At 41.6% G+C, this 288358-nt stretch overlaps 1 long non-coding RNA gene across 1 annotated transcript; it reads left to right on the forward strand.

Annotated features, from left to right (window-relative positions):
* Positions 1 to 105784: 105784 nt before the first annotated feature.
* Positions 105785 to 228753, forward strand: LOC138756387 (uncharacterized). Its single transcript, XR_011353039.1, has 3 exons — positions 105785 to 105901; positions 185891 to 185983; positions 228460 to 228753. It is a non-coding gene; the product is annotated as an uncharacterized lncRNA (long non-coding RNA).
* The last annotated feature ends 59605 nt before the right edge of the window (positions 228754 to 288358 follow it).

Here is a 288358-nt window from a genome sequence, read left to right on the forward strand (position 1 = left end):
CGGAAGTTGCCCTGATGATGACAAATGAAAGAAGTGGATCCAGCTGATGCTTCTGACAAGTCGTGTTAAGGCTTTGGAGGAGGAGTTAGATAAACTTTGGAGCATTCGGAAGGCAGAAGGTGTGATAGATAGGAGTTACAGGGACACGATTACACCAAGCAGACAGGAAGATGGTAGATGGGTTACAGTTAGGAGAAGGAACAGGCAGGCAGAGCAGGGGATCCCCTGAAAAACAAGTATACCCTTTTGGATACTGTTGAGGGTACAAGCCATGGGCATCAGGTTTCCAGCACAGAGTCTGGTGCTGTGGCTAAGAAGTGGTGGGGGGGGGGTGGGGGGAGGAAGAGGCGAGCTGTAGTTATAGCGGATTTCATAGTTAGGATGGCAAATGAGAGGTTCTGTCGAGGGGATCATGAATCCCAGATAGTATGTTGCCTCCCTGGTGCCAGGGTCTGGGATATCTCAGATTGAGTTCATGACATTCTTAGGTAGGAGGGTGATCAGCCAGATGTCGTGGTCCATGTATGGACAAATGACATGGGTAGAAAGGGCAAGGAGCTCTTGCCATTCAGGGCTCAGGGAGTTAGGCACGAGGTTGAAGAAGAGGACTTCCAGGGTGGTGATCTTGGGATTGCTTCCTGTGCCATGTGCTGGAGAAGTTAAAAATAGGATAAGGCAGCTTAACATGGGGCTGGAGACATGGTGTAGGAGGGAGGACTTCAGGTTTCTAGATCACTGGACTTTGTTTTAGGGAAGATGGGATTTGTACCAATAGGAAGAATTGGATCTGAACTGGAAGGGGATTAATATCCTTGCAGGTAGGTTGTTAGTCTTGTCCCAATGGGTTTAAACTAGGTTTGCAGTGGGAGGGGAACCAGAATATTAGAGCATGTGACAAGGTCCCACATGGGATGCGAGTTCAGACATGAAGTATCCATGGAAAAGTTGTAAACTGGATTAAAAATTGGCTATGTGGGAGAAAACAGAGAGTGGTAGTGGATGGTTGCTTCTCAGACTGGAGGCCTGTGACCAGGGATGTGCCTCAGAGATCTGTGTTGGGACCATTGTTGTTTGTCATCTATATCAATGATCTGGATGATAATGTGGTAAATTGGATGAGCATGTTTGCTGATGACACTAAGATTGTTGGCATTGTGAACAGCGAGGAAGGTTTTTAAAGCTTGCAGAGGGATCTGGACCAACTGGAAAAATGGGCCAGAAAATGGCAGATGGAATTGAATGCAGACAAGTGTGAGGTGTTGCATTTTGGAAGGACAAACTAAGATAGGACATTCACAGTAAATGGTAGGGCACTGAGGAGTGCAGAGGAACAAAGGGATCTGGGAATTCAGATACAAAATTCCCTGAAAGTGGCATCACAGGTAGATAGGTTTGTAAGAAAGCTTTTGCCATCTTGGACTTCATAAATCAAATTCTTGAGTGCAGGAGTTGGGATGTTATGGTGAGATTGTATAAGACATCGGTGAGGTCAAATTTGGAGTATTGTGTGCAGTTCTGGTTGCCAAACTCCAGGAAGGATATCAATTAGATTGAAAGAGTGCAGAGAAGATTTACTTGGATGTTGTTGGGTCTTCAGGAGTTGATTTACAGGGAAAGATTAAACATGGCAGGACTTTATTCCTTGGAACGTAGAAGAATGAGGGGAGATTTGATAGAGGTTTACAAAATTATGAGGGGTATATACAGAGTAAATGCGAGTGGTGCGACAGAGTATTTAGACGTGGTTTGGGAGGAATTGTTAGAGTAGCTTGCACACATACATTTTAAAACACAGAATATTTGCAAGACTTTTGCAGAATGCTTTTTGCAGGAGGCAACAAAATATCGACAGCAGCTTGTCTGGGAGAGCATGTGATCTTTGCTCTCAGAGATGGAGGGTGTGAAGCAGAGAAGAGAGACACAGAAATCAGTTCCTGAAGGACAAGCTGGCAAACTTTGGAAGGCTGCCTGGTCAAAGGAGGAGATTGGTGGTCTGAAAAGTGACCTGAAAGAAAGAGGATCATCTGGAGAACCCTGAAGGGGGCAAGTTTCATCAGCAAGACTGATTGAGAAGGAATCAGTTGCAGATGTCCTGGAAAAGGAATCTCTCTGAAAACCAGCAAGAACCCTCCTGAGTGGTAACCATTTGTCTGTTAAGCACCAAAGACTGGTGAACTTTGTTAATGTTAACTTCTGTGCACAGCACAAGAATTGCCTGCAACTAGTGAGATTGGACTGTGAACCAAAGGACTTTTCTAATCTTAAATATACATTACACACACCCGTGCTTAGTATTAGAGGGGGGATTAAGTAGTTAGGTAGGTTAAGTAATGTTAGAGTTTAATTCTGTTTCTTGTTCAATTATAATTAAAAACTCCTTTTGTTTAAGTGACCCTGTGTTGTGGTGCATCTCTTATTGCTGCTGGTTTTGGGGGTCCTCTGGAGTCCACTTCCTTCAGGAGAGATAAATGTAAGAGGACATGGCTTTAGGGTGAATGGGGAAAGGTTTAGTGGAACATGAGGGGGAACTTTCTCACTCAGTGGAGGGGATGTGGAACGAGCTGCCATCTGACGTGAATGTGGGCTCACTCTTAAATTTTAAAAATAAATTAAATACATGGATGGGAGAGGTCTGGAGGGTTATGACTGGGTGCAGGTCAGTGGGATGAGCAGTGATGTTTGTGGCACATACTAGAAGGGCTGAATGGCCTTTCTTTTGACCTGTAGTGTTCTAAGATTTAGGGGAGCATTAGGGGAAAGTTCTTCACTCAGAGGTTGGAGGGACTGTGGAATGAGCTGCCATCTGATGTGGTGAATGTGAGCTCGAAATTAATTTGAAAGAATAAATTGGATAACTACATGGATGGGGAAAGTATGGAGGGTTATGGAATGGGGGAAGGTCAGTGGGACTAGTAGAATGATGGTCGGCACAGACTAGAAGAGCCGAATGGCCAGTTTTCTGTGCTGCAGCATCCTATCGTTCTATGGATTGGGTGTTGTGTAATGCGCCAGGGGTGATTAGAGAGCTGAGAGTAAAGGAACCATTAGGGGGCAGTGATCACAATATAATTGAGTTGAATTTGAGATTGAACATGGAGTCACATGTTTCACTATTTCATTGGAATTAAAGAAAGGAACCGGTCAAAGTAGATGGAAAGGGGACTCTAGTAGGGAAGACGACAGAGCAGTAATGGATGGAGTTTCAGCAAGAAATGGGGAAGGGGCAAGATAAATACTGACCAAAAAAGAGGAAATATTCAAAGGGGAAAATGCACTTGTGGCTGACGAGGGAAGTTAAAGCCAGCGTGAAAGCAAGAGAGAGGGAATACTGGGAAGCAACATTTAGTGGGAAGATCGAGGATTGGGAAGTTTTTGAAAGCTTACAGAAGGTAACTAAAAAATTCCTAAGGACGGAAAAGATTAAGTTTGAAAGGAGGCCAGCAAATAATTCAAAAAGGATACAAAAAAAGCTTCTTCAAGTATATGAAGAATAAGAGAGGTGAAAGTAGATATTGGACCACGAGAAATAATACAGGTATGTAATCTTTTATCCAAAATTCTGAAAACCGAACATTTTCTCCATGGATGTGTCTGCACACCAGGGCTCGCGTTTGGTGCTAAACATGAGCCGATGTGACCCGTGTTCAACTCACGCTTGAATATCCATGTCAGTAATTAGTGGAACCCGAGGGAATCCTTACTTTATAGGTGCCAGTGGAAAAAAGTGTCCAGTGTCTTCGATTTACCGTATACGAACGCCTGATTCATCGTAGACAGCCCGACGCACAGACTCCACCCCCAGCCACCGCAAACACCCCACATCCAGCCGCTCTGCAACCCCCCCCCCCCCCACCATCCTGTTCAACACCACCGCAAACAACCCCCCCCCCTCCCCCCGTCCAGTGTCCGAAGCGGGAGCTTGGCTGGGCAGTAGGTTAGGGCGAGGATCTGTAGTTGGGAGTTTGGATCGGCGGGCAGCCAGTTGTTCAGATAGGTAGGCAGCCGGGTCATCGGGAGCACAGATGGGCAGGCGACCGGGTCGAGGATATGCAGCCGGTAGCTCGGATGGGCGGGGGTACGGAGCGTTGGGAGCTCTGGTGGGCGGATGGCTGGGACAAGAGTCCTCGAAAGGGGTGCCTGGAGCTCCAGGAGGTAGACGGCCAGAGTGTCGGGGTGAGGGTCCACTGTCGGGGTGTCGGGAGCTCACTTGGCCACTGCAAAAACACCCCATCCAGCGCCACTGCAACCCCTCCCCTGTTCAGGGACCCTAATAGTTGGAGTATGTCTTTGTTTTGCACTAATCTGAAAACAGTGTAATTATTTAACGTGATGCTGTTACTATACTATTATCCAAAAAATTCTGAATTCCAAAAATGTATGGTCCCAGGGGTTTCGGACAAAAGATTCTGTCCCTGTAATGGGAGGCAAGGAGATGGCAGAGGAACTTCACTGTGGAAGGCACCAGCAGTGTACTAAATGTCGAAGTGAGTGCAGTTACTCTTTCAAGGGAGAAGATGCTCAGAAAGCTGAATGGGCTAAGTGTGGATAAGTCTCCCGGACCAGATGGATTGTACGTCATATTCTGAAAGAAGTCATGGTTGAGATTGTGGAGGCATTGCTAAAGATCTTTCAGGAATAATTGGATTCTGGCATGCTCCTGGAGCAATGGAAAATCACAAATTACACCTCACTATTTAAGAAGGGAGGGAAGCAGCAGAAAGGAAACTGTAGGCCAGTTAACCTAACGTCAGTAGTTGGGAAGATGTTGGAGTAAATGATAAGGTTACTTGGAGGAGTACTTGGAGGCACATGACAGGATGGGTAAAAGCTGGCATAGTTTCCCTAAGGGAAACTTTTGCTTGACAAACCTTCTTGGAAGAAATGACAAGCAGGCTGGATGAAGGAGGATGCAGTGGATGTGGCGCATTTGGATGCTACACATGGGGTTACTTAATTCAGTACAATATCCACTGGACTTTTACTGTATACATCTCAATATTTTAATATCTTAATGGGTTGAACTTACTTTTATTTATGAAAATAGGCTACGTGGTCCTGGAGAAACGGTATCTTGTCTTTACAGTGCGAGCATGGTATGAACGATAAATAAAGGTGACTTGCCTTAACAAAAGCCCATGGTATAACATGAAACATACTAGCATGGATGGAGCATTGGCTGATTGGCAGGAAGCAGAGGAGTTGGAATATAAGGATCATATTCTGATTGGCTGCCAGTTGCTTGTGGTGTTCCACAGGGGTTGGTGTTGGGCTGCTTCTGATTTGGATTATGGAATGAAAGGCTTGGTGGCCAAATTTGTAGGCGTTAAGGTAGATGGAGGAGGAATTGTCGAGGAAACAGGGAGGCTGCAGAAGGAGAATGGGCAGATGAAACATCATGCTAGAAAGTATATGGCCATGCATTTTGATAGTAAAAGTAAATGGGTAGACTTTTTAAAATGGGCTAGAAAATTAGAAGTACCTAGATCAGTGGCTCTCAACCTTTTTCTTTTTACTCACATACCACTTGAAGTAATCCCTATAATATCAGTGCTCTGTGATTAGTCAGGGATTACTTCAGGTGGGATGTGAGTGGGAGGGGAAGGTTTGAGAATCACTGCTGTAGGCCCGATTGTTACTGAAATAATTTGCTTGAGAAAAATTGCCATTGGCCCATTTCCTTTGGAGTTCTGAAACCTTGCACATCACAAATCAATGAGATATGATTGAAACAGTGGTTTTCAAACTTTTTATTTCCGCCTACATACCACCTTAAGTAATCCCTTACGAACCACAGAGCTCCGATGGCATGGAGAATACTTCAAGTGGTATGTGAGTGGAAGGAAAAAGCTTGAGAACCACTGGCCCGGATGCAAAGGGACTTGGGAGTCTTCATGCAGGATAGTCTGAATGTAAACTTTCATTTTGTGACAGTGGTGAAGAAGGCTGGCATTCATTTCAAGGGTGGCATATGAGAGCAGGGGTGTGATGTTTAGGCTTTATCAGACACTGGTGTGACCTTACCTGGAGTATAGTGAGTAGTTTTGGGGTCCTCATTTAAGAAATTATGTCCTGATGTTGGAGAGGGTTCAAAGGAGATTCATTCGGATAATTCTTGGAGTGAAACGCTTATCACCAGGTGAGATTCTCCGCCAAGTGCACACCAAGAAACTTGGTACTCTTGACTACCTCAATGGTGGAGCCATCAATGGTCAGCGGAGCGTGACCCCCTTGGGCCCTCATGAAGTCAACAACCATCTCTTTTTTTAATGTTTAGATGAAAGTTGTTGGCTCTGTGCCTGTCCATTAGTGACTGCACCTTATCTCTGTATGCTGACTCATCGTTCTTGCTGATAAGGCCCACTATGGTCTTCTTTGTCAGAGAACTTGATGTGGTTCGAGCTGTATTTTGCTGCGGTTGACAGCTCTTGGGCTGTATTTGTTGGAATTTAGGAGAATGGGGGCAGGGGGATCTCATTAAAACATTTTGAATGTTGAAAGATGTGGACAGAGTAGATGTGGAAAGTTTGTTCCTCAACATGGTTATCCAACTGCACGAAAACCAACAAGGTCGGGTCAGATACAGCAACGAGCTCTCTGAACCCTTCTCCATTAACAATGGCGTGAAGCAAGGCTGCGTTCTCGCACCAACCCTCTTTTCAATCTTCTTCAGCATGATGCTGAAACAAGCCATGAAAGACCTCAACAAAGAAGACGCTGTTTACATCCGGTACCGCACGGATGGCAGTCTCTTCAATCTGAGGCGCCTGCAAGCTCACACCAAGACACAAGAGCAACTTGTCCATGAACTACTCTTTGCAGAGGATGCCGCTTTAGTTGCCTATTCAGAGCCAGCTCTTCAGCGTTTGACGTCTTGTTTTGCGGAAACTGCCAAAATGTTTGGCCTGGAAGTCAGCCTGAAGAAAACTGAGGTCCTCCATCAGCCAGCTCCCCACCATGACTACCAGCCCCCCCCACATCTCCATCGGGCATACAAAACTCAAAACGGTCAACCAGTTTACCTATCTCGGCTGCACCATTTCATCGGATGCAAGGATCGACAACGAGATAGACAACAGACTCGCCAAGGCAAATAGCGCCTTTGGAAGACTACACAAAAGAGGCTGGAAAAACAACCAACTGAAAAACCTCACAAAGATAAGCATATACAGAGCCGTTGTCATACCCACACTCCTGTTCGGCTCTGAATCATGGGTCCTCTACCGGCATCACCTACGGCTCCTAGAACGCTTCCACCAGCGTTGTCTCCGCTCCATCCTTAACATTCATTGGAGCGACTTCATCCCTAACATTGAAGTACTCGAGATGGCAGAGGCCGACAGCATCGAATCCACGCTGCTGAAGATCCCACTGCGCTGGGTGGGTCACGTCTCCAGAATGGAGGACCATTGCCTTCCCAAGATCGTGTTATATGGCGAGCTCTCCACTGGCCACCGTGACAGAGGTGCACCAAAGAAGAGGTACAGGGACTGCCTAAAGAAATCTCTTGGTGCCTGCTACATATCAGTGGGCTGATATCGCCTCAAACCGTGCATCTTGGCGCCTCACAGTTCGGCGGGCAGCAACCTCCTTTGAAGAAGACCGCAGAGCCCACCTCACTGACAAAAGACAAAGGAGGAAAAACCCAACATCCAACCCCAACCCCAACCCCAACCAACCAATTTTCCCCTGCAACCGTGTCTGCCTGTTCCGCATCGGACTTGTCAGCCACAAACGAGCCTGCAGCTGACGTGGACATTACCCCTCCATAAATCTTCGTCCGCGAAGCCAAGCCAAAGAAGAAAGAAAATGGTGGGAGAGTCTCGGATAAGAGGGCACAACTTTAGGATTGACGGGTATCTGCTTGGAACAGAGATGCATCACGTCAAGTCACCTTTATTTGTCATTCATTCCATAACTATTAATGCAATACACCATAAGGTTTAGATTGCGTTTCTCCATGACCATGGAGCAAATTTACATAAAGAAGAGTTAAATATTAAAACACAATACAATAAAAATCCATGATATATTAGTGCACACATGTTCCAGGAATTGAAGAGCTTGGGGGGGGGGTGGGGTGGGGATGGAACCTGTTGCACAATCTGGACGTGTGGGCCTGAATGGTACGGTACCTCCTACTAGATGGCAGAAGGGAGAAAAGTTTACAAGAGTGGTGTGAAAGATCCTTCACCATGTTATTTGCCCTCCGCATGCATTGCATTGTAGATGTCCATCATGGTAGGAAGAGAGACCCCAATGATCTTCTCCGATGACTCCACTATCCTCTGCAGGGTCTTGTGGTCCAAGGTGGTACAGTTTCCAAACCAGGCGGTGATGCAGTTGCCCAGGATGCTCTCAATATCAATACATCCTCTGTAGAATGTAGTGAGGATGGGGGATGGAAGATGAACTTTCCTCAGCCTTTGTAGGAAGTTGAGGTACTGCTGGGAAGCTGGTATTGAGGGACCTGGTGAGATTCTCCGCCAAATGCACACCAAGAAATTTGGTACTCTTGACTTCCTCAATGGTGGAGTCATCGATTGTCAGTGGAGTGTGGTCTCCCTGGGCCCTGCTGAAGTCGACAACCATTTCTTTTGTTTTTTTGTTAAACGTTCAGATGAAGGCTGTTGGCTCTGCGCCAGTCCATTAGCGACTGCACCTTATCTCTGTGTGCTGAATCATAATTCTTGTTGATAAGGCCCACCATGTTCTTGTCATCAGCGAACTTGATGATGTGGTTCAAGCTGTGTTTTGCTGTACAGTCATGAGTCAGCAGAGTGAACAGCAGTGGACTGAGCAAATAGCCCTGGATGGGCTGGGGTGAGGTGGCCATGCTCACTGTGATTGTCTTGTAGGTGCTGGTTCCGATCCAGACTGCCTGAGGTCTCCCCAACAGGAAGTCAAAAATCCAATTGCAGAGGGAGGTGTTTAGACCCAGCAGGCCCAACTTCCTCATCAGGTGTTGAGGTTTGATCGTGTTGAATGCCGAAGTGAAGTCCGTAAACAGCATTCAAACATACGAGTCCTTATTTTCCAGGAAGGTGAGGGTTAGATGGAGAGTGGTGGCGATGGCATCATCTATAGAGCAGTTGGATCTATATGACGGGGGCAGCAGGAGCTTGATGTGCCCCATGACGAGACTCTCGAAGCACTTCATGACGGTAAACAGGAGTGCGACAGGGCGGTAGTCATTGAGGCTACTAGACGACTTCTTCACTGTCGACTTCTTCGGCACAGGGACAATGGTGGTGGCTTTGAAGCCCGCTGGAACCATGGTGCTGCTCAGGGAGATGTTAATGTTGGTGAGAACATCTGCTAGCTTAGCTGCACATCCCTTGAGCACTCTGTCGGGAATGTTATCTATTATTTGGACCAGCAGCTTTCTGTGGGTTGACTTGCCTAACACTCTCCTCACATCAGCCGCTGTAAGACACAGCACCTGATGATTTGGAAGAGAGGTGGTCTTCCTCCCCATCACATCACTTTTCACATCAAAGCACACGTAGAAGTGCATTCGGGAGGATGGCTTCACCAACACAGGCAGATGCTATAGTCTATGATGAGTGATAACTTGAATGTCCTTCTGCATGCATCACGTGTCCTTGCTGCCCTGAAAGTGACTATGAATTTGCTGGTCATGCGCATGCTTTGCCTCCCTGATGGCCTCAGACAACTTGGCTCTAGCAATAGCTTGGGCTATCTTGTCGCTCGGTCTGAAGACAGAGTCTCGGCTCCTTAGCAGCACGCACACCTATACAGTCATCCATGGCTCTGATTAGAGCGAGTAAAAATAGTCTTGGGCACAGTGATGTCGTCAGTACTCTTACTAATGTAGCTGATCACTGATGCAGTCACCACCAGTTACTGCTTCCTTGAACATTTGCCAGTCAGTACGCTCAAAGCAGTCTTGAAGTGCATGAATGGCTCTTGGTGGCCAGGTTTTAACCTGCTTCAGAACTGTTCTGGAGCATCTGATGAGCAGACTGTATGCTCCTTTAGAACAAAGAACAATACTGCACAGTATGGGTCCTTTAGCCCTCAATGTTGTGCCAATCCATATCTTTAAAAAAATGCACTAAACTCTCCCTACCCCATAACCTTCTATTTTCTTTCAACCCAATGTTTCAGCCTCCACCATCACCCCTGGGAAGGCATTCCAGACACCCACACTCTCCATGTAAGAAAGGTTTACCCCTGATGTCTCCCCTAAACTTCCCTCCCTTAACTTTGTACATATGTCCTCTGGTGTTTGCTGATCCTGCCCTGGGAAACAGGTGTTGGCTGATCGCCCTATCTATGCCTCTCAGAATCTTGTAGTCCTCTATCAAGTCTCCCTCTCACCCTTCTACACTCCAAAGAGAAAAGTTCTTGCCCTGCTAACCTTGCCTCATAAGACTTGTTTCCCAATCCAGGCAACATTCTGGTAAATTTCCTCTGCACTCTCTCCATATCTTCCTTCCTATAATGAAGTGACCAAAACTGAACACAATGAGTTCAACTTCTCATGAATTACTGCTGCTGTCATCCCTTTTTCATGATGGCCCCAGGATAGGTCTTCAGAGATGTTGACACCCAGGAATCTACTTACCCTCCACTGCTGACCCCTCGATGAGGACTGGTTTGTGTTTACTTCGCTTCCCCTTGCTGAAGTCCACAATCAATTCCTTCGTTTTACTGAGGATGAGTGCAAGACTGTTGTTGTGACATCACTCAACTAGCTGATTGATTTCATTCCTGCACGCTTTGTCATTATTGTCTGTGATTCTGCTAATAGCATTGATGTCCTCGGCATCAGGAAATGAGCCTGGCCAGGTAATCAGAGTTTCAGTAGGAGAGCATTTATGGAATACCAATCACAATCCCTTAAATTTTAGCATAGTTATGAATAAGGATTAGCTTGGACCTTGTGGGAAAATACTGAATTTGGTGAGGGCAAATATGACATCAGACATGAACTAGAGGGAGTTAACTGGGAGAGCACCGGAGTGGGCTGTGTCATGTGCCTGGCTGGGAAGATCTGAAGATCTGTGTGTTCTGCCGTGGAAGTGTCGGGGAGCCCACAGCGGTCGTGTCGAGCGCCTGGCCTGGATGTTCTGGAGGCTGTGCCGTCTTGGAGAGCGAGACCCTGCGGTGGATTGTGGGGTTGGCGAAGCAGTTGTTGGGTCTCTCTATTGCTATTGTGCCAAAGCTTGTGGGCCTTTGTAGACTGTGTGGCAGTTCTTCACTTCAAGTTACTCGACTTTTAAAATCTAAGTCTACAAAAATATAACTTGTCTTTGCTGTGACTCCTTTTTCATCTTTTACTGTATTGTTTGCACTGTTTTTTTAATTCACGATGGAGCTCTGTGTAGGTGTGTTTCAGGCTCGTGTAGTTTTTCTTTGTTTTGTCTGGTGAAGGAATGGTATAGTCTTGTGTTGTCTACGTTGTTTTTGTGTAATCTCGTGATGTGTAGGTAGAATTATAGTTTGGATGAATGTTATCTCAATTTTTACTGTGTGTGGTTTTACAGACTGGTCTTAAATGACAATAAAGGTTTTGTATCGTATCATAGTAGCTTTTCCAGTAAGGACAAAGGATGGGGATGGAAAGGCAAGAAAACCTTGGAGAGAGGTCAAAAAGGAAAAGGAAGCATATGAAAGGTTAATGAAGTTAAAATTAGACTGCCCTAGAGGAATATAAAGATTGCAGTAAAGAGCTTAAGCAGGGCATTAGGAAGGCCTTGAAATATATTTGACAAACAGGATTAAAGAGCATCCCAAGGCATTTTTTCATACATTAACAAGACAATAACTAGGGAGAGGAGTGACATTGCTGTCTGCACTATGGAAACATCATTTTTGTTTTCCTTGCAATACGCCAAAGAGCTGGAGGAACTCAGCAAGTCACACATCATCCAGAGGATGATGATGTAGAATCACAGCGAGACACCTGAATGTGGAGTGGGAGAGGAGAGCAAGGAGGGAAGACGAGAGTAGAGGAGGGAGGAAGGGGGAGGAACACAGGCTAACAGCTAAGAGGTAATAGGGGATACAGGTGGGAGGGTAGAAGGGAAAGAAGCTGTAGGGTAGGTAGGGTAGCTGCTTGATGGTTGAAGGGAAGGGGGTGGAGAACTGGAGATGGAGGAATAGGGAAAGAAAGAGACTGGGGGAGGAGGTTAACAGAAATTGAAGATGTCGATATTGAGTGTGCCAAGACAGAATATAAGGTGCTGTTCCTCCAATTTGCAGGTAGCCTCAATGTGGCAGCACATGAGGCTACGGACAAATATGTCAATGTGCAAATGGGGTGTGGATTTGAACTAGTTGGCTACTAGGAAGTCTGTGCTGATGGGATATGAAGGGACATGCAGAAGCCCTCAAATTAACACATTTTCATGGAGTTAACCGAATAGATAAAATTTACATTTTCATTTCTTAATTTATTTCTAACCTCCCAATGGTTCACAACAACTGAGCAGGTTGCCTTATAAAATAAATCTTTAAGGTGGATTTAAACAGAAGTTACTTACCCTCCACTGTTGACCCCTCAATGAGGACTGCTTTGTGTTTACCTCACTTCCCCTTGATTTGTGCTGTAGGCATTAAAAAAAAATCAATAATCTCCTGAGACGAGGGAAAAAGATCATTGTATAATCTGAAAATATACATATTCAAGGATAAACAAAGATTTATAAATCAATAGTTGGTGAGTCAGAGGTAGGGAAATTAGTGGAGAAATCAGAAGAGACAGGATTTCTGGAAGGAGTTTGAGGGACAGTCAGCATGGTTTTGTGTGGGAGAAATCTCGCCTCACAAATTTGATTGTTTTTTGAGGAGGAGATTGATGAAAACATACGGAGTTTAATCTGATATTTGACAAGACAGGGTATCCAGAAGGTTACGTCACATGGAATCCAAGGCAAGCTCGCTTAAATGGACCAGAAATTGGCTGGGTGAGAGGAGGGAGAAGGTAGTAGGGGAAGGATATGTTTTTTTTTATTCGAAGAGTTATATCACAGGTGTTAGTGCTGGGGCCTTTGCTGTTTGTCATGTACGTTAGCCCTACATTCCCATCCATGTTGTTAATGATCAGTAAATTTGTGAATGACATGAAAATTAGTGGTGTTATGGACAGAGAGGAGGTTGTTTTAAGCTCCTTTCACACTGCCAACCCTCCAAAGAAGTGGGTAAACTTACCGGGCATGCTGCACTTTTCCACAACATCATGATTTATCTGGTTCATCAGCAACTTGGCATTTCAAAAGGATGGGCGGGGGGGGGGGGGGGGGTCCAGCCATCCAGCGGTGACAATGCGCGAGCAGGTTGTGCTTTCACACTGCCAGAAGGCGATTAGTGAGTTAACTCGGCCGGGCTCTGACACTCGCCCCCACCAAGGGTCAGAGCCCGGTGAAATTTAATTCACCCTGCTAGGTTGGAATGTTTCACACTGTATGATTACTGGGAACGGACCCACTAAATTACCCGGATCAACCCGCATGTAATCAGTGGTGTAAAAGAGGCTTCGGCAGGTTATAAAACAGGCGGAAAGTTGGGTCGAGCATTCACAGGTGGAATTTAATCCTGACAGGTGTAAAGTAATGAATTTTGGAAAGTCAAGTAGAGGCAGTACATACAGTATACAGTAAATTGTAGGGTGATAATGAACAGAGATCCATGTGTCCTTGACCATAGTTCCCTGAATGCTGGAACACTGGGGGATAGAGTGGTGAAGAAGATGTATAGAATGCTTGTTTTTATCATTTGGGCCATAGACTATAAGAGTTGGGGTATAATGTTGAAACTTTACAAAACACTGGTAAGACCACACTTGGAGTATAATTGGGCTAGAAAGCGTGCAGAGAAAATTCACCAGGGTGGTGCCTGCACAGGAGGATTTTAATGATTGGGGAGAGATTGTATAAACTGGGTTTGATTCCTCTGAATTGAAGGAGGCTGAGGGGTGACCTGATCGATGCCCTCCATTATGCTTTGAACAAAGACAACTTTTTCCTTTATTTGTCCCAGTGCACCACAGTTTTAAATTTGCAATCAAACAATTCACATGTAATTAATTCCACATTCTAGATTTTATTCAAGGATATTTGTCTACATTTTGGTTTGACCATGTAGAAATTAGAGCACTTTTTATATATCATCCCCTCATTTCAGGGCATCATAATGTTTGGGACATTTGGCTTCACTGGTATTTGTGATTGCTCAAGTATGTTTAATTGCTTCATTGGTTCAGCAGGTATAAGAAAACTAGACTTTTTTTGTAATTCTTTATTTATCGCACTATGAACCATATCAACCAATATATTTACAGATGCATCGCTTTAAATATTCACAGTGACATTTTCTCTTTTTTTTCCTCCATCCCTCCCTTCCCACCCCCTCCAAAAACAGTAAATATTGAACATATAAAATACAATAAAACAATATCTTTATACAAAAGGAATACAAACAAAAAAGACGTATCATCTACTTATACACATTAAATCTGATCGTGTTTATCTTCTTATCATTTTTGGTGGTGGTGGTCTGAAGCCTGCTCTTTCTGATATGTTCCATATATGGTTCCCAGGTTTTTTCAAACATTGTAACTTTGTCTTTTAAATTATATGTCATTTTTTTTTCCAATGGGATACACTTAAACTTGGTTATATATTTCGTTAATGTTTATAGTCATATATTCCAATGTGCCCATCTTCTAACTTTATTTGCACTTCTTTTCCGCCTCTTTACCACCTCCATCCCCTTTTTTCCATTAATGTTTTTAAAGTTTTTCCTTTTTATTCTCAAAATATGACAACACACTTAAGACATGAAATACCCCAACAATCCCCACAAGCAATAACCCTTTAACCCCAAATGAACCTCCCCTCCTTGGATTGCCCCTTGTCCCTTGACGGCCACCACAACTCCCCTTTCCATTCGGTTTGCGAGCTTACTCGCAAGCGTCAACCGATTTCGCAGTGACCATTATTCTCCCACCCCCAGCACCCCTCCCCAGAGAACAATATTTTCCTATTCATATAACAAAGCTCTCTTTTTTCTCTTCTTCCCCTTCTCTTATCCATCTTTAAATCTTTATATATACATTATCTTTACTTTAAATTTTTACATATTTTTGTATATTTTCTTGCCGATCTTCCTTCTTGTCACTCCTCCTCCTCTCTTCTCCTGTCCTGCAAATGTTCATCAAATTCTTGTGCTTTCTTTGGGTCCGAGAACAGTCTATTCCATTTCCCAGGAATAAATACTTTGAGTACTGCTGGATGTCATAATATAAAGTTATACCCTTTCTTCCATAAGATTGTTTTCGCCGTGTTGAATTCCTTCCTCTTCTTTAAAAGTTCGAAGCTTATGTTCGGGTAAAAATATATTTTTTGTCCCTTATATTCCAACGGCTTATTGTCTTCTTTAACCTGCTCCAGTATGTTTTCTCTTGTTGTATATCTTAGAAGTTTTATCAATATGGATCTCGGTTTTTGATGTGGTGGCGGTTTTGGTGCTAGTGCTCTATGCGCCCTTTCGATTTCTATTTCTTTATGTAAATCTGTCATTCCCAGCACCTTCGGGATCCATCCTTTTATAAATTCCTTCATATCTGACCTTTCTTTGCCTTCTTTCAGGCCCACTATTTTTATGTTGTTTCATCTACTGTAATTTTCCAATACGTCAATTTTTTGTGACAATAAATCTTGTGTCTCTTTAATTTTTTTTCGCTCTCTTCCAATTTCCCTCTTAAATCATTTATCTCCATTTCTACAGCAGCTTCTCGTTCCTCCACATTTTCTACTCTTTTCCCTATTTCAGTCATTACCAACTCTAAGCTTTGCATTCTGCCTTCAGCTCTTTTCATTTTTCTTTTGATTGAACTAAATTCTCACGATAGCCATTCTTTTAATGACCTCATTTGTTCTTCAAAAAAGGCTTTATCTAAATTTTGTCCTTCTATTTTACCTTCTTTCCTTTGAAATTCTTGGTCTTCCTCCTCTTCTTCTGTGTCTGTATCTATGCCTGTGTCATCTTCGTCTCTTCTCTGTATCTGTTTATCTTCATCTTTCTCTGGTGAGCTGCTTCTGAATCCTTGCTGGGCCTCCAGATGCTGTGTCCTTGCTGATGGGCTTCCAGCTGCTATGTCTCCTGCTGATGGGCCTCCAGCTGCTGTGTCTCCTGCTGTCGGGCCTCCAGCTGCTGTGTCTCCTGCTGTCGGGCCTCCTGCTGCAGGTCGACCTGTTGTTGGGCCTCCTGCCGCAGGTCATCCCCCTGCTGGTCACCCCGTTACCGCTCACCCTCTTCTAGCCCTTCATTCTCTTTCTTACCACTCTTCTTCTTTCTTGTTTACTTCCCCCAGCCGAACGTCCCAATACTGGGCGTCTCTCAGCTGGCTGCTCCTCAGCTGAGTCATTCCCCCCCCACCGGCGTTAACCTTTTCTTTTACTTGCGCACCTCTTCTTGGCTCTGAGAGCCATTTTTAAAGTCCGCTGATCAGGAGAACACCGCTCCTCTGGGGACTCACCAACATCGGAGATCGGCCGCTCCTCTCCACGGTGGCTCTCTGCTTCGATGTGTAGGTAAGGCCTTCTTCTTTCTTCTCCAGTGATTTTCCTTCTTCCCTTTTCACTGTTATTCTTGCTTTTTCTCTTTTAGGTGCCACCTTCTGTCTCTTCTGTGTAACTTTATCTTTCTCTTCCTGTATTTTATGTTTATTGAGCTCTGTTTTTTCAAACCTTTTTTTTGGTTCCACTCGACCAGCCACAACTCCATCAGGTGACTTCCCCCCAAGAGAACTAGACTTGCTTCTATGCTTTTGATATACCTTTGAAGCTTGAGGTTGCCATTTTTCAACATGAGGTCCAGATTGTGCCAATGAAAGTAAAAGAAGCCGTTATGAGGCTGAAAAACAAGAATAAAACAGTAAGAAACATCATCCAATCCTTAGGATGACCAAAATCAACTGTTTGGAACATCATTAAGAAGAAAGAGCATACTGGTAATCACAAAGGCACTGGGAGGCCAAGGAAGATCTTCACTGCTGATAACAGAAGAGTTCTCATCACAATAAAAAAGAATTCCCAAACCTATGTCTGACGGATTAGAAACACTCTTCAGGAGGCAGGTGTGGATCTGCCTATGACTACAGGAAAAGAAATGCAGAGGCTACAGTGCAAGATATAAACCATTAGTTTGCCACAGAAAGGGGGGTCAGTTTATCGTTTCCCAAGAAGTATTTAAAAGAGCCTGGAGAATTCTGGAAAAGGTCTTGTGGACAGATGAGATCAACATTAACCTGTATCAGAGTGATTGGAAGAGGAAAGTGTGGAGGTGTGAAGGAACTGCCCAAGATCCAAAGTATACCACCTTTGCCACGTTTGCATCTTGGAGTGTAGTCTCTGTATTTCTGTTCGTGAAGTCTTCTGTGGAGAGTAGTAATGGACACATCCACACCTGCCTCCTGAAGAGTGTTTCTGATCTGTCGGACAGGCGTTTGGGATTTTTCTTCATTGTGATGAGAACTCTTCGGTCATCAGCAGTGGAGATCTTCCTTGGAATACCAGTCCCTTTGTGATTACTGAGCTCACCAGTACACTCCTTCTTCTTAATGATGTTCCAAACAGTTGATTTTGGACATCCTAAGGTTTGGGCGACCTAGCTTACTGCTTTATTCTTGTTTTTCAGCCTCGTAATGACTTCTTTGACTTTCATTGGTACAACTCTGGTCCTCATGTTGAAAAATGGCAATTCCAGTTTCAAAGGTGATCAAAAGCTTAGAAGCAAGCCCAGCTCTCTCATACCTGCACCAATGAAGCAATTACACATACCTGAATAACCACAAACTCCGGTAAAGCCAAATATCCCAAACATTATGGTGCCTTGAAATGGGGGGTGGGGGGGGGGGGAAACTATGTCCAAAAAGTGCAATTTCTACATGGTCAAACCAAAATGAAGGCAAATAACCTTGAAAAAAAATCTAGAATGTGGACTTTAATCCCATGTGAATTGTTTGATGAAAAATTTAAAACTGTCAAGCACAGGGGCAAATAAAGAAAAAAAAGTCCTTTTGTTCCAAACATCATGGAGGGCACTGTATTAAAGGCACCGATAGTCAAAAAATTGTCTGCAAAGGTAGTGGTTTCCGACAAGAAGGCATAAGTTTAAGATGAGAGTAAGGAGCTTTGAATGGGACGCAAGGGGGAAGTTTTATGCAAAGAGAGTGGTGTTGGTGTCTGGAATGTGCTGTTCAGAGAAAGTGGTGGAGGCACTGAGACAGATGCTGAAGTGGGTATGGGATTAAACATACAGAAATGAACCTAATCTGCTGCATTTGGTAGATGGTGAGGGCCCCTCTACATTGGTGAGACCAAATACAGATTAAATGATCAGCGCTGAAATTCTGCTCGAAACTTGAACTCCCATTTGCCAGCCATGTGAATCTTTCACAGAATCAGTGAACCGGTGCGGACTTGAAAGGCCAACATGGCCTGTTTCCGCTCCGTAAATGGTTATATGTGTTGGTCCTTGGCCTCATCGTTTGTTAAAGTGGGGCCAAATGTAAGCTTTTTTTCCCAGCTCCTCCCCATCACTTTTTCCCCCTCCCATGACACACTTGCTATCACTCCTCTTTACTTTGGAATCAATAACTGGTCGCATGCTGAAATGTTGACTGAGTATTTCTACCCATGGATGCTGCCTGACGTGCTGAGTTGCTTTAGTTTCTCATTGTTTCCTTATTTAAAAAAAATACAATGTGAGCAAATAGGTTTATAGATGGGCAAAAGGGTTAGCATGGACTAGGAGGGCCAAAGAACCTGTTTTTTCTTGCTCTGTGACCATGATTTCTTAGAGGATATGGTTCTCAGATACAATTGAAATGAATTGTCTTATCTGCACCTTTCAAATTTATTGCCGTGTTTCAAGAAATGAAGTTAACAATTTTTATCCTTTTCATTTTGCAAACCTCTTCTGACAAAGTCCTTTGTGACTTGAGAGAGAAAGTGACAATAAACAACAAATGGAACAGATGTGATAGAACCCTTTGTGATGAAATTACTGAAGGGCTGTGAACTCTATTTCCATAAAACCTGTATTTTGAACAGACTGAGCTTGAATTTCTCTTGACAAAAAAAAAGCTGTCAGTTTCACATTGTGCACAATGCCTTGGTTTTAATGCTGGAAATGTTAACTGGACAGTGTACTTCTGTCTATTTGGGAGAAAATCCAGAGTACTTTTCATGGATTCTATTTCTTCATTGTGCATGCAGGAGAGCCACTCCTTCAGACCAAGCAATTAGATGATTTGCAATCCTGAAAGAACAGATTGAGTTGGAGAGACAGTAGTAGAGCCATATGTTGCCTGTGGATTATTAATAACAGTCATTGAGGAAATTAATCAGAAAGAGAAATCCAGCTAGTCTGCTGTAATATTGCGGAATCTGAAAATTATCACTTTAGCTTTGGCAAAATAAATTCACAATAATTAGTTGTGTTATGTTGTTGATGTCGTAAAATAGTATGATGTACATTCTCACTGCATTCACAATCTCACGTTCAGGGCATAAATCTCCTTGACATAAGGAAAAATTTTGTAAATTTTAATTTCAGACCCTCTTCCACACACCCATCTGGTGTTGCCACATTCTTGTAAATGTAGGGAAAATGTGTTAATACAAACAATTTTGGTTTTTTTTTCCTCTCTGACACAGTATGTAGCTCATTTAATTCACAAGGAGAAACAATGCAGACAAAAGGGTCAATACAGACAAACAAATCTGATTACTGAATGACGACATTGATAAGTGATTTGTGAGTTAGGTTGTTATTACCATTCATAATTCATGACTAAATCTATTGTGGATTTTACATAAAAGAGATGATACAAAGTCCAAAAGTAAACCTCCCCCCCAGCCCCAGTTCAGAGATTTGATGAATATTAGAAGGGGCAGGAAGAAGGGCACAAGGAGACTAGTGATTGGTGCAGCTGCTTATGATGTAATCTGATAATCATGTGATGTTTAGAGGTGAGCTGTGACTGGTGGAATGGAAGCACATGCCTTAATGTTGAAATATCAAGAGCAGATTGTCTGCTAGACACCTTTCAGCTGGCAGTTGTAAGGACTAACAAGCTCACGACATCCTTGGTGTCTGATAATTCGGATCACATACAGTTTGGCAGAATAACCAGCCAGATAAGTGAGTGTGTAATTGGATGTATTGAATAAGATTGTTGTCATTTCTTTATTTTGTATGAGGTTTCATTTAACATCTTGGTCATGGATAATACTTGCTCTGCTTGATTGAGTGATTATGTTTGGATGACATTTAAAAAAAAACTGCTCTATTTAATGTGCTATTTAATTTGATTAATTTTGATTTTTTTTTGTTTTTTTAAAAGAAGTGTCCCTCTTTGTCCTTTGGCTATTGTGAATTGAACGGGTCAAGATAATTTTTAAAAAAACTGCTGTGACCCTTTTGTTTATTGTTTTCGGGTGTGAACGGTCCAGCTCGTGCAAGTGCAGACAATGGTGACAAGTGCATGACAGGGAAAGTGAAGCTTCACGTTCAGTAGTTAATACGTGGCTCCTTTTTTTTTGCTGACGATAAAATCTGTATTACTTTCTCCTTATCAATCAGGAATTGCTAAATGCAGTGGGCACTGCCTTAACTCCCTGATGTTTGGAAGATTGGGCTGTGCGGGAAATTGCCCCACCCTTGCCTTTGTATTCCCACTTTCTCAGAAACATCAAATTACTTTCGCCTATTTTTCTTCTCTCGTGTGTCTTTTTATTAATGGTCTCTCTATGTTTTAAAGCAGAATTGATACGAGCAGTCTTTAAGCATTCTCAGAAATAAAACAAGTTATTTTGGAGCAGCAATCGCGAACTAGCATTGCTTTATTATGACCATTTTGACTAAAAGGTCATGATACGGAGTTTGACCAGCTCTGAATCTCTGCAGATTCATAAGATTCATGACTTAACACTATGGACTAAAATGACCTTCAGATTTTAATTCCATGTTTGTTTAATAAGTTACATTTTGTGTGTAATCCTCCAGACATCTTTGTTTGGGGGAAAAAGGATGCCATCCTATTAAGTGATTAAATTAGGAAAAAAATGGCTTTTCCTCTTTGGCAAGTTGGAGTGGCTTTGATGTGAGACAGCCAGTCCATATTGTTAATGGTATCGTTGGCATATTACATTAGTTGGCATGGGCAGTGGGCTCATTATGGTGCATTATGGGTAATAATGCAGGTGGCTCACTGTTTGTATGGCTTGGTAATTGTAGTTTTAAAACTACACATACGGATCGCAAATTAAATACACGAGTTAACTCCTTTTATCAACCATCACTGCATTGGTTCATAGGAAATGCTAGCTGATTGAGAAGCATAGAGATAGGATAGTTTAACTTTTTATTTGACATTGCGATAATGATTACGTTGTATTATAAGGTGAGAAATGTTGAATTGTAATATTTCGCAAGAGACCGAGGGGGAAAATAATAATCTATTCATTTAAATTTAAAAAAAAAATCTAGGTTGAAACTATCCCTTGCTTAGCTTTAGGACTAAAATTAAAGGTCTGACAATCTAAATTTTATTTTGACCCATTGTCTTCATTTTGTGAGTGTGTGAAGTTTGGCTTATTGGCTCCATCATTGGAGCCATACTTTTTAAAAAAAAAAACTTTATAATCCTAATGATTTGTCCAACCAGAAAATATTTCCATGTCTCGTTCTGGAACATTCCTTTTATGAATGATGGCTTGATGACAGTTGTGAAGCTCTGCCAAAAAGAAACATGAGTTGTAGGGCAAAAGGACAAATCAAATGCCAACAAGTGTCATAGGACTGAGTGAGGTGAATACTAACACAGTGTTAATTCCATAAAAGGCCTCTACTGTCTATAGTTGTATTCAGAATGCAGATGAATGCAGCACAAGATTAAAGTGTGGTACAAAGTGGGGATTTCTACAGCGGTAGCTGGCTGTTATTGTGTTGGTGTTTTCTCTGGTTATTAGAATAGTAAACAAGCCGATCAGCTGAAGAGCAAGAGGAATGAAGTTCCTTCTAGTCATGTGATGATGTAGGCATCTAGATAACATTAAGAATCCAGCAGTGATTTCAGTCCAGCCATTGGCAGTGGTGATTGATATTTTTGGTTGACAGGATAGTTGTTCAAGCCATTAGTTTCCTCAGTGTTTGCAATATTACAAAATGGAGTTTTAAAATAAAAGCTAAAAGAGGAAGAAATGTATCACATTAGAAGCAGTTAGTATGGATAATCCTCCCTTATCAGACATTTTTAAAAGATGCTAGCTGTGAGATTTTCCTGTTCATGTCCAGATATAGTTCCCTTATTGGAGGAAAGTACCACTACATCCAGTTTGATGTATACACTGTGCTGTAACACCCCTCCTTCTGAGTAAGTGGAATTTTATGATTACAAATATTGCGTAACACATTCCAGATGAGAACAATTGAAAGATTTAAGCCTATTTAATTTCAAACAGTATTTTAATGAAGTACTGTTCGAACTTGAAGGCATTGGTTTAAGAAATAAATCCTCCTCTCATTGACTGATTTTTCACATTTGATTATTCAGGCCAAATAGTGACCAAGTCAAAATTCTTGATGGAAATGGAAAATGAGGGTTGCTGGAATTGTGAATGACTTTACTTCCAAGGATGCACGACTTGTGGCTCTGCTTCACTTTACATTTGGTTCAAAACCTTTTTCTCAACTATAAACTAGAACATAACTGCTCCCCACTGTTATTTGGCAGTTTCACCTCCCTGATAAACTGGGATTATTTTCTACTTGCTTCTAAACTTTCTTTTGCTCCCTCCATTCTTAATCTGACCAACAAAGTTGTTCTCGAAACTAAAGGTGTCAAAGAAAGGAAAAGAACCGATTTCCAGAGTTGGTTAATGAGGATGGGGATTGGTTGAAAACACTGGAGCTCTTGACATGAAAAAGAATTAAGTACGATATTCAGTAGTTAATTGAGACACAGATGAAAATGGAGAAGGTAACCTAGAATATTTTCAGATCCACATGTGAAGGGCAAGTTTAGGACAGAAATATTATCTTACAGAGGATGGTCGATATCTGGAAGCGGTTACTAGAAAAGGCGGCAGAGGGCAAAATGGTAGAACTATTTAAATAGCAGCTGGATATTTAGTGTAAGAAATTGGGCCTGTTGATGTAATGAAAGGCAAATTCAAATGGAATGAAGGACATATTTATTCTAAATCTATCTTGGGAATTGGTCATGATAGTGTATTCATTAAAAAAAATTGGGAAATACTTTCTTGGACCAATTTTTTTTTAATGTACTCCAGAACACATTGAGGAAAAAAAAATAGATGTTTTGATGTTAAAATTCCAACTGGAAAAGACTCTTTTTAGAACAACAGAACTTCACAAGGATCATTTCTTCTCACATTTATGACAACACAGTCATTTATTTCCATCTTGTCACACATGTTGAGATTGATTGCTAAATCACTGTCAAGGAGGTCAGGCAGCATCCATGGACAGTCGACCTTTTTAGATCGGACTGATTTTTGGGACATAGATGGGAAGGGGATGTACAATGAAATCCCAGTCATTCGAAATTGAAGCAGCCGGCAGCCTCAAGCAACCAGCAAAAGAAATTGTGGGAAATAAATGGGTAAAAAAAAAATGAAAGTTTAAAATTGGCTCCCCCCCACCCCCCACCTCCAGTGGTTAATTTGCCAATCATGCAACATGCAATCGGAAGCAACCGGAAAATTGACTAATCCGGCATCTATCAATCCCCATAGGTGCCGGATACCTGGGGTTTTACTTTGTTGTGTTTTAAAATGGGGTGGAGGAAGGGCTGGGGAGGGGCCAGTAATTAATAGCATCCCAAAGGTGGCGGATTTAAGCAATCCTGATCAAGCTCATCCATCATTTTACGGGAGTACACTTCAGAGAGAAATTAGGACAGAAAGAGGATGTGAGATGGATTTGGTAGTCAGGATAAAGGAAATCCCAAGAAATTCTAGAGGTACATTATGACAGAGAGAGGGAAACCAAGGACTCGTGCAACACAATCTGCTGGAGGCAGAACTCAGCAGGTCGAGTGGCATCAGTGGGAGAGAATGTGAGGTGTCGTTCCTCTAGTTTAGTTTGGACCTCACATTGGCAGTGGAAAGGCCAAGGATGGACAGGTCGGTGTTGAAATGGCTTGCAACCAAGTGCTCAAGGTGGCTATTGCATGAAGAGCATAGATGCTCTGCAAAACTGTCCCTAAGTTTGCACTTGGTCTTATCAATGTAGAGAAGCCACATATGGAGTGTGCAATACAATAGGTGAAGTCGGAAGAGGGGCATGTGTATCTTCGGCTCACCTGGAAGGACTGTTTTGGTCCCTGGATGGTGGTGAGCGAGGAAGTGCAAGAGCAAGTGTTGCATGCCCTGCATTTGCAGGGGAAAGTACCAGGCATTCACATGTTACAGCTGTACATTCACAGGTGGGGAGGGATGAGCGTGCAAGGTAGTCACTGAGGGTGAGATCCCTCAGAGAGGGGTGGGAGGGAATAGATGTGTCCGTGGTGGGGTTCGGTTTCAGCTCATGGAAATGACTAAGGATGATGTTCCGAAAGGTGAAAGATGAGGAGAAAAGGAACCTTATCCCTGTTCTGCTTGGACACAGGGGAGCTGGGAGTGAAACTCCGAAAAATAGTATGGTAAGAAGGGTCTATTGACCACAGTGGAAGGGAAGCTGTGTTCCCAGAAAAAAAGAGAGCATTTCAGATGTCCTGTAATTGAAGGCCTCGTCTTGAGAGCAGATGTGGTCGAGGTGAAGAAAGTGGGAGAAAGGATTGCCATCCTTGCAGGAGACAGGGTGGGAGGAGGGGTAGTTGAGACATTTCTAGAAGTCATTTGATATATGGAAAATGTCATTTATATAGCTTGTCTTGAGATGCAGACCGAGAGATCTAGAAAGGGCGAGGCTTGTCAGAAATGGTCCAAATTAATTTTGGAGGGGTGGAGGTGAGTGGCAAAGTTGATGAAATTGCCAAGTTTTGTATGGACCAGGAAGCAGCCCCAATACCATCATCAGTGTTACGGAGGAGGAGTTGGGTGTGGTACTGAGGTAGGTTTCATGTAGCCAACAACATAACAGGCATAGCTGGGACTTGCGAGAGTGCCCGTGGCTGCACTTTTGATTTGAAGGAAGTAAGAGGTGTCTAAAGAGAAACAGGTGAATGGTTCCCTGAAAGTTTGAACTCTGGTGGACAGGGAGGTGATGAAGGCATCTGGAATGATTGACTTAATTGGGCAGGATACTTCATTCGGACTTCATGTTACAGCTGTACAAGGCATTGATGAGACCACATGAAGTACTGTGTTTGCCCAGCTAGAGGGATGATATCAATGAATTAGAAGGGGTTCAGAGGAGGTATAGCAGAATGGTGGTGGGACTGGAGGGCTTGAGTTGCAGAATGAAGTTGGACAGACTGGGTCTTTATTCCTTGGAATGTAGGATACAAAGGGATGATTGTATAAAGTTGATGCCCCCAGACTTGAAGATTCGGGAATGAGCAAGTGTATGTTTAAGGTGAAGGGGGAAAGAATTGAGTGACCTCAATCTGAGGGCAGTCTGTATGTGGAACGAGGTGCCAGAATTTAAATTTGGACATACAGCACAGTAACAGGCCATTTTGGCCCACGAGTCCATGCTGCCCAATTTACACCCACCCTGGTGGGAGGAAACCGGAGCCCCCAGGCAAATCCCACGCAGACACGGGGAGAATGTACAAACACCTTACAGACAGCATGGGATTCGAACCCCAATCCCAATTGCTGGTGCTGTAACAGCGTTGCACTATCCACTATGACAACCATGCCGCTCTAAGACTGGAAGAAGCTATAGAAGCTGATACAGTAAACCCCCTGTTTACTGGAATTCAAGCAACCAGAAAATACACTTATCCAGCATCTACCAATCCCCATCGGTGCCTGATACCAGTGGTTTTACTGTACAATTAAGATGTTTAACACATATTTGGACAGGTATATGCATAGGCATTCATATATATTCTTAATGACCATGAACAGTGATGAAGTGTTTTGAAAGGCTAGTGTTAAAGCATATCTCCTCCTGTCTGAGTGGCGACACAAATCCACTCCAATTTGCCTATCGTAGTAACAGGTCAATTTGCTGATGGTACCCAGGTAGTGGGTTGCATAAGAAATGGCAGTGAGTCAGATTACAGGAGGGGCATTGAAAACTTGGCTGAACGGTGCACCAACAACAACCTTGCACATCATATCACCAAAATCAAGGAGCTGATTGTTGACTTCAGGGAGGGAAAGCCAGAGAGGTACAATCCAGTGATCACTGGGGGGGATCAGAGGTGGAAAGGGTGAAAAATAAATTTCTGTGAGTTACTGTCTCGCAGGATCTTTCCTGAACCCAGCACATAAATGGCATTGTGAAGTCAGCGCCTCTATTTCCTCAGGAGTTTGCAGAGGTTTGGTATGACATCAGAAACCTTGGCAAATTTCAACGGAGGTGCAGTGGAAAGTGCGCTGACTGGCTGCATCACGGTCTGGTGTAGGGGCACCAATACCTCTGAGCGTAAAGCCCTCCAAAAGGTAGTGGTCACAGCCCAGGATATCACAGGCAAAACCCTCCCCACCGTTGAGAATATTTGCAGGGACGCTGTTGTCCGAGAGCAGCAGCAATTATCAAGGATCCACACCACCCAGCACATGCTTTGTTCTCACTGCTGCCATCAGGAAAGAGGTGTAGGTGCCACAAGACTTGCACCACCAGGTTCAGGAGCAATTGCTACCCCGCAACCATCAGATTCCTCAACGACAAACTCAATCAGGGACTCATTTAAAGACTCTTACTTTCGCACTCTTACTGATTTTTTAAATTCTCTCTGTTTTGTACAGTCAATTTGTTTACATTTCTTTACCTGTTTACATGTGTATGTTGTGCAGTTTTGTTTTGCATTACTAATGAGTGGTAATTCTGCCTCACCCACAGTAAAAAGGAATCTCGGATGTATGTGATGTCATGTAAGTACTCTGACAATCAGTCTAAAATCTTGGGTGGAAGGGAATGGTCCAATGTAGGGAAATGGGACTAGCCCAGAAACTTACTTGGTTGGCAAAGATGAGCTGGGAAGAAAGTTCTTTTCTGTTCTGTGTGATTCCATGATTCTAGGAAGATATAAAAAAAACCCAACACCCAACCCCAACCCACCAATTTTCCCCTGCAACCGCTGCAATCGTGTCTGCCTGTCCCGCATCGGACTTGTCAGCCACAAACGAGCCTGCAGCTGACGTGGACTTTTTACCCCCTCCATAAATCTTCGTCCGCGAAGCCAAGCCAAAGAAGAAAGGTAATAGAGGTGGAGGCAGATAGTGAAAGAGACCATGGGGAAAGGAGGGGGACGTTGAGGGAAAAGTAAGAACAGGAGCAGGTAAAGGACAGGTGAGATGGAAAGCAAAACCATTTGGATTGGGGGTGGGGGGGTGGTGGGGAGGGTTTACCTGAATTTAAATTTCACTGTGCTTGCTGTTGGGTTTTAAGTCCACCAGGAGGAATATATGATGTCGCTAAATTTTATGTCTAGCCTGGCGCTGGGTGTGGATGAAGCTGAGAAATGATGGGACTGTGTGGGAATGGGGAAAGGAATTGAAGTAGCTGTCATCCAGAGTTCTAGCTGGCCCTTGTGGAGAGAGCACAGATTCTTAGCCAAGCAGTTGTCCCCCCAACCTGTGTTTTGTCTCACCAATGTGGAGGAGGCCACAGCAAGTGCACAGATGAGGGGCAGGTGAACGCTGCCTCACCTGCTCCCTGTCCACAGAGGCTGGCTAGAATTCTGTTTGTCAGTCATTTTAATTCCTTTCACTATCTCCATTTTGTGTGTCCTCTGGCTCATCAATATAATTGTGTCTTCTTCCTGGGTAGCCTTGTTGGGTGCTACCAGTTGCCCCAATAATTACAGAGACAAAGACTGAGGGGAACGATAGGCTTTATTATACAAGAGACTACTGGCTAGATCCAGGATAGATAAAATGAGGAGAGGAAGAGGGGACTCGACCTTTATGGCCTGGGTCACATAGGAGAGACCAGGGAGGAGTCAAGAACAGGAAGTCACCAGGAGGGCGGACCAGTCAGTACACAGAACCATATCACCACATTCACCCCCTCTTTTTAAAATGGAACCCACCAGGAACAAACAGAGAACTGGGGGTCGTGAACAACAATAACATTAACAATCGCAATAACAATAACAAAAGGCAGATGGAAAAGCCGACGCTCCCTTCAACTAGAGGTTTAGTCACATGGGCGACCTCCTCCATCTGCCGGACCGCCGAGGGGCCGGTGTGTCCATGCGACACTCCACCGGAGAGTGGGCTGTCGGGGGAGAGTCCGCTGCAGGAACTGTCAGGTGGGGTACTGGCGGGGGACTCCCGGGGTGATAGGGACTCCCGGAGCCTCGCGGGGAGTAGATTCCTGGACGTCCGGTGATGAGGCAGGTGGCTTGGACTCCAGAGTCTTGCTCTGGTGCAGTACAATCGGATCTGTGGCATGGTCATTGGCTGGCAAGGCAGTTGTTGGGTCTCCGGCCCTTGCCAGGTCTCGTATTGGCACAGTGTCCTCATGGCAATCCAGGTACCTCATAAATGCGTATTGGGGGTTAGCATGTATGAGGTGCACCGCTTCAACCAATGGGTCCATCCTGATGTGCTTCCGAAGTAGAACCGGCCCTGGGGTTGCCAACCAGGAAGGGATAGATGAACTATTCACTGATCTCCTTGGGAAAGCAAAGAGGCGTTTATGCGGGGTGGTGTTAGTAGTGGTGCATAGCAATTACTGGATGGCGTGGAGAGCTCGGGCAGAACGTCCTGCTCGCAGGACACTGGCATATTTTTGGACCTGAGGGTCAGGAGCACTGTCTTCCAGATGGTGCTGTTCTCCCTTTCCACCTGGCCATTACCCCTGGGGTTATAGCTGGTGGTCCTGCTGGTGGCTATGCCTTTCTGGCCAAGAAGTACTGTCACAGCTCCTCACTCATGAACAAGGTCACCCGGTCAATATGAATATAGACGGGGTATCTGAACAGGGTGAAGATGCTGTACCTCTCGAGGTCATATCCAGGCAGGGAATAGCAAAGGGGAACCTGGAGAATTCATCCACCACCATCAGGAAGTAGGCGTTCCTATTGGAGGTTGGGAGGGGGCCCTTGAAATCCACACTGTATCGTTCAAAGGGGCGTGTGGCCTTAATGAGGTGTGCCTTTTCTGGCCGGTAGAACTGTGGCTTACACTCCGCACAGATCTGGCATCGTCTGGTCATGGACCGGATATCCTCAATGGAACGTGGGAGGTTCTTAGTCTTAAAGAAGTGGTACAGCCTCATGACTCCGGGATGGCACAGATTATCATGCAGGGTCTGGAGATGGTCGAGATGAACGCTGGCACACGTCCCTCAGGATAGGGTGCCCAGGGGGGGTCATTGTGTTTACCTGGCCAATAAAAGATATCATAATTGTAGATGGATAACTTAATCCTCCACCTCAGAATCTTGTCATTCTTGATCTTACCCTACTGTTTAGTATTGAACATGAAGGCCCTGCCCTCTGGTCACTCAGCAAGGTAAACCTCTTACTGGCCAGGTAGTGCCGCCAGTGGCGCACTGCCTCAACGATTGCTTGTGCCTCCTTCTCAACAGAGGAGTGCCGGAGTTCGGGACTGTGAAGGGTGCAGGAGAAAAATGCTACCGGCCTGCCTGCCTGCCTGGTTCAGTGTGGCGGCCACTGCGAAGTTGGAGGCATCGATCTCCACCTGGAAGGGGATGGATCCATCCACGGCATGCATCGTGGCCTTTGCGATGTCTCCTCGGATCTGTTGAAACGCAGCCTGGGCTTCCGCTGATAATGGGAAAGTAGTGGATTTAATTAGGGGCTGGGCCTTATCGGGGTAGTTGAGCATCCATTGTGCATAATAGAAAAACAGCCCCAGGCACCTCTTTAGTACCTTCAGGGTGTTTGGGACAGGGAGCTTCATGAGTGGTCGCATGCGGTCAGGGTCCGGGGCAATGACGCCATGACGCATCCAAGAAGGGCCAGGTGATCCGCACATCCTTATTGTACGTCAAGTTGAGGGATTTGGCTGTACACAAGAACTTGACAAGATTAGCATAGTGGTTCTGCTGGTCGTGGCCGCAGATGGTGACATTGTCAAGATATGGGAATGTGGCCATCAGCTTGTGCTCCTCCATCATCCGGTCCATTACCCTCTGAAAAGCAGAGACACCATTAGTCACACCAAAAGGCACCCACGGGAAATGGAATAGTTTGCCATCAGCCTCAAATCCCGTGTAGATTTGATCACTCAGACGGAAGGAGGAGTTGATGGTAAGCCGACTTGAGGTCAATCGTCAAAAAATCTCTGTATTGCACGACCTTATTGACCAAGTCAGCTATCCGGGTTAGCGGGTATGCATCCGACTAGGTGAAGCGGTTGATGGTTTGATTGTAGTCGATTACCATCCGGGGCTTGCCCGCCCCTCTGACCATGAGTACCTGTGCCCTCCAGGGACTGGTGCAAGGTGCGATGATCCCCTCCGCCAGAAGTTGTTGAACCTCAGCCTGGATGAACTGCATATCCTCCATTCTATAGCACCTACTCTTGGTGGTGATCGGTTTGCAGTCTGGGGTGAGGTTCGCTAATAATGATGGAGGGGCCATCCATAAGGTGCTGAGACCACAGGACGGTGCTGGAGACCAGGTACATGACTGGGCGTGGGAGTCCGAGAGCTTGGGGCTATGGACGGTCAGCGGCGGTTGGAGGGTCTGCGAAAGCCGTCGTCACACTCCTGAACTGACTCTGAAAGTCAAGGCCCAGGAGGATCGGCGTACAGAGCTGGGGCATAATCAACAATACAAAGTCATTGTAACATTTCCCCCACCCCCCCCCACCCCAATCTCCACCGTCAGAGACGCTACACAATACCACCCCCGGATACAAGTCTGTTGGTCCCTCTCTGCCATCGATACTGACTTGGTCATCGGCCTGACAGGAAGGGAAAGTCTGTTGACCACATTGGGGTGAATAAAACTTTCCGTACTGCTGCTATCAAAAAGGCAGCATCTTATGCCCATTCACCTTGATCTGCATAATGAAAAGAAAGAAAGAAAATAATCTGCAATGGAAAATGAGCTTAATGTAGAGTAGATAAATATTGTGATTGTTTCTAGATGTCATGCTGTCAGTGGGAAATTTGATGACAGAATATGTGTTTGTTCTGGAACCTCCAGAAAACTCTACAATCTGGTGCAACATCCTGAATTTTCTCCAAATGAGGTTTATTTAATCTCAATTATTTAAAAACAAGATGCTTACTTCCAGAACCACAAAAGCTGTGTTAACTAAAGGACCAATGCACCCGCTGCATTATTTTATTTCTCCTTGTTGAAATCTGTGAGCTCAAATAAAACTTAAGCTATGATTGGTTATCATCACCTATTCAAGTCAAATTCGAGTTTATTATCATCTGACTGTACATCTACCAACAGGAGAAACAGTGATTCTCCTGACCACAATACATGGACACAATACACAGCACATAATTATCACAGTAACAGATAAAAATATATAAGTACAGTAAAACTCCTGGTATCCGGCACCTATGAGGATTGGTAGATGCAGATAAGTAAATTTTCCGCCTGCTTGAGATTGCGTGTTGTGCGATTGGCAAACTAATTTTATTTTCTGCAATTTTATTTGCCGGTTGCTTGAGGCTGCTGGATGCTTGACTGCCCGATAACTGGGGTTTCACTGTATCTCAAAATAATTGACTTGTTTCATTTATAAGAGATCTAAGGTTCATCAATCTCATGGCCTGTGGGACAATAAACGATAGACAATAGGTGCTGGAGTAGGCCAATTGGCCCTTCAAGCCAACACTGCCATTTATCGGATCATAGTTGATCTTTCTCTTTCAATAATCAATCCCAGCCTTATCCCCATAACCCTTAACCCCTCTGCCACAAGAGCCTTATCCAACTCTCTCTTAAATCTATCCAACGAATCTGCCCCCACTACCCTCTGTAGTGGGTCCATTCCATAGACCCACAACTTTCTGGTAAAAAAAATTCTCCTCATTTCTGTCTTAAATGGCCTTCCCTGTATTCTTAAACTATGCCCTCTAGTCCTAGTCACACCCATCATTGGGAACATGTGCTCTGATTTCACCCTGTCAAGCCCTTTGATAATCCTAAATACCTCAATCATGTCTCCCCTCATCCTATTTCCCAGCCTGGCAGTTCTGATTTTGCTGCTCCTTCCTGTACCTGTTTGCCGATGGTAGTCAGTCAAAGATGGTAGGGGACCTCGATAATTCTTTGAGCCCTACTTAAACAATGCTCCTGGGGAATGTTGTCGAGAGGAAAGGGAGACCCAGTGATCTTTGCTGATTTACTGATCACTGTTGCTCCCAGATTCTGAGCCTTGGGGATCATTTGCACCTCTGCTGCAACTCCCTGATGCAAGAGTGGGATTATTTAATTCCATTGTTAAGAAGAGTTCACTTCTATTTCTTCAGTTCACTGCATTAGAGACAGGAATTTCCCTGCAGTGCCACATCCCCCAAAATACAGAGGTTCGTACCCCACATTCATGTCCTATTTCTCCTATTAGAGCTCTTCCTTGGAAACCCCTGTACAAGAGGTTACTGTGCTGTTGCCCTGCACAAAGATTTCCTCCCGTAGGGACTTTTTAAAATCAGTCCAGGTCTTCCTGACAGACATGATGTCACATACAATCCTGAGATACTTCTTCTGCAGATGAGGTGGAATTATCATTTACTGTTGGTGCAAAAGAAACTGTACTCAAGATACACATGTAAACAAATAATGTAAACAAAGTTTGCCACACAGAGATAAAAAAAAATGCAAAACTAAGTCTCCTTAAATGATTCCCTGATTGAGTTTGTTGTTGAGTCTGATGGTGGAGGGGTAACAGCTGTTCCTGAACCTGGTTTGGCTCAGGGAGGTTTCATGGAACAGACTCGTTGGGCCAAATGGCCTGCTTCTGTTCCTTTTTCTTATGATCTGGTGAATTATCAGGTGCCTTTAATTTTAAACACCATAATAAATATCCTTTCAAACTTCCCAACAGATCACTGATCACTTAATTTATTTTGCGCCTCACTTTGAGTTCGCCAATCATGCAACATGCAGTCTTAAGCAACTGAAAAATTCACTTATCCGACATCTACCAATCCCCATTGAATCCCAATTCCAGGGGTTTTACAATATATTTTTTTTTCTCACTGCACAGTTTACCCCTTTGAATGATCTCTGATCAGCTGTTATTTCAACAACTCACCAGAAGCTGTGGGTCATGGAAATTGAAGTCATTTAGTGGGGAAACTAATGTTCTCATTACATGTTGAGGTCATAATTTTTAATGTTCAGCTCAAACCTATTTGCTGCCGTTGAAAGATATACTGATTACATTTATTAGGAACAACTAAGCGTTCATGATGTTTTATATTGCATTTGTTATGAACTGCACGTAACGAGCAACAGTAGACAATGAACCAGACAGTGTTTAATTTTAAAACACTAATTTTATTTCTTATTCTTAAACTATAGTCTTAACTTTTATGGCTATCCTTAAATCTAAATCTATCCCCAACTCTGTGTGTGCGTGTGCGTGAGAGAGATATACCCATACTATTACAGTCCAGGCCAAAATCTAGAAAGTTACTTCGAAGTTCAGTCTTTCAAATTCAGTGTTGAAGAGTAGGCCTTTGAAACTTGATGCCCAGAATTAATGATGAACTGATGGGGAAGACTAGAGTTGTGGCTGCTACAGATTTCATGAATTCTCCTTGTGTTCCTTTGAAGAAATGCCCAAGAAGTGGTCATAACACTCCTGGTCCTTTTGAAGGCAAGACTTGAACTGGGCAGCCTCCATGAAGCTTCCAAGATCCTGGCACTGGTCTCTCCAAGTAACTTCACTGCAAGTCACACTTAAAATGATACATTCTGCTTCCCAAAAGACCCTCCTGGCACAGGTCAATCCACTGAAAAAGCCCAGTCATTCACAGAGTATGCTTTGCTCTGAATTCCACAGAATAGCTGGCCACAAGAGCTGCTTCAAAGAGCTGTTTTCTCTTCAGCAGCCAGAATGGTTCTCCCTTGCAAAATCCTCATGTCTTTGCAAATATATCAAATTCTGGAGCAGACTGTGACAAACCTTTCCTCAGTTCTTCCAATGTATCGAATTGTCACTGGACTGTGACTTGTATTGGTGCTTGTGTGAAATGTTAAATGCTAACTATGACCATTGTCCCTCCTTACAGTGATAATCCCATTTTACTCAAAATTTTAGCCCTGAATGCTCATTTGCCTCTCAGAAAAGCTGCCGACTTGTTTGTTGACTTTAACAACTCTCTTAAAATCTATTTTGTCTATCTCCATTGTCTATTTTCCTGCACTCATTTATTTTCTGAACTCTATTTTGCTGTTCCTGCATTATTCTAAATACGACTGTTACAGTGAAATTCTACTTGCTTTTCTTCGCACACAGACCCTTTTTGTGCTGACATTTATTTTCTTGATCTAAGGCGTATTTCATTAATAATGTCTTAAGACTTTTCCCCATCATTGAGAGCTCACTCCTTTATATTATCACCTCTGTGATAATTTGTATCCAGTGACTTTGCTTGATTTTGATATTTATAGAATTGTAATCCACAGGAGGGAATTATCAAAGTCACTCAGATGCTAAAAGCTTTAAACTTAATTATCTTGCTCAGTCTTTTTTCCATAGGCTCTTATCGTTTAAGTATTTATTTGCTTTCCTTTTAAAATTGAATTGTGAATTTTAGCTCTGTTGTTACTGGAAGGGAATTTAATACATCGATAACACTTCACACTCTTTTTAAAAAAAAAAAAATCCTTTCATTTCTTTCAGTGACCTAATTTCAGTTACTAACTCACTCACCAATTAAAATGGTTTTTTGCCCTGAAGTTTAAAACCAGACAAGGCTCACTTTCATATTGAGCCCACCTATTGGTCTCCAATTTAAACTTTAATATTGTGAGATGTTTGAGTCTGCTTTCATACCTCGATTCCAATAACTAAAATCTGTTACCATGGATAGAGACTTTTGTGGAATTGCATGTGCTTTTTCTATAAAGCATGAATCACCTTTCTAATATTAGATTTTAAAATGGCATATAATTTGAATGGTAGCCATGTTATTTTTAAAAAAAACACACTATTTCCTTTGTTAGATTTTTTGAAATTTTTATTTAATATTTGCACCAATACAAACATGAACTGAATAAAAATAATATAACAACAGAATACAACATGATACAATTTTTTTTTTCTATTTTCTCCCCCTCCCTCCAACCCCCAAGAAAAGAAGGAAAGGAAAAAAAAACCTAAATCTATACATTTTAATTATTTTAGTTCCTAATTATTAACTGAGAGAAGCAGGTAACGTGGAGGATGTGGATGGACTTTTATTCACAAAATCCATATACAGTTCCCAAATCTTATAAAAAAAACTCCGGATCTGATTCCTCAGACTAAAAGTATTTTTTTTCCAATGGGACTCAGTTTTGCATTTCAATGTTTCATCTCTCTTTTGTTGCAGAATTCTCAATTTTTCACGTTGTTGCTACACATTTCTTCGCTGCCGCTATTGCTAGACTCAAAATTTTATTTGATATTTGTCCAACTTCAATTTCGTATCTGTCTCATATACATTCCCATGCACAAATATTTTCAGATCTTTTTATATTTTTATCTTTATAATTTGGCCTATTTCCTTTGTTAAATGAATTAAAATGTACATTAATATAATTCAAAAGAAGCCCATTGCTAATTAATTCTTTCAAACAACTGGACAGCTCGAGCAGAGAGAGGAGCCACCCCATTTCAACTTGGTTGACAAGCTGTCTGTTTTGCTTAAGCACGAGCAGATGGTGACGAAATAAAACACAGCTTGTTACTGTTCAGAACTCCTGCCACTCCCATTGGGCAGATGCTCCATTTGCTCAAACGTCATCTACCGATCTGTACAAACACCTTCAGCATTTGTACCATAATATTTGTGGTAATTATTATTGCCGTTTCCACATCCACCATCGCCTTGATGAATGTTGTGTTAATTTGGACTCTTGTTTTAAGGATGGCTCCTTTTTTTAAAGTGTGCTGGAGATATTTAATTGTATGCAGAAAAAAGCATTGGGAACAGATAAATTGATACTTTAACTCTGCAAAAAAAACTATTTCCAAAACACAAGTGCACAAATATGATCTTTGCTTCTGTTACGAATTAACCACCCTTTTAATTTTTGTTTGGGACTAAAGGACTTTGTTAGCATTAATACAGGAACAGGAATGGAAAATTCACCAGAACATGGTAAATTGAAAGTAATAGCTTTTATTAAACTAACATTTCTTACTTAACCCCACTATGCGCAAATGTAAAGTGTGTGTGTGTGTGTGTGTGTGTGTGTGTGTGTGTGTGTGTATAAAATTCATTAAAGTCCCACTCCGAAATGTGAGTTTTTAAACCTTTAGCATCATTTTAGTCTTGCTTGAAGGTCTTAAATTCTCAGTTCAGAAATAATTATAAAGCACTTTTAAACATTAGGCCTCTTTAGTCAAAATTCTTTTGATGAGATGTCTTTAGGGATATTCTTAAATAAAAGTGACCATATTTTTAGCCACCAATGAACCTCCTGTGAAAAGAAGAATACAATTTCTGTCTTCCCAGGATCAAATCTCTTTGCAGATGAAGAATTTTACCTCTTTTCAAAGACCCAATAAACAGGTTATTTTCTCCCATGATCAATTTGGAAACCCAGACAAGGATTAAACGAAGTGGCCATGCAAAAAATTGACCCAGTAGAATTCTGTCCTCTTTTCCAAAGAGACAGCAAAGTGGTCTTCCTCATTTCAATAGCCACTTATTCTGTGTTCCCCTTTTCCCAGAAGTAACACATAATGGGACCTACTCTGGTTACTGTAATTCAACCCTACCTTTCACAAGGTTCCAATCCCTTTGTGTCACCGGGTTTCGACTTATGTACTCTCCAAAATGAACAGATCCAAAAAATGTCTGAATTCAATAATATATTTTTTCCAAATCATGTGACATTTACATAATCAACAAGGTGAATCTGAATTCTTGGAAACCACATGACCATCACTTTTATTTCAACCAAAATTCTGTTCTTTTTTCAAAACCACTCCATAACAACCTCTAACCTCCTCTCTGTTCAAGAGGCTTAAGTGGTTTTGTTAGAAAACAGATGGCTTCTTCAGCAGTTCTTAGCAAACACTCCATTGTTCTTGACTAATTAAGAACCACTTCAAATCCATTAGCTCTTTCTTTCCAAGATGCCATTTCTGAAAATGAACACTCTGAGTTCAATGATATATCAGTGCTGACTCTGTACCAACCTACAACTAACTTACTAAGAATGCATATCTAGATAAAATATAGTTTTAACATTAAATTAAGGATTCATATTAACAATCACAATTCATTGTAAATAATTATTTCCATTGGTGTAAATGAAATTATCTGTCAACCCAAAATAATGATTTCCACAGGATACAAAGCTTTGTAATTCAGTATTCTATTGTCCAGCAAGGCCCTTTATTCATAGTAGTTCTTTATATGAATCACTCTCATTCACTTCTCCCATACATACGCAACGTTCTCTTGATAAGAATGTGAAAACAGAACCTTGTGGTGTTTTGCTACTCAAAGTTGATCTCTTCAGCCACAGGTTATTAATTCTGAGCCCCATTAAACGTGGTTAGTTTGGCAACAATTTCTGGACCAGGAAGCTCAAAAAGGAATTAACACTCATAAAACCTGGAAGAGTAAATCCTTCGCTGTACCCAATTCTGGATGGTTTGATTTGCAGTCAGTTTGCAATTCCTAACCATCCAATTTTTTAAAATTTTGCTTTGCTGATTTCTTCGCAGTGAAGGCCACACAAATGATGTATATAATTTTTTTCAGTTTTAACTGAGCACAAATTAACTCTCTGTGAGCAATGACCAATTGAGATGAGTTGAGGCTTGGAATTTGCACATATGTCATTCAAATCACATTTACAGTCTTGTTAATAAAATATTGCTGAGCTTGTGGGGTGAAGGAGTCCCCCCCTCCTCCTCTCCCCCCATCAGATCCTTCATGCATATTACCCTGCACGCTGCACTTGATGCAGTGCACATGCGACAATCCCCAAACTCCTTCCAGAATTTGTTTGATAAGAAGGCTTGGGGAAAAGTCTTTGTCCACTTCATCTCAAGCAGCCATGTATCACAGAATTCCTTGTTCAACTGGGGCTGAAAAGATCATCAATGTGGTAGAAGATGGACATTATTCTGCCTGAAACTTGCTGGTCCACTCATTCAAGGAGCTATCAGCAGCAGAATATTGCGTGCTAGCTCTGTCCGGGATGTAGGGCCAAGTGCTGAGGAACATGCTACACCCTGGCACAACTACTGTAAAGGCTGTGTGGTGAGTGGCTGCAATTTGGGGTCCTTTCCCCACTTGACATGGAGACTTGATGCCATGTTGGTACAATAGAAATATTTGTAAGTGAATGCAATAATACTGTTGGTACACTAAATAAATGAAGGATGAATAGTATTTAAATTTGGACATAGAGCATGGCAACAAGCCCTTCCGGCTCACGAGCCTGTGCCACCCAATTACACCTAATTAACCTGCAACCCCCATACAGTTTGAAGGGTGGGAGGGAACTGCAGACACAGGGGGAAGGTACAAACTCCTTACAAGACAACGCGGGATTTTAGCCAGGACACGGTGCTGTCGTGTTGTGCTATCCATGCCGCCCAAATTGTATAATACCTAATTTCACATGTTATTTTGTAAAAATGACAAATGTAATTTGATCCCCATTTAAATTAAGGTTCATAATTCTATAAAGGAAAGATGCACGGTCTGCAATCTTTGGTGTTATTACCGTGCAAATTCTTATCAACACTGCCAAAGATGTAGTGCATTACATTCCACTGGACTCGAGACAATTTGGCACAATTTGATTTGAGCTGCAGAGAAAAAGCTTTTAGTATCAATGCAAAGTTGTGAACTAAATGTTTGAGCTCAACTGCAGACACTGGCCAACATTCCTTTGTGGGGTCCATCTGCCAATATTTACGAATTCCAGTGCTTTTTTTTAAAACAAACATTACAGAAGTCCCCTCTGACCAAACTTTTGAATGGCCTTGTTGGCCAAGACCAGGCTGAGGGAATGATAGGCTTTAATAAACAGAATAACCTTGCTGGCCCAGATCCAGGTATAGGAATGAAGAGAAAGGAGAGGTGGGTCGACCTTTATGGCCCAAGACCACAGGGGAAGAGTCATAGGGTATGAGTCATCAGTGGATGGGCCAGCTCCATATATACAGTAGCCAACAATAACTATATAAAATGGAGGAAACATATCACCACAGGTACATATTTTAGCGGCCCGCGGCCCATTTCACAGGCCAACACAGCAAACAGTCGTCAAACACGACGATCGGGCAGACATCATGCGGGATGAGACGCCCGCTCCCAAAGGCTGCAGGAATTGCAGTCGAATTGGCCAATCACAGGAGGTCTAATCCGGGCTCGTGCACCCGGGACAACCAATCAGCAGCTGGCCTTGCTCAAGCCACGCTCCAGTGGAGAGACAGCCGGTTGCTTATAAATGGCAGAGCTGCAGCCCAATAAAGTCAGTGTCGATTACATTCCCTTGTTGTGCGAATCTTCTTCCTACTTTGAGCTATAACCGTAGCGACCCCGCTACAATATTCCTTTTTTTATTATGCATAATTTTAATAATGGTCATATAAAATATCAGCAGGAGTCAGCCGTCGATCCTTCTCCGCCATACAATATGATCATGGCTGATCTGATGATAGGTCATTTCATAAGATAAGATTAAAAAAAAGAGGATATGCAATACCTCAATCTGCAGGGCACAGTGGATATCCATGGGTCTCAACATGGAAAGTTGATCTGAAATGCAACAGTTCAGTTCATTGAGCTTTTCAGTCCCAATTCATTGTCGCATGTTGTAACATCCCTGAGATTCTTTTCCCTGCGGGCTAGGCAAAAGTTCTAATCGGTAGTTTTAAAAAAGAACTGTACTGAAGACCAGAAATGCAAACAAGAGGTACATACAAACTATGCATTCAGAAAATAAAAATTCAGTCATAAATAAGATGCAAAGTCAGAGTCTTTAAATGAGTTTCTGAATTTGTTGTTGACAAGTTTGATGGTGGAAGTGTAACTATTTCTGAACCTGGTGGTGCGAGTCTTGTAGCACTTATACCTCTTTCCTTATGGTAGTAGGGAGAACAGAGCATGTGCTGGGTGCTGCGGATCCTTGATGATTGCTGCTGCTCTCCGATAGCAGATTTTCCTGTAGATTTTCTCGATGGTGGGAGAGTTTTTGCCTGGTGATGTATTACAAAAGTAGAGTCACGGGTTACTTTGTGACGCCTTAGTGGTCAAGGGCACCATTAACCTGAGAATTGTGGAAAGTGTTGTTTTAGCATTTGAAAAGATTCAAAATTGAAGGGATGTAACCTTGGTTCTCCATGGAATGACTGACATCAGAATCCAAGATGTCTGCATAGATGCATTGTAACTGGTTTAAATGCGTTTCTTGGCACGCACAAATGCTGGGTTGTGAAAGAGTTGTGCGGATAGCTTCTTGGAATTGTGCAGTCAGATGTCATAATACTTCCTGCAAATGAAGATAGCTCCAACATTATGAGAAGATTGGATCCTGGAAACACTCAATCACATTAATATTGCCTTTGTTAATATGATGTTTTGATTTAATTCAATTTGGAAGGAATGATTTTGTTCTATTATTTGATTTGAGTTAATTACCAGACTGTAAGGCATTGAGGTGGAAATTCTGTCAGGCTTCTAAAGTGCATTGTCAGTGTTGCCTCGTGGAGATTTGCTTTTGCTTTCTGTTTTGCATGTGCCCATCCAGGAGTATTTTTTGAGTGGTCTGAAGTTTTTAATGTGACACGTGGGTCTTGAGTGCAAGAATTTCCTTCTACTGATGGAAATTATCATCCACGATGCAGGATGTAAGGGAAGATTTGTAGGTGGTTTGGCACCCATGGGAGGAAAGGAATGTTGTTTGGAGTAGTTACTTTGGTCAGGAGTTAGAGGCGAGGGGAAGTGGTAGAGACAGGGAAAATAGAATATTTGGGGCTGGTTGAGAGTTTGGGTGGGGGATGTGAGTGGGGGTCTGTGATCCGCTCTGGTCTTGAAGGGCCAGCATTAGTTACCTCAGTACATATAAGATTCTTGATGGGGACAGGATCGAATTTGGAGCTTGGGAAAACTATGGTGATCAGGAATGAAATCTGACTCTGGTTGATCAGTGCTTGCAGGCCATGTGATCCGGGCAATGGTGAGACAGTTTGAGAGAAAGCAGGTAACAAGAAAGATGTGGTGGCACAGCTTACATAGCAGCCAGTGAAGTGCTTTTACAGTGCAGGTGACCTGGGTTCAAATCTGTCGCTATCTGTAAGGAATTTGTACGTTCACCCTGTGACCAGATTGGTGAGCAGAATGATGGTTGGCACAGACAAGAAAGGCTGAATGGCTGTTTTCTGCACTGTAGCATTCCGTGGTTTCTAACATAATTTAAAAAAATTTAGACATGCAGCATGGTAACAGACCATTTCAGCCCACATGCCCATGCCACTCAAATACCGCAATTAACCCTACACTCCCAGTACTTTTCAAACAGTGGAAGGAAACCAGAGCCCCCGGGGGAAAATCCATGTAGACACAGAGTTTTTAAGTTCTCCCTTTACAGACAGCGTGGGATTCAAGCCCTGGTCCCGATCGCTGACGTTTAAAGGTGTTGCGCTGACCGTTGCGTCAGCCGTGCCCCCTCCTAGAATTCTGGTTTCCTCATGTTCCAACGTCGTAGGGTTTGTAGATGAATTGGACACATGGGTGTAATTGGGCGGCTTGGATTTGTGGGCTGCTGCATCTCCTAATCTCACATTTAAATTGGAGAACTCAACTACCTGAGGCCGTATTTTTAAAAAAAAAGTAGAGTCAGGAGTGTTTAGACCTGATTTTTTTTTTAGACCATACAACTGCACCTTGGGTCCACAAATGAGTTTTGTGCAAGTGATGTCTGTGGTGGAACACTGTTGTACAGGTTGGCCTGCCCTTGATACTGCAACTCCTCCCCCTCAGGATCCTTCATAAAGATGGTACTGCCCAATAACCTCCCTCAGTATTGCCTTGGAATCGGGCTAACGATTAAGAAGAGAAGACTGTGAGTTTAGAGTGATTAAAGCCTATTAATCTCAACTTCTGGCCTGTCAGGTCTAGTTGATAGTGCTACAGTGTCCAAATACGAAATGCTCACAATTTGATGGCATTTCACAGGTGGAGAATGTTGAACTGAAACATTCTTTGCTTGGTGCACAGAAATACCGCACGATGTAATATAATTTCTTGACCATGTTCTTCTAACCAATGGAAAATAAGCAGTGTCCAAAAGAAATTGAGTTTTAGATGTCATTAAAAAAATTTTTTAAATTGAATCTGATTCCAGGTCAGTAGCAGAACATCGAGCACTGTCACACTGGGCACCAGTGCACCTCAGGACTGTGTGCTCGGCCCGCTCCTGTTCACGACTGCTGGAGAAACTCAGCAGGTCAAACAGTGCACTTTATAGAGCAGAGATCAAGATGCATAACCAACATTTCAGGCTTGAGCCCTTCATCAAGGTATGAGCAAAATGTCGGCAGGCGTCTGCACATAATGGGGGTGCGGTAGGAGGAGGAGCACAGTCCCACAGCCAGGAAGTAATAGGTGGATAAAGGAAGCAGGGCACACCAGCAAGTAGGGGGGGAGGGTGATGGCTCTGTGAAGGGGGAAGGAAGGGGTGGAGAGCTGGAGGAAAGAAGACAGGAATGAGGAAGAGCAGGAGAAAGGGGAGTGGGTGAGCAAAAGTTGGATAAGTTGATGTTAATGCTATCTGGTTGGAAAGTGCCCAGATGCTGCCTTGGGGCCCCGAATTGTGGTGAGGGAAGTGATATGGGCTCAAGTGGTCATAAGGGAAGGTGCCAAGGGGTGATTGGTGGGAAGGGATAAGTGGACGAGGGAGTCGCAAAGGAGTGGTCCCTATGCAAAGTGGAGAGGGGAAAATATGTCTGATGGTGGGATCATGTTGTATGTGATAGAAATTGTGGAGTATAATGTGTTGGTTGTGGAGCCTGGTGAGGTGGTAGGTGAGGGCAAGGGGAATCCTGTTTTTGTTGCGTATTGGGGCAGAGGGTCCTAGGGCAGGTGAGCAGGAAATTGAGGAGATGTGGGTAAGGGCTGCATTGATGGTGGTAGGTGGGGGGGGGGGGGGAGTCCACGTTATTGGAGGAAGGAGGACATCTTGCATGATCTGGACTGGAAGGTCTCATCTTGGGAGCAGATACGACGGAGACGGAGGAATTGAGAGAAAGGAATAGAATCCTTACAGGGGACTGGGTGTGAAGAACTGCAGTTGAGGTAGTTGTGGGAGTGGTAGGTTTGTAAAAAAATGTCTGCAGAAAGCTTGTCTCCCAAGATGGAGATAGAGAGATCAAGAAAGCATTTGGAGATGACTATTTTGTTCTGCATGAATCTCCCTGGCAACTCCCTGCTGTTTTCTGGTAGCTCTGGAGAGTTTCTGTGAATCCCCATGTACAAAGTGCATGCAACTTTCAGGCCATTTAATAAAGCTTGTCAAAACAGCACTTGGAGTGCAACCCTTCCCCGTCATTTCAGCTGGTGTGCACCGATCTAATACTGATGGTTCCATACAGGCTTAAATGCCCTGTTAAAGGAGCTGGTGGTATTTTAATTTAAAATGCTGCAACTGTGGGGTCTGTGCCCAAGATGGTGGCACCTGTGCTGGCAGTGGCCTCGAGGGGCTACAGACTCCAGGGGAGTAGGAGACGGGTGCATGTCACCAGAAACAGGGAGAACTCCCATTGAAAAGGAGATGCACAAGAAGTGACCCCACAGGACGGTGCCCACAGTAGCAGACCAGTGAGGGGCTCAGTGGTCAAAGGACCCACACAGGTATCGGAACTGGGATTTGAGAGGGCAATTAGGGCTCCCAAAGGGCCCTGGGTGCTGAAGGCCTGCTCATCGGGCAGAGGTTTGGATCTGGAGCTTGGGTTGCCAACAAATAGAACTGGAGACTGTGTAGCTGCTGAGTCTGTGGAAGGACTGGAGGGGCTTCCACGGGCAGGGTTGGTGCCAGAACAAGGGGCTTTATGGTAACTGGGGGTGGGGGAGGGCAGTCAAACACTCAAACTCACTCAGTGGGAGAGGTGGGAGGGGGGTGCTGGTGGTAGTGCCGAACAGGAATGTCCCTACGACGTAGCAGACAGACGCGCTGTTTATATTATGTGGAGAGTCTTTAGCGCGTGTCAAGCATCACTAGTGGGTAGTGATGCTTGACGCACGCTAGTGACGGGGGCGGGTCTTATTGCAGTCATGGGGCGCGAGTGGGTCTGGGGGTCTCGGGGAGAGTTGCAATACTTCATTTTGGGGGGTGGGGCCACAATACCTTGTTTTGGGGGGGCAATGCCTTTGAATGCCCCCCCTTGACGCCGACCCTGTCCACAGGTACTCAATGACTCATTCTCTTCCTGTAAGGGATGCCACTCCTTACACCAGACTAAGGGAAAACAAAAGAATTTTGAATCCGTTCAATCTTCCAGTGAAGCAGCAGTTGAAGTTACTTGGATTGTGGCGTGCTCTTTGCAGAGGAGCCTGCAGAAATCACACTTGCTTGGCCAAATGGTAAAAAAGTGTGAGGCATGAAAGAGCCCAGCAAAGAGGGCCGTCCTGCAGCTCTGTTGCAGTGTGGCGTTCCACAGGAAAACCCAGCTGCTCCGATCTGTCAATTCTGCAGATGAAGATTTGGTTCTTCTACGCACCTGATACAAATGACATGAGCATGGTTCTCCATGCCATTTAAAAAAAAAAATAAAAGTAGCGTCATTTATCGCACATTGAAGATTTAAATTTGTTGCTGAAGTACATTCATGCAGCTACCAACAGGGGTGGGGCAGTGCTTAGAAAACTGGTTAGAAATAGAAAGCTGTGGTGATCACTAAACAATGGTGTCTTGATAATGAGCTGAATGGCCTCTTTATATTTCTACACCAAAAAGGAAGAGGAAAATATCTTCACTTTTTTAAAAGAAAGAAAGGACAATGAAGTAAGTGTGAAATAATTGTGCTGTGTTAAACATGTTGAATAGAGCTTTTCTTTAAGGGCACTCTGAGTACGTATTGTTCGTGGCCAAATTGCCATTGGATTAGTGCAGCTACTGTAGCATGTGCACAAGAGCTCTCATGTGATGTGCATCATAGTCCACTACATTGCACTTCAATTAGTATTGGTTGATATTGTTTGCTTAAACCTTTGGTTTTCAAATCGAATTGTTTGATGCATTTTTCTGCGGTGTTAATTAGTATTTAAGGTCTATTGAGAGAGAAAACTGGACGAACAATTTGAATCTGTGAAAGTAAATGCTCTACTGCCAACTAATAGATATTGTCAGCAAACACAGAATCAGCGTTTACACCATTGAACCTAGAACACGACAGCAGTGAAACAAGCTCTTTGGCCTTTCTAGTCTGTGCCAAACTACCGCTATTTATTCTGGCCGGTCCCATCAACCTGCACTGGTTAAATATATTTCCTCACAGACTCATTCCACACAACCTTTTCTCCAACTGCTCCATCATAAGACCCCACACTCCAGTTACCCTACCCCACCCCCCACGCCTGACTTGTTTAAACTCTCCCCAATGGCTCAGCAAACCCTGCCTGTTAGGATGTTGGTCCTCTCCAGTTTAGTGCAGCCCGTCCCTTTTTTACAGGTCATACCTTCTCCAGAGGAGATTCTAATAATCCACCAACCTGAACCCTTGCCCACTGAACCCATTTTTCAGGCTTCACTGCCACAAAACACAGGGAGCAATCCTGAGATTACCAGCCTTGAGGTCCTTCTCTTTAATTTTCTTCCTCTATTCATCTTTCAGGATCTCATCCCTATTCCTATCATTGGTAGCCACGTGTTCCATGACATCTGGCTGCTCACCCTCCCTCTCAAGAATGCTGTGGACACGATCAGAGATATCTCTGTCCCTGGCACCTGGGAGGCAACTTACCATCCTGCAAGATGAGATTACTACTGCCCCGGCTGCCATTCCCACTACTCAGACTGCACAATAACTAAAGAACTTGCCTCAACATGATTGAGGTATTTAGGATTATCAAAAGGTGAAATCAGAGCACATGTTCCCAATAATGGTGAGACCAAGACTAGAGGGCATAGTTTAAGAATACAGGGAAGGCCATTTAAGACAGAAATGGGGAGAAATTTTTTTACCCAGAGGGTTGTGGGTCTGTGGAATGCATTGCCACAGAGGGTAGAAGGGGCAGATTCGCTGGATAGACTTAATAGAGAGGTGGATAAGGCTCTTATGGGCAGGGGTGTTGAGGGTTATGGGGATAAGGCTGAGATTGGTTATTGAAAGAGAAAGATCAGCCATGATCCGATAAATGGCGGTGCTGGCTCGAAGGGCCAATTGACCTACTCCAGCACTTATTGTCTATTGTCTAACTCAACTGCTCTGGCCTGTGCATTCTGATGGAACCTTTTTTTCCTATCAGGCTGCTGTCACCTGAACCACTTCCTCAGCTTCTGCTTGTCAAACTTTCTTGAGCCAAAGTCTCTCAGACCCATTCACATTCTTGCTTCTCGAGCCAAAGCGACTAATCCCCATTCACACACTGGTCACTCCTACATTGGCTGTTCCATAATGGTTGCCCCACTTGAACAAAGAACATAGTACATTACAGCATAGTGCAGGCCCTTCAGCACATGATGTCATACTGCCCTTTGTAATCCTGCTCCATAACGATCTAATCCTTCCCTTCCTCATAACCATAACACTATTTTCCTCACATTCATGAGCCAATCTGTCTTGAGCATGTCCCGATTGTTCCAGCCTCCACCACTACCCCTGGCGATGCATTCCAGGCACCCCGCACTCTTGTGTTTATATTTAAAAATTTTTACCTCTGGCATCTCCCCCACTCCCCTTAACCAGATGTTCTTGGGATTTGCTCTCATCTCCCCTTCCTTTTTTTTGAAGGGGAGATTGTTAATTTGCCAATCTCTCACAAGCACCTCCCTTTACTAATTATTTTAAATGCTCCTGTGCTCTCTGTCGCTATAAATAAATTTTACAGACCACTGGGGGGCACGGTTAGCGTAGCAGTTAGCGTGATATTGTTACAGTGCCAGCGACTGGGGACAGAATCCGGCAGGGTCGGTAAGGAGTTTGTACGTTGTCCCCGTGTCTGCGTGGGTTTCCTCCGGGTGCTCCAGTTTCCTCCCACCCTTCAAAATGTAAGGGGGTTGTTGGCCAATTGGGTCTAATTGGGCAGCATGGGTTTCTGGGCCAGAAGGGCCTATTACCGTGCTGTATGTCAAAACAAAAAATGAAATTTTTCCAGGTGGTCCAGACCTTGCTGCAACCTTTGAGTGTCATAGAATATGGAGCAGTACAGTACAGGTCCTTCATCCTATGATGTGCCAATCAATTCAGCAACAATCTAATCCTTTCTGACTTCACATCTGTAACCCTTTATTTTTCTTACATCTATGTGCTTACTTAATCATCTTTTGAACATCCAGCCTCTATCAGCACCCTGGCAATGCATTCCAGACACTCACTACTCTCTTTTTGAAAAAAATAATGAACCTCTGGCATATATCCTAAACTTCCCTCCACTCACCTTTAAATAGGTGTCCTCTGGTGTTTGTTATTGTCGCCCTGGGAAAAAGGAGGTGGCTTCCTTTACAGGGCTGTTGGCATCATGACTGGGCAGTAGGACCTCGTGGTGGACCGCTGTGCTTGAGTGTCTCTCTCTTAGGGATAGTTTCTAGCATTTTTCTGACAGCAGATGTTAAACTAGGTGGCCTTAAGTTGTCTGCATTTTATCTGCATTCATTTTTAAACAGTGGTATGACCATTGCTGTCTTCCAATCAGTCAGGATCTACCCAAAGTCAGAGAAGTTTGGCGATTTATCTCAAATGCACTGCTATCACCTCTATCATTTTTTTCAATATCATGGGATACATTCCATCAGGACCTGGGGACGTCTCCCTTTAGACCCTCTGGTTTGCTCAACATTACATCTTTACTGACAGCAATTGACCTCATTTCCCATCATGTCCTGAACATCACTCTTCGGCAATTGAGACATTTCTTCTGCTGCGAAGACTGACATAAGATAATCGTTTGAGGTCCCGGGCATTTCCACATTACACTTCTCGTCATGAAGGAGACCTGCATTTACTTTAGCCACCCTTCCCTGCTTTAGACAATTCTAAATAACTTTTACTGCCTGTTATTATATTGTCCTATTTTACTTTCTTAATCTATCTTTCCTCTCTTTATTGCTTAGTGGTTCTCATTTCCTTTTGAAGTTCTCATAATCTTCCAGTTTGCCATTTTGTGCACATGAGCTTTCAATTTGATGCCTTCCTTTATTTTCTCAGTTATCCAAGGCTGGCCCTCCCTCCCCTTACTTGTCTTGGTTTTTAACTGGAGTGTTGAGTACTGCAGACAACCCCTTTCACAGTCTTCACTCGTTCCTCAATGTAATCCCAGTTGACAACTCTTTCCTCATCCTGATGTGTTCTCCTTTGGTATGCCCAATACAGTGGTTTTAGAATGCATGCTACATTTGTATGCAAAAATCACTCATACTGTGCTTGCTCTTTCCAAGACAATTCCCAACTAAAGGGTGAACTTTAAAAAGCAATGGAACCACCTAGCAAGCAATATAGAAAGAAAGGAAAAAAACTGACTAATTTTACCTGCTCCAATGCACAGGACCCTTGACCCATATATCCTTGTCTGTCTGGTGATCTGCTGTCAACAATGCATTCTAGGAACTCCTCAAGAATGCCTGGATTGACTTTATTTGGCCCAGTCTGTGCAAATTATTGTCTCCCATGACAACTGTCATTCCATTCTTACACACAGCTCGTCCTCAGTTTATTGCCTATTCCAACTCCTTGCCCCTTATTATTGCTAATCTCCACAGATGGGTTTCAACATTCTACTCCTGAAATCTTGTTTGTATCTCACTGTCATCCAGATCTCATCCTTAATTAAGAGCATCTCTCACTTTCCTTAATTTCCAACTTATTCTTTTTTCTTGAATACTTTATTTTCTTAAATACAGGTACTTAATTTTTGTGGTCAAACAAGTATCAGGAATGAACCACTGCAAATACTTAAAATGAAATGAAAAAAATTCAATGATGCAAGTTGTCCAAATTTCTGAAACGGCCCCATCCCTCCTCCCCACCAAACAAAACCTCAAGATAGAAAATAGAATGGAAGGAAAGAGAAAATGAATAAAAGAAATAGAAACAGGAAAAAAGAAAGAGGAGCTGTCGGGATCCAGGATCCATATCAAAAGATCTAATTCTTTTTCTTGCCTGGATCTCAAATAAGGAAAAGAACAAGGGCATAAAACTCAGGAACAGAATAATATCTTAAAATATTTCACCCTGTGTTGTGCAAATATGGCTGCCATACTTGCAAGAACCTATTACATTTCTTCCTTAAGTTGTTTTCTCCAGGGGAACACCACTATGCATTTCAGCACTGCATCAGCTATATCCAGAGGGGAATCAGACCTTCAAGAAACCGCAATACATTTCCTGGCCACTGCCAAGACAATTTTAAGAAACACTAATTGGTACTTAGACAGCCTCATTTTAGGTCTTATGTCCACAATATTTCATAGGGAAAAAATCTACTTATTTTTCTGAATTACGTGATACCCTTGGTTATTTAATTCCCAATCATCTCCATCCTGCAACCATGTTTCTGCCACAAGTTCATTGACCTTGTTTTGAATATGACAGACATTCAGATAAAGTGGGTACGCTCATGTGGTGATATGTATATACTGTTTTGTTTATAAGAGGCTCGCCCACACACTGATGACTCAATCCCCTGTAACACCTCCCCTTGTGACCTGGCCACAAAGGTCGGCCTCCCTACCCCTTTCTATTCATTCAAGCACTTGGAGTTGGGCCAGCTGAACTCTAAAGTGTATTAAAGCCTATCGTTCCTCACTTAGCCTTTAGTCATTGATAGTGTGTATCAGCTCATTATCCTTTTTAAAATCCAATCATCTTTTTCTCTTTCCATTTGATTGTTCTCTCCTCCACTTTCACTTTTCTCTTTTCAAAATTTGCAATTTATTAACTCGTAAATTCTGGACCAGCCCACCTTGCCAAGAGAGTTCCGAAAGATTCTCTTCCCCCAGCCAACACTGTCTCTATTCTGCGATCTCCTGTTTATTTTGCTTATTCCTCAAAGAAGGGGCCGAGGCCCAAAATGTAGGCAATAAATCTTTATCTCCTCTGGATGCTGCAAGATCAGCTGAGTCCCTCCAGCATTTCAGTGTGTTTTTACTACAATCACAGCATCTGCAGACTTCCATGTTTACTCAAGAATATTCTAAAGACCATGTAGAAGGATACTTTACCCTCTCAATCCTCTTGGTCACCTCTTTTAAAAAAAAAATACAAATTCCTGAGGCATGTTTGTAAGGCACACGGTCATGCTGACGATCCCTGATCAGTCCTTGCCTTTCTAAATGCAAATAAATCCAGATCCTCAGAATCGCTTCTAATAGCTCTTCCACCTCTGAAGTGAGGCTCCCTGTCCTTCAGTTCTGTGCCTTATCCTTGCTCCCGTCGAAAAGAACCATAACATTAGGTATCCTCCAGTCTTCCGGTTGCTTACCTGTGTCAAATAAAGATACAAAAATATCAGTCGAGGCTCTAGCACTCATCTCTCTTGCTCTGCTTAATATCACAGGATTTTTCTGGGACTTGGAAATTTTATTGCTCTTTATGCTTGGTATTTGTTTCTTAAAATAATTTATGAATAACTTTTCAGTGATTGCCATTTTGGAAGACTTTGAAACCACCCATTTTCAAGATTGTCAACAGAGTTGGTGGTGGCTGAGTGTCTCCATTGAACGGATGTTACTTTTGACCTAACGGTGTCTTGGATTCCACCAGCATTCCCAGCAGGTAGATGAGCTAAGGAGATCAGGATTAATGAGCTAGATTAGTTTATGCTATTGCTTGTGGGCCGAGAAAAGTTCAGTGTTTCCATTCGACTTACCAACTTCCATGCTCCCAAAATTCTTCTGCCACAGTTTCTCCATTTACCAATGCCTGGCTTCTTCCCTGTTGTTATCCCTCCTATCTTCCTTGCAAACTGTTTCATAATTGCTTAGCTACTTTAGGAAGAAGACAGGCCAGAAAATGTTAATATGCCAAATACAGAAACAGCCAGGAATATGCACTAACCCCTCCATTTCTCTAGAAGCCTGAAGAAATTTGGCATGTCACTGGTATCCATCAACAACTTTTACATGAGGACTATTGAAAGTACTCTGGCAGACTGCATCACCATGTGATATGGGAACTGCTCTGCCCAAGACTGCAAGAAACTGCAGAGCTGTGAATGCAGCTCAGATCATCATCCAATCCCTCTGCACTCCATCGACTGCAAATACACTCCCCGCTGCCTCTGAGAAGCAGCCAATATATTAAAGGACTATCCACACCACCACAATATTGTCGTTCTCCTCCTTCCTTTGGGAAGAAGATTCAGTGTGAGAATATCCATCACCTGATCAGAAGGCAATTTTTTTTTCCTGCTGTGATCAGACTCCTGAAGGAACCTCACAAGAAAAATAATATTAACTTGGCTTTGTTCCAACTGATCTCTCTGTAACTCCACACTTGGTGCTGTGTTTTTATTGCCATGCTATGGATGGGTTGAATTACTGGATTGCTTGAGCAATGAACATTCTCACTGGACATGTGTGATACACTGCAGCTGCAGTAAGCAGACACAAACTCGAAGACTGCACAACAGGCTTTATTTGGCTAAAAGTCTCTGCTACAGTAGTGGCTGTGATGGTGGCTCCCGAATGACTGGCTCAGGAGGAGCCAGCACAGGACTATATCCCTGTTGGGTGATTGACAGCTGGCCGGGTGGAGTTAGCCCCCTAGGGGTCTATTCAGGTCGGCTGATTGACAATTGGCCAGGTGTCGTCTGTCCTCCGGTAGTCTTCCTGCAGGTACAGAGATCTCCCCCTGAAGTAGCCTAGTGGTGTATCACCACGACATGTGACAAATATTCTTGAACTGAATGCCCTTCATCCTTTTAAGTTTAGTGGTACACAGATATTTTGGAGCTGTTGTTTTCTGCCATTTGTACTTTACTGAAAATTGAGATACAAATCAGCTCTGACTATTGTGTGCAAGCTTGTTTCTGGAACAAAGCAGTTAAGAAAACTCCAGCACAAAATCACAAGGTATTTGCCTCTAAGGGCTAGTATTTTTGTCTGTTGATTAGAAATGGGCAAAGATTCCAGATCCCAATTGGTAATCTCATTTGTCATTAATTGATGATGACTTGGAATCTGTAACGTTTTTTGCCTGTCAGTCAATTTCCTTTGTGAACAATCAAAATTTCACTTCCTTTGCATTCGAGCTGAAATTTCCAGCAAAATATTAAATTCAATGCTCTACCTGGAACCCAACTTGCCCACTCCAATCAAAATGTCACACCTGCCAGTGTGTGGCCCATATCCCTTTAAATGTTTCCTATACATGTATCTGTTCAAATGTTGAAAGGTACCCGCTCAATGACCTCCTCTAGCATACAGCAACCATATTTTTAGGAAAAAGGCCGGGCCTATTAAAACTTCCCTTTCCTCTGCACCCCCCCCCCCCCCAATCTCCGTCACACCTTAAATCTACTGTTTTTTTAAAAAAAATTTATTTTTCACACCATAAACCACATTGACCATGATGCATACATTTTCCTTTTCAAATAAATAGTCATTTTCTCCCCCCCCTCCTCCCATCCCACCCTCCCTACTCCCCCCCCATCCATTTAAAGTACAAAATCTAAGATACATTAAACCAGTCAAACAATGTTGTCATTCAATAAAAATAAACAAGAAATTCCACTGAGTCAATTTTTTTCATTTCCTTCTCCTTTCGTTAATTTAGGTAGTGAATGTCCCTGGGGTAGGTTTTCTCTATTGTGTTTCATGTATGGCTCCCATATTTGTTCAAATATTTCACTACTGGTTACTGATTTCCTAACTCTGGGCAAAACGCTTTGCATTTACCTGATCTATTTTCCTCATGATTTTGTACACGTCCATGTGATCACCCTTCAACTTCCTGAGCTCTAAGGAATAAAGGCCTAGCCTGCGAAAACTCCCACTGAGGCTCCACCTGTCTCTCTACCTCTCCCACCTTTTGCCCTATTCCATCATCTTCTATCTCAATAAAGGGTCCTGACCTGGAATGTTGTCTGACCGTGAGTAGCTGTGGATTTTTTCTGACGCCCGAGTTCCTCCAGCCACTGATTATTTGTTGCGTATCCAGGTGACCTGCCAAATCCAGATTGATTCAACCTTTAAGTGTAAATGTAGCCTTGGTCTATGTTTTGTAAAGCTCATGAATCAAGTTTAATGGGAATAGGCCATTTAGCCTTTTGAGCTTGCACCACCATCCAGTATGATCATGGCTGATCATGTGACTTCAGTACCCTAATCCTTCTTTATCTCCGCACCCTTACGAACTGCATGCAACAAGCAGCGGTAGGCAATGAACCATTGTTTAATTTTAAAACACTAATTTCATTTCTTAATCTTAAAATATAGTCTTAACTTTTAAACTACCCTTGACACTAAATCCATCCCCAGCTCTGTGTGTGTGTGTGTGTGTGTGTGTGTGTGTGTGTGTGTGTGTGTGTTACATACACACGCACACACAGATTGTGACCTCCACTGTAAGTCACAATCAAAATGAAGCACTTTGCTTTGCAAAAAGACCCTCCTGTCACAGGTCAATTCAAAAGTTCCAATCATTCACAGAACATGCTTTGCTCTGAATTCCACAGAATGGCTGTTTTCTCTCCAGCAGCCAGCATGTTTCTCCCCAGCACAATCACAATGTCTTTGCAAATGTATTGAATTCTGTAACAGATTATGACCAGCCTTTCCTCAGTTCTTTTATAACAACTTATCACTGGGCTGTGACTTGTGCTTGTGTGAAGTGTTAAATGTTAATTGTGACCATTCAATCCCTATACTGTCCCTTAGAGTGATAATCCCATTTTACTATGACAGAAGCTCGTAGTAATACTGCATCCAATGCATCCAACTCCTTTTTGAATAAACGTAATAAACTGGCTTCAGGAAGTCTCTGTGGGAGAAGTTTATTTTCATCTCTGCCAAAAGACTCACACCACCAGGTCCAGGAACAGCTGCTCCCCCTCCACCATCAGATTCCTCAACAATAAACTCAATCAGGAACTAATTTAAGGACGCTTATCTGCACTTCATTGATTTGTTTTAATTCTCTCTGTATTGCACAGTCAATTTGTTTACATTTCTTTATTTGTATACATATATAGGCTGCATACAGGTTTTGTTTTTGGATGACCAAAATTCAGTTTCATTCGAAGAAAAAAGAATCTCAGGGTTGCATGTGATGTCATGTATGTTATCTGACAGTGAATCTGAAATCGAAATCTATATCTAAATGTCACGCTCAAGCATGAGCTCCCTTTTGTTAATCTACGGTGACTTGGACAATTCTTGTCACTCATCTCCAAATCATTACATCTTTGAATATTGACTCTAGCATTTTTCCCTCTCCTGAAGTCAGGCTGACTTGTCTATAATTCCCTGATTTCTCCCTTCCCCTTTCTCAAAATCTGCTGTTACATTAGCTATCTACTAATCCAAAGGAACTGATACACAGCGTGGCGATTATTTTTCAACATTCTTTAATGTATCTCCGGGGTCATCTCTTTAAGTACTTTTGGATGCAAACCATCAGGCTCTGTAAATTTATCAGCTTTTAATGCCATTAATTGACCAAATACAATTTAACGATTGATACAATTTCTGAGAGTTCCTCCTTTATGCTAGTCCCTTGGACCCTGAGTGTTCCTGGAATTTTATGTATATCTTCCTTAGTGAAGACAGAAATAAATAATTTATTCAAATAGTTTGGCATTTCCATCCCCCCAACTTCCTCCCCTTATCATGAATTCCCCGATTCCGATTGCAAGGAACCTGCGTTTGGTTTAACGAGGCTTTTAGGCTTTTTCTTTGCATACCCACAAAACTTTGGCGGTTAGTTTTTATGTTCTCTGCAAGTTCCTCCTCTCTTCCCCACTCGACCCCCCCTTTTATTTTAAAAGGACTCAGCACAGTTACAGGCCCACCCGGCCCATGAGCCTATGCCATCCAAATGCATCCATGTGATCACTTAAGCTATTAACCTTGTACATCTTTGGAACATGGGAGGAAACTTGCGTGTTCATGAGGACGTACAAACTCCTTGCAGACAGTAGCGGATTAGAAGCTGGGTCCCAAGTGCTGTAAGAGCATTGCTCCAACCGTGCCAGTTTAATTAGAGCCTTTTCATTCCTCTGATGTCAAAATTTCTTCCGGTCCTTGGGATTTCTGCTTTCCCAGCCAATTTATATGTCTATTCTTCGCTTTCCCTGAGCCACCTTCCTTGTCTTAATTTTCTGGCAATCAGGCATGTACAGTTTTTGAAGTTCCTCTACGTGATCTTAAAATTCCTGCCATTGTCTATCTACTGTCAAGCCATTAATTGTTCTCTGCCAGTGTCTCCAAGCCAATTCCTCTACGTGATCTTAAAATTCCTGCCATTGTCTATCCACTGTCAAGCCATTAATTGTTCTCTGCCAGTGTCTCCAAGCCAATTCCTCTACGTGATCTTAAAATTCCTGCCATTGTCTATCTACTGTCAAGCCATTAATTGTTCTCTGCCAGTGTCTCAAAGCCAATTCCTCTACGTGATCTTAAAATTCCTGCCATTGTCTATCCACTGTCAAGCCATTAATTGTTCTCTGCTAGTGTCTCCAAGCCAATTCCTCTACGTGATCTTAAAATTCCTGCCATTGTCTATCCACTGTCAAGCCATTAATTGTTCTCAGCCAGTGTCTCCAAGCCAATTCCTCTACGTGATCTTAAAATTCCTGCCATTGTCTATCTACTGTCAAGCCATTAATTGTTCTCTGCCAGTGTCTCCAAACCAATTCCTCTACGTGATCTTAAAATTCCTGCCATTGTCTATCCATTGTCAAGCCATTAATTGTTCTCTGCCAGTGTCTCAAAGCCAATTCCCTACGTGATCTTAAAATTCCTGCCATTGTCTATCCACTGTCAAGCCATTAATTGTTCTATGCCAGTGTTTCCAAGCCAATTCCTCTATGTGATCTTAAAATTCCTGCCATTGTCTATCCACTGTCAAGCCATTAATTGTTCTCTGCCAGTGTCTCCAAGCCAATTCCTCTACGTGATCTTAAAATTCCTGCCATTGTCTATCCACTGTCAAGCCATTAATTGTTCTCTGCCAGTGTCTCCAAGCCAATTTCTCTACGTGATCTTAAAATTCCTGCCATTGCCTATCTACTGTCAAGCCATTAATTGTTCTCTGCCAGTGTCTCCAAGCCAATTCCTCTACGTGATCTTAAAATTCCTGCCATTGTCTATCTACTGTCAAGCCATTATTTGTTCTCTGCCAGTGTCTCCAAGCCAATTCCTCTACGTGATCTTAAAATTCCTGCCATTGTCTATCCACTGTCAAGCCATTAATTGTTCTCTGCCAGTGTTTCCAAGCCAATTCCTCTACGTGATCTTAAAATTCCTGCCATTGTCTATCCACTGTCAAACCATTAATTGTTCTCTGCCAGTGTCTCCAAGCCAATTCCTCTACGTGATCTTAAAATTCCTGCCATTGTCTATCCACTGTCAAGCCATTAATTGTTCTCTGCCAGTGTCTCAAAGCCAATTCCTCTACGTGATCTTAAAATTCCTGCCATTGTCTATCTACTGTCAAGCCATTATTTGTTCTCTGCCAGTGTCTCCAAGCCAATTCCTCTACGTGATCTTAAAATTCCTGCCATTGTCTATCCATTGTCAAGCCATTAATTGTTCTCTGCCAGTGTCTCAAAGCCAATTCCCTACGTGATCTTAAAATTCCTGCCATTGTCTATCCACTGTCAAGCCATTAATTGTTCTATGCCAGTGTTTCCAAGCCAATTCCTCTATGTGATCTTAAAATTCCTGCCATTGTCTATCCACTGTCAAGCCATTATTTGTTCTCTGCCAGTGTCTCCAAGCCAATTCCTCTACGTGATCTTAAAATTCCTGCCATTGTCTATCCACTGTCAAGCCATTAATTGTTCTCTGCCAGTGTCTCCAAGCCAATTTCTCTACGTGATCTTAAAATTCCTGCCATTGCCTATCTACTGTCAAGCCATTAATTGTTCTCTGCCAGTGTCTCCAAGCCAATTCCTCTACGTGATCTTAAAATTCCTGCCATTGTCTATCTACTGTCAAGCCATTATTTGTTCTCTGCCAGTGTCTCCAAGCCAATTCCTCTACGTGATCTTAAAATTCCTGCCATTGTCTATCCACTGTCAAGCCATTAATTGTTCTCTGCCAGTGTTTCCAAGCCAATTCCTCTACGTGATCTTAAAATTCCTGCCATTGTCTATCCACTGTCAAACCATTAATTGTTCTCTGCCAGTGTCTCCAAGCCAATTCCTCTACGTGATCTTAAAATTCCTGCCATTGTCTATCCACTGTCAAGCCATTAATTGTTCTCTGCCAGTGTCTCAAAGCCATTTCCTCTACGTGATCTTAAAATTCCCGCCATTGTCTATCCACTGTCAAGCCATTAATTGTTCTCTGCTAGTGTCTCCAAGCCATTTCCTCTACGTGATCTTAAAATTCCTGCCATTGTCTATCCACTGTCAAGCCATTAATTGTTCTCAGCCAGTGTCTCCAAGCCAATTCCTCTACGTGATCTTAAAATTCCTGCCATTGTCTATCTACTGTCAAGCCATTAATTGTTCTCTGCCAGTGTTTCCAAGCCAATTCCTCTACGTGATCTTAAAATTCCTGCCATTGTCTATCCACTGTCAAGCCATTAATTGTTCTCTGCCAGTGTCTCCAAGCCAATTCCTCTACGTGATCTTAAAATTCCTGCCATTGTCTATCCACTGTCAAGCCATTAATTGTTCTCTGCCAGTGTCTCCAAGCCATTTCCTCTACGTGATCTTAAAATTCCTGCCATTGTCTATCTACTGTCAAGCCATTAATTGTTCTCTGCCAGTGTTTCCAAGCCAATTCCTCTACGTGATCTTAAAATTCCTGCCATTGTCTATCTACTGTCAAGCCATTAATTGTTCTCTGCCAGTGTCTCCAAGCCAATTCCTCTACGTGATCTTAAAATTCCTGCCATTGTCTATCCACTGTCAAGCCATTAATTGTTCTCTGCCAGTGTCTCAAAGCCAATTCCTCTACGTGATCTTAAAATTCCTGCCATTGTCTATCCACTGTCAAGCCATTAATTGTTCTCTGCTAGTGTCTCCAAGCCAATTCCTCTACGTGATCTTAAAATTCCTGCCATTGTCTATCCACTGTCAAGCCATTAATTGTTCTCAGCCAGTGTCTCCAAGCCAATTCCTCTACGTGATCTTAAAATTCCTGCCATTGTCTATCTACTGTCAAGCCATTAATTGTTCTCTGCCAGTGTCTCCAAGCCAATTCCTCTACGTGATCTTAAAATTCCTGCCATTGTCTATCCATTGTCAAGCCATTAATTGTTCTCTGCCGGTGTCTCAAAGCCAATTCCCTACGTGATCTTAAAATTCCTGCCATTGTCTATCCACTGTCAAGCCATTAATTGTTCTCTGCCAGTGTTTCCAAGCCAATTCCTCTATGTGATCTTAAAATTCCTGCCATTGTCTATCCACTGTCAAGCCATTAATTGTTCTCTGCCAGTGTCTCCAAGCCAATTCCTCTACGTGATCTTAAAATTCCTGCCATTGTCTATCCACTGTCAAGCCATTAATTGTTCTCTGCCAGTGTTTCCAAGCCAATTCCTCTACGTGATCTTAAAATTCCTGCCATTGTCTATCCACTGTCAAACCATTAATTGTTCTCTGCCAGTGTCTCCAAGCCAATTCCTCTACGTGATCTTAAAATTCCTGCCATTGTCTATCCACTGTCAAGCCATTAATTGTTCTCTGCCAGTGTCTCAAAGCCATTTCCTCTACGTGATCTTAAAATTCCCGCCATTGTCTATCCACTGTCAAGCCATTAATTGTTCTCTGCTAGTGTCTCCAAGCCATTTCCTCTACGTGATCTTAAAATTCCTGCCATTGTCTATCCACTGTCAAGCCATTAATTGTTCTCAGCCAGTGTCTCCAAGCCAATTCCTCTACGTGATCTTAAAATTCCTGCCATTGTCTATCTACTGTCAAGCCATTAATTGTTCTCTGCCAGTGTTTCCAAGCCAATTCCTCTACGTGATCTTAAAATTCCTGCCATTGTCTATCCACTGTCAAGCCATTAATTGTTCTCTGCCAGTGTCTCCAAGCCAATTCCTCTACGTGATCTTAAAATTCCTGCCATTGTCTATCCACTGTCAAGCCATTAATTGTTCTCTGCCAGTGTCTCCAAGCCATTTCCTCTACGTGATCTTAAAATTCCTGCCATTGTCTATCTACTGTCAAGCCATTAATTGTTCTCTGCCAGTGTTTCCAAGCCAATTCCTCTACGTGATCTTAAAATTCCTGCCATTGTCTATCTACTGTCAAGCCATTAATTGTTCTCTGCCAGTGTCTCCAAGCCAATTCCTCTACGTGATCTTAAAATTCCTGCCATTGTCTATCCACTGTCAAGCCATTAATTGTTCTCTGCCAGTGTCTCAAAGCCAATTCCTCTACGTGATCTTAAAATTCCTGCCATTGTCTATCCACTGTCAAGCCATTAATTGTTCTCTGCTAGTGTCTCCAAGCCAATTCCTCTACGTGATCTTAAAATTCCTGCCATTGTCTATCCACTGTCAAGCCATTAATTGTTCTCAGCCAGTGTCTCCAAGCCAATTCCTCTACGTGATCTTAAAATTCCTGCCATTGTCTATCTACTGTCAAGCCATTAATTGTTCTCTGCCAGTGTCTCCAAGCCAATTCCTCTACGTGATCTTAAAATTCCTGCCATTGTCTATCCATTGTCAAGCCATTAATTGTTCTCTGCCGGTGTCTCAAAGCCAATTCCCTACGTGATCTTAAAATTCATGCCATTGTCTATCCACTGTCAAGCCATTAATTGTTCTCTGCCAGTGTTTCCAAGCCAATTCCTCTATGTGATCTTAAAATTCCTGCCATTGTCTATCCACTGTCAAGCCATTAATTGTTCTCTGCCAGTGTCTCCAAGCCAATTCCTCTACGTGATCTTAAAATTCCTGCCATTGTCTATCCACTGTCAAGCCATTAATTGTTCTCTGCCAGTGTCTCCAAGCCAATTTCTCTACGTGATCTTAAAATTCCTGCCATTGCCTATCTACTGTCAAGCCATTAATTGTTCTCTGCCAGTGTCTCCAAGCCAATACCTCTACGTGATCTTAAAATTCCTGCCATTGTCTATCTACTGTCAAGCCATTATTTGTTCTCTGCCAGTGTCTCCAAGCCAATTCCTCTACGTGATCTTAAAATTCCTGCCATTGTCTATCCACTGTCAAGCCATTAATTGTTCTCTGCCAGTGTTTCCAAGCCAATTCCTCTACGTGATCTTAAAATTCCTGCCATTGTCTATCCACTGTCAAACCATTAATTGTTCTCTGCCAGTGTCTCCAAGCCAATTCCTCTACGTGATCTTAAAATTCCTGCCATTGTCTATCCACTGTCAAGCCATTAATTGTTCTCTGCCAGTGTCTCAAAGCCATTTCCTCTACGTGATCTTAAAATTCCCGCCATTGTCTATCCACTGTCAAGCCATTAATTGTTCTCTGCTAGTGTCTCCAAGCCAATTCCTCTACGTGATCTTAAAATTCCTGCCATTGTCTATCCACTGTCAAGCCATTAATTGTTCTCAGCCAGTGTCTCCAAGCCAATTCCTCTACGTGATCTTAAAATTCCTGCCATTGTCTATCTACTGTCAAGCCATTAATTGTTCTCTGCTAGTGTTTCCAAGCCAATTCCTCTACGTGATCTTAAAATTCCTGCCATTGTCTATCCACTGTCAAGCCATTAATTGTTCTCTGCCAGTGTCTCCAAGCCAATTCCTCTACGTGATCTTAAAATTCCTGCCATTGTCTATCCACTGTCAAGCCATTAATTGTTCTCTGCCAGTGTCTCAAAGCCATTTCCTCTACGTGATCTTAAAATTCCTGCCATTGTCTATCCACTGTCAAGCCATTAATTGTTCTCTGCTAGTGTCTCCAAGCCAATTCCTCTACGTGATCTTAAAATTCCTGCCATTGTCTATCCACTGTCAAGCCATTAATTGTTCTCAGCCAGTGTCTCCAAGCCAATTCCTCTACGTGATCTTAAAATTCCTGCCATTGTCTATCTACTGTCAAGCCATTAATTGTTCTCTGCCAGTGTCTCCAAGCCAATTCCTCTACGTGATCTTAAAATTCCTGCCATTGTCTATCCACTGTCAAGCCATTAATTGTTCTCTGCCAGTGTCTCAAAGCCAATTCCCTACGTGATCTTAAAATTCCTGCCATTGTCTATCCACTGTCAAGCCATTAATTGTTCTATGCCAGTGTTTCCAAGCCAATTCCTCTATGTGATCTTAAAATTCCTGCCATTGTCTATCCACTGTCAAGCCATTATTTGTTCTCTGCCAGTGTCTCCAAGCCAATTCCTCTATGTGATCTTAAAATTCCTGCCATTGTCTATCCACTGTCAAGCCATTAATTGTTCTCTGCCAGTGTCTCCAAGCCAATTTCTCTACGTGATCTTAAAATTCCTGCCATTGCCTATCTACTGTCAAGCCATTAATTGTTCTCTGCCAGTGTCTCCAAGCCAATTCCTCTACGTGATCTTAAAATTCCTGCCATTGTCTATCTACTGTCAAGCCATTATTTGTTCTCTGCCAGTGTCTCCAAGCCAATTCCTCTACGTGATCTTAAAATTCCTGCCATTGTCTATCCACTGTCAAGCCATTAATTGTTCTCTGCCAGTGTTTCCAAGCCAATTCCTCTACGTGATCTTAAAATTCCTGCCATTGTCTATCCACTGTCAAACCATTAATTGTTCTCTGCCAGTGTCTCCAAGCCAATTCCTCTACGTGATCTTAAAATTCCTGCCATTGTCTATCCACTGTCAAGCCATTAATTGTTCTCTGCCAGTGTCTCAAAGCCATTTCCTCTACGTGATCTTAAAATTCCCGCCATTGTCTATCCACTGTCAAGCCATTAATTGTTCTCTGCTAGTGTCTCCAAGCCATTTCCTCTACGTGATCTTAAAATTCCTGCCATTGTCTATCCACTGTCAAGCCATTAATTGTTCTCAGCCAGTGTCTCCAAGCCAATTCCTCTACGTGATCTTAAAATTCCTGCCATTGTCTATCTACTGTCAAGCCATTAATTGTTCTCTGCCAGTGTTTCCAAGCCAATTCCTCTACGTGATCTTAAAATTCCTGCCATTGTCTATCCACTGTCAAGCCATTAATTGTTCTCTGCCAGTGTCTCCAAGCCAATTCCTCTACGTGATCTTAAAATTCCTGCCATTGTCTATCCACTGTCAAGCCATTAATTGTTCTCTGCCAGTGTCTCCAAGCCATTTCCTCTACGTGATCTTAAAATTCCTGCCATTGTCTATCTACTGTCAAGCCATTAATTGTTCTCTGCCAGTGTTTCCAAGCCAATTCCTCTACGTGATCTTAAAATTCCTGCCATTGTCTATCTACTGTCAAGCCATTAATTGTTCTCTGCCAGTGTCTCCAAGCCAATTCCTCTACGTGATCTTAAAATTCCTGCCATTGTCTATCCACTGTCAAGCCATTAATTGTTCTCTGCCAGTGTCTCAAAGCCAATTCCTCTACGTGATCTTAAAATTCCTGCCATTGTCTATCCACTGTCAAGCCATTAATTGTTCTCTGCTAGTGTCTCCAAGCCAATTCCTCTACGTGATCTTAAAATTCCTGCCATTGTCTATCCACTGTCAAGCCATTAATTGTTCTCAGCCAGTGTCTCCAAGCCAATTCCTCTACGTGATCTTAAAATTCCTGCCATTGTCTATCTACTGTCAAGCCATTAATTGTTCTCTGCCAGTGTCTCCAAGCCAATTCCTCTACGTGATCTTAAAATTCCTGCCATTGTCTATCCATTGTCAAGCCATTAATTGTTCTCTGCCGGTGTCTCAAAGCCAATTCCCTACGTGATCTTAAAATTCCTGCCATTGTCTATCCACTGTCAAGCCATTAATTGTTCTCTGCCAGTGTTTCCAAGCCAATTCCTCTATGTGATCTTAAAATTCCTGCCATTGTCTCTCCACTGTCAAGCCATTAATTGTTCTCTGCCAGTGTCTCCAAGCCAATTCCTCTACGTGATCTTAAAATTCCTGCCATTGTCTATCCACTGTCAAGCCATTAATTGTTCTCTGCCAGTGTCTCCAAGCCAATTTCTCTACGTGATCTTAAAATTCCTGCCATTGCCTATCTACTGTCAAGCCATTAATTGTTCTCTGCCAGTGTCTCCAAGCCAATACCTCTACGTGATCTTAAAATTCCTGCCATTGTCTATCTACTGTCAAGCCATTATTTGTTCTCTGCCAGTGTCTCCAAGCCAATTCCTCTACGTGATCTTAAAATTCCTGCCATTGTCTATCCACTGTCAAGCCATTAATTGTTCTCTGCCAGTGTTTCCAAGCCAATTCCTCTACGTGATCTTAAAATTCCTGCCATTGTCTATCCACTGTCAAACCATTAATTGTTCTCTGCCAGTGTCTCCAAGCCAATTCCTCTACGTGATCTTAAAATTCCTGCCATTGTCTATCCACTGTCAAGCCATTAATTGTTCTCTGCCAGTGTCTCAAAGCCATTTCCTCTACGTGATCTTAAAATTCCCGCCATTGTCTATCCACTGTCAAGCCATTAATTGTTCTCTGCTAGTGTCTCCAAGCCAATTCCTCTACGTGATCTTAAAATTCCTGCCATTGTCTATCCACTGTCAAGCCATTAATTGTTCTCAGCCAGTGTCTCCAAGCCAATTCCTCTACGTGATCTTAAAATTCCTGCCATTGTCTATCTACTGTCAAGCCATTAATTGTTCTCTGCTAGTGTTTCCAAGCCAATTCCTCTACGTGATCTTAAAATTCCTGCCATTGTCTATCCACTGTCAAGCCATTAATTGTTCTCTGCCAGTGTCTCCAAGCCAATTCCTCTACGTGATCTTAAAATTCCTGCCATTGTCTATCCACTGTCAAGCCATTAATTGTTCTCTGCCAGTGTCTCAAAGCCATTTCCTCTACGTGATCTTAAAATTCCTGCCATTGTCTATCCACTGTCAAGCCATTAATTGTTCTCTGCTAGTGTCTCCAAGCCAATTCCTCTACGTGATCTTAAAATTCCTGCCATTGTCTATCCACTGTCAAGCCATTAATTGTTCTCAGCCAGTGTCTCCAAGCCAATTCCTCTACGTGATCTTAAAATTCCTGCCATTGTCTATCTACTGTCAAGCCATTAATTGTTCTCTGCCAGTGTCTCCAAGCCAATTCCTCTACGTGATCTTAAAATTCCTGCCATTGTCTATCCACTGTCAAGCCATTAATTGTTCTCTGCCAGTGTCTCCAAGCCAATTCCCTACGTGATCTTAAAATTCCTGCCATTGTCTATCCACTGTCAAGCCATTAATTGTTCTCTGCCAGTGTTTCCAAGCCAATTCCTCTACGTGATCTTAAAATTCCTGCCATTGTCTATCTATTGTCAAGCCATTAATTGTTCTCTGCCAGTGTCTCCAAGCCAATTCCTCTACGTGATCTTAAAATTCCTGCCATTGTCTATCTATTGTCAAGCCATTAATTGTTCTCTGCCAGTGTCTCCAAGCCAATTCCTCTACGTGATCTTAAAATTCCTGCCATTGTCTATCTACTGTCAAGCCATTAATTGTTCTCTGCCAGTGTCTACAAACCAATTCCTCTACGTGAACTTAAAATTCCTGCCATTGTCTATCCACTGTCAAGCCATTAATTGTTCTCTGCCAGTGTCTCCAAGCCAATTCTTCTACGTGATCTTAAAATTCCTGCCATTGTCTATCTACTGTCAAGCCATTAATTGTTCTCTGCCAGTATCTCCAAGCCAATTCCTCTACGTGATCTTAAAATTCCTGCCATTGTCTATCTACTGTCAAGCCATTATTTGTTCTCTGCCAGTGTCTCCAAGCCAATTCCTCTACGTGATCTTAAAATTCCTGCCATTGTCTATCCACTGTCAAGCCATTAATTGTTCTCTGCCAGTGTTTCCAAGCCAATTCCTCTACGTGATCTTAAAATTCCTGCCATTGTCTATCTACTGTCAAGCCATTAATTGTTCTCTGCCAGTGTCTCCAAGCCAATTCCTCTACGTGATCTTAAAATTCCTGCCATTGTCTATCCACTGTCAAGCCATTAATTGTTCTCTGCCAGTGTCTCCTAGCCACTTCACGCCTTGTGTCAGCACAGTTACTCTTTTAATAAGTTCTGAACCCAGAGTTACTCTCTCTCCTAATGAAAAATTTCACCATATTGTGGTCCCTGTTCCCCAAGGGGCCTCACACAATTGAATTAGTAATTTGTGTTGCCCGGCTGTCACTGCATAATATCCAGTCTACTCTCCAGTTGGTTTCCAGACATAATGGTCAAGGAAACTGTTCCTTGCACCTTGAAATCTTCCTCCACTGTCTTGCTACCAATTTAGTTCTCCACATCCAAAGTTGCCCATGATAGCTTTAATGTACATTTTATAGATCCCTTATATCTTCCTTGATGCCATCCCCAAACTCATTAGTACTATTTGGTTGCCTGCACACCATCCCACTGACATGTTCTACCCTCTGGTGTTCAACAACTCAACCCATTTAGATTCCACGTTATCTAAGCTTGGCTTATCTTCCTTACAATGACCTTTACCCCTCCAGTGAGCAGAACTATCCCATGTCCTTTACCTTTCAGTCGACCCTTCCTCATTGTTGAGTACCCTTGGAGAGTACTCTTCCAACTCTGGCCATTTTGGAGTCGTGACTCAGGAATCCCAGTCAGGTCATGACTGTTAACAGCTGATTCTTCTATTAGTTCATCCATGTTATTGTGAAATTTTCTCGCATTGAGAGACAATTCTGGCCTTTTTAACACTTATTTTATTTGTGGAGTTGGACTGAAAGGTGGCCTTTCCCATCCCTTGCTTTGGAATTTTCTTTCTTTTGCTGCATTGCTTCCATTTTGCATCCCTCTGTCTCCCTATATTCCCATTCATATCTGTTTAAACCCTCTGGAACAGTACAGGCAAGCCCATCTTTTCTTCCACAGGAAAAGACGGTCTGGTTTGTTCTGGTCTTGCCAACCCCCCCCCCCCCCCCCCCACCGAGTCATCCAGGATTCTGAATCATTTCCTTTTACACCACACCTCATGCATCCTAACGACCATTCTTTTACACTTTGGCACGTGGCACTGGTAGTTATCCTGAGATTACTATCTTTGAGGTCCCACTTTTTTCAATTTGCCTCCTAAGTCCTGAATTCTGCTTGTCATACCTGATCTGATTTTTTTTATAACCTATTGCAAGAGCCAAAATGTGCAGTTTGTTTGCTTACCCTGTTTGGTTGGCGTCCCGGGGTCAGTTGGCTCGGTGTGACCATTTTTGTTCCCATGTGCATGCGTGGCACGTTCGTGTATTGGAGTGCCGGCTGGAGCATGTGAAGTAATGCAGAGCATGAATTGGGATCTAAAACATTGTACAACATTGAGGCAGCGTGGAAGACCGGTGAGTGAGGCTCTTGTACTTTTCATTGACCGTTTTCACGGAGAGTAGGCACAGATGTTATTTCACGCTTATCTGGAGTGTTAACTGAATGTTATTTATAGACATTTCAAGGAGCGTTAAAGATGATTACAAGGTTTTTAAAAATAAAGGATTTAAATGCGTCTGGACTTGTAATGGAAATAATTGAAAAGCGTCATGAACAAGAGTCTCACCTTGCCTCCAAGTGACTATATATTGATCGAAGTCGTGACAATGGGCTGTTCGCCCTGCAACTCGGCTAAGACATTTGTGACCTCTGCCTTTGGGAAGCAACATAACGTCCTGGAGTCCCAATTTCAGCCACAGAATTCCTGACCTTTTGAGTCTGCTCCCACTATCACTCGCCCTCCCCTACTGAGCCTCTGCTCACGTCATAGTGCCACTGACCTGGCCTCTGATATGCCATCCACCAAGAACGTTACCCAGGTCAGTATACCTACTGTATTGATGAGGGGAATGGCCACAGAAACCCTGCACTGTCGACTTCCTTTACCTCTTCTATTGGTTACCAGCAGTCAAGCATATTACTGTTTAATATTTGCAGCTTTTTCCGCCATCCCAATTACAGTGTGTTTAACGTAATGTAGAATGCTGATAATTTCACCCAATTTGATGTTCTGGGGCTGCTTGATTTCTCAGTGAGCTGCTGTCAGCACATCTGATTCCACAAAGGGCTCTGGCACCTTACCCATCCTGTCTTGGAATTGGAGCAAATGCTTTGTCTGCATACATAGCTAGGTAGGCGAGGACCAGGGCAAATGCCATCTGGGTGATGGGATGGCGCCTTTAAATAAATATTGGTCTTGTGCCATTCATATGCTGCCACCATATTTACTCTGGCCTCACTCATGGCAAATTTTGCAAATGGGACACTGGAATGCCAACTGGCTGGTTACAAGCAGCCTGGTTTGGCAATTCAAATGCTTAGGAGTGCAGAAGATAGCAAACATAGCTAGGCCCATCACAAGCTCTGATCTGTCATCATAGCAAATGTCCATGTGAGGCATTGCCTCAAGAAGGCAGTCTACATCATAAAGGACCCCCATCACCCCCTCTTCTCACTGCTGTTCCCTTTGTGCCGAAGACCAGCACCTCTGGGTTCAAGAACAGTTTATTTTTGGCAGTTATCAGTCTCTTGAACCTTGTTCTTTCAGCTGTCTTATCATGATGTAACTTTATTGTACTATTTCAACCCTGAACAAATCTAGTTATACATCAGCTTGCAAACTTGCACAGGAATTTTCCATCACTGAAAAGCATTATTGCAATGACCTTTGTTTTTGCTGTGGAATTATATATGTGGACTTTAAAAGTGCATGCAATATTTATCATTTAATTGCAATATTTTCCACACAATCAAGGCCATTCCTCAAATCAAGTTTTTTATTGAATATTTATTACCGAATGCTTTATCTTGTTCTGACCTTCAGTTTCTGGAAGCTGCATGAGATCCTTTTCCCATTCCATTATCTCCAGAGTGAATTCAGTATTGTATCATGGCCTAGATGTATGCCATTGAAATCTTGACAATGGGCTGTGGCCTAATACGTTCATGACCCGTGCTTGCCGTTGTGAAGTTCTGGAAGGTTGGAACATCCGGTACAAAATGGTTAATTTGCAACTGTTTATTCAGATACAGATCAAAGCATGTCAGACGGGCTCCAGGTCCAGTGGGGAGAAAGTAAAAACACCAAAATGCTGGATGAACTCAGTGGGTCTTTTCCACTTCCAGAGGAGACAAAAGTATCTTGCTGACATTTTGGACCTGAGCCCTTCTTCAAGGAATGAGCCCTTCTTTGAAGAGGGGATCAGGCCTGGGACATCAGTAATATATCTTTTCCTCCCGTGGGTGCTTAGAAGACTGGCTGAGTTCCTCCAGCATTTCGGTGTGTTTTTTTTTACTTCATTCACAGTGTCCATAGACTCCCAGTGGGGAGAAAGGGCTGGTGAGCTGGTTCATGACCAGCGTCTGAGTGAGATGGGAGGAATGGTAGGAAAAGGCTGGAGAACGGAGACTGATGGGTGAATTTCTGGTAGCCTGAGATCTAAGGAGCTGAAAGGGATATCCAGAGATTGAATCCATTAAGCGAAATAAAGTTAGATCAGGTACCAGGTTCAGCAATTCTCATGTTGATTTAAGAATAAATTACTGATGTCATAGAAGAAGATGATGATGATGAAGAGTTTATTGTGATACACATTTTACAATGTACATGTGCATTAAAATTCTTTCTTACTGCAGCAGAACAGGCACGTTTAAAAAAAAAAAGATAATAAGAGACAATAAATGTATAAAATAACTATTCACATCTCAAAGCAAGTCAGACAAGCTCCAGGTCCAGTGGGGCAAAGGTAAAAATACACCGAAATGCTCGTACAAAATAAAAGTGACTTGAAATATTACAAATCATGCTTTTGTACTTTCGGAGCAGACTCTGATTAGCATACCAAGGTGAGGTTCAAGAGTCTGACAGCTGTTGGAAAGAAACTGTTCTTGAACCTAGAGGAGTGGGTTTTCAGGCTTCAATACCTCCTGCACAACAGCAGCAGTGAGAAGAGGTTGTGATCAGGGTGGTGGAGGTCCTTCAAGATGTTGGCTGCATTCTTGAGGTCAGGCCCTGTGATAGACCTGACTATATTTACTACCTTCTGCAGCCAAACCAGGCTGTGATGTAACCAGCCAGAATATTTACCACAGTAAATACTGTCTTGCTTGATGGAGTATCTGACCACATGCCACTATGCATTCATTATGGTTACCTTGATGTGTTGGCTCCAGGAAAGGTCTTCAGAGATTATGGGCTCCCAGGAACCTGCAGGTTCGGTCTTTCTCCATCTCCTTTCTGTCAATGCGGGCAGGTATGTTGTCTATTGACCTCTTATACCTAAAATCAACCTTCAGCTCCTTGGACTTGGTGATGTTGAGAGCAGGATTGGCATCACCTAATCAGATTATTGATCTCTATCCTGTATTCTGATTCATCATTGTCGACTGAGTTGGAACTGAACTTGCCTGCGTAGTCATGGGTGTAAGAAGGAGTTGAATGGGGGACAAAGCATGCAGTTTTGGCCATGTCTCTGTGTTGATCAGGGAGAAGGAGGTGATGTTGATCCAAAGTGATTGAGGTCTGCTGAAGTGAAAGTTGACATCCAGTTGCAGAAGGACTGACAGAGTCCCAGGTCCTTTTGCTTGGAGTAGGTGTACCTATGGTCTAAATCATGGGTGACCAACCCTTTTAATTTTTAATTTAGACATACACCATGGTAACAGGCCATTTCGGCACACCAGTCTGTTCCGGGGGTGTAGGTTAATTGGGCAGCACGGACTCATGGGCCAAAATGGCCTGTTATGGCATTGTATGTCGAAATTGAAAATTAGAAGATTGGTCCCCCCTGGAAAATAATCTAACACAGAGTGGAAAGCCAGTGAGATGGCATCTGCCATTGAGATGATGGGTGAAGTAAAATGGGTCCAGGACCTTCCTGTGACGTGTGTTTGATTCACACCAAAACCAACCTCTTCATCACAGAGGTCCTCAGTGTCACTGGTCGCTAGTCGTTGAGGCAGGTTGCCTTGTTCTTGGCACTGGACTGATGGATACCGCTTTGAAGCAGGTGGCTACCTTTCACTGTTGTGGTGAGAGGTTAAAAAATGTCTGCAAAATCTTCAGCTAGTTGGTTCACACAGGTGCTAAAGTCCCGGCCCAGTGCACAGACCGGGCAGAACTCTCCAAGGATTTTCCCTCCTAAAGATTCTATTCCCATCAACCATTGAGACTGGGAGTACAGAGTCACTGGGGACTGTGGAGACTGGTGAGGGTTCATGATTTGTTTCCTCTTTTGAAGTGAGCTAGGAAGGCATTAAGCTCTTTCTAAAGAGCTCCATTGCAACTGCTGATACTACCTTAGGAGATGTGATGGCATACAAGCCCTGTCCCAGCTGTTGAATGTCTGTTTGTATTGTGTTGAAGGATTCATGGGGTGCAGCAGAAAGCAAGCTCCAAGACTAGTCACAATCACCAATGATCTTTATTAGATAACCAGTTGACCAATAAAACAGTTCGACAGCTCTCCCGTTCATGCACTCGCGCTGACTCGCACCCAACTGTGGGACCCATTGGGGAAGGAAGGGGCTTGGGGAAGGAGGCAAGAGGAGAGAATTCCTTGAGTGTTAGACCCCGAGGGAAAAATGTGCCCTTGAATCAGGGATTACACAGCCCCCCACCCCAAGGTATATTTAGGACTGTGGCTCTGCTCTGGTATTTCCGTGCACCAGGATACCCTGAACATCCTTAGGAAGCCTTAGTGCCCTGTTACCTGTGGTCCTCATGGACACCATCCACAGTAGTGACCACGATCTGGGGAGGGAGCAGGAAAATTGCCACATGGAGAAAAAAAGGAGAGAAAGTGCCCGCTCAGACTTGAATATGTCCCACTCTGTAGAGCGGGGCATATTTAAGTGGGGCCAGCCAATGGCAGTGCTCACTCATACTTGTGGGTGGGCACAAACCTGATTGGCTGGTTGGCCGTTGCTGAACAGCAGTGGTGGCTTTCGATAAAAGGAGATCGCTGATTGGCCAGCGGTACTCTGACTAAGACTCCAGCTTGGTTAGACTCCTTGGGATAAAAATGGTAACACTGTCAATGGTTGATGCTGCATGGTTGATGGCAGTCTGGAGGTTTTACCTGAATCTTATTGATGGAATTCATGGCTACTTCAGGAGAGACCAGTGATACTAACATCTGAGAGTGTTGCTTGAGCACAGAAATGACAATGAGTGAAAGTGCCCATTAGAATTTTGAGATGATCTGAACGTTGCAATCACATTCCACTCAGTAAATGAGCATCTTTCCCCAACAGCAGAATCCAAATTTCTGGGCCCTTTGCATTTCTTCTCATCTTCTTGACTTGAATGGAAGCAAAGCTTGTGGTAATTTGCCCATATTTAAAGCCGGTGATTTTTTAAAATGCTTGAATAAAAGGTGAATATTTTATTTCCAGCATTTTCATAAGCATTTTGCTGACAGTCAAGTTTGGATCGTGCCTTGATATATTTGTCCGCTTAATATCAGAGCATTTTAACATTTTGGCAGTGGTGTTTCATCCAGCTCTATTAAAATATGCCAGGTCAATTCTTATCTCAACTACTTCTCAGGCAGTCCCTTGGGTCTGAGGATGACTAATTTCCATGAGATCAGTGTGGGACTCTCAGACTCTTCCATTGAAGGACAAGAGATACATGACAAATTAGAGTTTGGAGCTTCTGCACTCCTTCCATTTCTGCTTGACCTCTATTGAAGTGACCAGAGATGTTCGGTGCTTTCCCAGGTCGTCCTCCTTCACTTTGAGCAGTGATTGGCCAAAGATACACATGAACTGATGAGGATGTTGCATCTCCGCCCCCCCCCCCCCAAAGGAATTCTTGAGAATGACCTTGAGACACTTCCTGTCTTTTTGGAAATCTCTTGCCCAGGAGGATTTAGTAGTGCTGCCTCATGGCGCCAGGGACTTGGCTTTAATCCTGACTTTGCTGTCTACGCAGAGTTGACATGGTGTTCCTGTGACTGCAGGCGTTTTCTTCGGGTGCACTAGTTTCCTCCCACGTCCCAAAGGTGTGCAGGTTGGTCGGTTAATTTGTAAATTGCCCCGAGTGTGGAAGTGAGTGGTCGAATCTGTGGGGAGCTGAATCTGATAGCCTAAGAGCATGGGGCCGTAAATTAATGTAGAATTTATGTTAAATAGGAGGTGGTTGATTAGTATGAGCTCTGAGGACCTGTTTCCCCCTCCCCCCACCATCATTCAATGGAATGCTTGTTTTGGGAGTCAAGTTTTGAAAATGCCAGAACCCAACCATCAGAGCTGGATGATTATAACTCTGATGCCAGGAGCATTGGGCCTGAGTGAAAATGTCAGTTCATTAATCCTGCCGGTGGATTTGGGGACACAGTATATGAGCGTATTCTCTGTTGCTTTGAGGTCCTTGCTATGGTTGGTCATTGTCTCCAAAATGTTCATAATGCCAGGGATCTTTGCTGTGAAGTAGACCAGGTTTGAGGCTCTGAGCTTCTTCTCCGATAACGAATAGCTGCTCTAGAGCACTGAGACCATAATGCATTTGTCGTTGATGTCTGTCTTTGCTCAGAGGTAGCTCCAGATATGTTGAAAGTTCTTGGCCATCAGTGTTTGGAGTACAGATTGATAGAATTGCACCGAAGATTTGATGCCAGTCATGGCAATAATCTATCTTTTTAAATTTATTATCTTTTTTACTTTTGTGGTGCATTGTTAACTTAATTTATATTTAATGTATATTTGTGTCTTGCATACCTGGTATAGCTGCAGCAAGCAAGAATTTTATTGCCTGTACATTGTACATATATATATATATATATATATATATATATATATTATATATATATATATATATATATATATACACATGATCATCTTTCTCTTGCTCTCAATTGATATGTTCCTTGATCTCCTGCTGTCACGCCACTCTCCATCTATTATTTAGCTCTCAGGTTCTTGTTGGAGTTGACCTTCAAGTATTGGCAGGACTTTCATTTTACTGCTCGAGATAGTATGGCATTCTTGATGCAAGTACACCCTGTCTTTGTGATAAATCAGTTCCTGGGTCTTATCAACCATTCTGTTGCTTTCTGCTGAAGAAGGCTCCTTGCATTGGCTATATTATGTGGACTGGTGAAACCCAGGCACCGTAGGAATTCTGAAGTTCCAGTGAGTCCGCACATTGCCAGTGAGGTGCTGTTCTTTGCTGTGTTTTTCATTCTTTCAATATTGATTTCCTTGTGTAACAATTCTGGTTGGAGAGATGGCATTAACATTTATTTTTACAGTTTCTGTTAGGCTTCTCTCTCTCTCTCCCCCCCCTTCTTTCTCACTCTCTCTCTCTCCCCCTTTCTCCCTCTTCTCCCTCTTTCTCCTCTCTCTCTATGCATCCTTTCCTCCAGCTCTCCACCCCTTCCCTCTCCATTCAAAGCGCTATCCCTCCCCCATTACTTCCAAGCTTGTTTTTCCTTCCCACCATTATCCACCTATGATCTGCTTGATGGCTTGTACTTTCCCTCTGTCCCTCCCCCTCCCCCCACCCTTGTCTTTTTATTCAGGTTACTGCCTGCTTTCTATTCATACCTTGGTGAAGTGCTCAGATCCGAATCGGTGGTTATATCCCTTTGTTTCCTACAGATGCTGCATGACCTGCTGACGTTCTCCAGCACTTTTGTGTATTGATTTTAAGATAGCAAGTTATAGGTTCAAAGCTACTTTGCATATTGCATCTGTTCTTTCATTAATTTCGCTGAGGTGAATGGTTGTACGAAGACATGGGTCTGCTCTCCGTATTTTTTCCACTATGGCCCTGAGCAAAGATTAGTCTTTCATTCATCACCCCCCCATCGTTTTCTTCAATAACTTTGTTCCATTGCAGTGGGTCTGCAGTATGCAATGCGAATGGTTTTGATATTGCGTGCTGGCTTGTGTCCGATGCTTTAATTCCCCATTTATTTCATTTGGAGATGAGCATCCTGCATTAGATTTAAGCAAACAATGTTTAACCAGTCAATAATAGATTAAACCTAGAGCCCAATATCATGGTGATGTCCTTCTAATTCAATAATTGGGAAGCAGGAGGATGTAATTTTTGAGAAGAGATTTATTTACTTCTTTCCAGATGTTGCTGTGCTTGTTGTGCAATTCCATGGTCTAAGAACTACTACAATTTGTCCCACCACTCGACACTATGGTATATTTTTTGCTTAGTAAGTTGCTGATGGATTACAGTCCAAAGAGTGGACCAAGGCCTCTGGAGATGAGGTGAACAGTCCCAATGGTGCTCCTTAACCAATCAGAAATAAACACAGGAAGAACGAAAGGTCAGGTTCAAATGAGAGTGAAGATAGGATTAAGGAAAGGAAATATTGTTTTGAGTGGTGCTGGTTGCAGCATTGATTCTTAGGGAACACTAGATACAATAGTTATCTTAATTTATGTAGGTGGACTTAAACATGACTACCACAGGAAGTGGGGGAAGAGACTGCTAGGACTTTAGCGATGATCTTGGTGTCCTCGCTGGTTATGGGATAGGTACTGGTGGATTGGAGAAGGGCATACATAGTCCCCTTGTTTATGAAAGGTAAGAGAGAGAATCCTGTGAATGATAATATGACATCAATGGTGGACAACCTGTCAGAAAAGAGCTTTGGGGTCAAGGTTTATGAGCGCATAGTTTTAAAATGAAAGGCGAATGATTTAAAATTGTCCTGAGGGCATTTTATGCACATAGATTAGATGTGGGGAAAATTGTAAAGGTCAAAAGGCATTTAGGCAAGTAAGTTTAAGCTTATTTGTCACAAAACTCCAGGTACAGTGAGAAGGGTTCTTTTGTGCACAGAGTAACAGTCTATGTTCCACATATGTAGAGCTGTGTAAAGTGCACAGGTGACAGAGCATTGGAATACATTGAAAAGGAGGTTCATTCGGGAGCCTGATGGCTGCAGGGAAGAACATTTATTTCAGCCCACTAATGCATACTTTCATATTCTTAAGCCTTCTCCCTGATAGGTGGAGGGAGTAGAGAGTGTGCACAGGGTGTGAAAGGCCTTTCAGGCCACCGTGAAGAACACACCAAAGCTTCTTCCTTCCTAGAAATCTGAGGAGATTTGGCATGTCCTTCAATAGTCTATCACCAAACCTCTGCGGGAGCACTGTGGATAGTATACAGTGCTAGCCTAAATATGCCTGAGATTGTCTTTGAAGCAAAGCAAGCTCAGCCCTGGTCAGTTCTTGGAGGGGAGACTGCCCAGGGACACCAAGGGCTGTGGGTTTCTGAGGGGCGCTTGACAAAATACCTTACGGTTGACAAAAGTTAAAGAATTTCATGTATGTTACATTTTAAATGTAGCATTACGTTCCAATAATGGAACCATTACCTTCACAGCCTAAATTTTACAATTTGAGTGCCCAGGTTAACAATGGCTATCAGGCTCCTGAACCTCTCCTTACCACAAGGATGATAAGCTACCTTCTCACCACAATAATGCTTGTAATACCAGTATTTTCTTCCACTATGATTACTGTGAACATTTGTAATCTGTCCACCTTTTGTATTTTATTTTTATCTTTTTAATTTAATGAATACTATTGTCATTTACTTCTTTCTGAAGTCCCTGTACAGCTGCAGCAAGTAAGAATTTTGGTGTACTTGTACACTGTATGATGGATATGACAACAATCTCATGATCACTAGAATTTTTGCTGACTTTCCTAGGCAGCAGGAGTTGAAGATGGAGTTCATGAAGGGTAGGGAAGTTTGGGTTATATTCATCGGGAACAACCTTCCTGCATCTAGCCTGTCCATTCCCTTAAGAATTTTATACGTTTTTATCCCCCCTCAATCGATCCAGCCTTTCTTCATATGTAAATCCTCCCATTCCTGGTATCGATCTAGTGAACCTTCTTTGCACTCCCTCTATGGCAAGGATGTCTTTCCTCAGATAAGGAGACCAAAACTGTACACAATACTCCAGGTGTGGTCTCACCAAGGTCCTGTATGGCTGCAGTAGAACCTCTCTGCTCCTGTATTCAAATCGTCTTGCTATGAATGCCAATGTACCATTCACTTTCCTCACTGCCTGCTATATCTCCATGCCCACTTTCAATGACTGGTGCACAGCGTCACCCAGGTCTCGTTGCATCTCTCCTTTTCCTAATCAGACACCATTTAGGTAATGATCTTCTCTCCTGTTCTTGCCTCCAAAGTGGATAACTTCACATTTATCCACATTTTATTGCATTTGCCATACTTTCACTCACTCACATAACTTGTCCAAGTCACCCTGCATCCTCTTTGCATCCTCCACACAGCTAACCCTGCCACCCAGCTTTGTGTCATCTGCAAACGTGGAGATGCTGCTTTCTATTCCCTCATATTGTAAATAACTGTGGGCCCAGCACTGAGCCTTGCGGTACCCCACGAGTCACTGCCTGCCATTCTGAAAAGAACCCGTTTATTCCTACTCTTTGCTTCCTGTCTGTCAACCAATTCTCTATCCACCTCAATACCATACTTCCTATACTGTGTGTTTTAAGGACCATTCATGTGGATAGGGTAAAAAGGTGAAGGTTCCATTATTGTCACATAATACCACATTTAGAATGTAACATACATGAAATACTTTAACTTTTGTTTGCCATAAGGCAGACAGAGAGTCGCCACTTTGTCCAGCGCCCCTCACAGAAACCTACAGCACCTGGCAGTCTCCCCTCTAAACACTGACCAGGTCGGAGCCTGCTTGGCTTCCGAGATCAGACATTCCCAAGCATATTCAGGCTATTAGTCTTTGGATGTGGACTCTCTCCCTCTCTTGAATTTGATGATCATCTCCTTCATATTATTGATGTTGGGTGAGTGTTTGATGTATTTGCATGGAATCACTGAACTTTCAACCTCTTTCCTGTATTCCATCTCATTTTTAATTGATACCGGACCCACGACTGAAGTGGTATTGGCAAATTTGAAGATGGAGCGCAGCCTCTCTTCCCAAGGATCCCCACCACCCATGTCAGGCCCCCTTCACTGTGCTACCATTGGGGAAACGTTGCAGGAGCCTGAAGACGAGCACTCAGCGGTACAAGGACAGCTACTTCCCCTCTGCCATCAGATTCCTGAATGAACAGTGAACTATGGGCACTACCTTCCTTTGTCGTCGTCTTTTCCTTGGATTTTTTTAAAATTTATTTAGTAAGGTGGTTCAACTAAATGTTTGGACTGTGATGCTGCTGGAAAACAACACATTCTGATTCTCATTGGTTATTGATGTGGAGGGAGTGTAGTAAGAGATGGATTACACATCCTGGAGGAGCACTGGTGTTGAGTGTGATAGTGGAGAAGATGTCCTCATTGTCATCAATTGGGGTCTGCTAGATAAGAAGTCAAGGATCAGGATGTAGAGGGGAGCATGGATGTCCTAAAGTTTGGAAATGAATTTGCTGGGGACTCTGGTATTGGAAGCAGAGCTGTGGTCTCTGAACAATAGTCTAACAAAGGTGTGGGGATGTTCTAGGGAGTGGACCGCTTGGGGAAATAGAGTCTGCTGTGGATCTGTGTGACCAGAAGGTGAATGGAAGGGCGCCAAAGCTGGCTGTTAGGCTCAAGTTGAAGTGTGCCATGACCAGCCTCTCAAAGCACTTCATGATGTCTGATAAGAGTATATGGATGGAAAGATTTGGAGGGAAAAGGGGAAAAAGTAGGCAAGTAAGGCATGCTTGATGGGAATAGGCAAGTTGAGCCAAAGGACATTCCTATGTGTTGCATGAAGTATTGTTAAAATTATACTGGTATAAAGAGCATCTGAATGCACTATACAATTTGGATTTTTTCCACAAAACATTAATTCATTTTTTATTTTTACAACTGAAACCACTTCTTTTTCTGAATTGACTTTGTTTTCTGGTACTTTGGATCATTCTTTTATCAGGACGTAGAACCGGCCCAAGTAGAAAAAGGCTTTTAGCCCACAATGTCTGTGCCTACCACAATGCCAAACCAAATGAATCCCATGTTCCTGCACATAGTCCATATTTCTCTATTCCCTGCCTGTTCATGTGTTCATATGTTTAAATGCCTCTTAAATTTCATTATCACATGAGCTTCTACCCTTTTCCATTGATGGCAGATACCTACCAATCTGAAACTTGCCCAGACTTTCTCCTCTCAAAGCTAAGTTTTTTGTATTTGATATTTCCACCATGGGAAAGTCACTCTACCCTATCTTTAACTTGTCTAATTTTATGTACTTCCATTAGATTGCACTGCATTCCAGATGGATTGCCCCTCTGACAATCCAGAGAAAATAATCCAAGTTCATCCAACCTCTCCTTGTCGCTAAAACACTCAAATTCAGGTCACATCCTGGTAAACTCATCCCACGGGACAGTGACCAAGGTAGTGGACCAGTGAAGGGCTCTGAGGCTGAAGAACCTACAGCTGTTAGTGACTCGAGGCGAGGGACCACGCAGGCTGTGGGCCGCTGGCTATGCTATCAGAGGGCTCACACTGGGATGTGGGCTGCTTGAGACTGGCTGAAGGGGTACTAAGTATCGGAGCCGAGATACGGGAAGGACTCCCGAGGAGCCTCTGGATCTGAAGGCTTCCTGATGCTGTTGGAGGTTTGGATCTAGAGCTCGGGTTGCCAATGGTTTGGAATAGAACCTGTGTGGCTGTGGGAGCGCTGGAGGTGAATCCATAGACTTGGGGGTGGGGGCTCTCTGCTTTTCTTCCTCTGACTGTAAGAGGTGCTGGGGAATTTCTGCTAATGGCAAACCTTTGTTTTCCTTGAGGGAGATGAAATGCAAATTTGTGTATCATTACATCCATTCTATGACATAACAATAAAAGAATCTTGAAACTACCCATCTCCTTCCTTATCAGCTGTCTCCCCCTCCCCCTTCCTGGTTCCATCTTCATTCTCTCCTTTTTATTCCACCTCCCCTTTTGTCTGTCTCCTGCCTTTGTCTCCTAACTTCAACCTCCCCCTTCCACCCCCACTCTCGCACCTTGCTCCATCTGTCCATCATCCTTTATCCATTCCTGGTCCAGCTATCACCCTCCAACCACTCCCTCTCTCCTCATTAATACAGCCTGTCTTCCCTCACTTCTCTCAGTCCTGAAGCAGGGTTTTGATCTGAAACATTGACTGTCTTTTTTCTCCATGGATGCAGCAATTTGTCTTGGTTTGCTCTTGATTCCACATCTGCCATCTCTTTTCTCTCCATGAAATGCTTTGAGTAACTTTATGAAGAGCATTCAGTAAACATTTTGTGCCTCGTGATCTATCGTGCCTTTTGCCTGGAAATTGTTAAATAAAATTTGGAAATATTATCAATAATTGATCTTTGCAAGTTCAATTTGATAGCAAAGGAGAAGTAGAAAACTGCAAGTGGCTCTATTGATTGATAATAATTAGTCAAAAATACTTTTTATTCATAATATGTTCTGAGGACAAAGTATTGATGATTTATATTGTGAAGATGAATCCAATCTCTCAAATGATCAATTTGTTCCAATCTCCCTGTGGTCTTGTTTTCCCTGCCTTGCATAACCCTCCAATTCTGTTCTCTTGGAGAATTCTGATTTAAAAAAAAATTCTCCAAGAACATCTGTCTTCTTCATTTGTCTTCCTAATTCTTTTTTTTACCTTGAACTTTTTAAAGGCCATGGGAATCACATCTATAATTTATTCCAATTTTATACTTGTGCAGGTTGAAAAAAATAGCTCCTGCTTGGCATCTTGGAATGCTTCCGACATTAAATATGTGATTTACATGTAGGTTGCCCTTCTCTGATAATTCTTACTATGATAAATTGCCTGAGACATGATATTTATTGCAGCAATTGTGATGTTGATTGAACACTCGGGAATTCATATAAATATTTATTTTTATGCTGGGCACGGTGAGGACATATGTCTGATTAAACATCCCTACAGAGAATTTCAAGACTTGTATATTAAAAGAAAATCCTGGTATGTAAGTCTACATTTAAAAATTTATATAAATTTATATTTTCTGCCAAGGCCCACAGCAAAATTGCATCAATAAGTTCACTGCAAAATATGCTCTTTATCGATGACAGTTCGGCATTTAACACCATTGTGTCCTCAAAACTCATCAGCAAACTCCAAGACCTGGGCCTCAACACCCCACTGTGTAATTGGATCCTGGATTTCCTCACCTCCAGATCACAGTCAGTGAGGATTGGTAAGAACTTCTCCACCACAATCTCCATCAGTACCAGATTGCTTCAGGGCTGTGTTCTTAGCCCCCTGCTCTACTCGCTGTACACTAAGACTGTGTGATTTAATATGTCTACTACAGCATTTACAAATTCGCTGACGATACCACAGTAGTGGGTTTTATAAAGGAAGATGATGAGTCAGCATACTGGAGGGAGATTGAAAACATGGCTGAATGGTGCACCAACAACTACCTCACATTCAATGTCACCAAAACGAAGGAGCTGATTGTTGACTGATTGGGGATCAAAGGTGGAAAGGTTGAGCAAATGTGTTTTTTGGAGTCACTTTCTTGGAGGATCTTTCCTGGACGTAGCACACTAATGGCATTGTGAAGAAAGCACATCAGTGCCTCTACTTCCTCAGGAGTTTGGTATGACATCAGAAACCCTGGCAAATTTCTGCAGATGTGTGATGGAAAATGTGCTGGCTGGCTGCATCGTGGTCTGGTATGGGGACACCAATAACCATGAGTGGAAAGCCCAGCAAAAGGCAGTGGACAGAGACTTGGACATCACAGGCAAAACCCTCCCCATTATTGAGAACATCTACAGAGAACACTGTCATCAAAGAGCAGCAGCAATCATCAAGGATCCACACCACCCAGCACATGCTTTTTCTCACTGCTACCATCAGGAAAGAGGTGTTGGTGCCACAAGACTCACCATCAGGTTTAGGGATAGCTGCTACCCCTCCACCATCAGACTCCTCAATGACAAACTCAATCATGGGCTCATTTAAGAACACTTACTTGTGCACATTATTATTTTTCTCTCAATGTTGCACAGTTTGTTTGCATTATTTGTTTACATGAGCATGTTGAGTCCATTTCTTTTGTGTATGGCCAATAAGTGGTAATTCTGCCTCGTCTACAGGAAACGGAATCTCAGGGTTATATATAATGTCATGTCTGTACTCTAACAATAAATCTGAACTTTGAAACAATGAGAAATACAGGAAATTTTTTCATTAATGTGTTTGTACAGTTGTATGGAGTATTTAATATTATTTTAACACTGCTGAAGATCCAGCTGCGCTGGGTGGGTCATGTCTCCAGAATGGAGGACCATCGCCTTCCCAAGATCGTGTTATATGGCGAGCTCTCCACTGGCCACCGTGACAGAGGTGCACCAAAGAAGAGGTACAAGGACTGCCTAAAGAAATCTCTTGGTGCCTGCCACATTGACCACCGCCAGTGGGCTGATCTCGCCTCAAACCGTGCATCTTGACGCCTCACAGTTTGGCGGGCAGCAACCTCCTTTGAAGAAGACCGCAGAGCCCACCTCACTGACAAAAGGCAAAGGAGGAAAAACCCAACACCCAACCCCAACCCACCAATTTTCCCTTGCAACCGCTGCAACCGTGTCTGCCTGTCCCGCATCGGACTTGTCAGCCACCAACGAGCCTGCAGCTGACGTGGACATTTACCCCCTCTATAAATCTTCGTCCGCGAAGCCAAGCCAAAGAAGGGGATGAGCACAACTTCTTGGAGTCTCTGCCAGCAACAAAATGCTGCAGAACACAGTTCATATTAGATACCAACGCCTTGCAACCTACAATTTGCGGTGGTGGTCTCTTGGACGCCTACAAGTAAATTGCTCTCAATTGATCTATTCTCTAATGATACTGTACATTCCTACCAGTATTTATTGTGCCAGCAAATACCACAGTTGTGACGAACTACACTGTTTTATTTGTCTGCTGAATGCTTTAAATGCTGGATTCATGAAAGCAAAATTAAGGACCATATTCAACTACAAGTGATTTACATTGCTCATAAAATATTACCACATCCATGTTTGCATGTTCAAATTTATTGACCAAAGATACAAAATTATGTTAAATTTAGAAAAAAAGCTTTGTCTTTTAGGATGGATTTTGTCAGAAGATATTTTTGACATTTGCAAAGCTTCAAGGGATCAGAGGAATTTACCCCATTGATAGGAAAAGTTTTCTTTTGATTAGTTTTTAGCCAAGTTGAATATTTTCACTTCCACAAAGTTCACTCAGAATGTGTACCCAACATTGGCCTCCAAATAAATTTAAATTGATGATGCTGTAAAATCCTCATTATCTGGAATTCAAGCAACCTCAACCAACCAGCAAAAAAAATAGGAAAATAAATAGGTAAAAAAATACGAATGTTTAAAATTGGTGCCCCCTAGCGTTTAGTTCACCAATCACGCAACTTGCAATCTCAAGCAACTGGAAATGTACTTATAGGTGCCAGATAGGTCGCACTGCTCATCAGAATATTCTACATATAATTAGTTTATATGAGAATTTTACAAGTTTTTACTGTCACCCTGAAGAAAATTGTAAAATCTATCTGTTTAACATTTACTGTCAATGGACTTGCATCAGTTGAGTGAAGGAAAATCTTTGGAATTTTTTTAAGGCTGTTTTCTGTAGTTTTCTTTCTTTGGCTTGGCTTCGCGGACGAAGATTTATGGAGGGGGTAAAAGTCTACGTCAGCTGCAGGCTCGTTTGTGGCTGACAAGTCCGATGCGGGACAGGCAGACACGGTTGCAGCGGCTGCAGGGGAAAATTGGTTGGTTGTGGTTGGGTGTTGGGTTTTTCCTCCTTTGCCTTTTGTCAGTGAGGTGGGCTCTGTAGTTAATACTGAAAAAAACATATTTTAAATTGAGTTTGAAATTTGACTTTAAGAAACAGACAGAGTGATGGTAGCTAATGACAGAATTTATGATCAGAGAGGGCTGTCTTTGTCCTGAATCACAATGGCTCTTCAACAGAATAACATCCATAATTAATTATTTTAATTGATTCCATTTCCAGCGGGGTGTCATGAAGGCATTTTTCAGTTGACAGCATCATATTGCAGGTCATGATTTGTCCAGATGTGCTGGTATTACACCATTATTTAGAGATTTTGTTATGAATGAAACTATTTTGTTTCACAAAACCAGACATTGGTGATTATATTTTGAGGTGATGAACATTGAGAATTGAAAAGGAACATCAACGCATCTTTTCCCCCACTGAGTTCCTCCAGTAGATCGTTGTGCAAGATTTATCTTATCTCTTATTCCAAATTTATTAATTCCCAATCAGAATTGAAGTTCTGTCATCAGAATTTTGAATATGGCAGATGAGGCTGATGTTACAGACGTTCGGTCGAGAATGATAATGTAATATTTTAAAATAAGAAACCTAAATTGGTACTGCATTATCTGCAGGAGATTTGGGAACTGCTGTTTGACCCATTCAAAGAGGGCATTTCCCCAACCAGTGAGGTAAACCATCGAAGTCAGAAAGGGAACATGAGAATATTTAATGCAATGTAAGATCATGTATAGTCAGTGAAATAGTGAATGGGACACATGAATGTATTGAATGGAGAGATAAATGGTGGTGCGAGAGGTTTAAACATAATCTATTAAAATCTTAAAATGAAAATTATTACTTGAATGAGACTACAATTATTATATAGTAGAGAAATGGTCTATTTGGCCCAAAACATCAGTGTGCTTCTTTTGATCCATCTATAATAACCCCATTCGCCCACATATCCTTTTGCTGACTTAAGTGCTCGTCGTAAAGGTAGTATTTATATCTGATTCCATTGCCTCCTCTGGTTGTAAAACTTACTTTTCAATACCACTTGGAGCTTGACAACAAGAAAGATACGGCATGTTTTTTTTTGTAATATTTTAGTTATCATTTTAAATATAAGAGTACCACGCCGATTATCCAAGATCAGATTCTCCGAAATCGTCACTTATCCGAAATTTTTTTGGAGCCAAATTGCCCAGGGATGTCAGGACCCCGGTGCTGGCAGCAGCGGACCTCGGGCTTCTTGGCAGGAGTGGGTCCTTGGGGCTCCCAGCACGAGTGGGGCCTTCATGGGGAGGTGTTGGTGCTTGGTGATGGCCAGCATTTTTGTTTGGTGAGAATTAAACATTATTTTAATGCTTTCAAAGCCTTCCCTTGTTTGTTGTTTAAACACTGTCACATGTGATTTGCTGATGCAATTGGGCTGTTTTCAAAAAAATGACCGGTTCTCCGAAATAAAACGTTTATCTGAAATGGGCCTGGTCCCAACCATTTTGGATAATTGGAGTTGTACTGTATTTGACAATCAACAATCCCCTCCTCCTCTATATGTCCTATTAAACAGAGAAAGAATGAAGAAAAATAAACATTAAAAAATCATCCCATTGTCAGTGCGTACAGTAAAATCTTTGGAGATATGATAATATCACGGTGTTAAAATCTTTACAGAGGTCTACAGGCTAACCAGTAGTGATTGTAACCCTATATTGGTGCCAGTGAGGTACCTATATGCTCAACATAATGCTGCTAGATTTTAAGGAAAGTGTTATACCCCCCTCCTGAGATTGTATGTGACCTTTCCAAGTGGGATGCAGTTATTCATCTCTGAAGACCACCTATCCATGAGTGGATGGAAATCAAACTTCCATGTTACTGCTATGCATTTCCTGGCCACACATAAGGCAATTTCTGTGAATTTATTGTGAGAATTAGTTAGCGATCTACCAACTATGGTAAAGTTCCCCAGAAGTCAAAGCTGTGGGTCTACTGGGAAGGTGACTCCCATGATCTTGGTTAGGGTGTCACAGAGGTCATACCAGAAAGGCCTCACCCTTGTGCAGAGCCATGTAGAGTGTAAGAAGGAACCAACTTCTACACCACACCTAAAATATGTCTCTGATAATGAGGTGCAGTTGATGGGGAAGATACAGCATGCTATTAAAAATTCCCTTTCTCTTGAATGGATGTGGTCTGACGCTGCATTTGGAAGAGAAGTACAAAAATTAATCTTTTGCATTTTGTGATTGTGAATTCTCTTGGGAATATATAGTTACTGATAGTTCAGGAGGAGCAGGGCATTTCTGATAATGACTTCCAAATTTCTGTAAGGACAGGTGTTGGATTGACTAAACAAAGGGTAACGTGGCAGAAGGTTTGCCTGATTATTAGGCTAGGTGAGGTAACTCAAATTCGAAAATTGCTTTAGTTATTGTGTTAATTGAATATGATTCTCTTTATTTGTACACAAGAAAATTTAGTATTTCAGTTTAAAATATCACATTCTAAACATTTAACTGAAACATGCTGTATTGAGAATTGAGTTTATACAATTACATCGTTGTAAGTTTTAGATGCAGTTTCTTCAAGACATTGAGTGTGTTAATAATTTTGAGCAGAAACTATAAATACAGCTCTACGTTATGTATCTAGAACAGTGGTTCTCAGCTTTTTGTAATGAGAGCAGATTTGGTGACAGTATGCTTCCAAATATCTGTTGATATCAGTTCAAAGTACTTTGGGCATTTCCGTTGTCATGTATCCCAAGTTCAGAGCCATTCATTGAGGCAAATTGTGTCTAATACAAATCAACTGTTTTGATTTCAAATAAGAAGTCATAAAAGACGGCAAATACTGAAATCTGGGAAAAGATTAAACTGGTGGAAAAAGTTCGAAATTCAGATTTATTGTCAGAGCACATGCAGGGCATCACATATATTCCTGAGATTCTTTTTCCTGTGGGCCAGGCAGAATTTCTACTTGTCGATTATGTAGAAAATTGTACTCAAGAAAAGATACGTAAATTTGAGCAACTTTGACTTTGGAGAAATGGACACGATGTAGCACTTTGAATTGAATTAGCCTATGCCCAGCGCACAATCGTAAATCAGGTCCAAAATTGAAGTCCGTTCTCCCTCTGAGAGTTAGATATTTGGATCATTCTCCCATTCAGTTTTAATTCCACTGAAAGAAATTGCTTTCATATTCAATAGTTTATAATATAAAACAGATATCATGCCTTTCTGAGTAAATTGTAACTCGAATTGTTCATTGATAAAATTTTGGTCAGGGAAAGTAGGAAATGTTAAAAGCTTAGCACAAACAAAATGTTGAATTTGATAGTATCTGAAATAATGTTGATTTCAGTGGTTCTCAATCTTTTTCTTTCCACTCACATTCCACTTTAAGTAATCCCTATGCCATTGGTGTTCTGCGATTAGTAAGGAATTGCTTAAGATGGCATGTGGGTGAACCACAGATCAATTACATCACAGAAACAGGCCACCTTGGCCTCCCTTGTCTGTGCCAAAACATTTCTTTCCTAGTCCCATTGACCTGCACCCTGATCTGTCCAAATTCATCTTCAATGTTAAAAGTGAGCCCATATTTACCACTTCAATCCCACTCTCTCACAAGACATTCTCCCTCATGTTCCCCCTAAGCTTTTCTCCTTTCACCCTTAATCCATATACTCTGGTTTGTATCTCACCTACCCTCAGTTAAAAATCCTATCAACATTTACTCAGACTATCCCCCTTGTATTTTTAAATATCTATCAAATCTCCCCTCATTCTTCTTTGCTCTTGTTTATCCTTTCCCTGTAACTCAATTCCTGAAGTCTGGGCAGCATCCAAGTTAATCTTCTCTGTACTCTTTCCATCCTATAGATATCTTTCCCGTAGTTAGGTGACCAAAAGTGCGCACAATACTCCAAATTTGGCCTCACCAATACCTTATACAACATTAACATAGCTTTCCAACTTCTGAACTCATTACTTTAATTTTTGAAGACCAATATGCCAAAAGCTCTCTTTACAAACCTATCCACCTGTGATGCCATTTTCAGGGAATTATATATTTGTATTCCTAGATCTCACTGTTCTACCATATTTTTCAGTGCCTTATCATGCATGTCCTTTTTTGGTTTGACCTTCCAAAATGTAACACCTCACACTTGGAAAGAAAAAGTTTGAAAACCACTGTTTTAATCGTCTCTAATTGACTCGTAATGTGCTCGGTTTCAGGAAAAGAGCCAATGACAATTTTTCTCAAGCAAAATCTTTCAGTGACCATTGGGTCCAGAGCAGTAGTTCTCAACCTTCCCTTCCCACCCATTTACCACCTTAAGCAATCCCTTACTAATCACAGAGCACCGATGGCATAGGGATTACTTAAAGTGGTATGTGAGTGAAAAGAAAAAGGTTGAGAACCACTGGTCTATTTGAAAGGTTAAATATCAAACGTGCTTGAATTTTATTCTAATATTAGTTCACTTTGTGTCAGGTGTAAAATATTCGATGCCTCTTTTGTTACATATGTTTTGGACTTGCCTTTATTTGCAAAAATATTGGACCGACATTTTTAGAACTTTTTCAACCCTATTTAGATCCATGACCGGTCATTGCACCATTTGGTTTTTCTAAAGATATAAATATTATTTTATCTTCAAATCAAAGATAGGTTATAGCATTCTCCATTCTATTAGCAAGAAGAACAATTCTGTTAAAGTGGAAAGGTGAGTTCCCACCTACACATAATCAACATTTTATGTCCTTTTTACATCTGGAGAAAATCAAGCATAATGTTACGAAAATCAAGATTTCTTTTGATAAGACTTGGGGCCCACTTACAGCTCACTTCCATCATTTGACTAATTAGGTGCAATGATGAGTGCCACTAGGCATCCTTGTTTGGATCCCCTGAGGACGCTTGTTCAGATTTTACACAACACACAATATGAATTTTAACCTTGCTTGCTGTGGGTTTGATTTTTTTTTCCTTTATCTTTTCATTTTTTTCTTACTTACCTCTTACAATATTGTATGCTTTACCATTTATTGGATTTGGAATTAAGATGTATTGCTAATATTTTATTATTTGTAAATGTGCAATGGTTTCATTGCAATTGATTTACTGTTTTTTTTTGTTTTATTGATAGAATCAATAAAAATTTTAAAAGAAATGATATGTAGATAAAGGAGAGAAATATAAACAAGGAAAGAAGTGCGAATGAACTGTGGAACACAGAAAATAAATATTTAATAACAACTAATGTACAAAGTAAGAATCCTTAAATGTGCCTCTGACTGAGTTTAGTGAAACACAGAAGTCTGCAGACGCTGTGATTGCAGTAAAAGCGCATCAAAACACTGGAGGAGGAAAAACAAAGGATTCTCTTGACACCGTGGTTAAGTGAAAAAAAAAACATATAAATGCTGGAGAAACTCAGCAGGTCAAACAGTGCCTTAATGTAGCAAAGGAAAAGATACATCACCAATGTTTCAGGCTGAGGCCTTCATCAAGGAATAAGCTATTCCCTGAAGAAGGGCTCAGGCACAAAGCGTCAGCAATATATCTTTGTCTCCTGTGGACGCTGAAAAGACCAGGGTGTGTTTTTGCTCTGAATTTATTATGTGATGAACTAAATCAGCAGCAATACACGATAGACAATGGTGTTTGGTAAAACAATAATTTTTATTATTAATTATGAAGAACATAACACTCCTTACTTAACTCGAAACTTAACTGTAACTTCACCCCACTATGGACAAAATGTAAATGTGTATAAAACCCAAACCATTACAGGTTGAGCTTGATTCTGAAGAGATGATTCTAAATTTCAGTCTCAGAAAGTGTTGAAACTCAAAGTCTTTACTCCTGTTCAAAAGCAAATATGGAGTAAGTGTGAGGCATCAGAATTCTTTAAATTGTTCCTCAAAAGCGATAATGAAGTATGCTGAAACATCAAGTCATCAGACCTCTTTCAAACTCGCAAATCTCTTGAGATTTCAGAGCAAAGTTTCTTCAGACAAACAATTTTCTCTCTCTTCCATTGAGATGTTGGAATCTGTGCTCCACCCGATGAATCTGTCCTCTTTCCAAAGAGACAGCGAAGTGGCAATTTTCTTCCATGATGATTTCACAAACCCCAGACAAGGGTTAAATAAAGTGCCCACATTGGAAAGGACATAGTTGAGCTGCCCTCTCTATTTCAAAGAGACATTCAGAAGTGGTCTTTTGCCTTCAAAGGTCACTTATTCTGTTCTCTCCTTTGACCAGGAGTAACGTACAACAGCACCTTCTCTGGTTACTGTAACTTCAATCCTGTCTTCCACACGATGGTCAACTTTCTTCTACCCAAAATACCTCTGGCTTGAGAAATATCTTTCTCTCTGAAAGTCTCAGCATATGACACATGACATCATTTCTCTTTCAGTTTCATTTCTCCAAAAGCATGAATCATGGCAGATGGCCCTTTTGAAGTCACTTCACACACTATAAATATTTTCTTCTTCTTTTCTTCTTTGGCTTGGCTTCGCGGACGAAGATTTATGGAGGGGTATGTCCACGTCTGCTGCAGGCTCGTTGGTGACTGACAAGTCCGATGCAGGACAGGCAGGCACGGTGGCCACCGAGCAATTACAGCAGTATTAATTATGAGCCTGCGGACTCTGACCTGTCTGTGGACCATTGAACAAAAAGTCCTGCCAGCAGAATGCTGCATGTACATACAAATGTTTTTAAGCCAACACCCATCGTTCTTGAGTTTCATTTAAGAAACCACTTCAGCTTTATGGCTCTGTTTTCCCCAGATGTTTCAACTCTGAAAATTGCCTCTCTTCTGAGTGCACCTGTGTCTCTATGTGACCCAGAATCCAGCCCACAATTCCCTCACTAAATATATGTATAATTTTATAACTTTACTAACAAATATGTATTTTATAATTGAAGATTTTAATTTTAAAGATTAACATTCGCACAAATCCATTACAGCTGGCTTGGAGTCAGAAAGGTCGGCCAGGTTACAGCTTGCCAAGAAGTGTTTAAAGGAGCCTGCAGAATTCTGGAAAATGGTCTTGTGAGACCACGATCAACCTGTATCAGAGCGATGGCAAGAGCAAAGTGCCGCAGCGTTAAGGAACTGCCCTAGATCCAGACCATATCACTTTTGCCGTGGTTGCATCTTGCAGTGCAGCCTCTGTATTTCTGTTAACTGAAATGTAACATATCATACTTGTCTCGGCTAAATTCCATTTGCTATTATTTGATCCATATTTTCTAGTTGATCGCGACCCTTTTGTTACCTGAGATAACATCTTTGCTCTCGTCTATGCCACCAATTGTCGTGTCATCACAAAAAAATTGACCATGCCAACTACAGATGACAAAAAAGTTGATCACTGCAGCAACCTTCTACTACCATACTCTACCTCTTTCCACCCAACCAATTTTGTGTCCAATTCGCTCACTCACTCTGGACTAATATACTATGCCAGGGTCTAAAAGATTTTGCCGAAGTCCATGTAAACAATGTCTGCTGCGGTGCCATCATCAATCCCCATGGTCCTGTCTTTAAAAAAAAAGATCAAATTCCTGAGACACAATTTCCCATGAACAGAACCCACACTGATTATCCCTCTTCAAATGGAGGTTCTGTCTCTCAGAATTCCCTCCAGTAACTTTGCCACCGTAGTTCAACTCACTGGCCTGTATTTCCCTGGCTTATCTTTGAAGCTCTTCTTGAATAAAGACACAACATGGCTTCTCACCCCTGTCTAATGTTCTTTACATTAGTATTTGGCTACACCAAGGCTTGGAGAAGGATGAGGAGGTTCTGTCTCTCAGAATTCCCTCCAGTAACTTTGCCACCGTAGTTCAACTCACTGGCCTGTATTTCCCTGGTTTATCTTTGAAGCTCTTCTTGAATAAAGACACAACGTGGTTTCTCACCCCTGTCTAATGTTCTTTACATTAGTATTTGGCTACATCAAGGCTTGGAGAAGGATGAGGGCTTCGTGGTTGATGTGAGAACGATTGTTCAAATACCCTCGGTATCCAGCATGTACCATTCCCCATTGGTGCTGGATGCCGGCACCTATGGGGAATGTTAGATGGTAGTTAAGTGAATTTGATGATTGTTTGTTGCGTGATTAGCGAACGAGAGGGGGCACCAATTTTAAATGTTCGTATTTATTTTCCGCAATTTCTTTGCTGGTTGCTTGAATTTCGGATAACGGATTTTACTGTAGTTGCTTCAGTTTAAGCAAACACTTGATGGAGGATTTTGGACATATTCTGTGTTCAGAAGAAACTCTTCAGAATCTTTTCACTTCATCCATAATGAACCTATTGCATTTGAAAATGTTATTATCACATTGATTCATTTTGTTTTATTTCGAAAGGCACATTATTTATGTGGAAGCACTGTAATTTTGCAGAGAACATCAGGTTCAAATTCTATAAATATCTTCTATGAAATCTTATCCACTGAAATCACTCAATCTATATTATCAACATTATCACAAACTGTACTAGATGATTTTAATTAGTCTGTGGCAGCAGGTTAAGAGAATTTTTGCATTTCATTGCCTCAAGAGCTGAACGCTCCTCAAATTAATTGGTGTGTGGGTCAGGCCATCCTTGAAAGTACTATTTTAATTTTAGTTGCATTAAATAAATTGAAAGAAATTTGCATTGGAGGTTAAAATGGATGATAGTTTTTTTTTCCCAGAGAGATTAGAGTAAAAATTGTTTTTACTTTAGAAAGGAAGGATTTGAAAGAACAAAATTCTGCTGTTGGGTTAGAAAAACATTCCAAAACTACTTTTGTAATAAACTGCAGAATGAGGAAATTAGATTTAAAAAAAATAAAATAAAAGAGCAAATATGAGGTCGAGAAAAATTCAAGTCAAGTTTATTGTCATCTGATTGTACAAGTACAACCTGACGAAACAGCGTTCTCTGGTCCTCAGTGCTAAACACACAGACACCAGACATAACACACATGCAAACATATGCAGGACAAGTCTTCATACATACAAATGACTATAAATATGAGAGTCTCAGATGGTCAGTGTGAGCGGTTCCTTTGGTCGTTCAGCATTCTCACTGCCCGTGGGAAGAAGCTGTTCCTCAGCCTGGTGGTGCTGGCTCTGATCCTCCTGTTTCTCTTCCCTGACCGGAGCAGCTGAAAGATGCTGTGTCGAGGGTGGAAGGGGTTCTCAATGATTTTTCGGGCCCTCTTCAGATAGCGATCATGGTAGATCACGACAATGGCGGGGAGGTAGACTCTGTGGATCGACCCCCGATCCATTTCACTGCAGCAACTGTACCACACTGTGATGCAGCCGGCCAGGATGCTCTCGATTAAGCTGCTGTACAAGGTTGACATATTGGTGGCCGGTAGCCTTGCCCACTTCAGTCTTCTCAGGAAGTGTAGTTGCTGTTGCACTTTCCTGACAAGTGAGGAGATGTTGAGTGTCCACGATAGGTCACTAGTTAAGTGAACTCCAAGGAACTAGGTGCTCTCCACTCTCTACTACAGAGTTGATGTTTAGTGGAGGGTGGGTGCTCCTGGTCCTCCTGAAGTCCACATTAATTTCCTTCGTTTGGTCCACACTGGGACTCAGGTTATTACTCTCGCACCATTTCATGAGATTTTTCACCTCTTCTCTGTATTGCAACACATCGTTGTTGCTGAGGAGGCCAACGGCTGATGACTCTGTTGGAGCTAGATCTGGCATAGCAGCCATGGGTCAGTAACGTGAACAGGAGCAGGCTGAGCACATAGCCTGAGGTGTGTCAGTGCTCAGCATTCACGATGCTCGATGTTCTGTTACCTATCCAGACAGATTGTGGTCTTTCTGTTGGGAAGTCTAGGATCAAGTTACAGAGAGGGGCGTTGTGTTCCAGTGATGACTGCTTCTCCACCAACCTCTGGGGAATGATCATATTAAACACCAAACTGAAGTCAATGAACAGCAGCCAGGCATTCTGCAGGTGGGCTTGGACGACAAGGCTATAAGCATCATCTGTGGAATGATTTCTTCTTTAGGCAAATTGAAATCTCTGGGAGATCTGCTTTGATACGTTCCATCACCGGACACTCATTTCATAATCATGATGGTCAGTGCCATAAAGCGGTGGTCATTGAGACTTGTTATTACTTGGATACCAAGATGATAGAGGCTGTCTTGAACCCTGTGGGAACAATAGACTGCGGCAGTGAGGTGTTGAAGATGTCCGTGAAGATCTTTGTGAATTGATTTGTGCAGACCCTCTGCCAGTTGGTCTGATGCTGCCCAAGCTTCTACCCCCGCAGGTTCGTGGTCCTGGGAGTCGCTTTAGCGATCTCGGTGCGCGTCTGCTGCCGCGTGATGTACCGACCCGATCTCCGCAATTGTGGGCCGCCACAATATTACAATGGTCCAGTGGTTTGATTGTGGCTTTCCTCATGCAGCTTGCCATCTTAAAATGTGGTAAAATAATCCTATTTTTTACATTCTGTTTGGAGAAATGGGTTGCTGTGAATGGGGGAGAAAAGCACTGTTTCTGAAGGAGTAATTTAATCCTAGTATTTGTGTATTCATGAATTGAAAATGACTCTGCTTATGTTTGCGAGTAATGAAAAACTGATGAATTCATTTATAATGAGTCAATATGAGTTAATTTCTGGATCTGTCGCATCCTATGGAAACAATCTTACATTTTTAAATAGTGGGATTAAATTTATAATTCAAATATTTTGTTTAATTGTGAGGCTGGAGGACACATTTTGATTGTGCAATGCACACAAGTGCCAGAGAAACTCAAGTTAAGTCACGTTTATTTGTCATTCATACCATAAACCTTGCAGTGCACAGTGAAAAACAAGATGGCGTTTCTCCGGACCGTGGACCTGGTTACTTGCATGGATAAATTACCTCAAACTTTTTATAAATAACAACATAAATGACATATAACTTATAAATATCATGTTACATGTGCTATCCCTGTGTACCCCCGCAGTTTAGAAGCCTCATGCCTTGGGAGAGAAAGCTGTTTCACAATCTGATCATGAGTGTCCAAACGCTTCGCTACCTCTTCCCGGATGGCAGGAGGGAGAACAGATTGCGGGAGGGGTGTGTGGAGTCCAACACGATGTTTATGGCTTTCCGCAAACAATGGCCATTATAAGTGTCAATCATGGCAGAGAGAGAGACCCCAATGATCCCCTCAGCAGTCTTTACGATCCGCTGCTGGGACTTGTGTTCTGGGATGGTGCAGTTCCTGAACCAGGCAGTGCTCTCACTGCATCCCCTGTAGAATGTCGTGAGGGTGGAAGCTGAACTTTCCTCAACCTCTGCAGGAAGTAAAGGCATTGTTGGGCCTTCTTGGCAATGGATCTGGTGTTGGGGGACCAGGAAAGATTCTCCACCAGGTGCATGCCAAGAATTTGGTACTCTTGACCAGCTCAATGGTGGAGCCATCGATGGTCAGCCACGTCATGATGTCACCCTTCCATATACACCCCTGTGTGTAAGTAGCCTTGTTAGTCTCATAGAAGGAAAGGATGAGGAAACATCACGTCTCCGAGTCTTAATTCAGTGGTGACAAGGAATGAAACGAACCCTACACATACTCTATGCACCAACCGTGAGAAGGAAAACAACAGAAGAAAGGTAGAAAACGACAATCCCAACAAATTTCCGCCAATAGATCAAGGTGAAAGCACGCTGAGATGGCAGAGGGAAAGTTTGGGGAATTCAACAAAGTAGAAGAAAGTTGGGATAACTACGTAGAATGGTTTAACCACTACTGCATAGCCCACAATATTGTGGAAGGTACAGTAAACAGCAAACGTGCCCTCTTCCTCAGCATAACGAGCAGCAAGACATTCGACTTCTTTAAGACTTTGCTGGCCCCGGAGGGTCCAGGGATGAAGTCATTCAATGAATTATGCACAGATCTAAGAAACCATTGAAGCCCCAAACAACCAGTTATGGCAGAAAGGCAATGATTCTATGAAAGGAGACAAGGACCAGGAGAAACAGTAAGTGAATACCTGGCATCATTGTATAAACTGGCGGAGCACTGTCATTTCGAGCAGTTTCTAAATCGGGCATTATGAGACAGATTAGTGATAGGGCTGGCAAGTCACCAAGCAAAGCAAAAATTATTAGCTATGGATGAAGATGTTACATTACAGATTGTATAGAGAGCTGCCTGCAGCTCTGAAATGGCAGATAAAAACTTGGATGTAGGTCAACCAGACCTACTGGTCGGGATATATTCCCACCAACAATGCTTCCGTTGTGGGAAATTGTTAGGTAAAACATCATGAGATGGGAATGTGCAGGGCTGTAACAAGATGTGAATGCATCCTTGTACTTACAAGATAAGAGAGACATTGATGGATTGAGAGGCAGGAAGCTAGCAGGGAAAGGATAGCAACAGTTTTAGTCATTGGACAAGTAATGATATGATGATGTTCTAAGCACATATCCAAGGGTATAAAAAATCACCATTTTGCTGATAACGGCAGAATGCATTCTCCGACTAACATGGTTAGTCGCAAGTGTTACAATCCGGTAATAAAGAACAAAGAACCCTGATTTCGACTCAGCCTGGTGTTTGTCTCACTCATTCATGAACAAAGCAGACCTAACAGAAATACAACCACTGACCAGAAAACTGTTTCTTCAAAAATTCTAAATGCAACCATTGCAAAACAGAAGGACGTATCAAAGCTAAATGTCTGCTTGTAAAGTGCAGGTGGCCTGCAAATAAGCAGGCAGCTAAAGTCAAAACAATTGCAGAGAGAGAGAGAGGGGGGGAGGGCAACCTAGCAATGATGATAATTACAGCCCAACGGTGACTTTCAAGCTCCTGAAATTTCAGCTCCTGAGATATTACACATCCGAGGAATAAATGGAGGAAAAGCAGCAATCTTTATACAGTTAAAAATAAACGAACACCCCCTAAAGATGGAGTTAGACACAGGCAGAGGTATCCCTAATGCCGTTACATGTAAAGGAGCGCTTGCTACCACTCCTCCTGGTAAAATAACTGAAATAACTCTAAGATCTGTTACAGGAGACAGAATCAAAGTGTTTGGAAAATGTACAGTCCAAGTACAATACAAACAACAGGAACCAAAATCACTCTCTACGTTGTAGATACCAAGGGACTAGCACTTTTCGGAAGAAACTGGCTACGACACATTCCCCTAGACTGGCTGGAAATCGGTTCAATACTAAATGTAAACCACACGGACACTCCACAGCCAGAACTCAACCAAATCAGAAACAATTACACAGTGGTTTTCCCACAAGAATTGGGGAAAATCAAAGGTGTTCAAGCCAAACGGCAATTAAAAGATAATGCAGAACTAAAATTCTTTAAAGCTAGAACAGTCCCATTTGCTATGAAAGGGAAAATTGAGGCAATTACAAAAACACCATCAATCCATCACTCAAAATATCCGAACACGCCATGCCCAAGGCAGAAGAATTGTTCCAAGCACTAAACGGAGGGCAAAAAAAATCAAATCTAGATTTGTCACAACCATATCAGCAGATAGAATAGGACAAAAACAAATCAAGGGAATATGTGACAATCAGTACCCATCTGGGACTATTCACCGATACACACGGGCCTCACGGAATTTCAGCAACACCTGAGATTTTTCAAGCAACAATGAACAAATTATTACATGGAGTCTCAGTTGGGTGTTACCTAGATGATATTATTATCATGGGCCGAAACAAAAGTGAACACTTACCAAACCTTAAAAAGGTTTTTATCAGACTACAACAGGATAATATGATTACAAAAGGACAAATGTGTCTTCATGCGCCCCTCAGTAACATTCCTTGTGTTTACAATCAACAACAACAAATAAATCCAACAGGAACAGAAGCTGTTCGCAAAGCCCCATACCCAACCAACAAATCGGAATTACAGTCCTTCCAAGGACTTGTTAATCACGACCGAAAACATATCCCTAATATGTCTACACTGTGTAGCCCGCTGAACCAATCAAGAAAGATCAAACATGGTATTGGAACACAGAAACTAAGAACAGTCAATCAACTAAAGGAAACACTAGCATCAACAAATAAGGTGCTGATCCACTATGACCCGAGTAAAGAAGTCACACTAGCCATGGATGCTTCAACAGTGGGACGAGGAGCGGTACTATCCCAAATCACAGAAAAAGGTGAGCAACCAGTCGCGTATGCTTCGTGAACATTAACCACAAGCAAACACAATTACACCCAACTAGAAAAAGAAGGATTTTTGGTGTAAAGAAATTCCACCAATATCTTTATGGAAGAAAATTCACCCTGATCACAGACAACAAGCCTCTTAGTTTAATCCTGGGGCCACACAAAGGTCGACCAGTATTATCTGTGGCTAGATTTCAAAGATGGGCCATGCTACTAGTGGCTTATAACTATGATATAAAACATAAACCAGGAACACTCAACAGCCATGCAGATGCCTTATCACACATGCCGCTACTCTAGACAGAACCACGAGAAGAGATTATTAAATGGACAGCAGAGGGAGCAGGCCATCAACCAAGAACAACTTCAACAACTGCCCATTACAGCCCAGATGATCAGAAAGGAAACCCGAAAAGAGGCAACATTGAGCAAGATCCTATACTTCACCCTTAATGGGTGGCCTGAATCTGAAGTTATCCCAAAAATCTAAAACCTTACCACACACGCTGTCATAGAAACATAGAAGATAGAAGCAGGAGTAGGTCATTCGACCCTTCGAGCCTGCCCCACCATTCAACAAGATCATGGCTGATCTTAAAATTCAGTACCCCGTCCCCGCCTTCTCTCCGTAACCTTTAATACCCTTATACTGAAGAAATAGATCTAATTCCCTCTTAAATATATTTAATGAACCTGCCTCTACTGCCCTCTGTGGCAATGAATTCCACAGATTCACCACCCTCTGGGTAAAGAAATTCCTCCTCATCTCGGTCCTAAATGGTTTGCCTATTATCCTCAAACCATGGCCCCGGGTTCTGGATTTTCCCATCCTTGGAAACATCCCATCTGCATCCATTTGGTCCAGTCCTGCCAGAATTTTATAGGTCTCTATGAGATCCCCTCTCAATCTTCTAAACTCCAGCGAGTACAATCCCAATTTGTGCAATCTTTCCTCATAAGTCATTCCTGCCATTCCAGGTATCAGCCTGGTGAATCGCCTCTGCACTCCCTCCATTGCAAGAACATCCTTCCTTAGATAAGGTGACCAAAACTGCACACAATACTCCAGGTGGGGTCTCACCAAGGCCCTGTACAGCTGCAGTAAGGTATCCTTGTTCCTATACTCAAACCCTCTTGATATGAAGGCCAACGTACCATTTGCCTTTTTAACCGCCTGCTGTACCTGCATGCTCGCCTTCAGAGACTGGTGTACAAGTACCCCTAGGTCTCTCTGCACTGCCCCATGTCTTAATCTATTGCCATTCAAATAGTAATCTGCCCTCCGGTTTGTATTACCAAAGTGGATAACCTCACATTTATCCACATTGTAGTGCATTTGCCATGTATCTGCCCAGTCCCCCAATTTATCCAAATCACACTGGAGCTTCCTGACCCCCCTCTTCCGTGCACACAACCCCTCCTAGCTTAGTGTCATCTGCAAATTTGGAGATATTACATCCAATCCCCTCATCCAGATCATTAATGTAAATTGTGAACAGCTGGGGTCCCAGTACAGATCCCTGTGGCACCCCACTGGTCACCGCATGCCACTCAGAAAATGAGCCATTTATCCCAAATCTCTGACTTCTACCTGCCAGTCAGTTCTCAATCCACATTAATACTTTTCCCCCAATCCCATGAGCCTTGATTTTGTAAGCCAGTTGTTTATGCGGGCCTTTTGGAAGTCCAGGTACACCACATCCACTGGCTCTTCCCCATCTATTTTACCTGTCACCATCTCAAAGAATTCCAATAGATTTGTCAAGCATGATTTACCTTTTGTAAATCCATGTTGACTCTGTCCGATCCCTTCTCTGCTAGTCATATGCTCCGCTATTACATCCTTAATAATGGATTCCATCATTTTGCCCACTACTGATGTAAGGCTCACCGGCCTATAATTCCCTGCTTTTTCTCTACACCCCTTTTTAAATAGTGGGGTAACATTAGCTACCCTCCAATCCATGGGTACTGATCCTGAGTCTATCGAGTTCTGGAAAATAATTCTTAAAGCATCTGCTATCTGAATGGTCACTTCCTTAAGTACCCTAGGATGTAGATTATCAGGCCCTTGGGATTTATCTGCCTTCAATCCCATCAATTTCCCCAAGACCATGTCCTTAGAGATACTGATTTCTTTCAGTTCCTCCCTTGCATTAGTCTCTATGTTTCCCAACATCCTTGGGAGGTTATTTGTATCCTCTCTTGTAAAAACAACTAAAGTAAGAATTAATTGGTCTGCCATTTCCTTATTCCCCATTATATATTCCCCTGATTCCGACTGCAAAGGACCTACTCTGGATTTCACCAATCTTTTCCTCTTGACATATTTATAAAAGCTTTTGCAGTCGGTATTTATATTTGCCGCAAGCTTACTTTCGTAATTTATTTTTGCTCTCTTGATTAATCCCTTTGTCCTCCTTTGGTGCATCTTGAACTGCTCCCAGTCTTCGGTTGTGGTATTTTTTTTGGCCAATTGATATGCTCTCTCTTTGGACCTAATGCTATCTCTAATTTCCCTTGTTATCCACGGTTGAGTCACCTTTTTTGGTTTATTTTTATGCCAAACCGGTATAAATGATTTTTGCAATTTCTCCATTAGATCTGTGAATGCTTTCCATTGTCTATCCACAGTTAACTCCTCCATAAACACCAACCAATCAATCTTACTCAACTCCCGTCTCATACCATCATAATTCCCTTTATTTAAATTCAGGACCTTTGTCTCGGTTTTAATTTCATCACACTCCATGTCAAGTAAGAATTCGATCATATTGTGATCGCTCATACCCAAAGGGCCTCGTACAACAAGATTGTTCATTAGCCCCTTATCATTGCATAATACCCAATCTAAAATGGCCTGCTCCTGAGTTGGTTCCTCGACATATTGGTCTAGATAACCGTCCTGTAAACATTCAAGGAATTCCTCCTCCTCAGTATTTTTACTAATTTGGCTCGTCCAATCTATATGTAAATTAAAGTCTCCCATGATGGCAGCTGTTCCCTTATTGCACGCTTTTCTAATTTCTCTTTTAATGCCTTCCCTCACCTCTACACTACTATTTGGAGGCCTATATACCACCCCCACTAACGTTTTCCGCCCCTTGCTATTCCTCAGTTCTACCCATATAGATTCCGCATCTTCCGAGTTGATATCCTTTCTGTCAATCGTGTCGGTCCCTTCTCTCACCATCAATACTACCCCACCCCCTTTTCTTTCTTGCCGATCCCTCCTCAATATCGTATACCCCGGGATGTTAAGTTCCCAGGCTTGCCCACCTTGCAGCCATGTTTCTGTAATCCCAATCAAATCATATTTGTTTATCTCAATTTCCACAGCTAATTCATCTACCTTGTTCCGAATGCTTCTTGCATTAAGATATAAAGCCTTCAGATTTGCTTTTTTCACCCTCCTTGCTCTTTCTGATTTTTTACTTTCGCTGCCTAACCTAACTTTTCCTGTTTTATCTTTTCTGTCCTTTGCCCTATCATACAGGTTCCCAACCCCCTGCCAAATTAGTTTAAACCGCACCCGACGGCTGTACCAAACCTAGCTGCCAATATATTGACCCCTTTTGGGTTTAGGTGTAACCCATCCTTCTTGTGGAGGTCATGCCTTCCCCAAAAGAGATCCCAATGATCCAAGAAGCCAAAACCCTGTCCTTTACACCAGCCCCTCAGCCACACATTTATTTTTCTTAGCCTTCCATTTTTGTCCTTAGTTGCACTTGGCACAAGTAGCAAACCAGAGGTCACCACCCTGGCTGTCCTATTTCTTAGTTTCTGTCCTAGCTCTCTGTAATCCTTTTTCAGTACTTCCTCCTTTTTATCTATGTCATTGGTACCCACATGTACCAAGACATCAGGCTGTTCGCCTTCCCCTTTTAGAATACCCTGGACCCGATTTGAGATATCCTGCACCCTTGCACCAGGGAGGCAGCACACCATGTGGGCATACCTATCTGGCTCACAGAATCTCCTGTCTGTATTTCTGACAATGGAGTCCCCAATGACCACTGCATTCCTCTTTACCTTTTGGTCCACCATGCCAGGCTCAGTGCCAGCGACCTGGTCACTGCTGCCAGCTTCTGTCAGGTCATCTCCCTCAACAGCATCAGTAACAGATGTGTTACTGAGAGGGATATTCTCAGGTGTGCTATCCATTTTCCTGGTATTTTTTTTTCCCTCCCCTGACAATTACCTACTTACCTGACACATCTGGTCTTGGGGTAACTATGTCCCTGAAAGTTGAATCTATCAACTCCTCACTCTCCCTTACCAGCCATAGGTCCTCAAGTTGCAGCTCCAGTTCCCCAACTCGGTCCTTCAGGAACTTCATCTCGGTGCACCTGACGCAGATGAACTATCATTCGAAGAAAATGTTTACTATGGGGTACCCGTACAATTATTCCAGCTAAATGGCAAACTAGCATGTTATTAGAACTATACCACAACTATCTGGGAATGGTACGAATGAAGGCACTGGCCCAGATATATGTCTGGTGACCCTCTGTAGAAAGAGACATTGAAATAACAGTAAGAGAATACAAAGTATGTCAGTCAATGCATCCAAAAATGCTCCAAGCCGAAGCTAACCCATGGAAATGGCCACCCAAACCCTGACATCAAATTCATGTAGACTTCGCTGGACCATTCATGGTTGAGACTTTCCTAATAGTTGTGGACTGACACTCCAAATGGGCAGTAGTTTCACAGCTCAAAAACACCAAAGCAGATCCCACGATTGACTGTCTATAAGCTATCTTTTCCACTTATGGATTGCCTCATGAATTAGTTACAGACAATGGACCACAATTTCCATCAGAACATTTTTTAAAAATTATGCACGACAACAATATCAGGCATATTTTGTCTGCACCCTTTCACCAAAGTACTAATTGGGAGGCAGAACGTTTTGTCCAAACATTAAAAAAAGCAATGAAAACCATGAAACTTCTAAATGCCTGGCCACAACCTGCGGACCAGGCTGTCTACAGTTCATCCAGATCTGAGTCTCTGATTGCAAAAAACAGCATTGCCACAAGCCTCATCTAAAACATTGGAAGTGGGCGAAAGAGTTCTGGTACAAGATTCTTTCTTTGGCTTGGCTTCGTGGACGAAGATTTATGGAGGGGATAAATGTCCACGTCAGCTGCAGGCTCGATTGTGGCTGACAAGTCCGATGCAGGACAGGCAGACACGGTTGCAGGGGAAAATTGGTTGGTTGGGGTTGGGTGTTGGGTTTTTCCTCCTTTGTCTTTTGTCAGTGAGGTGGGCTCTGCAGTCTTCTTCAAAGGAGGTTGCTGCCCGCCAAACTGTGAGGCGCCAAGATGCACGGTTTGAGGCGATATCAGCCCACTGGCGGTGGTCAATGTGGCAGGCACCAAGAGATTTCTTTAGGCAGTCCTTGTACCTCTTCTTTGGTGCACCTCTGTCACGGTGGCCAGTGGAGAGCTCGCCATATAACACGATCTTGGGAAGGCGATGGTTCTTCATTCTGGAGACGTGACCCACCCAGCGCAGCTGGATCTTCAGCAGCGTGGACTCGATGCTGTTGGCCTCTGCCATCTCGAGTACTTTGATGTTAGGGATGAAGTCGCTCCAATGAATGTTGAGGATGGAGCAGAGACAACGCTGGTGGAAGCGTTCTAGGAGCCGTCGGTGATGCCGGTAGAGGACCCATGATTCAGAGCCGAACAGGAGTGTGGGTATGACAACGGCTCTGTATACGCTTATCTTTGTGAGGTTTTTCAGTTGGTTGTTTTTCCAGACTCTTTTGTGTAGTCTTCCAAAGGCGCTATTTGCCTTGGCGAGTCTGTTGTCTATCTCGTTGTCGATCCTTGCATCTGATGAAATGGTGCAGCTGAGATAGGTAAACTGGTTGACAGTTTTGAGTTTTGTGTGCCCGATGGAGATGTGGGGGGGGGCTGGTAGTCATGGTGGGGAGCTGGCTGATGGAAGACCTCCATTTTCTTCAGGCTGACTTCCAGGCCAAACATTTTGGCAGTTTCCGCAAAACAGGACATCAAGCGCTGAAGAGCTGGCTCTGAATGGGCAACTAAAGCGACATCGTCTGCAAAGAGTAGTTCACGGACAAGTTTCTCTTGTGTCTTGGTGTGAGCTTGCAGGCGCCTCAGATTGAAGAGACTGCCATCCGTATATAATATAAAAACCCATGGGGGGTAGGAGTAATCTTACAAAAATTGAGCCCCTGCTCATACTCTTTTCTAGTGGGGGACAGATTGTGGAAGCGACACATTGATCAATTATGAATATTGACTGACCCTAAGGTCCATGAACTGCTTCGTGAACTCACTAAGGTCCATAAACTGCCTCGTGAACTGGAGGATGTGGAACCAGACCTACTGTGGCCTGCCCCGACCATCCCACCCCTCACGCCGAGTGGTGGGGGTGAGGGCAGAGATGGTCACGGAACCAAGGAGTCCAGTAACTGAGACACGCAGCCAGGAGGGCAGCGAAGGTGGGCAGTTGTCACCGACTCGATGGCTGACCTGATTGCGGGTCCTGAGCAAAGACCAGCACAGCAAACCATGCCAAGGAGGTCCAAAAGAGAAAGAAGACTATCTGATCGCTTTAAGGACTATGTGTCCTGATTATTATTAAATAGTTTCCCTTTTATAATTATAATCACTCATGAAGTGTATTCTAATTCTCACTTTCAGGAAGAGTGTTGGGTATACGCCCACGACATGATGTCACCCTTCCATATATATAATCCTGTGTGTCCGTTGCCATGTTAGTCTAATAGAAGTAAAGGATGAGGAAGCATCACATCTCCGAGTCTTAATTGAGTGAGTGCATACACAACACCCTGGGCTCTCCTGAAGTCGACCACCATCTTTGCTTCGTTCAGATTCAGGTGTAGGTTGTCTCTGGACCAGTCCGTTAGTGATTGCACCTCCTCTCTGTAAGCTGACTCATTGTTCTTGCTGATGATCCTCACCATGGTCGTGTCGTCAGCGAACTTGATGATGTGATTAGAACTGTATCTTGCTGCACAGTCGTGGGTCAGCACGGTAAACAGCAGTGGGCTGAGCACGCAGCCCTGGGGGAGTCCCTGTGCTCAGTGTGATGATGTTGTACATGCTGTTTCTGATCAGGATTGACTGAGGTCTTCCAGTCAGGATCCAGTTATAGAGATGGGTGTTTTGGGGCCAACAGGTTCAGCTTCCTAATCAGGTGCTGTGGTACGATTGTGATGAATGCTGAGCTGGGTGAGGGCTCGGTGGAGCACAGTGGCAACTCAGCAGGTCACACAGGGTCTATAAGGAAATAAAGGGTAACCAATATCTCAGGCCTGAGCCCTTTATCAAGGTATGGTGTGGAGCTGGAGGACAGGAGACAGAGGGGGAGGGCAAGTGTGAGATGGGAGAATTTTATCAGAGACTGGAAAAGTCGATGTTGATACCATCTGGTTGCACAAGCAGGCAGTTACCTTTACTTTCCAAAGATACTGCGTGACCTGCTGAAGTTCTCCTGCACTTCATTGCTCTGCAGTCCCTGCGTCTGCAGAATTTCCAGACACATTTTGATTAATTTTCTTCACCAGTTCCCTCATTGAAGTCACACTTGAAATATTTAATTTAGATGCCTGAAAAGAACATGATTAGTTTTCAAAATCCTCCATTGTTTAAATGTTTGAGTCCAATTCCCTGGCTTATAGATTGGCACAGATGCCAATATTTATCATGAAATTAGTCAGACTATAAAATTTTTGATATAAACTGTTCATTTTTATGACAAATATTGGGGCAAATAATTGAAATGCGTTGTGCTGCTTGTATTCTATTTAAAGAAATATGTGCCATCTTCACTTCTTTTGCTGCTCTGCTAGAATTAATTACCACTAGGCAAAAAAACCTTAATAATTAAGATGATTTCTGTAATAAATTGATTTTAATTATTAGATTAATTTAGACGAGAGGCATTGTTCAAAGAGTAGGTGTGATAGTACAGGATACTATCACCAATGTATATTTGTATATATTTGCTAATAGCTGTTGTGATTGGCTGAGAGCTGTAGTCACGCCTACTGGCAGGTCATAAAGGGCTGCTCCGAACCAGACCCAGGTCAGTCTGGACTGGTCGACCGTACTGTAATATGGTCCAGTCTTTTGCTGATTAAAGCCTTGGTTTGAGTTAACAAGTCTGAGTCATTTGACGTGCTGCAGTAGGACCATTGATTGTCCCTTCAAGCCAGCTTGATCATTCACTCAGGTGATGGCCCTGATACCTTTGTCCTGACATCATTTTTTTTTGTGGTCAGAAATTGTTGTATAATCTGTCTGAGATCAATTGCCTTTAAAAATTCTCCATTTGTTTGATTGAGAACCGCAAAAATACGGAGGCTGCTGAGGGAAGAAACTTCAACGTATTCCAATGACTTCAGGCTGGTTATTTTATCTTGAGACAGTTTTCTGAAGATCTAGTTACTCTCTAGGTGGGGAAAAACAGGCTCACAGCATTTATTTTGCCAAACTCAAACATTATCTCATTGAGCTTGCACTTTCACTTTAAAAAAAAAATTCAGAAAATGTAAGTTGCTTCTGTACGGTCTCTTTTCATTAAACTGCTAGGATTCAATTTATTCTTTCTTGGATGAGGAAACTTAAGCCACTGGGCCAGAGTTCTTTCTCACAGAGACATACGCGTGTGCGCGTGCATGTGTACGTCTGTAGTTGGAAAAATGCTTAAAGCCGTCATTAAAGATGAAATAGTGAAACTTTTGGAACGTAAGGGTTCAATCAGGCAGACGCAGCATGGTTTTAGAAAGGGAAGATCTTGTTTGACAAACTTGTTAGGATTCTTTTTTTTAAATTTTTTATTTTTCACACCATAAACCACATTGACCAAGATACATACATTTTCCTTTTCAAATAAATAGTGTCATTTTCTCCCCCCCTCCCATCCCACCCTCCCTACCTCCCCCCCATTCATTTAAAGTACAAAATCTAAGATACATTAAACCAGTCAAACAATGTTGTCATTCAATAAAAATAAACACGAAATTCCACTGAGTCAATTCTTTTCATTTCCTTCTCCTTTCGTTAATTTAGGTGGTAAATGTCCCCAGTAGGTTTTCTCTATTGTGTTTCATGTATGGCTCCCATATTTGTTCAAATATTTCAATATTATTTCTTAAACTATATGTTATTTTTTCGAATGGAATACATTTATTCATTTCTGTATACCATTGTTGTATTTTCAAATTATCTTCCAATTTCCAGGTTGACATAATACATTTTTCTGCTATGGCTAGAGCTATCTTAACAAATCTTTTTTGTGCACCATCCAAATCAAGTCCAAATTCTTTGTTTTTTATGTTACTTAGGAGGAAGATCTCTGGGTTTTTTGGTATATTGTTTTCTGTAATTTTATTTAATATCTGGTTTAGATCTTCCCAAAATTTTTTCACTTTCTCACATGTCCAGATTGCATGAATTGTTGTTCCCATTTCTTTTTTACAACGAAAACATCTGTCAGATATTGTTGGGTCCCATTTATTTAACTTTTGAGGTATAATGTATAGCCTGTGTATCCAGTTATATTGTATCATACATAACCTCGTATTTATTGTATTTCTCATCGTTCCAGAACATAACTTCTCCCATGTTTCCTTTTTTATCTTTATATTTAAATCTTGTTCCCATTTTTGTTTAGTTTTACCATTTGTTTCCTCATTCTCCTTTTCTTGCAGTTTAATATTCATATTTGTTATAATTCTTTTGATTATCATTGTATCTGTAATCACATATTCAAAGTTACTTCCCTCTGGTAACCTCAGACTGCTTCCTAATTTGTCCTTCAAGTAGGATCTCAATTGGTAATATGCCAACACTGTATCTTGAGTTATATTATATTTATCTTTCATTTGTTCAAAGGATAATAATCTATTTCCTGAAAAACAATTTTCTATTCTTTTGATCCCTTTTTTCTCCCATTCTCTAAAGGAAAGGTTATCTATTGTAAAAGGGAGTAACTGATTTTGCGTCATTATTAGTTTTGGTAATTGGTAATTTGTTTTATTCCTTTCTACATGAATCTTCCAAATATTGAGCAGATGATGTAATACTGGAGAACTCCTATGTTGTACCAATTTTTCATCCCATTTATATAATATGTGTTCAGGTATCTTTTCCCCTATTTTATCTAGTTCTAATCTAGTCCAATCTGGCTTTTCCCTTGTTTGATAAAAATCTGATAGGTATCTTAATTGTGCGGCTCTATAATAATTGTTAAAGTTTGGCAATTGTAAGCCTCCTTGTTTATACCATTCTGTTAATTTATCTAGTGCTATCCTCGGTTTCCCCCCTTTCCATAAAAATTTCCTTATTATTTTCTTTAATTCCTTAAAGAATTTCTTTGTCAAGTGTATTGGCAATGCCTGAAATAGGTATAATATCCTTGGGAAAATGTTCATTTTAATACAGTTTATCCTTCCTATTAGTGTTAATGGTAAATCTTTCCAATGCTCTAAATCGCCCTGTAATTTTTTAATTAGTGGATAATAATTGAGTTTATATAGATGGCCGAGACTTTTATTTATTTGTATACCTAGGTATCTTATTGCTTGCATTTGACATCTAAATGGTGATTCCTTCTTAAATTTTGAGAAATCCGCATTATTCATTGGCATTGCTTCACTTTTATTTATGTTAATCTTGTAACCCGACACTTCTCCATATTCCTTCAATTTCTTATTTAATTCTTTTATTGATAATTCTGGTTCTGTTAAGTATACAATAACATCATCCGCAAATAAACTGATTTTATATAACTTGTCTTTTATTTTTATCCCTTTTATATTATTTTCTGTTCTTATCAATTCTGCTAGTGGTTCTATAGCTAACGCGAACAATAAGGGTGATAGTGGGCATCCCTGCCTTGTTGATCTGCTTAAGTTAAATTGCTTTGATATATATCCATTTACTGTCACTTTCGCCAATGTCCCCTTATATAATGCTTTAATCCAATTAATATACTTCTCTGGTAAACTGAATTTTTGCAATACTTTGAATAAATAATTCCATTCTACTCTGTCAAAGGCCTTCTCTGCGTCTAAAGCAACTGCTACTGTTGGCGTTTTACTCCCTTCTACTGCATGAATTAAGTTAATAAATTTACAAATATTGTCTGTTGTGCGTCTTTTTTTAATAAATCCAGTTTGGTCTAGATTTACCATTTTAGGTACATAATCTGCTAATCTGTTTGCTAATAGTTTAGCTATTATCTTATAATCTGTGTTAAGTAATGATATTGGTCTATATGACGCTGGTGTGAGTGGATCTTTCCCTTGCTTTAGTATTACTGTAATTATTGCTGTTTTACATGAATCTGGTAAGCTTTGTGTTTTATCAATCTGGTTGATTACTTCCAGGAGGGGAGGAATTAATAAATCTTTAAATGTTTTATAGAATTCTATTGGGAATCCATCCTCTCCTGGTGTTTTATTATTTGGTAATTTTTTTATTATGTCTTGTATTTCTACTATTTCAAATGGTTCTGTTAATTTATTTTGTTCCTCTATTTGTAATGTTGGTAGTTCAATTTTAGTTAAAAATTCATCTATTTTCCCTTCTTTCCCTTCGTTTTCAGTTTGGTATAATTGTTTATAGAATTCTCTAAAGTTTTCCTTGATCTCCGTTGGATTATATGTGATTTGTTTGTCTTTTTTCCTTGATGCCAATACCATTTTCTTAGCTTGTTCTGTCTTAAGCTGCCATGCTAGAATTTTGTGCGTTTTTTCCCCTAATTCATAATATTTCTGTTTTGTCTTCATTATGTTCTTCTCCACCTTATATGTTTGTAGTGTTTCCTATTTTATTTTTTCATCTGCCAATTCTCTTCTTTTAGTTGTATCTTCCTTCATTGCTAATTCTTTTTCTATATTTACTATTTCCCTTTCCAACTGCTCTGTTTCCTGATTATAGTTCTTCTTCGTCTTGGTTACATAACTTATTATTTGCCCTCTAATGAACGCTTTCATTGCATCCCATAGTATAAACTTATCTTTCACTGATTCTGTATTTATTTCAAAGTACATTTTAATTTGTCTTTCAATGAATTCTCTAAAATTCTGCCTTTTAAGTAGCATGGAGTTTAATCTCCATCTATACATTCTTGGAGGGATGTCCTCTAATTCTATTGTCAATATCAAGGGTGAATGGTCCGATAATATTCTAGCTTTATATTCTGTTTTTCTTACTCTGTCTTGCATACGAGCTGATAACAAAAATAGGTCTATTCTTGAGTATGTTTTATGTCTACCCGAGTAATATGAATATTCCTTTTCATTTGGGTGTTGTTTCCTCCATATATCCAAAAGTTGCATTTCTTTCATCGATTTAATTATAAATTTAGTTACTTTGTTCTTTCTGTTAATTTTTTTCCCAGTTTTGTCCATATTTGAATCCAAATTCAGGTTGAAATCCCCTCCTATTAATATGTTCCCTTGCGTATCTGCTATCTTCAAAAAAATATCTTGCATAAACTTTTGATCTTCTTCGTTAGGTGAATATACATTGAGTAGATTCCAAAACTCCGAATATATCTGACATTTTATCATTACATATCTCCCTGCTGGATCTATTATTTCCTCTTCTATTTTAATTGGCACATTTTTACTAATTAATATAGCTACTCCTCTTGCTTTTGAATTATACGACGATGCTGTTACGTGTCCTACCCAATCTCTCTTTAATTTCTTGTGCTCCAATTCAGTTAAATGTATTTCTTGCACAAATGCTATATTAATTTTTTCTTTTTTCAGTAAATTTAGCAGTTTCTTCCTTTTAATTTGGTTATGTATTCCGTTAATATTTAAAGTCATATAGTTTAGCATAGCCATTTCATACTTTGTTTATCTTCCCTTTCCGTTTCTCCATCATCACCTTTCCTTCTTATCCATTTCTGCTTTCTTGTTTTGAACACTTTATAAGACAACATTTCTAAAACATCAAACATTTTCCTTATTCTCTTATTTAAAACTTCTTTAACCCCATTCTCCCCTCCCCCTCCTGAGTTGCCCTTTATCCCTTGTCGGGCAACCACATCTCCCCTCTCCATTTGGATTTGCGAATTCACCCGCAAACGTCAACTGATTTTGCAGTGACCGTAAGTCCTCCCCACCCAGCCCTCCCCGGAAAAGATTTCAATTTTCATATATAACAAAGATCACTCTTTTAATTCCTTCCTTATTCCCTCTATTCCCTTTCATTCCCTTATTAATTCTTATCTATACTCTATATATTTTCCTCTAAATACAGATACATTCATGTATACACATATATACATACACATCTATATATATACCCATATACACACATACATATAGTTCGTGGTCATTTTTACTCTCATTACGTCTTCATCTCTCTGCTTGTTTTGTAGTTGTTCTGCAAATTTTCGTGCTTCCTCTGGATCCGAGAATAGTCTGTTTTGTTGCCCTGGAATAACTATTTTAAGTACTGCTGGGTACTTTAACATAAATTTATATCCTTTTTTCCATAAGATCGTTTTTGGTGTATTGAACTCCTTCCTCTTCTTCAGGAGTTCAAAACTTATGTCTGGATAGAAAAAAATTTTTTGACCTTTGGATTCCAGTGGCTTTTTGTCTTCTCTTATTTTCTTCATTGCTTTCTTCAATATATTTTCTCTTGTTGTATATCTTAAGAATTTTACTAAAATGGATCTTGGTTTTTGCTGCGGTTGTGGTTTCGGGGCTAATGTTCTATGTGCCCTCTCTATTTCCATTTCTTCCTGTAATTCTGTTCTTCCTAGGACCCTGGGGATCCAATCTTTTATAAATTCTCTCATATTCTTGCCTTCTTCATCTTCCTTAAGGCCCACTATCTTTATATTATTTCTTCTATTATAGTTTTCCATTATATCTATCTTCTGAGCTAACAGCTCATGTGCCTCTTTAACTTTTTTTATTAGATTCTTCTAATTTCTCTTTTAAGTCTACTTCCATTTCTACGATTATTTCTCATTCTTCCACATTTTCCACTCTTTTTCTTATCTCTGATATGACCATTTCTATTTTATTCATTTTTTCTTCTGCACTCTTAATTCTTCTTTTTATCTCATTAAATTCTTGTAATTGTCATTCTTTCACTGATTCCATATATTCTTTAAAAAAAGATATATCCATTGTCTTGCCTTTCTCTACTTCTTCCATTTCTTTCAGTTCTTCTTCTTCTTCTTCCTCTGGGTTGACCATCTGTTGTTTCCTTGTTTTCTTTTTACTCTCTTCTTTCTTGTTGTCGTTATTTTCTCTGTTCTGCACCTGTTGCTGTGTTGCAGGTGCCTCTCTCAGCTGTGGAGGTCGACTCCGCAGCTGTTCCCCCCCTCCCGTCAGTGTGTTTGTTTTCATGCGCATCGTGCATGCGCGAGGAGTCGCACACTTTTACTCGGCTCCTCAAGCCATTTTTGTAGTCCCGAGCTCGGGACTTCCATTGACCAGAGGGAGCGGGCTTCTCTCTCCGCGGCGGGCCTCCTCGGACAGGTAAGGCCTTCACCTTCTTCCGTCGTTCTTTCTTCTCTTCTTCCTGTTGTTTTCGACTTTTCTCTCTTCGCTGCCATTTTCTTCTCACCTTTATTTTTACTTTGTTTTAATTTTTACTCTTGTACCTTTGTGTTTTGTGCATTTTTTTTAACTTTTCCGGAGAGGGCTGGAATTCCCTGACCGGCCACTACTCCATCACGTGACTCCCACCTTGTTAGGATTCTTTGAGGATATAATGGGTGCAGTGGATAGAGGGGAACAGGTTGATGTTGTATATTTGGATTTCCAGAAAGCGTTTGATAAGGTGCCGCACAAGAGACTTATCAGTAAGTTACAGGAAAGTGGAGTCTGGGGAAGTCTATTGGCCTAGATCGAAAATTGGTTGTCTGACAGGAGGCAGAGAGTCAGGATAAATGGGAGTTTATCAGGTTGGCAGAGAGTGGTAAGTGGGGTGAAGCAGGGGTCAATGTTAGGCCCACAACTGTTCATCATTTACATTGATGACTTGGAGGAGGGGACAAAATGTGGTGTAGCCAAGTTTGCGGATGACACCAAATTGAGTGGAAGAGCAAATTGTAATGAGGATGTGGAGAGTCTGCAGAGGGATATAGTTAAGCTGGATGAGTGGGCAAAGGTCTGGCAGATGGAGTACAATGTTAGTAAGTATCCACTTTGGCAAGAAAAATAAAAGAGCTGAATATTATTTAAATGATGAAAAACTACAGCATGCTGTTGTGCAGATGGACTTGGGAGTGCTTGTGCATGACCCGCAAAAAGTTAGGTTGCAGGTTATTAAGAAGGCAAATGGAATTTTGGCCTTCGTCGCTAGAGGAATTGAATTCAGGAGTTGGGAGGTAATGTTGCAACTGTATAAGGTACTGGTGAGACTGCACCTGGAATACTGTGTCCAGTTCTGGTCTCCATATTTGAGGAAGGATATACTGGCTTTGGAGACGGTCCAGAGGAGGTTTACTAGGTTGATCCCTGGGATGAAGGGGTTGATTTATGATGAAAGATTAAATCGTCTAGGATTGTATTCGCTCGAGTTCAGAAGAATGAGAGGAGATCTTGTAGAAACATATAGGATTATGAAGGTTATGGATAGGATAGATGTAGGAAGGTTTTTTGAGCTGGCCGGGGAAACTAAAATGAGAGGACACAGTCTCAAGATTCGGGGGAGTAGATTTAGGACAGAGATGAGGAAAAATAGTTTTTCCCAGAGAGTAGTGAAAATTTGGAATTCTCTATCCAGGGAAATGGTTGAGGCTGCTTCATTAAACATATTTAAAATTTGGTTAGATAAATTTTTACATGAAAGAGGAATTAGGGGATATGGGGAGAAGGCAGGTAGGAGGTCATAAATTAGATCAGCCATGATCGTATTGAATGGCGGAGCAGGCTCAATGGGCCATTTTTGGCCTACTCCTGTTCCTACTTACTATGTTCCTATGTACATATAAGAATGTAAGATATCGGAGCAGGGGTTAGCATCTGGTCCGCCGAGCATGCACCTCCTTAGATCTGCCCATGGACTCAGCTCCACCCTCCTGCCTTTTCCCCATGACCCTGCTAATGAGGCAGCCTTTATTGATTCCTTGGGCAGAGAATTCCACAGATTCACTGTATGCTGGGAAATGCAGTTCCTCCTCATCTCCATCCTAAATCGACTCCCTCGAATCTTGAGGGCATGTCCCATGGTTCTAGTCTCAACTACCGTCAAGTTTATTGTCATTTGATTGCACAAGTACAACTCGATGAAAGAACTTTCACTGGTCATCAGTGCAAAACATACAGACACATAACCAGACGTAACACACATGTAGGCAAACAGTACAAATGCAAGACAAGTATTCATATCTACAAATAAATAAATATTGTTTTGTAAATATTAGTCCTGGAGGGTCAGTGTGAGCAGTTCCTTTGGTCGTTCAGCATTCTCACTGCCTGTGGGAAGAACCTGTTCCTCAGCCTGGAGGTGCTGACTCTGATGCACCTGTATCTCTTTCCTGAAGGGAGTAGCTGGAAGATGCTATGTGCAGGGTGGAATGATTTTACATGCCCTCTTCAGACAAAGATCCCGGTAAATCATTTCAATTGAGGGGGAGGTGGGGCAAGGGAGACTCCAGTAATATTCTCTGCCCCCTCTTGTCATTCTATGGATTGACTTTCGATCCATTTCTCTCCAGCAACCCTACCACGTGGGATGCTCTCGATAGAGCTTCTCTCGAAGTTTGACATAATGGTGACTGGTAGCCTTGCCCGCTTCAGTCTTCTCAGGAAGTGCAGTCGCTGTTGCACCTTCCTGATAAGTGAGGAGATGTGTGTCCTCAATAGATCACCAAGAACTATCAGTGTAAACAACTCTCCTGTCTTCATCATATCTATCCATTTCATAATTTTAGTTTTCTGTAAGGTGTTCTCTCATTCTTCTGAATTCCAGTCAGTCATGTCCAAGGTGACTCAATCTCTTCTCATAGGCTAACCCCCTCTTCTCCAGGTAGTGTTGAAGAAGCACTTCTGCAGAAGGATTTAGAGAGCTTAGAGGAATGGGTGAGGAAATGGTAGATGGACTACAGTGTTCTTTTCTTTGGCTTGGCTTCGCGGACGAAGATTTATGGAGGGGGTAAAAGTCCACGTCAGCTGCAGGCTCGATTGTGGCTGACAAGTCCGATGCGGGACAGGCAGACACGGTTGCAGCGGTTGCAGGGGAAAATTGGTTGGTTGGTGTTGGGTTTTTCCTCCTTTGTCTTTTGTCAGTGAGGTGGGCTCTGCGGTCTTCTTCAAAGGAGGTTTCTGCCCGCCAAACTGTGAGGCGCCAAGATGCATGGTTTGAGGCGATATCAGCCCACTGGCGGTGGTCAATGTGGCAGGCACCAAGAGATTTCTTTAGGCAGTCCTTGTACCTCTTCTTTGGTGCACCTCTGTCACGGTGGCCAGTGGAGAGCTCGCCATATAACACGATCTTGGGAAGGCGATGGTCCTTCATTCTGGAGACGTGACCCACCCAGCGCAGCTGGATCTTCAGCAGCGTGGACTCGATGCTGTCGACCTCTGCCATCTCGAGTACTTCAATGTTAGGGATGAAGTCGCTCCAATGAATGTTAAGGATGGAGCGGAGACAACGCTGGTGGAAGCGTTCTAGGAGCCGTAGGTGATGCCGGTAGAGGACCCATGATTCGGAGCCGAACAGGAGTGTGGATATGACAACGGCTCTGTATACGCTAATCTTTGTGAGGTTTTTCAGTTGGTTGTTTTTCCAGACTCTTTTGTGTAGTCTTCCAAAGGTGCTATTTGCCTTGGAGAGTCTGTTGTCTATCTCGTTGTCGATCCTTGCATCTGATGAAATGGTGCAGCCGAGATAGGTAAACTGGTTGACCGTTTTGAGTTTTGTGTACCCGATGGAGATGTGGGGGGGCTGGTAGTCATGGTGGGTAGCTGGCTGATGGAGGACCTCCGTTTTCTTCAGGCTGACTTCCAGGCCAAACATTTTGGCAGTTTCCGCAAAACAGGACGTCAAGTGCTGAAGAGCTGGCTCTGAATGGTCAACTAAAGCGGCATCGTCTGCAAAGAGTAGTTCACAGACAAGTTTCTCTTGTGTCTTGGTGTGAGCTTGGAGGCGCCTCAGATTGAAGAGACTGCCATCCGTGCGGTACCGGATGTAAACAGCGTCTTCATTGTTGAGGTCTTTCATGGCTTGGTTCAGCATCATGCTGAAGAAGATTGAAAAGAGTGGTGAATTAGGAAAATGCCTTTTCCTGGATAACCACCACTTTCCGTATTAATTAGGTGTCTGGGCAATCAAGATAGAGAACTGATTTTACAGGTTGCAGTTCAAAATGCAAGAAAAAAATCAGGTGGTCAAGAATAATAGGGTATTTTTCAGTGCAGATTTGAGCAAACTTATTAAATGTTGTAAAGTGTTTAATTCTGCCAAAGCTGTTTGGAAGAAAGGTTATAAATTTGCTCTTTGATATTCTACTATTCTTAAAGTATTTTATGGAGATTTTCAATCCCAGTTTATGAGCGATGATGCTGAAATCTTACATTTGCAAATTCTTTGCCTTGTAATAAACAGAAGGTTTTTCTCAACAATTGAAACCAGCTCAAAAGGAGATGAATGATGAGCAGGTGAGGGAAAGTTGGTTGAAATTGGCAATGATGATGACCTCGTTAACAGAGATTTGGAGGAAGCTTATCACACTTGAAATGATTTATTTACTGTTTTTATTGAAGTCACTACGGCATTAGTCACTTTCTGTATAATTGAGGGAGTAGTACTGTGGTAGAGTACTTTTTTTTGTTGTTGCGTTTTTTTCTGGCTGTTATGGGGTTTCTTTTTCTTTCATTCTTTTTCTATTGAAGAGATGTATCATTTTTTTATATATTGACCATGGATTGGAGTCCCACTCCATGGGGCATGGAGGTTTTTAAGATAAATTAAGATGATGACCAATTTAAATGTTGCTACTTTTAATGTTAATGGGCTCAATGATACAATTAAGAGAAAGAGAGTCTTGGCTTACATTAAAAAGTTGAAAATTGATATTGCTTTATTGTAAGAAACACATTTAACTGAGAACGAACATCAGAAACTAAAAAGAGACTGGGTTATAGGTTCTTCATTTAAATCTAAAGCAAGAGGTGTCACTATTTTGATTAATAAGAAATTATCGGTAAAGTTGGAGTCAGCAATTGAATCAGTTGGTAGACTTTAGTTGTAAATTGTAAAATTTATTTGGAATCATGGACTTTGATGAATATTTATGCTTCTAATGTAGAAGATAAGAAATTTATGTTAGATTTGTTTCTTAATTTGAATCAGGAATATGAAAAAGTTGTGATTGGGGGTGACTTTAATTGGTGTTTCTTTCCATTGTTGGATAAATCTCCAAAAACCATAACGAGGACTAAAATGGCAAAACAGTTAATAATGTTAATGAAAGTTATGAATTTAGTCAATATATGGAGGAGATTAAATCCTAATGAGGAAGGTTTTTTGTTTTATACATCTTAACATGATTCTTATTTTAGAATAGATTTATTTTTGATATCAGCGCAATTACAAGGTCGTGTTGTATCAGCTGAGTATAAGAGTAGAATCATTCTCTTGTCAGATCATTCTCTTATTAATAACATGTACAGCTTTATAAAAGATTGATACTACATATCAATGGAGATTTAATTTTTTGTTGTTAAGTATTTTGTCATTTTTTAAGGGGAAAAAATACAACAATTTTTGAAAATAAATATGGATCCAGTTAATAGTAAATTTGTTTTGTGGGATGCTTTGAAGGGATATTTAAGAGGAAAATTTATTAGTTTTACATCTAAAATTAAGAAACAATATTCATCTGAAGTTAATAAATTGGAGAAGGTGATAGAAATTTTATAAAAAGATTTACAGCATAATTCAACGGAGATTTAAAAAAAAATATTGAAACAGGCAACGTAGGTTCATTCTTTTCCAGATTCTTTTTCTCAGGCAATTATTACGGTTATTCTTAAAAAAAGATCATGTTCCTTTGAAAACTGGATCTTATAGACCTATTTCATTGTTAAATGTTGATTTAAAAAATTGTAATGAAGGTTCTAGCAAATAAATTGGCAAAATGTTTACCAGGTTTGATGAACTTGGATTAGGCTGTATTTATTAAAAATCATTATTTGGCAGACAATATTGTGAAATTGATTTCTTTAATATTTCTCGTGTGGAATCCAACCTACCAATGGTTATATCATTGGATGCAGAAAAGGCATTTGACAGAGTAGAATGGAGTTTTTTTTAATTTGGACCAATATTTATTGGTTGGATTAAGGCTTTATTTAAAAATCAGACTGCTAGAGTTGTGACAGTTATCTTTGCCTTTTACCTTGAATAGACCTACTAGACATGGCTGCCCTTTGGGTCAGATGATAAGGCAAGATAATAATATTAAGTGTATTAAAGTGAAGTCTGATGAATTTAAAATTAACTTATTTGCAGATGATGTTTTGATATATTTAACAGAAACTCAGAATTCTTTAAAATGGTTACATGATAGGTTGGAACAGTATGGTGAAATATTGGGTGATAAAATTAATTGGGGAATTAAGTGAGATCATGCCATTGCTTGAAACAGATTATATTTTTTGTAAACATATTGCTAAATTTAAATGGTCAGATCAAATTAACTATTTAGGTATTAAAGTAGATAGTAATTTTAGTCATTTATATGAATTAATTTATTTACCATTGTTTTATAAAATTAAAAACAATTAGAATTGATGGAAAGATTTACATACTACATTAATAGGTAGAGTTAATTATATTAAGATGAATATTTTTCCTTGGATTCATTATCTTTACCAATCTATTCCTTATAAGATTCCTCAAAAAAAATTTTAAGATTTGAATTCTATTGTAATAAAATTTTTATGGAAGATAAAATGGTAAGGGTATCTTAACAAAATTTAACTTGGAAATATGAATTAGGAGGTTTACAGCTTCTGAATTTTCAAAATTATTACAAAGCAGCACAATTTAAGTTTATTAATAGAATGTTTGATTTGGAAAGTCATTGGTATGAGCAAACATTGAATTATGTCAAATTGGTGAGAAAATGATGGATCATTTTATTTATAAATGGAATTGTAAATTATTACATAATTATAGTTCACCTATTTTGAAACATTTAATAGAATTATGGAATAAAATACATGATGTAATATGTACTCAAGCGAAATTTTCAAGTAAGACACCTTTATATCAGAATAAGCTTTTTCCTTTTATGCTTAATAATCAGTTTTTGAAATTATGGGACCAAAAAGGAATTAAATTTGTACAATATTGTTATGAAGCATGTTATTTTATTTCCTTTCAAAGATTGAAAGAAAAACAAGAATATCATCAAATACTCTTTTTTGTTATTATTGTATAATTTTGGACATGCTTTACAGTTGCCAAGACAATTGAAATTTGAAATTTTGCTTACAGATAGTGGGAAGAAGGGATTTATATCTGAAATGTATTCATTATTAAAGAATAAAATTCCTTAGTTAGATTTGCATAAATCTAGGTTAGAATGGGAAAAAGATTTAGGAATAATAATTTATCAAGATAATTGGAGAAATTTATGTAAAGGCAGTATGACTGTTACGAGCCCAAAGGACTCCAAAACCCAGCAGCAATAGATATTCACCATGACAAATGGTTACTTAAACAAAAGTTGTTTTTAATTATCTTTAAACATGAAAACAGAATCAAACTTTAACTTATCACTATTAATTTAACTAACCCAACTTAACCCTCTTCTAATTCTAAGCGCACATGTATGTAATGTGTGTGTGAAATTTAAGAAAAGTTCTTTGGTTCACAGTTCAATCTCACTTCTCATTCTTCCAAATTCACTGGTTTGTATGAAGTTTACCAGGCTTTGGTGCTTGTAAAGTAAATGGTTACCGCTCAGGAAGGTTCTTGTAGGTTTGCAGAGAGAGATGTGTGGTTCCAGGATTTCCACAACTGAGGTACCACCAATAGTCACCTCATTGTCTTGCTGATGAAACTTGCTCCATCAGGGTTCTCCAGATGATAGCCTCTTTCTTTCAGGCTATCACATAGTTCCTTTCTGTTCCACTTATTCTAAGAGAAACATAAGACAGATGGCACTTCCAGCCAATCGCCTCTCTGGAGCTTCTGTTTCAATTCCAACAAACTTCTCCTGGCTTGTTACAGGTTTTTTTGTGTCACAACCAGTCCAAAACTCCCTTCTGTCTCTCTCTGAGACTCAAACTGCCAGACCTTTCTGTGAAGAGGTATTAGGAGACGCCCTGTCTCTTGCGGTGGCTTTTAAAGACAATAATCCACTAATTCACTTCAATTAACAGCCACTTGTGAAATCTCCATAGCATTCTTCATAATTTATGTAGTCACTATGAATATAAAATCTCCACTATTTCAAATAAGATCTGTTTTAAAGTGTGTATATATGTAACCTTCTCTAATTTTCCCAATTTATCTCCTAAAAACATTGCCAAATATTCCATCACATAACTAAAATTGTTTATGTGAGATATTTGTTAGTTTATTATAATTTTATACATCAATTATATTTAACTCCAGAAAAATTAAAGGGATATAATCTAATTTATGTTTCAGATGTCAGAAAGAAGTAGGTACTTTTTTACATTCTACTTGGTCATGTGAAATGGTAAAAAAACCTTTTTGGAAGCGACAAAGAGTTTTTAGAAGTTAATTTTAAGTTAAATTTTCATTAGATCTATCAGTTTTTTTGTTATGTAATATTAAGAAGTTGAGTTTGGAATTAAGATTAACTAGATTTCAAACTGCATTTGTGAGATTATCTTTGGCTGTAGCCAGAAAATATCTTGCGATTACTTGGGAAAATGAGACTGATTTGAGGATATATAGATGGCAGATGGAACTGACATCTTGTATTCAATTGGGAAAAATAACATATAATTTACATGATAATTATTTTTTTCATAAAACTTAGGGGCCCTTATTTGGATTATATGGGTTTAAAATTTTGAATTCTCCAGCCACATAGTGGTGGTAATTAATTAATGGTAATTAATTAATCAATCATGTTATTGTGGTTTACATCTTTTTTCTTTCTTTTCTTTTGGGGATTAGGTTAGTTGGTATTGGGGGAGGGGTTGGATGGGAGGAGGGTGGGTAGTAGGGGGAGTAGTTTGTTATATAAATGACATGTTTTTTTTTGGATTATATGTATTAATTGTTATTTTGAATGTATCATGGTTTTTAATTAATAAATAAAGTATTTATAAAAAAAAAAGGAATTTGTGTCTGGTGGGTTTTGTGATGTTCTAGGTCCTATCGATAGAAGTGAGGTGGAGATGTTTGGTGTCAGCTGGATAAGTCAAACAAGAAAAACTGTAGATGATGGAAAAGTGAAACAACACACAAAATGCTGGAGGAACTCAGCAGGTCAGGCAACACCCAGAGAAGCTAATAGGCAGTCAACATTCTGTGGGAAAAATGTTGACCCCTCATTGCCTTCCATAGTTGTTGCCTGACCTGCTAAGTTCCTCCAGCTTTTTGTGTGTGGTGCAAGCTGATAAGTTTCCAGCACCTGATAGAATCTATCCCAGGATCCCATTGGAGGCAAAGGGTGAGATTGCTGGGGCCTTGACAGAGACCTTTAGTATGCTTTTGAGCCAGAGTTGAGGACACAGACGATTGGAAAATAACTAATATCACTCCTATGCTCAAGGATAAACTAGGAAAGTATGTGCATTAAGCCTGACATCAAAGATAAATACATTATAGGAGAAAATTATTTCGGGTAACGCTTGGGAAAACATGGAGTTTGAAGAAAAGGTCAGCATGACTTTGGGCTTGATTTGATTGAGTTCATGTGGACATGATGAAAGGAAATGGCAAATGTCGGGCAGTGGATGTTGCTTAAATGGATTTTAGTGAAGCATTTGATAGGTCGCATGATTGGCTGATCCAGTATATTAATTCAGGTGGGATTCTCAATGAGTTTGGAAGTTGGATGCAAGGTTGGTTTGGTCATAAAAATCAGGGGAGTGGGGGGTGTTTTTCTGGCAAGGGGCACTGTTGGAACTGTTTATGATGTATAAAAATGATCTGGATGAAAATGTAGGTTGGCTGATGGCTAAGTTTTCAAATGATATGAACGTTGGTGGAGTTGTGGATAGCAAGAAAGGTTGTCAAAGGGCATAGCAGAATACAGGTGAAGGAATGGCAGATGGAGTTTAATCCTGGTAAGTTTTAGGTTTTGAGTAGAGAACATGGTCAACTTGCTTTCATTGGTCAGGGCATTGAGTATAAAAGTCATGTTTTAACATAGCATAACATAATTACAGCACGGAAACAGGCCATTAGGCCCTTCTAGTCCGCACCGAACCAAACACTCCTCTCTAGTCCCACCTACCTGCACAATGACCATAACCCTCCACCTTCTTCTCATCCATATACCTGTCCAGCTTTTTCTTAAATAATAAAATTGACTCTGCCGCCACTATTTCTCCTAGAAGCTCATTCCACACAGCTACCACTCTCTGAGTGAAGAAGTCACCCTCATGTTACCTCTAAACCTCTGCCCATTAACTCTTAACTCATGTCCTCTTGTTTCAATCTCTCCTACTCTTAACAGAAATAGTCTATCCACATCCACTCTGTCTATCCCTTTCATAATCTTAAATACCTCTATCAAATCCCCTCTCAACCTTCTATGCTCCAAAGAATAAAGACCTAATCTGCCCAATCTCTCCTTGTACTCTAGATGCTTAAACCCAGGTAACATTCTGGTAAATCTTCTCTGCACTCTCTCCACTCTGTTTATATCCTTCCTATAATTAGGCGACCAGAACTGCACACAGAACTCTAAATGAGGCCGCACCAACACCTTATACAATCTCAACATCACTTCCCAACTCCTATATTCCATGCAATGATTAATAAAGGCCAGCATACTAAAAGCCTTCTTCACCACCTTATTCACATGAGTTTCTACCTTCAGGGAACAATGTACCATTACTCCTAAATCCTTCTGCTCTTCTGTATTCATCAATGCTCTCCCATTTACCACGTATGTCCTGTTCTGATTCTTCTTACCAAAATGAAGCACCTCACACTTATCAGCATTAAATTCCATCTGCCATTTTTCAGCCCACTTTTCTAAGCAGCCCAAATCCCTCTGCAATCCTTGAAAATCTTCTTCATTATCCACTATTCCACCTATCTTAGTATCGTCTGCATATTTACTAATCCAATTCACCACCCCATCATCTAGATCATTAATGTATATAACGTACAACAATGGGCCCAATACAGATCCCTGAGGCACACCTGTAGAAGATTTTAAATGGCGACATGTGGAATGTTGTGTGTAGTTCTCTTTTACAAGCAGATTCGCCAAATTGGAATTTATGTTTAAAAAAAACTAAAATCTGATGAATCTGATGGCCAGAGTTACCCGTCCACTATGACCACTTCAGTATTTTTCCTTTGTATAATCACGAACTCAACATCAACTACAGTCTCAGCTTCAAGATGAAGCCTTCAGTGAAGGAGAACAGGGGAGGCAACAACTACAATTCGGAGGGTCAAAGATCGTTACAGTTGGAGAGACATGATTGCCCATGCCAAACAGCAAGGCAACTGAACTAATGAATGTGTAGTTTTGGACACCATACTATATGAAAGATGCGAGACTTTGGAGACACAACGTTGCCTGGATTGGAAATTGTTAGCGATACTTGGGCAAACTTGGACTATTTTCTCTAGTGCCTGAAGGTTGAAGGGCAACTGGATAGAAGTAAATAGAATTATAAGAGGTGTAGATTGGGTAGATCTTATATTTACCAGAGCATGGATTTGAAATGAGAGAGGGAAGTTTGAAAGAGATTTGTGAGGCATGCTTCAGAAGGACTTGGATTACTTCTGCCATGGTGAAAACAAAATAGAGCATAATCGAATTGCTAATTTTCACCACTTCACTCTCTACTTAGCTTTTGAAATGAGTTATTTTTTTTGTTGAAAGGACGACTTTGTAAGTAGCTAAAGAATATGAGGTGGGTTCGAGCTGTGACTATCAACTTGTTGAGTACACATACCCAGGGGTGCAGTGCTCCTGGAGCTCAATGGGAACGCATCTTCTACACCTCAGTGGGTACCTCATGGGGTGGCTCTGGCACCTCCTTGTTGCTGTTTTTGGTGAGCTCCGGCAGCTAGAAAATTAGCACTGCACACACCTGTGAGGAAGGTGCAGTAATCAAGGTTGAATTTGACAAGATTTGGGGCCCATTCATAGACTATGAGCATCATTTGATGACTTCGGCAGGGGTGCTCTGGAGGTTTTCTGTCCGAGTGCCGATACTTGATTCTTGACAAATCATTTGCTGCTGCCATGTTTAGTGGAATGGGTTAGATTAATATGTGGGGGGGGGGGGTCTTTTTTTCCTTTTGTTCTTATTCTTGTTTTTTTTTCTATAACTAGAAGAGATTTGTTATTTAGATAATCACAATGTATATCTCAATATTAGAATATGAGGTGCAATTCTTTATGATATTTAACTTTTTTTGAGAATTAATAAGACACTGTATAATTGATATGTGGCTCATATCCTGTATTGCATTATATAAAAGCTATGTCATTAAATAATATCTAAACAATAGATGTAATATTTCTATCAAATTAATAAAAATGTTTTAAAAGGAAAGAATGGTTCAGTAAACATATCAACCTGATTCCTGCCAACGATTGCTGTCCTTTGACCATTGTTGAAAAGTGTAACTGTTTTGAAATTGTGTGCGTCTGTGAGGACTTGCATAATTTGATTCGCTCCTAAGACTTGTTCATGAAATACACACACTTTGAGGTCTTAAGAACTGGTATTTACAGAAAATAGCGGTTAACTAACTGGCAAGGATTATATATTAAAGGATACAATTGTATATTTAATGAATGATAACTGCACTATTCATCCCTCTTTTAAAATGTGTATTGTTGGAGTAATATGGACCAATTTTGTATGTGTCTTTATAAATCACTCAATATGGTGAAGTATTCAAAACTTACTAAGCTGGGGATTGTTATTTCCATGTCAAGCCAGCTTGATAATGTTATTTGATTTTTTTTCCCCCTCTTTGTCTTAGCATGTCTAATTATTTCTGTTTGTGTTTTGCAGGTAAGTACTGAACATTATTATGAGGAACTGACATGGAAAGATGAGCACCATGTTACAGAAGGTACCTGTTCTATTTTTCTGGTGTACTGAAATGTCAGAGTTATTTTCACCCTTAGATTTCGACATAAACCTAGCTTCCATTCCTTGACCTGTCTTTTCTCAATCAGGTTTGTGGATCAATAAATGAGGTTCAACATACATATATTGCCATTTAAAGTTCAAACATAAAATGTATGCTCATCTTGCATCTTTTGCTGCCCACATTCCCTCTCAGTTGAAGCAAGAGGATGTATATTAAATGCTTAAAATGGGTTCAATCAAATATTTGCATTGTTCCCTAAAATACATGAGCTCCCTACTTTTTTTAGCTTTTTAAATCTCAGAATGCAGGAACATTGTGACCTATAACATTAATGAGCACACTGATTTATGATAATTCAGTGCCATGGTACTGGGTGATCACATGTCATCTCATTGCAGCATATGTTTGCCTTCTGGCTTTGGATAGGTACAGTATGGTTGAACTAGAACAAGTCCAAGCCTGTACAACTTGAATCCAGCTCCAAACTATATGGATATAAACCTGCTTTAGCCTCCTGGTTTTCCTAATTGTATTGAATATTGATGAACTGAGAGATCATAGGATTCCATAATGAACCAAGCCTTTTGAGTTGAATCAACTTGGATAACTTACAGATTTTGGTTCATATTGACATTTCAATATCTTTGAATTCAATACCACAGACAAAAACAAATTTTTAAATTAATTTCTGTAATTTAAGTTCTTTTTGGGTTGACGTTCAGTGCTATTACAGCCATGCCCACATTCCCTCTCAGTTGACGCAAGAGGAAATATATTAAATGCTTAAAATGGGTTCAATCAAATATTTTAATAAACAATTCAACTAAATATCATTTGAAAGCATATGAGCCACATGATTGACCGAGGAAATCTGGACATGCTTGTTCAAGGATGGTCACGACCTTGTGACTGTTTTTCTACATTCAATTTCTTGAAAAAGGGATTTGTAGAACTTGGATGGTATTGGATTAATTATTAAATGCATGTTTTGGCAGACCTTGCTTTGATCTTGGTCTTGAGTTCATTAGATCGATTAGAAATTATTGGTCCTGAAAAGCTGCAGCATCTCACAGCATGAACTCACTACTTGGCATTCACCTGCTGAAGTTAATCAAATGTCCCCATTGTAAATTAAGTGAGGTGAAAGAAGAAAGGAATGGGAAAAACACCACTCAACATATACAGGTCTCCTTTGGTCTCTTGTATTAAGGAAAAATCAAGATACATTTGAAAAGAGCAATGGGTCAGTGCTAATTGCTGCTGCTTTCCAATCAATTGACAAGGTTTTGCTAAAATTGAAGGGACCTTTGCTTTGCTTTCCATCTGGAGATTTTATTGTCCATGCTCATCTTTTTAAAATGACATTTCTGATGAGGAAGTTTATTTTCAGCTGATACTTGCACAAGACACCATTTCCTTCCTTTAATATTGTAATTTGATTACAAGAAAAGCTCAGTGTGACCATGTATGGCTTGGATTTGTCTGATTTAAAGTGCAACACTAGCTTTCTGTTATTAATAACTCACACTTTTAAGTTTGTCAGGCAGTGATGTACCAGAAAAAAAACCATTCAGCCTTAGCTCAGCTATATCTTCGATTGGCCTCCAGGCCCATTCTCCAAATAGTGATAGTTGCATTCAATGACCTCCTGATGGTGCGATAATGCTTGAGAATACTATTCGTATCAGTAGGTGTAATATATTTATATTACTGGACAAACAATCCAGAAGCTTGATAATAATTTAAAGAGTGAGCTCAAATTCACAGCAATAGTGGAGTTACTTACTTTATTAACTAAATAATCCAAATTAGTGTTTAAATATCTAATGTATAATGGAAATCATAAAGCTTCTTGATTGGTTTTAAAGATCCTTCTGATCCACTTCTGTCCTCTGAAGATTATCTGAACTCTTGAAATAAATTTGTAAGATCAGGTTAGTATATTTGACTTTATCTTTAAACTGTGAAATGCCACCCTATTCAAGCTTAGTTGACAATGAACTGGAAGTGCTTTGCCATCTGGCAGAAATTAATGTTCAACAATTGTGCCACAGACTGTAACATACACAACAGGAACTTTGCAGGTATTCTGTGAGCTGAATGACAGAAGGAATCTTATTGGGCTGCCAATGTGATGTTGCCTTTCTCGCCAAAAATTAATGCCTACTTCCAGCCTGTTTGCATGGATAAGGTAGATGGAAAGCAGCAGTGGTGAGATTTTAGGTCCTTAGAATGTGGCAATACTGACAATAAATAAAAGGGTAAATTGGCACACGTTGCTGAAGTTAATTCAACATTCAATTCATTCCGGCTGAGTTTCTCCAGCATTTCGGTGTGTTTTTACTACAATCACAGCGTTTTTAACAAAGTTAATTCAACCTTCCTTCACCATCTCCCATGCCACATAGTTTATCTTCCTCCCGTAATTTTTGTATCCCCCATTTCCCCAACCACCATTATGTGACTAAGCAGTCAACCAGGCTGCACTGAGTTCACCAGTGTCATTTCATGGTTGGCAGCCAGGACATGTGCACAGCTTATTCTGTTGGCCTGCTGTTCATGATTCTTTCATTTTTTTTTTGGTAAGCACCCTGCCACCCAGAACTCTTGCCCAGCTATTCAGAGTGTTCTTCAGTTACGATTCAAAGAAAACTTTGAACGAGGAAGAGAGCTTTGAAAACTCCCAAAAAGTCTCACCAATATCCCCTTCAGAACAAACCATTTATGGTCATTAGAGTTTCTCTATGCAGCATGGTAGACACCTATTCACGTGATTGACAGCGAGTAAGGATGTTAGCTGCTTCACCTATTCCACAACGAGGACGGTGACCAAGACTTCAAAGCGTAGGAATCCTAACAGCTCATAGAAAATAAAATCAAAATCTCTTTTCTGAAGTCGTCTTGAGTTAGCGATGGCCTTGAGACCAAATGTAGCCGTAATATCATTCACTGTGGTGCTTTAAAGAATTTTTGCTTTATTGAGAATGTAAAGCTTTTGATGACTATTATGGATTTGCATTTATATGATGTAGCTTCTCCTTTCCCATAGTAAGGTGCAAACTTTCATTTTTAGCTGTTATGCTTTAACATGGAGACCAGGGCATAAAGTTCTTCTTTGATGTCTGAAGTGTTACTTGTGACTTCATTGTTCGAACAATTCATATATCTCAAACCCTCTGTTGGTCTGAAATATATTCCATAGTCGTTGCGCTTGTGTGTAATCTGTAACTGATGGATGAAAGAATTCTGTTTGTGCACCTGCGATCAAGCAGTAGAAATTGGGATTATTTCACTGGGAATTTCATGGAACTATAGCATCATGGATGAAAAATACACAGGGACATGAAATGCTAAAATATTCCTCCATGAAACTTGGTAGGAATGGTCAATCAGCCCCTTAAGCTTGTTCTGCTTTTTGATTTAGATCTTGACAGAAATGTATTTTACCTTCACATTACCTGTTCTTGTATTCCTTTTGTGGATCTTGATTAAATCGATACAATCTCAGTTTGGAAATGTTCAAATGGCCAAACGTTACTAACATTTTTTGAAAGAAGTATGCGCTACTTTTGAACAATCTGAGCAATTTGGATAGAGCTTCTAACAACAATATGCCAATAATTGAGAGTGTCTTTGAAGTTTATGTCTTTGTTTGGCAGGACAGCAGATATTTTTTACTTTCTCCCTTTCCTGAAGACCAATGCCAAGAAATTGTAGCCGGTGGTAAGCAGGCAATACTTGCTATTGTGCTAAAATATGTCACCTCTCGAGTTGGTCTGATATTCATTAATTATGGCTATTGGGGAAGTATGTGGGAAGGAAAGTGGAGGGGCCAGGACAAGCTAGCCTTACAAAGCCGCAAAAAAACCTGGTTAAACTGGCTGTAAAAGCTGCGGGGTGGGGGGTCTGGAATAAAAGAGTATTTTTGAGTTATTTGCTCATTCATAAACATTGCAAATAGTTTGAAATAATATAATAATTTTAGTGCTTTTCGATTTTTTTTTTTTAAACAACTGATGTAAGTCCTGGAAAATTGCCACAACCCTGTTTCATTATTGGAACTGCTGAAAAATGCCACGTAAAACTTGGGAGTATGGTGCAGAGTTTCCAAAGTTGTAGTCAGTTGCATAGCAAAGAGTTGGTAGCTTCCAGGCTGACTGAAGACATTTTCTGACAGAATTTGGACAATTTAGATCAACATGCCACATGCACTGGGCAAAGCAACATGAATTTTGGGAGGCTGATTAATGCAAATCCCAATTCAGCCACATGCATGGTCACTTCCAAAGAGGATGGTTTGCAAATAGAAGTCACAAATCACCGATGAATGAAACATCTCGGCATTTGTGAATGGTGGGTAGGTTGAAAAGTTACCCACCATTCACAATGCAAACAAGACTAGAATCTGGGATGGTTGTGGAGAAGGCAGCCATGAGGTGTCATGATCCTCTGCAGCTCCTCTGTTGAGTGGACTCCCACAGTGCTGTTAGAAAGGACATTTCAGGACCATCAGAAACAGAGTTCCAGGTCAGACCGTGTATTTGGAGGGATAGAATGCGCCCTGCCTCTGTTGGTGTTCCTGTGCACCTTCTGTCTGATTACTTCTTGATGTAGATGTTGTGTTTGGAAGGTGCCTGTGGCTGAATAGGAAATGAATGTTCAGGGCGATTTGAAAGGATGCCAGCTGAGCAATCTGCTTTGTCCTGAATAGCTTCTTATTTCCTGAATTGGATTCTAACTGCCAATCGAAGTATCTTAACAAATGCCTTTCTTGGAGACAATCCCTGCTGAAAAGAGAGTAATTTAGATCTTCAATTGTTTAATGCTTTTTTTCTAATTTCATTGCTACACATTTGAAAATGGATTTTGTGAGTGAAATATCGTAATGGCCATTTCGGGATTATTTCAATTTTTTTCAATTTAGACCAGGCATTTCCTGGCATGAGTTGTGTATTTGTGAAAAGCTCTGCACCTACTAATTACTCCTTCGCCCTGAATCTACCTTTTGATCATCAACTTCTGTGATGGAACCCCCCTACCCCCCACCCAACCCCAACCTTGCTCTCAGTAGGGCTCTGAACTCCTGGTTAGATGCAGCATTCCCTGGCTCCTGAATGTGCCTCTCACCATCAGCCTCTTGAATTGCTCCACGTCCTGATCCTAAATAACTTGGACTTGGTCGTTAGAGGAGGATAGGTTGTAGGAATAACTAATGGAGGAATGGAATTGCTTCATGAGCTGCCATAGATTCGATGTGATGGAATGTCCTCTTGTTGTCTCAAAGAAATATGGTGACCCGAGATTTTCTTAAAAGCCGAGGAGGCCTTTCAACCACTGAGAATGTAGAAATTCAAATCAGTCCCAGTCCCTCACTCTTTCCCCAGTAACTTTCTATCTTACACTTCTTTCACCTCCCTCCCTGATGTTCTTGCCATTGCTATGGGCTCAAAGGACCCATAAACCCAGCAGCAATAGATATTGACCAAGACAAATGGTTACTGCTCAGGTTGGTTCTTGTCGGTTTTCAGAGAGAGATTTGTTGATCCAGGGCATCTGCAACTGATGTACTTTCATCAGTCACCTCAGTGTCTTGCTGATGAAACTTGCCCCGCCAGAGTTCTCCAGATGATAACCTCTTTCTTTCAGGTCACCACAGAGTTCCTTTTTGTTTACCTTATTCCATGTGAAACATTAGACAGCCAGTCCTCTCTTATTGCATGAACCACAAGGGCTTTGACCAGGCCATCTTCCAAATGGTATTTCCATAAGCTTCCAGTCCTGTTCCAGTCTCTCTCTCTCTCTCTCTCTCTCTCTCTGAGAGAAAGCCTGTTTGACTCTCTACTTGCAAAACCACATGACTCTCTCTTAGAACATCTCTGGACAGAAGCAACTCTGACAAGTTCTTTCATCTGTTGCCTTTTTGTAAACAACAATCAATTAGTGAAATCTCTTGAGCATTCTTCAAAGCTCTGAGGCCCGGATATATCTAGTATTAGCAGAGCTCCGGTATTTTAAATAAGATCTGTTTTAAAGTGTTTGTATGTAACCTACCCTAACAAATCTTTCCCAATTTATCTCCCAAAAACATATCTATATACTCTGTCACACTGTATTTATTTCTTTACCTTTGACAATAGGCAAGCTTTGCAATAACTTGAAGGAACCATCATTTAGTTTATAAATTCAGGAACCAGTTTGATTTGAATCCAAAAGTTAGTATTCTTTATGACATCTGGTTCATCTGCCTTGGTTGCCAAAGTATTAATAAAGTTATCGGGTGACACAGTTAGTGTCGCAGTTAGTGCAAAGCTGTTACAGCACCAGCGACCCAAATAAATCCACTCTCTGTAAGACGTTTGTAAATTCTCCCCGTGACCAAGTGGAATTCCTCTGGGTGATCTGGTTTCCTCCCACATGCCAAAGACATGCAAGTTGAGGAGGTTAATTGGTAACATGGGTATATTTGGTTGGCGCAGGCTTGTGAGACACTTAAGTCTATTACCAGTGCTGCAACTCCAAATTAAGATCAAATTAAAGAACACTGAACTATTTTGTTCCTTTTTGTGCTCCATTGTCAAGCACCTATCGTCACTTGTGTCTCAATTCTTTGACTTTATCGTCACAAACATATTTCTCCAGATTAAACCCCAACAAAACTCTCAAGGACACATTCCCGCCGCTGGCACCAAATAATGCTCTTGAAAGGTGTTCAAGATTCAAGATTCTTTTATTGTCACATAATAAAGCAGAATATTTCCTTAAGTCAACCGTAAGGCAGATAAAGATTTGGCATCAGGAGAACTTGCCTGGCGCCCCTTACAGCCAGAGAAAGAGAACTAAGAGAGAGTCGTTTCCCCATCCCCTCCCCAGAGCCACTGAGTATCCATGGATTCACCTCTAACGGTCCCACAGCCTTCAGTCCAAACCATCAGCATCCTGGGCTCCAGATCCAAACCTGACACAAACAGGAAGCCTTCAGTGCTGTTGGCACCCTCTTGCATCTCTATTCTAACACCTGGTTCCTCTTCAGCCAGTCTCCACCAGTGCACAGCCTGGCATCCTTCTAATTCCCAGCTTTCAAAGTGCTCAGCGGGATGCTGACCACTTTCTGGTTTGCAGCCAGGTCAAGAAGACAATCCTATCTGTCAGGGCTATATCCACAACACAGATCTGTTAGTTTTTAGCGAATACCAATGACAACTCCAATGACTGGTTGAAGCTTCACTTAAGTGGTGTGATCTCAGTGACTACATGAGCTCCAAGCCCAAAGGCACTATTAACATCAAGATAAATCAGGAATGGAATTAAATAGGCACCAGGAGCTATTCCAGTGATGAGAGGTTGCAACTATGCGGACATACCCAGACATCAGCTGACATAGGCAAATGCTAGTAGCATGGTGACCATTCAAAACAGGACAATCACAGAGAAACTGCAAACAACGAGAGCATTTCTGAGAACATTAATCAGAGGTGGACTTCAGGTAACATTCTCTAATGCACCCATCATGGGCATAAAACAGCAACTGGTCTTATGGTAAATTATCGGCAAGCAAAGTTCAGAAAAATCGGGGAGAACCCAGCAAATGAAAAGTGCTGGGAAGGATAGGATTCCAGTAAAAGTTTCTTCATCCTCCCCTGTCTCTGCTGAAAGGAGGTTGCAGCTTCACGGGATGTGGGGCTTGGTTATAGTCAAAGTATGTGATGCACCCGCAAGCTTCCACAAATCCCGGTGACGCTGCCCACCCGATCACTGAGGCTGATGTGGAGGGAAACTTCAGGAGGTTAAATCCTTGGCAAGTGTCCAGCTCAGACAGTGTACCTGGATGCATCCCTATAACCTGCATGGACCAACCTGCTGGAGTTTTTGCAGACATTTTCAACCTCTTGATGCTATGGTCTGATGTCCCCATCTCAGATGCTGAAGAAGAACAAGGTGATCTGGAGGCATTAATCTCCTCTGTAATAAAGTGTTAGAGGGATTGGCTATAGAACAAATTAATTACTGCCTCAGAAAAGGCTTGGACCCATTTCAATTCCACTACCATCACAACAAATCTACAGTAGATGCTATCTTGCTGGACCTCCACTCTGCATTAGGTCACAAGAAAGTCCAAGGCAGGCTGATCAATGACCACAGCTTGCTGTTTAACACCACCATTACCTGCAAAACTTATAGTCAAACTTGAGATCTGGAACTCTCTCCTTCTGCAACTGGATTCTTGATTTCTTCATAAGCAAACCCCAATCTGTGCAGATTTGTAAATGTCCATATTGACCATTAACATGGGCAACTTGTACTTTGACCCCTGCTCTATCCCCTCTTGACCACAAGTTTGACTCTAATGCAATCTGTAAAGTTTCTTACACCACCACCATCGTTTGTCGAATAACAGGTAATGTTTGTTCAGAATATAGAATGAAGATTGAGAATCTGGTTTTGTGGTGCCCAAATAACAAGAACAAGGAGCTTATTATGGACTTTAGGAAGGGAGGCTAAAGGACCAGGCACCTGTCCTCATTGACGGAACAGCTATGGAAAGGATTAGTACCGTCCAGTTTCTGGGAGTCCATATATCAAAGGACCTCTCCTGGAACTATCATCTCCAAGGAACTGTGAAGCACATCAAAAAGTCTAAAGAGACTTAGCATGTCGGTGAACACTCTTTAAAATCTTCTGCAGGTGTGCTGCGCAAGGTATATAGACTTAGGTAGACTACGAACTGATTTTGAAACTTGAGGGCCCAGGAACACAGAAGGCGACAGAAAGTGGCCAACCCAGCCAAGTCCATCACAGGCACTGACCTCCCATCCACTGCCTCAAGAAGGCAACCAACATCAAAAAGGACCGCCATCACCCTGTCACAATTTCTTCTTTCTGCTCCCTTTAGGCCGAAAGTTCAGAAGCCAGAAGTCCATCACCTCGAGGTTCAGTAGCAGTTTCTATGAAAACAGACATCAGGTTCTCAAACCTCCCCCGTGAAAACTGTCACAACACTAATCAGGGTCACAAAAAGCGTGTGATTGGATAACTAACTGAGCACACGGCAGTCAGTGTTGTTAATGATACGATTTGAGCATAAAGTTGGAAGGAGAGAATCACAAGTTCTGACACTCCTGGGTCACAACCTGCTTCCTACACGTTCACACTCGCCAGGCAATAGCTTGGCAAGTTCACTCTGAGGAAAGTAAGAACGAGCCTCTGGGGAAAATACAAATTTCGATGCCCATACCTTTGCTCTGAAACCACAGAGGAAACTTAGCATGCTGCTTGTCATTGTGGTCAACTGGGAAGGCAGCTGCTCTGGACAATAGTCAGTTGAACCAAAAACAATGGTTCAAGGGTAAAACAAATAGTGAAGAGAAGCAAAGGCCATGTGCATGGGAGAACCAAGCCTGTAGGAAGCACTAACACCAAATGAGCATAGCTGAGTCCCCCTTCAAGTGCAGCAGATACATCAGGGACTGCCAGACCCTTGCAAACATCTTACAAATGCTCAGCTCTGATGCTCAGCACTATCTTTGGCACCCCAGGACTCCATTCAACGTTTATGGGCCCCCTTCCAAGACAATTTCATATTCAAACTATCAACTCACGTTCATCCGCTCCTGTCAAATCGGCCGGTCGTGAGGGTCCTTGTCAAACAACTTCCATTGCTCCATGTAGACAACATGCCCTACCCTCCTCAAATCAAATGGGTAAGATGTGGGTAAAATGCCATGTTGACTCTCCCTAATCTGTGCATGACTTGAACAAATCTTATCCCTTAGCATCCTTTCCAATAGTTTCCTGAACACTGGCATGAATCTTAACTGGTCCATAATTTCCTGGATTATCATTTTTTCTCCCTCTTCTTGAATAAAGGCACATCATTAGCCACTTTGCAGTCCTCAGGGCCCACTTCCATCGATCATGTGGATACAAAGGCCGTAACTTCTCTCAATGACTGGAGATATATCCCATCTCGTCCAGGAGACGTGTCTTCTTTCATGTTACTCAAAAGTCCAAATCCCACCTCTTTCTGAATCTCACAATGCCCTAACACTGAGCCTTCTCCCAGTTTTGCTCTCTTGTCACTGTCCATGTCCTCTCCTTGGTAAACACCAATGCAAAGTACTCATTTAATACCTCGCCAGCATCTTCTGACTTCAAGCACAAATTCCCTCCCTTGCTCTTGTGTGGTTCTATTCTATCCCTAGTCATCCATTTTTTCAATGTCAGTATAAAATGTCTTGGTATTTTCCTTAATCCTGCACACCAAAGAGAGTTTATAAAACCCTTTTGGCATATTCCAAATTCTCAGTTTGAGCTCTATTCTGCAATCTTTATATTTGTCCAGAACCTTGCCTGATTGTTGTTTTCCTGAACTTTGCATCTGCCTCGTTTTTCTTCTTGACTAAGTTTATGACCTGTCCCATCTTCCAAGGTCCTCTTGCTGTCCTCACCCTTCCTTCATTTTGGAACACACCGGACTGGACTCAAATCGGTTGGTCCCAAAACAACTGCCATCTGTCAGTTATGGGCTTGCCTGATAATGGCGGCCCCTAAGTCCTGTCTAATCATGCCATAATTTGCATCCCTGAATTTAGTGCTTTACAAGGCCCAAGCTTATTCTTGTCCATAACCTTATTGAAAGTTAAGGAAGAGAGATCACTATTCTCAAAATTTAAAATTTAAATCGAGAGATACAGCACGGTAACAGGCTCTTCCGGCCTGTGTGTCTGTGCCACCCAAATACAACAATTAACCCAAAACCACCGTATGTTTTTGGAGGGTGGGAGGAAACTGGAGTACCCAGAAGAAATCCAAATAGATATGTGGAGAATGTACAAACTCATTGCAGATGGCACTAGATCTGAAACCACTGGAACTGTTGTAGCATTCCCTCAATGAAACTCTGATCACCTGGCCAGGGCTCATTTACCAATACATGGTCTAATATGGCTCCCTTCCTGATTGGGCTATCTATATGCTGCTTCAGAAACTCTTGGATGAAATTCTGCACATCTAAGCCTGTGATACAAAAGACAACCCAGTCAATGTTTGAGAAATCAAAGTTTCCCACCAAGTTAGTGCAATGCTGTTACGGCACCAGCAATCAGAGACTGGGGTTCAAATCTCACATTATCTATAAGGAGTTTGCACATTCTTCCTGTGAAACCAGCTGCTCCACTTTCCTCCCACCATTCAAAATATACAGTGGGGGGGGGGGGTTGTAGGTCAATTGGGTGTAATCGGGCGGCACGGGCTCGTGGGCTGAAAGGGCCTGTTGCAGTGTATGTCTAAATTTAAAATTTTCAACTTTTCATAATTTATCGATACATAGGTACCTCCACCTCCTGGTCGCTATTGGAAGGCTCATAGAATGTAGCTTTATCAGAAGATAGAACAGAAAGCACAGTGCTGTCCTTTCAGCCCACAGTGTTGCGTTGCCCCATGCAAATCATCTCCACAACAATCTAACCCTTCCCTACCTCACACACATAATCCTTAATGTTTCTTACATCAATGTACCTATCTAAGATTCTTTTGAATGTCCCTATTGTTCCAGTCTCTAGCACTACCCCCCAGTAATGCATTCCAGGCACCCACCACTTTGTAACAAAAAAACGTACCTCTGACATTTCCCAGAAATGTTCCTCCACTCGCCTAAATCAGATACCTCTGGTACCATTAAAAACATGCTGGCCATCCACCCTATCTCTTACCCCTTGTAATTTTATATACCATATATGCTGTTGTAAAAAAACTTTAAAATTTCACCTTAAAATGGGGTCACCCTGTACAAATGAACTAAAATTCATATCTTGATGATGAAGTCGTAACATCACCGCCATCTTCCTGCCAGCTGAAGCAATCTCATGCATGCCCCACTAGTTATTTGGGAAGTCTCAGCACTCCCCCACGTGATCCATCTGCCAGGTACGACTGTTGTCAGCTCTGTACAGACTTTAAACGGCCTGTTACAGGAGCTGACAGTGGTTTATTTTAAAATATCAAAATAAAATGTAAACCTTTAGATCAGTGGTGAAGACCAGAAAACGTTTGAAAACCACTGTTTGAATCGTACCTAATTGACTTGTTATGTGCAGGGTTTCATAACTCCAAAGGAAATGAGCTAAAGATAATTTTTCTCACTCAAAATATTTCAGTAACAATTATGTCTAGAGCAGTGGTTTTCAACTTTTTGTTCCCTCTCACATACCACCTTTAATAATCCTAAAATGATAAGAAGACAAAATGACGATCCAGTATGTAAAAGTAGATAACACATTTTTTTTGTTTATTTTCATTGTGTGATGATGTTGTTTAATGGTTTTATTGTATTGTATATGTTGAATGTTTATTGGTTTTGGAGGGGGGAGGGAAGGTAGGGGGGAGAAAAGGGGAGAAAATGCCACTGTGTATATTTAAGAGGGAAATGTTTGTATGTATTTTGGTTGATATGGTTCACAGTGTGAAAAATAAAAAAAATTATTAAAAAAAAATAATCCCTTACTAATCACAGAGCACTGATGGCATAGGGATAAATCAAAGTGGATGTGAGTGGGAAAGAATAATTTTGAAAACCACTGCTTTAGATGATAATTTGTTATTAAAATATTGTGATTTGCTTTTAACAGCAGTCACTGGTCAGTGGCAAGTACCAGATTTGGGGTAGCCTTATACAAAGGGTAACACTCAAAGCTAACAATTTAGGTGGAAATTCCAGGGTCATCCTACACACAAGTTTTCCTGTGCAACATCATATATGATACCTCTGTTAAGCCAACTCTCATTCTTTGTTGATTGAAATAGAAAAGCCCTGGATCTGTCATCTTTGTTTCATAAGACATCTTCTACAAACAGGCGACATCCTAGTAAATCTCCTCTGAATCCTCTCTAAAACATTTACATCCTTCCTGTAATGGGGCAACCAGAACTGATCGCAATACTCCAAATGTTTTATAGAGCTGCAACATTACCTCATGGCAATCCCCTGACTCGTGAAGGTCAGCCCTCCCCAGCCCTTCTTAACTACCTGATCAACTTGTGCAGAAAACTATGGACTTGGAACTGAAGATTCTCTGCTCTTCCACTTGGTTAAGAATCCTGATATTATCTACATATTCTTCCTTCAAGTTCAACCTTCCAAAATGCATCACTTCACACTTAACTGGATTGAACTCCATCTGCCACTTCTCTGCCCAACTCTGCACCCTGTCTACATCCTGTTGTAACATATGACAATCTTCTTCACTATCGCAACAGCTATCCCTGAGAAGACTCTGCTTGCTTGTACTTTCTTGCTGCCCTTGCATGGTCTCTTCTATTTTCTTGAATACAGTCAACTAGATCCCTAAGTGTATGAACATTTGTAGCAAGTTCTCTGACTTGTCATTTCAGTCTTTTGGAAACAAAGGCTCTGCATAAACCATCCTCCAGTTTTCTGGCTCCTCACCCATGCTTAAGGATTATGCAAATATCTACACCAGGGCTCCTGAAATTTCTTCTGCATGACATCCTCGGATACACTTGATCAGGCCCTAGGGATTTCTCTGCTTTTATGTGTTTTAAAACTTGCAGCACTTCCTCTTCAAGACATCACTATTCTCTGAACTTCCCAGCATTCACACTTTCCCCTTTGTAAAGGCAGATGAGAAATGCACATTTCTATCTCGCCTGTCTCATGTGGTTTCACACAGTTGATCGCTTTGATCTTTAAGTGGCCCTCTTCTCTCTGAGTTTGGAGCTTGCAACCTGCTTTTGTGGCTCTCTGAATGCCATGACCTTTAGGAAGTTCACAAGGTTTTCCTTTGCTGGCTGAACCTTTATCCTACCGACATCACCGATTGTAGCTTTCTTCCCACATTGTGATTCCAGTGCATTAATAACTTGCCTCCCTTTGCTTCATTATCAGAAAGGGTTTAAATAGAAAATAGCATCTTATCAGTTATGACAGAATGGTGACATATCTGGTGTCCTCACTGTTCAGGAGGTGAGCAAACTAATAATCTGGAAAGAACATTAATAAATCAAACCATTTTTGCACTGGTAAATCCTCTCTTGTGTCTTTCATATGCCATCTGCTGAAGATCTCTGGCATTACGAGAAGAGGACATAGATAAGGACTATTCAGAAATAGTTTTATTACTCCGTCATTTAATATAGGTTCCAATGATCTGTAATTCATTAAATATTAATTTTCAAATGATATTGTTACATTTTAATATTTTGTGGGAAATTAGAATTTCAAGGAAAATTTGCAGCTAATATCTGGAGAGAAAGAGAGATTCATAAGTGGGCCTGTTATTAGGCCTTACTGCCTCAACATTCAGGTTTTTCTGACAGTGTTAATATTAATTTTAAGATGTTTGGTTATTGAGGGTTCATTGTATGTTACCTATTATGCAGCCAAGAGTCCTTTAACACTTCTATTAGCTTTTGGGGCAACCTGATCAAGTAAAACATTATGGAATAGTAAACAGGCCCTTCAGCCCTTCTAGTCTCCACCAACTATTACTCTGCCTTGTCCCATTGCCCTCCACGAACCTGTCCTTTTTTTTAAATGTTAAGATTGATACACAAAAATGGAGCAAATATCTATGTTTTCTGCAGGGTGGGGGGGGGGGGGGGGAACTAGTGGTGGTAAATCATATTGTAGCGTGAATAAAAGCTCTCACTGCTGAGAGTAGGATCTCACAGTAGTCTTCAGAAGGGTTCTGGGGTTAGGCGGGAAACCAGGGTTATATGTGAACAGATTTACCTTTCGAACCCTATCTCTAGTACTCTTTTCCCAGCTCTGTTATTTCTTTCTCCAGACCATTAACATTTGCCATGTGTTCCTTCTGTATTTTTTTTAGTTTATGAAATTATCTGTCCACTTAAAAAAGCCTTGAGTGTGTCCCATATTTAAAAAAAACAATTAATTTCACTAAACAATTCTATTTGTTCCCTTATATGTCCTTCTCAACAGTGTAGAATTAAGACGTTATCTGTAAACACTCATTTTTCTGGCGTCATTATTACTAGAGTCAGCTGTGCATGATCAGAGAGCAATCTAGTCAGATACTCCGTTTTGACCACTGTTTTCCATATGTGCAGGCATAAAAAATATAACTTTTCTTGTATAAGAGTTGTGAACCTTTGCGTAGAATGAATATTCTCTCGCCCTGGGGTGTGACTGTCTACTTATATCTATCAGATTTAAATCCTTCATAAAAGGAAGTAGTAACTTTTGCAGTTTTTGCATTGGTTACTGTCTTCACTGATTTATCATGGATGGTGTCCAAGCAAAAATTAAAATCTGCCCCAACCAGGACATTTTGTCTTCCTTCCACTGTTTTAAGAAGACATTCTGCAAAAGCATATTTAAGAGGTCAAATAATAAGTTGTTTGGCTAAAATGAAAAAGGCATATATAAAAGAGACAAATCAGTTAGAACAAGGTGTAGGTAAATTAGAAAAGGATTTACAAAATAATCCTTCTGAAGTAAAAATAAAACAATTAATTAATAAAAAATCTCCAATGTTCAGATATATAGAACTGAAAAATTAATTCAAAGAACAAAACAGATATTATGAATTAGGTGAAAAGGATCATTAGGTGTTAGCATGGTATTTTGAAAGCAGAACAGACATCTAGAGTGATTAATGCAATTTTAAAAAAAGTTTGGGGTTTTTTACGTATAAACCAAAAGAAATATTTAAGGGATTTTATTCTGAATTATCAATCGGAATTATTGCATGATGAAAATAAGATTAATGTTTTTATCTCAAATAACTTTACCTAGTTTAAATGATCAGGAACAAAAAAAAAATTAAATTTAGTATTTACTGCAAGGGAAATTAGTGAGGTGATGAGTCCACGACAAAACAATAAATCACCATAAGAAGATGGATTTCATGTAGAATTTTATAAGAAGGATATTTTAATATATCCATTTATGGAGGTGTTAATTCAAGCTATGGAGATACATACCAGAATCCTTTTCACTGCAATTATTACAGTAATACCAAAGAAAGATAGAGATTTAATGAGACCAGTATCTTATAGACCAGAGGCTCTCAACCTTTTTCTTTCCACTTCCATACCACTTTAAGTAATACCTATGCCATCAGTGATCTGTGATTAGTAAGAGATTACTTAAAGTGGGATGTGAGTGGAAAGAAAAACGTTGAGAACCACTGAGCTAGAACATGTATTGCTATAACTTGGAAGTTGGGTATTGATTTGGAAATAGATGGATTGCTTGCAGAATTTTGGAGTTGTATTCCACTTAAGAAAATTACTTATAATTTAAGAGATAAATATCAAACATCTTGGAAAATATGGTGTCCATATTTACAAAATTTGGGTATTAATATTTAAATGAATCTTGAACATTCCCTTTCTCTTATAGGAGATATAAGATATCAAAAAGTTGTGTTTCTCTTCTGTATTTTTTTTCTTGCATTTGCAGGGGATTGAGGAAGGAGGGTGGAGGAGTAGTGGGGGTTTCTTCTATTTTACTTTATTTTCTTACTTTTTATATATAAAAATACACATATCTCATATGTATTGCAATTGAATTTGAAATATTGTAAACATTTATTTTGAGGTTTTAAATTAAAAAAAAGAAGACATTCTGCATAAAGGATTCATCATCAAAATAGTCCAGGATTTCGCGTATATCCGACAATGTGCCATTATACATCTTTATGCTGAATCAATTCATGTGTCCTCAACCAACACCAGTATATTTTTGTTAATTCCATTTGCCACTCTCATCCTTGCTTTGAAGTTGAAAGAAGACAAAGTGACTTGTCCCACCAGTCCCTTTTTAAATTGTTATGTTCCAATTTTATAAGGTGCGTTTCCTGTAGGAAAACTATGTACACCTTTAATTTTTTAAAGTCAAGACCATTTTTTTCTTTATTCCTTTCAAGCCATCAACATTATAACTTATACATTTTAACATTTTACTCATGTTAGTACTTATGCATATCAAGCTCTACCATATAATGCTTTTTAAAAAATTTATTTATAAATTTTAAAACCACAATTACAATTATTAATAATAAATTGAAAAAAATGATACATGTGTGGTGAATGTATATGTGTATGTATGTATATATATGTATGTATATATATATATGTATGTATATATATATGTATGTGTATATATATATGTATGTATATATATATGTATGTATATATATGAATATGTATATATATATGTATGTATATATATGAATATATATATATATATGTATGTATATATATGAATATATATATATATATGTATGTATATATATGAATATATATATATATATGTATATATATATGAATATATATATGTATATATATTTTCTTTTTCTTTCTTTGGCTTGGCTTCGCGGACGAAGATTTATGGAGGGGGTAAAAAGTCCACGTCAGCTGCAGGCTCGTTTGTGGCTGACCAGTCCGATGCGGGACAGGCAGACACGATTGCAGCGGTTGCAAGGGAAAATTGGTTGGTTGGGGTTGGGTGTTGGGTTTTTCCTCCTTTGCCTTTTGTCAGTGAGGTGGGCTCTGCGGTCTTCTTCAAAGGAGTATATATGAATATATATATGTATATATGAATATATATATATATATGTATATATATATGAATATATATATGTATATATATATGAATATATATATGTATATATATATGAATATATATATGTATATATATATATATATATATATATATGTATGTGTGTATATATATATATAGACAACAGACTCGCCAAGGCAAATAGCGCCTTTGAAAGACTACACAAAAGAGTCTGGAAAAACAACCAACTGAAAAACCTCACAAAGATAAGCGTATACAGAGCCGTTGTCATACCCACACTCCTGTTCGGCTCCGAATCATGGGTCCTCTACCGGCACCACCTACGGCTCCTAGAACGCTTCCACCAGCGTTGTCTCCGCTCCATCCTCAACATCCATTGGAGCGCTTACATCCCTAACGTCGAAGTACTCGAGATGGCAGAGGTCGACAGCATCGAGTCCACGCTGCTGAAGATCCAGCTGCGATGGATGGGTCACATCTCCAGAATGGAGGACCATCGCCTTCCCAAGATCGTGTTATATGGCGAGCTCTCCACTGGCCACCGTGACAGAGGTGCACCAAAGAAAAGGTACAAGGACTGCCTAAAGAAATCTCTTGGTGCCTGCCACATTGACCACCGCCAGTGGGCTGATAACGCCTCAAACCGTGCATCTTGGCGCCTCACAGTTTGGCGGGCAGCAACCTCCTTTGAAGAAGACCCCAGAGCCCACCTCACTGACAAAAGGCAAAGGAGGAAAAACCCAACACCCAACCCCAACCAACCAATTTTCCCCTGCAACCGCTGCAATCGTGTCTGCCTGTCCCGCATCGGACTTGTCAGCCACAAACGAGCCTGCAGCTGACGTGGACTTTTTACCCCCTCCATAAATCTTCGTCCGCGAAGCCAAGCCAAAGATATATATATATACATACATATACACACATATACACCCATATACATACATCTATATATATATATATATATATATATATGTGTGTGTGTGTGTGTGTGTGTCTGTGTGTGTATATATATATAAATATATACATCCCTTATCCCTCCTTCCCCCCACCCCCAACCACCCCTAAACCCCTAATAAAGAAAAAAAGAAAGGAGAAAAAAAGAAAAGAGAAAGGAGAAAAAAATAAAAAGAAGGGAGAGAGAAAAAAAAGAATGTCAAAAATTCAAATATAACTTCAATTCAATAACTGTGAAGCTGAAAATTACCATCGGAACGATTATTGAGAGCTCTAAATTTTCATTCCAACATATAATTTACAATATGGGCTGCATATTTTCAAAAAGATTTGTTATCTATTGTGTAAATTATGTTTTTTTTCCCAGTGGAATACAAGATTGTAATTCAACATGCCATCTCTGCAGTCCTAAATCTACATCTGATTTCCAAGTAATGGCTGCACTAAAATTTCCTGAACAATAGCTAGAGCTAATCATAAAAAAAACAATTTGATTGTTAATCTTAATTTAAGACTAATCACTCTAATATTACCCAACAAAAATAAAATCGGATCAAGTGGGAGTTTTACCTTTAATATTTTTTCCAAGAATACTTCCACCTCTATCCAGAGAGGTTTTATCTTGGAACACTGCCAAGTAGAATATGAAAAAATGAGCCTACTTCTTGGCCACATCTAAAACATAAATCTGATAATGTTGGATTAAATCTTTTTATAATTTTTGAGGGGTTAAATATAATTGTTGTAAAAAAAATTAGATTGAACCAATCTATTATCTTACATTAATATTTTTTGTCATGCTATCTTGACATTATTGCTTCCCATCATTCTCATCTATCTTTCTCTCTAAATCAATTTCCCCTCTTAATCTTGATTTATGAATACCTAACTTAGGAGCTTTACTTTGAAGTAATTTGTTAATTTCTGAAATAAATTTATTATATATTGTAATGGATTATAAATATTTGGGAGAATTTTGGTAAGATTAGTGGGTTACACACATTTTAAAGCAGATCTTGTTTGAAAGACTGAAGAATTCATATTCAATAACATTGCAGGACCTCTGGAGAATGTGAGGCACATTTCACAAGTAGGTGCTATTTGAACTGACTGGACTGGAGACACTTTGGCTGTTGGAAGCTCTTTTCAAGGGTTTTGACACTGCACAGAAAGGTCACTCCTGGGTTTTGTTTACTTAAGACAACATCTTGACCAAGTAGAAGAACTCCTGTTGTTTGGTGAAGAAGGTGGGGGTTTTGCAAGTGAGAGAGTCACATGGGCTTTCTGGTAGTGGCAGTTGGAGAGAGAAAGAGAAAGAGAGAAGAGAAGCCCTCTCAGCTAGTGTGGGTGACACTGAGAGCAGCTGAACAGTGCAAGCGGGAAGAACTGGTTGAAATTGATAAAAAGCTCCAAAGCAGTGGATGGCTGGAAGTGCTATCTGTCTGGTTTCTCTTAGAATAAGAGGAACGGAACAGAACTCTGTGGTGGCCTGAAAGAAAGAGGTTACCATCTGGAAAACCCTGATGGAGCAAGTTTCATCAACGAGACATTGAGGTGACTAATGATGGTACCTCAGTTGTGGAAATCCTGGAACAACAAATAGCTCTGCAAACCCTACAAGAACCTTCCTGAGCGGTAAACATTTACCTTTCGAGCACCAAAGCCTGGTGAACTTTATACATGTTACATTCTGTGCACAGTATAAGAATTGCCTGCATCCAGAGAACTTGGAAGAAGGAGAAGTGAGATTGAACTGTGAACCAAAGAACTTTTCTTAAATTTACACACACATTACATACATGTGTGTTTAGAATTAGAAGTGGGTTAATTTGGGTTAGTTAAGTGTAGAGATAGGTCGCAGTTTGATTCTGTTTTCATGTTTAAAGTTGATTAAAAATAACTTTTGTTCTTAAACTACTTGTCTTGGTTGCTGCTGGGTTTTGGGGTCCTTTGGGCTCGTAACAATATATTAAATAAATTATATGACACTTCTACTTATTCACACAGAACAGTGATTTTTTTCCATTTTAAATAAACACATGTGATGCCCCTCCACTGATGGTGATGTAAACAAGAAACCCAGAAGCCCACGATAAAAGCCCGCAGTACTATATAAGAAATAACTCTTCACTTTAACTTCAGTGCCATTTTGCAAAACCTCTCCTTCTCCAGTGGCATTACCCCCCCCCCCCCCCAACTGTCTTAAATCAGGGTATCAAAACCTGTACCTTTTTTTGTAATTGGTGTAATCTTCAGGCATTTGATCAAGCCTCTCCTCAGCCTCTTTTGTCTAGACTGTACAGTTTAATGCTGTCTCAACTCCAACTTCAAATTCACCGACGACACCACAACAGTATCTCTGCATTCCTAAATCTGCATCTGATTTCCAAGTAATAGTTACACATTTCTTAAAAATAGCAAAAGCTAATCATAAAATTCAATTTGATACATAGTTAATCTTAATTTGACTAATCCTTTTAATATTACCCAACAAAAATAAAATTGGATCAAGTGGGAGTTGGCAGTCTAGTGGCATGATGCCAAGAGAACAACCTCTCTCTCAATTTCAATAAGACAAAGGGGTCAATCATTGACTTTTAGGAGAATGGGAAGACTTCACTACTGGGCAGCATGGTTGGCGTAGCAGTAAGCACAATGCCTTTACAGCCCCAGCAAGTGGGATTGGACCTGGGTTCAAATCCTGCACTGTTTGGAAGGAGTTTATACGTTCTCTCTATGTCTGCATGGGTTTTCTCCGGGGGCTCTGGGTTCCTCCCGCCCTTCATAAATGGGGTGCAAAATGGGCAGCATGGACTCGGGCTGAAATGGCCTGTATGTCTAATTATAAAAAAAATATTTAAATTTAAAAACCTCTGTCCATATTAATGGTGCTGACGCCAGAGTGGATAGCTTCAAGATAATAGGAATAAATATCTCCAATGACCTGATGTAGGACTTTTAAGAAAATGCACCAATGCCTCTACTTTCTTAACAGACTAAGGAATCTGGCAGTTCTCTCTTGTCCCTCAACAACCTCTACAGATGCACCATCAAAAGCATACTTGCAGGATGCACCCCAGAGTGCCCCTTCATAGATGCCATATCGTCTCCCATTGCCTACGAAAGACAGGCCACAGGATGAAAGACCCATCACACCCTAATACTCTCTCTTTCTTTCCCCCTTCAGGGAGAAGGCTCAGGTGTATGAAAGCATGCACCAACCGGCTTAAAGATGGTTTCTTCCCCACAGCCATTGGGCTCCTGAATGAACCCCACAAAAGCTCTTGTTTGGTGTTAATTGATATCCCTTTTCATGATAATCTGAAAATTTATATTCCTCACATGGCTGTGTGAATCCATTTTTTCGCAGAGCAACCATTCTCATGGTGTGAGGCAACTTGTGTAAACTTAAATACTGAACCAAGAAAACAAATGCAGCTGATATTTAATTGTTATTAAGCGACAGGTATTTATATTGAAGCTTTCTATCAAATTGTTTTACATTTTTAAATTAAATTTAAACTTAGACCCATTTCGACATATGAGTCCATGCTCCTCAATTTACACCCAATTAACTTACACCCCCAATACATTTCGAAAGGTGGGAGGAAACTGAAGCCCCTGAGGGAAAACCCATGCAGACAAGGGGGAGAATGTACTTCTTACAGACAGGGTATGTATTGTGTAGAAAGGGTTCGTTTTTGAGTACAGCAGGCAAGTGAGTCTGGATACAGTGTGACAATACACGTGCTTTATTAAAACAGTACACAGAAAAAAAGGGTCTCTGGGCTGTCCCAGAGCAAAGACAATTAATCAGCTACAACGCCTACACACAGGTTAAGCTAAACAAGTTCAAATACAAGCAGTTTCTCTCTCACACACACACACACACACACACGTCAAGGTTACTGGCTAACACCGGATGGTGTCCATCGTGGCGACAACAACCCTGAATGAGTGCAGGAGTGGCAAAGAGAGTAAACAATGGTGTGCTCAGATTTATATATCCTGCTCTGCTGAGCAGGGGCTGTAATGTATGGGGCCAGCCAGTGACAGTGCATGCTCGGGCTGGTGGGTGGGCATGCACCTGATTGGGAGGCGAGAGAGACTGGGCAGTGCCTAAGGGATGATGGACAGTTTTGTGTGGGTTCCGATATCAGAGGTACGGTTACCTTGCTAACGTAACAGCGTGGGATTCAAACCCCGGTCCTGATCACTGGCACTGTAAAGATGTTGCGCTAACCGCTATGCCAACCCCACCGCCTCAATTAAAATTGACCACATAGTTGTTGGGCTCAGAAGAGTTATACCCATCATTTTGAATGTAATATACCCAAAAATATTTGATGTTCTGATGGGCGACGAGATCATGTAGTAAAAAAAAATACCTAAAGCACTTCAATTTTATTGCTTGACCAATAAAAGCATAATTACAGCACCAGTGATCTGGGTTCAAATCCAGCTCTTCTGTAAGGAGTTTGTATGTTCTTCCCATGTCTGTGTGGGTCTTCCCCGCTAGTCCTGTTTCCTTCCACCCTTCAAAATATATGGGGATTGTAGGTTAATTTGAGTGTAATTGGGCAACACGGCTTTAAATGGCTGGAATCTGCTTCGACTGGGTTGTGAATAGAATTTAAAAAAAAATAACCCCAGCTATTATTGAAGGAAATTATCAGATATTTTCTTGGATCTCAACACCATTCATATCTAATGATTTGTCCATCACCAATGTGCTTCCTGATTTTCTTGATCACATTCTTAGCAGCCGAGCTTTCAATCGTCCAGTCAACTTTGGAATCCTCTCGTCAAAAACGTATTTCTTTCTCGAGATCCATCTGAGAAAAACCTCTTTGACTATGCAATTTTTCACCTATTCCAGCACCACTTTCCTTCTTTCCATTATTCATTTTTACATACAGTAAAATCCCCATTATCTGGAATTTAAACAACCGGCACAAATATTACAGAAAAAGTTGAGGTTAAAAAAAAATGAAGGTTTAAAACTGGTGCCCCCTAGTGGTCAGTTTGCACAACCCACAATCTCAGTCAACAAGAAAATTCACTTATCCCCATATCTACCAATCCCCATAGGTGCTGGATTCTAGGGGTTTCACTGTAATTATATTTCTGTAAGTTGCCTTTGGGACAACACCATAAATTCAAGAATATTATTGCAATTTGTTGTCAGGAATCCACATTAGTGGGGACTGGAGCGCTATTAATATAATGCACCTTGCATCATTCAATTGTCAGAGACAGAATTTATTGTCATGAACAAGTCATGAAATCCAGTGTTTTGCTGTAGCATCATCGTGCATATTATAACCAACTTAAGACATTACTATATAAAATAAAATTAAAAAAATAATAAAAAGTAAGGCAGTGTCTTTGGTTCATTGATCATTCAGGAATCTGATGGCAGCGGGGAAGAAGCTGTCCTTGTGCCGCTGAGTGCTCGTCTTTAGGCTCCTTTACCTTTTCCCCGACGGTAGCAGAGTGAAGAGGGCGTGGCCTGGGTGGTGGGGGTCTTTGAGGAGAGAGGCTGCTTTTAAGACACTGCTTCATGTAGATGTCCTTGATGGAGTGAAGTCTGGTGCCTGTGATGTCGCAGGCCGAGTTAACAGCCCTCTGGAATTTATTCTTTTACTGAGAGTTGGTGCTTCTGTGCCAGGCAGTGATGCAACCAGCCAGAATGCTCTCCATGGAACACTGTAGAAGTTTACAAGAGACTTTGGAGACATACCAAATCTCCTCAGACACCTCACAATCGTCTCCTTGGTTTTGTTGCTGTTGAGTGAAGGTTGTTGTCGTGACACCATTCAACGAGGTGATCCATCTCCTTCCTGTCCACTTCCTCTTTGCCATTTGTGATTCTGCCGACAACCGTAGTGCCATCAGCAAACTTGTGGATGGCATTGGAATTGTGCATGACCACACTGTCGTGGGTGTAGAACAAGTAGAGCGCACATCCTTGAGGTGCACTTGTGTCACTGATCAGTGAAGAGGAGATGTTGTTTCCAATTTGTACTGACTGGTTTTTCAATGAGAAAGTCAAGGATCCAGTTGCAGAGTGGGGTACAGGTGGCTAGAGTTTGTACCTTCTTGACCAGCACTGAAGGAATATGGTATTGAAGGCTGAGTGCGAGCTGCAGTTTTTGAGTTGATCCAGAGCTGAGTGGAGAGCCAGATATTGCATTTGCTGTGGAGTGATTGTGGCAATTGGTGAATTGCAGTGTGTCTAGATCATTACCAGGTGCGTGTTAATTCTGGCCATGCTCAGCCTTTCGAAGCATTTCATCAAAAGTTGTTTTGATCTTGAAACTTTGTTCCATTTGCAAAAATGTAATATGTGGTGCACTTTTTCTAGTGACGTGCATTATGATGGTTCATACCATGAAGACATTGGTTTAATTATTAGTTAAAAATTTTAATAAATTTAATGCATTTCACGCATTGGAAAACATTTTTCATTTAAAGTAAATCCTGTGGTTGATAATTCCCCTCAATGATAGATATACCATTTGGATACCATTGGGATGGAACAGGGAAAAGCCACAGCGAAACAGAGTTTCGCTCTATGCCTCAGAAGAGAAGGGAACAGAGGAGGAGAGCAAAAGTGATAGAGGATTTATTGGTTAGGGCAACGGGCAGGAGATTCTGTCGAAAGCATCAAGACTCTCGAATGGCATATTATCTCCCGAGTACCAGGGTCAGAGATGTTTCTGATTGAGTCCATTGAGAGAGAGGATGAGCAGCCAAATATCGTGGTACATGTTAGAAACAATGCCATAGATTTAAAAGAAGGCATGAGGTTCTGAAGAGTGAATATGGAGTTAGAAAGGCATCTCATGAGCAGAACCTCAGGGTTAGTAATCTCAGGATTGCTGTCTGTAGGCACTTTCAGGTGGCCAAAATATCTTGGTAAAGTCGCATATTTGACCTCTGTGCAGCTACAGGGAGGCCACCTGAAAGCGCAGGAGGTGCCTGCGAGGTACACTTGGTAACCGTCCTCTGGGAGGGATTATCGCCGGAGCACTGAGGTCCAACCAGCACCTGAAAGCAGCCACATATAAGTGGGTGCTAAGGGGATGACAGCCCCCCCTCCCGCTGCCCCTGTCCCCCAGCACGGGACGTCAGGGCAGGGGCAGGGGGAGCTGTTGCTGGCTGTCCCCACACTGATCCCACTTCCCTGCTCTCTCCCCATAGCCCCATGTCAGTCCCCACACTGATCCAACTGCCCCTCTCTCTCTCCACAGCCCCATGTCAGTCCCCTCACTGATCCCACTCTCTGCTCTCTCCCCATAGCCCCATGTCAGTCCCCACACTGATCCAACTGCTCCCCTCTCTCCCCACAGCCCTGTGTCGGTTCCCCCCCCCACCCCACTGATCCCTCTGCCGCATGCTCTCACCCCAGCCCTGTATCGGTCCCCACACCGTGAGGTGGCCGTCACGGGCTGAAATCCCGCCGCCTCAACTGTGACAGCCCGAAGGGACAGGAGCCACAGTGCATTCCTGGCGCTGCCACCAAAATGACCATTCCACAGGTCTGATTCTGCTTCTGCAGGTGCCTTTTTGGTGGAGAATGCACCTGAAAGTGGCTTGTGTTATGCGCCAGGAAGGCCAAGAATAAGTTGTGGCAGATGACTGCATGGCTGAGGTGTTGGTACAGGGGCAGTGGTTCAGGTTTGTAGATCATTGGGATCCCATCTGGGAAAAGTATGACCTGTACAAAAGGTACAGGTTGTACCTGAACTGGAGAGGAACCAATATCTTTGCTGGGAGATTGCCAGAGCTTTTGGGATGAGTTTAAACTAGCTGGACAGGGGGATGGAAATCAGAGTATTAGGGTCAGATGATGGAGCAACTGGTAAAAGGGTAAATGCTATGGGTGATGAAGCAGTGAGGAAGGACAGGCAGTAGGTGGAGAATTAATGTGGTCATTTGGATGGGCGGAAAATTGTATACTTTAATGGAAGAAGAATTAAGAATAACTTTGTGCAAGGTCAGCACGAGGAATTACGATGTTCTGGCTGTTCCAGAGACCTGGCTGACAAATGAACAGGATTGGCTAATGCACGTTTCGGGGTTCAGATGTTTCAGAAATAAGAGAGAGGGATATTAAAGAGGAGTGAGTGGCATTGCGAATCAGGGATAGTATCACAGCTACAGAAAGGGAGGATGTTGTGTAGGGATTGTCGACTGAGTCTGCATTGTTCTACAACAATGAGCGGAGCACCAAAAATTGCAAAGGATTTGTGTTTTGGAACAAGTCATCTGTTTCCCATTCCATGCATTCTGCTTGATCTCCAGCATTTCCTGTTTTTAAACAGATTCTGATTCCACTCGACAATGATTTTTAAAAAAATGTTTGCTTCCTCAAAAGAAATTGGGGATTATGATAGACAACTTTAAGCTTAACACAAACATAATTTCAAAATTTCCGTATCACGTAGGAAGCTGGAGAAACATTAATTTAACTTTTATTGAATTGAGCATGTTTAATTGCATAATGATGATGACACATTGCATTAGTTCAACTGATCTAAAAATGTTTTGCCGCTGATTTTCATTTGTACTCAGCATCTGATGCCCCTGAAAGTGCAAAAGTCTCTTTTAGGGAAGGATAGCTTGAAGTTGGCTGAAACCATAGACACAGCCAAAGCCTTTGAAGTCACGAGGATGCAAATGAAATCCATAATCAATGCAGACTCACCCAGAGCAAAGAGAAGCAAGGGTTAATGCTTTAAAGAACACTTTTTTTCTTTATCTTGAGAAGGAGGGATGTTATATAGTCAGGATAATGTGAACTATTTTGTAACTGTGTAAGAATACACCCTTCTCACTGTAGTAACTATAGTCCACCACGTGGGGTGTATGTATATGTATGGAGTGTGTATGAGCAGTTTCCTGAGATGGTGGAAGGCATCAGTAAGTAAAGTCTCTTTTGTTCTTTGAATCTTGCATCTCTAAGTTATTTAAGAAGCCTCCCAAGTAACACAGAGATATAACACCCTCTGTTCTCTTTGTGAATAAGATGCTACTCAGGTCCCTTTTCAATCCTCTCACTTCAAATCTGTGCCCTGCATTTTTAGATTTAGCGACTCTGGGAAAAATGTCTATGACTAATTACCTTATCTATAAAAGGGCATGACAGGATAGGTCCAAGTCAGCATTGTTTTTTGAAGGGTAGATCTGCCTGACCAATCTATTAGAGTTTTTTGAAGAAATTTCAAGTAGGATAGACAAAGGAGAGGCTGTTGATGTTATCTATTTAGATTTTCAAAAGGCTTTCAATAATGTGCCGCATATTAGGCTGCTAAATAAGATGAGGGCCCATGGAATTACAGGGAAGTTATTAAACTGGATAGAGAAGTGGCTGCTAGGCAGGAAGCAAAGGGTTGAAATGAAGGGTTCTTGTTCTGGATGGCTGCCTGTAACTCGTAGTGTTCTTGGGCCCTCTGCTGTTTACAATTAATATTAATGATTTGGATTGTGGTTTTATGGCCAAATTTGCGGATGACACCAAGACAGATGGCGCAGTAGAAAGTATAGTAGAAACCGTAAAGTTGCAGAAGGATATGGTCTGCCTGTCCCGCATCGGACTTGTCAGCCACAAACAAGCCTGCAGCTGACGTGGACATTACCCCTCCATAAATCTTCGTCCGCGAAGCCAAGCCAAAGAAAGATAGACAGATTTGGAGACTGGGCAAAATTATGGCAGAAGAGATTTAACATAGAGAAGTGTACAGTTGTACAGTTTGGCAGTGGAAATAAACAGGCAGAATACTATTTGGATGGGATGAAAATTAAGACCTCGGATGTGCAAAGGGACCTGGGTGTCCTCGTGCAGAGAAACCTAAAAGTGAATGACCAGGTGAAATTGGTAGTGAAGAAAGCGAATGCTATGTTGGCCTTCATTTCAAGAGGAATAGTGTACAAGAGTAAAGATGTGTTGATGAGGCTCTATGGGGCACTGGTGAGACCTCATTTGGAGAACTGTGTGCAGTTTTGGGCCCCTTATCTTAGAAAGGATGTGATGTTGTTGGAGAGAGTGCAGAGGAGATTTACCAGAATGATTCCTGGAAATCAAGGGCTAACATACAAAGAGCGTTTGGCAGCTCCTGGGTTGTATTCATTGGAATATAGGACGAGATCTCATTGAGGCATTTTCTATTTTGAAAGGTATGGATAGGGTGGGTACGGGTAAGATGTTTCCCTTCATGGATGAATCCAGGACAAGGGGTCATAGTCTGAAAATTAGAAGTTATCCATATAAAACAGATATTAAGAAGAACATCTTTTAGCCAGAGGGTCATGGATCTGTGGAACTCTGCCGCATACAGCAATGGAAGCCAGATCACTGGGAGTATTTAAACAAGATATAGACAAGTAGTGAGGGCATCAAGAGATATGGGGAAAAGGCCGGAAATTGGAACTAGTGTAGAGTAACATAGTGTAGTTTTACGGAACAAACTCGATGGGCCTAGTGGCCTGCTTCTGTTCCTTTGTTTTGTGATCTTGTGAACATTGTTAAGTTGCGAAGTAAAAATGTCAATCAGAATGAACATGAAGCATTTTTTTTCAAAACTAACTCAAATTCTATTTCATTGTGAAATTCAAGATAAAATTAATTTAACTCTAAGCATTGACACTGAGTTTGACTTCAAACTTTTTGAGATTTTTTTAAGATGAGGCTGTACTTTTGTTCAACGTATATCACTCCCCCTTCTCTTAAACTGTTATTTTCTCTCATTCCCAGTTCTGACGAGGGTCCCAGTCCTGAAATATTAACCCCTTATCTTTCCACAGATGCTGCCTGACCTGCTAAGACAAAATTGCAATTTTTATCATTTAAAATTTTCACATCTTCAATTTTTCTGATTTTCCGAATCAGAATTTATTGTCATGAACTAGTCATAAACATGGTTGTTTTGTGTTCTGGATTTGTATAGGTCATTCTGGCCAAAATTATTTTGGAACACGGAAAGCTGTTGGCTGATTTGTGCTCAATGTGTTTGCAAGGTTCCAAGTTGTCATGCATAGTGAGACAATCCTCTTGTACATGGCATATTCCAAAACCTTTTCTCCATGATTGGCGAGCAATCTCAGGAAAGTGGGTAGTTCCTGAGTTCATGATTTTTGATTCACATGGCTAGGTCAACTTAATGGCTGGAATAATAGTTGCTTTCCTGCCTTGAATTCATTCCTTGCTCTCTGTGTTAAAAATCAATATGCATTGTACCTGTGCTTTCAGATGTTAACATGGATATCAAGCATTTTAATTTTACAGTGGGATGGCTGCCTTTTAATTTGCATGTTCTGAGTGCATTCGTCCCTTCATATATAAATTAGGGCTCTAATGCCCACTGATGGTCACCTCTGTGAAAATAGTTGGTGTTACGTGGGGCAGGATTAGGTTTGCTTGGAGTTTCTTCAAAACCCCCAACATCTTCCATGTCATCTAACCTCTTCCATTTCCTCCCTGCCTATTCAAATGCAGGTCGATCTCATAATTCCATCCAAGAGTTCTCCAACTACTGACATCGAGCTCAATGGCCAGCAGTTGCCTGGCTTGTCCTTGTTTCTCCTTTTAAATAATGGCACAGCATTTGCCACTTCCATTCTTTTGACACTTCATCTGAGGCTAAAAATGTCAGTCAAGTCCAGTCAAAGTTTATTGTCATCTCATTGCACAAGTATAACTCAACGAAACAGTTTTCTCCAGTCCTCGGCGCAAAACATGCAGACCCACAACCAGACATAACACACATACTGACAAACAATGCATATTCAGGACAAGTATTTCACCTATACAAATAAATATTGTTTTGTTAATATGAGAATCTGGGATGGTCAGTGTGAGCAGTTCCTTTGGTCAGTCAGCTTTCTCACTACCCCTGGGAAGAAATGATAAAATCTCCCAGTTATACTATGCTGTTACAGCTATCTGTAGTTTCTCTACACACCTGCTCCTCCAAATTCTGTTAGCTATTTTGGAGCTTATGATATAGTCCCATCAAAATGTTCTGTGACAGATTATGTTATATTTTGTATTGTATATAGATATGTTTTAAAAGGATATAAATTGTAGCAGGCTTTATAGTATATAAACACTTCACAACAGATCTCATTTGAAGTGCTGGAGCTCTGCTTTAAGCCAGACAGTCCAGGCTTCGAGTGCCTTTGCAAAAACTTTGAAGAATGCCTATAAGGACTTCACAAGTAGGTGTTAATTGGACGTGCTGTGGGGAAATGGATTATTGTTTCGGAAAGCAAAATTTAGAAGATTAGATCCGGAGCTGTCGTCTGTCTGATTGCAGTTTGCTGTTTTAAGAGGGTCGTGTGGTTTTCTCTGAGAGAAAGAATTCAGTTCTATAGTTCAGCAGCAGCAGCTAGGACTGGAACAGGACAAGCTGGCAAGCTTGTGGAAAAACCCCATTTTGAAGATGGATTGTGAGTTTTTAGTTCAGCCTGGTCAAAGCCCTTGTGGTCCATCAAAGAGGAGAAGACTGGTGGTATAATGTTTCACTTGAAATAATGGAAACAAAAAGGAACTCTGTGGTGACCTGAAAGAAAGAGGTTATCATCTGGAAAACCCTGAGGGGACAAGTTTCTCCGGCAAGACGCTGAAGTGGCTGATCAGATGGAATCAATTGTGGGTGTCCAATGAGCAACAAATCTCTCTCTCTGAAAACCAACACGAACCTTCCTGTGCGGTAACCATTTACCTTTCAAGCACCAAAGCCTGATGAACTTTATAAATGTAAAATTCTGTGCATAGTATAAGAATTGCCTGATACCAGTGAACTCAGAGGAGTGAGAAGTGAGATTGGATGTGAATCAAAGAACTTTTCTGAATTTATACACACATTACATATAAGTGTGCTTAGAAGTTGAAGGGGATTAAGTTAAGTTAATAGTAATAAGTTAAAGTTTGATACTGTTTTCACATTTAAAGATAATGAAAAGCAACTTTTGTTCAAGAAACCATTTGTCTTGGTGAATTTCTATTGCTGCTAGGTTTTGGGGCCCCCTGGGCTCATAGCAGTTCATTGACTTGTTTCTAAGATTGATCCATTTTGCTTCACAAGAACATCATCTCTAAACATGGTTGTTAAGTCTTCTCATCAAAAATCCAACCCCCACCCTCATTTGCCCCTCTATTGTCCCGCAGCATATGTATCCTGGAACAACGAGCTGCCCTCCTCTCAGGCCCATTTCTACTATAGCTGTACTATCCTAGTTTCGCAAGCCCATCCAAGCCTACAATGGGTCTTTCCTCTCACTTCGTCATACTCCTGCTTATCCTATCCATTACACTTGCTCTCTTTGAGTACAGGAGTCCCCTACTTCTCATCTGCCTAATCTCTGCACTGAACCCCACCCCCCTGCCTTGCTAGTTTAAACTTTCATGAGAAGCATTAGCATGTAGGTGGTTAATGATTGGTCATGGTCAATGGTTGAAGCTGCTTCCTGCATTTCTCTTGAACGTAATTGTTATGAGGGCCGTGTGCAAAAGGGAAGAATCTGCATTGAGGTCTGGAGCAGCTTGTCAAAAACATTCTGCGAGCTTGGTTGAGAAGAACCCTGGCGATGACGTACCCTGTTGCAGATGGGGCAGAGAGACCAATCTATTATTATCATAATTTGATCAGTCACCTTCTTTGAAGTTCGACAAGACTGTTGTTTTTCTGAGGCCATGTCCAGATATAGATGAAGTTGAATTTGTGACTGAAGTTCCCCTCTTTCAAATTTTGGAACCTCAGAATCACAATCAGAATTATTTTCATGAACGTGGTGTGAAATGTGCCGTTGTTTTTGCGGCTGTGGTATTGTGCAGAATTACGATTCATTACAATTCCATAAATGCAAGATTTTAAAAATAAATAATTTGTGCAACGAAGCGGACAAATGAGATAGTGTTTGTGATTCATTGTCCATTCAGAAATCTGATGGCGGAGGGGAAGAAGCTGTTTTTGTCACATTAAGTGTGTGTCTTCAGGTTCCTGTACCTCCTTTCTGATGGTAGCAGTGAGAAAATGGCATGGCCCTTGATCATAGAAGCTGGTTTCTTGAGGCACCACCTCTTGTAGATGCCCTTGATGGAGTGAAGACTGATGCCCATGATGGCGCTGGCTGAGTTTACAACCCCCTGTAGTCTTTTCCTGAGCTGTGCATACCATACCAGTGTTGCAACCAGTTAGAATGCTCTCCAGAGTACACCTGTAGAAGTTTGCAAGAGCTTTTGGTGACATCAACAGGGATGATATTGGCCATGTTATTTTCCACTTGTTAAATAATCATGAGAGTTTATTATCAGATACAGAAGTGAAAAGAGGTGATGCAAGGAACCAAACACTATCAATTAAATTTATGCAATGCACCACCTGATTAGACCACTTTGCTTTATGTGGGATGGAGTCAATAGTTCAGAAATTTTTCAACCGGTGGCCCTGACTATCACAGTTCTGGTTCTCATTAGCGTGGACATTTGGTTGTTAGGGCAGTATTCAAGAGTCCACATACCTGTATGTATGTGGTGGTCATCATTCAGTTACTGCATCTTCTGTACTCTTTCATCTTAGTCTGGGCTTCAGCCTTCAGGTGCCTGTGAATTTCTTTACACCCTCTCAAGAAACTTTATACCTTTCTTAAATTGTAACATTTCAGTTGTGACCTACACAGAGTTTTATACGTTCAACGTTAACTTCCGTAGCTTTGAATTCTGTACCTATTATGGTGGCCAGGTTTCCATGTTTGCCTCATAACAATTTATACACGTTAAATCCCAGATCCCACTAAAATATTTTTAAAAGTTTGGTATAATTGCTAAACTGTTCTCAATTCCTGTTTATTAACATTCCTATTATAATGATAACTTGCCATAGTATTAAAGATCTTAGATTTGTTTCACAGGGACATGCCTATAATTGGTCAAGACACAATGCCAGCAAATTGTTCATTCTTTTATGGACCATGGACTGACCTTTTGGATTGTGGACTGCATCATAAAGGATGGAATTTTCTGCGGGGAACTCTGGGTGACTGGTGGTGCTGCTGGAGAGAGAATGGCACGTTCAGAAGGGCAATTGGAGTGGCAGGTCTGTAGCACTTGGAGCTGCGGAGATCGGCTGGAGAGCTGTGTGAAAGGCACATGCCTCATAAGTTAATGAAGGGTTAAAAACCACAATTATAGGAGGCCTTGAAAAAGGATTCGTAAGCTTACGGCAATGCAGTATCAATCATTTCTCTCTCCAACGTTCAATACAACGTCCTTTTGTTATTCAATTAAAGAACAGAATTTGGACATTGAGCTTTGAGATTGAATTCTGTGGAGTGTGTTTTCAGACTGACTGATTGACTTGGGGTTTTTAGGTTTTTTTTCTCATTTTGAGTATTGGGCACAGTCTGGGTTTTTTTTTACATACACTGTTTATAAATATATGATATCTGTATATTTGTTATAGATAATTATAAAGGGGTTAATAGGGTTAAGACGCTATATAGTTAATAGTCATTAATAAATATAGGGTTAAAATTTAACCCTTTTGAATTGCATCTTCTGTTGTTGCTGGTTTGAGGTGTAACAAAGTGGGGGACTCATCTGGGGTCCAACAGATTGAGACGTAACAAAATGGGGGACTCGTCTGGGATCCAACAGATTGAGATGTAACAAAGTGGGGGACTCGGCTGGGATCCAACAGATTGAGATGTAACAAAGTGGGGGATTCGACCAGGATCCAACAGATTGAAGCATAACAAAGTGGGGAACTCGGCTGGGATCCAACATTTTGAGACGTAACAAAGTGGGGGACTCGGCTGGGATCCAACAGATTGAAGCATAACAAAGTAGGGGACTCGGCTGGGATCAGACAGATTGAAGCGTAACAAAGTGTGGGACTTGTCCGGGATCCAACAGATTGAGACGTAACAAAATGGAGGACTCGTCTGGGATCCAACAGATTGAGACGTAACAAAATGGAGGACTCGTCTGCGATCCAACAGATTGAGACGTCGCAACTTCAACCAAACTTGTCCCATTTGCAAGCCTTCAGTCCATATCCCTCTAAACTTTTCCTCTCCATGTATCTGTCTCAATGTTTTTTAATTTATGATGCAAATATTTTGAATTTTGGGAAGGGAAAAAGATTTTATTAGATTTTGCATCCTATACCATAATCCTGGACTTCTGAAATGCAGTCAAGTGCCTTTTGGAAGTTCTGAGGAAGACATCTCTTGGCAAGCTTAAAAAAAATCAAGTAAGTAGTTCAGAAATGACATGACCTTTACCAATCCCCAATGCTTTTCTTTGAATGCTGATTAATATTGGGGTCCTGCATCACAGTCTTTAGTGATCAAAGTGGTATCCTTCATTTTGATGTTATCTTCACAAGCCTGCTTATTTATATCTCTCTCACTCCCTTAAACAAAGAAGTGACATTTTAAGCTTTTGAACCCAAAGGCACAAATTCTCTGTGGAACTTTGAAAAATTATGACTAATTTTTATAGCCTGGGGTAGAAATAGTTTGTAAGGCCATTTATTTTCTCCATTATTCGTTATTCTGTGGTCACTATTTTCCTTCTTGCCTCTTTTTAGTTCCTCTTTAATTATTGCTATTTTGGACCTTTCATCTGTGCAACATAAAGCTGACAGGAACATTTAATTCCTGTCATTTTCCTATCATGGTCAAAACTATATTCCTACTGGGGTTCATGCCCTTTTGGTGCCCTGTTAATAATGATAATTTCCTTAAAAATTCTTTGCAGCCCACTGTTGCTTTTATTGCTCTGTTTGAATTTTATTTTTCTTGTTTTTGTCTTTAATTTTGGCCTGCATCACAATTAGAGACAAAGTATGGCCAATTGTAAAAGTGGCTTTTAAAATAAAAAGCACAAGGTCACAGGAGCAGAATTAGGCCATTCTACTCGTAGCTGATTAATTTTTCCTGTCAACCCCATTCTCCTGCCTACTCCCCATAATCTTTGAACACCCTTACTTATCGAGAACCAACCAATGATGTGGCCTCCGCAGCCGGCTGCGTCATTGAATTCTGCCTTCACCACCCTTTCGCTGGGAAGTGCTCTCCTAATCTTTGATCTCAGTAGACATCCTTTGATCCTGAAGCTGTGCCCTCTGGTCTGAACCCCTCCCACCACTGGAAACAGCTTCTCCACATCAACTTTATCCAGCCCTTTCAGAATTTGAGAGATTTCGATGAGATCCCCCCCCCCCCACCCCCCTTTCTTCTTCTGCACTCCAGCGAGTTCAGGCCCAGAGCCAGCTAACACTCATACATTTACCCTCTCATCCCCAGGGTCATTCTCATAAACCTTCTCTGGAACCTCTCCAATGCCAACACATCCTTTCTCAGATTTGGGATGTGAAACTGCTCACGATTTTGCCTTTTTGCTATATGTGCACACGTACTGTTTCTCTCCCAGTCTTTTCATACAGTTTTCCTGAACTAGTGATATTTTGTTAATCTGGCATAACTTGACTCCAGTGCCAAAGTAATATAATATTTTGTAATTAATGGAAGAGATTGCATTACCTTTTGTACTCTATTTGATTAAATCGTTGAACATTATAAACATCTTATTGTTCGTCTGTTTCTATTTTGCCCTGCTGCTTATTTGTCTTTACTTGTACTTCACACTGTTGGTTTCTACTTCATTGAATTGGTCAATTGGAACAAACATCAAAAGGGAATTATTTGAACTGGAAGAACATACTCATGGATTGTAATAATGTGAATGATTTTGTTTGTATTTAACATAGAACATTACAGCATGTTTTGAGTTACTTGGGAGGTTTTTTAAATAACTTAGAGATGCAAGATTCAATGAACAAAAGAGACTTTAATTACTGATGCCTTCCACCATCTCAGGAAACTGCTCACACACACTCTATACGTATACATACACCCCACAGTGGTGCACTACAGTTACTACAGAGAGAAGGGTGTATTCTTATGCAGTTACAAAATAGTTCACATTATCCTGACTATATAATACTGCACAGTACAGATCCTTAGCCCACGGTGTTGTGTCAACTCTTGAAACCTAACAAAAAACAACCTTCCCTACCTCATAACCCACTATTTTTCATTCATCCATGTGCCTATGTAAGAGTCTTTTAAATGTCCCTCTTGTACCAGCCTCCACCGCCACCCAGCAATGCATTCCAGGCACCCACTACTCTCGCTGTGAAACAAAGTTTGCCACTGACTTCTCCTCTAAACTTTCCATCCTCACATTATATAGATATGTTTGCTGCACTGCCCTGGGAATAAGGTACTGGCTGATCATCCTATCTATGCCTCTCAGAATTTTGTAGACCTCTATTAAGTCACCTCTCACTCTTTTTCACTCGAAAAGGAAAAGCCCCAGCTCTGCTAACCTTCCCTCTAAGACGTCTTCCAATCCAGGCAATATCCTGGTAAATCTCCGCTGCATCCTATCATAGCTATCATCCTATAATCACACCCTTCCTATAATGATGAGACCAGAATTGTTCAGAATCATCTCTTCGTAAATCGTATTACTTACGCTTCTTTTATTTTTTTTAAAACTTTGTGACTCATGACAAATATGATGATTAAGGCTCTTATTAGATTCCACACAAGTTAATTAGAGTCATAGAATCTTACAGGATGGAAATTGACCCATAGGCCTAGCTGTCCATGGCCAACCCAAATGCTCTCCTGCACATTAGGACCACTCCCCTCCCATCCATGTCGTTATCCAAGTGTTTCTTAAAGGAAACAAACATATCTGCCTCGATCACTTTATCTTCAGCTCATTCCATGTGCCCAGTCCCCTCATAGTAGAACTGTCCCCTCATAGCCCTTCTTTAAATAACAATGTACCTGCACCCTTGGTACCTCTGTTCCATAGCTCTGCCATTATCAGTTCTGTCTGTTCAATTTACCCATCTCTCACCTCTCAGATATACTATTCTGCTATTCCTTAGCTCAGTTCCCGATCTGAGTTAGATTTCATTACAAATACAGGTAACCTTCTTCACTGTCATTGATAAAGCCCCCACCCATATCTCCTCTGTTTCTCAAACTTCTGTTCTTACCCCAGGCAAGGGCAGTGATCCTCTAGTCCTTACTTTTCACCCACCAGCTTCTGCATCTGGCACATTATCTTCTGACACTTCCACTGACATCAGCCACAACTTGCCTTCTCCACCCAATCCACTTTTCACAGGGATAAGTCTCTCCGAGGCTTCCTGGTCCACTCTTCCCTCCCTACCCAACCTTCCACCCTCTTTGGCACTTACTGCTGTAACCAAGTAAGAAACAAAAACTTGTCCCTGCATCTTCTCTCTCACCCTCCGTTCGGGGCCTCAAACAGACCTTCCAGGTGGAGTGGACCTGTATTTGCACATTGTCCAACCTAATCCTACTGGTGAACTCGATGATGCCTCCTCTACGTTGGTGAGATCAAGAGGAGATTGGGAATGGTTTCATTGAACACGCTTGCTCTACTTGTGGATCTAAACTTGAACCAACCATCCTATTTCCCTAAAATGTGACTGTCCTCAGCCTCTTCTATTGTCAGAGCAATGTTAAATGTAAACTTGAGGAACAACACATCATGTTCTTCCTGGACAATCTAACAGCGTGAACATAGATTTTTCTAATTGTAGGTAACCCCCAATCCCATCTTATTCCCATCTCTTCTTTGTAACTCCTGTTCTTGATTTCCTCATCTCTCTAATCTTCCCTCCTTAATGTATTCTCCCTCCCTGTTTCACCATGATGAAAACCTTCTGCCCTGTCAACTCTGGACCCCTCCCCCCAGCTCCCCCCAAGAGTTTCAACTTGACCTGTTCTACCCAGGCACACCATCTGACCTATGAGTGCCCCCAGGAGATCTTTGTCAAGATTCCAGCATCTACAAACCTTCTTCACTGTCCACCATGGTACAAATGTTCATATCATTAGAAAACTTACTTTGCTACAAACATCCCTCTCCATATTATTTAAGTATTATCCAAAAAAGTAAGGGTTCCAGTACCAAACCCTGAGACACACAAATGAACATGACCCTCTTGTCTGAAAAAAAAATGCCCTGTGCAACTGATCTCTAACTCCAATCACTCAGTCAACTTTTTATCCAGGTAGTTAATAGGCCCCCTATCTCGTGTGGCTGGACATTTCATTCCAACTATCAGTTTATGAGAATCCATGCCCTGCTTGAATCCTTTCCTGCAGGGACCTGTCAGATCAGGATTTATTGTCGTGAACAAGTCATGAAATTTGGTGTTTTGCAGCTGCCTCATAGTGTAAACATTCATATTATGAACCATCTTACAACAATAATATAAAACTTTGATTCATTTGTAATTCAGGAATCTGATGGCAGCGGGGAAGAAGAAGCTGTCCTTGTGCCACTGAGTGCTCGTCTTTAGGCTCCTGCTCTTTTTTCCCTGATGGTAACTGAGTGAAGAGGGTGTGGCCTGGGTGGTGGGGGTCTTTGAGGAGAGAGGCTGCCTGATTGTTGCTTCTTGAACGTTCTACCCTTTTCTTCTTGACTAAGTTGTTGGATGTATCAATTTTTCAGTGGAATAAAGGAAATTACAGTGGAAGGAGAAAGGAACTGGCTCAGGTCAACTGGAAAAGCAAACATTGTCAGAGAAACAGAGCAGGATTGGAAGATGTTTTTGCAAATAATAAGAGGCCTGCAAGATAGATATATTCCAAAGAAAAGGAAATGAGTCAAAGGAAAGATGGTACCAATGTAGCTAACAAAAGAAGTGAATGCCAAGATAAAAGCAAAGGGGAGAGCATACAAGGAAGCTAAAACTAGTGGGAAATCAGAGGACTGAGATTCCTTTAGAAACTTACAGAAAGAAATAAAGAAAGTCATGAGGAAAGAAAAGATGAGTCATGAAAGGAGATTGGCAAACAATATAGAAAAAGATACGAAGAGTTTTTTAAAATATAAAAAGAATAAAAGAAAGACACATGTTGGCATAGGACTGATAGAAAATGATGTTGGGGAAATTATAATGGGTTATAAGGAAATGGAAGAAGAATTAAATCAATATTTTATGTCAGTATTCACTGTAGAAGACAGGAGTAATATCCTTGACAATCAGAGGCTTCAGGGAGTAGAGTTGGATACAGTTAAGATTACTAGAGAAATTGCGCTAGGTAAATTGAATGGATTAAAGATAGATAAATCTCCCGGTCTGGACAAGGTACACCCAGGAGTTTTGAAAGAGGTGGCTTTGGAGATTGTGGATCTATTTGTGACAATCTTCCAGAAATCAATAGTCTCTGGCATGGTTCCAGGGGATTGGAAGGTTGCAAATGTGGTACAAGAAAGGTGGGAAACAGAAAAAAGGAAACTTATAAGTCTGACATCAGTGGTTAAGTAGATATTAAAGTCAATCCTCAAGGATGAAGTTATGAAATATCTGGAAATGGATGGCAGGATTGGTCCTAGTCAGCATGGTTTTTTAAAGGGTAGATCCTGCCTGACAAACCTATTAGAATTTTTTTGAAGAAATCTCAAGTAGGATATATAAAGGGGGAGTCTGTGGATGTTATATATTTGGATTTTCAAAAGGCTTTCGATAAAGTGCCACATGTTAAGCTGCTAAATAAGATGAGGGCCCATGGAATTACAGGGACGATATTAGACTAGAATAAAAATTGACTGATTGGCAAAAAGCAAAGGGTTGAAATCAAGGGATCCTGTTCAGGATTGCTGCCTGTAACAAGCGGTGTTCCCCAGGGGTCGGTCTTGGGGCTGTTTACAATTTATATTAATGATTTGGATTGTAGAATGAATGGTTTTATGGCCAAATTTGCGGGTGACACTAGGGTAGGTGGTGGAGCAGGAACTGTGGAAGAAACCATAAAATTGCAGAGGGATAATAGATAGATTGGGAGACTGGGTAAAGATATGGGAGATGAAGCACAATGTTGAGAAGTGTTTGGTTCTACATTTTGGCAGTGGAAATAGCAGGCAGAGTACTATTTTGATGGGGAGAAATTCAATTCTGGGAGGTGCAAAGTGACCTGGGTGTCCTCGTGCAGAGAAATCTAAAAGCTAATGCCCAGGTAGTGAATTGGTAGTGAAGAAGGAGAATGCTACGCTAGTATTCATTTCAAGAGGAATAGTGTATAAGAGTAGAGAGGTGTTAATGAGTCTCAATGGGACATTGGTGCGGCCACACTTAGAGTACTGTGTATTATTTTGGGCCCCCTGTCTTAGAAAGGATGTGATGTTGTTGGAGAGGGTGGAGAGGAGATTTACTAGGATGATACCTGGAATGCAGGGGCTGGCGTATGAGGAGCGTTTGGCAGCTCTTGGGTTGTATTCGTTGGAGTACAGGAGAATGAAGGGGTGATCTCAAAGAGACATTTTGAATATTGACAGAGTGAATGCGGATATTTCCCTTGGTGGGTGAATTGAGGACAAGGGGTCATAGTCTTAAAATTAGAAGTTATCCACTTAAAAAAGAGAGGAGGAAGAACATCTTTAGTCAGAGGGTCGTGGATCTGTGGAACTCACTGCCACACAAAGCAGTGGAGGCCAGATCACTGGGAGTATTTAAACAGGAAATGGATAAGTATCTCATTAGTAAGGGATATGGGGAAATGGCTGGAAATTGAAACTAGGTGTGAGCATAGTTCAGCCTTGTGTGGAGTCACGGAACATACTCGATGGGCCTATTGGCCTGCTTCTGCTTCTTTATCTCAGGTGATCTTGTGAAGTTCATGACCTCTCTCATTATCCAACATTTTCTTAGCATGACATTCTTATCTATGGTGGAACCTGCCAGTCCTGGACACTAGTTGGTTGCTGAAAGAGGCCAGGGCCAACATATTAATTAGGAGTAGCTGTTTCACTCCCACCTGTCAGTTGTGGGCTTGCCCGATAACAGCTCTCAACTCACTCCCTCCAACTCTTGTCTAATCTCTCCCCAATTTAGTGCTCTTCTACAAGGCCCAACTTATCCTTGTCCATAACTATCTTGAAAATTAAGGACAACTGAGTTATGTTAACTGAGTAAAATCATGTGGCAGAATTATATGTACCAAACAAGCAACAAGTTACTTCTCTAATTAATCTTGCAGAAATATCCCATTTACCACACAAGCCTAAAGCAGTTCATAAAGTAAAAGAGTAAAAAAGACAAACCAAAAAAAATGAAAACACTTATTTAAAAATTGCATCTGTCTGCAAATCTCTAATACTCTTGACACATCAGTGAAACGTAGAGAGCAGTTAACCAGTTTGTAATTTACCAGCTGTTTCACTGATATGTGGTTTCTGCTACACTTCCCACCTGAGCAGTGCAGGGTGCCCTCTAAATCTTGCAATGTGTGATCTGGACTTTTGATGTCCCTCTTTCTTGGTTGCAGAGAAAGATCGACATGTGTGATTCCTGCAAGCTCTGATATTTTAAAAGTGACTTATTTTAGATAAATTTAGCAACAGGTTATTTGCAAGACTCAGGCAAGGAGGAGCTGATGTTGAATCACTTTTTTTTGGAACATTTTATTTATAGTTTTATAAACTTGTATTTGCCTGGTATTATAGGGGAGAAATACACCCCTTTTACAGGTCATTGTTTGCCGAGTCCTCTCTTTTTTTCCTTTTCCCCTCCCCTTCTTCACCCACCACCCCCCTCATCTTTCACCCTCCCTTCCACTTCAACACCAGTAAAAGCATAAAAATCAATGACCGAGAATAACAATTATGGAGAAAAAAAAGAGGTGGGGTGGAGCCGGCAGGATTTCCAAATTGTCCTCTTGTTCTCAGTGTTTCAGGGGTTGTGTAATCCTGTTATTCCTTTTGAGAAAGGTCCTGGGAAGGCTAATCACATCTGTGTTTTGACATGTCACAAATATGGCTGCCGCACCTCAATGAATGTGTCATGTCTCCCTCTTAATTTATAAGTAATTTTCTCCAGGGGAACGCAACTCTGCATCTTCATCTTCCATTGGGCTGTGCTTAGCTGAGAGTCGGATTTCCAGATAACCTCTATGCATTTCCTGGCCACCGCCAAGGCAAGCTTCACGAATTGAATTTGGTGTTTGGACAATTTCAGACTCACGTCCATAATGTCCCCCAGCAGGAACAAGGCTGGATCCTGCAGATACTCCACCCCTGTAATTTCTTTCAAAATGTCCTCTAATTCTACTCAGAAGCATCTCACCTTGGTGCACAGCCACATTGAATGCACAAAAGTTCCTGTATCTATGCCGCATCTAAAACACAATTCAGGGATCTCTGGTTTAACTTTATGTAATTTTTGATGTTGAATCACTTTTCATTGCTCGAAGAGTTTTGTTTCCTCATTTCAGAAGAAATACTGCAAAACTACATATTCCCTGCAAAGTTGCAGTTTTTTTAATCAGATGTACGTCCTATCATGCTTGTGTTGTTCCAGTGGTGACTGAAGGTTGGCTGGCTTTGTATGACTGGGCATGTTTGTGTTGGGCAATTGCTCAATTCCTCAAATCCTCAATTGCTCTCCATGTGTTGCACAGTAAGTTTGTTTACATTCGTTATCTGATTACAGTTCTTTTGATTGTTTATATGTCCATGCTTTGTGCAGTTAATTTTTGCACTACCAATTCGTGGTAATTCTGCCGTGCCCGCAGGAAAAAGGAGTCTCTGAGTTGGTATGTGATGACATGTATGTACTCTGACAATAAATCTGAAATAGTCATGTGTCTATCTTGAAGCTTCTTAAAGGCTTCTATCAAAAGTCCTTCCAGCATTCCATGTGGAATCTTGCAAGTAAGCTGTGTTTCCCCAAAATAATTAATGTCAAACGTTGGTTGCTTCATGTTGCCTGCTTCTGTTGCTTTGAATATTGAGAGATTATGATTGTCACATTTTCCATCTTCAGTGGTTGCAAGATAGGTTCTCTGTATCTTTCCCGATGGGAGTAGTTCAAAGATGCTATGTGCAGGGTGGTATGGGTCCTCAATGATTTTGTGAGCCCTCTCTGTCTTTTTCACCACTGCTACTCACCTATGATATGAAGTTCATATAACGGCAGACCATTATTATCGATGTGTCCTCTACTGATACTTGTTGAGTGGGCGCAGGTAAGTACAGATTGTTGAAACAGACTTCACTGGTAACTGCCTGGAGAACACTGCCTCGTACACCAGGTTGCTGTTCATTGACTTTAACTCGGCGTTTAATATGATCATTCCCCAGAAGCTAGTGGAGAAGCTGTCCTCACTGGGATTCAACATCCGTCCCTGTAACTGGATTCTGGATTTCCTGAAGGAAAGACCATAGTCTGTCTGGGTTGGCAGCGGAATGTTGAGCACCATCAAGCTGAGCACTGCCGCACTTCAGGGCTATATACTCATCCCGCTCTTGCTCTCTCTACAGACCTACAACTCCATCACCAGATCCAGCACCAACAGAGTCATCAAGTTTGCAGATGACACAGCAGTTGTTGGCCTCGTCAGCAACAACGATGAATCAATCGCACTGCAGAGAAGAGGTGGAAGATCTCGCAAAATGGTCCAAAAATAACAAGTTGAGTCTCAAATTGGACAAGACAAAGGAGATGATTGTGGACTTCAGGAGGACCAGAAATGACCGCACTCCACTACTGATTTATAGGTCAATAGTGGAGAGAGCACCAAGTCCTTGAGGTCCACTTATGTATTGACCCACAGCATCTCACTTGTCAGGAAGGTGCAGCAGAGATAGGCAAGGCGACCGGCCACGATCCTGTCAACTTTCCACAGGAGCTCTGTCGGGAGCATAGTGAAAACACAAAGCTGGAGAGTTTCTCCAGCATTGTGGATTACTTCAAACACTGCGTTTTACTCTTTAGAGAGGATCTTGGCTGGCTGCATCAATGTGGTGAGGTGCTGTAGAGCATTGGATTGGTGGTCAACAATAAGAGCGGCAGAGAGGATGATTGGAGTTTCCCTCCTATCATAGATGTGAACTACTGGGACTGTTGTCTGAAGAGGACCCATACCATCCTGCACATAGCATCTTTGAACTACTCCCATCAGGAAAGATACAGGAACATCATAGTCAGGCTGAGAAACAGCTTCTTCCCATGGATAGTGAAGATGCCTAATGATTGATTAACTGCTCATACAAACCCTCCGAGACTCAACGACAGAGGTTTTCAAACTGCCCCTGAAACTCGTGTGAATGGGAAGGGAAGGTTGAGAACCCCTGTTTTAATCATCCCTCATCGACTCGTCATGTGCACGGTTTCAGAACTCCAAAGGAAATGGGCCAATGACAATTTTTCTCAAGCAAAATATTTCAGAAACAATTAGCTCACATACCAGCTGAAGTAATCCCTTACCAATCACAGAGCACTTTTGGCATAGGGAATACTGAGGTGGAATGTGAGTATGGGGGCAGTTTGAAAACTACTACTCTATTATTTATTTAACAATATTTATTTATTTTCACTGCATGTGAATCGTTGGTCTGTATGTGTGTTAGGTCTGTATGTATGCTTGCATGTTTTTTGACCAAGGACTGAAGAACACTGTTTCATCCGGTTGTACTGAAACAATCAAATTATAATAGACTTGAACTTAAAGAGGAGGGGCAGGTCTTTCACACAGAATGTGCGAATCCATAGAATAACTAGCTGGACGAAATATTAGAGGAGGGTACAACTGCAATTTTTGATGGATATTTGGACAGGCACGTGGTGGGTCAAATGCAGGTAAATGGGGCCAGCTGAGGAAAGCACTTTGGTCACCATGGAAGTGTTAAGTCTCAGGGCCTGGTTCCATACTGTATCCCACTCTGACTTGCTCATTGCAGCATTGTAGAGATCGAAAGGAAGCTTCAGTGGCAAAGTGAGCCACTTTTGTAGTGTGTGGAAGGGGCATTTTTGACTGGGCTGGAGGGCTTGCAAAACTGCAGGTATGCCTAACTTATAGCCTTACAGACTGTATGCAGACATTTCATAAATGTTGTGTTTTGCATGCACTCTTTTTGACGAGCATATGCAGGTTCTTCTTTAACCATTACTGGGAAGTCAAGTTACAGAAACCTCCCATTACACTGGACAACAATTTTTTTCAAAAATAAATCGGGCATTAAAGTAGACAAAAATAATTTTAGATTTGCTGTAGCACGGAGAAAAATTAAATGAACTCTTATTGAATTTGGCATGCTTAATCGCATAATAATGCTGGCACATTGCATTAGTCCCACTGATCTAAAAATGTTTTGCCGCTGATTTTTGTTTGTACTCAGCGTCTGATGCCTCTCGTGTCAGTGTCCAGCAATAGTCGGCCGGCATTGATGGATTCCAGTTGCCTTGATACTGCTTTGCAACGGTCACAATGCCCTGGTGAAACCTTTCACCATGTTCGTCACTGACTGCACCAAGATCAGCAGGGAAGACGTCCTAGTGCGAATGCACATTGCACTTCCTGGTTTCATATGCATGAAGAAGTCTTAAAATATGACAGGAAATCACAGCTGAGGATATGTGATACACAAATTTGAAGGTGATTTTTTGTGATCAGCGGTCCAAACTCCATATAATGCACCCAAAAGTGTTCAGGAAGCAAAATCTTCTTTGTCCATTGTTATTGTTGCTTGTACCTGTATACCTTTCTTGATAACAGTCAACTGCAGATAAAACTGGGTATTTCCTGAGGTTGGAACTGCAAAGAGTAAAGGAAAGTAACAAAAATAGAAGCATGTATTCTAATTTTTCACGTCTTATCTGCAATTCCATAGGATAAAGGCATATTGTCCAAATTCTGTCCAAATAGTATCCCAAAAATCTCTGGAACCTGGACAGGCCCCGGAAGTTTGAAAGACAACAAATGTCATGCCACTATTTAAATAAGGGTGTAGGTAAAAGCAGGTAATTGTAAACCAGTTACCTCAATGTTTCATAGGAAAATGTTCAAAGCTATCAAGAAGGAAGAAATAGTAAGTCATCAGAGAGAAATCAGGTGAAGCAGCGTTGATTCTGTAACGGTTGGTGATGTTTGACAAATTTACTGGACTTCTTTCAAGGTTCATTTTATTGTTACGTAATAATGCATCAAAATGCAATAGACATGATATGCTTCAACTTTTGTCTGCTGTAAGTTATTGCCTGGCATCCCGAACAATGGACGAAAGAGAAGCAAAAGAGAGTCTCTTCAGAAACACTGTGTCCGTGGATTTTCCTCCAGCACCCCAACAGCCTCTGCAGCCACATAGACTCGAGTTGAAACTATTGGCCAAGATCATTCGGGAGCCCTTGTTGGCCTCACAAATCCTGGCTGCGATATCTGGTTGTGATACCTGGTTTCCATGAGTCAATTTCCAGCAGCCTGCGTGGGTCTTTCGACTATATCGCTCGCAGCCTGCGACCTGTGCAAGACCTTTGTCTGCAAGTTACTAACAGCCCACAGCCTGTGTGGGTCTTTCAGCCACTGAGCCCCTCATTGTTCCGCTGCTGTGGTCACTGTCCTGTAGGGTCGTCTCCTCCGCTTCTCCATCTCAACGGGGAGTGTCCTCCCCATTTATGATGCCCTGTGGCATTCCGCTCCTCCCCCAGAGTCTGCAACCCTTCACGGTACGCTAACCAGCACATCTTGGGCACAAATGACCATGGTTGCAAGATTTTAAAAAGAAACATTGTCAGCCCCTTTAACATACTGTTTATGGCCTGAACAGAACTGTCAACATCAGGACTGTGCATCATGAGGAGTGGTGCTGTGTCTCCACTTCCCATTCTCCTGGGTCTGCACCAGTGGCAGGGCTGCCATTACAGCAGCTCTCACAGTGTTACCATTTTGTTCTGGGGTATTCTTTAAGGATGTGGATAAATGGGAACAGGTGGATGTTGTATTCTTGAATTTCCAAGGGGTTAATAAAAGACACCCATGCGGATGAATAGAGTTGGGGTAAAGTATTAGCATGGACAGCGATTGGTTAACCAATCGAAGGCAAAGAGTGGCAACTGGTTTCTCTGGTTGGTGTCAGTGCTAGTCTTGGAACTGTTCACGACATACGTGAACATTTTGGAAGAGAGGACTGAGTGTCGATCTGAGTTTGCTGATGACAGTAAAATGAATTGAAAACCAAATTATTCAGAGGATACAAAGAGTCTGCAGGGAGAAATAGGTTAAGTGAGAGCACGTGTCTGGTGATGGAGAACAATGTTGGCATACGCGAGGATGAAAAATTAATGAAATGGTGAAAGTGCAGAGGCAGTTGTGCATGAGGTTGGTTTGCAGGGGCAACAGGTTATCAAGAAGTCAAGTGGAATGTTGGCCTTCCTTACTAGAGGGATTGACTTGAAGAGCAGGGAGGTTCTGCTGCCACTCTATAGGCAACCAGTGAGGCCGCACCTGGAGTGCTGCATGCAGTTCTGGTCTCCTTCTTTGAGAAAATATATATCATGGTTTTGGAAGCAGTGCAGATGAGGTTCACCAAGTTGATTCCAGAGATGAGAAGGTTAGCCTATAAGAAGAGATATGTGTCTCCTTGGACCATACTCACTGGAATTCAGAAGCAGGAGGGAATATGACAGAAACATACACAATTATAAAAGGAAGAGGTCAGATAGGGGCAGAAATATTGTTGAATATAGTAAATATAGTACAGCCTATGATACTGATGACAACTTTGACCCCAGCTTAAACTAATCTCATCAGCCTGCACATAGTGTCCACCTCTCTCTCCCCCATCTGTTCACGTCTGTCCAAGTGCCTCATAACTGCTTCATCCTCCTTCTCTGGCCACCTATTTCAAGCCCACACTCACAGACAGAATGCAAATGTTTGGTGAAGCAATCTGTGTTTGGTCTCACCCATGCTGAGTATGCCGAATGCAGAAGATAAGCTTGGGCAATGTGCATGTAAAGCTCTGGGGAGATACAAGGAAAAATGTTGCACTTTTTGTGATTGCACCAGAAAGTGTCCAAGGGAGTGCATGGTTGGGTGGGGATAGGACCAAGGCATCCCAGAGCAGTTGATCCCTGCAAAATGCAAAGGGTGTTGGGATGGGGAGGTTGACATTGGTGAGGGGAAGTTGAGGCTTGTAGTGGAATAGCATTGAAAATGGGGGAAGTTGGAGGGTAATGTGTTGGATGCAGAGGCTGGTAGGGTATAAAGTGAGGACCAGAGGGAATCTGTCTGCCTGGGGGGAGGAGAGGTAAGGATGGGAGTCTGGAAATGGAAGAGATAATGATTATGAAGGTTGGGCTGCGGCATGCTTCTCCTATAGGGTGTTGAGATCAAAGAAATTCCCAGTGTGTCCAGCTCAGTTCCTGGCAGACAGCTTGGAGCAGTAGGAGGTGTGGAAGGGTTCATATGGAGTATCTAAGATGCAGAGAAAGTAATATACAGTACATTCAGTGAGCTGATCACTTTGCAAGTACAGAACAAAGAAGGCAGGGAATCACTAGTCAGGACAGTTGGGAGAGGCAGGCATTACAAAAGTACCCTATGGTCCGTTACCTCTCTGACAAATAAACTTTCAGATATTATTGTGGAGGAGACAGGTGGGTATACCCACCTAGGGGACAAAAGCAGCATCGGCCTTGTTTGTGGCACCACTGTGGGCATTGAAGAGTGAAAACCAGATTGGGGAGAGAGGTAGTGATGGGGAATTCTATCGTAAAGGGGCAGATCAACATTTCTGTGGCCGCAAAAGGGATTCAGGATTGGTCATTGTCTCAGAGGGGCTGCCAAATATTCTGAAAGGGGAAAATGAGAAATCAAGGCTGTGGTACATATGAGTACTGCTGACAGAGTTAAGAGAAGGGATGAGGCCATGCTACATGAGGTGAAGGGTGCATTTCAAAGCGAAGGATCTCAAAGCATGGACTTTATGAAGGAATGTTTCCACGGCTTCGTGTCGGGGAAGTCCAGCCTCATCATTTTGAGCTTAATGAGAAAGTAATGAAGATGATTGACGAATGTGGACTTGCTTGAACTTTAGGAAAGCATTTGACTAGGTCACGGTAGCCCGATACAAAAAATGTCAAATCAACGGAGGCTTGATAAGTTCAACACAAACAGGTTTGTGGTGGAGGGTGTTTCTTTGACTGCAGGACTGTAACTAGTGGCACTCTGCAGGGGTCTCTTGTTTGTGAATGAAACAAATTATTTGTTTTTTGTCACATTTAAAAAACTACAGAGATAGAGTTTATAATTATTCCAGTTCGCCACTTCATACATTGTAAAAGTAGGACAACATCGAAGTGCAGATTTACAGACAGATATCAGTTGATTTGGAGAAAAGACAACGTAGTTTAACTGTTGTGAAGTTCATTTAGGAGTCCGATAATGGCAGGAAAGAAACTGTGCTTAAATCTGGTGGTGTATGATCGCACACATGTGGCATTTGCTATTGGCAGCCCAGGAAAATGGTGCTGACTGTTGTTAGGTCTGCTTTGTTCATGAATGAGTGAGACAAACACCAGACTGAGTCGAAATCAGGGTTCTTTGTTCTTTATTACCGGATTGTAACACTTGCGACTAACAATGTTAGTCGGAGAATGCATTCTGCCGTTATCAGCAAAATAGTGATTTTTTATACCCTTGGATACATGCTTAGAACATCATCATATCATTACTTGTCCAATGACTAAAACTGTTGCTATCCTTTCCCTGCTAGCTTCCTGCCTCTCAATCCATCAATGTCTCTCTTATCTTGTAAGTACAAGGATGCATTCACATCTTGTTACAGCCCTGTACAGGGTAACTCCTTACACATTCCCATCTCATGATGTTTTACCTTACACTGTCCACCCTTTCTATTGCCTCTCATAAACTTATGTATCTCTATTGAGTCAACGCTCTGTCAAATTTGCTTCATTAGGCATGTTCTCCAATCCAGGCGACATGCTGGTAAATCTCCTCTGCACCCTCTCTAAAGTTTTTTTATGCTTCCTGCAATGAACTGAGCACATCTGAACACATTACTCTCAGTGTGGTCTAATCAGAGTTTTATAGAGCTACCACATTACTTCCTGGCTCTTCAACTCATTCCTATGACTAATCAAGGCAGCACACCATCAGCCTTCTAACGACCCGATCACCTTATGCGGCAACCTTAAGGGTTATCTGGCGCTGTCTGCAAGGAGTTTAAACATTCTCCCCGTGTCTGCGTGGGTTTCCTCCAGGTGCCCCAGTTTCCTTCCCCCTTTTAAAACATACCAGGGTTGTAGGTCAACTGTGTGTAATTGGGCGGCATGAGCTCTTGGTTCAAAAAGGCCTGTTACCATGCTGAATGTTTACATTTTAAAAATTAAAAAATTAAGTTGAATGTTTGTAAATCCAGTCCTTAAGAACCCTCCCTAATAGTTTGCCCACCACTGAAGTAAGATTTACTAGTCTATAATAACAAAGACTCATCCTGCTACCTTTCTCGGACAAGGGTAATACATTTGCCATTCTCCAACCCACCAGTATCTCTCCTGTCGCTAGGGAGGATGCAAAAAAACATTGCCAATGCCCCAGTAATCTCTTCCCTCACCTCCTGCCTTAACCTAGGGTATTTTGCATCTGGTCATGGAAACTTACCTATTAAGAAGATCCAGGACTTCTTTCTTAATCTCATCATGTTCCAGCACATTATCCTGTTCTACACTGACCTCCACTCACCAAGGTCCCTCTCCCATGATAAACACTAAAACAAAGTACTAATTTTGGACCTTTCCTAGCACCTCTACCATCAGTAACATGTTCTCCCCTTTAGCTCTAATTAGCCCTACCCCCAGACTAGAAATCCTTTGTTCTTCAGATAAGTTTAGAATCCATTAGAGATTTCCTTAATTCGACTTATCAAGCCTTTCTAGATCCTTTTTTTTAACTTCCTTCCTGGTTATCGAACACATTTTCATCAGCCCTTCTTGATTTTTGTTTCTGAAACTTTATTTATTTGTCCTTCTTCCTCTTGACTTGCTGACGGTGTCCCACCTCTCGTGAACCTTGGCTCCTTTATCCTGCCATTTTTTTCCCTGTCTCAGTGGGACAAACCGATTGTAGACCCTGAACGTGTGGGGCCTAAACATCTGACACGTTACTGCTCTGTATTTCCTTGAGAACATCTGTTCCCAATGTACTTCCCCAAGTGTCTGCCTAATTCCATTGTAATTGGTCCTTTCCAAATTAAAAACTATCCCATTTTGTTTACTCCTTCCCTTGTCTACAGGTCTGCTAAATCTCAGGGAGTTGTGGTCACTGTCTCCAAGATAATCACCCACCAAGAGGTCTTTCAGCTGAATAGGTTCTTCACCCAGTGCTAGGTCCAGAAAGGCCCCTCCTCTAGTTGTCTTGCCTGTTTTCTGTATCAGGAATCCTTCTCAGACACATCCTGCCCCACTTCAACCTACCAAAGGTCAGCAACAGGTGTGTTAAAGAACTGGAGCTGGGGCTGGTTGATCTCTGATCATTTGAGAGGAGAGGGAATGATAGACTGTCAGAAGGCAGTCACACCGAGGAGGCTCGAGACTGGCAGCTGTGTGACTGTCAGGAGTTGGAAAGGGAATAGGCAGTCAGTGAAGCCTTACCATGTGGCCATTTCCTTCAGTAACAACTATACATAGTTGGCCTCTGGAGAGTGGTCTTGAACTGAGTGACAAGTACTTGGCTCCAGGCAAGTGGCATCACAAATAGACAGGTTGGTGAAGAAGGAATTTGACACACTTGCTTTTATCAGTCAGCCATTGAGTATCGGAGCTGGGACATGATGATCCAGTTGTGATACAATATTTACGTATTATTATTTGGTCAGCTTGCTATTGGAAACATGTCAAAGGGTGGTGGGTTTGGGTTACACGGATAGGCTGGGCCTTTTCTCTCTGGAGTTAAGAGACTGATGTTAAGGGTCAGACTCCAATCTCCCAGGGTAAGGGAGAATAAAATGAAAGGACGTAGATTTAAAGGAACCAGAGAGACACTGTTTTTCACAGAATGCAGTAGGTATATGAAAGGAGCTGCTGAGGAAGTGGGTACAATAGTAATGTTGAGGCAGGTTTCATGGATAAGAAGAGTTCAGAGAGATATGGATAAGTGGAGCCAAATCCATGGCCAGATCAGCCATAATTACGATAACCAGATTCGGGTGATTAGGATAAATCAAAGTTGAATGTTTTAAACAAGGATCAAATATTTCTGAAGCCCTGCTGGGGTATAGCATAATTCACATCCGTCACCCCTGATTCCTACTGCAAAGCATCATAGTAGTTTACATGTCACCCGAAGACACGATTAAACCTTTGGGCTTCATTGATGAAAATAGTTCAACAGTTAATAATTTCTACTTATCAATTCTCATCATTATCTGTGTTATCTAATATCTGCAGAGAAGGGGAAATTTAATCTCAATAACTATTCGATTGACAACAACTTCTCAAAGTGTTGTAAAACAGATCGTCAAATCCATCCCATTATTTTCATATGAGAGTAACTTACAAGTAACTCAGTGTATCATTTAAACAGATACAAAAATGTATGTTACTGTGTCAGACCATAACCTGAGGGTATTGTTATGGACCCTGAAGACCCCAAAACCCAGCAGCAATGAAAATTCACCAAGACAAATGGTTACTTAAACAAAAGTGGCTTTTCATTATCTTTAAACAAAGATAAGCGTATACAGAGCCGTTGTCATACCCACACTCCTGTTCGGCTCCGAATCATGGGTCCTCTACCGGCACCACCTACGGCTCCTAGAACGCTTCCACCAGCGTTGTCTCCGCTCCATCCTCAACATCCATTGGAGCGCTCACACCCCTAACGTCGAGGTACTCGAGATGGCAGAGGTCGACAGCATCGAGTCCACGCTGCTGAAGATCCAGCTGCGCTGGATGGGTCACGTCTCCAGAATGGAGGACCATCGCCTTCCCAAGATCGTATTATATGGCGAGCTCTCCACTGGCCACCGTGACAGAGGTGCACCAAAGAAAAGGTACAAGGACTGCCTAAAGAAATCTCTTGGTGCCTGCCACATTGACCACCGCCAGTGGGCTGATAACGCCTCAAACCGTGCATCTTGGCGCCTCACAGTTTGGCGGGCAGCAGCCTCCTTTGAAGAAGACCGCAGAGCCCACCTCACTGACAAAAGGCAAAGGAGGAAAAACCCAACACCCAACCCCAACCAACCAATTTTCCCTTGCAACCGCTGCAATCGTGTCTGCCTGTCCCGCATCGGACTGGTCAGCCACAAACGAGCCTGCAGCTGACGTGGACTTTTTACCCCCTCCATAAATCTTCGTCCGCGAAGCCAAGCCAAAGAAAGAAGAAGAAACATGAAAACAGGATCAAACTTTAACATTACTATTAACTTAACCCCCTTTTAATTCTAAGGGCATGTGTATATAATGTGTGTGCAAATTCAGAAAAGTTCTTTGATTCACAGTCCAATCTCACTTCTAACTCATCCAAGTTCACTGGTATCAGGCAATTCTTATACTGTACACAGAATTTAACATTTATGAATTTCACCAGGCTTTAGTGTTTGAAAGATAAATGGTTACTGCTCAGGAAGCTTCCTGTCAGTTTTCAGAGAAGATTTGTTGCTCATTGGACACCACAACTGATTCCTTCTGATCAGCCATTTCAGTATCTTGCTGAAGAAACTTGCCCCATCAGGGTATTCCAGATGATAACCTCTTTCTTTCAGGTCACCACAGAATTCCTTTTCTGTTTCCCTTATTTCAAGATAACATTATACAGCCAGCCCTCTCCTCTTGTATGGACCACAAGGGCTTTGACCAGGTTGAACTAAAAACTCACAACCCATCTTCAAAATGGGGTTTTTCCACAAGCTTGCCAGCTTGTCCTGTTCCAGTCCCAGCTGCTGCTGCTGAACTGTAGAACTGAATTCTCTCTCTCTCTCTCTCTCTCATTCAGAGAAAACCATAAGACCCTCTTACAGCCGCAAACTTCACTCAGATAGACTGTGGCACCGGACCCAATCTTCTGAGACCGTTCATCTATTGCTTTCCAAACAATTATCCATTCTTCCACAGCATGTTCAATCAACACTTACTTGTGAACTTCTTCAAAGTTTGCGCAAAGGTGCTCGAAGCTTGGACTGTCTGGCTTGAGCAGAACTCTGGTATTTTAAATGAGATCTGTTTGTATTTGTGTGTGATCTACACCAAAAAAAACCCCACACAATTTATCTCCTTTAAAACATTTCTATATACAATATAAAATATAACATAATCCGTCATAGTATGTCCAATACAAACAAATCACAAACAAAACGTAAAATAAGGATTTTTTTTTAGTTACTTTCCAATCAAACTATGCTGTCACAAGTTTGAAGTTAATGGTGGATATTGGGAGTTCTACAAATCTGAAATATAGTACTGATAATGTCTGGTTAGTTTCATGAGCTCATAACAAGAAAGAAATTGCATCTTGCCCTTATTGTTGACAGCCATCTTCCTTTCAAAAGATCCTGCTAATGATATCTGCAATTTATAACTGATGCGTTACATCTGGTCGTTATGGATATCTGATACTGTTCTTGTGTTACTGCTGCTTGAACTTTCATCGAAAGGCAAATAAATAGGGAGATGTGATCAAGCTCTAAACAATGCTGGAGTGTAAAGGCTCAATACAATTTGCTAGGGTCCCTGCAATGTCTGTGCTCTCCACCCTCGAGGTCTGAGGCCTTGGGGATTTATCCACCCTTGTATGCTAAGCAGGCTAAAGTCACGTGGGTGTATTTGGGCCGCATGGCCTCATGGGCCAAAGGACCTGTAACTCAAATTTTAAAAAAATAGATTAAAAGTAAATTGACTCCTCCAATTTCCACTGAATATTGGGAGGTTTATAATATAATCCGATTAATATGGTCATTCCTTTCCCATTCATCACTTCCACCCATATACCCTCAAGTAGACGAGTTCACCAATTGTCATGCCTGAGCACTGCAGTGAGATTTTTCATGACTGATAACATCATCCCTCCCACTCCCACCCCTCCTGCTCATATCACTCCCGTCCCTCCCTCTGCCATCCCTCCCTCTCATGCCCCTCCCACTCCCATCCCTCCCACTCCTGTCCCTCCAGCTCCCGCCCCTCCATCTCCCTCCCACACCCACCCTTCCCACTCTGACCCTCTCCTGATGGTTGCCCGGCTAACTGCAAGTGACTGTCTCCCTGTAACTCCTGCCGATCACCCCCTCTGCATACCGAATGATCCAGAGTTCATCCACCTCCAGTTCCCTAACACATTGTGTAAGAAGCAGCAGTTGGATGCACCTTGCAGGCGAAGTCATCAGGGACTCTTCCTATATTCTACAAGAGGAGCAGACCTCTGTCCTGGCTTCCACTCCCACTACTCTCATTCAACTGTGAGGATAAGGCCTTGACTTGCCTCACCTCACCTGCTCTACCTGTGGCTTCTGACTGAAGCTTATCACTCCTAACACTTTACACCCCACTGTTGCACTGGGCCACTTGCACAGTGAATGCTCCACTTAAGGTTCCCTTTTACAGCATTTTTTAAAGTGCCCCTCTCTTTCATTCGCGTTCACACCAACTCCCATCGCTGGGAAAGAATCTTAGCAGTTCAGCACCCACCTTTATTAAATGGCCCTCTTCCCTTGCTCTTGCTGGTAAAAGGATTGATGTATGGATCATTAATTACCAGGAACATCTTCCATATTTAGCCTTGAAATTGGCCTTTGAAATATTTAGGAGTGTGCCTCTTGCTTGGTTTGCCAAATTGATGACAAAGGACAATGAAGATTTTTCTTCCTGAATACTTTTGGGTCTATTTTATGGACTTTGGGCTGCTGATCACAAAAATCACCGAAAATTTTCCTATCGAGTACCGCTTTTTCAGATATAACTTATTTTTGAGATTTCCTGTCATTTTAAGTCTACTTCAAGCAGACAAAACCATGAAGTGCCGCGTGTCATGGAAAATCCACTTTCTGCATTCGCTGTCTTCCCTGCTGATCTTGTTGTTGACCATGGTGAAAGGTTTCACTAGGACACTGCACCATGGGAAACCCATATTAGGGCAACTGGAATCGATGAAGACTGGCCGACTATTGTTGGACACTGACACAAGAGGCATCAGATGCTGAGTATAAAGAAAAATCAGCGGCAAAACATTTTTTGGCCAGTTGAACGAATGCAATTTGTCAGGATCATTATGCAATTAAATATCCCACAAAAGTTAATTTAATGTTTCTCCAACTTCCTGTGTGATACAGAAAATCTGAAATTATCTTCATGTTCATCTTAAAGTTGTCTATCATATTTCCCATTTTATTTTAAAGAACTAAACCTTTCGAAAAAAAAATTGTTGTCCAGTGCTATCTGGGAAACAAACAGAATGAATCCCTGAAGCCTGACCCTTTGTTGGAAAGGGGGTGGTTTGTGTACACAACCCGTGCAATCGGGTATCTGTAAACTTTGGAGCTAATTCATTTTAGGAGACTTTGTGTCAAACAGATATACATTATGTAAAAACAAATATTTGAGCAGAAGAGACAAGGACTTGAGATTAACAGAGTCAAAAGAGAGAAAGGAAGAAAGAAAGAAGACAGAATGAGGCATTCTTCAGACATAATCAAAGAAGATCATGTTGGAATCCGCTCTGACTTTGTTAGGACTTTGCCAAAAAGAGTCAGCTTGCCTTTGATTCAAGCGAGTTTTATTGTTAAACAAAATGGCATTGTCAGTTAAATTCTAAACAATGAATATCTTATAAGATGTATTTGATTGGCTTGGTGAAGCAACAAGAGCACATTACCTTCATCTACGATTATGCTCAGCTACTCTGTTTATCATGCATTTTTTTTTAGAAGAATTGAGGTCATTTTAAAAGCAGTCTCATTAAAAACATCGTTTACAAAGTAAACATTCATCTCTCAAATAGCCTTTCATTAGAAAAGAGCCAAATGATTGCAGCTTTATCACATGGACTGGCGTAACATTAGCTTTGAATGTTATCCTCACATTCTGATGGCAAAATATATCAAATTATTGATCATATATGGTGCATTTCCTTTTATTGGTTAAGTATTGTCATAAAAAAAACATTGGGTGTCAACTAAAACCTCGATCAAGTATAACACAAAACTGTGTAAGAGTTGAATTTTCTATTGAATTAATAGATTTCACAACGTATTAATTTGGGCCACGGTTGTCACAATCTTTGAAACAAATTTTGGATGTTCTTTCAGTTCACTCATGAAATCATGCAGCCAATGAAGAAGAGGAGCGGTGTATTATATAACTAGACGGTTATCATCACTGGTAATTAAGGATGGAAACCAATCTTACTCCACTGTAAAGCCAAGTCATGTGATCAATTTGGATCAAATGAGTTTCAACACAGCAACTAATCACCCACATGAAAAGCAGATGTTCTTTACATGATTTTTTAAACTGAAGATGTGGAATTATTTTGAGAATTAAATTTGGGTGTCATGATCAATCTATACTTATTAAGATGAGAGAGACATGATGAAAATGGATTGTCCCAATTGCAAACAGGTGTATTTCTGAGTACACTAATTCATCATTGCAAAGTAAAGTCTGTACCTCTTATTTTGTATTTATCTTGGTAAATTGCTGCACTGCTCATGTCTCATAGTTCATTTAACACATTGCTTTATTTTTTTTTCTTTTCATTTGGACAACACTGATTGATGCAAGTCGACAAGGTTCATAGGAATTGTACAACATTAAGCTTATTTACATTCACCCCTCGAAGGAAGAGCTTCTGCACTCCATTCTGATGAGCAAGTCATTGTGCTGAGAAAGTTCCCATCGAGCATTGTTAGAAAATCCTGTTTGGAGTAAATTATAACTAGATGAACTCTTATTAAAAGACCCTGGTGTTGTAACCATTAAAAAAAAATGTTTGTTTTAGCGTTCATTTTTTTAGCAGATCAATATTGGAAAGGATCTGAAATTTTGGGGAAAAAGGGAATTTTCACTTACTGCAGGTGCAGAACAACATTGAACTCCTTGCGATAAAAGGACTCAAGGCGCCTTTCCATTTAACTGAAGGAAGGTTTTGCTATTATTTCATCTGCCTGGTACAGTTCATCCAAATCAGAAAGTTAATCCTTTTCGGAAAATACATATTTGAATGAGAATACAATGGTCTGTCAGTTGTGCATTTGTGTCCCTACTGATGCAGTGGAAAAGGAAGGTTGGTGTGTCAATGGATATAGCAGAATGGTTGCCTTTCCTTGCTTTGATTATTTTTGTTCTCACTCTACTTCCGCTTCCAATGTCATATTCATAGTAAATGTTAGGTGATCTGTTTCAAATGCACATCAGTTTAGTAAAAGTCCAATGAAATGTAATTCCATCCCGATGAAATCTATCAAATTAATTGCTGATAATTCTATCATGAGGATGAACCCCCCCCCCCCACCCAACCTCCATCTTACAGTAATTAATATGGATGGACTTGCCTGATTTTCCCTCTCTGAGATTTATTTTTGACAAACTATTTCACTAAACATACCACAGCTATTTAAGTGACCAAAGGAAAATTTGTAATGTAAGAATATTTGAAAAGAAGCAAAGGCTGAAAGGGATCTTGTGCTGGGCATTGCGATGTATGCAGGTTGCTCTGATCATTAAGGAAAATTTAGCATCAACTTTTTTCACCATGCCTGTATGTTGAATAAGGCCAGGTTCTAACTTTCACCATCGAGTAACCAACTACCTGTGGGACTAAGCATCTACATGAGTATCTGCGTCGTGGATTAACAGGTAAAGGGAAAATTTGGAGGAGAAACATGGAATTCAAATAAAACGATCTCATACTTTAAATGCTGTTGAATTCTAAGGCAACAAACCTATGCCTTGAAGAGTCTCAGATGGCATAAATTTATTAACACTGGAGGACAAATATCAATATGTTAACAAGTAGATAACATTGACCTTTATGAATTTGCTTTAATACCTCTTGGCCCGACAGCTCCAGTTTGCTTTTAGAAACGTCACTTCTTTCTTACTCCTTGCACAGTACCCATGCCTCACTTCTCATTTTGCTTATGCACTATAAAACTGTAAAACAAAAAAGCTCTACCTCCTTCCAAACTCGGGGAAGGGGTCAGAATGGCTTTACATATGCTGCATTGCATGTGCTCATGAATCTGTCTAGAAATTTGTTTAACTGGAAGGAGCTTGACTGTCTTCAAAGCTGAATTGCTTTTCTTTTTAGTAATTTATTTCTTGTTCAATTTCTGCTGTGTTTCATATTCACTTAATCTGTTATTCATTTAACGGATTGGTGAATTGCATACTTAAGAAATATTTTAAGTAGACACTGCTTGCAAAATTTTGTGAATGTGCAGGATACTTACGAACTGTTTATTGTGGAAGTGATATCCAGTTACTTAGATTAAGCTGAAAAACAATGTTAAATACTGAATTTTGTTGGGAACCTCCACATAATACAATTATGTTCCTGTATTATTCACTAGGGATGAGCATTTGAAATTTGTCTTTGCAAGAAAAAAAATGTTTATTCATAAAGGCAAAGTTGCTGGGTAATATAACAGAGATCAGTATTTAAATAGTTTCTTTCATTACCTTGGGACATCCCAAAAAGTGCTTAACAGCCATTGTAATGCAATGATGTCCAAAGGAACAGAAACGCAGATGCTTGTTAACATCACTGATTGTCAGGAAATGAGACCCTCGAGTTACCACCAGAATACCACCACGATAGCTTACTTCATTCCTGTCACTCACAATGGTTAACGTAGCAGTTAGCACACCAGCGACGGGGGTTTGAATCCCGCACTGTCTGTAAGGAGTTTGTACGTTCTCCCCGTATCTGCGTGGGTTTCTTCCAGGTGCTCTGGTTTCGTCCCACCCATCAAAAATATATAGGGGTATAGGTCAATTGGGTGTAATTGGGCGGCACAGGCCAGAAGGTCCTGTTTACTGTGCTGTATGTCTAAAATAAAAGCTGATATCAAATGTGGATTCATCTCACCATGCAGCCATTCAAAGATTGTACGTATGTTTAGATTGATATCCCTCTCATAAAACCTGGGATAACCCTTAACATTGGTCTACAAGTGATAAGCCACTTGGTGTGATTTTAAAAAAAATTGATTTCAGGAACTAGAAGAAATGGATTATAACTAACATTATTTCCATTCTTGATCAGTCTATCAGGATTGGGTCTTAAATTTAAAGTACAATTATTGCTAGGTTAAAGCCACAGTTTTCAAACTTAAAAAAGAATATGACCTGCAAACTTCATGGCTTTATGAATAAATTACGATTTTTCTGACTACTACGTTGAAATTATGCTCATCTCTCTCACTGCTTTTTGTTCAGTGTTTCTTTGCGGCAAAATTACAATTACGGGAATGGAAGGTTCTTGTTATTTCCTTGCAAGCAGTATAATTACCACATTGCCATTGTTTTCATTTCTTGCACTATGACTTTTCTTTTCTTAATTCCCACATGACAGCAAGGTGGGAGTGAAATACACCCCACTCACCGGGAGAGGTTGTTACGTCACAGGGTAACTTTCCAGGATCAGATGGTCTCAAGGCGTAAGGAGGTAAAGCTTAATAAGCAAATACTTGTGCTGGACTTCTGTCATAAGTTCTAAAGGAATCTTGAGACCCACGTTACAAGAGGTTGTGCTTTGCCTGTCTTTGTAAAAAAAAAATCACACAAGCATTATTAACCAGCTTTTCACCAGCTTTTTCCCAACAATAACAAACCAGTGATCTCTTTCCTCCCTGTTTCAAGTGCAATTTGTGGTTTGAAAGCCTGGCAGTACCATCATTTGCATGTATTAACCATGTCCCCTGAATGCTTTGTTTCAGCAAAATGGATTGTAATGTAAAATACCTTGTGATTGCAGAAAGGTCGAAAGAATATTAGATTCTGGTAAATTTGCACTGAAAAAAGTAACGATCTGATTCTGAAAACTCGTGTGACAACAAATGTGATTCTGTGTTATGAAGCTGTATGTCTTGCATTGAAGATTTTCTTTTTGGAAGCCCATTGTTTTGTTAAAAGATGAAATTGTGGCAAGTTCCAGGTAATCAGGTCAAAAGATCAACTTGTGTTTAATTTTAATGGAAAATTATGAAAGCACAGGTTAGAGTTCATTAATGTGCTTGTCAATTTGTTTATCTACAATGTCATTCATTAAGAACTGTCTGGGTTTCAATTTGCACATGTAACCGTCATGACAGTTTTGAGATTTTTCACAGATATCCGAGCCCAGAATGAAAAAAAAGAAATGCAATTGCTGGAATTCGGAAATGAAAACAGAAATTACTGAGGCCCTCAGCAGGACAGGCAGCAAGCACTGACGGAGAGGCAGAGTTACTGTTTCTAATTTTGACAAAAGGTCTTCAACTTGGAACATAAGCCCTGAATACTTTTCCACAGATACTGTCTGAAGTATTGCATGTTTCCTGAATGGCCTGCTTTTATTTAAGCCTGTGACTCAACATTATTCAATGTTGACAAAACAGTTCTATAGTTATTTCTATGGGAAGGACTTCAAGGGATAGGCTGCATTTTTGTCTGCATGTTTGCTCCTTATGTAACTTTTCACGGCAGTCTGAGGACATCTCCCCAGTTCAGTGCATTGGCAGGTGAAGCTTGTATCCAGGGACACCCTTGGAATTGCTTTCCAGCTGCTCCAGTGTTCGTTGAAAGAAGATAAATGTTGCATTTTGGGCATGGCGCGGTTAGCCGAGTGGTTAACACGCCACTATCAACCTGGGTTGGAATCCAACGCTGCTTGTAAGTTTATACATTCTCCTTGTGTCTGCTTTCTTTGGGTAGTCCAGTTTCCTCCAATATTACAGGACGTACAGGGTTGGTAGGTTAATTGGGTGTATCTGGGTGCTGCAGGCTTCTGGACTGGAAGGACTGTTAACACACTGCATCCCTGAATTAAAAGTAAAAGTCCCAAAAATATGGGGGATCTTTTCAAACGCTTTACTAAAATCCATATACACCACATCCTCTGCCAGATCTTCATCAAGTTCTTCTCTCCCCTCCTCGAAAAATTTTTACTTGGGCTCATGAGGCATGATCTGCCACTCATAGATCCACGCTGACTCTCCCTGAGAAGACTCTGCTTCGCCAAATGCTCATAAATTCTGTACCTAAGAATCTTCTCCAATCATGTGCACATCACTGGCTTAACACTCTGTAGTGAACTGGGATTCACTTGTGGTGTGTTGCGCTGATGGCTGGCTCGGCCTCCAGGCTCTGCCCCTATCTGCTCATATATAACCTTAGTTTCCTGCCTAAACCCGGAACCGTTCTGAAGACTACTGTGAGACCCTACCCTCAGTTATAAGCTAATAAAAGTTTACGTTCTCCCTCCAGTCGTGAGAGCTTTTATTTATGCTACTCACTCATTACAAAATCCTAGGATGCTCCCAATTTCATTTCTTGAACAAGGGGATTAAGTTTGGCATTCTCCAACCCTTCGGTACTTCTCCTGTGGCCAGGGAGGACGCTACCACGCCAACAATCTCTTCTCTCATTTCTTTTCGTACTGGGGGTATATCATGTCCAGGCCCAGGGACCTTTCTGTCTGAATGTTTTTAAGAAGATCCTGAGCTTCCTCTTCCTTAACCTCAACATTATCTCGTTCTACACTGACCTCACATTCACTAAGATCCCTCTCTCCGGTGAACACTGATGCACCGTATTCATTTAAGTCCTCCTCTTCCTCCAGGCACACGTTTCTTCCTCCAGGCCCCCTTTTAGTGCTCCTGTTTCTTCCTGACAGTTCTCAGCTATGGAAAAGGTCAGGATAGGCTGGATTTCTTTTCCTTGGAGCGGGGCAGACTGAGAAAGGAATTATGAGGGAGATAGATTTGATTGGAAGTGAGAAACATTTCCCCATAAGTCTAAAGCCAGTGGTAAAAATGTGAGGGTTGAAAGGAGAGAAGAAGGAAAATATTTCACCCAGTGGATGGTTGGAATCTGGAACACTGTTTGAGAAGGTGGTGGTGGCATGTATTCTCACAATATTTAAAAGCTATCAACGTTTGAATTGCCAAGGCATGGTGGTCTCAGAATCAATTGCTGGTAAATAGGATTAGTGCAATAGCTGTTTGATATTGGCATGTTCAAAAATGCGCTGAGGTTGTGTTAGTTTGTGGTTTTTTTGTGGGGGGGGCATGAGCTTGTGGGTCAGAAGGACCTGTTACCGTGCCATATATCTAAATTTTACATTTATACATGATGGGTTATAAAGCCTCCCTCTCTGTGCTGTACAACTATGTAACTGTTAATCCGAGGAAATATTGAGAAAGCACTCTTGGAAGATTTCTGTGTCAGAAATTGAAAAGCAATATTTTTATCCAAGGTAAGTGCCTGCTATTGAATTTTTTTTCTTTGTGAAATATGCTGTGTCCATTCTGTTGCCAGTGTGGCTTGGATATAATTTTGTGAATCTTCCTTTAGTCTTGGGTCTCTTTACATAAGGCCATAAAGAGATAGGAGCAGAATTAGATCATTTGGCCCATCGAGTTCCTGCCCTGTGATTCCATCATCCCTGAATTACTATCCTTTCATACTCCATTCCTTTCTACAGAAACCCTTGATTATCTTCCTAATCAAGATCCTATCTATCCCTGTCTTAAACGCTCCCAGACTTTGCATCCTTAGCCGTTCACTGCAATAAATTCTGCAGATTCAGCACCCTGTAGGTCAGGAAATTCCTCATGCCATGTGTATAGCCTCACAAAGCTGTGTTCCAAATGGCAAATATAATGCTCCCCCTCCACAGAATGGACATTAGTTAAAGTCCATAGTTAATGCTTGAACGTGTGTTTCCGTTCTCCATTTTCCCCACATAATTTTCTTCCCTTTATCTTTACATCAGTGGATGTCTTTTTGCCCTAAGAACAGTGTTGATATTGATCTCCCACTTTCTCCAGTTGTCTCTGATGTTTAGCACCATACTTGTTACTTCTTTAGAATCCTGGCAAAAAGTCATTGTTATGTATCGGGGAGAAGGGGAAGTAAGGAGTCCATTGATTTTCACAATTTCAGGTCATGAGTTACCTTAGTTATGGGGATTGTTTTGTCTCCTAAAGAAGACTTATGAAGATCAAAGACCACAAATCTAATTAACCAAAAAGATCTTCATATTTTCAACAACCTGAGGATTTCTACGTAAAACTGAATTTAGATTTTAAAAATGTTGAAGAATTAATTTCAGAAACTTCAGATTGGTGCTCCAGAGAATATACTGAAAGGGTTCATCATGTATACCAGTTCCAAAAGATGCAAATGTTTAGACATAAAAACCCCTGTTATCTGGAATTCAAGCAACCAGCAACCTCAAACAACTGGCAAAAACTGCAGAAAATGAACAGGTAATAAATACAAAAGTTTACAATTGCTGCACCTCACCCATCATGCAACGCACAATCTGAAGCAACCGGAAAATTCACTTATCCAGAATCTACCAGTCTCCATAGATGCCATTAGTGGGTTTATTTTTACTGTTTCTGCAAAAACCTAGACACAGGAGATTTCATTATTGGGGAAACAAATACTCTGATAATTGCTCAAGTTTCAGTCTGCTGGCCTTTAGCTGATTTAGGGACCAACTGTTGCCATTTTAAAAAAATACCAAGTATTCATCAAGGTTAATTCCAGAAATCCCAAATAAAATATTATTGTCATAGGCTCTGCTGTCATGACAATCACATATATGTGATTCTATCCCAGTGGTTCTCAACCTTTTTCTTTCCAATCACAGACCACTTTAAAATCCCTATGCCATAGGTACTCTGAGATGAATAAGGGATTGCTTAAGGTGGGATGTGGGTGGAAAGAACAAGTTTGAAAACCACTATTTTAATCATATCTAATTGACTTGTTATGTGCACAGTTTCATATCTCCAAAGGAAATGGGCCAATGACAATTTTTCTCAAGCAAAATATTTCAGTAACAATTGGGTTGAGAGCAGTGATTCTCATCCTTCCCTTCCTATTCACACCCCACCTTAAGCCATCCCTCACTAATCACAGAGCACTCAAAGTGGGACGTGAGTGGAAAGAAAAAGGTTGAGAACCACTGATCTATCTCATTTCTTCTCTTGCTCCTGCCAAGTTTTACTAAATTATTTTGCTGGCTATCAGAAAGGATGAAGGATTCTTCAGCCTCTTTCATGAATTTTCTTAATTTTGGTTTTTGAAAGTATTGAGAGTAGATCATGTTTGGTGCTGACAACACCTTTTATGGGAGAGTAACACAGGGAGGTCTGCAGATCCTGTGAGTGAAGTACGAACGCAGTGCTGGAGAAACCCAGCCGGCCTGCCTACATTATGCTCGTACCTTGATGAAAGGCTCAAGCCCACAAGGTTGGTTATGGATCTTTACCTTTGCAAATAAAGGACACTGTTTGACCAGCTAAGATTCTCCAGCATTGTGTTTTAACACTTTTTGAGGTGGTATTTGAAGTTCAATTTGCTCTGAAGAATTCAGTCTGCTGTTTTCTCCTGAATTAATTACTTCAATGCAAGTATGACTTTTGAAAGTAATTTGTGTAACATTTGTTTTCCTTGATATTTAACCAAAAGTCTTTTTTTACCCCTTTACTGGATGAAAGCTCAATTATGACACTGCCTTGATATTTTGTGTCATTGAAAAATTTTACCAGATATTTTTAGTTGTGGGTCACCCTTACTCAATGAAACATCAGTCTAAGATGCCTCCCAGGTTGTGAATGGCTTTTCTTTGAACTGCTGCAATGCTTTATTTCACTTCCCACAAAGCAATCTAACCTCCGACCAATTCCAATTAAGTTGCTGGTCTCCAAAAATGCACACACCCCCCATTCCAATGTCAGTCTCCAATTCAGCCTCCGACTCTCAATCATGGAATCATTGAATTCTACAGCATGGAAATAGCCCCTTCGGCCCAACTTGCCAATGCTGACCAAGCTAGTCCCCTTTGTCGATATCCCTCTGAATCTTTCCTGTTCATGTACTAAATGTCTTTTGAATGCAACAATAGCCTGCATCTACCACTTTCTCTGGCAGCTCATTCTGTGTGAAGGGGGTGCCCCTCAGGACGTATAAATCTCCTCCCTCTCACGTTAAATCAATGCCTTCTAGTATTCCATCTGGTTTGGGGAAAAAGGCTGTCTGTTTAATTGATCAATGTTCCTTGTGATTTTATAAACCTCTACTTGGTAATCCTCTTCTGGGAGAAATGCCTCTGTGTACCCAGCCTCACCTCATAATTGAAGCCTCCCAGGCCTGGCATCATTCTCGTAAATCTTTTCTGCACCTTTCCCAACTTTCCTTAAGCTGGATGACCAAAACTGTGCACAATACTCTGTGCAATCTCACCAGTGGTCCTAAACTCTGCGCCCTGACTGTTGAAAGCCAGATCGCCAAACACTGTCCTCACCACCCTGTCCACCTGCGACACAATCGGTTTTCTCCACCACCCTTCCAGTATCACCAAGTCATAGTTTAATAGGTTCTTCAGCCGAAAAATCATCCATGCTGACTGAGGGCTCATCTTATTTGCCTTCACTTGGTACATACCCCTCTAGTCCATCTAGTCCAAATATCTTTCTAATGTTGTAATTGTTCCCATTTCTATAACTTCTTTTAGCAGGTCGCTTCTTAGATGCACCACCTTGTGTTTGAAAAAAATTCCCCTCAAGTCTCTTTTAAATCTTCCCACCTCCCCTTAAACCTATGGCCTCTCCTTTTAGGCCCTCTTACCCAGGTAAAAAAGCTGTAAACATTCACCTTATCTATGCCCTTCTTGATTTTATAAACCTCCAAAAGGTCACCCCTCAGCCTCATATGCGAGGTTGAAAAAGAAAGTCCTAACCTCTCCAGCCCCTTATTATAACTTCAGCTCCCCAACTTGGATGTACCCTTTCCACTTGAATTTCATCCTTCTGATCGAAAAACAACTGAAATGCATTCAATATTCCTTATGTATTCATACTCACATCTTGTAGAACTGTGACATGATGTCCTTTACTCAATGCCCTGACTCATGAAGGTAAGAATGCCAAATGCCTTCTCCACCTGTCTCCCTGTGAATGAGGTACCTTCAGGAATTATGATTTGAGGCCTCCCTGATGTGCAGCACACCCCAGGACCCACTGGAGAAATACAGAGGGTCGAGCAGCATCCACAGAAGGAAAAATATTGTCTGCATTTTTGGGACGGAACTCTTCATTAGGACTGGAAAGGTAGAGAAGAAATACCTGGTATAATGTGGATGGAGACAAGGGTGGTGGTAGCTGGGGGGGGGGGGGGGTGCGAGAATTAGAAAAGGGCCAATGGGGGATTGGTTGAGCAGAGAGGGATGAAGGATGATAAACAGAGTCAATTGATTGGCAGGTGCCTGTTAAAAGGAGAAGCAAGAGGGGGAAAAAAAAAGCTTGTCAGGTGAAGGGCAGATGGGGAAGAAGACAAAACTGGGGAAGAATGGCTGGGAAGAAAGGTAAGGGTACTCATTATCTGAAATTGTAAAATTCTCCCCTGCCACCCATTCTCATCTACCTATCCCTCTGGTTCCATCCTTGTACCCACATTTCCCTTGGATTTTCCCAACTCCCACCCTCCCCCCCTTGGGTCCCATCCATTCTTCCCAACAGCTCTCATTATACCACTATTGTCACCTTATCAGTTTGCAGCAGTGGGGGCCTTTGTCTCCGTATCACTCCACCCTCTATGGCTAATCTTTCACCAGACTCCTTAGTTTTTTTCTCTCTCTCTCTCTCTCTCTCTCTCTCTCTCCCTCTCTCTCTCTCTCTCTCTCTCTCTCTCACACACACAGCTATCAATCAACTGCCTCTGTCCATCATTCTTCACCACTCCCTGGTTAATCAATCCCCACTGTTCCCTGTCCAACCTGGTCCACATAATGCCAGCGATCTCTCCTTAACACTCAGTCCTGGTGAAGGATTCCAGCCCAGAATGTCAACAGTTCTTTTTGTCCCACTGATGCAGCGCGACCTGCTGAATTCATCCAGCCGATTCTTTTGTGACTCTCCAAGGTCCTACCATTTACTGTGCAAGCCCTGTCCTGGTTTGACTTATCTGGATTAAACTACATCTGCCATTCCTGGTCACACTGACTGAGTTGATCAAGATCCCATTGTAATCTTGGATAACCTTCCTTATTGTCCACTATACTAGTAATTTTATTATCATCTGCATGCATAATGCCATGCTACCTATGTTATCATCTGAATTGTTAGTACAAATAATGAACATCAAGGGACCCAACACCAATTCCATGCAACAGACCACTTGTCACAGGCATCCAGTCTGAAAAAAACAACCCTCCACCTCCATCCTCTGCCATCAAGCCAACCTTGTATCCAATTGGGTTGCTCATCCTCAATCTCATTGATCGAACTTTCTGGACGACCTACCATCCAGAACAATGTCAAAGACCTTGTTGGACGTCTACAGTCCTTCCTTCATCACTCTTACTTTTCAATCTTTTTATTGGTTTTTATAGGAAATACAATACAATGAAGATAAGGGAACAGAACTGAAAATACAGTACCACAAATATATAACTTCAAACAGTATACACCTGATTCCCCCCTCCACTGAAATGGTTGAAAATGAAAAAAAAAAATCATATATAAAAAAAAGCCACCTATAACCTATTCCAATTAAAAAAACTAACAAAAAACAGCTGAGCAACTTATCCTGAGGGGTCCATATATTTTGTAGTTTTTGGTTCCTACTGGAAATCAAAATACAAAGGTAAAACTACATCTCATTTGGAAGAGTAAATACTTCTAATCACATTAGAAACATTACATCATATGAAAATAAGACATAAAAGGTTGCCACTTATCTTCAAATTTCACCGATGAATCAAATACATGATATCTAATTTTTTTCTAGGCTTAAACAAGACATAATAAGAGAAAACCATTGAAATACTGTTGGAGGCTAGTCTTTCCATTTGAATAAGATAGCTCTTCTAGCCAACAGTGTAGAGAAGGCTGCAACCTGTTGAACTGCTACAGAAAAACTTCCTATGTCTGGGTCAATAACCCCAAAAAGAACACTCAATGGATTGGGTCATAGCTCCACCTGGAGTATAGTTGAAAAGATATTAAAAATTTCTTTCCAATAGTTTTCTCAGGATGAACAAGTCCAAAACTTATGTGTCAATGTTGCAATTTCAGATTTGCATCTATCACAAACAGGGTTAATATGAGAAAAAAATAATAGCCAATTTATTTTTGGATATGTGAATGTGATGCACCACTTTGAATTGGATTAATGAATGTTGGGCGCATATAGAAGAGGTATCTACCAGATTAAAAATCTTTTCCCTAAATCTTCAGTTAAGGGTTTCTCAAGTTCCAGTACCCAAGCCTTTTTAATCTTATCATGGACTTAATTTCAATTAATCCTTTCTAAGAGGGATTCAATTGAAAAATATTATCAACTAAATCTGGTGGATATACAAATGAAAAATTCAGTAATATGGTATTTAAAAAATTTCTAATCTGTATATAGCTAAAAAAAAAAGAGAATTTACTAAATCACATTTACTTGCAAACTGTTCAGGACATTAAACAACCTTTCTTAAACAAATTTGAGAAAGAAACAACACCTTTGATGGTCAAAAAAAATGATTATGAGAGATAGCACTAGAAAAGACAAAGTTTTTTAAATGAAAAAATCCTAAATTGGAGCCAGATTCACAATATATGAGTATTGGATTAGATATATCCCTATTGATCTTGGAAAAGCTCAATGGAAGAGAGGTTCCCAATAAAAAGGTTACTAAATACTGCTGTTTAGATTTCAATTCTAAATCTGATTTATCCAATTTATCGGAATAAAAAATCCAAAAAGTTAGATAACGAATATTAGCAGCCCAATAATAAAATCTAAAATTAGGTAGGACCATACCTCCAGTGTTTTTTTCAATTTTTGTAAATGAAATATACTTATTCTATGGTTTTTGTTCTTTCAAATGAATAAATAAAGTTATGACAATATTATTTTTAAAAGTTTTCAGAATGAAAACCGGAATTGCTTGAAATAAATATAAAAACTTAGGTAATATTATCATTTTAATTGCATTAATATAATCTATTAGAGATAATGATAAGGGAGACCATCTAGAAAAAGCCAATCGCACATACTCGAATGGAGGAAGAAAATTGAGTTTATATAAATCTTTTTAAGTAATTTTAACTGCCAAGTAATCCAATCTTTTAATTTTGAGATGCAACATGGTAGCAGAGCCTTCTGGCTGACGAGCACACACTATCCAAATCTTTGGCTAGCTCATCAAAAGTCTCAATCAAATTCATTTCTCAAACACAAAGCTGCGCTGATCATCCCTAGTCAGACCTTGCTAGATTTTTGGTTCTGGCAATTCCTGATCAGTTGCAAGATTTGGAGCACCTGCCGTTCTCATCAGAGGGGCATTGACTAAAATTATTTTTCGCAGCCCACATCTGCTCTCATCTGGCATTCCAACTTGGGCGCCCCCAAATTTCTCTGTAAATGCATTGAAGGATCAATCAGTACTATAACTCAGTGCTCCCATCCAAATGTTATTTCCAGGGATAGTAATACAATTGCTTATTTTACCATGAGCTGTTCCCACATCCAGAATAAGCACATTGGTTATTTGAGGAAAAATTACAACATTTCCCCCCCAAGAAAAAGTGTAGGAATGTGCTTCTTTATCACGTTAAATTTGTTATATTTTCAGAAAGTCAGAAATCCGATTTTGGCGGCATTGACTGTTAAAGCAATCATCTGCCGACCACACAATTTTTGGTTGCGTGATTTCTCATGTAATCTAGATACATTTAATTGCAGATATGTTTTCCTTCAACTAATTTAATATGTTACTCTTAAAAATTAATGCTTTATTTGAACAAATTGACATGAATTCACAGAGAATCGATGCCTGCCCTGATTCTGTAGCCTTTTAGCTTAAAACCTCCTTATCCAGCACCCATGGGAATTGTTGGATGTTGTATTGGTGAATTTTACAGTTGCTTGAGACTGCTTGTTGCATGGATTGGTGAACCAACGACGAGGCATGCCAGTTTTACCGTATTTTTAATCTATTTTTTCCGCGATTTATTTGCCGGTTGATTGAGGCCGCCGATTGCTTGAATTCCAGATGACAGGGGTTTTCTTGTATTTGAAAGGCATATAAAATGCACAACAGTTGAGGATAGAGTTGTGGATAAGGTGAAAATTAACAAGTTGTGATTTTCAAATTGATCCCAGTGGAAGGAAGTCTATCATCTTTTTATTATAGGTATTCTCCTGCTTTGCAGATCAAAGGGATGAGAATGCTTGGAAGATAAAATCAACAGCTTTTGCCTCTTTATGTCAGATTTGTACTTTATTGCATGAATTTTAGTTGATTGAGGTATGTCTATAAAGATCAACATTACATGGCAGCTGGCATATGGACCCAATGATGGAAAGAAAACCAAGTATTTTAAGAGTGAATTCAAAAATGTTTCTTTGAAATAGTCAGGTAAGCATATTCTAGAGCACTGGCTTTATGTCTGAATCCACGACAGATGAGACTTTTATTTGAAGAACAAAGATTATTCCTTACAAATACCTTTTTAACACCTTAAAACTGTGCATTATTATCTGTGATATCACAAAATATGTATTATTTAAACTTAAACCAGGGCTAAATTTGTGGTATGAATTGAAATGCAACTCTGGATATGAATCCTGAGCTTTTTCTCCAGGGTCTGACAAAGCAATCCCTCCATGCTGACACATTAATTTTAAAAACATTTTGTCTCTCTACATTGATTCATCTCATGTGTTTATTTAAAGTCACTTGAATGGATATATTTTCTCCAGATTCTGTACTTTAACTGTGTTTATGCATGTCATGTAATGGCGCTGGAATTTGTTATTAATGTGGAGAAGCTCTAAATTTCACAGATTCTAAAGCAATTCATTCATGTAAATCAATGATATTACAGTAGCAGCAACCAAGTATGAATCCTCCGCTGTCTGCAAGGAGATTTATACATTCTTGCCATGACCTGCGTGGGTTTTTCCCAGGTGCTCTGGTTTTCTCCTATTCTCCAAAATGTACGGGCTTTGTAGTTTTTGGTGGTCAGAATCTGCTTCAAACATATTGTATTGATAAGTTAAATTAAATTTTTTATATAGTTAGTAAGTCTTTGTTATTTCCTCTGGCTTGTGTGGGTGTGGTCTGTCATATGTGTGTGTGCGCGCATAAATATTACACACACACACACACACACACACACACACACACACACACACACACACACACACACACACACACACACACGATCGAGCCTGTATTCATCACATCAGATGGCAACTCATTCCACATCCCACTGCTCTCTGAAGAACTTTCCTCCAATATTCCCCTGAAACCTTTAATCTTTCAGCTTAAAACTATGACCTCTTGTATTTATATCCCCCATCTAAGTGGAAAAAGCCTACTTGCATCCATTCTGTCCATACCTCTCATAATCTTGTAAACCTTAATCAAATCCCCTCTCATTCTTCTACGCTTCAAGGAATAAAGTCTTAACCTGTTTAATCTTTCCCTGAAACTCAACTCCTAAAACCTGGCAACATCCCAGTAAATCTTCTCTGCACTCTTTCAATCTTATTGATATCCTTCCTGTAGTTCGGCGACCAGACCTGCACACAATATTCCAAATTTGGCCTCACCAATGTCTTTAACAACTTCAAAATAACATTCCAACTCCTATCTTCAATACTTTGATTTATAAAGGCTAAGATGCCAAAAACTTTATTACAACCCTGTCCACCTGCGAAGCCACCTTCAGGGAAAAATTTATCTATATTCCCAGATACTTTTCTCTTCTGTACTCCTCAGTGCCCTACTATTTACTGTGTATATCCGACCTTGCTTTGCCCTTCCTAAATGGAACACCTCACCCTTGTCTGCATTAAACTCCATCTGCCATTTTTTGATCCATTTTCCCAGATGCTCCAGATCCCCCTGAAAGCTTTGAAAATCTTCCTCATTATCCACAACACTTCCTATCTTTGTGTCATCAGCAAACTTGCTGATCCAATTTACCACATTATTATCCAGATCATTGATATAGACAACAAACAACAATGGTCCCAGCACCGATCCTTGAGGCACACCACTAGTCACAGGTCTCCAGTCTGAGAAGCAACCATCCACTACCACTCTCTGTTTTCTCCCAATTTCGAATCCAGTTGACAACCTCTCCATGGATACCTAATGTTTCAACCTTCTGAACTAACCGCTCAAGTGGGACCTTCTCAAAGGCCATACAACAATCCACGTAAACAACATCCTCAATCTTCTTGGTAACCTCCTCGAAAAACTCTACAAGATTCATTAAACATTAATAAATCATGCATAAAGCCACGCCGACTGACCTTAATCAGCCTATGACTGTCCAAATACCTATATATCCTGTCTCTCAGAACTCTTTCCAAGAATCTACCTACTCTGACATCAGGCTCACTGGCCTATAATTACCTGGTTTATTTTTAGAGCCTTTTTTAAACATATACAGTACATATATATCTCGGTCAAGAGCTGTCGAACATTCTTTGTATGGTAACACTTTCTTTCCCAAATTCATCCTTGTGAACCTCTTCTGAGCCCTCTCCAACGTCACCACATCCATTCTTAAATGAGAAGCTTAAAACTGCTCATAATACTCCAAGAGAGGTTCATCAATACTTTATAAAGACACAACATCATATCGCTGCTGGTATATTTTATTCCTCTTTAAATGAATGCCAGCATTGCATTTGCCTTCTTCACCATCTACTCAACTTGGAAGTTTACCTTCAGGCTATCCTGCACAAGGACTCCCAAGGTTCCTTTGCATTTGGATATTTTGAACTTCCTCCACATTTAAAAAAAAATTAGTCTGCCCATTTATTTAATTTATCAAATTTCATGATCGTACACTTTCTGACATTATATTTCATTTCTCTGCTCGTTATTCTAATCTGTCTAAGTCCTTCTGCATCTTCCCAATTTCCTTACCCCTACCTGCTCCTCCATCTACCTCTGTATCATCAGAAAACTTGGCCACAAAACCATTTATTCCATAACCCAAATCATTAATATACAACATAAAAAGAAGTGGCCCAAACTCCACCAGCAAACTGACAGCCAATCAGAATATGATCCTTGTACTCCGACTCTCCTCTTCCTGCCAATCAGCCATGCACTGCCCATGTGAGTATGTTTCCTGTTGTACCATGGGTTCGTGTCTTGTTAAGTAGCCTCAAGTGTGGCACCTTGTCAAAGGCTTTCTGAAAATCTAAATTCACAACATCCAGCCTGCTTGTCACTTCTTCAAAGAACTCCAGTAGGTTTGTTGAGCAAAATTTTCCATTAAGGAAATCATGCTAGCTTTGGCCTATCTTGTCATGTGCCTCCAAGTACTCAGTAACCTTATCCATGACAATCGACTCCAACCACTGATGTCAGGCTAACTGGTCTGTAATTTCCTTTTTGCTGCCTTCCTCCCTTCTTGAATAATGAGGTAACATTTGTGATTTTCCAGTCCTCTGGAAAATCAGTCTATTGATTCCTGAAAGATCTCTACCAATGCCTCCACAATCTCAACCGTGACTTCTTTCAGAATCTGAGGGTGCAATCCACCTGGTCCTGGAGACTTATCCATCCCTAGACCATTCAGCTTTCTGAGTGCTTTCTCCCTTGAAATAGTAACTGCACTCTCTTCCCTTCTCTGATACTCTACAAGATCGGCACACTATTAATGTCTTCCACAGTGAAGAGAGATACAAAATACTCATTTAGTTTCTCTGCCATCTTCTTGTATCTTATTATTTCTCCACCATCATTTTCTAATGATGGTCCTATATCTATTCTCACCTCTCATTTTATAGATGTGAAGAGGCTTTTTATATTCTCTTTGATATTATATGCTAGTCTACTTTCAGACTTCATCTTTTCCCTCCTTATGAGATATGAGTTCCATTCTGCAAGTTTTTAAAAACTTCCCAATCCTTTATCTTCCCATTATTTTTTGCTTCCTCGTATGTCGTGTGTGTTACACTTGTCACATTTTTCCTCTTGAATATTTATTTTTTGTTAAGTATTTATCCTACACCTTCCTCATTTCTTGCAGAAACTCTGCCCTCTTCCCTGCCAGTCTCCCTTTCCAATCTACTTTGGCCATTCCCTCTCTCAGGCCTATAAATGTAATTCCCTTAATTCCACTGAAACATCAAGAGTTTTTCCTTGTCACACCTCAAATTGAACTCAGTTATATCGCGATCACTGCCCCCTAATGGTTCCTTTTCGTCTAAGATCTCTAGTCACTTCTGGTGCACTTCAGAAAACCTAATCCAGTACAGATGATCCCCTTGTGGGCTCATTTACAAGCTGTTATAAAAAGCCATCTACAAATTCTCTCTCTTGAGATCCAGTCCCAAGTTGGTTTTCCCGTATACTTGCATGTTAAAATACCCCACGATGACCATAACATTGCCCTCTTATTTGCTGCTGTAATTTGTAGTCCAGATCCCACTACTCTTTTGAGGTCTGTATATAACTGCCAACAATGTCCTTTTACCCTTCCTATTTCTTAACTCAACCCACAATGATTCTATGTCTTCTGATCTGATGTTACCTCTTTCCAATAATTTAATGTTGTTCCTTACCAACGGAGCCTTGCAACTCCATGTTTATATCCTTGGACATTAAGCTCCCAATGGCATCCATCCTTTTGTTATGATTCTGTGATGGCCACAACATCATACCTGCAATGTATAGCTGAACTACAAGATCATCTTCTTTATTTCTTATGCTGCTTACATTTAAATACAAACTTTTTAGCCCTTTATTTGTTACTTTTGACTCTGTGTCCATGTTGCTTTGTAACTCATCCCACTGGCTGCAGTTTTGCCCCAACTGTCCTTCCACACAAATTCTCTACCAGCTGTCCCTTGTGCACCAACCACCACTTCCTCTCCCTCTGCCCTCCCCCCACCGCAAATCTATTTTGTGTGTGTGTGTGTCTCCTCTCTATCTTTCTCTCTCTCTCTCACACACACAATATATATGTGTGTGTGTGTGTCTCTCTCTCTCACTCTCTCACACAGTATTTATATATGTGCGTGTGTATCTGCACCTCAATATAAACATGCCTTGAAAAGTTTACCAAGGTAAACTGCCTCAGGATCTTCGTGATGCCACCATCATCACCCTGTACAAAAACAAAGGCGAGAAATCAGACTGCTCAAACTACAGGGGAATCACGTTGCTCTCCATTGCAGGCAAAATCTTCGCTAGGATTCTACTAAATAGAATAATACCTAGTGTCGCTGAGAATATTCTCCCAGAATCACAGTGCGGCTTTCGCGCTAACAGAGGAACCACTGACATGGTCTTTGCCCTCAGACAGCTCCAAGAAAAGTGTAGAGAACAAAACAAAGGACTCTACATCACCTTTGTTGACCTCACCAAAGCCTTCGACACCGTGAGCAGGAAAGGGCTTTGGCAAATACTAGAGCGCATCGGATGTCCCCCAAAGTTCCTCAACATGATTATCCAACTGCACGAAAACCAACAAGGTCGGGTCAGATACAGCAATGAGCTCTCTGAACCCTTCTCCATTAACAATGGCGTGAAGCAAGGCTGTGTTCTCGCACCAACCCTCTTTTCAATCTTCTTCAGCATGATGCTGAACCAAGCCATGAAAGACCCCAACAATGAAGACGCTGTTTACATCCGGTACCGCACGGATGGCAGTCTCTTCAATCTGAGGCGCCTGCAAGCTCACACCAAGACACAAGAGAAACTTGTCCGTGAACTACTCTTTGCAGATGATGCCGCTTTAGTTGCCCATTCAGAGCCAGCTCTTCAGCGCTTGACGTCCTGCTTTGCGGAAACTGCCAAAATGTTTGGCCTGGAAGTCAGCCTGAAGAAAACTGAGGTCCTCCATCAGCCAGCTCCCCACCATGACTACCAGCCCCCCCACATCTCCATCGGGCACACAAAACTCAAAACGGTCAACCAGTTTACCTATCTCGGCTGCACCATTTCATCAGATGCAAGGATCGACAATGAGATAGACAACAGACTCGCCAAGGCAAATAGCGCCTTTGGAAGACTACACAAAAGAGTCTGGAAAAACAACCAACTGAAAAACCTCACAAAGATAAGCGTATACAGAGCCGTTGTCATACCCACACTCCTGTTCGGCTCCGAATCATGGGTCCTCTACCGGCACCACCTACGGCTCCTAGAACGCTTCCACCAGCGTTGTCTCCGCTCCATCCTCAACATCCATTGGAGCGCTCACACCCCTAACGTCGAGGTACTCGAGATGGCAGAGGTCGACAGCATCGAGTCCACGCTGCTGAAGATCCAGCTGCGCTGGATGGGTCACGTCTCCAGAATGGAGGACCATCGCCTTCCCAAGATCGTATTATATGGCGAGCTCTCCACTGGCCACCGTGACAGAGGTGCACCAAAGAAAAGGTACAAGGACTGCCTAAAGAAATCTCTTGGTGCCTGCCACATTGACCACCGCCAGTGGGCTGATAACGCCTCAAACCGTGCATCTTGGCGCCTCACAGTTTGGCGGGCAGCAGCCTCCTTTGAAGAAGACCGCAGAGCCCACCTCACTGACAAAAGGCAAAGGAGGAAAAACCCAACACCCAACCCCAACCAACCAATTTTCCCTTGCAACCGCTGCAATCGTGTCTGCCTGTCCCGCATCGGACTGGTCAGCCACAAACGAGCCTGCAGCTGACGTGGACTTTTTACCCCCTCCATAAATCTTCGTCCGCGAAGCCAAGCCAAAGAAAGATAAACATGCCTGCACAAATATATATACATAAACAAACATATCAATATATATTTATATTTATACATTAATATATATCTATATCTATGTATATATACATACATACAGTGCCCTCCATAATGTTTGGGACAGACACTTTTTTTCCTTTATTTGCCCCTGTGCTCCACAGTTTCAAATTTGTAAATAAACAATTCACATGTAAATAAAGGGCCCATTCCAGATTTTATTCAAGGTTATTTGTATACATTTTGGTTTGACTATGCAGAAGTTACAACAATTTTTATACCTCGTCCCGCCATTTCAGGGCACCATAGTGTTTGGAACATTTGGCTTGTTTCTGATTATTCAGGTGGGTTTAATTGCTTCATTGGTGCAGGTATAAGAGAGCTAGGCTTGCTTCTAAGCTTTAGATCACCTTTGGAGTCTGTAGGTTTCATTTTTCAACATGAGAACCAGATTGTGCCAATGAGAATCAAAAAAGCCATCATGAGGCTTCAGTCTGTCAGGTGCTTTAATAAAACGCATGGATCTTAACACAGGTTCTCGTGTCAGCTCTGCTGGTCCACTGCTGTCTAGCACTGGTGGTGTTTCTTCTTTTTCTGTGCAGGCTCGATTTTCTGCATCTGTCTGTTCCTGCAGTGTCTCTTGCGTTTTCAGCACATTCCTTCTCAGTATTTGAGCATCCTCTGTTCTGACAGGATCTTGGATTTACTTTCTCCAGAATAGTACACCTTTTGTCCCAAGTGTTGGAATCTCCGAGTCTCACTGTGTCATGTTGAACCCAAGGCTTCTTGCTGACTTGTCATAATTTGCTTTTTTGTCTCCATTCAAGTCACCATTGTTTCCCTTCGGCATCTTCAACATCTCTGTTCTTGTTTGTGTCTGCAGAGTAGAGAAGTATAGTGTGTAGTCCTCGTCCTATCAGAAGCTCAGTGGGTGGCATGCTGTGTTCAAGTGGCGAAGCTCTGTAACTCAATAAAGCTAAATAAAGATCTGAACCACTGCCTGGTGCTTTCTTGAGCACCTGCTTAACTATGTGAACACCTTTCTCTGCTTTACTGTTTGACTGTGGATGCAGAGGACTTGAAGTCACATGTCAAAGTTCTGGAATTCTCTACAACTGCCACTGTAGAGGTGATGCTCTTTAACTTTCACCTTGAGTTTATGTGTACCTTTTGTGTCGATGCTCTGTCCATTTTCGTATTTGAGCTGTATGGGATTTTCGTGTATTTATGGCTTTATCTTCATGGCCCTGATTTTGCCATACACAACATCAGAGCTGAGCTGAGTGTTGTCAGCGGGCTTCTACTCAGACAGAGCAGAATTATCATTCTTCAATCACTGCAACGTGAGATGCTGAAAAGGGTGCACGAGGGACATTTCCAGTCCCTCAGCATAGTGCATAGTGCTCTGTATCTCAGCTGATAATGACTGATACACACTCTGCCCACTCATAGTAGGATGTGATGTTTCTTTTATTGTAATAAGGAAACTTGGGTTCTTTTAAAATAGCAACATTATACCTTATTAGCTAAAGAACTCACATCATGTTGGGGCATTCATCGTGAATCTAACCCAAGCTGCAACTATCTAGTTTCTGATTCCCTCTAGTGGTCATAAGGATCATTAGCACTCTATCATTACATGCACTTACATGCCCACAAAAAGTGTGTCACTCAGAGCAGTTTCTTCTATTGTATGCGCACTTTCACTTCTGTTTTGTTTCCTTTTGGAATGGCGCATATTTAGTGCCACATCGTTTGCACGTGAATGGTTCTCCATCTTTTTGTTGTTTCCTATATCTTATTTTTTTTGTTTCTTCTTTGGCTTGGCTTCGCGGACGAAGATTTATGGAGGGGGTAAAAAAGTCCACGTCAGCTGCAGGCTCGTTTGTGGCTGACAAGTCCGATGCGGGACAGGCAGACACGGTTGCAGCGGTTGCAGGGGAAAATTGGTTGGTTGGGGTTGGGTGTTGGGTTTTTCCTCCTTTGCCTTTTGTCAGTGAGGTGGGCTCTGCGGTCTTCTTCAAAGGAGGTTGCTGCCCGCCAAACTGTGAGGCGCCAAGATGCACGGTTTGAGGCGTTATCAGCCCACTGGCGGTGGTCAATGTGGCAGGCACCAAGAGATTTCTTTAGGCAGTCCTTGTACCTTTTCTTTGGTGCACCTCTGTCACGGTGGCCAGTGGAGAGCTCGCTTCATTTTCTCTGGCTTTTGCAATCTCACCAAACATTTTTGCGTGCTGCAGAGCTAATGCACTGGTGGCATATCCTCACAGCTCTTGTACCAACCTCTCTCTCACTTTCTTATCAATAATCCTGAACACTGATCTGTTCTACGTGAATGGAAATAATTACTTGTTTGTTATTGACTATTTAACAACCCCAAGATATGCCTGCTGCTTGTGTGATCAAATATATGAAATCGACCTTTGCAAGACATTGAATTCCTCAAATTGTAACAAATGTATTGTAAACCTCTTGTGCTTTAGGTCCTGCCATGGTAAGTAGCAGTGCAACCTTCTGTGCATCAGGTTTGCTATTGAGTCTAATGGCTTGCAGTTACAGACTGCAAGATACAGGCTACAGAAATGGAATGGCGAGATTACAGTTGGCTAAGAAGTATTTTAAGGAGCCTGCAGAAATCTGGAAAAAGGATCTCGTGGACAGATGACACCAAGATTATCCTATATCAGAGTGATGCCAAGACCAAAGTGTGGAGGCATAAAGGAACTGCCCAAGATCCAAAGCAGATCACCTCATCAGTGAAACGGCGGTGGGAGGTGTTATTGGCTTAAGTCGTGTTTGGCTGCCACAGGTACTGGAGCACTTTTCTTCATTGATGATATAACTGCTGATGGCAGTAGCAAAATGAATTCTGAGGTGTGTAGAAACATCTGCTCAAGTTCAAGCAAATGCCTCCAAACTCATTGCACAGTGCTTCATCCTACAGCAAGACAGTGATCCCAAGCTTACTGCTAAATCAACAAAAGGTGTTTCAAAGCTTAAAAACTGGAAAATTCTTGATTGGCCAAGTCAGTCACCCAAACTAAATCCAAGTGAGCATTCCTTCCATATGCTGAACAGAAAACTTAAGGGAGAAGCCCCTGAAACAAGCAAAAGCAGAAGACGGTTGCAGTAGAACATCACTAGAAAAGATATTCAGCACTTGGTGATGTCTATGAATCTCAGACTTCAATCAGTCTTTGCATGCAACAAAGTACTAAATTTGACTACTTTAATATACTGTACATACCATTACTATGTCCCAAATATTATGGTGCCCTGAAATGAGGGGACTATGTGTAAAAAGTGCTGTAATTTCTACATGGTCAAAGGAAAGGAAAAAAAAATGTATTTTTCCCAAAAATTATGGAGGGCACTGTGTGTGTATATATAATACATACACACATACACAAAATGCAGAACTAAATCTTTGGGTTTATAATAATTAGGATAGGTGATGAAAAATATCAGTTTTCAAAAGATTGCATCATCATTTTGGATGTAACATTAGGTGTATTATTAATATATTTAATTTTATTTAAAATTGTTTTCTTTTTAAACTGTATATTATCATACAGGATGGATCAGGCCCTTTCACCTAACTTGTCCATGCTGTCCAAGATGACATTCTGGGCGAGACCCACTTGCTCATATTTGATCAACACCCTTTGTACCCTTCCTATCCATAAATCTATCCAAATATATTTTCAATATCAGAATTTTTTCACCTTCTTTGGTTTCCTCCAGCATTTCATTTCAAATATGCATCACCCTCTCGGTGAATATGTTCACTGGGTCACTCTAAAATCTCTCCCCTCTCATCTTAAACTTAATCTCTTCAGCTCTAGAATCAACTACCTTGGGAAAAGGACTGTGAACATGCACTTCATCCATACTCCTCATGATTTTATAGGATCACCCATTGGCTTCCTATGCTTGAGGGATTCAAGACCCATCCTTTCTTTCCTCCCCTTAACTATTCCAGCAACATCCTTGTGAATCTTCTCTGCAGCTCTTCTAATTTATTTATGTCCCAGAACTGTACATTGTGCTTAGCTGTCTCATACAACTAAATCATGAGGTTCCAACTTTTGTACTCAATATCCCACCCAAGAAGGCAAGCCTTCTTCATCACTGTGTCCATTTGCATCTGTAGCCTTTGGTCTCTCTGTTCTTCAACACTCACCTGGGCCTCTCATTCACCATGCATGTCCTACCCTGATTTTAAATAACTACGGTGCAATGCCTCGCACTTGTCAGAGTGAACTTTCATTTGCTGCTCCTTAGCCTACATTTCTCATGTATTTATATCCTGATGTAAACTTAGATATCCTTTCTCAATTGCACCTCCAATTTTGGAGTCATCTGCAAATTTACTTGGCCTAGCGGTTAGCGCAACATCTTTACAACACCAGCAGTCGGAACCGGGGTTCAAATCTGGTGCTGTCTGTAAAGAGTTTGTGCGTTCTCCCCATGTCTGCGTGGGTTTTCCCTGGGGCCTCTGGTTTCCCCTCACCTTTCAAAATATACTGGGGGTGTAGGTTAATTGGGTGTAAATTGGATGGCATAGACCTGTGGGCTGAAATGTTCTGTTACCGTGCTGTATATCTATTTTTTTTAAATTAAAAATTTAACTACATTAATTTGAAATGGTGAATATAGATAGCAAGCAAGAGTGGACCCAGTACCAACCCCTACTGGACAACACAGCCCTTCAATAGTAAATAATTCATCCACAACTACCCTCTGTCTCCAATCGTGAAGCCAATTTTTAAATCCAGTGAGCCTCTTGGATCCCCAATGATCTAACCTTGCAGTCTAGCCTGTCATGCGGGACCTTGTCAAAGCCCTTGCAAGTCCAGATATGCAATCTCCACTTCTCTGTCCTCATCAATCCTCTTCATCAGAAAACCTCTCAGATCTGAGAGATACAGTCTGTCACCTCCATTCACTTGTGCTAATCTAAATGCTGATTGATACTGGCTCTCAGAATCCCGTCCTTTGAACTCTCTTGACTGCAGTTGCCTGGCTTGTCTTTGTTGCTCTTTTTTAAACAATGGCACAACATAAGCCTCCCTCCAGTCTTTTGGCACTTCACCCGACGTTAAATATCAGTATAGAAACGTAGAAAATAGGAGCTTATAGTTGGACAGGCACTTGGATCAGAAATATTCAAGTAATACATACAAATTTCAAATGGAGCTTGCCCATTTAACCCCACTCAAAATCCTCTAGAACAGCCATTGTTGTCCATTTTTGGCGACACTTTTCAAGTTCTCGTATTTCAAAATTTTAAAACGTCATCTTCACAGAAACATAAGCATTGATATTCTGAAGTACTACCTTAATATTCCAATAAATCAAACTTCATAATTGCAGCTTTATGTAGCCTTTAAATTGGTTGATATAAACAGATAAACATTTTTCATAACTTTACATTGAGATTTTCATAACAACTAAATAAAGCAGACTGCACAATGATGACAAAATTCTTCTTTAAACAGTTAAACCAAAATTAAGATGATTAAAATGAAATAAGATAAAATAAGATGAATTAAAAGAAAAGTATCTCGACCTTACATTTCTGTCATGAATCTTCGAGGAATGAGAAAGCAAGCTCCCAGTCTGCTCAGATATTGCGAGATGACATCATAGCAACTATGGTAACACTACAAAAAACAATTTTCCTCAAAGGGATAGTCACAAAATAAACAAAAATCAAGAAACACAAGGTTTTTACCTTTGCATGGCCCCCTTCAGACTCTGCTCAAAGTTTATGGCCCCCTTCCCTGTGAAGCCGTCAAGTTTAATTGGTTTATTTTGTACTTCTCTCCCACCAACTGCATAAAAAACATATAAAAATGTAACATAAATGTGAAAAGAAAGCAAGGCTTTTTCTCTAAACATAATAAATGTGGCTTGTGATTCCAAAACCAACAGACAAACTGGAAATATGTAGGAAAGGCAAAAACATGAGCACACATATTGCAAAAAAAATTCTTCGAGGGCAATGGTTTGTACACAATAAGTAATCCTTAAGCATAAATTTGAGGATGTGCAAACTTAAAAAGAAAAATATAATTCTTATAAAATTAAAATTTCAGTGAGCTTTCTTGAACTTCTTGTTGTTTTTATGTCAGGCTTCAAATTGGATTAAGTGAAAGCTGAAGGTCACCTCTTGTTGTGACATCAAGTCTGTTCCTGGATTTTGTACAACCTTACTGAGTCTTCATTCACCTGAGTGAGTTGAGGAAAAGGCAATGAAAAATATTTTGGCCTTTTCCCATAGTTTTGGAAATGCATGTGCTAAATGGCTCTTAATCCCAAAATCTTTTTTTCTTTTAAATGGATTGAACTCTGAAGATCAATCAACCTCTCTTGAATTTCTGCATCAACATCGGTGGCTTATTCCTTCCTCAACTGGATCTAATATCCAATTCAGGATATTGAATTGAACAGGTTATTGAATCTTGTCAAAGATATCTGCCAGATAAAATATTGTCCGCCTTTGCATCATTGAGTTTTTATCCATGCTCATTATGAGAAGAAAAGAAGCATTCGTGGTCCAGAGTGCAGCAAAGCAACAAAGACCATTTCTTTTGGGCATCCTCCTCCCCTTGGTATCCAACAGCAGTGTCTGGAAATGTTCATTTTCTTCACACTGCTGCAGTAGGACGGTCTTGAAAGGGATGTGATTTTATGAAATTTGAAAGTGAAGCATTTAAAAATCCTCCTAAGTTTTTAGCCAGTAAGTGCTCCCGATGAATGATGTCATGAACGGTAAAGACAGAAGGTTTAACCTTTTTTCAGGGGGTGTGATGAACCCCACTGTGTCATCCAACCATTGAAGTGGCGCCAACAGTTTCACAAGCAACTATGGTCTCGAATGGGATACTGCTCCATTTCTGCAATTCTTCAAAAATAGTCAGTCCCTTCATATCTGTTTTAATCCTTCTCGCAAGCAGCATCTCTTCCATCAGCTCCTTTCCATTCCAGAATCTGGCATAAGCCATGAGAAGAGTGTCATTCTCGTGCAATGTGGATTCATTTAATTGTAAAGAGATTTCCTGGATTATAATGAAATAACAAATTGCCATTTCATAAGTTTTTCTGGAAGCAGTGGAATTATTTCAAAGGAATTGCCTGAATAGTTTCTTTGGCATTTAGGTTCATGACATCAGATATTATTATGGACACAGAAGGCAAAGTAAGTGACGTTATGAACATTTCTACTTTTAGCAATCAATTCACTTAATTTGTAAGATGCAAGAAGACCCTTTTCTAATTTTTGTGACATTCAGTCATGATGGTTTGAGTGTTGGCCTTCTCTTGAAGTAATCCAAGGGTTTACCTTTCTTCTCTTCCTCTAAATGTTGTTTCAGCTTGCGTGGCCTCATGGTTTTGTATGAAAATGTATTCAAACAAATCAAATACTTGGGCGTAGATGGGTTTTGCATAGATGAAATGAAATCATATGATAAGTATTCCACTGAATACTGCCAACATTTTGTTTTTGCTGAGGAACTCGAGGGCCAAATTATTTCAGAAACTAACGAGAAATAACTGACTAAACGAGAGCTCAAGTGTGAGTTCAAAACTCGGCTGAAATTTTATGGAAAATAATGAGCAATCAATACCTCCTTCAATAAAAGCTAGCAAAAGGAAATCAAAATTAATTCGCCACCCGTCACGCGAACTCGAAGCAAAATGAGTGTGCTTGCGGATGCAAGAAATGCGGAGCCAAACTGTTCGTCATGCACGCTTATTTCCTGGAATTGAAGGGAAGGGAACGAAAGAGGAAAACTCCGTGGAAGGCAATTCATCGGCAATTCCACTTCAGTCAAACACAATCATGTCAAAGCAAGGAAGACTGAGAGCAGTGCTGATTTTCTGCATTTACCGAGGCCTTTCTAGGCTGTCTCCAACCTCAAAACTCTTGCGTTGATTGGCACTCTATAGCAAAGCCAAGCAGTAAAATCCTTTCCTTCCCCAAAATATGTTTAATCCATTCAGTTTCCATGTCCCCTGTACACTGAGGAGTTCCCTCCCCCCCATTAAGGATATCAGTCCATGCCCCCTTAAATGTTCTATGCCCTGCACCCCCCTGTACAGCCCTGGTTGAGACTGGCTGCTCCAGAAAAACGAAGTAGACTTAAAAACTTTTAATATTTCAATTTGACTTGTGCTATTATAGTGAGAAAGGAATTAAATAATAAGTAAGAGCTGCTGTTGGGGGAGTAAAATTAATTTGACAGGGGGATTGGAAGCAGAATGTGAAGGCAGGAACAGATGGTGGAAAGGTTGATGCAATGTGTTGCAAATTTGTGAGGAAGGGACAGACAGTGGAGGGAGCATAAATGTGATCAGCTGGAGGGTTTGAAATGTGTTTCAGTTCAAGGACTATTAGGAATAAAGGAGATGAACTTGGAGCGTAGGTCAATACCTGGAGTTACAATGCTGTGGGAGTTACAGAGACTTGGCTGTTGCAAGAACAGGATTGGCTGGCGCAGGTTCTGGGGCTTATATGCTTTAGAAAAGGGATTGGATGTGAGGGATTATAAATGCTCCCCCACTGAGAGTTCTGCCATCTGACCTGGTTCATTATCCACTACAAGATCCAGTATGGCCTCTCAACCAGTGAACTGGTCCACATACTGTGTCAGGAATCCTTCTTGGACACACCTGACAAATTCCGTCCCATCTATCCCTCTTGTAATCAGGAGGTGCCGGTCAATATTTGGCAAGTTGAAGTCTCCCATAGCAACAACCCTGTTTTTTCTGGATTCCTTTGCTTCTCAGTGTCCCGAGGGCTAATTTAGGGCCAAGAAATAATAATTAGTAGTATTACTAATTGGGGATAACATCACAGCTGTAGAAAGGGAGAACATTATGGGGGATTTATGTACTGAGTCAGTGTTGGTGGAAGTCAAAACAGGATGGGAGTGATCACTGTATTGGGAGTAGTCTATTGGCCCTGAAATAGCCCTCGCCACACTAAGGAGCAGGGGTGAAGAAATAACAGGGTTGTTTTCAGGGAGACTTCAACTTCCCCAATACTTACTGGCATCTCTTTATTGCTAGAGGGATAGAGTGGGGCAGAATTTGTCAGGTGTTTCCAAGAAGGATTCCTGACACAGTACGAGGAGAGAACACACAGGATCTAGTTCTGGGGAATGAATTGGGTCAAGTGACAGACCTCTTGGTGGGGGAGCATTTCAGTGATAGTGACCACAACTCCCTGAGCTATAATAAGAGCAGACAAAATGCTAAAGTGTTTAATTACGGAAGGGCCAATGGGATTAGCCAGGAATTGAGAAGAGTAAATGGGGAACAAATGTTCTCAAGGAAATGAGGATATTTAGGGACCACTTGCACAGGGATCTGGATAGGTTTGTTCCACTGAAACCGGGAAAGATGGCATGATAAGTCAACCGTGGTTGATGAAACTGGTGAGACAACTGGTTAAGAGGAAGAGGGAAGCATCATAAGATTTAGGATGCAAAAGATGGGAAGGGCTCATGAGAATTTATGGTAGCTAGGAAAGAGCTTAAGAAAGGATGTAGGAGAGGTAGATGGGGGCATGAGTAGGCCTTGGCAAGTAGGATTAAGGGAAAAACCTATGTGTACATGAAGAACAGAAGGATGACGAGAGTGAAAGTTGAGCCACTTAAGGATAAAGGAGGCAACGTGTGTCCGGAGGCAGAGGAGATTGGGGAGGTCCTTAATTAATATCTTGCTTCAGTGTTGACCAGAGAGGGATTTTGGTCAACGTGCAGTCAGAATAGAGCAACCATATGTGCTAGAGCATGTTGAGGTTAAGAAAGAGGATGTGCTGGATCTTCTTAAAAACATTGAAATTGGTAAGTCCCCGAGGCCGGACGAGATATACCCCAGGTAACTGCAGGAAGTGAGGGAAGAGATTGCTGGAGCACTGGCAATGGTCTTTGCGCCGTCCCTGACCAAAGGGAAAGTATCAGTGAATTGGAGAATGGCACTTGTGGTCTCCTAGTTTAAAAAAGATAATACAGAGAATCCTGGGAATTATACACCAGTGAGTCTTACATCCATGGTGGGCAAACTATGGGAGAAGATTCTCAGAGACAGGATTTATGATCATTTTGAGAAGTACAGTCTTCTCAAGGATAATCAACATGGTTTGTGAGGAGTAGCTCAAATCGCAGGAGCCAAATTGAGTTTTTTGAGGAGGTAACAGAAGAAACTGATGAAGGTATGATGGTAGGTGTGATGTATGTGGATTTTTATATGCAGGACTTTTAACAAGGTATCCCATGGGAGACTCGTTCAGAAAGACATGAGGCTTGGGATCCATTGAACCTTGGCTGTGTGGATTCAGAATTGGCCATGGGAGACTCGTTCAGAAAGACATGAGGCTTGGGATCCATTGAACCTTGGCTGTGTGGATTCAGAATTGGCTTGCCTGCAGAAAGCAGAGGGTAGCAGTGAATGGAATGTATTCTACCTAGAGGTCAGTGGCCAGTGAAGTTCTGCAGGGACCTGGTCTGGGGTCCCTGCACTTTCTAATTTTTATAAATGTCTTAGAAAAAGAAGTCGGGATGGGCTAGTAAGTTTGGAGATAACCTGAAGATTGGAGGTGTTCTGGACAGTGACGTAGATTACAACAGGTAAAGACAAGATCCAGAGCTATGCGGAATAGTGGCAGATGGAGTTCAATCCAGATAAGTGTGAAGTGATGCATTTTGGAAGGTTGATCTTGAAGGTGCAGTATGTGATTAATGGCAGGATTATTACTTTTAATTAGGAGAAGGCCACTCCGTTATAAAACCTACGACCCAAGGACCTCGCTGCCACGTCCCAGCTTGCTTGGCCACGGCACACGAACCATGGGTGTAAAGGGTGGGGCCAGTACTGTGCACACTGCACTCCACCTAAAAGCTCCTTTGCGCAGGCCCGAGGACATGTCCACGTCCTCCCCCTCCACATCCTCCCCCTCAAAAGATGCTCACAAACTCAAGCTAGCATGCTGGAACATCAGAACCATGCTAGACAAGGCTGACAGCCACCGACCTGAACGTCAGTCTGCCCTCATCGCACATGAACTCCTCAGACTTGACATCGACATAGCCGCTCTCAGTGAAGTCCGCCTTGCAGATGTAGGCAGCCTCCAAGAACGCAGCGCGGGCTACACACTCTACTGGTCTGGCAAGCCTATGGATGAATGACGCCTATCTGGTGTAGGCTTCATGGTCAAGAACACCATTGCCTCCAAACTCGAAAACCTCCCGACAGGCCACTCGGACAGGATCATGTCCATGCGACTCTCCCTTCAAAACAAGCGTCGCATCACCCTCATCAGTGTCTATGTTCCAACCCTCCAGGCGGAACCAGCAGAAAAGGACAAGTTCTACACTGATCTGCACAACCTCATTCAACGCACCCCTACAGCCGACAAGGTTGTCATCCTTAGCGACTTCAAAGCTCGCGTCGGCAAAGACTCAGAAACCTGGCCAGGAATCCTAGGCAAGCATGGTGTCGGCAAGTGCAACGACAACGGGCACCTCCTGTTGGAGCTCTGCACAGAACAGCAGCTTGTCATTACAAACACCCTTTTTCAGCAGAGGGACAGCCTGAAGACTACCTGGATGCATCGCTGATCCAAACACTGGCACCTCCTGGACTACGTCCTGGTGCGAGAAAGAGACAAACGAGATGTGCTCCACACCAGGGTCATGCCCAGCGCGGAATGCCACACTGACCACCGGCTGGTTCGCTGCAAGCTCAACCTTCACTTCAAGCCAAAGTCCAGGAACAGTAAAGCCCCCAGAAAGAGGTTCAATGTTGGAAACTTGCAGTCAGATGAAGTGAGAGGAAACTTCCAGGCAAACCTCAAAGCAAAGCTCGAGGATGCAATCCGCCTCACGGACTCGTCCCTTGAAACCCTCTGGGATCAGCTGAAGGCTGCCATACTGAAGAGGTACTGGGCTTCTCCTCCAGGGAAAACAAGGACTGGTTCGACGAAAACAACCAGGAAATCCTGGAGCTGCTGGCAAAGAAGCGAGCTGCCCAGCAGGCTCACCTTGCAAACCCGTCCTGGCCAGAGAAGAAACGAGCCTTCCGTCGTGCATGCAGCCATCTTCAGCGCAAACTCTGGGAGATCCAAAATGAGTGGTGGACTAGCCTCGCCAAACGAATCCAGCTCAGCGCAGACATTGGCGACTTCAGGGGTTTTTACAAGGCTCTAAAGGCTGTGTATGGCCCCTCACCCCAAGTCCAAAGCCCGCTGCGCAGCTCAGACGGAAAAGTCCTCCTCAGCGACAAGATCTCCATCCTCAACCGATGGTCAGAACACTTCCAATCTCTTTTCAGTGCCAACCGCTCAGTCCAAGAATCCGCCCTGCTCCAGCTCCCTCAACAGCCCTTAAGGCTAGAGCTGGATAAGGTCCTCACCCGGAAAGAGACATATAAGGCAATTGAACAACTGAAAAGTGGCAAAGCAGCAGGTATGGATGGAATCCCCCCAGAGGTCTGGAAGGCTGGCAGCAAAACTCTGCATGCCAAACTGCATGAGCTTTTCATGTTCTGCTGGGACCAAGGAAAGCTGCCTCAGGACCTTCGTGATGCCATCATCATCACCCTGTACAAAAACAAAGGTGAGAAATCAGACTGCTCAAACTACAGGGGAATCACGCTGCTCTCCATTGCAGGCAAAATCTTCGCTAGGATTCTCCTAAATAGAATAATACCTTGTGTCACCGAAAATGTTCTCCCAGAATCTCAGTGCGGCTTTCGCGCCAACAGAGGAACTACTGACATGGTCTTTGCCCTCAGACAGCTCCAAGAAAAGTGCAGAGAACAAAACAAAGAACTCTACATCACCTTTGTTGACCTCACCAAAGCCTTCGACACCGTGAGTAGGAAAGGGCTTTGGCAATTACTAGAGCACCTCGGATGCCCCCCAAAGTTCCTCAACATGGTTATCCAACTGCACGAAAACCAACAAGGTCGGGTCAGATACAGCAATGAGCTCTCTGAACCCTTCTCCATTAACAATGGCATGAAACAAGGCTGCGTTCTCGTATCAACCCTCTTTTCAATCTTCTTCAGCATGATGCTGAAACAAGCCATGAAAGACCTCAACAATGAAGATGCTGTTTACATCCGGTACTGCACGGATGGCAGTCTCTTCAATCTGAGGCACCTGCAAGCTCACACCAAGACACAAGAGCAACTTGTCCGTGAACTACTCTTTGCAGACGATGCCGCTTTAGTTGCCCATTCAGAGCCAGCTCTTCAGCGCTTGACGTCCTGTTTTGCGGAAACTGCCAAAATGTTTGGCCTGGAAGTCAGCCTGAAGAAAACTGAGGTCCTCCATCAGCCAGCTCCCCACCATGACTACCAGCCCCCCACATCTCCATCGGGCACACAAAACTCAAAATGGTCAACCAGTTTACTTATCTCAGCTGCACCATTTCATCGGATGCAAGGATCGACAACGAGATAGACAACAGACTCGCCAAGGCAAATAGCGCCTTTGGAAGACTACACAAAAGAGTCTGGAAAAACAACCAGCTGAAAAACCTCACAAAGATTAGCGTGTACAGAGCCATTGTCATACCCACACTCCTGTTCTGCTCCAAATCATGGGTCCTCTACCGGCATCACCTATGGCTCCTAGAACGCTTCCACCAGCGTTGTCTCTGCTCCATCCTCAACATTCATTGGAGCAACTTCATCTCCAATATCGAAGTACTCGAGATGGCAGAGGCCGACATCATCGAATCCACGCTGCTGAAGATCCAACTGCGCTGGGTAGGTCACGTCTCCAGAATGGAGGACCATCGCCTTTCCAAGATCATGTTATATGGCGAGCTCACCACTGGCCACCGTGACAGAGGTGCACCAAAGAAGAGGTACAAGGACTGCCTAAAGAAATCTCTTGGAGCCTCCCACATTGACTACCGCCAGTGGGCTGATATCGCCTCAAACCGTGCATCTTGGCGCCTCACATTTCGGCGGGCAGCAACCTCCTTTGATGAAGACCGCAGAGCCCACCTCACTGACAAAAGACAAAGGAGGAAAAACCCAACACCCAACCCCAACCAACCAATTTTCCCTTGCAACCGCTGCAACTGTGTCTGCCTGTCCCGCATCGGACTTGTCAGCCACAAACGAGCCTGCAGCTGACGTGGACATTTACCCCTCCATAAATCTTCATCCGCGAAGCCAAGCCAAAAGAAAAATTACTTTTAATATTTAAAATTTTCTCCATACTTGCAATAATCCAAATTAATATAGTAATATAAATTCCAAGAAACCCAAATCAAAAGTTACGTACATGGTGATATTCAACCCCTCGCTCTCTAACCCCCTCCCTCAAAATAATCTTAGTCAATATAAAAGATATAATATAACTAGATGAATGTAGAAAAAGAAAGACATTTTTTTTTCAGATTGCACTGAAAGATGTTTATCAGACGTAAATAAAAATATTCATGACATCGCAGAGGAGAACCTTGTAGGTCTTGAGGGACAGAAAGGATATTATTACAAATTTAGGCCTAACATTTGGGTATTCAGTGTCAAATTTGCACAAATAATATTTACTTCCCAAGCTCTATGCAATTTTTTTTCCAAAGGTATACAACTTTGTATTTCTGCATGACATCTTGGCATACCTAAAAATATGTCTGATTTCCAAGAGATTGCAATACATTTCCTCGCCACTGCTAACAAATTTCAATAGACATATTGAAACCTTTAATTTAGTCTTTGTTCCTTCAATATTCCCTAATAAAAATAAGTCTGTATTTTGCAGAAAAACCCCTATAACTTGTTCCAAAAAAATTCATAAATCTAGCCAAAAAGATCTTTTATTGGGACAAAGTGAAGTTGAATGCAAAAAAGTTCCTACATCCTCACCACACCTAAAACATTGATCTGAAAGATCTGATTTTATTCTATTCAGTTTCTGTGGTGTATGATATTACTGATGTAAAAAACTATACTGAACTAATCTATATCTTACAATGGTAGTTTTAGTCATACAATCCCCACATAGATCTGCCCATATTTGCTTATTAATTGCAATATTCAGGTCTAGTTTTCACCTTTGTCTATACTTTGGGAGTTCCTACTTGTAATAAGGGATATATCATAGAAGTAATGTTATGGACCCAGAGGACCCCAAAACCCAGCAGCAGTAGAAATTCACCAAGACAAATGGTTATATAAACAAAAGTTACTTTTAATGTTCTTTAAACATAAAAACAGGATCAAACTTTAACTTGTTACTATTAACTTAGCCTAACTTAACCCCTTTCTAATTCTAAGCACACGTGTATGTAATGTGTGTAAGTTCAGAAAAGTTCTTTGATTCACAGTCCAATCTCACTCTCACTCCTCCAAGTTCACTGGTTGCAGGCAATTCTTATACTTTGCACATAATTTAACATTTATGAATCTTCACCGGGGTTTGGTGCTTGAAAGGTAAATGGTTATTGCTCAGGAAGGTTCTTGTAGGTTTTCAGAGAGAGATTTATTGTTCATTGGCCTCAAACTGATTCCTTCAGATCAGCCACTTCAGTGTCTTGCTGAAGAAACTTGCTCCATCAGTGTTTTCAAGATGATAACCTCTCTCTTTCAGGTCACCACAGAGTTCCTTTTCTGTTTCCCTTATCTCAGGCGAAACGTTATATTGTCAGTCCTCTCCTCTTGTATGAACAGGCTAAGAACTCACAACCCATTTTCAAAATGGGGTTTCAAACGAGCTTCCAAAAGCAACTGCAGAAAACCAGCAGCCTCTCTCTCTCTGTCACAGTAAACTTTTAAACAATTCCTCTTCTAATAAAGAGTTCTATTTTGGTACAGCTGCACAACAACATGGATGGGTTCAATGGCAGGTTTGTTAGCAGTGTGGAGGAACAGAGAGATTTTGGAGTCCAGGTCCAGAGATCCGTCAAGATTACCACGCAGGCTCATCGGATAGTTCAGAAGACTTATGGTCTTCTTTAGTCAGGGGACTGAGTTCAAGAGTCGAGAGGTAATGTTGCAGTGCTATAAAATTTTGGTTCGATTAGACTTGGAATATTGTGTTCAGTTCTGGTCACCTCATTACAGGAAGGATGTGTGACGTGAGAGGGTGCAGATGAGATTTGCCGGGATGTTGCCTGGATTGGAGAATGCATCTTAATGAGTCAAGGTTAGCAGAGCTGGGGCTTTTCTCTTTGAAGGAGGAGAGGTGATTTAATAGTGGTCTACAAGATTATGAGAGGCGTAGATAGAGTGGACAGCCAACATCCTTTTCCTGGGGTGAGAGCAGCAACTCCAGATGACTGTTCTACAATGTGACAGGAAGAAAGTTTAGGGGAAATGTCAGCTGTATGTATTTTACACGGAGAAGAGTGGATGCCAAGAAAGTATTGCCGGGGGTTGTGATGGAGGCAGGTACAACAGGGGCATTTAAGAGACTCTTAGACAGGTGCATGGATGAAAGAATACTAGAGGGTTTTGCAGTAGGGAATGTTTAATTTTTTTGAGATGGTTTATAAAGGGCAGCACAAAGGGCCTGTAATGTTCTTTGTAGTGGTAGGTGTTGGCTGAGAAAAGGCAGCAAATGTATAATCACAGCTAATTTGTTTGGAAGAGATGTAAATGGAAGAACTCTGAGAACAAGGGAGAGGAAAAAGTACCATGAGACTGGGATGCAAATTAATGCAATTGCTGGAAATACGAAATAAAAAGGAGCAATGGAAATTGTCAGTGGGCCAGCCACTATTTGTGCAGAGAGACAAATGAGATTCAATCTAAAATAGATAGGCCATTTGGCTTTTTTGGGTTCCTTCATTCATTTTGGCTGATCTTCTGTCCCTGTCCATATTCCTGTTTCCTTCCAATATTCCTTGATGCCATTTATGTCCGGAACATCTGTTCAACCTATGAAACATATTCAGTCTCTTGGTCTCCATGGTGAATACCATTGGTTCAGCATGCTTTGAATGAAGGCATTTTTTTTCTTTTCAGTCCGAAAAAATGTCAAAAATCTGAAATTGCTAGTTCTAAACCCCCAGCTTTGTGAAATATCTGCTCCACATCCAATCTATTTAACCTTATTCGAATTGTGTGCATTTCATTGGACTAGAGCACAGAATTAAACCCTTTGGCTCATTTTGTCTCTACTGACTCCCAGAGTTAAATCTACTTGTTCATATTTGGCCCATCTCTTTCTTAGCCTTTGCAAATCTTTGATAAGGGTTTTGGCTTGAAACATCAACCATTCATTTTCTCCCACTGGTGCTGCTTGACCAGTTAAATACATCCAGCAGATTTATTTATGAGATACAACATGGTACAGATCTTTCCGGCCCATGAGCTCACAGCACCTAATTACACCCATGTGACCAGCCAAATCTACCAGTCATCTTTGGAATGCGAGTTGAAACCGGAGCACCCAGGGAAAACCGACTCAGACATGGGGAGAACTTACAAGCTCCTTGCAGACAATGCCAGGTCTGAACCCGGGTTGCTGGCGCTGTAATAGCATTGTGCTAACCTCTACTCCAACTTCATAGAGGTCTGCAAGATTCTGACAGGTATAGTTAAGGTCGGCAGTCAACGCCTTTTTGTCAGGGCAGGAGAGGCAAACACCAGAGGACATCTGATAAAGTGAAGAGAAGAGAGTTTAGGGGAGACATCGGGGCAAGTTTGGGTGCTATGAATGTCTTGCCGGGGTTGATGGTGAAGGCTGAAACATAGGGCCATTAAAGAGATTCTTAGGCAGGCAAATGAATAAAGTAATATAAAGGGTACAAGGTAGGAAGGGATACTTCCTTTTTGGTTGGAATATCCAACAGCGAGGGCCAAAGGGCCTGGACTGTGCTGTAATGTTCTATGTTCTAACTTTGCTGCCCTGATTGTGCTAAAAAAACACCATTTATTTGGTTTGCTTTCATCAAATCTGATTTTCTTACTCATTATGGCCAAGTCATCTAAAAAAATATTATGCCCACTGGATTACCTTCACCACCTGCACTGCGTTATTTCATCATTGCATCCTTTAGAGAAAATAGTGATAGACGATTAATGCTGGTCTTGACAGTGATACCAACAGCCCCTGAATTAATAAATTCGATTGTAGAATAAATAGCAAAATACAGTGGCTCAAATTTTTTTTAATGTAATCTTTTATTCCTGTAATGACACTCAGATCTCTGCCCGGAAAGTATTGCATTGTCCATAGAGTGCGCATTAAAGTGGAGGTTAATTTGGAGAAGTGTTGTCAAATGAGCAACACCCCAATACAAATCACCTTCATGGTCAGAATGAGGGAAGTGGACTTTTCATTGATGTAAAAGCTAATATTCATGTTTTAGTCTTGTTAATTTGTTTCCATCTGCCTCGTAGAATTTTGTTATTTTTCTGCACATAAATTTCTAAATGCTTATACAGAGAATGCTCCAATCAATATTTTGTGAAAAATTATGTCACACTTTCCAACAATGAAGTTAATTAGTGGTAATACTCTGAATCTATCCATTATTTTGAACTCTCTCATTCAATCTGTTGAGAACAGAGACAGATGTGTTGTTCCATGAAAGTGGCAACTGAGGTGGACAGAAGGGGAAGAAGGCCTTTGTCATATTTGCCTTCAATGCGTATGGTACTGAGTGCCAAAGTTACCACCTCATAATTCTACAACTGTACAAGACATTGTTGAGGTCACGCTCAGAGTGCTGCAGGAAAGAGATCAATAGCTGGAAGGAGGTCAAGGGAGGTTCACTAGGATGTTGATGGGAGTAGAGAGCTTGAGTTATGGGAATAGGCCAGGTCTTTATTCCCTGGAGCACAGGAGGGTGAAAAGTAACATGGAGGATTGTAAAATTATAATAAAGTGAATACTCATCTATTTTTGCCAGGATAGATAATTCTAGAACCAGAGGGCACACGTTTAAGGTGAGAGGGCAAAATCTAAATTTAGTTACAGCACGGTAGAAGGCAATTTTGGCCATTGAAACACATGCTGCCAATATGCCCTACCATCCTTAAGTATTTGGAGGGTGGGAGGAAACAGGAGCAGCTGGGGAAAACCCATACAGCTCATGGGGAGAACATACAAACTCCTTCCAGACAGCACCAGATTTGAAACTGGCGTGCTGACACTGTAACTGTGTTGAAAATTGCTTGAAATACTTTTCATTAGATAAACAATCATTGCTGATCTCTTAAATGCCTTTTTTCATTGTACATCATTCAGACATTATAGGTCTAATTTTTATTTTGGTAGGTGTTGGTGAAGCTATCTGCTGGAAAAGATTTTCTATCCACTTCCCGTTTTCAGTCGCTTAGGCTTCTCGGCAAACCTCAATGATTGTTTCATTGCGTTGGGTTAATCCTTGACCAAGTGTCGATATTTTCCATTTACGTCAAATATCTATCATCAGAAATTTGGGATATGGAGCCAATCATTCTACTCTTGGTAAACTGTCAGACACTTCCGTTATGTGGTAGGATGACTTTTCTCCACTACAATCATGGATTATTTTCGAGCTTTGAGATGTGAGTGATGTTAGGGCTCCTCAGTCTTTGAGTCAAGTGCGAAGTGGTGCAATTTGGAAGGCCGAGTACATGGTCAACGGCAAGATTCTTAACAATGTTGAGGAACAGAAAGATCATGGGGTCCACGTCCTTGGATCCCTCAAGTTGCTACGCAAGTTGATTGGGTGGTTGAGAAAGTGTGCAGTTGTGTTGGCCTTCATTAGTCTGATGGATTAAGTTCAAGAGCCATGAAGTAATGTTTCAGCTGTGTAAAACTCTGGTTAGACCACACCAAATTGTGTTCAGTTCTGGTTGCCTCATTACAGGAAGGATGCAGATGTTTTAGAGAGGGTGCACAGGAGATTTACCAGGATGTGGCCTGTATTGGAGAACAAGTCTTACGAAGATGTAAGATCGACAAAGCTAGTACTTTTTGTTTCTCTTTGGAGTGTTGAGAGATGAAAGATGGCTTAAATAGGATGGACAGCCAAGGTGACAATAGCAAATACCAGAGGTTATTTATTCAAGGAAGAATGTTTAGGGGAGATGTTAGAGGTACAGAGAGTGGTGGGTGCCTGGAATGCATTGCAGAGTAGTGGTAGAGTTTTATGAATAAAAATATTCATAAGACTCCGAAACATGGATGCAAAGAAAATAGAGGGCTATGGGTGTGAGATAGGGAAGGATTACATTTGATGTGGAAAAACATTGAAATGCTGGAGGAACTCAGTCAGTCCTGTCGTGTCTGTCGGAGACATGGATGTATTGCTGACATTTCAGGCCTGAGCCCTTCTTCAAAGAATAAGCAAAGAAATTCTTGGTGTGTTTTTGCTACAATCACTGCATCTGTAGACTTTTGTCTTTCACTTACATTGTTGTGGAGCATGTTTACGTAGGTTGGTATATCATGAGCTGAAGGGCGCTGTAATATTCAAGATTCTATGTTCTCTTATCCTTGAGGAAAAATACAACTGTGGACTGTGGCCAATACCATGTGAAATACATTATACAATCTAAAGGTTGATCATTTCACTTGGATTAAATGGTCAATTACTCTGTGCTTGATCACACAGGCTGACAATTCATCAATTCTGTTAGTTTTTGCATTTCTTAGAAACAACTCTGGATGCCAATCATGTACCAGGGCATGTGAGAAAATGTTGCCCTATCATTTGATCTGCAACCTTGTGTAGAATGCAGCTTCTACTATGTAAACATGGTTGATCTCAAAATTATGTTGTTTGTCTCGACGGATCTATATCATCTCAACCATATTCAGTTTGCAGCTGACAAAACAATTAATTTTTCTTACCTTTATTTCATATTGTTCGTACAAAGTTCTATTTTTCTGAGTAAACATGAAAGCTGGTTGTGGTACTGTCAGCACTGACTAGAGGGAGTCTGTTCTGTAGCACTCTGTGGTTCTACATGTGGTAAGTTTCCCCAGGGTTCAATCCTGAGCGTTACCTGTACAAAGTTCCTCCTGTGACGGCTGGTTTCCGGTGGGTGCCCCAGGCTCCTTCTGTGTCCCAAAGCTGTGGCTAGGAAGTTAATTTGCTGTTGGAAAATGCCCCTTGATGTTGGTAGGGGTTAGCAAAAGAATCAAAGGGAGCTCAGTGAATAAGCTACAAGGTGACAAATAAATAAGGAAAGTGGGAATGGGGCAGATAGAATTCAGCCTGAGAGGTCTCTGCTGTTATAATATGGAATTCTACTTCCTGCTTTTATTTTTTTTAAACTTATGGTATCTGCTTCCAAGGGAAAATACTGATCTGCAGCTAATCAAAAGAAAAGTTGCATACAGTTGCCATCTTGTACTGTGACAGTCCAAATTCAATGTTTTATGATCGTGTGTGAAAATAGGCCTTAAATACACACATCCGGATAACTTCAGTGCCATACTTTTCAGATGCTTTTGTATTCAGTGCTTATTGATTCAGTGTTTATACTTTAATAATGTGGACAACTTACTATGATTTTTACACTGCCGCTGCAATAATTTCCCGTCAACATTTTTCACATTTACCTTCCGGAGTGGCCGTTCACACAGGAATAATATTTATACTAAATACCTGAGTTGTGGTGATTTTGTCGGCTGAACGTGGGTCGACGTTGACCACATAGACCCTGCGTGCGACGTGCAGTGTCACTGCGTCGACCTCGCCCTATTCACTATCCCATTGTTGCGGACCACCTGCAGTTAGTTCGGGCTGCCGGCAGTCTGCAATAATGTCCAGGGCAGCCGCAGGAACAATTTTGGAATGGGAACAGGTCACTCGTTTCCGTTCCAAACCTTTTACACAGCCTGCATTGCATGAGTTTTGTGAAAATATCCCATTGAGCCACAGCTGTGTTTGATTCCTTTCCAGCTGTCAGCAAAAACCAAGGAGCAGCCACTTCCAGAGGCTGGTAACTTTCCTGGAAAAGGAAGACATATGGGTTACTAACCTTACTCTGCCAGAGAATTTTGTGTGCATGGATGACCTAAATGTCCAATATTGACCTCAGAATTCTTCTCACTATTATTTTGTGACAAATACACTTAATTAATTAGGGCTGAGAGTTTATTGACATACATGCAACAACAACATTCAAATGCATTGAAATTCTTTATTGCTAGCTCCATACAGATATGGAAGAGACACCAAATATAACAATTAAATTATCTCAATGTGTCAAGACAGAAAAATAAATAATGAATATAAAAGAATCTTTGGCTTGGCTTCGCGGACGAAGATTTATGGAGGGGGTAAATGTCCACGTCAGCTGCAGGCTCGTTTGTGGCTGACAAGTCCGATGCGGGACAGGCAGACACGGTTGCAGGGGAAAATTGGTTGGTTGGGGTTGGGTTTTTCCTCCTTTGCCTTTTGTCAGTGAGGTGGGCTCTGCGGTCTTCTTCAAAGGAGGTTGCTGCCCGCCAAACTGTGAGGCGCCAAGATGCACGGTTTGAGGCGATATCAGCCCACTGGCGGTGGTCAATGTGGCAGGCACCAAGAGATTTCTTTAGGCAGTCCTTGTACCTTTTCTTTGGTGCACCTCTGTCACGGTGGCCAGTGGAGAGCTCGCCATATAACACGATCTTGGGAAGGCGATGGTCGTCCATTCTGGAGACATGACCCACCCAGCGCAGCTGGATCTTCAGCAGCGTGGACTCGATGCTGTCAACCTCTGCCATCTCGAGTACTTCAACGTTAGGGATGAAAGCGCTCCAATGAATGTTGAGGATGGAGCGGAGACAACGCTGGTGGAAGCATTCTAGGAGCCGTAGGTGATGCCGATAGAGGACCCATGATTCGGAGCCGAACAGGAGTGTGGGTATGACAACGACTCTGTATACGCTTATCTTTGTGAGGTTTTTCAGTTGGTTGTTTTTCCAGACTCTTTTGTGTAGTCTTCCAAAGGCGCTATTTGTCTTGGCGAGTCTGTTGTCTATCTCGTTGTCGATCCTTGCATCTGATGAAATGGTGCAGCCGAGATAGGTAAACTGGTTGACCGTTTTGAGTTTTGTATGCCCGATGGAGATGTGGGGGGGCTGGTAGTCATGGTGGGGATCTGGCTGATGGAGGACCTCAGTTTTCTTCAGGCTTACTTCCAGGCCAAACATTTTGGCAGTTTCCGCAAAACAGGACGTCAAGCGCTGAAGAGCTGGCTCTGAATGGGCAACTAAAGCGGCATCTTCTGCAAAGAGTAGTTCACGGACAAACCAACAGGGTCGGGTCAGATACAGCGGTGGGCTCTCTGAACCCTTCTCCGTTACTCTATTAACAATGGCGTGAAGCAAGGCTGTGTTCTCGCACCAACCCTCTTTTCAATCTTCTTCAGCATGATGCTGAACCAAGCCATGAAAGACCTCAACAATGAAGACGCTGTTTACATCCGGTACCGCACGGATGGCAGTCTCTTCAATCTGAGGCGCCTGCAAGCTCACACCAAGACACAAGAGAAACTTGTCTGTGAACTACTCTTTGCAGATATAAAAGAATATATTTATATATACACACACATACATTTAAAACCCTGGTACTCAGCACCTATGGGGATTGGTAGATCTGGATAAGTGAATTTGCCAATTGCTTGAAATGTCGTGTTGAGCGATTGGCAAACTAACCACTAGCGGGCACCAATTTTAAACGCTCATATTTTTTACTTATTTATTTTCTGCAATTTGTTTTTGCCTGTTGCTTGAATTCCAAATAACAGGGATTTTACTGCATTTACAGTTGCAGTTAGTGCAAGAAAAAAAGAGGTGTTTGCATTATGCAAACAGATTTGTGTTCAAGAGACTGGCAGCTGTTGGAATCTGTTCTTGAATCTGGAGATGAGGGACTTTGGACTTCTGTACTTTCTACCTGAAGGTAGCAGCAAAAAGTGATTGTGACCAGGGTGACCATGGAGAGCATTCTGGCTGGTTGCATCACTGTTTGGTTCGCAGGTGCCAACGTTCAGGACAAGAATAAGCTCCAGAGGGTTATAAACTCAGCCTGCGACATCACGGGCACCAGACTTCACTCCATCGAGGACATCTGCATGAGGCTGTGTCTTAAAAAAGCAGCCTCTATCCTCAAAGACCCCCCCTCCCCCACCCTGGCCACACCTTCTTCACTCTGCTAACATCAGGAAAATGGTACAGGAGCCTGAAGATGAGCTCTCAGCAGCACAACTTCTTCAGATTTCTGAATGAACAATGAGCCAAAGCCTGACTTTTGCACTGTTTTTATTTATTTTGTAAGGTGGTTTATATAAATGTTTGCTTTGTGATGCTGCCACAGTACAACAGATTTTTAGCATGTTTGTGACAATAAATTCCGATTCTGAAATTCTAAATCTGATTCCGATGGGGATCCTTTATTAGGGTCTACTTCCTTTATTAGTGGCCTTCTTGAGGCATAATCTCACATAAGTGTCGTAATGGATGTGAGCTTGCTGCCCACGATGGATTTGGCTACGTTGGCCACCTCTCGTATTCTCTGGGTCTCTGGCAGGCTGGATACAATCAGTCGGTATCTTTTCCATAGTACACCGGTACAAGTATTGAACAATTTGTCAAATCACATCAGACTTCTTAGAAAGTTGTAGCGGATCTTGTATTCTTTCCTGGAGTTGTTGAGATGCAACACTCCTTCAAGAGCAGGTCTCCTTTGACCCAGTTCAAGTTTTTAGCAGATCGCATTACTGATTTGATGCTGTATTTGTTTATTGGTATGTTATTAAGATCCATTAAACTATAAACAGACTTTAAGGTTGTGAGTCCAGGCACTGAGCACAGAAATGCAAGCTGACACTGTGCAGTGCTAAAGGTGAGCTGCACCGTCAGAGGTTCCCTCTTAACCTGAGGCAATAAATTGAAGCCCATCTGGTCTCTGATGGAGATGTCGTAGTATTTGGGTGAAGAACTGGAATATCCTTTGTGCCCTGGCCAATATTTATTGCTCATTTAACATTACGACATAAATAGATGATCTTGCTATTTGTGGGAATTTGCAGACGAATCAACTGCCACATGTCTTTTGTAACAAACTGACCAAACCACAAAGAATTCAGGGGCCATAAAGTGGTTTCAGAGTTATGGAGACATCATCATATAGCCTGGATACAGGGCTCTGACCAAATCAAGTATCCATTGGCACTCATGCCCTTTTATTCTCCCCTCATTCTATCCCAATTTCTTTGCACATTAGGGAGAATGAATCAGCTAACTTGCACACCTCCAGGCTGTGGAAGGAAACCAGAGTTTGTGGATGGAGACACAATGAGTGTGTAACATGCTACAGAGAAAACTTTCGAGTTGCTGGAGATGCAGCCTTTCAATCCGCTGCCCCACTGTGTCGATTGTAAATCTCCTTGAGCTTTTATTCCAGATAGAGAATGGGTGAAAAGAGGAAGATGGATGAGGATTAGAGTCAGGAAAGGTTCAAGGACCAGATACCATCATCATCTACAGTTATAATCAATGATTACATTCAATAAACATACTACAGAAACCTACTGTTTTGTTAATTTTTTTGTAGTAATGCCGTCAGATGCTTAGAATATGAATGTTTGATCAAATGCTGCTGCAAACATCGAATCTCATGGCTTGGGTTCATGACCATAAATCCTGAGTCTGTTTGAAATAATTATTTTCCTTTCTTAAGCAAAAACATGCAAAGTTTAAAATAAGTAAGCGAGAGTGCTTCAACTACTTAATTATATACTTTGATGAACATTGCTTTGAAAACATTGCATTTAGGATGTTAAATCTCAGCTAGGATCACTCTTTCTTCATTATTCTAGTTGTTCAATGTTATGATATTCTCCTGTTGGAAAGTAGCAATCTGAAGATTAGATGTTCATGCATAACCTTTGTTCGTTTTGCATTCCCAGCCATGATCAGTGACACATTATTTCAAAGCAGGTTTAGTTCTTGTGTTGGCCAATTATCTACGTGGCTTTGGCCTGCAAGAACTGTCACAAAAGAAATGTGGCAGCTGATTTGTATTCAGTTCATCCCTTGTCATGGCTATTATCTCGAACTTGCTCCCCAGATTTCTTTCCATTAATTCTATCAATAGCAAAGCTGCCTGTGAGATTGCCATCTTTAGAACATGCATAATTTTATTAGAATTACAGATTTTTTTAAACAAATTTGTACTTAATTATTGGAATATTTTCAGCACTTACTGGTCATGACTTGTAGCAGAATGTGCTGTAAGTGCAGTAATACTGAATAAATACTTTTAAAATTATCTGAAAGTTGGTGTAATTATTAATTTTAAGAGAGTCCATGATCGGAAGAATCAGCTCAGGTTGAGGATTAGAATTTTGGTCCAGAGTTTTCTTTGTTGGAATTCACAGCATGAAAATTAACAATTAAATATTCAGTTAAGGCAATCTACATTGATTAAAAGTACACCCTTCGCATCACTTTGCAATGATGTTTTCAAGACTATTAGATGTATGTTCTAAGATATCCAGCAAAACACCATATATCTTTTAAAAAATTGGATTTGTCAATTCATCACCTGTACTTTCTTTAAGTGACTCAGCAGGTCCCGTAGTGTCCATAGGAGGCAAGGATATATCACCAATGTTTCAGGCCTGAGCCCTTCATCAAGGGAACGAGCACAAAGCAGGCAAGCACCTGAGTAATAAGGTAGGAGGAGGGAAGAAGGGGCAACGGGAGGAGCACAGCCAAGAGGCCAAAGGTGGTCATAGAGAGGAGGGCAGGAGAGAAAAGCTGAGGGGAAAGGTGCTCACTCAGAGAGGGGTGGGAGTGTAGAACGAGCTGCCATCTGATGTGGTGAATGCGGGCTCGATTTTGAGTTTTAAAAATAGGTTGGACAGATGCACGGATGGTCTCGAGGGTTATGGAATGGGAGCAGGTCAGTGAGGCTGGTTGGCACAGACTAGAGGGACTGAATGGCCCTGTTTTCTGTGCTGCAGAAAGTTCTGAGAGTTTATTGGGGGAAAGGCTGGCTCTGTAAATGCAGAGATGATGGAAAGGAGCAGGGAAGGAGAGAGAGAAGCTGAACAGGTGGGAAGGATGAGGAGGGGGAGTAGGAAGCTGGAGGAAAGGACACAAAGGGATATGGGAAAGGCAGGCAAGGGAGGGGAGGGGGTGTGGTTTGCTAACAGAGACTGGCTACTGGTAAATAAACATCTGGAGGATTTTTTTCAAATGTTTCATTTTAAAATGGATCTCTCAAGGTTTCTGTGTGCTTGCATTTGTAGGGCAGACACTCATTTTTTTAAAAAAAATCTATTTACTTGCAATATCAAGTAGTGAATTTTCAGCTTACTGTTCCTGAACTCCCAAATGATTTTGTTCGGTCAGATTGTCTCCAGTAAGAAACACCGTTGCCATAGCAATAGCCGGCAGCATCCGAGACAGCTCTGTAATTGGAAGATCCCTGGGCCATGTACGTGTGCATCAGTGCCTTGTAGTATTATCTCTGTCAAGTCACGGTTTACACAGGTTCCTTCATGTTGTTTTCATCTGATTGAAGCAGCCAGCCGCAGAAGCAGAGTGGAGCCTGAGGCAGCCAATGGAGACCCTTCATTGTGAAAAGTATGGGAAATCTCAGCAGACCCTTGCTACAGTCTCTTTGGTGACTTGTATACCAATTAATAAACCATCCATATGGAAGGAAAGCAATTAAAGTGACAGTGTGCCATCTGTGTCTCAGTTGTTGAATCTAAATAATAATTTTAACAACAAAAAAGTCAGTACTTTCCTCATGCTCATGTTTGAAAGAGGTTTTCAACATAAAGTTTTTGTGAAACAAACAATAGCTGCATGATTGACAAAACGGACAAGAGTTATTTCCCAGTCACCATAACGTATCCAGAAAAAAACCCCACAATGGGCTGGTTCTGATCGGAACTGCCAGCAAATGAAATCGTTTAACCTGGAACGAGTCTCGAGTGATTGGGCACACAATGTGAAATGCAAAGATTTGGAACTTACTGACAAGTTCAGAAGCCTGAATGTGTCGGTTAGCTTTGTCACTGGGATCCGTGTTAAAAATCCCACCGCAAAGATTTGCTAGGATTCCCCAGGGTTGTGTTTGGGAAATTGCCTGTTGCCCCCTGGTCCAGGATGTGAGACCCCACTATTATATAGTGATTGTGGGTCACTGTTTAAATTATTTTGCTTCTATCCAATGTTTTCAATTATTTATGTTCTTGATTTTTTGTCAACAATTTTTTACGAACACATTTTAAGTGGCATATAATTATTTAGTTCAGTTTTAATAACCCAAACCAGCTGTGTTACCAGGCTTGTTCCCCAGAGACCCGCCGGGAAACCAGCCGAGATCCAGACTTGGCGGATTGTTGGGGGCAAATCCTCTGCATCCAGCACAGGTAAGCTGCGGGCATGTGACTGTGGGCTGTGATTTTGGGCAAAGACGAGACCTGCAAAACCAGACCAGAAAATTTCTGCCTCTGATTGATACAATAGAAATATTTTACTTTAATTTAAAGCATCCAAGTTTAATGGTTTGACTTCATGCACCAATCATGAAATGTGGCTTCCTCAGACTGCTGCCTGGGGCTGTTGATTGTTCTTCCGCTGGCTGTTTGTTTTGAATGATACCTTCTGAAATTGGTAATCTTTTATGGGAACTGATCCACAGATACCAGAAGACCTAGCCAAGAGGGCTTTATTTATACCATAATAAAATAAGACAGAATGTTGGGTGAATGCAATGGGTCAAGCAGCATCAATCGAGGCAGAATTATTTTAAACCTCTGTTCAAGGAGCCACCACTTTGATCCATGAGACACAGCATCTTATTTGAGTGGACCGAATTCTCTCAGTATCCCTGGGTCAGGAATGTGAAAGTTGATAGGGAAGTCCATTAATGATCACCATATGACTTTGCCAGGAAGTATAGTGAAGCAACGCAAGGTGGTTTTGATGCTATCTCAGATTCAGTATTCCATCAATGCTGTCTAAGTTTGCACGTTCTGCCGTGGGTCCTCACACCCCCCCCCCCCCTAAAGATGTGCAGGTTGGTGGGTTAGTTAGACACTGTAAATTATCCCTATTTGTTGGTGAGTGACAAAACCAGTGGAGGGAATGGGAGGTGGGTGCAAATGGGAATAAAGCAAGTATTAAATGAGATAATCATTTATGGTTGTTTGATCAGTGTGGACTCTGTGGGATAAAGGACCAGTTTCCATGCTGCAGGACTCTAACTTTCTTTGTGAGACAAATAGACTTGTTGATATTTGAGAGCTGATGGAAGCCAGAATGCAAAACCCTCGTGGCCAGCCCCTTCAAATTCCCTTCATCATTCCCACGCAGATGTGCCTGAAATTGGGTCCATCCCTTGGCAGGTGTGAGGCCAAAGATAAATTTAAGGAACCACATGTTATTTTACACCTGGCTCGCCATGGTTTTCCAAATTTTGGTTATCTCTCCGCCTCCCTCCCCCCCCCCCCCCACTGTTTTCATCTATCATTCCTTTACTTGGTTTTTACTGGAACGATGAAAAAGTTCTAATTATTTAATTATTTCAGGTGCATTTGATAGAGGAGTAAAGTCAGATACAGTGTTGAAGTCCAAATGTTCCCCATTCTCTTTCTGTTACCATTAAATGTTCTGACTTATAATTGGTAAGTCAAGTTCAGCATCACACTCAGATAACTGATGTGATTACAGCTACCATGGGAACGTCGTTTTCTGTGCTCACCCAACTCCTCCTCCCTCCCCTCCTCGCAGTAACTAACAGCACAATCTGTTGTGTGCAGTCGGGAAATTTGTACGGAAGAACATGGTGATTTCAAAACAAATTACATGTAGAAAATAATGGGTGATGAAGCTGATAAAAGTGACGGTGGAGAGAAAAGCAATGGCAATAGAGAGAAACGAAAACGGCCTAAAAAGGTATGAGTGGAATTTGCTGCTTGGAGCCAGGCTAATAGAGGATTTGCTGGGAGCTGCTCCCTCACAGAACAAGCATTTTAACAGGACCATGATGAATCTCTGTGTTAATGCCTTTCACTTAGCCGGAAAACTGCTAGGAATCATTGTTGAGAAGATCATTCAGCTGATAATGTTGCTTTTAAATGACTGCACAGGATCAAATAGCTCATAGTAGAGACCATACGACCATATTGACAGGATTGAGGTGCTGATTGAAGATCGTGATTTCTGTTTATATGTCGATGTTGATTACAGTGAATCAAACTGTTCTTTAGGTACTTTACACATTTACTACACCAATGCTCCCAATTTAGCGCCTGAATCTATATTTTGTCAAAATAACTGCAAGAAATTAAAATGATGTTCGTATAAAGGAGAGAAAGGAAAGTTTATTTTTAGCTATTGTCAAGAAATTGACTGGCATTAATCTTGTTTCCTTAAGGGAAAATTAAATTTAAAAATGTAGTTTTTGATGCAACTCAAGGTTGGGTAGTGGGGATGGATCTTCCATATAAAACTTACTTTGAAGAAGGATTCTGAAGCCCAGCCCAGTTGATTGATATTTTCTACCAATGGCAGCAACCTAATGCGATAAATCATTAAACTGAAGCCAATTTATCTTGCATACACTCTAATATCTGATGTGTGTACTCCATTAAATAATTTGCAGGGAGCTCCTTTCGGAAGAAACGCTTTGATTTTCTCTTTTCCTAATTTGTATTATCACCATGGCAGCCAACAATTTTTTAAAAATTGACAGAATTTAAGAACTTATCTTTCATTATAGCTTGAGTCGAATTTATTCTTGAAATATGTCTATGGTCTACATCTTTCCTGAATCCGTTTATGAGAAGGAGGTGATTTTTATCTCAACAGTAATCAGTCTCTGTAGGAACCAGAATTTAATCTGTGGTACAGGCACAATGAACGATTCAGAGTTGCTTTGTTCATGCCAAACCAGATGATCATTCCCTGTTTAGTCTGATAAGTAATGACAGTCAAAGAAATAAAGTCTGCTTGTTGGTTGATTATCATATTCATTTCTTTCATGATTGGATCAAACAGGATTTTTTAGAACCTTAGAATGCTACAGCACAGAAAACAGGCCAGTCGGCCCTTCTAGTCTGTGATGACCATTATTCTGCTCATCCCACTCTCCTGCTCCCACTCCATAACCCTCCAGACCTTTCTCATCCATGTGTCTATCCAAATTATTCTTAAAACACAAGATTAAGCGCGCATTTACCACATCAGATGGCAGCCCATACCACAATCCCACCACTTGCCAAGTGAAGAACATTCCCCTGATGTTCCCCCTAAACCTTTCCCCCTTCAGCTTAAAACTATGACCTCAGTCTAAGTGGAAAACTCCTACTCTCATCCACTCTATCTATACCTCTCATTATCAAATCTCCCCTCATTCTTCCATCCAAGGAATAAAGTCCTAACCTGTTTAATCTTTCCCTGTATTACAATTCCTGAGGTCCCGGCCACATCCTAATAAATCTCTGCATTCTTTCAATCTTACTGATATCCCTCTTGTAGTTAGGTGACCAGAATTGCACATAATACTCCAAATTTGACCTCACTAACATAACATCCCAACTCCTATACTGAATACTTTGATTTATAAAGGCTAAGATGCCAAAACTTTCCTTACAATCCTGTACACTTGCGACACTACCTTCAGGGAATTATGTATCTGTATTCCCAGATCCCTTTGATCCTCTGCACTCTTCAGTGCTCTACCATTTACTGTGTATGCCCTACCTTGGTCTGTCCTTCTAAAAAGCAATACCTCACACTTGTCTGTATTAAACTCCATCTGCTATTTTTTGGCCCATTCTTCCAGTTGGTCCAGATCCCTCTGCAAAAGCTTTGTAAACCTTCCTCGTTGTCCACAACACCTCCAATCTTTGTGTCATCAGCAAACTTGCTGATCCAGTTTATCAAATTATCATCCATATCTTTGATATAGACAACAAACAACAATGATCCCAGCCCTGATCCCTGAGGCCCACCACTAGTCACATGCCTCCAGTTTGAGAAGTAATCATGCATTACTACTCTCTGTTTGCTCCCATACAGACAATTTCAAACTCAGTTTACAAACTCTCCATGGATACCTAGTGTCTTAATCTTCTGAACTAACCTCCCATGTGGGACCTTGTCAAAGGCTTTACTAAAATCCATGGAGACAACATCCACAGACTTTTCTTCATCTACCTTCTTGGTATCCTTCTCGAAAAACTATAGAAGATTCATTAAACAGGACCTACAATGCACAAAGCCATGCCGACTGTCCTGAATCAGCCCATGATTGTCCAAACACCTATATATCCTGTCTCTCAGAAATCCTGCCAATAATATACCTACTACTGACATCAGGTTCACCACCCTATAATTATCTATTTATTTTTGGAGCCTTTGTTAAACAACAGGACAACATGAGCTACTCTCCAATCCTCTAGCACCTCACCCATGGCTAAAGACATTTGAGTATATCAGCCAGGGCCCCTATAATTTCTACACTAGTCTCCTTCAAGGTCCAAGAGAATATCATATCTGGCCCAGGGGATGTATCTATCTTCATTCACTGTTAGGCAGCAAACACCTCCTCCTCTTTAATCTCTGTACGTTTTATGACACTTCTATTTGTTTCCCTTCCTTCCTTATACACTCTGCCAGTTTCCTGAGTAAATACTGATGCAAAAAATCTGTTTAAGATTTCCCCCATTACGTGAGGCTCCACACATAATTGACCACTCTTATCCTCTAGGGAACCAATTTTGTCCCTTACTATCCATCGGGACAAGACTTCCAAACCTTCCTGCAAAGATATTAATCCCCTTCCAGTTCAGATGCAATCTGTCCTGTCGGTATAGATCCCACCTTCCCTAGAACAGAGCCCAGTGATCTAGAAACCTGAAGCCCTCCCTCCTGCACCATGTCTCCAGCCCCATGTTAAGTTGCCTTATCCTCCTATTTCTAACCTCTCCAGCACATGGCACGGGAAGCAATCCCGAGATTGCCACCCTGGAGGTCCTCTTCTTCAACCTCGTACCTAACTCCCTGAACTCTCCTTGCAGGACCTTATCGCCCTTCCTACCTATGTCATTGGTTCCTTATGGGACCCTTATGGCTGTCATGAACCCAATCTGAGATATCCCAGGCCTTGGCACCAGGGAGGTAACATACCATCTGGGATTCACGATCTCCTCCACAGAACCTCCCATTTGCCATCCTAACTATGAAATATCACTACAACTCATCTCATCTACCCCCTTCCCTGCTGAGCTTCAGCAGCAGACTCCGTGCCAGAGACCTGATTGCCATGGTTTGTACCCGGTAGATTATCCCCCTCAACAATATCCAAAACGATATACTTGTTTTTCAGGGGACGCCCTGCTCTGCCTGCCTGTTCCTTCTCCCTCTCCTAACTGTAACCCATCTACCCTCTTCCTGTCTCCTCGGTGTAATGGTGTCCCTGTAACTCCTATCTATCACACCTTCTGCCTCCCGAATGCTCCGGATTTTATCTAACTCCTCCTAAAAGCCTTAACGCGGCTTGTCAGAAGCATCAGCTGGATCCACTTCTCACATTTGTTGTCATCAGGGAAACTACCGACTTCCCTAACAATCCACATCCTCCAAGAGGAGCATTCCATTGCTCTGGTCTCCATACCCACACTCTCCCTATTTCCCCCACTCTCTCTCTATCCCACTCTCTCTATCTCTACCCCACTCTCTCTATCTCTACTCTCACCATGGTCTGGGGCCCCAAACAGGCCTGTCAAGTGAAGCAACACTTGTGTATCTGCAGGACTGATTTACTGCATCCGGTGCTCCCTTTGTGGCCTTCTCTACATTGGAGAGACTGGGCGCTGGTAAGTAGATTGCTTCACTGAGCACCTTTGCTCCATCTGCACCAGTGACAGAGACCTCCCAGTTCAGTTCTGTCACACTCCCATTCTCACATGCCTGTCCATGGTCTCATGCACTGCCCCACCAAGATCACCCACAAATTGGAGGAACAAATCCTTATTTTCCATCTGGACCCTAACCAGTCAGATGGAATTAACTTCAACTTTTCTGGTTTCTGCTAACCCACTCCCCTCTTCTCCCCCCCCTTCCAATTCTCCTCCCTCCCTTCACCTAGCCACCCCTCTCCCCCTTGATTGCTGCTGTCTATTCCCTCCCTTCTCCACCTATCACATGCCTTTGCAACTACACCTTCCCCCCCCCCAACTCTTTTGCTTGGACGCCTGCCGACATTTTTCTATACCTCGATGAAGGGCTCAAGCTCGAAATGTCATTTATGTATTTTTACCTTTGCTATACAAAGGACACTGTTTGGCCTGCTGAGTTTCTCCAGCATTGGTTTTTCTTCAATCATTGGGAGTGAAGATCCTCTTTAATCCCTACTCTCTAACACTAATGAGGACTGTCCTGTCTCTTAGAGAGGTTCTGGCTCATCCACCTAACTGTGGGGCATGTAGATGAAATTATTTGTAAAGCGAGACTTTTTTGCAAATAATAAAATGAATGTCTGGGTTCAGAACTGAATAAATTAACGTTGTTTTGCAGATACTTTATCTGCAAGAAATAGAGGTTAAGAAGAGTTGCTTTAAATTTCAGAAAATAGTTCTGACAAATATAAGAGAAAAATTCATCAGATCACGATTCAAAACAGTATGTAATATTATTTGGGTGACTTTAATGTAGTGAAAAATGGCTTCTTAACCTAGACATTAGACAAAGATAAGGATAATGTACCTGTATGCAAGATACTAATATAATCTAAATTTTGTTTTATGAAACAATATATTTAGTTTGCACATTTGGAAGAAGAATTAAAAATCTGAATTTATAAGGTTAAAACAACGAAGAGCTCGAGCTCTCCAGATTAGGATATTCCAAATTAGGGCAACTATACCAGTGCAAAATGTTATGTCAAATTTTATGCCTCAAGGTTCATCATGTGTTGTTTATTTTTCTATAATGTGATGGTTTTCCTCTTTATTGAACATCATACAGATCAAAGAGAATCTCCCAGAGGTGCATTTTGTTGGGTTCTATAAATTCTCTGAAGAAGGGCATTGAGGAGGCCCTCACAGGTGTCGTAGGTTCATGTTTAATATACAATTTATATATTTTTAGATTTAAAAAAAATTAAAGGACCTCATTTCATTTCAAAGCAGTGGTTTTATAACTGCTTCCCTGCCCCTAAACTGACATTCCACATGAAGTAATCCCTATGCCATAAATGCTCTGTGATGAGTAAGGGATTGCTTCAGGTGGGATGTAAGTGGGAAGGGAAGGTTGAGAATCACTGCTCTAGACCCAATTGTTACTGAAATATTCTGCTTGAGAAAAATTGGCATTGGCCCATTATCTTTGGAGTTGTGAAACCGTGCACAGAACAAGTCAATGAGGGATGATTAAATCAGTGGTTTTCAAACTTATTCTTTCCACTCACAGACCACCTTAAGCAATCCCTTACTCATCCAGAGCATCTATGACATAGGGATTACCATAAATATTCGAGTATAATGCAAAAACAATTCCCACTTTTTCCCTTCAAAAATAGGGAGGGTCGCTGTGATAGTACAGACCTATTACCAATGTATATAGTTACAGTATCTAGAGTATGTAATGACTGTGCTTACAGCGATTGGCTGAGTGCTTAGCCACGCCTAGTTTCTGGGCCTTAAAGGGTTGTGTCCCTAGCCAGGTCGGATCATTCCGGACTGGTCGGCCACCTGTGAAGAGCTCCTGTCTTTTGCAAATAAAAGCCTTGGTTTGGATCAACAAGTCTTTGGTTCTTTCGACGAGCTCTACAGTCGCATTATACTCGAGAGTAAAATTTTAATTTTTTTTCTGCAGGCGAGCGGGTGCGGTAGACGGCAGCGCGACTTGGGCCATTGGGTGGGCGAGCGGCAGTGTGACTTGGGCAGCCGGGTGGGTGAGCGAGCGGGCAAGTGGCAGCGCGACTTGAGTGGCTGGGCGGGCGAGCGAGCAAGCGGCAGCGCGACTCGGGTGGGCGGGCAAGCAGCAGCGCGACTCAGGCAGCCGAGGGTAGGGGGGGTCATGAGAGACAACATCGCAAATCGGGCGGTTGAGGGGAGGGGGGTCATGAGAGATGCGAGTGTGACTCAGGTGGGTGAGGGGAGGGGTGGTTGTGAGAGACGGCAGCATGACTAGGGTGGGCAGGCAAGTGGCCGGAGAGACAACAGCACGACTCAGGCGGGTGAGGGTGGGGGGGGGGGGTTCGTATTATACACGGTGGTAAAATTTTTCCCCCTTTTTCCCCTCAAAAATGGGGGGGGGGGGTCGCATTATACACAAATATTTACGGTACCTAAAGTGGTATGTGAGTGGAAAAAAAAAGGTTGAGAACCACTGGGATACAATGGTTCCAATACAATGACATATCTGTGATAGCCTTGACATCAGAGCCTATGACAATAATATTTTATTTGGGATTTCTGGAATCAACCTTGATGGATACTTGGTATTTTTTTTAAATGGCAACAGTTGGTCCCTAAATCAGCTAAAGGCCAGCAGACTGAAACTTGAGCAATTATCAGAGTATTTGTTTCCCCAATAATGAAATCTCCTGTGTCTAGGTTTTTGCAGAAACAGTAAAAATAAACCCACTAACGGCATCTATGGAGACTGGTAGATTCTGCATAAGTGAATTTTCCGGTTGCTTCAGATTGTGCGTTGCGTGATGGTGAGGTGCAGCAATTGTAAACTTTTGTATTTATTACCTGTTTATTTTCTGCAGTTTTTGCCAGATGTTTGAGGTTGCTGGTTGCTTGAATTCCGGATAACAGGGGTTTTACTGTCTAAACATTTGTATCTTTTGGAACTGGTATACATGATGAACCCTTTCAGTATATTCTCTGAAGGCTTATGTACAGTCGGAGTAATCTGGAGTTTCTTTTCTGAAGTTAATTCTTCAGCATTCTTAAAATCTAAATTCAGTTTTTGGTAGGAATCTTCAGGCTGATGAAAATATCAGGGTAGTCCACCAGCAACACAATTATGTGTCTGGCTCAGTGGTTTTTCACACACCTCCCCTCCCCCCCACCCCCCCAAACTCACATTCCCCCTATAGTATTCCCTATGCCATAAATGCTTTGTGATTAGTTAGGGATTGCTTCAGGTGGAATGTAAGTGGGAATAAAAGGTTGAGAACAACTGCTCAAGACCCAATTGTTACTGAAATATTTTGCTTGAGAAAAATTGTCATTGTCCCATTTCCTTTGGAGTTATGAAACCGTGCACATAACAAGTCAATGAGGGGCAATTAACACACGATTTTCAAACTTTTTCTTCCCACGCACATACTACCTTAAGCAATCCCTTAATCACAGAGCTCTTACGGCATAGGGAATACTTAAAGTGGAATGTGAGTTTAGGCAGTGGGGGGGGGGGGGGGTGGGGGAGGTGTGCAGTTTGAAAACCACTGTTTCAAAGAATATAGAAATGTGTATATATAAATAGTAACATACACATTGATTTTAAATTGATCCCAATTGAACTTCAAAAGGTGACATTTGTTCATTTTCAAATATTATTTCTTTTAAAGTGCAAGTGGCAGGATTTGGGTCCAGTAATTGCTGTATAGAACATAGAACGTTATAGCGCAGCCCTTTGACTCACAATGTTGTGCAGACCTATATATACCGACCAAAAACAAAACTAAACCCTCAGAACCCTCCCTACAACTCTCTGTGTAAAATAAAACTTACCTCTGACGTCTTCCCTAAACTTCCCTCCCTTCACTTTGTATAGATACACTTTACTTGTACCCTCTATGAAATTATAATCTTCTGGAATGATTTACAGGGTTTGGACATTAGCTTTCAGTGATGTTTCTGCTATTGGGACACCTGGGTTATTTTGGAAAAGGAATTGTTGCCTTGAATGAGTGTTATCGTAGCTATAGCAACATGAGCTTTATTGTTTTCTTTCTGCAGTGGACAGGAGAAGGATTTGTGTGTCTGTGCAAACAATCTGTTAAAAAAGCTTTTCCCATTACCAAAACCCTTCCTGCGAAAGACTGACAAATGTACGTGCTCTCCAAATCTGGCATTGGATCAGCAAAAGTTAACAAACATGAGGATTAAACATTATATAATTAAATCAGGGAAACGCAGTCCAAATCAATAAAATATAATCAAATATTTATGCTGCATTTTGCAATTCATGTCAAATGGCAGATGAAGTTTAATTCAGTTACGTGTGTGTCAAGACCACAAGAGGGAGGAGCAGAATTAGGCCATTCTGCCCATGGAGTCTGCCCCACTATTCAAATCTTGCCTAATGTTTTCTTCCTTTCAACCCCATTTTCAATTTTTAAAATTTAATTTGGAGACACAGCATGATACAGTGCATGAGCCTGTGCTGCCCCAATTACCCTCATGAGACCAATTAACCTACCCATTTTAGAAACTGGGAGGAAGCCCCACACAGACACGGGGAGAATGTACAAATTCTCTGCAGACAATGCTGGATGCGAGCCCAGGTCACTGTAATAGCATTTTGCCAGCCAGTACACTAACCATGCCTCCCATTTTTCTGGCTTTCCCCCATAATCTTTGCTCTTACTGATAAGAACCTATCAATTTCTGCTTTAAATATCCCCGATCATTAGGCTCCACAGCTGTCTGTGGAATCAATTCCACAGATTCAACCATCCTCTGGCTGAAGAAATTTCTCCTTCTCTTTTCTAAAGGGGCGTCATTTTATTTCTGAGGCTGAGCCCTCCGGTCCGAGACTCTTCCTCTACTGCTTGAATTTTGGACAGGCTGGGAGAATGGTCCCGTTGATGAGAGGATTCATGTATGAAGAGCATTTGATGGCTCTGGGACTGTACTCACTGGAGATTAAAAGGATGGGGGTGGGAGGGGAATCTCACTGAAACCTGAATATTTTTGAAAGGGCTGGATGTGGAGACAATGCTTGCAGGAGTGGGAGAGTCTAGGAGCAGAAGGCTTCAAAATGGGGATTGTAGATTAATTGGGTGTAAATGGGGGTCATGGGCTCATGGGCAGGGTGGGCCTGTTACTGTATTGTATGTCTAAATTAAAATGTAATATTTGATCTTAAAAGCATTGTGTTAGTGTTTCAAATCAAGGTAAACAGTAGAAATGGGTAGAGTTGTCTGTGGGGTTGAACAGGCCAATTTAGGAATAATTTAAGAATAAAACAGAAATGCATCAATTGAAGGCAATATCCAGGAGAGATAGGTCTCTCAAAATGAATATTCAATGTCTTGTAGTGGTTGCACCTTAAATTTGCCTCTGATCTGACAACAGATTTTTAGAGGCAATTAGATCAGTGTGCATATCGTTAATGATTTTTAGATGGCAATGTTGGGAAAATTGCTGAAAAAAATAACATAATTACTGCCCATGTGGGCGTTCACACTAGGTGCCTTTTTAGACTGCACGTACCTGAGTGCAGCAGTCCTGGGGGTTGGGTGTGTAGCAGAGTGGATGACCGTCAACGAATATTTCCGGTACGATTTTCCCTGCAGGCTTCTTCCAAAAAGTTGTAGGGGTCCCGCAGGATAAATCGTGGGGCAGGAATTGACTCCAAATTCCTGCACGTCCCTTTTTAGACTGCCCGCGTAGGGGCCAAATTCCTTGATTGTGCCATTACATGCCTTCAGTCTAAAAACCATAATTGACTTGCCCTCAAAAGAATTGAGTTAGTTTTACTCAACAGTAAAGCAAATTAAGTCTATTAATTTAACCCAAGATTAAAACAAAAAGATTATGTTAATTAAAACATCTTTTTTTTTAATCATTTAAAAGCAGGGTATTGTTTCTAATTGAAATTAGTGGAGGAATGTTATGTAATGCAAATTATATCTTCTTTGGCTTGGCTTCGCGGACGAAGATTTATGGAGGGGGTAAATGTCCACGTCAGCTGCAGGCTCGTTTGTGGCTGACAAGTCCGATGCGGGACAGGCAGACACGGTTGCAAGGGAAAATTGGTATGTTGGGGTTGGGTGTTGGGCTTTTCCTCCTTTGTCTTTTGTCAGAGAGGTGGGCTCTGCGGTCTTCTTCAAAGGAGTTTGCTGCCCGGCGAACTGTGAGGCGCCAAGATGCATGGTTTGAGACGATATCAGCCCACTGGCGGTGGTCAATGTGGCAGGCACCAAGAGATTTCTTTAGGCAGTCCTTGTACCTCTTCTTTGGTGCACCTCTGTCACTTGTATAAAATGAGTAGGTTAAGTGGCATAAATTAGAATAGGCAACAACGTTGGGAAAACAATTCTGTGGTGACAATCAATCAATATGTTTTAAATGCCCATGTTAAATTTTAAATAACTTGGAAACATCATCATCCAGATGATGTTGATAAAATAGAATTCTATACTAACAGAGCACTGATGTACAACCGAATGTTCAACATTCCAGGCTAACTAGATGATCCCTAACAAATGATTGATTGTTGCTACCAATTCTTCTTCTTTGACTTGGCTTCGCGGACGAAGATTTATGGAGGGGGTAAAAAGTCCACGTCAGCTGCAGGCTCGTTTGTGGCTGACAAGTCCGATGCGGGACAGGCAGACACGATTGCAGCGGTTGCAAGGGAAAATTGGTTGGTTGGGGTTGGGTGTTGGGTTTTTCCTCCTTTGCCTTTTGTCAGTGAGGTGGGCTCTGCGGTCTTCTTCAAAGGAGGTTGCTGCCCGCCAAACTGTGAGGCGCCAAGATGCACGGTTTGAGGCGTTATCAGCCCACTGGCGGTGGTCAATGTGGCAGGCACCAAGAGATTTCTTTAGGCAGTCCTTGTACCTTTTCTTTGGTGCACCTCTGTCACGGTGGCCAGTGGAGAGCTCGCCATATAATACGATCTTGGGAAGGCGATGGTCCTCCATTCTGGAGACGTGACCCATCCAGCGCAGCTGGATCTTCAGCAGCGTGGACTCGATGCTGTCGACCTCTGCCATCTCGAGTACTTCGACGTTAGGGGTGTAAGCGCTCCAATGGATGTTGAGGATGGAGCGGAGACAACGCTGGTGGTTCTAGGAGCCGTAGGTGGTGCCGGTAGAGGACCCATGATTCGGAGCCGAACAGGAGTGTGGGTATGACAACGGCTCTGTATACGCTTATCTTTGTGAGGTTTTTCAGTTGGTTGTTTTTCCAGACTCTTTTGTGTAGTCTTCCAAAAGCGCTATTTGCCTTGGCGAGTCTGTTGTCTATCTCATTGTCGATCCTTGCATCTGATGAAATGGTGCAGCCGAGATAGGTAAACTGGTTGACCGTTTTGAGTTTTGTGTGCCGATGGATATGCATTACAGATAAAAGATGTGGGAGATGGTGATCTATTAAGCATTGATATAAGATTATTTTGTTCCACAAAAATACTGAGAAAGTGGAGTGATTTGCTGTATATTCACTTGTCTATCTAGAATCCTCTTAAATACTTCACATTTTTACACAGAAGCCTGAATTATTCTGAAAAAAAATTAGCAGACTTACCTCCGGTGTGTCCCGATGTGGTCGTTTACACAGGGGCGCTTTCAAGGGAATTTTACACAGCCTTCTTGTGTTGCAGAGTTTGACGGAATGGGAACATCGTATTCATTAGGGCTGTTTCTTACACTGCGGCCACTCGTTAAAGATGTGTCAGGGGATGAGTGGAAAAATTACAGGATGGAACTTGCATAAAAATTTCCATCCCTACATTTTTACACTGCCACTGGAGCAGAAATTTTCTGCTGTTCAGTGCCTAAGAGATAGTATGGTATCTACTTTAACCAATACCCCTGGCAGACCATCCGAGGCACCCACCACTCTCTTTGTTACATAAAGTATTCCAGCATGTCCTTTTTATTAATTTTTTTATTTTTCACACTATGAACCATATTGACCAAAATACACATAAACATTTCCCTCTTGAATATACACAGTGTAATTTTCTTCCCTTTTCCCCCTCCCTTCCCTCCCTCCTTCACACCCCCCTCCCCACCCACTAAACATTCAACATATACAATACATTAAACCCATTAAACAATGTCATCACACAATGAAAATAAACAAGAAAATTGTGTCATCTACTTTTACACACTGAGTCAGTTCATTTCGTCTTCTTCTCATTCTGTCATTTTAGGTGGTGGAGGTCCGCGGTAGGACTTCTCTGTTGTGTTCCCACATGTCCTTTTAAACTCTTCCCTTCCCCCAACTTTAAATGCATGTCCTCCAGTATGTTATATCCTTACCCTGGAAAAATGATTCTGTCTACTCTCAATTATGAGAACATAATTGTATTTAATCTTTTCAGGTCTACCGTCAGTCTCTGACGCTTCAGAGAAAATAACCAAAGTTTTGTGACCTCTTCCATACCCTCTAATCCAATAGCATCCTGGTAACTCTCTTCTGTACTCTTTCCAAAGACTCCACATCCTTTTTATAATGGGGTCAGCAGAACTACACACAGGTGTAGCCCCCCCCCATCCCCCGCGGTCAGCCGGCCTAGGGTGCAAAATAATCTGGCAACAGCTCGTCAGAGCTGCAGGCAAAGAGTCGCCACTCTAAGGTGCCATCTTCTGGATAGCGAGAGAGTAGAAGTGATCGAGAGAAGTTGCTGTGGATGTGAACAAATACTGTCAAGTGGAAGAGAGTGTTAGCAGCGGGGAACTGAGCAGATCATTGTTCAGGAAAGAAGGATTGCCCCGAGGACTCCCTAATGGAGAATTGATGTTTGTAGGGATTGTACGTGCATGGTAAAGATAAGGTGGCAGGAACATGGGAGTTGGAGAGAATGAGAGGTGCCACAGATATTGGTAAAATGTGACTGGAGAGGTGGGGACAAGAGAAAGTCAAGTTTTGAGGCGATTAATTTGGTGAGGCAGAACAAGTAGAGACAATGGATCTGTTTGTGAACCTTGAGTTGAAGGTAGAAGTAGACTGAACAAAGCTGGGGAAGTACCAAGTTGTAGAAAGTGGTGCGACGATCTTCTGAAGCTATGAGATCTGGAGTGGCATAGGAGAAAAGAGCCTGATGGTAGTTAGTGAGGTCCTGGTCAAGGGAAGATATGAGGAGGTGCCTGAGAAACATGAGGAGGTGGCTTACCTTTGCAAAGCGCGGATAAGCTTGCCAGGCCACAACAGCTTTTCTCTTGACTGCAGGTTTAATGATGATGTTGGGTTTGGTGCAGAGTGAAACAAGAGCTGCAAGTTCAGGGAGGGTGAGGTCAGAGTTGATGAAGAGGGTGGAGGTCAAGGTGGCTAATGTCGCCAATTAGAGATGGAAAGTTGAGAACAGGAAACTGGAAAGAGACAGGTTTCCAAGAGGAGGCGGAATGTTGGAGAAAGGAAAAGGGCTGACGGTGGTGGGTAGGGAGTCCTTAGTATTGAGGAAGATGCAGTAGAAGAAGAATTCCATATCTTGGCAGGCTTGATGTATAAAGGTAAGACCTTTTCTGAGAATAATCTCTTCAGTATCAGAGAAGTGGCAGTCAATAGTGAAGATACAGCAGAAGTCTGGAGCTGGGGTTAGGCATAAAGTCAGAGGAGGGGGGAAAGGCTTAGGTTGTAAAGTGATGGGAAGGGAAGAAGAAGTGTTGGTGGAGTGAAGGTAGGTGGTGGGATACAAGATTGCGGGGGGGGGCGGGTGATGGTTGGAGATTTGGTGGGGAGGAGCTTGGGATGTGAGGGAAAGCCGAGGTGCAGTTGGTGTCCAGAATGACCAGCAGAGCAGTCAGGACAGCAGGAGGTGTTTGGAAAGTTGGTAAGTAGGTGGGCTAGGGGAAACCTGAGTCTGGTTTAGTGTTGATAGTCCTGACTACTTGAGCTCCTGGCTGCCAGCCGCTTAAAGGTAAAGGTTCCATTATTGGAAGGTAATACTACATTTAGAATGAAACATACATGAAATTCTTTATCTTTTGACTACTGTAAAACAGACAGAGCTGCCACTTTGTCCAGCAACCCCCACAGAAACCTACAGCACCTGGTGTTCCTTGGCGGTCTCCCTTCCAAGTACTGACCATGCCTGAGCCTGCTTAGCTTCTGAGATCAGACAATCTCAGGCGTATTCATGCTATTGGGTGCTGTTTAAATCCCCATCCCATTTCCACACACACCTCTCTGTCTTTGGCCTCATTTGTTGCCAGTGTCAAGCCAAATGCTAGCTTGAAGAACAGCATGTTTCATCTGGGCATGAACATTGACTTTTCCAATTTCAGATATCCCCCTACCTTGTTCCGGTTCCACTATTTCCAATTGTCCTTCAGCTGTTTGCACTTTCTAGGCCCATTGCAGCACTTGCTTTACCTTTCTAAGTGCTTCAAGACATTTTTTATACCCCTGACTGGTTGTGTTTGTCTTGTTTTTCTGCTACAGATTTTCTTTTTTTCTCCCGATCCAAACCCAGTGATCTTTGACATTAAGGATTCAGTGAACATGGCTTACGATCTAATTGGCTTGGCGGTAGGACTTAAAGCTCAATGTTTTTGGATGCCAATATTTTTGAGGACTGAGAGAGAGGAAAAACTGGCATGTTCTACTGCAAGGGGAGGACTGAGATTGCAAGATGAGAGAAGCTTGGATGTTGAGAGATGTTGTGAATTGAGTCAAAAAGAAAAAGGAGATAAATGTAATGATTAGGAAGCTGCAGGACACCTAAGGAAAATGATGATTGCAGGAAAAAACTCAAGCAGGACATGAGGAAGGCAAAAAAGGGGCCATGAAATGTGTTTGATATGCAGGAATAAAGAGAATCCAAAGGCATTATAAACAAGAGGATCACAATGGAATGGAAAGGACCTTGAAGTAGGAGAGGTATTCTGAGTATTTTGCATCGGTATTAACAAAGGAGAAGAACTGGGAGGAGAGTGACAGGGTATATAATGTGGAGAATCCAAGTGTGCTTGGGAGATTTGGAGATCAAAATGGGGAGTGGCGCTGGGTCTTTTGAAAAGCATTAAAGGAGGTAAGACTCAGGCCCTGATGGCATCTAACCCAGGTTTAGGAAGGGGCAAGTGAAGATTTTGTTGGAGACTTGGATCCTCAGTAGCAACAGGGAGGACCGGAGAATGGCTGCTTTTTTCACCTTTGTTCCAGAAGGAAAGGAAGGATAATCCAGGAAATTATGGGGAGGAAAGCCATCAATCTTCAGCAGATAGTTGAAAAAGATACTTAAGGATAGGATTTACGGACACTTCCATGATGTCACTGAATAATAAAACCCTGACAACTGGCATTTGTCCCCAATCACCCTTTGTTTTACTTGTGCACAAGGAAAGCAGCCCAGCTTGTTTTCTTTGAAGACGGGAGAAAAAAGAAAATCTGTGGCAGAAAAACAAGACAAACACAACCAGTCAGGGGAATAAAAAATGTCTTGAAGCACTTAGAAAGGTAAAGCAAGTGTTGCAATGGGCCTAGAAAGTGCAAACAGCTGAAGGACAATTGGAAATAGTGGAACCGGAACAAGGTAGGGGGATATCTGAAATTGGAAAAGTCAATGTTCATGCCCAGATGAAACATGCTGTTCTTCAAGCTAGCATTTGGCTTGACACTGGCAACAAATGAGGCCAAAGACAGAGAGGTGTGTGTGGAGATGGGATGGGGATTTAAACAGCACCCAATAGCATGAATACGCCTGAGACTGTCTGATCTCGGAAGCTAAGCAGCCCAGCTTGTTTTCTTTGAAGACTGTTACCTTCTCCAATTGGAATTATTTCTGTTATTAAATAAAATTTGGCACAAAGGCACCAATCAAAATATAACTTGAAAGCATGAATAACCAACAATAATTGCAAGTTAGGTAAATCTTCTAATGCATGCAATCTACGTCAGGTGACCAATGGCACTCTATTTCTATTCAATTTATTGGTTACTATGATGTTAATTGCAAGCTATTACAAAACTCTTTTTCATATTTTCTGTTCATGGTAAGTCCTTACTGAGGGTAGCACCCTCAAGGCCAATTTCTCCAAAACCCAGCAGCAATAAACTTCATCAAGACAATGGTTACTTAAACAAAAGTTGCTTTCAATTTTCTTTAAACATAATAACAGGATCAATCTTAAACTTATTACTATTAACTTAACCCTCATCTAAGTACATGTGTGTATAATGTGTATATGTTCAGGAAAGTTCTCTGTTTTACTGGCCATTCATTCACTTTTCACTTCTCCAAGTTTTCCCGTATCAGGCAATTCTCATACTGTGCACAGAATTTAACATTTATGAATCTTCACCACCAGGCTCTGGTGTTTAAAGTTAAATGGTTACTGCTCAGGAAGGTTCTTGCTGGTTTCAGAGAGGTATTTGTTGCTCATTGGACACAAACAAACTGATTTCCTCCAATCAGTCACTTCAGTGTCTTGCCAAAGAAACTTGCCCCATCATGGGTTTTCCAAATGATGACCTCTTCTTCCAGGTCACCACAGAGTTCCTTTTGTTTCCCTTATTTCAGGAGAAACACTCTAGCCAGCCATTTCCTCTTATAAGAACTACAAGGGTTTTCAACAGACTGAACTCAGAACTCACAATCCGTCTTCAAAATGGGGTTTCAACAAGCTGCCAGCTTGCCATTTTGAAGCCTCAATTGCCTCTGTAGAACTGATTTCTCTTTCTCTCTCTCTCTCCCAAAAGATAAATCATCTGTTTATTTTTCCTCTCTCTGCTTATAAAAAAACAATATGACTTCTTACAGGGCTCCAAACCCAATCTTTGAAAGATCTTATCAGCCTTTGACCCTGGACTTGATCAACATTGTTCCATTTGCACTTCCTTGTGAAATTCTTTCCAAAGCAGTTCCATTGTCTCTGCAAAGTCACTGGTGGCACAATGTCTCACTTCAGCAAGGCTCTTGCATTTTAAATGAGATGTCCTTTGTGATGTGTTACTCTTGTTTGTGGTGTAACCTAAACGAAACCCCCACAAACTATCTCTTTTAAAGACATAGTTTCTAACATGTCCCGTAACACTACAGTCTGCTTGTATATTTTCTCACAGGATTCTAGGATATAGATTAGTAGCAGATTCAGGCTGAAAAATGGCAGATGGAGTTTATCCAAACATTTGCTGCACTTTGGGAGGTCAAATGTCATCGCAATATATGGTAAATGGCAGGACTCTTAAAAATCATTGATGTGCAGTAGGATCTGCGCCGACTTGCCTCATTGGTCAGGGCATTGAGTGGAGAATAAGCTATGTGTTGGCTGTACAAGACTTTAGACAGGCTGCTCTGGGAATATTTGTGTGCGATTCTGGTTCTCCCATTGCAAGAAGGATATGGAGACTTTGGAAACAGTACAGAAGAATTTGCCAGGATGCTACCTGGATTAGAAGGAATGAGCGATGGGAGAGGTTGAAGAAACTTATGTTGCTTTCTCCAGAGCATCAGAGGTTAAGGGGAGACCCAATAGTAGCTTATAAAGCTTTAAGAGCAATTGACAAACTAGGGGACAAGCATTTACGGTGTGGGAGCATTTAAAGGAGATGTGAGGGACCAGTTTTTTTTTTAAAAAAGCACAGAGAGTGGTAGATGCCTGGAATGGGCTGCCAGGGATTGTGGTGGAATTACAAACAAAAGTGGGATTTAATAAGATTAGAGATTAACACCTGAATATACGCAAGAACAGAGGAATATGTATCTTGTGCAAACCACAGAACTGTAGTTTAATTTGGGCAGAATGCTTGGTGCAAAAACTTTGGGATAAACAGCCTGTCGCTATGCTGTATCTCTAAATTTAAAATAAGATGAGAAAAATGAAGAGTTTATTTTTTGGATAAAAATAAGGAAGAACTGAAGGAGAAAGATTTTTTTAGTTCTATTTGTCTCTTTTTATTTCACAATCGATTGGTCAATTTGAAGAGCAAGGTTGGTGTTTGCGTGATTACGTGCTGCTCATTGACAATACCCACTTCACCTGGTTTGGGTGGAAACCTCAGGTCAGATGCCTGGAAGAGGATTTGACTCTTTCAGTAGTCTGTTGGCCCTTGAGCTTTCACATGAAATACACCATTTTCAATCATGATTTGCTCACCCAGAATGATTGTGAACTTTTAAATTGAGGTGAAAGAGAGGTAAAAGAGCATGTGTGTTTATGGATTTCTAGTGTAGTCAGAGCAAAAATTAGAAAATTGGATGAATCAGAAATTGTAACTATTGATAAAACAAAGGGGGACAAAAAGTTTGAAATCAAAATGATCAAAGCAAGAACTATTGATACTGTACAGAAGGAATATGATTCAGGCATGACACCAGATCTATTAGCATATGATATTGATGCAAACTTGTTCAGAAATGAGTCCAGATGTATAGGTTGTTACAGGAGAAAATGGAGAAAGTGGATATAAATAAAATCAAGGAGAAATGAGAAAAAGATTTAGATATTGATTTGACATGGGAAGAATGGACGAATATGTGTGTTGATAGTTTGCAAAGTTAATTATTGAGTGGTATAATATGGTTAATTATAATTTTTTTACATCAATTACATTTAACTCATGAAAAATTGAAGAAATATGGATTTAGTTTATCAGATTTGTGTTGTAGAAGTGGGGAGCAAAGAGGCACTTTTACACATTCAGTTTGGTTATTTAAGAAAGTTAAACTTTTTTGGGAGGAAATTGTAAAGTTTTTGAGAGATTTGTTCAAAATAGACTTGCAATCGGATCCAATGATGTGTTTATTAGGTTATATGAATGTATTATATGTAGAATCACGAATGATTAAACTGTATTTAACTTTTGTACAATTAGGGCTAGCAGTAGCGAGAAAATGTATAGCTGATACATGGAAGAATGTTATAGAATTGAGTGTACAAAGATGGCATAATAAATTACAGTCATGTTTGTATTTAGAAAAAAAATAACATAATTTATGAAATAATTACTCTTTTTGTTGATATGTGGGGTTAATATTTAGAACGTATGGCTATAGAACTTAAATAAATGTTGTAGAGTTGGCACACCAAACAGTTAATATTTAATACCCAAATAATTTTTTTAAGGCTCCAGGGGGAGGGTTTTTTTTTAGTTTAGTAATGGGGGTCTTTGTAGTTTGTTTTTGTTTTTCTTATTTGTTGTACAGTGTATTTGATTTGTATTTTATAAAACCGTTAAATAAAATTTAAAAAAAAAAAGAAATTGTGGATGACTCCGGTCTATTCAAGGGTAATGTACCTTCAGAACATAATATTGGAATGAAAATGCTGAAAGTCTTGCCACAAGTAACGATTTCAGACACAACGTTTCACCGAACATAGGAGCAGGCCAATCAGCTCAATGCCACATTAAAGCAGATCTCTTCTCTCTGTACATAATCCATACCCTCCATATCCTGCATATTCATATGTCCACTTGGAAGCCTGATAAATGTCACCCTTGCATCTGCTTCCACCACTATCCCTTGCAGCCCATTCCAGGCACCCACTGTATTCTGCCGACCAAACTTAACTCGCAAATCTTCTTTAAACTTTGAGTGGTAAACAAGAAGTCTGCAGATGGTAGAAAACTGAACCAATATACAGAGTGCTGAGGAATGCAATAGGTCAGGGAATGACACGGAAAGAATAGTCAGCGTTTTGCGCAGAACCCTTCATCAGAATGCTCTTGTATTTGACATTTTCACCGTGGGAAAGATTCTGACTGTCCCCTCTATTGATGTCCCTCAGAATTTTATAAACCACTTGAGTCTTCCCTCCAGGGAAAACAGCCGAGGTTTGTCCAAACTCTCCCAAAACTCATACTCTCTCATCCAGGCAACATCCTGATAAATTTCAAATGTATCCTTTCCAAATCCTCCACAACCTTCCTGCAATGGGGGCAACCAGAATTGAACACAGTTCTCCAAGTATGGCTTAACCAAAGTTGATTATGGCAGAAAAATGACTTTCTTACTTTGATACCCAGTGCCTTCTATACCACCTCTTTGTGTGGCCACTTTCAGGGAGCTGAGAACTTGGACCGCTTGGTCCCTCTGTGCATCAATGCGGTTCCGTGCCATTCCATAAACAATGCACTTTCACCTTGCATTTAACCTCCTAAAATTCATCACCTCTCTCCTGCTTGGATTAAACCCCATTTGCCATGTCTAGGTCCAAATTTCCAATGCTCCATTTTGTGCTGCATCTTTTGATAGCCCTTTGAACTCTCCACAACTCTACCAATCTTGTCTCATTTCCAAACGCACTTACTCACCCATTTACTTTTGCTTCCACTGATCCCTGGGGAAAACCATTGATCACGGACCTCCAGCCAGAATAACACACTACCGTCTACAATTCTGAATCAAAACTATTGTTTTTTTTTTCCCCAATTTGGGCTCATTGTTTCTCCACTGGTTTACCTTCTGGATCAGCCTACCATGAAGAACCTTGCCAAATACCTTTCAAACTTCCACAACATTCACTGCCCTACCCTCATCAATCGCCCACATTACCTTTTTAAAATACTCAGTCAAGTTTATGAGATATAACCTGCCCAGCACAAAGTCAATCTGATTCTCCCTAATCTGGCCATGCCTTTTTTATTTATGAGGTGCATATTTTTTATGTTGCAAATAGAAATTAGTATGAGTTAATGATTTAATTGACGCAAAGTAATTATCCAGCTACGTCCACTATGTCCCATTCTCTGATCATTTATTTCATTCCTACACATGGCTCCCTAATCACTGGCATAAGATTCACCAGCCTATAGTTTCCTGGGTTGTCCCAGTTTTTGGATTAAGGAACTATATTGGCTAATCTCCAATCCTCTGGGACCTTGCCTATTAGTAGTGAAGACCTAAAGATCCCCATAAGGACCATGGCAATTTCCATTCTTGCCTCTTCCAACAACTTGGGATATATCCCATCAGGCCCTGGGAAATTATTGGCCTTTATGCTCTTCAAAAGATTAAGCAACATTCTCCTTCTTTTATTCAAATTGCCCAAGCATATTAACATTCTTCAAACTTCTCTCACTCTTCTCAATATCCTTCTCCTTGGTGAACACCAATGCAAAATAGTCACTTTGTGTTGGATATCTTGTTAACGATAAGATTTCAGATTTATTGTCCGAGTACATACATGACGTCACATACAACCCTGAGATTCTTTTTCCTTTGAGCGAGGCAGAATGACCACTTAGTGGTTGTGCAAAAAAAAACTGTACATAATGTACACATGCAAACAGACTGCAATACAGAGAGAATTTTAAAAAAATCAATAAAGTGCAAAAGTAAGAGTATTTCAATGTTTCTGATGTAGTTTGTTGTTGAAGAGACTGATGGTGGAGGGGGAGCAGCTGTTCCTGAACCTGGTGGTGCGAGTCTTGTGGCACCTACACCTCTTTCCTGATGGCGACAGTGAAAACAGAGTGTGTGCTGGGTGGTGTGGATCCTCGTGATTGCTCCTGCTCTCTGACAGCAGTGTTCCCTGTACATGTTCTCGATGGTGGGAAGAGTATTACCAGTGATGCCCACTACCTTTTGGAGGGCTTTACGCTCAGGGGTAATGGTGGCCCCATACCAGACTGTGATGCGGACAGTCAGCACACTTTCCACCACACCTCTGTGGAAATTTACCAGGGTTTCTGGTATCATATCAAATCTCCGCAAACTCCTGAGGAAACTGAGGTACTGATGTGTTTTTTTTTTGTGATGCCATTAGTGTGTTGGGTCCAGGAAAGATCCTCTGAGATGGTGACCCCAAGAATTTAAATTTCATCACTCTCTCCACCTCTGATATCCCAATATTCATTAGATAGTTTACCCCTGATTTTCCCACCCTAATCAACCTAACCTAATCACCCTAACAATCAGCTCTTTGGTTTTGGTGTCATTGAGAGTGAGGTTGTTGTTGGTGCACAATTCAACTAAGTTTTCAATCTCCCTCCTGTCTGCTGACTCACTGCCTTTTTTTATACAACCCTCGACTGTAGTAGTGTTGGCAGGCGTATAAACGGTGCTATTGTCATATTGAACAACACAGTTGTTGATGTGAAGTGAGTAGAGCAGGGGGGCTAAGAACGCAGCCCTGTGGTGCTCCAGTACTGATGGAGATGGTGGAGGAGAAGTTCTTGCCAATCTTCACTGATTGCAATCTTCAGGTGAGAGGATTGTTGAGTCACAGATCTTGGAGTTTGTTGATCAGTTTTGAGGGGATGATGGTGTTAAATGTTGATCTGCAGTTGATAAAGAACATCCTGATCTATGCATCTTTGCTGTCCAACTGTTTCAGGGCTTTGTGTCGAACCAGTGAGATGACATCTGCTGTAGACCTTTTACTATGATAGTGAACTGGAATGGATCCATGTCACTGCTCAGACAGGAGCTGATCAGCTTCACCACCAGCCTTTCAAAACACTTTATTACTATTGATGTAAGTGCTAATGGTCTATAGTCATTAAGGCAGGTTATTACGCACTTCTTGGGCAACGGTATGATTGACGCCTGTTTGAGGCAGGTGGTTACCATACCCTGCCAGAATGAGATGTTGAAGATACCCATGATTACATTGGTAAGCAGATCAGCACAGATTTTTAATCCTTGGCTGGGTACTCCGTCTGGACAAGATGCTTTCCTCAGATTCACTCTCCTGAAGGCAGCCCACACATCATCCTTGGATACGGACAGGAGACAATCGTCAGGGGACATGAATGTTTGGAAGGGTAGTTTTTCCGTTATTTGGTCAAATATGGTGTAGAAGGCATTGAGTTCCTCTGGGAGTGAAGCTTTGCCATCTGCTGCTGCACCAGATTTGGTTTTGTAGCAGGTGATGTCATTTAGTCCCTGCCACAGCTGTCAGGTATCCTTCGTTGTTTCCATTTTCATCCAGAGCCACCACTTCACTTGGCAAATAGGTTTTCATCTTCTTCTGTATTGATCTGGATCTTTGGACTTAATTGCCTGTGATCCGGCTCTCAGCAGGTTCTGGATTTCATTGTTCATCCAAGGCTGCTGGTTGGGGAAAACCCCAAATGACTTGGTGAGGACACACTCATCCGCAGCTGTTTTAATGAAGTCTCTGACAGCCTAGTGTAAACGTTCAGATCCTCAGCTGCGTCTTTGAACACCACCCAATCTGCTGACTCAAGGAAGTCCTGTAAAGTTAGAGTAATTGTTTGCACAATGCTATTACAATACCAGCGATCCAGGATTAAATCTGTTTATGGAGTTTGCACATTCACAAACTCCATAAACAGCACCAGATTTAATCCTGGATCGCTGGCATTGTAATAGCATTGTACAAACCATTACATACATGTCTGTGGTCTCATAAAGTTATGAGATTATCCATTTCCTATTCTTTTATTTATGGGGTGCATATTTTTTACATTGCAAATTGAAATCAGTCTGAGTTAATAATTTAATTGACACAAAGTAATTATCCAGATATGTCCACTATGTCCCGTTCTCTGATCAGAGAATGGGACGTAACTGGATAATATGGTGTTCCCACAACTTTAAAATCACATACCGTCCTATTTCACAGAACGTATCATGGATATTAGGCAACACGTGACTGTATTGGGGTGCAGTAGGTCATGGGCTGGCACGGCCTATTACTGTGCTATAGTTCTACATTAAATTAATATCTTCCATATTTTTAGGAAGTCATATAAATAAGGCAGGTTCTTTATTGGTGATACAACATTTCAGGCTGACCAGAGGTATATTGAGATAATACTTTGTCAGTGGGTTCCAACTTTCAATGTCCTCTGTCTGCCGTGAGGAAGATGTAAAAGATTATATGGGACCAATTCAAAGAGGGGGACATATTTATCCTTTAATCACTTGGAATCTTAGAGCACGACAGCACAGAAGAAGGCCCTTTCGCCAAACTATTATTCTGCCTTGTCCCAATGAGCTGCACCTGGACAATAACCCTCCCATCCGTGTACTTTTCCAAAATTTTCTTGTTCAAGCAGAGCCCACACTCACCACTTCAGCTGGCACTTTGTTCCATGTTCTCACCACTGTCTGCATGAAGAAGTTCCCCCTAATATTCCATTTAAGCATTTCCCCTAAAATTAATCTGGCTTTTTAAAAATAATTTCAGTACTTCTTGTTCTCAAATTACCAGCAGGATTTCAAACAATATATGATTAAAGTTGTGGTTATTTGGGATTTCAGAAGTTTGTAAGGGATACTATAAAAATTTCTTTCATTTACACATAATGTAATTATAATATCTAGTGCTGATTTTCGTTCCATTATACATTGAGATACAGAAATTTAATCCAAAGGGATTTAATTTAGTAATTCCAAGATGGTGGAATTAGATCAAACAGGACAAAATCTGCAATATGAACATTTTCCCTCTTAACAAAGGCTGTTAAAACAGTGGTCGAGCCAGACGGGATCTTGGATGGTGTTACAGACTCTTAACCCTACAGCCCAATTTGTTTGGTTCATATACATAGAAACCTTTCCTATCCATATACCAATTTAAATATTGTTTTGAAATGCTATGGTTGTGCTTTACTGTCTCCTTTAGCAGCTTGTTCACCATCCTTAAATTGCCCCTCTGTTCCCATTTAATCCTTACAATTTAAAGATTCTCTCCATCCCATCTCTGTGCCTTACAGTTTTACAAACCTTTGTCATAGTTGGTTCTTTCCACTCATGTACCACTTTAAGTATTCCCTGTGACATAGGTGGTCTGTGATTAGTAAGGGATTGCTTAAGGTGGTATGTGGGTGAAAAGAAAATGTTTGAAAATCACTGTTTAATCGTACCTAATTGACTTGTTATGTGCATGGTTTCATAACTCCAAAGGAAATGGGCCAATGACAATTTTTCTCAAACAAAATATTTCAGTAGCAATTGGGTCTAGAGCAGTGGTTCTCAACCTTCCCTTCCCACTCATATTCCACCTTAAGCAATCCCTTATTAATCACAGAGCACCGATGGCATAGGAATTAATTAAAGTGGTATGTGGGTGGAAAGAAAAAGATTGGGAACCACTGCTCAGGTCAGCACTCAGTTTCTACATTCCAGTGAGAATAATTCCAGCCTATCTAATATCTCGTTGTGACCATAGTGCCCCATTCTAGGGAACATCTGCAAACAATGAAAAGTTGTAGGTCAGTAATGGACAGTTAATATTTTGGGTCTATCTTTTAGCTTTGGCAGATTTATTCATGAGCTATCTACAGCACTCTCAAGACCATGTTTAAAGCTAATTTCTGATTAAACCCCACATCAAATCCCTTGGTGTGATATTCGATTCCACCTTCAAGTTCAACAAATAAGTCAATGCAGTAGTGAAAGATAGCTTTTTCCATTTTTGCACTATTGGCAAAATCAAATTAATCCTTTCATTTAAAGATCTTGAGAAAATTATCCATGCTCTTATATTCTCCTGTTTAGACTGTTAGAAATTAAAGTACCTTTAAAGAAATTGCTCGAGACAAAAATTGAGAACAAAGAACATTTATTACTACAACAATGCAAAGTTGGGTGCTTCCCCTTACCCTGGGAATACACACACACACTGGGGCTCACCCAACTTTTATACAGTTGATTTCAGTGTAGGAATACCCTCCCCCTTACATTCTTCTGCCTCCTGCTGGAGAGGTTTGGCATTAGGCAATCCTGCCTGCGTACGTGCAATTTCAGTATACTTGGAGAACCAGGGGGGGGTATCCTGTCGGTGTCCCTTCATGTCATTGTCCTTATTCACACCTTCCTGATTCTCGGGGCTACAGTCTCTTGATATGCAGAGTTGACTCATTCTATCTAGGGTTGGCTAATTTCATATGTATAAATCTGTGTATGGTTAGCTAATTAGAAATGTATGACTTGGTACTTCTGTCCAGGGCTAGGAGACCCTTATCTGATCCAGACTACCTCAACTTCCTACATTCTATTGTACCTTACCATTCCTTATCTTAGTCCTATGGTCTTGTCACAAAGACTAGAAGATTCTTATGTTAATCGTGCTGACTCTGCTTTCCTGCATCCTAAGCCCCAAGCTTATCCTGTTTGAACTGGTTACAGCCATTTTACTGATGAACTTTAGTTTCTTCCATGTTCATAATTTTAGATCAATTTTCCCATCTCTCACAATCCTCACTTTTCTTTTAGATCAGTAATACTGATCTTTCACCATGATCAGTGTTACTGATCTTTGGTTACTAGTGTCAGTGTGACTGATCCCCCCCCCCCCCTCCTCACTTTTCTTTTAGATCAGTAATACTGATCTTTCAAGTGTAAGGTGTAGTTTTACCCAGCTGGTCAATAACCGAATTGTAATCTCTGTGTAAAGTCTTTAGGTAGGGGAGCACCATGAAGGTCAGAGTAGCGAGTCCAGCTGCTTATTAGGGTTGTGAGTATCAGGCTCCAGTTCTCAGTAAAGAGTCTAGTCCATCCCACATCAGTCCGAAGTTGCCACGTCTGGACATGGGCATGGGCAGATTCACGTTGAAACATTGAAGCAGTGTCTTTTAACCACCCGACTTTTGTAAGCATTGTCCTGACGAAGTCTGTGAGAAACGCTGCCTTCAGCAGCGAACGAGTAGCAGTAGTCAGGCGGTTCCGTTGAATTGTGGCTAGTATCTGATGTCCTCTTCAGACCCGAACCCTAGGGCCAGCGATCTCTGAAGGTTGTCTGGAGCCTGATATTAAAGTGTCAAGCAGCTCACATTGTTGGTAACTGGTGCTCCCCTTCACGGGGTGATGAAAAGTGACCAAGCTGGGGGGGGGATTGTTTCTTGTGATTTAACTGTGTGTTGCAGCTTGTCTGCTAACATTAGCATATGTATCATTGAACTTGTGAGTTGCAGCCTGTCTGTGTACATTAGCATATGTATTAACTCTCTCTCTTTGCTACATGTACAATCCTGACTGCCATTCTGTCTGTCTTTGTCCCACCATGTCCTTTGTGCTATCGCCTCAAAACTCTTGACTTTAATACCTGTGTAGGCTAAGATACAAATTAAATGTACTCCACTAAAGCTGTTCAGTTCCCCTGGTCCGTATTGGAATCCCTTGTTAACCCATATCCCACTATGACTATACATTAAATCTATGCCCTGTCTACATTCTAAAGGAGCACAATTGTAACCTCTGCTGCCCCTATTCCAGGGGGACTTAAAACATTAACGAACAATATTCCAAAAAATGAGTAAAACAACAATGAAAGTAAAACCCATTGAAAGCAGCAATAAAATATAACAATAACTGAATAAACAACAATAAATGTAAAGCTCATTGAAAACAGCAATAAAATACAACAATAACTGAATAAACCACAAAAAATGTAAAGCTCATTGAAAACAGCAATAAAATACAACAATAACTGAATAAACCACAATAAATGTAAAGCTCATTGAAAACAGCAATAAAATACAACAATAACTGAATAAACCACAATAAATGTAAAGCTCATTGAAAACAGCAATAAAATACAACAATAACTGAATAAACCACAATAAATGTAAAGCTCATTGAAAACAGCAATAAAATACAACAATAACTGAATAAACCATTAAAGAAACGAAAAAAATGTTAAATTACGGCACTTTGTAACAATCTGACTTTCCTTTGTGTTAGTGTAAAAATTGTAAAATGAAACACAAACCATATTTGCATGGGTTTTGAATATGTTAGACCTTATTCAAATGCAGTTGGAGCTGCTTGTCTGTATGGGGCACAACCCTCCAATTTGTTAGAGTGAGTACATAACAGACATTGCAGCACAAGAGCCCCTGCAAGAGAACTTGAAACATATTCAACCTTTAGTTCTGCCTTAAGTAAAATGCCTTGTGCCACAGCTCACAGGAGCTGGCCTTATTTAAAACAGTCTGTAAAACAGGCACCAAAAAAAAGTTAAAAGATGTTCTTATGAAGATTGCACACACAATAATTTAAGTACAGGCTAGTTTCTATTATATTCCACTTAAAAGTTCTGCTGCATGAATCCTGGAGCTTGTGGAGTCATTATTGAATCAAGAAATATTGGTGCCATGCCAATCTCATTCTAACATGCCAATTTCTCCAGTCCTTAAGTCAAGATGTACTGAATAGCATCCGGTACAAGATCTGTGAGTTCTTAATGATATTATTATTCTTATGCACCCAATTGTTCTGAACTATGCCACCAATTTAAATCATATTCCACCTATTGCAATACTCACACAGCACCATAGACCAGTTCGCAGGTTTATTTCTCCATTAAGCTGAATCCAGTCGCGCAGGGTTTACCTCCGTGATTATTTACAATGTAACTTCTGCACTACCGGATTTAAATATAAACCTGATGAATGGGGAAAGTTATCATGAATTAAATAACAGCGGCAATACAGAGAAATTGTGCTGAGGCATTAATTTCACTCCAGAGGAAAATGCACCAGAGAAATGAATGATTAAACTTATAGGAATCCCCATAGGAATCCCCAGAGGTATCTTTATTCTCCAGAGGTGGGTGATCTTTAAACTCACGGACCTTGACTGCTGAATGTGTAGAAGAAATGTATTAAATGTGTTGATAGGGCTCCATACCTCTAACTGCAAGACAAGAGCCTGAAGCCTCAATTTCAAGTGCCACAGTGCACTTAAAGGGACATGCACACTCCCCCTTCAACTGGCTGATCCAGCCACTTTACACATCAGATCCTTTCTTTATCTCACATACACTTAAAGTTAAGATGTATAGAACTCACCCTATTTGCGCAAACATTTCTCCCTGCAAATGTTATAACATCACTCAACTCTCAGGTACTCCCTGTGCAAAATCACATTTAAATACAATTTATTTCATAAATTGGAATTAACTGGTAGTTAAATTCGCTAATTCTACAGTATTGAAAAACGATCATTTATGACATTTAATTTTTAGCATGAATTTTAATCAATATTGGTCAGTGACTGAAGTGGGAAGTCGTGATTTATGAAATTATCTCTGGTCTCTACTCTCCCACTCCCTGCACTTCTCCCAACATTCAGGAGTTGGCACACAGTCCCTGCCTTTTTTTCATGTTACTCATCTACTATTCCTTTAACTGCTTGCATCAAAATGTTAGCCTTTGCTTTCTGCTTATCCTCAGATGTCTGGACAAATGCTTTTTGTGTGATCTGTAGAAGCTGGGTTATTCCCTGCTCATGCCAATTTTCTGTCTTTTGTAATTTTCTCTTAATGTCTGGGGCTGAGTTGGTAACAAAACCTGTTAGTACCAATTGTTCCCCTGCTGGGGATTCTATGTCGAGACCCCCATATTGTATATATATATGGTCCCAAAAATTGGTCTAACTGTTCAGCACATCCCTGGGGATCTTCTATCAGGGAGGTCAGTTCTTTCTTAAAGTTACACACTTCAGTACTGGTCAGGGGCACATTTACGAAACCGAGACCCTCTCCCATGGGAACTTCCCACAGTGGTCTCATCCAATTGGTTTCTGGCTTATTAGGTCTGGGTTCCTGCTCCCTGGGAAATGAATCAAAGGGTTCTGCCCTTTCTTCCTGAAGAGTCTCACGCTGTTCTGAATTAAAGTTACCTCTCTCTCCTGCCAACAGAGGTGGTAATCGAGTGCTTTGTGAGCAAGTTATCATACCACTCCTGCTCTCTTCTCTCTTCTCTAGTGGTGGGGGAGGTGGGGAAGGTGCAGAAGGGTAGGTCATAGGAGGGGAAGGAAAGATAGGAGCTGGCATAGGAGGAACATAGGGTGGAGGGAGGGAATGTAACACATCCCAACCCTGTGATTCAGGGACAAGAGGTTCCTCCTCTCTCTTATCCCTGGATTCTTTCTCATTCAAAACCAGCTGTTCAATGGATCCCTTGAGCCAGCAGGCTGCATATTCCCTGCTCTCAACATTGTCTTTCTGGTTTTGATAGAGCCATAGGTTCAAAGCTTTACATATCCATTCATCCTCGGATCCGAATTTTGGCCAGTACACGGAGCTCCCTTTAACCGGGTATTTAACCCATTCATTACAACAATACCTGACCATCGTCAGTTTGTCTTTACCGCGGGTCTTTCCTGTGCCCCACTCAGATAACATCAACCCAAGCGGGCTGTATGTAGCTATCTGGTGGTCACGTCCTGTGTCAGGACTCTCATCTTTACTGCCCGCTATTCCCATGCTTAGGAACAAGTAAAATACTCTTACCGAGTTCTAGCAGTACTGCTCTAGCGCGCGTCCTTCCGCCGTTTGTTCTCAATGCCTCTTCTCGGATATCACTCGCTTCTTCCACTGACCAGCCACCCGTCGCCCGTGAGTCCAGCTGAATCAGCCGGGGTGCACCTACTCTCGTCGTCGGGGTACTCTGTCAGTGGAGGGAGTGTGATCCCGGACGAGCCCCCATTTGTTAGAAATTAAAGTACCTTTAAAGAAATTGCTCGAGACAAAAATTGAGAACAAAGAACATTTATTACTACAACAATGCAAAGTTGGGTGCTTCCCCTTACCCTGGGAATACACACACACACTGGGGCTCACCCAACTTTTATACAGTTGATTTCAGTGTAGGAATACCCTCCCCCTTACATTCTTCTGCCTCCTGCTGGAGAGGTTTGGCATTAGGCAATCCTGCCTGCCTACGTGCAATTTCAGTATACTTGGAGAACCAGGGGGGGGTATCCTGTCGGTGTCCCTTCATGTCATTGTCCTTATTCACACCTTCCTGATTCTCGGGGCTACAGTCTCTTGATATGCAGAGTTGACTCATTCTATCTAGGGTTGGCTAATTTCATATGTATAAATCTGTGTATGGTTAGCTAATTAGAAATGTATGACTTGGTACTTCTGTCCAGGGCTAGGAGACCCTTATCTGATCCAGACTACCTCAACTTCCTACATTCTATTGTACCTTACCATTCCTTATCTTAGTCCTATGGTCTTGTCACAAAGACTAGAAGATTCTTATGTTAATCGTGCTGACTCTGCTTTCCTGCATCCTAAGCCCCAAGCTTATCCTGTTTGAACTGGTTACAGCCATTTTACTGATGAACTTTAGTTTCTTCCATGTTCATAATTTTAGATCAATTTTCCCATCTCTCACAAGACTATTCTAACTCTCTATACACTGAGATTGGTCAGTCTTCATTATCCTTTCTGCAACTGGTTCGGAGTGCTGCAGCCATGTTCCTGACAGATGCCAACAAGAATTCTGGCCTCCCTCCATTGGCTGCCAGTACAGCTCAGAATTAATTTTAAAGTTCTCCTGTTTTTCTGTGAAGCCCTGAATGGGCCAGCCCCCTCTTATATCACGGATCTCCTAACTCTTTCTTCCACTTCAAGACCCCTCAGGCTGGCTAACTTGGAGTCTTTGTCAAGTTCTTTAGACCAGCCATTCCCAATGGAGGGGCCAGAGCACATTTAAATTAAAGCCTTGTTTTCCATTCACCTCACATAACATAATTATTTTTATGTAGTCTGGGGAAGTACAGAAGAAACCAGCCTTGGGAGGGGGGAGGACGTAAACTTTGAGCAGAGTCCTGGGGAGGAGGGGGGGAACGTGGCCAAAAATAAGGTTGAGAATGGCTAATATAGATTACTATTTACGTGAACCAAAATGCCAAGAACTAAATTTGGATTTCTATAGAGTGGAAGAGCAGCATTGGAGCGATAATTATAAAAATATGTATTATATCTAAGAATAAAGAAGACGTCAACCGAAAGAACAGACAAAATAAATTCTAGTTCAAGTTAATGGAAAGCATATTTGAGACAAGGGCAGCAGTAATCGAGCACGGGGTGGGGGGAGGGGGGGTGCTTGCTTGGGCATGGGGTGCAGGCTCCTTGCTGGATCTGAACCCGGGTCGCTGGTGCTATAATAGCATTATGCTAACCTCCACTCCAACTTCATAGAGGTCTGCAAGATTCTGACAGGCATAGTTAAGGTCGGCAGCCAACGCCTTTTTGTCAGGGCAGGAAAGGCAAGCACAGGAGGACATCTGATAAAGTGAAGAGAGGAGAGTTTATGGGAGACATTGGGGCAAGTTTTTTTTTACACAGAGTTGTGGGTGCCAAGAATGTCTTGCCGGGGTTGATGGTGGAGATTCTTAGGCAGGCAAATCAATAAAGTAATTTAAAGGGTTATGAGATAGGAAGGGATACTTCCTTTTTGGTTGAAATATATGGGTCAGCACAACAGCAAGGGCCGAAGGGCCTGTACTGTGATGTAATGTTCTATGTTTAATCAAAGAGTAGTCATGGATAAGACTTAAGAGGGGAAGAAATTAAGGTACAAATGTGTGATATGGTGGCTATTTTCAAATAGATGAATTGAAGCAAAGTTTCCCCGCTTTCGTTTACTTCTAGATGTCTAAAAAGGTGTGAAGATCAACTCCATCATTTTGCCACTAGCCTGGGCAGGTTCATCGGGGGTGGGGCAAGACTATTACAGCATCAGTGAACAAGATTCAATTTAGTGTCATGTAATAAAAACAGTGTCACATTACAGCCTTTTGTCTGCTGTAAAGCAGACAGATTCGCCATCGGCAGGAATTGCCTGAAGCATCTCCTATAGTCAGAGACAGATAATCAAAAGAGGGTCCCGCCCAGCGCCACTGAGTGTTGGTAGATTTTCTTCCAGCTCTCCCACAGCCACACACTGTCCAGTCCAAACCATCGGCAATCCGAGCTTCAGATCCAACCTCCAGCACGGTGGGGACCCTTTGGCACCCTCTCGCATCTCGGTTCCGATACTTGGTACCCCCTTCAGCCAATTTCGAGCCAGTCTCCAACGGTCCGCAGCCTGGTGCGAGTCCCCTTTGACCGCGATCTCCAGCAGCCCACAGCCTCCTGGGTTCCTCGCCTCGAATCACCAGCGGCCCACTGTCTGAGTGGTTCCTTAAGCTGCAGAACCCCCTCACTGGTCGGTTGCTGTGGTCACCATCTCACATGCCATCTCTTCTGCTTCTCCTTATCAGATGGGGTTGTGATGACCCTGTTTTCTGGAGCCCTGCGCCAGTCCTCCACTCTGGAGTCTGCAACCCCTTGTGGCTGCTACCGATGACAGGCACCGCCATTTTGGGCTCTGATCATGGGATTTTAAATCAAATTGCCGTTGGCTGCTTTAATGGACTATTTGAAACCTGTACAGAGCTGACGGCAGTTGGACTGGGTGGTTGAACCCCGCAGGAGCGCCGTGTCTCCGTTCGCTGCTCTCTGTGGGTCTACACCAGCAGCAGCCATTACAGCGGCTCTAGCAGTGCCATCATTTTAATTTTCAAATCCAATGCCATCTGAAAGGAGTTTGTACGTTCTCCCTGTGACCAGCAGGGCTTTCAAGGGTCTTCTCTCACCTTCCACAATCATAAAGGATTAATAGGGAGTAATTGGGTGGCATGGATTTCATGTGTATCATTGAAATAGTTCAATCCTTTCACCCATTCTGGTCATCGCTATTTTCACTTGTTGCTGAACATCTCCACTTTTACTTGTTGGTGAAAACTGGAGACATTTTTGGACAAGCTGCAAAGAATCTTCTTCACTCATGTTCAAGTCACCATTGACAATCTGATCATATAGCTGTTAACAAGCCTGCATCAATGTAAAGAAGTGGTTCTTTCCACTCACATCCCACTTAAGTAATCCCTATGCCATCGGTGCTCTGTGATTAGTCAGGGATTGCTAAAGGTGGGGTGTGGCTAGGAAGGGAAGGTTAAGAACCACTGCTCTGGACCCAATTGTTACTGAAATAATTTGCTAGAGAAAAATTGTCATCGGCCTTTGGCATTCTGAAGCCATCCACATAACAAGTCAATGAGGGACGATTAAAACAGTGGCTTTCAACCTTTTTCTTTCCATTGACATACCACCTTGAGCAATCCTTGACTAATCACAGAGCACTGATGGCATAGGGATTACTTCAAAGGGTATGTGAGTGGAAAGAAAAAGGTTGAGAACCACTGATGTAAAAGCAAAAGAGAAATCCTTCCAATATAAATGCCTCTGTTACATTTCCTCAATTTAAAAGATTAATTGGTTCACTAAAATTAAAGCATGGGAGTCAAAATTGGCCAACTTAATGGGATAATCCTCATGATTGGTACAGAATTCTTCAGTGATACATTTTGGTGCAAATACATTTAAATTCATGATTTCCAAGTATAGTTTTTAAATCTCAATCCTTTCTTGTTTACTTTTTAAAATTTTAGCTGCATCTCTGTTGATTTTATGATTGTCAATATAATTATCCTAATTAATTTCATTTGGCTAACTGGTGAACTGTTGGACGTGACAACACAATGACCTGATTTCAACATTGATCACATCTGCCATTCTAGCTTATTTATAAATGAAACTTGGAAGCTTAAGCACGGAATAAGGCACCACTGGTTAATAGAGGTTGACGCTGCAGCAAAGACATGGTCCATGCTATGCTGGATGTTCTCCTCTGCTGAGAATTGTGGCAATATCTCCGTGGAGGCAGATTTGTTTTTTTAAAGAGCCCGTTGGGGCTGCTTAATCAGCTGGCCGATGGCACAAACATTTTAGAACTTAAAACCCTGCAGCACTGTACAGGCCCTTCGGCCCTTGATGTTGTGCCAACCTATAAATTCCTACAATATTAAAACTAAACCTTTCCTATCTCATAACCCTTTACCTTTCTTTCATCCATGTGCCTGTCCAAGAGTCTCTTAAATGTGCCTAATGTTTCAGCCTCCACCACCAAACCTGGCAAGGCGTTACAGGCACCCACAACTCTTTGTGTAATAAATGTACCCCTGATGTCTCCCCTAAACTTTCCTCCCTTCACTTTGTACAAATGTCTTCTGGTGTTTGTTATTCCCGCCTGAGAAAAAGGTGCTGGCTGCCCACCTTATCTATAATTCTCAGAATTTTGTAGACCTCTATTAATCACCTCTCATCCTTCTACGCCCCTCTCAACTGTCTATGCTCCAAATGGAAAAATTCTGGCTCTGCTATTAAATAAGACTTACTTTCCAATCCAGGCAACATCCTGGTAAATTTCCTCTGCACCCTCTCCATAGCTTCCACATCCTTCCTATAATGAGATGACCAGAACTGAACACAATATTCTAAGTGTGGTCTCACCTGATATTTGAGGAGTTGCATCATAACCTCTAGAATATAGTTGTAGATAGCAAAGATGATTGTCCAAGGATACAGCAGGACACAGTTCAGCTGAAAATTTGGGCGAAATGGTAGCAGAGGGAATTTAATCCAAACATGTGAGGTAATGCTTTTTGGAAGGTTAAATTCTGGTAGGAAGTAGCCCCATGGATTTGACAAACCTTGCGAGCATGTTTATAGCATACTGAAAGGGGCAACATGAAAAATAAGTTCTTGAAGAAGGTAAGGCTGCGTTCATATTCTGAGGTATGGAGTGGGCATGTCAGTTTGCAGCTAAACAAGATGTTGGACTCTTGGATCTGATCTTCACCCAACAGGAAATGGGTGGTAGCAATAGCAAGAATGTAAAATAGATTCACCAGGATGTTCACTCGGATAGAGGGTTTGAATTTGAAGGAGAGATTGCCAGAGTTTATTCCCACTGGAACATAGGAGACGGTGGGGTGTCCTTAGAGTGGCTTAAAAATTATGAATGGATGATTGAATATTTTTCCCCCAGGGGATGGGAATCTAGAATTAGTGGTTTAATTTAAAAGGGAGAAATTTGAAAAAAATCTGAATTGTAGTTTCTTTTCGTCACAGAACAAATGGTGGGTTAACTGGAATGAGCTGCCACAAGTAGTCATAGAGGCAGATGCAATGAAAATGTGTGAGGGCATTTGGACAGTTCCTTGAAGAGGGCTATGGATGTGACACAGGCCAATGAGATGAGCATGGAGAAGGTGGGGCCAACAAGGCCTTATTCTGTGTCGAACAAATCAACACTTTGAAGAGCATTCCTTATCTCCAAATAAGCGAGTGGATGGTCAACATGGAGTTGGTGTGAGCCATCGGGCCTGTTTCCTGTGCTGTATTGCTATGAATCTATCCTGCTTTTCTTGTGTTTGTACTGAACCTGCAGCTGTTTGTGATTAATGAACGTATTGAACTTGAATAGTTTAAACATCAAATGATTATGAATGACTGACACATCCCGAGGCAGTGAAAGGTAAGATATGTTGTTTCTGTTCTAGCGCTGTGGTCACCCCCGCTGCCCGCTCCCACTGGGTAATGGGCAATCCACTTCAATAATTTTTGAACCAAACATTTAAAGAGAAGTATATATTGGTTCAGGTGTTACTCGTTTTTATTTCTCATGTTCTTGACAAGAATGGTGACTGTTCAGAAGTTTCACTTTAAGCAGCTTTGCCCAGATGATAACAACAGATAGAATACTGATCAGTCACGATGATTTTAATGTTATTCTTGGTGCATAAACTGAAATGTAACCTCAATAAGTGACAATATAGAGGTTCCATTCAGAGAAATTTTAGTAAAAATGTTTAATGGTCTGGATTATTGTAATAATGTTGGACAGTGAAATCACTGACAATTGGTTCCTCAATTGGACTGACCCTTCAACATCCTGATCATTTATTGGCCTCCTGTTTGCTATCTCATCTCAGCTGCAAACAATGAGCCTCAGACAGGTTAGAAAACAATGTGAAATCTTCAGAGCGGTCTGGCTTAGTGCTGTTTACATCACTGTCGATATTGATACAAGGGCATAGCAGTTAGTGCAACGCCTTTACAGCGCCAGCCCCAGAGACTGGGGTTTGACTCTGTAAGGAGTTTGTACATTCTCCCCGTGTCTGCGTGAGTTTTCCCCAGGGGCTCCGGATTCCTCCCACCATTCGATACATAGTGGGGGGCTGTAGGTTCATTGAATGTAAATTGGGTGGCATGGGGTTATGGGCCGAAATAACCTGTTACCGTACTGTATGTCTAAATTTAAATTTTTTAAAATTAAATTAAAAAAATTAGGATGGCAGTCTTTCCTCTGACAGTGTTTAGTAAATTGAAGACCATTTCTGTAGCTTCAACAGATGCATCGTTTCCAGTTGCACTGCTTAGTTTCCTGCTTTGTTCTGCCAGAAAACAACTACTGTTAAGCTGCTCAACACGGCAAAGCAGAAAAGACAGCAGAACATGACTCTTTGTGGATGCATATTGAAATAATTTGTACTTCAAGCCACTTCCATGATGATCTGTGGGATATATTGTAAGAAGCGGAATGAATGTTTTCTGCAAGATACAAGTGTTGGAAACCAGCACATAGTCCCAGACTTTTGAATGTGATGGACCGAGTTGAATTTCAACATTATGGCAGTGTTTGTATGATGTCCTGAAGCAAGAAGCAAATCTGGCTGTTCTGAAAAGATTCTTCTGAAAGATTTCAGTTTCCATTGAAATTATGTGAAAGGGTGAAATAAACTATTATCTTAATTTTACTAGTTTTTCACTTGGGCTGTTTTAGGCAAGTTATTTTCACTCATGTTAGATGCTATTTTCCATTCTCGAGGGAATGAATGAGATAATCAACCTATTCTAAAGCATTTCCCAATGTTGCCCTATAGAAACATTTTGAAGCATTTTAATGAACCAAGTACATTTTAGGAAATACCACAGGAGTCACCTTATGATTTTGTATATGCTTTTGACCTGTAAAAAGAGGGGGAATATGTTAAAAAAAACTTGGCCAAGCTGATAATTGCTCGCAGCAAGACAACAATAGTCCTACACTGTCTGCAAATGTGCATATTACTAGACTCCACTGTGATATCCTGAGGAAAATGTTGTTAGTGGGTGTCTGGAGGCAGCTGTTGAGACCTTCAGATTTATGCGCATTTCCCAGGGATACTAGATAAGCCCAGGTTGTTGCTTTGATTCCAATACACCACTTAAGTTGATCCCATATCTTCCAAATGTTTGCCAAATGCGCTGAGATTCTTCGTACTTGGTACTAGTTTAAAAGGTAAAAGGTTCCATTTGGAATGCTACAGACATAAGGAAGGCAGGGAGTTACCACTTTGTCCAGCACCCCTCACAAAAATGAGGTCCCAACAAGGAACAAAATCACAACCCCTTGATTACAAGACCAGTGCTCTAACCACTGAGCTATCAGCCTCTATTTACAGAGATGTTTGGATGATAATCTTACTTGAGTTAACGAGGCTGCTTCACGTCCTTGTCTTGAGGACATCTTTTGAATCACTTTCTAATCTTTTGAATTAGCTTTTGGAGAAAGAAGTACTGGTATGACACGAGGTCAGGTACTTTGATGTTTGAGGGAGAATGCTGAGGTTGATTTGTCCGTCTTCAGTTGGCATAAAGACTTTCCCAGTTCCTTAAGGTGCCTCCTGCACATTATACATGCTAATAATGACTGACAAATTTCAAGCTCATTTTTGAGTCTAATGTAGATATTAGCAGGGAAAAAAAACCATTTACTTAGGCAAACAAATGCTGCTCCTGCATCTATGCTGTGAAATTGGATTTCACATGTGCAGTCAACCATTTGTGGAGATAGGTTTTAAAATGTGATAGGAGCACAGCACTCTCCAGCATCTCCTGAATTTGAATTGCTGGGATGTGATGGGGTGGGGAAGGGGGAGGGGGTTGCAAATTGGTTCTGGGTGTTATCTGTAGTATATTTTGACACTGAGCAAAATCTATTGTAGTAAAGCATTTTCCTTCAACCATCTGCTGCCACAAATCTCGGTGAAACATGGAAGCCTGCAGACACACACACACCAAAACGCTGGAGGGACTCAGCCGCCCTTCCTTCAGAAGAAGGTCTCAGGCCTGAAACGTTGGCAAAGTGTCTTTGTCTCATATGGACGCTGAGCAAACTGGCTGAGTTCCTCCAGCATTTTGGTGTGTTTTTATCACAAATCTAGAGTTCAGCTCAAAGAAAGTAGAGAGCTAAGAAATGGTTGGAACAACGGTTGAGTAAAGCAGGCTTTATCTCCCTTTGGAAACATGCATGGAAAATCACTGGATACTCATTCATTTGAAACTCTTTAGAAGTTGGGAGGGGAATGGGAACCAGAATGAAAGGCAGTGAATTGGGCAGAAGATACGCAAGTAGATGCACTGTGCAGTGAGATTGCGAGTTAGCTGATGGGACAAAATTATGTAAGATATAGGATTTAGCTTGTGGCACTGTAGAAACAAAATTGAAAAGGGTAATGAAGGCTGTACTGCACGTCTCATATTTAAATGCCTGCATTTTAATAAAGTTGATGATCTTGTAGCGCAGCAGGTATGATGCTGTGGGTATCACTGAGCTGCGGCTGAAGGAAGATCACAGCTGGGAACTAGCTATCCAAGGATTCATGGTGAATCAGAAGGTTAGGCAGGAGAGAGGGATGATTCTATTGGTAAAAAATGAAATTCAGTCTTTGGAAAGAGGAAACATTGGATAGAATCAAAAAACTGTAAGGGTAAAAAGACCCTGATGGGAGTTGTATACAGTCCTTTAAACAGTAGCCAGGATGTGGCATACAAATTACAGTGGGAGATAGAAAAGGCGTGCAAAAAGGGCAGCATTATTATAGTCGTGGGAGATTTCAATATGCAAAACCAGGTTTGTGCTGGATCCCAGGAGAAGGAATTTATAGAATGCATTTGGGATGGCTTCTTCGAACAGCTTGTGGCTGAGGCGATCAGAGAAATGGCATTTCTGGATTGGGTGTTGTGTAATGAACCAGAGTTGATTAGGGAGCTGTAGGTAAAGCAATCAATGCAATTTGAGAAGGAGAAACTAAAATAAGAAGTATCAGTATACCAGTGTTTGAGAGAGGAACAGACCAAAGTTGATCGGGTATGGACACTAGGAGGGATGACGGTAAAGTAGCAGCGAGTGGAGTTTCTGCGATTAACTCAGGGGGCACAGGACAAATTCATCGCAAGGATGATGAAGTGTCCAAAGGGCGGATGAGCCAACCATGGCTGATAAGGGAGGTCAAAGACAAAATACAATGTGGGAAAAATTAGTGGGAAACAAGAGGACTGGGAAGCTTTGAAAAGCCAGCAGAAGGCAAATTAAAAAAAAAAATAAGGAGAAGATAGATGAAATGGGAAGTTAAGCTAACGACAATGTAAAAGAGGATGTGAAAAGTTTCTTCAGGTACATGAAGAGCAAAGGAGAGATGAGGATACCCATTAAACCACTGGAAAATGACACTGGTGAGATAGCAATGGAGGACAAAGAAATGGCGGAAAAACTTAATAAGTATTTTCTGTCTCTCTTCACTGTGGGAGAATGCCATCAGTGTGGCAGAAGTTTGAGAGTGTCAAGGGGCAGAAGGGTGGGGAATTGGTATTACCAAGGACAAGGGGCTGGGAAAGTTGAAAGATCTGGATAAATCACCTGGACCATGTGAGTTACCCCCAACCCCCCACCCAGGGTTTTGATAGAAGTAGCTGAAGAGACTAATGTAGAAATTGCAGGGGCCCTGGCAGAAATATTTAAAATGTCCTCAGGAGCAGGTGAGGCATTGGAGGATAGATAATGTTGTTTCGTTGTTTAAAAAAGGCTCCAAAAGTAAACCAGGAAATTACAGGCTGGTGAGCCTGACATCAGTAGTGGTTAAGTCACTGGAGGGTTTTCTGAGAGATGGGGTGTACAAATATTTGGACAGCCAAGGGATGATTAAGGTTAGTCATCATGGCTCTGTATGTGGTAGGTCATATTTAATGAATCTTATAGAGTTTTTTGAGAAGGTTACTAAGAAAATAGATATAGGAAAAGCTATGAACGTTGTCTACAGAAGACCTTTGGTAAGATCCCACATGGGAGGTTGGTTAGTTCAGAAGGTTCAGACACTAAGTATCCATGGTGTGGTTGTAAAAATGGATTTGAAATTGGCTGAATAGGAGAAGACAAAGAGTGGTAGAGGATGATTGCTTCTCAGACATGAGGCCTGTGATTAGTGGTGTCCCTCAGGGATCGGTGCTGGGACCACTGTTGTTTGTTGTCTATATCAATTGCCCCTTTCACACTTGCATCCCACTAAAGTGGCCATTCAGTGTTCTGGGATAGGAATGGGAGTTTGGCTTTTCACATTTGACCACTCCTAACTGGGACACTGAACACTTTCACACAGGAGCCATCCCTGGGGTTAGGACTGTTCTACCTTCTACTGGTGATGCATCGATCAGTGGTGGACCTGCCCTAAATCTTGATCAATGTATTATGGTCTTATATTTGAACAAAATTAATCATGCCTAATTATAACATAATTAAGCTTTATGTATAGCCATTCAGCCCCTATTATATAAACTTTTATGATGGATGGTGGGAAAGTGCAAGCAATAAATAGCAATAACAGACAATATTTAAACAGGGTGGGAAAGGTGGTAGCGCTTTAGTGGACAATTTATAATCATGGGAAAATTTATAGCGCTATAGTGCATGATTTATATAGCGTGGGAAAGCATGTAGCACTATTACATAGAATTCATAAATACTATGGGAAAAAATGATGGTGGATCTTCCCTCCCAGAATTCCATGTGGCAGAGAAAGGACTGTACGCCCAGCTTCATGTATAGAGCATTCATAGAGGGGTTTCTCTGCCGCCATTTTTTTCCCCACGATCTTTATATATTGTGCGCTATAACGCTACCAATTTTTCCAATCTTTTTAAAAATTGTCCACTATTGCTATTTATTGCTGTTACTATTTATTCCCTCTCTCTCTCCCACTGAGACTTTCCCACAGCAAGCTTTTTACCTTCATTTTAATCTTTTCTTCCTGCACTCGCGCAGGAATTATGAACAGCGTATTTTTAAAACAACGTTTAGGTATGCAGCAGGGTTGCAGGTCCTTTCAGACCAGAGAGCCCATGCTGCCCAATGACACCCAATAGAATTATAACCCATGGTACATTGTGAAGGGAAGGAGAAAACCATGCACCCAGAGGAAACCCACGGGGAGAATGTGCAAACTCCTGACAGAAAGCGCCGAACACGAACCCACTGGCGCTGTGACAGCATTGCACTAACCGCTACGCAAACCATGCTGCCCATTTACCAGATGGGATTTTTGATCATGATAATTAACTCACATTTATGAACGTATGGATGTGACCTAAGGGGAGGATATATCTCGACTCTGCCACCATTGTCAGGGTCATGGATGACACATTGCAGGCTTTCCCAAAGAAGGGACATTTGGGAGTTCCTGACCTTCACCTCTGCCATTTGACGACACTTGAATGATGTTCTTTAGCTGAAGATTTGTGGCAGTTTTTACAAATAGATATGAAATTATCAGAATGGGAGTTCTGAATTGTAATGGATCATTTATCACCTGAAGAAGCAATTTTTCTGACTTAATCTCTTTTCAAGAATTTCATTTTGAATGAATATTAAGGATGCACATGTGCTTTTGTAATAGAATGCCCAGGAGAGCATTGGGGTTAGTACCTTTGCATTTAGAGAATGTTGCAGCCATTGGGGTCTGCTGTTGCTTCTGAAGTTTCTAACTAAAACTGGTGAGTTTTTAAAGAAACATAACTCCAATTTGCCTATTCTCCCCATCACCTGTGTGGCTTTTCTTTTGGGTGCTCTGGTTTCCACCCACCTTCCAAGTACCTAATGATTTGGTAGGTTAACTGGGTGGAATTGAGTTTCATGGGCCGGAAGGGCCCTTATTGAATGTTCTATGTGTTTTGCTTTTTTTTGGTGATGGGGATCACACTGAGTCGATTAGTTTTTCTGTGAAAATGTTCATTAGAGGTTGTTTATTTTGGGTTTTAACATCTCTGCTGATAAAAGTGGAAGAAAACAAGCATTGAATTCAGCTTCACAGCTGTGAGCCAAAAGGACCTGTTACTGTGCTATGGGTGTAAATTTAAAAAAAACACACTCTTTAGAATTCCTTTCCCTATTATGTTTGGATAGAGTCTGTAATCCTCGTACATCGGCTTGGATCTTGAAAGAATTTACAGGGAAATTGCTGCTTTGTCTGTCTGGATTCTTGCAACATTTAGTAAATTAGATGACACGGTATTTTTCGCTTATTCCATTGACACAACTGAGATTCAGAGGGTGCGATGAGATTCACCTGGTGGCTGTTGAAAAATGCTGAGGAGAAAAGAGAGAGCATAAGGACCAAGTGGATGGTGTGAATATGTAATCAACAGGATGTGGTTTAATAGAGAAGGAACAGCACGCCAATTTTACTCAGCCAGCCTTTTCATATGAAATATAGCATCTGCTCTGAAATCTGTTCATTAAGGATGGAAGGAAGATGTGTGTTTTTAATTTTCTCTTTTCCTCTCCTAAAGACACAAGATCACTAGCCCGTGCTCAATTTTGGTTCAGTGTAACTCCGTCTTAAACTTATTCTTGTAATGCAAGCTTGATAGGCTGTTTGAACATGCAAAGCATGATACCTGAACCAAATCTTGCCTGCAAAGTATGAAGGAGCAGAATTCTGTCAGTTGATTGAAGTGTCTTGCCATCCTTTAATAGTTAAAATCTGGGTGGATAAAACAAAGAAAGAGAAAATTGTCATCTTTTACACTAAAGTTGCAGCATAGGAATGAATAATGTGGACAATGTGACCCAACTGATGTACGGTTATGGCCTGCTGAGTTTGTCCAGCCCATTTGTGTATTACGACAGATAGACTTGATGTTTTCCTGTGCACGAGCCTTTTCCCACTCGGCTTCATTGTGCACAATAATTTGAAAGAAGTTATCACTTGAAAATGCACCAGCTCCCTATCATGTTTTTGCAAGTATTTTGATGGATAATCAGAAAATCAGTTAAATTCCTTCATAGCACTGACCCCATCTCACTTAAAGGCACAATTACCAGAGGTGAGCAAGGAATAACTTGGTTGTTTTATTGAGGAAGAAGATCAGTGAGTGCTGAGTGGAACAGGTAAGACGAAGACTGCGAGAGAACAAAGACCATTGTCCTCCTTTTCAGCCTGAGAGTCTTCGACCTGAAACATTTTGTTGCAAACATTGCGTCTGACTTGCTGATCTTGGCAAATCCCTGAAGTAGAAATTCTCAGTGCCCATCCCCCACTGCCCTCCCCCCCACCGCCCCCCCCCCCCCCCCCCCGCCGGCCTTGTGTGGAGAAATATGATTGAATAATTGAAGAAATCATTGTTTTTGCTTTTGGAGTTGATGACAATTTTGGGCCTGGACCTCAGGTGGCTGACTGCACTGTTGCTAATTAAATCCAGGATCCTACTGAGAGCTGGCATCACAGAAGCCTCAGCATACACGATGGGAGGAGCAGTGCATTCTTTTTAATTGGGGTTATTGAATTCTAATTACCATAAATATTCGTGTATAATGCATTTCATGTATAATGTGACACCCTCCCCCCCATTTTTGAGGGGAAAAGTTTTACCCCATGTATAATACGACCCCCTCCCTTCGCCCGCCCAATTTGCACTGGCGTCTCTCTTCCCCCTTGCCTGCCTGATTTGCGCTGCTGTCTCCCCCCACCCAACCGAGTCGCGCTACCGTCTACTCCCCTTGCCCACCCAAGTCATACTGCCGTCTCTCCCCCCCCCCTTGCCCGCCCGATTCGGGCTGGCGCCTCTCTCCCACCTCGCTTGCCCAATTCGCACTGCCATATCTCCCCCCTGTCCCCCCCAGTCATGCTCCCATCAATGTAAGGTGTCTGCTGATAATCTTACTTATCATTAAACCTGGCAGAAAAAAATTGTTAAAATAATAACCTTGTGTATAATGCAACCACCCCACTTTGAGCTCAAATTTTGGAACAAAATTTCTCGCATTATACACGAATATTTACAGAAGTTGCAATGAGTCAACCTGAATTTCTTGTCTTCATCACAGCACCAACACCATGATTCAAGCACTCCTTTCATTTGCAAATTTTATGTGTTGCCTCCTGTTTTTTTCTTCTGCTGAAGCTCATGAGATCACCTCAAGCAAAGCATTTTAATGAAATATTTGTGCACTGTAAAACAACTCCCTTAATCATATTTGTACAATTGCTTCATGTGATTCAACCAAATACTATCCATTTCACTTTTCCCATTATTAATCTAAAAATTTGCCGCTCAATGTGGAACTGAGGCATTTACCAACTGAGAATACACAATTTAATCAAATCTCGTAAATTAGGAGACAGCAAAGCTTCTCTCCCAGAGGAATTCAATGCCTTCCATGCCATTTTTGACCACAATATCAGCGAAGAATAACCCCTCCACCCTCCCACGTCCCCTGATGATCCCATCCTGTCCGCATCCGGGGATGATGTGCGTGCTGTCTTCGGGAGAGTGAATCTGTGGAAAACAACCGGCCCGGATAGAGTACCTGGCCCAGTATTAAAAATCTGTGCTGATCAACTTACCAAGGTATTCATGGATATCTTCAATATCTCACTCCAGCAGGGGGTAGTACCCACCTGTTTCAAATTGGCATCAATCATACCCAAGAAGAATGTACTAACCTGCCTTAATGACTATCGACCAGTAGCACTGACATCCACTGTGATGAAGTGTCTTGAAAGGCTGGTGATGAGGGATATCAAGTCCTCTCTGATCAGTGACATGAATCCATTCCAGTTCGTCTTTCGTAGAAACAGGTCTACAGCAGATGCTGTCTCATTAGCTCTACACAAAGCCCAGGAACACTTGGACAGCAAAGATGCACTCATCAGGAGGCTCTTTATCGATTACAGTTCATTTAACACCATCATCCTTTCAAAACTGATCAGTAAACTCCAAGACATTGGAGTTAACACCCGCTGTGTAATTGGCTCATGGATTTCCTCACCCCCAGACCACAATCAGTGAAGATCGGTAAGAACTCCACAATCTCTATCAGTACCAGAGCACCACAGGGCTGCGTTCTTAGCCCCTGCTCCACTCTCTTTACACCTACGACTGTGTAATTCAATATGACAATAACCCCATCCACAAATGGTGGTGGAGAGGGTGAGCAAATTTAGGTTCTTGGGAGTCACTATCTCGGAGGATCTTTCCTGGCCCCAATACACCAATGACATCATGAAGAAAGCACTCAGCGCCTCTACTTGCTCAGGAGTTTGCGGAGGTTTGGTATGACACCAGACACCCTGGCAAATTTCTACAGAGGCATGGAAAGTGTGCTAACCGGCTGCATCATGGTCTGATATGGGAATACCCAATACCTCTGAGCAGAAACCCCTCAAAAAGATAGTGGACGCAGCCCAGGACATCACAGGGATAACCTTCCCCACTATCGAATACATCGACAGGGAACGCTGCCATCGGAGAGCAGCAGCGATAATCAAAGGACCACAGCACTCAGCGCACCTTCTTTTCTTGCTGTTGCCGGCAGGAAAGAGGTCTAGGTGCCCCAAAACTCACACCACCAAGTTCTGGAACAACTGCTACCCCTCCATTGTCAGACTCCTCAGAGACAAACTTAGTCAGAGATTCATTTAGGGACTCTTACTTGTGCACTTTATTGATTTTCTTTCTTCTCTCTATACTGCACAGTCAGTTTGTTTACATTCATTATCTGTTTACAGTTCTTTTATTTGTTTACATGTATACATTGGGTACAGTTTAATTTTTGCACTACCATTTAGTGGTAATTCTGCTGTGCCCACAGGAACAAAGGAATCTCAGGGTTGTATGTGATGTCATGTATGTACATTGACAATAAATTTTAATCTGAAATCTAATCCTGAATACAAACACAAAAAGCATTTTATCCCTTCGAAGTTGATCGACACAGAAAAGAAATTCAATGAGATGAGATTTGTGAATTAATCTTGGGCAGTGTGGAAGCATTGAATTTGACTTCAGTAACCGTTGGAAAGATGGGGGAATCAATCGGTCGCATCTTGCAAAATTTACACTATTGGAGTGGATCTTAATGAGGCTGCTGATGTGGACCAGGCGCCACCCCAATGGAGGAGCAGAACTTTTCAAATGTTAAATTTAGACATACAAGGTAAAGGTTACATTATTGTCAGGTAATACTACATTTAGAATGTAACATACATGAAATTCTTTAGCTTTTGTCTACCATGAGGTACTTTGTCCAGCGTCCCTCACAGAAGCCTACAGCGCCTCGTGTTCCTAGCTGGTCTCCCCTCCAAGTACTGATCAGGCCTGAACCTGCTTAGCTTCCGAGATCAGACATTCTCAGGCGTATTCAGGCTATGATGTGCTGCTCAGCACTGTAACAGGCCAATTTGGCCTTACAAGTCTGTGCCGCCCAACTTATACCCCGTTAACCTACACCCCGATATGTTTTTGAAGGATGTGAGGAAACTGGACATCCCGAAGAAAACCCACGCAGACATGGGGTGAACATTCAAACTCCTTACAGACAGCAGGCCTGGTCTCGATTGCTGGCGTGGTAAAGGCATTGCGCTAATTGCTACGCCAACCATGCACAACTTTAAAGCCCATATTTATTTTTTTGGCAGCCGAGGATTGTTTTCCAAAATCTCATCAATTGTCCATATTGGACATAGAACATTGCACCACTTTGGTCCACTATATAAACCTACTCCACAGCAGTCTAAGCCTTCCTACCTTACACCCACAAACCTCCAATTTTCTTAAATCCTTATGCTTATGTATTAAATCTCTCCAGCCTCAATCACAACCCCCAGAAATGCATTCCAAGCACCCACCACTCTCTATGGAAAATACTTAACTGTGAAATCTCCCATAAACTTTCTTCCACTCACTTTAAACACATGTCCTCTAGTATTTGTTCATATTGACCCAGGAAAATGGTGTTGGCTGCCTACTCTATCTCTACCTCTCATTATCTTATTAAGTCACCTCTCATCTTTCATTGCTCCAAAGAGAAAATCCCAAGCTCTATCATCCTTGCTTCATAGACATGTTCTCCAATGCATGTCTTCTTTCTTCTTTGGCTTGGCTTTGCGGACGAAGATTTATGGAGGGGTAATGTCCAGGTCTGCTGCAGGCTCGTTGGTGACTGACAAGTTTGATGCATATAACGTGCTGGCATATCTCCTCTCCACTCTCTCCAAAGCTTCTACATCCTTCAGTAATAAGGTGACCAGAATTAATGTCGAAACTGAGTTTTATAGAGGAGCAACATTACCTCACAACACTTGAACTCAGTCTCCGACTAATCAATGTCAGCACCTCTACACCTGCTTAACCGCCCGATCACCTGGCGCTACAAATTTGACTGGACTTTTTAGCCTTTTTTGAGAAGATCCAGCACTTTCTCTTTCTTTACCTCAGCAGACTGTAGCATATTAGTCTGTTCTACACTCTCCTCACATTCACCAAGGTCACTGTCCCTGATGAACACTGAAGCAAAGGATTAACTTAGAATCTCTCGTACTTCTTCTGCCTCCTTTATCCCTAATTAGTCCTACTCTCATCTTTCTGTTCCTCATGTTCATGTATTACGCCTTAAGGTTTCTTTAATCCTACTTGCCAAGGTCTTAAACCCTCTTCTAGCTCTCCTTCAACTGCTTTTAAGTTTCTAATTCCCGGAACCTGACTGCCTCATTTATACCATGGTTGTCCAATCCCTATATACTTCCAACCTCCATACCAAAGGTCACAAAGCCCTTCATTTCTTTCTCAACAAATCCAACTAGTCCACCTCCACCCTCCTCCATCTGGCAGAACCTGTCCTCAACATCAATTACTTCTCCCTTGGCTCATCCCACTTTCTCCAACTCAAATGGATACCCACAGGGGTTCAGCTATGCCTGCCTTTTTGTTGGTGATGGAGCAACCCATGATCTTGCAGGAGCAAGATCCCTCAACTCTTCCTCCGTTACATTGACAGCTATATCGGTGCTACCTCATGCACCCATGATGAGCTTGTCAGGTTTATCCTCTTGGCTGCCAACTTCCACCATGACCTCAAATACACATTGTCCATCTCCAGCAACCCTTTCTCAATCTCTTTCTCCATCTTGGGAGACAAACTGTTCCAGACATTTTCTACAACCCACCAACTCCCACAGGAGGTTTGTAAGGATTCTATTCCTTTCTCTCAATTCCTCTATCTCCGCTGAATCTACTCCCAGGATGAAGTATTCCATTCCAGATAATCTGAGATATTCTCCTTCTTCAAAAAATGTGGTTTCCCCTCTACCACCATCAATTCAGCCCTTATCTGCATCTCCTACATTTCCTGCATGTGCCCTGGCCCACTGCACAGCCGGATGCAACAAGGGCAGGATTCCCCTTGTCCTCAACTACCACCCACCAGCCTCCACATCCAACAGGTTATCTTCTTGTAATTTCTGCCGCCTACAATGTGACCCCACCAGATGCATCTTCTCCTCTCTGCCTTCTGCAGGGACCACTCCCTCCATGACTCCCTCATCCACTCATCCTTTCCTGCTCATTGCCCCCTTGAGAGGTACTGTGGCCACAGGAAATGCTATCCTTGCATCAACATCTCCTCCCACACCAACATTCCAGGTCTTAAACAGTCCTTCCAAGTGACGCAACACTTGTGAATTTGCAGGGGCCATCTGCTGCATCTGGTGCTCCCATTGTGGACTCCTGCATATCAGGGAGACTGAATGTAAACTGGGAGACCATTGAATTGAACTCTATCTGCTACAATAGGTAAGATCTCCCAGTGGCCAACTATTACAACTTGGCATCCCATTCCCAAGCTGCCAAGCCAGTCCATGTCTTCTTGCACTCTAAACCAAGGCCATCTGCAAATTGGAGGAGCAACACCTAATATTTTATCTGGGCATCTTCCAAACAGATGGCATGAACATCGACCTCCAATGTCTGCTAGCCCTCTCCCCATTATCCCTCACTTCCCCTCCCTCTAACTCCTCACCCCTTTCCCTCTCCATACAGAGAGATATCCCCTGCCCCACTACTTCCCAGCTTTATTCTCTTCCTCCTTCCCACCCCATATCCACATGACATCTTGACTGAGCTCCTCCTCTTTCCCCTCCCCCCCACCACTTTATTTCAGGCACGTGCCTTGATGAAGGGCTCAACCCTGAAATGCTGGTCACATACTCCTGTCTACTCCTGTCCTGTTCATAGCTACACTGAAGGCCAGGGTGCTGTGGTCATTGCCTCCAAAATGTTCACCCACCAAAAAGTCTGTTGCATGACCAGGTTCATTACCCAGTACGAGATCCTGTATGGCTTCTCGTCTGTTGTCTTGTGCACGTACTATGTCAGGAATCCTTCTTGGACACCCCTGTCAAATTCTGCACCATCTGAACCTTTAGGAGGTGCCAATCAATATTTGGGAAGTTGAAGTCTCTCACAACAACAACTCTGTTCTTTTTTGCATCTTTCCAAAATCTGCTGATTTATCTGCTCCTTAGTGTCCTGGTAGCTATCTGGGGGCCTATTGAAAACTCCCAATAGATTGGTTGCTCCATACCTGTTTTTGACTTCAACTCACAACCTTTGTCCAGGTGAAATTCCCGAGAATTCAGGACCTCCTAGGCCTTTATCCCCTAACCGATGACATGTCACACACACACAAGAATAAGAGTAAGTTCACCCTCCCTGTCCGTTGGTCACTTTCCCGCCTGCCCGCTCGCTCCCTCCCTCTCCCATTGGCTGCCTGCCCCCCACCCCTCCCTGAACTGTGGCACGTCACAACAGTGCACAATGCGGGATGAATAGGCAACTTTGTTTCCCATAATCCCTCAAGTAACTGCAACCGCTCCGGGAATTCCAGCTGCATGAGGGATTATGGTTAAGGAGGATGGCCATTCATCACGCATTGTGCCGCTGTAGTGACAGGCCTGCTGTTTCAGGAGGTAAATATTATTTAATTTTAATTTTAATCGCCTACATAACACAGCACACAAGCACTGATCTCACGAGGCTTCCCCTGCTTGGCCATTTGCCTTTTCACACCGCAGGGAGAGTGAGGTCTGGGAAAATTTCCCGGGAATCTTCATTTTACACTGTGGCATGAAGAGGCCTAATGACTCAGTCGAAAATCCCTCCACAGCATCCTCCCTGTCTACAGCTGTTGAACTAATGCTGAATAGCAATGACACTCCCTCCTCCCTCTTCTACCTCCTTCCCCATCACCTTTTAAACATCTTAATCATCTTTCAATCTGTCAGTCAAGTCTCTATTATGGTCACCACATTGTAATGTCATGCTCTGATCTATTCTCTAAGTTCAGCACCTTTATAGTGAAAACTTCTCACATTAAGGGTCACACATTTCAGTCCTTCCAACTGACTGCATTTATGCATTCACACCTGACCCAGAGCCTGGACTGTTTTAAAGAAGGGCTGTGGCGCGAATAAAAGCTCTATGCATTCACATCTGACCCAGAGCCTGGACTGTTTTAAAGGGCTGTGGTGTGAATAAAAGCTCTATACATTCACATCTGACCCAGAGCCTGGACTGTTTTAAAGAAGGGCTGTGGCGCGAATAAAAGCTCTCACGACTGGAGGGAGAACAAACACTTTCATTAGCTTATAACTATGGGTAGGGTTTCACAGTCGTCTTCGGAAGGGTTCCAGCTTTAGGTGCAGAACCAGGGTTATAAGTGAGCAGATGGGGGTGGAGCCAGGAGCCAGGAGGCGGGGCCAGCCATCAGCACAACACATCACCCCTTCCTGTAGAATTTAGGGTCTGTGACAGAGAACATGGATTCAGAAAAAAGTTAAAAAAAAAATTATTTTCAAATTTACAGATTTAAGTGGTCTGGGGATCTGGAGATCCTGGTGGAGCGCCTTAGCACCGGGGGGGCCTTGGACTCCTAGTGAGAAGAGGCAGGCTGGGTGTCTGGCTCAGAGGTGGAGGGGGCTGCACTTTCCTCCTGAATCGGATCCCCTGGGGGTGGCGAGAATGAGCTCCGTGGCTCACAGGACCCTTGAGGCAATGGACCCACTATTCCGGCAGGTGCCAGGTCCCTGTTGGAGACGGTGCCCTCTTTGCCATCCGGGTACTCCACATAAAAGATTACAGATACACCGCCAAAACAGAATGCCCACATCTAATCATAAATGGTATAAATTTTGCTGAAAAATCCGCATTTAAATAATTTTTAAGTTTGTACATTGTGGGTCGACATGTCTAATTCCAGAATCAGGGCAAGGCTTAGGAATGCCTAATTGATTTGTGATCACTACCACTGGATAGTGTCAAAAATATGCTGGTGGTTAGTCATTTTTATTGGTAGGTCCTTTGATTACGTTTGTTATTGCTGTCACTAAATGCATTAACTTTTGCAGAAACGATAGCCGTAATAGATGATCAACATGATCTGAGTTTATTGTCAAACACATTGTGAGATGTATCTATCTAGCAAAATTCTTGTGAATTGAGCTGGAGCCACACCTGTCTGTGCCTACCAGTGCCAATGGACAAGTTTGCCCCCTAGCAGTCATGATGCAGATTGACACTGGAGAAATAAACATGCTGTGCACAATGTGAATCTAAATACATCATTGCCTCCTCACTTTTAAACATTTTAGGGCATTAAAATGCAACAGAGTTTTATCATGACAGAAGATGGCAAAACAATGAAACAAAGACACTGATTTGCACTTCCAGATACTTTCTGCTGCTTTTTATTGATAGAATTTCCCTATAGTTGCAGATTATTTTTTCTTCATCAATGCAGTGAAAATTGGAAGCTTTTTATAAGGCAAACACACAATTTTGAGAAGCTACCTGTACAAAGTATTGCAGCAGATTCTTTATTCCTTTGTTTTGTACTTTATTTGATGTAATATTGGCACACATCACGGGTCAGAATTTCTTCTCTTGGATGTGAATGAGTGACCTCAGCTGGAGAATATGTGAAGGTGCAGGAAAACTGTTCCTGCAACTGCAGTTGCTCAAATTTATTTGCATCATTGATACGAAAAGATCACGAGTGGAGATATTTACAGATGGGCAATGAATCTGAAGAAGTAGTTTTGAAGAGGATGTGTGAAGGAAGTGAAAGATGTAGAGTGTGAGGAGCAGGGGTGCTAGTGGTGTGGTAATTCAGATGAAGGCAGAGGAGGGGAAACATCCTCCACTAGTGGGATTAAAGAAGGTGTCAGTGTTGAGGGAGAATACAGAGCTGGAGGGAGTTGCAAGTTGAGGGAAAACGAGAATGAATTGGATGAATAATTTAAATTTGAGTTTATGAGGGGACTGGGTACCAATGCAGCATGACAAGTTGATGTGTGATTGTCACGTGTGACTTGCCGCAGGAACAGTGCGCTGGCTTTGGAGACTGCAGGCTGGTGTTCTGTCCAGCAGTGACTTGGACAAATTCAGTCTAAACTCAAGATGAAATCAGTCAAAGGTTGTTTTTGGTAAAATGAATATTGACAATGATATAATGCTCCTTTTTGGTTGTGGTGACGCTGAAGGAAAGCTTAAAGCACCTTTCCTGGAAAAATACTCAATAGCAAAGAGAAATCTTAACATAACACAACTAAATTTACATTTAGTAATCTTGTTTTAAATTTATACAAGAGGTTACTCGTAAGTGGTTTTTGGTAATTGTAGTGAACTATGGAAGTTCCATTAATCATTTTTGTATTTAATATGTTCTTGAAACATTTCCATCATTAAAACCACCTTTCTCCCCTGCTGAGAGATAAATAAGTTTACAGTGTTGTATTTTTAAAGGAACTATTAGTTGCATTGATAATTGAAGCGTAGAACAAACTGAAAATAAGTCTCAGGGAAAGTTGATTGGTTTTCTTGCCCAAGAGCCAATGTAGGTGTCACCTTACTTGTCCAAGGAGCAAATATGACTCTCTTGGCTGAACAGTGATGGCATTTTATTTACTGCAGCCTTCAATATCTATAGAAGTGCTAAATTCATTTTGTGTTCTTTTATTCTTCCTTTAACTTAGATCAGTGGTTTTCAAATTTTTTCTTTCCCCTCACATACCACCTGAAGTAATCCCTATGCCATAGGTGTTCTGTGATTAGTAAGGGATTGCTTCAGGTGTGATGTGGGTGGGAAGAAAAAGGTTGAAAACCACTGCTCTAGACCCAATTGTTACTGAAACATTTTGCTGGTGAAAAAATTGTCATTGGCCCATTTCCTTTGGAGTTATGAAGCCGTGCACATAATGAGTCAATTCGGTATGATTAAAACAGTGGTTTTCAAACTTTCTTTCCACCCACATCCCACCTTAAACAATCGCTTGCTAATCACAAAGCACCAATGGCAGGTTCCCAACCTGGGGTACATGTACCCCCAGTGGTACATTTGCACTTTTCAGGGGGTATATTGGATCTGAGAGAATACCCACTACTGTACAATACATGGTGTTGTAATCTGCAGTCAGATTGTACAATGTCGTGTTTTTTTTTATCCTTAATTTTTAGGGGTACACAGGAACCTATAAAAATGCCCAAGGGGTACAGAGGAACAAAAGATTGGGAACCCCTGACCTATGGCATAGGGATTGTTTATGGTGGTGTGTGAGTGAAAAGAAAAAGGCCCATGAGCCCATGCTCCCAAATACACCAATCAATCTACAGCCCCTGTATGTCTTGAAAGGTGGGTGGAAACCAGAGCATCCGGAAGAAACCCAAGTAACTACAGGAGGCAATGGAAAAGATTGCTGGGGGTGGTGGCGATAATCTTTGCATCCTCCCTGGCTGCAAGGGTGGCACTGGAGAATTGGAGAATGGAAAATGTAGTTCCCTTGTTAAAGAAAGGCCATGGGAAGAATCCTGGGAATTATAGCCCAGTGAATCTCACATCAGTGAAAGGCATACTATTGAATCAGGATTTAAAAGCATTTAGAGAAGCATAGTCGTATTAGGACAGTCAGCTTGGCTGTGTGAGCATAGATTGTGCCTCAAGAGCCTTTCAAGGAGGTGATGAAAGAAATTGAGAAAGGTAGGGCATCAGAAGTTGTGTATATGGATCCGAGTAAGGCGTTTGACAGGGTCTTCCATTATAGGGTCATCCAGAAATTCAAGAGGTATGAGATCCATGGAGATGTGCTGTTTAGATTTGCGACTAGCTTGCACACTGAAGGAGTGTATTAGGTGGAATGTATTTGGCCTGAAGTTCAGTGTCTAGTGGCATTCCACTGAGAGCATCCCTGCTCTTCGTGATTTTAAAAATGACTTGGACAAAGAAATGGAGGGGAGGGCCAGTCAGTTAGCAGATGACACAAAGGTTGGAGGTGTTGTGGATAGTGTCGAGGATTGTAGGTTGCAGTGGGATATGGACAAGATGCAGAGTGGGGTGGAAAAGTGGCTGATGCAGTTCAATCCAGGTAAGTGTGAAGTTATGCACTTTGCAAGATCAAACTTGAAGGCAGGGTACATGGTTAGTGGCAGGATTCTTAACAGTGTGGGGGATCAGAGGGATTTTGGCATCCAAGTCCATAGATTCCCCATAGTTGATGGCATC

This window comes from Narcine bancroftii, chromosome 3, assembly GCF_036971445.1.
Source record: "Narcine bancroftii isolate sNarBan1 chromosome 3, sNarBan1.hap1, whole genome shotgun sequence".
NCBI classification, from domain to species: domain Eukaryota; kingdom Metazoa; phylum Chordata; class Chondrichthyes; order Torpediniformes; family Narcinidae; genus Narcine; species Narcine bancroftii.